The sequence below is a fragment of the Carettochelys insculpta genome, chromosome 1 (assembly GCF_033958435.1).
Source record: "Carettochelys insculpta isolate YL-2023 chromosome 1, ASM3395843v1, whole genome shotgun sequence".
In the NCBI taxonomy this organism is placed as follows: domain Eukaryota; kingdom Metazoa; phylum Chordata; order Testudines; family Carettochelyidae; genus Carettochelys; species Carettochelys insculpta.
In genome coordinates this window covers 60,048,623-60,280,000 of record NC_134137.1, presented here as the reverse complement: position 1 = coordinate 60,280,000, position 231,378 = coordinate 60,048,623, and the positions used below count along the sequence as shown (strand labels likewise).

The 231,378-nt window shown below is 42.9% G+C and overlaps 7 protein-coding genes across 23 annotated transcripts; 3 read left to right on the top strand and 4 right to left on the bottom strand.

Annotated features, from left to right (window-relative positions):
• Positions 1-5,229: 5,229 nt before the first annotated feature.
• Positions 5,230-40,597, bottom strand: CKAP2 (cytoskeleton associated protein 2). 5 transcript variants are annotated; one of them, XM_074987235.1, is made up of 9 exons: positions 40,455-40,597; positions 24,327-24,414; positions 22,230-22,308; positions 16,820-17,670; positions 14,345-14,561; positions 13,668-13,835; positions 8,207-8,279; positions 7,044-7,389; positions 5,230-6,265 (listed from the first exon to the last, which is right to left on the bottom strand). In XM_074987235.1, exons 1-9 carry the CDS (start codon positions 40,510-40,512, stop codon positions 6,010-6,012), a joined length of 2,136 nt encoding a protein of 711 aa, XP_074843336.1. In that variant the 5' UTR covers positions 40,513-40,597; the 3' UTR covers positions 5,230-6,009. The 5 variants fall into 5 exon arrangements, 1 of the variants encoding a protein (XP_074843336.1); XR_012644436.1 differs by lacking the exons at positions 5,230-6,265; positions 7,044-7,389; positions 8,207-8,279; ... (3 more) ...; positions 22,230-22,308; positions 24,327-24,414 and adding exons at positions 33,849-35,838; positions 38,130-38,208 and having other exon boundaries at positions 40,455-40,591; XR_012644437.1 differs by lacking the exons at positions 5,230-6,265; positions 7,044-7,389; positions 8,207-8,279; ... (3 more) ...; positions 22,230-22,308; positions 24,327-24,414 and adding exons at positions 33,849-35,683; positions 38,130-38,208 and having other exon boundaries at positions 40,455-40,591.
• Positions 33,849-38,119, bottom strand: LOC142009355 (endogenous retrovirus group K member 10 Gag polyprotein-like). 2 transcript variants are annotated; one of them, XM_074987263.1, is made up of 2 exons: positions 35,467-38,119; positions 33,849-34,960 (listed from the first exon to the last, which is right to left on the bottom strand). In XM_074987263.1, exon 1 carries the CDS (start codon positions 38,092-38,094, stop codon positions 36,586-36,588), a length of 1,509 nt encoding a protein of 502 aa, XP_074843364.1. In that variant the 5' UTR covers positions 38,095-38,119; the 3' UTR covers positions 33,849-34,960; positions 35,467-36,585. The 2 variants fall into 2 exon arrangements, with proteins under 2 accessions (XP_074843364.1, XP_074843374.1); XM_074987273.1 differs by having other exon boundaries at positions 33,849-34,956.
• A 4,345-nt stretch (positions 40,598-44,942) lies between the features above and the next one.
• On the top strand, positions 44,943-73,682 carry VPS36 (vacuolar protein sorting 36 homolog). 3 transcript variants are annotated; one of them, XR_012644434.1, is made up of 14 exons: positions 44,943-45,202; positions 45,842-45,910; positions 52,935-53,005; positions 55,386-55,500; positions 56,508-56,597; positions 58,988-59,074; positions 62,718-62,750; positions 62,868-62,945; positions 63,674-63,808; positions 65,092-65,157; positions 67,333-67,397; positions 68,283-68,439; positions 70,885-70,961; positions 71,043-71,093. XR_012644434.1 is itself a non-coding variant. In XM_074987217.1 (14 exons), exons 1-14 carry the CDS (start codon positions 45,107-45,109, stop codon positions 71,134-71,136), a joined length of 1,116 nt encoding a protein of 371 aa, XP_074843318.1. In that variant the 5' UTR covers positions 44,946-45,106; the 3' UTR covers positions 71,137-73,682. The 3 variants fall into 3 exon arrangements, 2 of the variants coding, with proteins under 2 accessions (XP_074843318.1, XP_074843307.1); XM_074987217.1 differs by having other exon boundaries at positions 44,946-45,157; positions 68,283-68,367; positions 71,043-73,682; XM_074987206.1 differs by having other exon boundaries at positions 44,947-45,202; positions 68,283-68,367; positions 71,043-73,682.
• A 4,513-nt stretch (positions 73,683-78,195) lies between these two features.
• Positions 78,196-114,459, top strand: THSD1 (thrombospondin type 1 domain containing 1). 4 transcript variants are annotated; one of them, XM_074987112.1, is made up of 7 exons: positions 78,206-78,314; positions 80,713-80,866; positions 82,694-83,000; positions 85,817-85,955; positions 92,941-93,903; positions 103,168-103,326; positions 110,017-113,708. In XM_074987112.1, exons 4-7 carry the CDS (start codon positions 85,898-85,900, stop codon positions 111,396-111,398), a joined length of 2,562 nt encoding a protein of 853 aa, XP_074843213.1. In that variant the 5' UTR covers positions 78,206-78,314; positions 80,713-80,866; positions 82,694-83,000; positions 85,817-85,897; the 3' UTR covers positions 111,399-113,708. The 4 variants fall into 4 exon arrangements, with proteins under 4 accessions (XP_074843204.1, XP_074843228.1, XP_074843213.1 ...); XM_074987103.1 differs by lacking the exon at positions 80,713-80,866 and having other exon boundaries at positions 78,196-78,314; XM_074987127.1 differs by lacking the exons at positions 80,713-80,866; positions 103,168-103,326 and having other exon boundaries at positions 78,196-78,314; positions 110,017-114,459.
• Positions 114,460-114,637: 178 nt separating this feature from the next.
• LOC142009323 (fibrinogen-like protein 1) lies at positions 114,638-139,791 on the bottom strand. Of its 3 annotated transcripts, none has more exons than XM_074987184.1 (10): positions 139,595-139,791; positions 137,061-137,237; positions 132,360-132,468; positions 131,027-131,111; positions 125,078-125,288; positions 123,699-123,858; positions 118,854-118,951; positions 118,670-118,758; positions 116,757-116,947; positions 114,638-116,013 (listed from the first exon to the last, which is right to left on the bottom strand). In XM_074987184.1, exons 4-10 carry the CDS (start codon positions 131,099-131,101, stop codon positions 115,833-115,835), a joined length of 1,005 nt encoding a protein of 334 aa, XP_074843285.1. In that variant the 5' UTR covers positions 131,102-131,111; positions 132,360-132,468; positions 137,061-137,237; positions 139,595-139,791; the 3' UTR covers positions 114,638-115,832. The 3 variants fall into 3 exon arrangements, with proteins under 3 accessions (XP_074843285.1, XP_074843276.1, XP_074843295.1); XM_074987175.1 differs by having other exon boundaries at positions 137,061-137,166; XM_074987194.1 differs by having other exon boundaries at positions 132,360-132,421; positions 137,061-137,166.
• Positions 139,792-139,930: 139 nt separating this feature from the next.
• Positions 139,931-197,039, top strand: LOC142009304 (phosphatidylinositol 3,4,5-trisphosphate 3-phosphatase TPTE2-like). 5 transcript variants are annotated; one of them, XM_074987155.1, is made up of 19 exons: positions 139,931-143,786; positions 146,901-146,993; positions 153,992-154,066; positions 155,732-155,779; positions 157,151-157,312; positions 158,140-158,259; positions 164,798-164,897; positions 166,643-166,706; positions 167,554-167,618; positions 168,415-168,475; positions 171,712-171,793; positions 171,879-171,967; positions 175,635-175,696; positions 176,947-177,027; positions 189,884-189,989; positions 190,830-190,927; positions 191,558-191,653; positions 194,457-194,527; positions 196,569-197,039. In XM_074987155.1, exons 2-19 carry the CDS (start codon positions 146,941-146,943, stop codon positions 196,669-196,671), a joined length of 1,536 nt encoding a protein of 511 aa, XP_074843256.1. In that variant the 5' UTR covers positions 139,931-143,786; positions 146,901-146,940; the 3' UTR covers positions 196,672-197,039. The 5 variants fall into 5 exon arrangements, with proteins under 5 accessions (XP_074843256.1, XP_074843238.1, XP_074843248.1 ...); XM_074987137.1 differs by having other exon boundaries at positions 153,989-154,066; XM_074987147.1 differs by lacking the exon at positions 139,931-143,786 and adding an exon at positions 144,796-144,813 and having other exon boundaries at positions 153,989-154,066.
• Positions 197,040-205,048: 8,009 nt separating this feature from the next.
• Positions 205,049-229,874, bottom strand: SLC25A15 (solute carrier family 25 member 15). The gene is made up of 7 exons (XM_074987089.1): positions 229,697-229,874; positions 225,863-225,989; positions 221,487-221,745; positions 213,067-213,204; positions 212,030-212,199; positions 210,172-210,330; positions 205,049-208,137 (listed from the first exon to the last, which is right to left on the bottom strand). Exons 2-7 carry the CDS (start codon positions 225,915-225,917, stop codon positions 208,013-208,015), a joined length of 906 nt encoding a protein of 301 aa, XP_074843190.1. The 5' UTR covers positions 225,918-225,989; positions 229,697-229,874; the 3' UTR covers positions 205,049-208,012.
• Positions 229,875-231,378: the final 1,504 nt, after the last annotated feature.

Genomic DNA, 231,378 nt, shown 5'->3' with positions numbered 1-231,378 from the left:
CCAGAAGCATCGGTGCTATTGAGGAATACTATGGTGCTGTGGTTGTCAGTGTTGAGGTTGTCGGTGCTGAGGTTGAGTGTCTCAGTGCCGACGGTGCTCTAGAATTTACCGGTGCCATTGCGGGACCGAAGCCTCTGGTGCCGCTTCAGGGAAGTCAGGGGCTGTTGCAGTGCTGGGCTCTATCCACCGTGTCGGAGAGGAAGACTTTCTCTTGGTCTTGGCCTTCTTATGAGCACCAGAGACCTTAGTTGAGCCTATTTCAGCTTCTCTCATCACATCCACAGACAGACTGAGTAGTGATCGAGTGAGGGAGACGCTTGGGCACTTATGCACTACCTCCTCAGTAGTCAACGCTCTACGCTTAGGGTGGCCCTCCGGAGAGGGCTCACCACTCTCCAGTGGAGCCAGTTGCAATGCCTTCTCAGACAGGAGCATGTGAAGATGCATCTCCCTGTCTCTGCGAGCCCTTGCAGTTAACTTTGAACACTGGGGGCCCTTTGCAGGTATGTGCCCTTCACCCAAGCACCAGATACAGTGTGAGTGGCTGTCAGACGCAGGCACTGCTTCCCAGCAAGACTCACACTTCTTAAACCCAGGCATATTAACACGTGCTAAGCAGATTAGCAAGTCAATAGGTAAGGCGTCCTTGCTCCAGTAACGGATTCAAATGACTAACAAGAACTAAGCATCAGCCCAACACTGGCTAAACACTAAACAGTCAATTAAACAATAAAAGTACTTGAACTAGAGTAACTTTATGAACTGTTGGAGAAAGAGAAGGAAAAATAGAAGAATTGAAGCCAAGGAGAGAAAAGTTGGAAGCTCCGTTTGCAGCCGTTGGCTATTGAGAGGAACTGGATCAAACTGGACTGTTCACGTGATGAAAAGAGCACAAAGAGGAGCAGCGGAGCTGCGCACGCGCTGTCTGACAGAAACAGCTATCAGATCTCCAATCTGTGGTGCGAGTGTGAGCCTGACACCTAAGGTGGAGCACCCACGGGGACACTCAAAGATGAAACTGATGCTGCAAAATACCTATGTCTATAAAGTGCCACAGGATTTCTCATGGCTTTTTCATAAATGTGCAGTCTCATCAAATCAGGGATATTTGTGTGTATGTTTACACAGCTCCTATTTTATAAGTGATAGCCACAAGGACCCAAGACAATTCACAACTGGGTGGGAGTATATTTTCTACAATGGAGAAATAGCAGGGGTTGCTGTATTTATTATTAGTAGTAGACATCCTTCAGTCTGCATAGACTATGGATCGCGCCCTTTATAGTTTCAACTGAGGACTTCATTTACAGCGTCTAGTGTGACTATGAAGACCCACATGAGAGTGACAGTCCTTGCTGCATCTCTTGCAGATGTGGTGGGTGTCTGGCAAGTCCTTAGTGAGCTTTCTGTGCACTCACTTCTCCTCTGTTAGCTGTCTGATCCTCATCTCGCCCTTCTGAAGGCCCTTGTGTAACCCCTGCCTCCATCTGCCGCGGTCGTCTGCTAGTTCTTCCCAGTTGTCCAGCTCGACGCCTACCTCTCTGAGGTCTCTCGTGTAGACATCTCTGTAGCGCAACTGGGGGCGTCCGGGAGGTCTTTTGCCAGAGGCTAGCTCACCATACAGGATGTCTTTTGGAATCCTTCCATCATTCATCCTGTGGACGTGGCCAAGCCAGCGGAGTCGCTGCTGCCTGAGGAGGGTATGCATGGTTGGGATTCCAGCTTGCTCGAGGACAGCGGTGTTGGTCACTCTGTCCTTCCATGATATTCCAAGGATGCGCCTGAGGCAGCGCAAGTGGAAGACGTTCAGCCTCTTTTCCTGGCGGGCATACAGGGTCCAAGTCTCGTTGCCATAAAGGAGGGTGCTGCGGATGCAGGCTCTGTAGACTTGCATTTTGGTGTGAGTGTACAGCTTGTTGTTATTCCACACTCTTGCTGAGTCTGGACAGAGTTGTGGCCGCTTTTCCGATCCTCCTATTTAGCTCAGTGTCCAACGACAGGGTGTCAGTGATGGTGGACCCGAGGTAAACAAACTCGTGGATGACCTCTAACGTATAGTTGTCAATGCTGATTGATGGGGATTCAGCAACATCCTGACCAAGTAAGTTTGTCTTCTTTAGGCTGATGGTAAGCCCAAAGTCCTTGCACGCTTAGAACTGATCCAGCAGTTTTTGAAGCTGGTCTTCTGTGAGAGACACTACAGCAGCATCATCTGTGAACAGCATGTCTCTGATGAGGACTTCCCGCACCTTAGACTTAGCTTTCAGCCTTGCAAGATTAAACAGTTTCCCATCAGATTTTGTGTGCAGCAAGATGCCCTCTGTTGAAGATCCAAAGGCATGCTTCAGGAGGAGTGCGAAGAAGATCCCGAACAATGTCGGAGCAAGCACGCATCCTTGTTTGTGCTGTATTTATTGCTATTCATAAAATCAAGTCTCCTTGCCAAGGTTGTTTTAAGTTCATTATTTGGAATATACCCACTAAAGTATAATATTCTCAACTGAAATAAGTAAGGATTTCGTGCTAGGCCTTACATACACGAAGACTGTGTCTACACTATGAAGTAACTTTGAAGTTAGGCACTACTTCGAAGTAGCCAGCAGTCAGTCTACATGCATTTTTTTCCCTTACTTTGAAGTTAACATCAAAGTATCGGAGAAGTAGCCATGTTAGTCTGGTCCAACCTGGACAGTCTGCATAAAAGAATAAATGGACATAAATCAGACATCAGGAATGGTAAGGTACAGAAATCTGTGGGAGAGCACTTCAATCTCCCTGGGCACTCAGTAACAGATTTAAAAGTAGCAGGCCTACAACAAAGAATTTTCAAAAATCAACTGGAGAGAGAAATCTCTGAGCTGCAATTTATTTGCAAATTTGACCTCATTAACCAAGGATTAAGCAGACACTGGGAGTGGCTGGTCCCTTACAAGAACAGCTTCTCTGCCTTTGGTGTTAATATCTCCCCATTAGACTCTGACAATGGGCCATATCCCCCAAATGATCTGACTTTTTTCCTCTTTTGATACCTAACTACTGATAATGGGCCATTTCTACCTTGCTGAATAGACCTTGTCAGCTCTGGCCTTCCCTTTTACTGAGACCCCACTCTTTAAATACCCCTCTGAAAACCCCACACCCACCCATGCATCTGATGAAGTGGGTCTTTGCCCAGAAAGCTTATGCTCCAAAATATGTTAGTGTATAAGGTGCTACAGGATTTCTTGTTGTTAACTTCAAAGTAGAAAGTCCAACTTGGAAGTCACTACTCCATTCCTGGGAACCTACTTCAAAGTCGAACTTCAAGGTAGTCTGGGTGTAGATACTCAGCTTCAAAGGTGCTTACTTGTACTTCAAAGTAAGCAACTTTAAAGTTATTTTTGTAGTGTAGACACAGCCTAAAGGATTTACAGTCTAGCTGTGCTTGTAAATCCAAGTGGAGACAGCATATACCAACCAGATTCATTTTTAAAAACAGTGTATCTTCTACATGCTTCCCAAACAAAGTAAAGGTTAAGCAGCAAGGGGACTTTGCCTGCATGATTGCACCTACACAGGCTTTTGACAGCATACCTACGTTGGTCAGGGAAATGACTTTTTTCTCATCATCCCTAAACCAATCAGTATGGTAGCAAAACCGCTCTCTAAATCAGGCCTTAGAGTGAAGTGAGGGTGGAGGGAAATCTATCTGGATTCTTAAGAGTACTTCAGCTCCCTGGAACTACCTGATGATCTTAACAAAAAGAATTAGGGGGCAGCTGGTATTTTCAGTTCCTTCGGTGCACAGGAGTTGTCAGATGCTAGGAAGTGGTGGGTGGAGAAGTATGTACTACTTTATATCTAGCATGCAGAATTCTGTATAGGAAAGGGTAATTCAGCTCTCATTCAGTGCATTTTATTTCTCAGCTGAATTTGGCAACAAGAGAACAAGCTTGTTAACTATTTGAGCTTACTATGTTGAACATTATGTACAATCATTCTAAAGGGTAGCTCATAACCAATTACCTTGGCTACAAAGATGTCACTTTGCCTAACAGTTTAAATTATGGGAGGAGGAAGGGATGTAAACCAATATTTATGCAAAATCCATTGTCTAGCCTGAATTTGAAATTTACTTCTCTTGGATTTAGATCATCATCCAAGCATCAATATGAGGGGTGTGTAGCCAGACAGAAACTCTCTCTCCTCCTTCCTCTTGGATCACAAGACAGCAGTCTTTGATGCTTCAGGGGGCACAGATGTGCTGCCTCATCATGACCCTGAACAACAGAGAGAAACCAGACAACAAAGACAAGCCGGCTAGCTGATGACCAGGCCTCAGGCTGCCCTTGGCTGGTACCAGGAATTGATATGCCTACACACCATCCCAGGAGAGGACACTCACACCCATAGGAAAAGAATACCTAGTTATCTTCACCTCACAGGTGTAAATTAAGTCTCTAACTTCTCTCTGTGAGAATTGGCATCTTTAGATAAGGAAGAGTATGTGACCCAAGGGGTATAAAGAAGGGTCTGGCAGCCCACTCTAATTGAGCTCCAATTACCTATACCTGCCAGTCAGGAAGGTCTTTGCCTCCCCAGGTCCCAGGGACGCCCTCCTCGTAACTACTTCTTCCCAAGGGATTGAGTGAAAGATGCTGGCCACGCCAAAGTGGGGTAATGCAGGGGTGAGAATTATACCTGCTGTGTGTTTTCTTTTGCGTGCATTCAATAACAACTCTGTAAGCTAAATTAGTTTGTTATATGTAAGTTACTTGTAACCAAAGAAGTGAAGCAATAGCCTTGTAACCATAAGAGTTAAGTTTTGTCTAATAATTAATAACTGTTTAAGTTTCAGCTTGACTCCTCCTGTTACTGTATTAAACCAAACACAAACAAACAAAGAACCACAGCCGGCCTTGGCTGTATTAGCGTGGTCACTGGTGAGGTGTACTGAGAGCCGGGCGTTGAGTCGTGTCGCCTCCTCGGGACAGACTCTTGGGGCACCTGTCAGCTACCCTGGCTGCCCACTGTGAAGGGCCTGTGTCCCCTAGCAGCTAAAGACTCGGGTGAGAATCCTTGGGGCATCCATTAGCCACCCTGGCTGCCCTAGCAGTTAAAGACTCGGATGAAGTGAAGGCATACGTGATATCTCACCAGGCCACCGGCTAACGGGGGCGGGGAGGAGGAGGAGGAAAAGAAAGTCACTTTTCACAACTGTAGCATCCTGAATTTGGTTATAAACTTTAATCCTGCTCTATGGGGTTTCAAGATGTAAACAGTACAAAGTAAATGTAACTCAATTTGGTAAGTTCCCTAGAAAGGCTATCATGTTACCGATTGCTTAACACAAGCTTATATTAAAATTTTAATACATTAAGTCACAGGGGGTGTTCAAGTGCTTTACTGGATCACACCCTAAAAACAATTTTTTATGAAGTAGTTATTGTCAAGATCACGACTTGCTCCACTCAGGAAAATAATTTATTATTTGAGTTTACCAAATAAGCAGATCTGTTACACAGCAATACTAACCTTCAGAGATCATCATTTGTTTTCTTTTAGGAACAAAGAATGTAAATTGTGTGAACTTTATACCATTTGGCTTATAAAGGAGAGGAAGGCCATCATGGGCAAACATCCATTAGAATTACGAGCTAATTAGTATGTTGAAGCCATTCCTTAATTAGTGTTCAGTGTAACATTTAACAAAAACATTAATATTTACAATGCAAAAAAACCCCAAACACTACATATTTGCTACAATGCTTCAGAGAAAAAAGTGAGATAAAATGACAACTTTAAATATTTAAAGTTCTTCCTCAAATAAAACAGAAGTTTGCTCTATCTTGATTCTGCAACTACTGTATTCCGAAATAAACCAGATGGGATTTGCTTCATGACACAAGCAAGCAATCTTAAAACCATTAACTTACTAAGCCAATTCTGCATATGTAAAACAAAACACCAATTGCAAAAGCAGGAATAATCAAACATCTGTGAGGATTTGCAAATCCATCTCCACTAGAGCTACTGCTCTTCTTCCTCTTCTAGATGAATAGCGGGTTCTTGTAATGCACTGTTCTGTCTGTAGATAAAAGCATTTGTCATCGCTCCAAGTTCTCCCAGCTGTTCAAGCGAAGAAACACAGGGATCGTGATCCTTTAACATATTTGGTAGCTTGCACAACTTCTCCTGAAGGCGACGAGAACGCCTTACTGGGGTTAAAAATTTTATATCTTTAACAGCAGAATCATTTGCCTCACACTGCATCTTCTTCTTCACACTTCAGAAAAAGGAAAAAAAAAAATGCGAATTAAAGATGTGTACTGAGTCATGTTTAGTCTGTCTATGAAAACCTGTCAGAGGCCAAACAAATAGCAAACCATGCTTCCTGCCTGAGCCAACCACACCCTCCCAACATCCAACAAGAGAAAATGACCACAAACAATGCCCCCAGAAAATAAATCCAGAGAAGCGTTAAGTGTTTTAAGCACTACATTTATTCTGTCCAAGGAGAGAGTTCTTTTCCACTGTTTGCTAGCCAAGAGCTGTTCTGGGCCGAATATACTTTTTATATTGCTGTCTACGTAGGCAGGCAGCAATACAGGTTCTAAAGCTGGACAGACTTCCGTAAGTACATTATGTATTTTGGGTGTCCTGATCAGAGAAAACTCTGCTTTACAGCATTTAGGGTAGGTATCCCAGGCTCTTCGGTGTTAACCCACATGACAAAGAATTAAATTTTGTGACTAAAAATCCTCTTAAATATGTGGAAGTAATTAATATATATACCAGAAGAGAAGCCAAGACAAATAGCTTGCCACAATTTGAGAGATCTGAATTGCAAGAGACATATTAACAGTCTTCTTTATAGATGTGAAGCTCTTCTCCTTTCCTTTATATCTAAAGCGGAAGCAGCATTTAGAAGAATAGACTGTTGGAATTCTAGTTCTAAACTGGATGTTTGATTTGTTGCAGTTGCGTTGCAAATACATCATCTCAGTTTCCCCTGACACTATGGGAAGTGCAGAAACCTCTGAGTTTACTGTAAGTGATCTTACCTTTCCAAGTATGGCGTGGTTGACAAATTGTATTTAATTAAATAAGATCCCTCTTTCTCTTTGTCAGGAGTCTTAAGTTCTAACGTTGCCTCTTTTGTTGCATCTTCATTTTTGCAGTCTGAAGACTTCTTACTTTGTTCTTTAGTTCTGTGCTTTCTACCTTCTTTAGATAAGGTCTCTGGTTTTGGCTTCAAGGATGAATCAGTTTCCTCTTTCTTGATCACTTCATTGCTAATTTGCTCTGCCTTCCCTTCATCATTCAGATTAAGCTCTTGGAAGACATCCTCTACATTTTGTAGAGACGAGTTAGCTTCTTTACCGATAACCTCTTCCTTCACACATTCCTCTGAAAGTTACAAGGTTGGAAACAGGGACTCAGTTGTGACTGGTTTCAATTAAGGATCTAGTAACTTATCAGCAGAATGTAAAACAATGCACAAGTCAGTGGTTTCACCATGTCCTGCAGTAACCAGTTACTGAAATTCTAGAGATTCAGCACACCAAACCGTTTTTAAAAACAATCTATTGCACAATAGTATTTGACAAATCTTCATTTCATTCTAATTGCTGTTGCTAAAACCTAGCAGGACACTCGTTTGTGGTGATTCACATTTGCAAAAGCAACTAATGATTTTTGGATAATAAACTTGAGCTATCCAATAAAATCAGGCTGTTTTAGGTAGCAGATGTATAAACGTTTTCTTTCTGAGGGGAAAACAAACAACCCACCACACAAGGCACCTTGAATTCATTATCTATTAGATGATTCCTCAGAAGGAATCTGCAAGTTGTTGCTGATATCTTTGTGCCAGTCAAACAATCTGCCTCAGTTATGATTTTCACCCCAGAGCTATTTAAACCTCAGGCTAAAGAGACTGGATACCGACAGTCAAAGAAGAACAAAAATTGGAAATACTTATAGATTATGGGTGTTCCCTGTCTGCCAGTGTGGCTGTGGCAACATGCTCGCAGCTGCAGAGGAATCAGTAAGTTTTAAGCCTGCATTATATTTCAGAGACTTTCTAACTGACACACAAAATGGATCGGCTTCCATACCACAAGACTGAATGCGATAGGGTGCACACTATTTTAAAATAATTTCACATTTATTAAATGAATCAGACAATCATAGGTTAACTTAAAAAAAAAGTATTCAGTCTTACCAACAACTGACTTTGTAAGAGTCTCACTATTCTTCATAATATCTGCTACTGTACGTCGTAACTCATCCTTTGGCTGGAAGAAAAGTTGCTTCCATTAATAGCCCATAAAGTCAGCTCCATGAAACTGATTCTGTAACCCTTAGTTATTCTACAGTTTAATGTGAAAATTAAAAATATGGTGACAGACTACACTAATGCAAGTTAAATTATGAACATTACCATCTTAGAAAGATTACTTTTATTGATAAGTGTTTATTTCAACATGTGCACAAACACACAAAATGATGAAAAATATTTCCAATCAAAATTTATAGCTAAGGCAAAGTCAGAAAAATGCTGGTTGAGAAGTTAGTTCGATTAAGGATATTTACTTTATATATTTTGAAATGTGACGTTTACAATTTCTATTTTTAACAATTACAAAACTAAACTTTTTGAATCTAGACATCCGCCATCATAAAAATAACTCTCCTCTGAGATTCCTGCAAGCTAAAACTTTTGTGTGTGGCTGCAATCTGTCAACAGTTTTGTCAGAAAATATCTTCTGACAATCTCTTCTGTCAACAGAACACTGTAGTGTAGGTATAGCCAAGGTAGCTTAGGAAATATTAGACCAGCTTCTGCTGGTAAGAGACAAACTTCGCAGCTCCCACCACTACCGCTGCTCGCTTCTCCAGCTCCCAGTCCCTGCCATACTGCCCTGAAATAGAACTCAGTTTAGTTGGTTTGACGGCTTGCAGGAGAGATCTGGCCATTAAACCAATTAAATTGAGTCCCACTTCAGTGGGGCATGGCAGGGAACTGCCTGTGCTACAGGTGGGGGAAGGAAGTAGGAGGGCTAAAGAGGACTCACATGGAGGCAGTGGTGGTGGCTCCGTGAAGGAGCATCAGAGGGGCTTGTGTGAGGTAGGTGGGGGACAGTTTGAGGCTCTGAGAGGTTTAAGCCTGGGGTGGAGAGAGGGGGTGAATCAAGATTTATAAAAAAGTTTTCCCAGGGGAGAGCCTGCCCCCTGGTTTTGACTTGCCTTGGGTCACACAGTTTTACTGAATTGTCAAAATGGGTCGCCATCGAAAAGGTTGGGAACTGCAGCACTAGACTAAGGCACGATTTGAGGCGAAGTGGCTCCTGAACACCCCTCTAATAACACAACCAAAAAAAGTGGGGGGGGGGGGGAAGAAGTAGTAAGTTACAGATCATTGTAATAAGCCACAAGTCCAGTGCCATTATTAATGGCATGTTTTTTATAGTTTAGCAAAGTTATGAATTTAAGCTCCAAGGTTCATCTTTTGAAAATGATGTGAATATTTGTGACTGATAAAAATGAACAAATGACCCAGAGTCAACCTGTAGAGACATGCAAGTACTATTTATATACCTTGCTTAAAGTAATTCAATGCTAGTTAGGCTAAAACTTTGAAATGCAAACTGTATTGTTAGAAATTAGATGTAATATTAGTTATAGGTGTGTGTTTGTATCTTATAGGGAGTAACCATGTAAATTAACATTTCCTGTCTATTACTATAACCATGGATTTGGGAATCAAAAAGTAATACAAACATTTATATGACTCAGGTGAGAATATTATCCAGATGTCGCTTTAAAATTTGTGATAAACTGCCCTTTGGTTCTCATATCTGCTTGGATGCTCACAGGGAAAGCTGCAAGATATAAGAAATGAGATCCCAGGATACCCTGGTGCCACTTTAATGAATATTTACTTGCAGTCTCAGGCTACCTTTACATGGTGAGATAAATTTGAACTTAATAAAATCAATCAATTTTGTAATACTGGGTTTTATAAATTTGAATTTGAGTATCCTCACCCCTCCACAAAGTCTACTTGCTGCTGCCACACTCAAATCAGCAAACACTGACTGTTGCAGCAGTCAATCGTGGGAACCTATCCCACAGTTTGCTCAGCCTCATAGCATTCTGGGTATTTTTCACTGGTGCAACATGGGAAAAAAATGCCCTGCAAGTGGTTGTGGGTAAGTGATTTCATCTTCCCACATTGCATTGCCCTCATTCCCTTCCCGTGGAAAGCAAATGGCCATTTTTCCCAGAAGTAACGAAGGAAAAAGATAGGGCATCAACAAAAATCACCAAATTAACTGAAATCTCTTGCTTCTGTAACTGAATTATCAAAGATTTTACAAAAAGCAGCAGATGTCTGTCTTCTCAACTGGCCCTCCAGCCACCTCTCTCTCTCTTAAGAGGGCCAAAGCTTGAAGAAAGAGAAGGACAGAAAAAGTTAGGAAGAAGATTTTTGGCTTCCCACTACACTACAGAGAGAGAGTTGCCCAATACAGGGGAGGATGAGGCTTACCAAATTTCAAACAAGCAGTGTTGCTCTGGCGGGGTGGGGGTGGGGGCTAGCCCCAACTGTTGGGGGCCAGCCCCTCTCCCCCTTTGGGGGTGTTTTAGGAGGATCAGTGAATGACGAGCCAGTTGAAATGGTCCCTTCAGAGTCACTCAGACAGAGGCGCCAGCCCCGATTGACTGTTCGGGAGACCCCCCATGGGATTAGGTGGGCTATGGTTTCAGGGGATCAGAGGATGAAGAGCCAGCTGAGATGGTTCCTTCAGTGTTGCTCAGGTGGGGGTGCCCCTGAAAATCTTAGCCACTGGGGGAGATTTCCCCTTTGCCCCCCAGCGGTAGCAAGCCCCTAAAAATCATAGCTGCCTTTGGAGCCCTCACCATGTGCAAGCCAGAACATGGTGCTGCCTGGCAGCATGGTCTGCACTGCGCAGCAGGCACATCCTTTCATTGGGTTAGGAGCTAGCCATGTGACATGGCTGGATGCGGGAAAGACCCTACCTGCATGGCGTTTGTGAGGGAAGGGTAGGGGGCCTGCACAAATGTAAGCCACAGAAAAAGTAGTTTCTCAGCCTCTCATACAAGCATCACCCCCACCCCTCCCACCCAAACAGCCTGTGCCACATGGTGCCGTGGAGAAGGAGCTAGCACCAGTACTGGGGGAAAAAAAATATCCAAGTGCTCAGGTTGCACAGGTAGAGCTAGAATGACAAACTCCACATTGGGCTATTTGTAGTGGGTAGATGCGCTCACTGCACTGATAGCAAAGAAAGAAAAAAGCTTCTCAGAGAGCCTGTCAAATAACCATGGCCATGGAGCAACGGACTTCCTGCTGGCAAATTCAAATTCATGGGCTTCCCGTTACCTAATTCCTGCATACCTGGAGAGCAGTGGAGAGGGAAGCGGCCAGAGAGGACGACTGTGGGGCACAGTGGGATACATACGGGACATTTCTGGAGGCTCATAGTCTACTAAAAGACATGGCGTTTCCACACTAGCCTTAATTTGAACTTCATGCTACGTAGAGTACCTTTCCACAATGTTATAATATCGACCTTAGTGCTGCCTAAAATCGACCTAATAGTATTTACAGTGAAGACAGTGACATTGTAAAATCAAGCTAACTACTTTAAATTTGACTTTATTGCGTAGTGTAAACACAGCCTCAGATCTGCTTGAGATTTCATAAAGGGAAAACCTAAGCCCTAAGAACTGATGTCCCAGTTGGCGGCAGGAATCACCCTGGATATGGGTTCTGGATTGTAACCATGGACTAAATTCTAAAAACTGTAGCTACAAGATCATCATCTGTGTTTTGTAACTGAAACACAAGAATTAAACTCATGTCTATGTATACTGATCCTTTAACCAATATTTTCTTTAATAAATTTTAACCTAGTTAACTAGCTATAAGCGTGTATTTAGGATAAGGTCTGAAGTATTTATTGACAGGGAGAATAAAAGTGCCTGGGATTTTGGAACTAGTAGAACTTCTATTTGCCTAGGGGGTCTGGACGGGGACCTGAGACTGCTTACCAAATGGGAACTGCATGGTTTGGACTTCTGATTAACTAATAAGGTTACACAGAAGCTGTTTGGTGTAGTCTTGGTGAATATAAATATTGGGAACAGCACCTACTTTGTGGATTTGCTGTCCCATCTCTTTCAAGGCACCATAGCGGAGTTACCTGAGCTGGCTTCCCTTGAATCCCCCTTATGTCACAATTGCCTTTGAGGATGAGAATGTGTCATTGTGATAGCTTTGTGAAAAGCGCAGAGATGCTCTGGTTTTTATTTTTATCATTTTCCTGTGAGACTTCAGTTGAGAGCTTAGTGAAACCAGACAGACAGTGACTAAACAGTTATTATTGGAGAATGTGGTGCTTTGGATAAAGTACACCATGTTTCGATAGACACATGTAGAACACATGGATCTTTGAAAAGCATGTTATTGGCCACCCCAATCACTGTAGCCGTAGAGGTGTATCTACAGGTTTTGCATGTGTTGTTCGGCCAGGGTCTGGTGCTGCTTAGTTTGTGGATTTTTGGCTTATTACAATCTGTAACTCCCTACCTCCTCTCGGCATATGACTAGAGGAGCCTTAGCAGGATACTTCACATTAAATGGCCCCTTCAGATGGTCGATCTCAACCATTTTTGCATTTGCAAACCCCTAAACTTTTTGAATGGGGGTATAGACCTGTTTGGAAATTGAGTTGTGGAGCTCTTGGGAAATTCATTGTCTGTATAGAAAATTGAATTCTGTTTAGTCAATTTTCAGCCTAAATCTTTTGTACTATTTTGAAGACAGAGGTCCCCAAAGCACATGCAAACCCAGGTGCCGTCAGGGGAGGGGCATGGAAAGTTCAGGCCAGACCCTGGAAAGTCAGGGAGAAAACATTACCCAAGCCCCTTTGCATCAAACAGCTGTGCCTTCTTTCCCCATCCTCGGCACATAGATCCACCCCCAATCCCCAGTGTAGACTGGTTGTGACTCCACTCCTGCTGCTGCCCCTCAGCCTCACCCTCGGCTGTTGTTCAGTTCCCAGACCCTCTTCATGGCTGAAGACCCACTCCTGTAGCCCCAACCTCAGCCTCCTGTCCATGCCAAATCCCCTAGTTGCATCCCACTCTTGGCTCCAGGATCCAGAAGCCCCCCAACAATATTGCATATATTACAAATTACAGTATTTCCATTATTCCTCCTAGGCTGAGAATTAGATGTAATTTTGATGTTCATTTCTCTCCCCCTGCATATAATACTGGTTTACTGACACTGCAGCATAAATAAGAAGAGATTCACAGTCACAAAATATTATGAATTTTATGCAGCTTATATGCATAGTTAATATAAATGAGCTACCCCTTTCCCTTTCACAAGAAAAAGCCAGATTTAATATATAGAATTGGGATTTTTTTTTGGACAAGGTATGTTCATGGTCCAAACTCCAGAGAAAGTTTTAAAAATAATATTAACAGAAAGTATATAAAAAGATTTTGGGGTCTGTTCAAAAGCATCTGGTGGTCTGGATTTGGCCCATGGTTCACCTGTTGACAACCCCTCTATAGCAGTTTTTATAAATAGAGCCATTTTCTACATCCTTTACACCATCAAAAACAACCCCCAAGGTGCTGCTTCTCACCTGTGCTCCTGCCAGAATAGCTTCCTCATAAACCGCAATGATCTTTTCAATTGGGCCCATCTGTTCAAGACGCATGCAACACACCCAGTATTTTGCAAGTTTTTTTGCATCTGGAACACTCTGAATCAACTTTTCCAGCATGGCTCGTACTTCATCTCCAGGGTAACCCTAAATTTTTTTTTTACACAAGATGACAGGAAGATTGAATCCTACCAAATATATATTCCCAGAAGACTATGCACTTGTTACTGGAAGGTAGTATTTGCTTCTACGTATTTTCTAGTGACCCCAGTGTGAATCATCATAGAAGGTGCTACAATCACTATTTCATCAGGACATGTTAGTCATCCATCTAATCTTCAAAATGAAGTTTATCTGTATGGAGTGTTAGGAAACAGGAAATAATTTCTCTTCAAGTTCTAGTAACATCACTTCTTAGGTATCATTTGTAGGAAGGTTCAATAAATTCAGGCAGCAACCAATGGACTATGGAATTATTTCCTTTCGCTTTAATACTAGTGCCTATATAAAAGTCCTGCTTCCTAAATCAGGTAGTAGTTTATTGGAGGTTGAATCATAAGAACCCTACAAGCATAAAATCACTACTGAAGTCAAGGGGCATTCCGTGCACTAAGGCCACACGGGATCACGATATTAGTATACAACTAAATTAATACCTGTTCTGTTAAATGTAGACATTCTGCAAGAGTTTTGTTGACATTTTCACTGAATAATCCTTGCTCATCCTCTTCTGCTATGGTAGCCCAGAAAGACTCAGCTGGTTCTTTTGGAGTATGTGATATCCGAGACTCAGACTGGACTACTTGTAGCACAGTAGTTGGAGGCCTCTTAGTCACTTTTCCTTTGGCTGCCTTCCATTCAGCCAGACGAATTCTGTATTTAAATAAATCAGTATATTCGCAACTGTTGTAGAATAGCTTATTCTTGACCACATATACAAAAGTTAAGATATGACCCCGCTCCCACACAATCTTGCAGTGCACAGAGGCCCCCCCCCAAAAGTGAGAGAGTGACACGGAGAGAAGCATATGGCCCCTGCAGCTGGCCAGTTGAGTGCTGCGCTGGAGTGCAGCAGGCAGAGAGGTGCCTAAAAGGTAAGTGCCTCCCAGCCAGAGCCTGCACCTGGCACACATTCTTTTCCCACCCAACCTGTACTGGTTCTGGATCACAACCCCCTCCTCTAGGTCAGAATCCTTTCCTAAAGCCGTATCCCCCATGTCCCCTCCCAGACTCTGCACCCTCTCCTGCATCCCACTCCCCTGATCCAGGCCCAAATCCATTCCTTCACCCAAACTTCCGTCTACCTCCCACACCTTCTCCTATACTCCAACCCCCTACCCTCAGCTTCCTTCTCCACCTAATCTCCATCCCAGACTCCACTCCTCTATTAACGAAAGAAGAGCATGCCTCTTGACTACTTGACAAATTCTTGTAACAGCCTCCCTATCAGAAATTATTGCCCACCCTGATCTATCACCTATGCCTGGATGTGCACCTTCGAAACCCTTGATGCCACAACTTCCATCTGCTATAAACGTTTATGATCAGCAAGTTGAGACACTTCTATCTTCCCTTATCCAACAGCAGCAAAACATTAAGGGTACAAACCCAAAAACCCACCACCAAGCCTGCTTTTCCCACATGGAAGCAGCTCTCTGAACTAATCTAATGACAAGACTTCTTAAGCTGAGAGCAAACATCTGAACTTCTGATAAGCTTATACTTATGAGTACTAGACTAAGTCCTAAAGACAAAACTGCTCTATCTCCAGAACAGACAGAATACGGGGAGTGGCAATGCACGCTTCCTACCACATCAGACCGAGGTGTTATTCCAGAAGGGCCATTTCCTAAGTTTAGGAGTAGAGATCAGATTCTATCCCCATTTGAATACTTTAGCTTTAAGCTGAAATTGCCAGTTATTGCTAATTAAGGATATCTGTGGAGATAAGTGCACCAAGAATACCAGTTCTTTTCATGTTGACCAGACAGACAGCCATTAGCTGGTAACAAATATCACTAATTACCTAGGCTGAATTCAGGTCACTGATCTAGAAGAGGGAAACACTATTCTATTAGTGATTCAATCAATCTAGTTCTCCTCTATTATACACAGGTTTTAATAAATGCTACACTCACTTCTACATACATCATGTACTAAACTAATTTTTGTAAGTTGCTATATATTTGTGGCTTGAGTACAAGTACACCAGCATCAGGTTTGTCACGCCCAACACAAGACAACCTGAGACACTTGATACGTATTCCTCAGATGCTGCAGAAAATGCAAGAAAGCAGGACAAGTTGAGAGCCTAAAATGCTTCTACAAGGAATATTTGAATTGTAGTACTTGGTTTTGAATCAGGGGTCAGCAACCTCCCCCCCAACCCTGGGTGCCAAGAGTGGCATGTGAGCCAGTTTTCATTGGCACATGAGGCAGGAGTTCAGCCCTGCCCCTCTTCCCCCAAGCAGCCTGGAGCTTGTTCAAACTCATGCTGCCTCTGGATTAACAAAAGATGAATATATGCTACCAACCATCACCTAAACAGTAAAGTTCTGAACCTTTATTAATTAACGAAGATGTTGTAAGTATGACTATTAGTGACTTTTTAAGAGTATCACTAGTACTCAGACTGTACACAGAAGTTAAAAGGTCCTATTTTGGTACTCTACATCAGAAAGGTTGCTGACCCATTTTAAATCTTGGTTTCTTTAGAGCAGGGATGGGGAACTTGTGGCCAGTAAGTCTCGCCCCCTCTGCACCTTTCCCACAGTACAGCAAGCAGATAGTCTAGCCACCAGGGATTGCAGGCTGTGTGTGGGCTGCATTTGGCTTATGGGCTCTGCGCCGTTCCCTGCACTGGCATGCAAGCTCCACTCATAATTCCCATTGGCCACTGACTGACTTTTCTGTGGGTCAGTGGCCCGTGAACCAAAAAAGGTTACCCACCCCCTTTTAGAGTCTGATGGCTTTCAATCAGGAAAGCTAGCTCACAGGCCAGACGACAAAAGTTTATATACAGAAAAGTGGACACAAAAGCAATAAACCAATGGCTAAAAGTCTATTAAGATCTGCTTAATGAAGGGAAAAAGTCCCCTTAAAAACCCCCTGAATATGATTAATCTAGTTACCTTCTCTCATCTGCTGTCTCTTTTGGTGGAACATATTTTCTGTTGCCAGCTTTTGAATCCTGGGTGGCCTTAGTACCAGAGGTTACTAAAACAGACTTGACTGAAGTTCCTGATCTGACGTCTCTGAATGGAACCTCAGTTCTCTTTGCCTCAGCAACAGAAGTGGCATTAGCTTTATGAGGTGCTGTCTTTAATGATTGTGTTGGCCCACTTGTATCAGGTTTTCTTTGCACAGACACATTTCTGACTATTTGTTTCTCTTTGTTCTGTATGGCCTTAGAATTGGTGCTATGAGAAGCCCCTGTAAGTGATCTCTTCTGGAGAGAAGTTGCATGCACAGGTTTAGCAGCACTCGCTAAATTTGAGACACTATTATTATTTATGACTGCATTGTTGCCACTAGTGGATGATAACCTCACTGATGGTTTGGTGGCAGGGGTGATAGGTTTTTTGTTTGCCAAAGAACTCTTTGCATCCTCATTTTCTAGTGTTTTTCTGAAGGAATTTATCTTTGATGGGATAACCTTGCCACAGTATGAACCAGGCACATGTTTCTTTGGCAGGCTAGCATTAGAGTTTTGTTTATCTGCAATCAGCTGCTTCTCTTTGATGTTTCTTTTGTGCAGGAAGGACTGGCTAAATGACACACGGTAAGTTTTTATTCCAACTACTTCATCTTGGGAAGCATTAATAGTTGAACCAAAATCTTCAGGATTGCAATTTGTTCCTACATTTGAGTTTGTCAATATGGCAGTAGTTTTCAAGGTTTCACTCTTTGAAGAATCAGTGCTTTTTTCCAGAGTCTTGCTTGGTTGATTCCATGGAGGTCTATTAGCATTTTCTTTATCTTCCTGAAATCAGAAACAACATGAAGATGTTAAAAATGTTAAAGAATACATAACATCTGGCAAATTGCTGAAATGAAAGGCCTCTTATCAGTGGTAGGCTTACAAGACTTTTGGGAAAATGAATACTCTACGTTGGCTTTGAAGAAATTGGGGACACAACACATCCTACTAGAGTCAAACAAGGGGAATATGAAGTGTTATTTCAACTTGTCATGGCAAACTCCTCACCCAATTTGTGAATAAGGATAAGAGGCGGCATTCTCTAGGATATTAAAAAAAGTGTTCTCAAGAGTGCCCATGGGCATACAAAGATCTCCAGACAGTACATCAACACATCTAGATACTTGCCTCGTTTTACAATGGGCTTCACAAAAAGTATTAGCAAAATAAGTGCAAACTGAAATTTCATACAATTATTTGTTTATACTCTTCTATATAAGAGACCCAACTTTCATGTACAGGCACTCCTAGGAAGACTCACGTAAGTTGAATTTCGCATAACTTGATGTAACAGAAAGGTGGGGCTTGCTTTCTTTAGACCTAATATTTATGAAACCAAATGTGCTGAAATATAACTTCAAAAAACATTTTATATTACATTACAAAAACATTGTAACATTTATTCAGTTTCATTATAAGAAACGCATATGAAACATACAAAATGAACATACTGTATAGAAAAATCTTCAATCCATTCTGTGCTCTGGGTAAGCAGACTCTCCCCTTCAAGTGGAGAGCGGAAGCTCAGTTGATTGATAACCATTTAACAGTTTCAACACACCAGCCATGCCTTTCATGAGAATGCAGGGGCAGGGCTCTTCGTTTTCTTCCATGGGCTCTTCCTCTTCATGGCACTCCTTATTCACTTCAGAAGATTCTCATAAGAGCGTTCCTCCATACGGTAATCTAGCAGCTCAGCCACATCTCCCTCAACAACCAGCTCAAAACCAATATTTTTAGCCAGCTCTTCAACCTTGTACCTTGCATCACTGAAATTCATCAGCAACAAAGCCCTATAAATCATTCACAACTACACGCCAGATATTTTTCCAAGACTCCATTAAGGCACTTCTGCATATCATCTGAGAAGCCTGGACTGATGTTATCTATAGCCATCTTGTTGTTAAATTTCTTCCAACATTCTTTTACATTTGTCTTGGCATTTGACTCTGTCCCACTGATAAGCATTCAGCATGTCTTCTATATGTAATAGCAGGGTGGATTGATTTTAAATCAAGGCAATTTTAAAATCACAAAAAAAAAAAAAAAAATCATTGATTTAAATTAAGGTACCAATAAAAAAAAAAAAAGTCTAAGACTGTGCTTATAGCACACTTAATTTTGAATTAAATCCCCTTGAACTCAGTGGCACTTCTGTTTTTTCAGAAAAAGTCCGTGGGGTTCAAGTGAGAAGAAAACAAAACAGCTGTGCTGCTGATATGCAAGAAAAACACTTGTCATTTTCCCTCATGCCCCATTTGGGAATTGGGTAGGTGCGAGGGGGAAGGGAAGAAGAGAGGAGGGCAGAGGCTCAGAGCTTCTCCACAGGGCCAGATTAACTTTTTTGGGAGCCTGGGGATAGTGGATTTTGGGGAGCTCCCAAGGCTTAGGTAGGGCCAAAAATGAAGGGTTCAGTGTGCAGGAGGGGGCTATCGGAGCAGGCTGGGAGTGGAGGTGCAGCATTTAGGCAGGGGGTAAGGTGGCTCATGCTATGGAGTCTGGATGGGAAGGAGAAGGCAGTGGATTAAAGTGCCTGCCTGGCACAGGTGGCTCTGCACTGTCCTGCCTCCTGTTGCTCCCACTGGCCTCTATTCCCAGGGTGATGGGGTTGGATCCTGCAAGTGAATGCTGGAATGGAGATTTTCTTTGATACCATTTCCCCAGCCAGAGTGAGAGATGAGGGAACAGCAATGTACAGGGCTGCTTCTTCCCCTTGCCTGGCAGGGCCTGTGGGGTGCAGGGTCCCCATCTCTGGCTTATATCTTAGTGAGATCATTTTTACTATCAAACTGACTGGTCTTTTGTCTTTGTCTATAAACATGCTTGTGGCACCAAATCATTTGCTATCAAACTCATTTGGAGGGAAGGGTTCGATTTCATGTTTAATGGTCTTTGGGGTATGACATACATTCAGAACTTCATATTCCACTCCACCTACAAGGAATCTATTAATGTCAGGAGGAGACTTACACAAAGATCAAGGGAAGAACGTAGGATGACGTAACTAAACTTTTTATTTATTTAGTATCTTATTATCATGTTCAGTAGGAAAAATGTACTCTGCTTTAGACCACAGCTATTTACTCTTTTTCTCTCTTCCAGTACCTCTTTCTTTGCAGCAGCTTCCAGCACTGACTTTTGGAGGCCTTCACTCCAGGTACCTTTTCCATTCTACCTGCTTAAATAGTCAGCAATGAAATAATGTTGACTTTTAAGAATTGTAACTGGGGTTTTGTATTTGATTCTCCAGGAAGATTACCATGGGATGGGGCGTTCTCACCCGAGCCTTCATTTTATGCTATATGCTGCCACAGGGAAAGGACATAACAGTGCCTTGCAGTCGTGAACTGAGTATGAGCCAATTTGTGCAGTCAGATGGACTAGAAATCAGCCCTTCCCTATGAAATCTAATCTCCCCTGCTGCTGACAGCCCAGGCCTTCAAGTTTCTAGTCTGCCCACATTGGGAAGAGACAGAAATTGTCCTTCCTCTACATGGCAGCTCTTCATGGAGAGATCAAACCCATCTCCAGAGGCAGCACAGAAATCAAAGAGGTACACCACAACTTCTGCACCACAGCATCCTGGGAGCAGGGCTCCAGGCTTCCTCTCCTGGTGGCAAGAGCAGTGGGACACTTGGTTCTGGGTCTTCTGCCCCTTTCCTCTGGGTGCCTTTGGCTTGATTCCAAGCACGAAGCTGGGAGCTTCGACTCCCACCAGCTGCAGCCGAGGCAGCTTGTACTCGGGGCTTCTGTCCCTTGCCACTATCACTGCAGCTCAGGCCAGCCCAGGCTGGGGACTTCCTCCCCATCCCTCCACTCCAACTGAGGCAGCTCACACTCAAGGCTTCAGACCCCTGCCACTCCAGCTGGGACTTGAAGCAGTCCAAGCAACCTCAAGGCTTCAGCTCTTCAGCAGTGGTAGCTGGGGTACCCAGGCTCAGGGCTTCTTCCTCCATGGCTCTTGCCCGTGCTCAGGCAACCCACTCAGCACTTAGGCGCAGGTGCTTTTTCCAGTGCTGGGGCATCATTTTTTCAGGGAACTTCAAATTGCCTAGGGGCCTTGCCTCAATCTGGCAGTGGCCTGGACTAGCAGCTAGGATTTCCCAGTACCTCGGGGAAGAGCCTACAAACCTCCTCTAGCAGATTTGATAGCTGCTGGGCTCTGAAGGTAGCACAGAAGAAAGGGTGGCAATTGGAGAGGATCCTCCTCCCCACCAACAACTCTGCAAGCCCCCCAGCCCCCATCTGAAACCCATGAAACTGACCCATTTTAAAACCCTCTGGCTATGAAATTGACCAGAAGGGACCACAAATTTGTTAGGACTCTAGCTGTTGGTAGCAAATGGGGAAAGAGCACCTTTAAACTCTACTAAGGGTTTTAGCAGTTTACTTCAAACATACTCAGTAGATTTATCTGTGCCTTATAAATTTGAAAAGCACACACTTGACAATTATACCCATACCAATTGTGATCAATGGCTTTTAATGTGGTGCTGTTGAAGAGATATTCGTAAAACTTTGCATTCCCTTAATAGCTGAAGAGATTTTGCTGAGACTAGGAAGACCAAGCATGGAAAATTTCATCCAAAAAAGTTTTAAGTATATGAGGACAAGACATCACAGTAAAAGTGGTTTTATCTGGAACTTCATCAACCAGAAACACTCTACAAACAGGCATTTCTGATCTTTACTGAAAGTCCAGTTTATAGTCTAGTTGGCATGGGTCCAGTCACCTCTGCCCATAAATACTGCCTCAGTAACGCCTGGTCAATGGGAGTTGCAGAGACAGCACTCTAGACGGGACAGGAGCAGTATGCAGAGCTGCCTGTCACACCTCTGCCAAGAAGCAGCCAGGACAGGTGCTCCAAGCCCCCTCCTGTAAATCCAAACCAAATCCAGCACTCCCAACCCCTGCCTCCTGCAGCATCAAAAAATTCTCTCCAGAGTCTGTGAACACTCCCACCTTAATTAACCAGAATTTCACTTCCTGGCACATGCTATTCGCCAGCATGCCAGAAAAGATAGCTTATACTATATAATGGAATTTATTTGAATTATGGATGCCACAGTAAAATAAGTTCATTAATCAGTCCCTTCAGTCCCCTAGTAGTCAGTTCAGGTTTATACTGTACTGGAGATAAAACCTGGGGATGCCATATATACATAACATAGCATTCTGTATGGCTCTGAAGAAGCGAAAATTTCATTCATACTAATCAGTTAATCATTGACTGCTACACATGTACAAGTTTTTCATGTTGTAAAGTTCACTTGTGTTAATGCTAAACAAAAAATTGTACCCGTATTTGTTAGTTAAGGGAAAAAGAAACCAACAAACTTACCATTTTCTGCTTTGCAGATTTTAAAATCTTTATTTTGTCTCGTGGTTTGTCACTAGCTACTTTCCCACTTCTGTTAATGCTTTTTAAAAATATCAAAAGCAAAGAGTTAAGAATAGCTACAAATGTATTTTGTATAAACATATACCATGCTAAAAATTCTTTGAGTTAAGCAGGGAAACCACGAGGATCTAGCACTCATGACTTCTATAAGATAGCATGTTAGCAACTTTGCCTGAAAAGGAAATTTGTTTAAATTACAAATCAAAACTACTACATAAGAATATTTTATGCCACAAGCAAAAGACCAGTATACCATAGTTAGTAGCTATTATTTTTGCTTTACAATAGTTATCTGACTGTTCCATAAGGCCTGTTTTCTTCCTCAAATAGCTGCTGCTGGTCTGATCCAGCCAATAGCCTTTTATGTAGCAATTTTGTTACCAACTGTTCAGTAATACTGTCTGTATTTTCACCAATTAAAGTGAAAGCAGGTTAAGGAATTTTGCCAAAGCCACCCAATTGTGATAGACCTGGGACAATGACACAAATCTGGAATTCAAGTCTTGAGAGAGAGCAAAAGACAGCAATAACAATGAAAAACAAGGTGGCAAAACCTCAAAGCAAAAATAAAAATCTTTCGTCCAGCATGGATTTATTTAAATCAAAACAATTTCAATCAGCAATTTAAAGCATGAAGTGGAAAGCACTGATTTAAATAATGGATTTTAGTCTACTTTTCCATTTGCACTTGGGTTGTGTACCAAGAAAAGGTACATTTTAATTCTCCAATATAATCACTAGAACATGTTGATCTACCCTTACACATATCCTTTTAATCAGATTTGGTTCACTTTGTTATCTTTAAAGGAACATTAAACTATACACATTTATTTAAGTACTGTTATGGCTTACTCTTTTCAGATTCTTATTAAATGTACATTTTTTATGTTAGAATATTTAATGATTTATTACTTATTTACCAGACAATTCACTTTTTGCTTGTGACTTGTGCCAAGGTGCAGAGTGGTAACTGGAATTTAATCAAATCCATAAAACAGCAAGTAAAGCTTTTTTGCTAAGCAAAACAACCTTAAATGTTCTGAATAGATAAACTTCTCTTAACAAAACATGTTTCACATTTTTACAGCTAGATGATTGATTAATCAGACATTAAGTATAGTCTGTGAATTAAACTAATTGTTTCAGGTCAACCTGGGAAAATTTTTCAAATTTGTCTAAGTGAAAATGACTGGACCTTAAGTTTATGCTTGCCAGAGTCTCCTGAAATGAAACAGTGCAAGTTACTTGGGATGACCTATTCTGCCAAAAACCCATCTCTCTCTATATATAGAAAAGCAGCCTTTACCACAATGCTTTTCCTAGAGACTCTTGCATTCTGTATATTTAGAAGTCTGAATTTTATCTATGTTGCCTTAAATGAAAACTACAGGAGCGATGGCACGAATCAACTGAAGAATAGTGGTAATGAACAAAGCCCTGAAAATGAAAAAGTGAGAGGACAGATTGAAGGACCCAATTAGTATGAGCTATCTTGCTCTTTAATTGATAATTAAGGTTAAAGATCATTGTGCTGAGAGCACAATACTTCCAATAGATATCCTGCTACAAATCCGCTGTATGAACATAGCAAATATTTGACATCTCGTGTTATATATTCAAAATGCAGCACAAATGCTAATGCTCACAACAGCCTTAAGGAGGGAAGTAAGTCTTATTTCTATACTTTACAGATGGGAAATATGAGGCACAGAGATGAAGTGACTTGGCAAAGGTCACGCAGTGAATCAGAGCCAGAATTAGAACTAACATTTCTCTTACTCAGTCCTTCTTCCACACTAATCTCCTGTCTACAGAGGTTTACTATTCCATTTGTAGCTTTAGCAAATATGTTAAGGAGTATTTGTTACTCAGACACTTTTAGGATCAAGATATAGCACTAGAGAGATTTAAAAAAAAAAAAATGTAACTTTAAAATTTGTTTAAGCACTGTTGATTGGTAATTCAGCTTCCCACAGCAACAGTATGAAGGTGTAAACTGGTTCCTTTCATGCAATTTAAACAAAAGTATAACCCCACCTGATATCTGTTTGCTTCTTCTGTATGAGCAACCCAGAAATGTTCTTTTTTCTCAATAAGTATTCTTCAACTTTTTGTCTTCTTTGCTCTAACGTATTAAAAGATGAACATTGTTTAGTGTTACACAAACTAGTAAGTCACAGCTCAACCCATTTCTAACAAATTCATAAGAATGAAATGAAGTATGTTTAAGTCACTTTTACAAAGATCCAAAAGACAAATTAATAAAGCTACAAGACAAAGACCTGATGAAAAAATTCTGATCATCTTAAAAAAAAATCGTAATACCTGCACACTGAGTAATTCTAACTTGTTTTTCATTTAATTTTTGTATCTGTTTAAGTGTAGCTTATTTAAAAAATTTCACTTTGTATTTTGCTAAATAATTAAGCAAGAAGAATCTCCTACACATGGTAGTTTTCTTTTATTCTCTGTGGCTGACTCCACAGGGACTTTTCACAGCTAGTACTGTATTGCTCCAGCATTGGTGTAGTTCCACTTGCAGTAGCAACAATGAAGAGCTTTCATAAAGGGAGCAGAGGAATTTATGTCAGATCGAGTCTACAGTTAGACAACATTGGTACAAGCCATCCAAACTTGATCTTCATTTTATATTTGTGCTTTTTAGCCACAACCCAGTTGCAGAACCAGCCGCTGAACAAGCATGGAGTAACTATTTAGATATAATCTTACCACGGTGGAAAGACCTGAAAGAATTGGCTCTTAAAAGTTTGTTTGTTTTTAAAAAAAAAACAAAAAAAAAAAAAACACACACAAACTAGATTCTCAGGAATGCAAAGTCTTAATACCCCTCTCTTTACTGATGTAGAAAGAAAATTCTTTCAGCCCTTAATTCAAGGGTTAGGGTGCAGAATCTTCAACCAATCTTCTTCCCTCCATATACACTTCAGTATTAAGTGTCCCAACAGAAACCACTTCCTATCCTGATCAGCTTTCACCCTGAGTTTTCCCAGTGTCACAAGACTAGTTATTGACAAAGTCATTTAGTAAGAAAAAGGTGAACAAATAAAACCAGGGTTTTTTGTTTTTTGCTAAAACCCTTTAAAAATTACTGTGAAGAAAGAGGAAAAACAAACCTAGCTCCCTAGCCCCTGCATCCAGATTTTAAATTGTAATTCTATAATAGCATGATGTGTCAAAGCTTTAACCAATTTTAAGACTCTAACATTGTTAATACATCACTTTTTGGTGTTTTGTTTTGGGAAAATTGTTTATTTCTCATGTAACCATTGCTGACTTTTATACTGCATTAATTACAAGATTTTTAGCGAGGAAAAACTTGTTTTATTGATTTATCTAATTCAGTGGGTTCAAGCTGAAGTGTCTGGATAACGCAATTTGGGGGTAACCAACTGTGTGGCACATTATTCCCTTAGGCTGCGTCAACACTAGCCAAAAACTTCGAAATGGCCATGCAAATGGCCATTTCAAAGTTTACTAATGAAGCGCTGAAATACATATTCAGCACCTCATTACATGTGGGCGGCCACGGCACTTCGAAATTGATGCGGCTCATCGCTGTGTGGCTCGTCCAGATGGGGCTCCTTTTCGAAAGGACTCAGGAATAAGGGAACTTGGAAGTAGCCGGAGTCCTTTCGAAAAGGAGCCCTGTCTGGACGAGCCATGCCAATTTTGAAGTGCCACGGCCACCCGCATGCTAATGAGGTGCTGAATATGTATTTCAGCGCTTCATTAGTAAACTTCAAAATGGCCATTTGCATGTTAAGGCATGCATGCATTCACCACAAGTGTCCTGTTCACCATGTGCGGTGACTAATAAATGTATTAGAAACCATGGCTTTGCATGGCCATTTCGAAGTTTTTGGCTAGTGTAGACAAGGCCTTAGAGGAATAAAGGGCTCAGTAAAAGGATGGGCAGTTCAGGACCAACTCTGGGACCGAGGTGAGGAAAGAATATCTGTGACTGAGGGTATGTTCAGGTCACTCTGCAGCATAACGAAGGCTGGTAAGAACCAAGGTGTGGCTGGCTGAAGTACACAGGGACATGGTGGGAAATGATTAACATACTGGTGGCTGTTTGTGAACAGTCCAGGCCAAAGGATACAGTAGCAAGGCATTGTGAAGGGCAGCTCAGGCTGAGTTGCTGTATCACCCCTGCCCTTTAGTCTGAATTGTATAGCTTATTTTGCTTTCCAAAGAGCATCAAAAACCACCCCACCCGCCTCCAACAACCCCTGACCCATCTGTGACAAGACCTGCAGCTCTAGAATTGGGCTGATCAGCCATCAACGGACTCACTCATAGGAGGGTGACATGAAGACGTCCTACTTGTTATCGAGTGACCACCGAAGAAGAATTTTGCTTCCCAAACCAGAAACACTCTACACTGACATAGCCATTTTTATACTAGTATAATAGCGTCTTTTTTTTTTTTTAAGCTTTAGTTTGCTTGTGAGAATATTTAGTTTGGAAAAGAAGACAGGGAGTAAATAACTTTCAAGTACCTAACGCCATGGTTTCTAATACATTTATTAGTTACCACACATGGTGAATAGGACACTATGTTGTGGTGAATGCGTGCATGCCAAACTCAAATAATAATTCGTTGACTTCATCACATGTGCTTCGAGGCGATTAGCACAGGTGATTAGCTCAGGCAAGGGAGACTATCAGCCAGCAGAGAACCCCTGCTGACACTGTCCACACTGAAAGGGAGCAATGCAGGGCATAGCAAGGAAGGGGGTTTGGTATCATGCCCTCTAACACATTGGGGAAGCACCGCTGCCTGCATGCCACTCACAGCTGTGCCACGGAAAGGCTGTTAGAGGCTATGTGGGTTTCAAAGCCTTTCTGTAGTCAGCCCTTCTTTGCTACAAGTCATATTACTGTACCCCTCTCTGTGATTATGTCATCTCAGAGTTTTGTGCAAATTCAAAGCCCAGAAGTTTTTGGTTTGTTTTTTTTTTGTTTGTTTTTTGTTTTTTTTTTTAAATAGTTTTGTATAATATAAAAGGTGACAAATATAGAAAGACAACTACAAGCAGGGTGAGCTTTGAATCCCTGTCGGACACTGCTGACCTAAAGAATGCAACAAGGAGGAAGGAAAAAAAAAATCTCCTTAACCTCTGACAATAGGACAAGCAGCAGCACTCTTAAATTGTAGCATGGGAGGTTTAAGGTTGGACATTAGGAAAATTTCACCTCAGGGTGCTTAAGCACTGGCAAAAGATTACCTAAGGAGGTTGTGGAATCACCACCACTGAAGATTTTTAGAGCAGGTTAGACAAACACCTATTGGGGATGATCTTTCTACAGGATGCACCTCCTAAAATCAGCACTCTAGAATGTCACAAAATTTTAAAAGCTTTGTCGAATAAATGTGGAGGCTACAGCATAGCATGGGGGGAGCACAGGCCACTGTCTGCACAAAGCAGGGAATCGCTGTGCAGGTCCCCCACAAGAAAGATTCAGCAGTGAGGCTGGTCACAACTTGCACCCAAAGACGCTCTCGGGCCCTGCCCCTCTTTGCCGGGTGCATCAATTGAGAGCAAGCAATAAGGTGAGATCCATAGGAGGGGCTTAGTGTAGGGGACCCGGGTGTGAAGGGAACGGGTTGACCAAGGCAGTAATGGGACTCGGGGGAGGGGAAGCGGTCCAGGCGAAGGCGGCTGGGGCTAAGCAGGCCGGATACCAGAGGGCTCCGGGTGCTGGGAGTGGGGCTCAATGCGGATTCAGGTACACAGGACTGGGGAGCCCACTGCGGACGCAGCTCATCAAGGGGCCCCAAGTGCCGGGGCCCTGCGCGCGGACGAGGTGCGGCCCAGCTGCAGGGGTTGCGCAGACGGAGCAGGAGGTTCTCATCCAGCGTCACACCTGACCCGCCCTGCCCGACCGCGGCGCGGATTTCCGCCCCCGGGGGAGTTTCCGCGACTTCTCCGCAGCTAATCGAGGCGGGGCTCACGACTCCCTCCCGTCGCCAGTGGAATCTGGCCCGTAGCACGGCCGGGCCAGCCCGCCTCAGTGCCGGCTGCACGGGCCCCGCCAGGCACCTTCCAGCCGTATTTCAGAAGAGGAGCCGCGGCCGGCCGGGGGTGCGGGCCTTACCTCGGTAGGCCGGCTCGGTTCTCCGGGTGGCCGGCAGCTGCGGAGCGAGACGGCAGCTCATGGCCGCCGACAATTTATAGGGGGGAGGGAGCCGCAGAACCGCTGTAGGAGCAGCGGCGCGACCACCCGCTCCGCCGTTTGAATTAGGCGCCGCCCGTTACGGTACCGCCTCCCGGATTGGCCCGGCCGCGAGACTTGAACTGGCCAATGGGGAGAGCGGCGGGGCCTGACCCCGCGTGCGTGGGCAGTTTGAAAGCCAACGGCTGCGAGTGGTGAGAGCCCTTTCCCCGGAGCCGGGCGGGGCCAAGGACGCGCCCTCTCTGCTCCCAGTTCAAGTGGCTTCTCTGACAGCGCAACGTTGTAATGTATCTGTACCGGGGGCTCCTTAAAGACTGCCAGATCTCAGGGCTGGTCCATCCTTGGGATGAATTGGGGCAGCCACCCCAGTCCCTGTGCTGTTGGGGGCCCCAAACCACTTGCCCCGACAATCCTATTGATAGGAGGGACCCAGAGGCTCTGTTGCATGGCAGCAGCAGCAGGGTTTGCCGCCCCCCCCCCCCCCCCCAACCAATCAGGTAGTGATTATGCATCTCTCACAGAGCTGGAAGGGACCTCTCTGATCAGGGAGTGCGGTTCCCTGCACTGGCAGCAGCCCAAGAACCACCCCTGGCAGTTTTTTTAAAGTCTATTTGCCCCAGATCCCTAAACTGCCCCCTCCATGACTGAACTCACAACACTGGATTTAAAAGGCCAATGCTCAAACCACACTAAGTTATCCCTCTGGAGCCAGAACTGCTTATCAAGCCAGCTCCACTCTGCTGCCCTCTGAGCCCCACAGTGCTTGCCTTCACTGCAGGGTGTTTTTATAAAAAATAACACTGGGCAGAAATGACTTCAGCTGGAAAAAGTAGAGATGCACAGAACAGCTGTTTAAGGTGACAGGAGCTGCACACGTGAAGATTCCTGCACTAACAATAATGAAATAATGTAAGTTGTAAAGACACTGAAGAGACATTAACTAGATGTTAGACAGTTACATAACTTTGATATGGCACACTTGAGCCATGGATCTCAAAGTGCAAAGGAAAGTAAATGCTATTACCCCATGCTCACATGAAGTAACTGAGCTTTAAAGCAAAGGGACTTGCTCAGGGTCACACAGCAAGGTAGTGGCAAACCAGAAGTGGAACCCAGGTTTCCTGATTTCCAGTCCACTGCCTTGGACATGTAATGGACTACTTTAAATACTTGACAGGTTTCTCAGAGGATTTTTATGGACCATATTACTTGTCAAAAGATTTTAATTAAACTTTTAAAGTAAATTGAATGCTTATGAAAGGATGCCAAACTAAAAACTTGAGTGACAAATGTTTTCAATTTGTTTACAGCACAGGGGTACCAAGGTCTAAAGCATGGTATTGTCAGTACTTGGGATTTTACTGCAAAGCTCATGATCCATGGTGTTTTTCTTAATGGAACCAGTCAGTAAACCTAGTTTCATGAGAATCTCAACTTTCATGGTGGGGGAAATACATTTCCGGTTGCATGGTTATAGTGAAAAATCAAAAACATGAAGAAAGTCTCCCTTCCAGGCTCCGAAATCAGAAGGCAAATAAAAAGTGCCTCAAAGTTATTGGGTTTCTTAAAAAATATATGACTGTTTGGAGCTAGCACCACTGCAGATTTCCCCATATTTCCCAGCCAATATGTTTTAGTTACGTATAGGTTTTCAATCACTATAATATGTATCTCATGTGACTTTCGCATATTTATCCTCACAATGCCATTCTGATACAAGAAAGTGTTATTGGCTCCATTTTACAGATAGGAAAGCGTGGCACAGGTCCTCAAAGTACGATTGCCAACTTTCTAATTGAACCAAACCTTCATCAAGTCCAGCCCATTAAGGCTGTGTGTACACTGCATGTCTTATGGAAGGACAGCTGTGCTGCTATAACATCTTTCATGTAGCCATATTTGTCAGCAGGAGAGATCTTTAAGACTAGATATGCTCTCCAATATTCAGATCCTCATTAGTCTGCAAAATACTGTCTACACTGTCTTCTTTTGTCAGTAAAACTTTTGTTGATCAAGAAAAAAAAACCCATATACCTAACAAACAAGTGCAGTGTAGATATAACTCTGGTGACTGCACTGATATCATTTCTCACCATTCCCTGTCTTAACTTCCCCATATGGAAGTACAGTACCCAGCTCCTGCATTACATCATTTTACTTTCAATGTTTATTATTGCTCCTGGGCATTCTTTACTGCTGTTGAATACTAGGGATTCTTGTGCATTTCAGTTATGCTGCTGCAAAGCAGCTACAATATATTGAATTAGGGAATGTATGCCAACATTAGCACATAGTGTACTATAAACACACATTGGCCTGAATTTTCCTTTACGTTCTGACTGTTTTGCACAACTTTTGCCTCAAAGTGTGTGTAAGTTACATTTCCATCTGCTTTAAAATCCCTTTTGCTGCCAAAATGGTATAGAGTGTCTAGGAATGTTAAATCCTGTTTAATTAGTTACTGGTTAAATGCTAGGTTTAACCAGTTCACCAATTAAGCAGGTATGAGAATAGGGAGTGGTGGGGAGGCTGATCCAAACCAGTTGGGCTGGAGCAGACAGGGGCTGCTCTGGCTGAGCTGGAGCACCCCGCTTGCAGCATGCTGGGGACAGCGGCTGCTCTGGACGGGATGGAGTGCTCCCGCTCACAGTACTACCATGAATGGAGGGTTCTCCTGGAGCACCCCACCCATCTGCAGCGGCCCAGCCGAGAAACACGCTGGACAGGGGTGCTCTGGCCCACCCAGAGCAACACCATCTGCAGCAGCCCTGGGCACACTGTGGAGTGGGGGTGGTCCAGCTGTACTGGACAGTGCCACTCCACAGCAGTGGGTCCATTACAGCCCAGCCAAGCTGGAGCAGCCTCTCCATCTGCCCTTCCCCCCAGAGCCACCATGGACAGGGCCACTCGGGCCCAGCCACAGCATCCCTGCCCACAGCAGCCCTGAGGGGTCGAAGCAACCCCCTGTCCGTGGTGAGCATGTGGTGGCTCCAACCTGTACCAATCAACCTTAACCAACAAGTCTGATCCATTTAGGATGAGGCTTACCAGGTAACTGGTTACACTCTAACATACATAAAGGAGGCCTTAATGTAAATGAAGATAAGACCAATTATGTATGATGTACATATTGGAGACATTTAGAGATAGACCCAAACTGACCTCCCTTGTGGGTGTTCTGATTCAGGGTATCAGAAGTGGACCATTCCCAAACATTTAACACCAGTGAGAAGCCAGAAGTAAGTCCCTAGTATAAAGTATGGAGATAACCCCTTCTTAACTTGTAGAAAAAAAAAAAAGAAGGTCCTTTATCATTTTAAGACTAACATGTCTGCCTTCCACTGGCCTCTTGCAGCCATCAGTCTGACTTTATTGCACTACCTACATGTGGACTGGAGCATCAAGACTTTAGGCATCCTGAACCTCAACGTCAGGGGTGGCAGCTGTCCCTGAAGCTCAGCACCACTGAAAATCAGGCCACTTACCTAACCTTAGTCCATCTATAGTTTGAAAATGTTGGTCTATGTATAAAAAAAGCCTGTCTTTGACATCATTCATCTTCCCACATTAGTTCCATGGCTCAACCCAGCTGTGGGGTACAAAGCTCACACCATTACAATTTACTTTCTGATCAGCTTTGCAAGATCCTTTCAAACAATTTTCTTCCAATCCAGCTATACTATTTCTTTCACACTTACCATAGCACCACTGTTTGTTGCAAAAGATTACTGCAAGACAAGAACAGCTGTAGTGCAATTTGGTTGCGTGTAAACATTGAAATGAAATAAAGAGGGAGTAAAAGAAAAAAATTCCGTGCTCCAAAGAGCTTGAAGACTTAGCAGCTGGTGCAGGACAGGAGATGATTTCTCTACTTGTCGATTTATTCTTTGGCTTTTTGGGATGTGTTAGATAGACTATGTTCCAATATACATTGAGCTTGGAATAAACTGATTTAATTTCCCTCTCTTTATAGGATGGCAAAATATCTGGGAGCAATTGGCTTATGTAGCTATGAAAAAATACCACTTATCACAGTGACAGACATACCCCACTGACTGTCTAATTCTCTCAAAGGCTGTGTGAATGTTTTCCATCTAGAGGGGATTAGCGTGACTTGTCTCGGATATCATAACATCCAAGCCTACACCAGCATTTGCTGTAGCATATAAATAGTGACAAGATTCATCCTTTTCAGTTGACATGGACAACATTTTGGTACCTCTGGTTTTTTAGACATTCCAGTTGAAGGCTGCTTAAAGCTGAATCTGAAGAAGTGGGTTTTACTCATGAAGTTTCATGACGTAATATATTTGTTAGTCTCTCAGGTGCCACATGACTGCTTGTTATTTGTGAAGCTACAGATTAACACAAATACCCTTCTGAGACTATGTTCCTAAAGTTCAGCTAAGCCACCCCACCATTAATGCAATGCTAATGTTCCCTTTGGGCTGTTTCATGTGGAGATAAAGCTGTCTGAAGTCTTTCTTCTTAGTCTGGGCCACCCCTGATTTTTATAGAATCAAATTAATTATTTCATCTCCCTGTAAGTTTGCTCACAATTTCAGATTCATTCGCACCTAAAAAACTCCCAGTCAGCCTCTTAGCAATTGCAGAAATTTAAAGCCCATTTCCTCAAGCAGGTCTGTTCCTTCTTCTCTTCAGATATGGGGGGATAGGAAGTTGAAAGGTGACCAAGTAGTACCTGTCCTTAGTGAAGGAAAGATGTGAGTTCACATCTTCATTTGCCAAGTGACAACCAGAGTTTTCATGAAAGAAGATGAAACATTGCAATTGGAATGCAGAAAGTATGATGCTCATTGGTACTCACTCACTATCAGTGGCCACAGGACTAAGTGAGGCATACGGAAATGATGGGCAATTTAGGCTGCTGAGTGGGCCTCATTCATCTCAGTGGGCTGCAAGACTGTCTTAACCAGGGATAAGGTTGTTTTGCTAACTGCTTGTGTGCCTTGAATTTGCAGGCTGTGCTGATTGAATCATAGTAGCACTTTGATTGGATGCAGAGGGAGCACACAGCTCTTCCAGTCAATACTGTACGCAACCAGCACACCCCTCACTTCATGTGCTCTTGCTTTATGGGTCTGTCACTTTATGAATATTGGTAAGATAAAAAATATACAGACAGAAACCAGCAGAATCTTGCAACCCTGCATGTGGGCAACAGTAAACACAATGTCTCACATGGTCCAAACATAGAACCCCAATGGGTCACAGGTTACCCACCGCACCTATTGTGGATGATTATATCGTAAAGGAAGAGGGGCATGTGTTGTATTTCTTTTTAGTGACAGGTCCCAGAGGTGCGATACCGCGAGGGATGAAAGACAAAGACGAACATAGACAGCAGGGGGCCAACAGTTCTATAGTCTGAAGGCCCTGAGTTTATTATTCTCACAGCTTTTATAACCAAGTGAGAGCACATTATTATGAGAAAAGCAGTCAGCTGCAATTAGCTACAATAACTGGCTCAGCACTTCTATCTCTAAAAAAGCCACATCAATCCTCCCAGTCCTTGAACATGGACTCTCAAAAACACCTAATCAAAACAACACAGCTCCGGCGGCTTGCCTACACGAAAGCAGGTGTTCCGTCTAGATGCCAAGAGCCCAGCCAGGCCTGGGAAACATGTAGGAGGGAGAAGGCAAAACTCCTTCATCTCCCCCTTTTTGTTTTTCTAGCTACTCTATGCAACATCAGAGAAAAAACAGCAGCTTGCTGCCTACAATTGGAGGATAGGTTTCTGTTTCTCCTCCAAATAACACAAAGCAAGAGCAAAAGAATCAAAATCAGGCCTAACAATACTAGCGCTGAGCCCCCTAACAGCTTAATATATTTGAGTGGATTCAGAGAACTCAGGCCATCCACTAGGCCATCCAACAATTTCGATCCAGAGAGTAGTTCTAATTTTTTATCGAAAGTGGTAAAGATTAGGTTCTGCAGATGTTGTATTTCAATTGACAAATTTCCTTGACCCAACAGGTGTTTTTTCACATTTGCCCACGGAAAGTGGGTATCATTATAAGGTAAAGGGGTAACACAATAAGAAGATACATTCCAATCACATTGCATTCTTAGTTGTTTCTGCATGCTAACTATTTGATCGCCAAGCATTATGACAGCCTGTTGGAGGTCAGCCATCTGAGAGGCTAGCTGGCTATCAACTTGGCGTTGAGAAGTCCAAAGTCTATCTGCATTAGCATGCCATTCTTGTACGAACTCGGTGGTTTGAATCGTTTGATGTAGGGCTGCTCCAGCTACTGCTGCTGTGGCGGTGACGGCAATAAGTCCCATAATCACGGCAATCAGCAGACCAACAAATCGTTTGGCTCTTTTAAGAATTCTGCTCAGGGCTTGGTCGATAAGATACATCTCAGGAGATCGCTGCCAAGACCGAGGCATTCGAACGGGGATCCATATTCCGGTCCGTGCTTTTAACAAATACATCCTATCTTTTAAATGATTAAAGGGAACAGAACGGTTAATACACGTATAAAAAGAACAGTTATGACAACTAACAGAAAAATCGCTCTCATTCCATATGGCAGGGCCAATCATTATCAAATATGGCATGCGAACGCAAGCCTGGATATAATGGGTAGAATTGAGATGAAATGTGACGTTTGAAAAGGTATTGTTTTTTCCTTGGGTATACATCCCTCTCCATGCTCGCATAGGTTGTAGGGCTGTGGCTAATTTCCATAATGAGTCATGGATGGGGCCAAAAGGTAAGTGAGGGGCTGGAGGAGACATACCACCTCCATGCCAAACAATACTTCCTGGGGCACTTGTATACACGCTATTATTTGCTTTACGCCATTTGAGATCCACCACGGTGTTCTTTCGCCGAGCCGAGCCAACAGGGCTCCAGTCAATGACTCTTCCATAGGAAGTATTAACTAGAACTCGGCCTGTATTCCCACGACAGGGATCCCAATGAACCCAATCTGATACATACGCTGTTATCCATTGGACGCAGGGAGGCAGATCAGGAGGTGCTTGATTAGTCAGCTCCAAGCTATTAAATGTATGAGGGTTGTGGTCAATACTACCAGCACGGCCAAAAACAGTGAGGGGGAGACGATATCAACCGGGGGCACCATCCTCATTCGCCGGGGGGTTGTCATATCTTGGCTTGATGTATCGAGCCGGAACCCAGCGCGTTTCTCCAAGATCTGTAAAGATACAAGCAAACCCTCTGCCCCAAATCTTAACCGTTCCTGGAACCCACTGTCCTTCATCATTTTTCCAATATATGGGTTGATTCAGGTTTCTTCTTTTGCTAATAGACCAATGTTTTTCTGCAGCGGACACATCATTTATTGTGGAACTGTTTAAGAAATTAAGAGTAAAGAGAGCCATATGTAATTGCTGTCTGGGTGTTATTTTTCCTAAATGTGATGTCCATACTCCCCCTTTTTGTTTTTCTAGCATGTTTTTAAGTGTTCTATGGGCCCTTTCAATAATTGCTTGACCCTGAGGGTTATAAGGAATACCTGTGGTATGCTGAATGGCCCATTGTGTTAAAAATGCAGCAAACCGTTGTGAGGTGTAAGCCGGTCCATTATCTGTTTTAATGTGTTTGGGGACGCCCAAAATATTGAACGTCTCTAATAAATGCTGAATTACATGATTTGTGGTCTCCCCTGTTAGCGGGGTGGCCCATAAAAATCCAGAATACGTGTCAATGGATGCATGTACAAAGCTTAATTTCCCAAAAGAGGGGATGTGTGTAACATCCATCTGCCACAAGTCATTTGCATTGAGTCCTCGGGGATTTACTCCCGGGGGAAAGGTAGGGGCAGTAATGGGCCCACATGTGGGGCACTGGGCCACTATTTGCTGTGCTTGACTTTTGGTAATTTGAAACTTGCGAGTCAAGCCAGATGTGTTAATGTGAGTTAAGGAATGGTAATCCTTTGCTTGCTGGGTGGTGCCTACCAACAGCCGATCAATACTCTGGTTTCCTGCAGCTATTGGTCCCGGTAGGCCAGAATGAGCACGAACATGTGTAATAAAAATAGGGTATATACGAGATCTAACAAAAGATTGCAATTGCAAAAACATTTCATGCAATTCAGAACAAGGTAAAAATAGTAGCTGTTTCTATCTGTTGGACAGTAAATTCAACATATTGGGAATCAGTGACTATATTAACAGGGTGTAAATAATCAATAAGCAGCTGCATAACAGCAGCAAGTTCAGCCTTTTGTACGGAATTATAAGGGGTCTGCCACACCTTGGTAATTGGGCCGGTATAACCGGCCTTGCCAGGCCCACTAGCATCAGTAAAAAATGTTGCAGCATTAACAAGGGGTTGGTGCCTGACTATGGTAGATAAAATAAACGGGGTCCTTTTAAGAAAGGCAAACAGCTTGGCGTGAGGATAATGATTACCAATTTCTCCCACATAATTAGATAGGCTAATTTGCCATTGCATATTGTTCTCAAAGCTTTGGTTAACCTGATTTGAGGTGAGAGGGACTGTAATTGAATGGGGGTCCCATCCTGTGAGCTGTTCCAAAGTAATAGCTACAGGGGGATTCTGACTAGCATTTCGCCTGGCCGTGAGAGCAGCCTCATCATGCCACCAGGTCTTAAATTGTAAAAATTCCGCCCCATTCAGCACGGTGCGTCCCAGTACTTCCCAATCCCACGGGATCAATCTCTCGGCCTGGCTTAATCCCTGCACCAAGCCAAAGGTGTAGGGAGAGTTAACACCATACTGGACACACGCTTGTTTTAAATCTTTGAGCAATTTAAAGGTTAATGGCTCATGGTGATAATTAATTGCTCCCTGGGGGAATTGCTGATTAGGAGGGACCTGTTGTATTGTAACTGGAAAAGCCGAAAGGGTTAGAGGGGATAAATCAAAGCCTTCATGGGCTCCGACCGCCAGAACCGTCCTCATCAAATTAGTCACAGGCTCTGTAACGGTCTGTCGCGGGGGTTCTGCAAAAAGCTCATCCTTTCCATAACAAGAAAAGGGGGGTGCAGAGGGGCCTTCCTCCTTAGTAGGTGGTGGGAGCGGGGAAGGCGTGGAGGGAGGGAAATCGGGCTCTGGCTGAGCCACACAAACATTAGCAGGGAAAAAGCCCGATGATGTTTCACGGGCAGTATAATTTTTCTGTTGTTCAGAGTTCCCTGTCTTTTCATCTCCTGTAATAGGCTGACCCTCTTGGCCCTCCTCACTGGAATCTCCTGACTCCTCCGATAAGGCCTCATCTCCCTTGGGAACCCTGCGTCTGGCTCCTCTTTCTGCTAAAGAGTCCGGGGGGAGGGAGCAACCCTCTTCAGAGCCAGACTGTAACGGCTCTAAGGCACGGGCTACAAGATTACAAAGAGACCAAACGGGGAGTGGGATAATTTCCCCCTTTTGGTGCGCTCGACGCAGGGCTCTCATAATCAATCTCCACTGTTTTAAATCTAGAGCATTTTTCCCACTTGGGGTAAGCCAATAACAATGCTTACAAATAAGATCAAATAGTTTCTGAAATGTACTTTGTTTTACTTTTACTCCTGAGCTTTTCAGTAACGTCTGAAGCAATTCAATATAAGAGGAGTAAGAAGATGGGGAATTCCCCATCTTAACCCTGCCCGAATCCCGAAGGTCTGACTTACCCAGTCTAGAAATTCTCTTCGGTCCCTCCGGTATTGATACACCTTCCTCGCCGCATGGACGCTTCTCACCTTCAAGTCCCTGTTCGGGCGCCAGATGTTGTATTTCTTTTTAGTGACAGGTCCCAGAGGTGCGATACCGCGAGGGATGAAAGACAAAGACGAACATAGACAGCAGGGGGCCAACAGTTCTATAGTCTGAAGGCCCTGAGTTTATTATTCTCACAGCTTTTATAACCAAGTGAGAGCACATTATTATGAGAAAAGCAGTCAGCTGCAATTAGCTACAATAACTGGCTCAGCACTTCTATCTCTAAAAAAGCCACATCAATCCTCCCAGTCCTTGAACATGGACTCTCAAAAACACCTAATCAAAACAACACAGCTCCGGCGGCTTGCCTACACGAAAGCAGGTGTTCCGTCTAGATGCCAAGAGCCCAGCCAGGCCTGGGAAACATGTAGGAGGGAGAAGGCAAAACTCCTTCAGGCATGGGAGTCTGGAAAGTCTTAAATATCTTGTGTGGTTCCAAGAGGTGTGGTATCTGGTTATGTCATTGTGACATACTGCAAAGTGTACTGGGCATATATGGGTTCACCTTGGATGAAAAAATCTGGAATTGCCTCAGCTGTACTATGAAATCAAGATTAGATCAAGCCAAGGTTGCAAGGGCTGGAGAAGACAAATATTGGGTAACTTCATGGATCACAGACATATTTTTACTAGCCAGTGTTCTGCCTGGTTCCAAGAAAGATTACCCAAATAGGGGACAAAGTGATTTTTCAAGTTCCGAAGCATGAGAGTCTCAATATGGCAGCTGGTGCCCTTCTGATTGGTGCTGCCCTAGATTACATGGTATTGCTAAGCCGAATCATACCACTGTTACATTTAAATGTGCAGGCCTTAATGAGCACATTTGTTGATTTTAAGACAGGAAAGTCAAAATGTTCAAAGCAACATAAATACACTGGGAAATGTCCCATAGTAGGAATTAACAAGCAATACTAGGGAACATCCACAGATATACATGACACAGGTTGCACCTCCCTTGAGGAATGAGGAAATTTGCTAGACAAAGGGAGGTTTCCCTGCACTGTCCCTATATGCTGCCCCTCCCTGATGGCGGCTATTGGCCCCCATGCCTCCCCACCCCACCCCAAGCCCCAGTTGCCCCCTTATGTCCAGCCTGGTCTGTGCTGACCCCATCCCAGATGGGGCTGGGCTGCTGGCTGCAGCCCCAGTTGCTGGCCCTGTGGAGGCCGGTTCCAGCCCTGGCCAGGCTGCCCCTTACTTCCATCCTGGTCTGTGCTGACCCCATCCCAGATGGGGCTGGGCTGCTGGCTGCAGCCCCAGTTGCTGGCCCTGTGGAGGCCAGTTCAAGCCCCAGCCAGGCTGTCAGCTGTGGCCCCTTATTGCCCTGGGTCAACAGCTTCACCCCCAGCCAGGCTGCCAGCTTTGCCCTGGGGTACTGGCTTCAGCCCCAGCCAGGCTGAAAATGTGGCACCAGAGCCGGGACATCTTCAGGCCAAGGGCATTGTTTTGGAAGGTTAGAAACTTGGTTAGGAAGTTGGAAAAGAGATGTATAGGAAATGCATGCTCTGATGAAGGCTTAGACCTTGTCTACATCAAACAGGTAAATTGACTTAAGTTTCATCTAAAACCATACACTGCTTTAAATGCGTTGCTTATACATGTGTACACAATGCTCCTTGTATTGGCACAGCATATCCACAGTCAGTGCTGTTGCACTGATACTGCAAAGTAGCCAACTCTCCAGAGGTGAAAAAAAGTGAAACAAGCCCAAAAAATCAAGCCAATGCTGTTTCAAAACAAGCCCAAAATAAGCCCCCTCAATTTTTGCTTGGCAACACCAGATAACACATAAAAAAAACAATTTTCTTATAAGTTGGCACTGCCCATTCCCAATAAATATGCCTTAAACTAGGGGTGTTATTTACCAAAATTCCAAACAGAGAAACAAGCAAACAAAATTTCCTCCAAATCAAGTGCTCCCATACCCACAAAACAAACAAGCAACCTTCCAGTGGGGGCACACTATGCCAGCACCAAATAGTAGGTAGGCAAGCAAAGCAACAAACAAAGATGCTCTCCCCCACATATTGAACCCAGCCCCCCCACCTGTACCCAACAAACCACCCCCTTAGTGGGGGGGGGGGGCACACCACTGCTCAGACCAGCACCACACTTGGCAAGCAGGCAGACACAGAACTACAAGGAAACATTTTCCCTTACCCACCCCTCACAAGCCAACCCCACTGTATCCACCAAACCAACAAGCAGCCCCCAACCACATACACCCTTTCCCTTACCTGCAGCCCTCCCTAATTGTAGTTCCTCAGAGGGGTATGTAGGAATGAAGTCCAACATCCAGGAGAACTCCCCAGTGTCTGAGTTTGAATCTCATCTGTGTTACTCTGACTGAGATGTCCAAACAGCACCATGCAGTTTGAGATTCTCTCCCCTGCTCTTGGTTCCGTGAATCCTTTCCCTCATTGGCTTGTAGTTTCCTTTCAATCAGACTGACATGGAGAATTACCCTCTCGCCATTGGCCTTGGGGACTGTCAGTCTACGCTCTTCTTCAGATCCTTTCTTCTGAAGCCAATCACACTCGGAGGCTGGAGACTAAAACCAAACCAAACAAACAGCAATTTGGGAAGCCCAAACAAGCAACAGCTTCAACAAGCCACTTGAAGAGCTAAGGAAACCCAAAGCCAATGAACTGAAAGCAATTACAAACCAAATCTGCTTAGAACAAGTGGAACTGTCTTTTTACAAGCTGTGCCCAAGGGCTGGTTGGTAACTGGGCTTGCGAAATAACCCATGAGTAATGGGATTGCACTGTAATGTGTATATAGAATGATGAGCAGTGGCTGCAGAACTTTCAGAAGCCCAAAACCATCTTCCTAGAACTGTGTGCATAGCTCAGCATTGCTCTGAGATGTAAGGACATCAGAATGTAAGCAGCCCTTGCTGTACCAAAGCAAATGGTGATCACTGTGTTGAAGCTGGCAAGTCCAGACTGCCACTAGTTAGTCACAAATCTGGAGTTGGAAAGTCCACTGTGGGGTTTCAGAGATGCAGGTATGCAGGGCTATATTAATTGCTTTCTGCTGTGAAGGACTGAGATTTTGGGTAATGTGTAGGAAGTAACTGATGGCTTTGTGGCAATGCGATTCTCTAACTCCAGTGGGGTGATAGATGGCATGCATATCCCAATTTTGCCCCCTGACTATCTTGTGACAGAATATATCAATCAAATAGGCTACTTCTCCATGGTCTTGGATCACCAGGGCCATTTCAGTTACGTCAGTGTGGTTTGGTCAAGGAAAGCTCATGATACATGCATCATTAAGAACACTGGACTGTACACTGCATGCTGGGACTTTCTTTCCAGACCAGAATAATCAGTCAGATCTGTACACATTCACGTAATGATCCTGGGAGACTCAGCGTATACATTACTCATGTTGCTCTAGGTACACCAGAAACCTAGAAAGTAGAAAGGAGCACTTCAGAACAGGTTAAGCAGATGCTGAATGACTATTTAATGTGCTTTTGACAGATTAAAAGGTCTCTGGTGCTGCCTCCTTGGCAGGTTAGAAATCCAAGAGGAAAATATTCCACTAGGCATAGAAGCTTGTGGTGCTCTGTGTAACATTAGTAAAGTGAAGGGGGAAAATCTTCTGGAATGCTGATGTGGATCTTCTGGATGCTGATTTTGAGTAGCCAGATACCAGGGCACTGGGGCAGGAGGAGGAGCTGCTAGAATCAGAGAAGCTCTAAAGGAGCTTTGAACAACAAGCACTAATAATGTGTCTTTATGTGATACACTTGTCAGGCAACATTTAATTGCTGCCTTAAATGACCCCCCATAATATTTCTTTCTTGAGCTCTAACTGTAACAAGTAAAAGCTCTTGCTGACACCCACTCTGTTGCAGTGCATGATACAAATAGAATACAAATAGAGACTCATTTTGTATCAAATACTAGACTTTAATGAAAGGATAACGCTTTTTTTTTTTTTTTTTGCAAATGGGGACATGGCAATGGGAAAACAGGAATAGTCTCAGTTTAGGGTCTCACATCTATGTATAACTTTAGTTTTCATCATGAATAAAATTTCCAGGGTGGATTGCAAGGGGTGCTGCCAGGGGCAACTGGTGAGGGAAGAACTCAGGGGTCACCAGTCACATGATCCTCCCCATCTGGGACAATGCCCCCTCCACTCCAAACCTGCCTCTCTCTGCTCTTGCTTGTCCCTCTTCTTCCCTGCCTTTGCACAGGGGTGTCAATTCAGATGTTGGTAGAGGTGACAGTGGGGCTGACAGCCATGCTGGGCCCCAAGGTAAGGAGAGGAGGCCCGGCTCCATGCCCCAAGAAGCGGCAGAGCTGAGGGCAGTCAGCCCTCAAGACCCCTTCCAAGCTGGTGGAGTGGCAGAGAGTCACTGGCTCCATGTGGCAGTTCAAAGGAGCCAGGAGATCCCAGCCACCCTGCAAGGGCTGGTCTGGGGGTAATTTTCTCTTTTGACCCCCACTGTTGTGTGAGTGACTGGGCTTCCCCCTTCACACCTCTGTTGTGTGGGGGGGGGTCTCCCCCCTTCCCTGTATGTGTGTGTCTGGGCTTCCGCCTTCCCTATGTGTGCATGTGTGTGGCTGGACTAGGGCTCCCCCTTTTCCTCTGAGGTGTATGTAGGGGTAGCATACCTGCACTTACCTCTGTGTGCGTATACATGTTGCTGGGCTCCCCTCTTCCTTCTAGGGTGTGTGTGTACACATACCTGCTTTAAAAATGCCTCCACTAGTAACAGATGGGTGTGGTGCCATGGTGGCACGCATCTGAACACGCACATGTGACCTCAGTATTGGTGCATAAGACAAAACTCATTCCAATCTTGGATGAAAAATCATAGAGGGAACAGTGCCCCACAACCCAACCCTCCCCGCTTCTTGAATCACCTCTCCCTTTTGCCCAATCCCTTTGCCCTGAACCCCTCAATATTGCACTCAAATCTTAAATTTCTTACAGGCACTGTTTTACCACAGCAGCCCCTCCAAGGTGGGGTGGGGATAGGTTGTGATAGTACACTACCTGTAAGAAATTTGTTCATTTCACTCCTGGTTATGAATAAGTACAAAGAATTGAAAGGAGGCTCCAATCCTAGTGTTTCTCTAAGGGTTGGAGAGTACAAACATCACCTCCATGACATTTATTGAAGGTACTCAAGTTTGAGAGACTCTGCCACCCTCAGAAATATTAAAAGGTAAAGAGGAACTAAGATTACTTACCAGTTGGCAAAGGATAATACAGGAGATGCACAGCTATAAAATGGCTGGCTGCTTAGAGCAAGAGTTTTATGTTTCTGCACAGTAACCAGTAGCAAATGTGTTCTGGGAAAAAAGTCCTCAGAATTCAAAAGTGCTTTTGCTATCATGCTGAGGAATCAACTGTGTGTAACAGTCTGTGCCCTGCCTGGTAATTCGACCCAGCTCACTGTAAAGGAAAGAGTCTCTCAGGCAAAGGAGGAGATGAACTAAATGGAAGAAGAGATGCCCCTCCCTAGAGTACTGTCATTCCTTTCAAAATTAACAGTTTAAGTGTAATTTAAGCAGTGTTTGTGGTGTGACAGCATGTCAGTTTCTTGACAACAGGAAAAGATCCCAGCTGGCGGTCTGCTGCTCTTACACTGAAGTATTCCTAGGTGCTAGAGCTAAGAATAGCCAGCCCAAGGGGAGGGAGAGGGGGGAGAAGAGTGAACTAGGTTTTCAATCAATGTGGCTGAGGCCAGGTGGGAGTGGGAGCCTCAGAGAAAGAGCAGAGCCAGAAGTCATAAAGAAAGCATCCTCTATTTCACACTCCCGTGTAGAGGAGAGGAAGGAGCCAGTGTCCTGTAGTAGAATTTGGGGGGGAGCAGGCCTGCTGCCCTCTCTTGCCCCTCCCAAATGACACCTCTGTCCTTGCTTCACCACACCCTGCTTCTTCCCCCAACCAAGGCAGTCTGGGGGAATAGCAAGGCCCAGAGGCCACTGTTGGCAGCAGCATTAGAAGCAAAGCAATGTGGTCCCAGCTCACTCTGCTCCATCCATTGCTTTGTGTCAATTCCCAGCAGTGCCAGACCTTGTCCCCAAGCAGCAAACCCAGGCAGTGCTCTTCTAAAGCTATGCCAGGAAACATTTTAACTGTATTTAGGTACACAGCCATGCACTGCAATGTGAAATAGCTAATTCAACTTCTGACCTGGCAATGATGCACTGTTTTATAAGAGCAATAGGTGATACTTTAAGATATAAGGGATAACATACAGTATTTGTATTTTTGAAGTCAAGAAAACATTCACTTCTGTCTACTGTAATTTGGTGCCCCTTACAGCCTGGCACCTTACCTGACCACTTAGTTTGCCTGTGTGGTTGGTCCAGCTCTGTGTCCAGCTGCAAAACTTGGATCTGCGTCTGAACTTCACAGGTTGGTGCTAGCTGGCTTCAGGCCATGTGATGATGACCCCATACTACATAATTTGGTTTTAGGGCCACCAGCTTTCAGCTGTGGGTGGCCAATTGGTATCTACAGATTGCATTACAAATTGAGCCAGGACGTGGGATCCCAAATGCCTGATGTTGGGCATATGCAGGGCAGACCCAGGAACGGATTAGCACCCAGCAGCTCTCCACAGTGTGTGCTGGGGTCATACTTTCCTCGCCCCAGCATAAGGGATGCCTACGCCGCGGGGTCAGTCAGTCGGTCACTCACGGGGCGGCGGGCGGCCGTGCCGGGGCGGATGCAGCACACCGCGGCGGGCAGCAGAGGGCGCGGCGCACCGGGAGAGGAGGAGGAGGAGAAGGAAAAAGCAGCAGCAGCAGCCGGTCGAGGAAGGGCGGGGGGGCGGACTGGTCTGGTTTGGCCTGGGGGAGACGGCTGCGGCCTGGTGGTGGAGTGGGGTTCCCGGCCGCCCTGGGGCGCCGCCATGGACCGGTTCGCGTGGGCCAGCGGCCTGCTGGAGATCAACGAGACCCTGGTGATCCAACAGCGCGGCGTGCGGCTCTACGACGGGGAGGAGAAGGTGAAGGGAGCGCCCAGCTCTGGCCTAGCGGCGGCCCGCATCCAGCAACCCGCCTTGGCCCCGCGATCGTGCTCGGAGCCCGGGCTCCCCCCGGGCCAGGCGGCTGGAGCGTGCTGGCAGGCGGCCAGCTGCTGCCGGGTGTTTGTGGCGCGAGTTGCATTGCCATAGCCCCGAAATAGTCCCCCCACAAAGTGCCTGCCAGAGGTGGAGCCACCTGCTGGGGCCGAGTCACCCGAAGTGCTGCTTTCCCTAGTCACGGGTGGGGGCAGCAGGAAGGGGACCCGCTGTCAGTCCTGGGTGAGGCGAGGCTGCACCGCCCGCGGGCAAAACCCGGCCCGCCCCTAGCCGGGGTAGGCACGTCGCGCTGTTCCCGTAGCAGAGGATAGGGAGGGCCCTTCCGGGTTTCCTGGGGAGAGTTTACACAGATGAGAAGGAAGTTTGCTCATATCACTGTTATCTTTTCTGTAATGATTCTTTTTGTGGCTACATCAGCGTGGCCAGTTGTGCTACCAGCAAAAACAGCGTTCTCAAAATATTTCGTTAATTCGGAGGGTGTATTTTGATCACGTATAAAGCTTCAAAATTAATATTTACCCAGCTTGTTTGTTGTTAATTTCGTGTCTCATTGTTCTGGTTTAGGTAAAGTTTGATATTGGGGTATTGCTACTTAGCACACATCGCCTGATCTGGAGGAATCAGCAAAATCATGTAAGTATCTCATCCATTCTTGTGCATGGATTGGATGTGAATTCCACAGTAAACCAGAAGTAATGTTTAGTGATGCTATTCTACTAGAAAGAGCTAATTTTTCTTTGACTAAACTCTTCTTGCTATCTGTGTCAGGTGCCTTATGCAACACATACACTCATTATAGTTTGACCAACTGGGTTTGGAAATTTCAAAATAATTCATCAGCTTAGTAACTAATTCTCTTTTCCTTGTTCCCGCAACTGTTCAGACAGACCAAAGGGAATAAAGAAGAGACAAGACACACACACACAACCAAACCCACTGCCACCCAAACAAACAATATGAGAACATTTGTTCTGGGTCAGATCAATGGTCCATCTAGCCCAGTAGCCTGTCTTTAACAGTGACCAAAAATCACTTCAGATGGAATGAACAGAATAGGGCTATTTCAAGTCCTCTAGTCACAGTTTCTGGCAGTAGAAAGTTTAGGGACACCTGGAGCATGGAGTTGCATTCCTGGCCATCATGGCTAATAACCACTGATGGATAGTAACAGAGAGGTAGCTGTGTTAGTCTGTGCTTCAACAAGGAACAGAAGAAGTGGGTCTGTCCCACAAAAGCTCATCACCGGATAAATCATTTTGTTAATCTTTAAAGTTTAACCACTGATGGACTTACCCTCCATGAACTTAAATTTAATACTTTTTTGAATGTAGTTATACTTTTGGCCTTCACAACATCCCATGATGTTTCTCAGGTTGTTTGTGCCTTGGGTGAACGAATACTTCCTTAGGTTTGTTTTACATCCTTACCTGTTAATTTCATCAGGTGATACCTGCTTCTTGTATTATGTGAAAGGGTAAATAACACTCTTTGCTCTCTTTCTTCACACCATTCATGATTTTATAGATGCCTATCGATCCCCTCAGTCATCCATTTTTTTAAGACAAACAGTCTCAGTCTCTCCTAATGAAAGCTGTTCCTGACCTCTGATCATTTTTGTTGCCCTTATCTGCATCTTTTCTAACTCTAATACATCTTTTTTGAGACGAAGCAACCAAACTTCCATGTAGAGTTCAAGGTATGGGCATATCAAAGTGCTATATGTAGTGCTAGTGTGATATTTTCTGTCGTATAATCTATCCCTTCCCTCCTGATTCCCAACATTCTGTTCGCATTATTTTGACTTGCTGCACATCAAGATGATGTTTTCAGGGAACTGTCCATGATTACTCCCAGAACTCTTTATTGAATGGCAACAGCCAATTTAGACACCATCATTTGGTATTAAGGAGGTAGCTGTGTTAGTCTGTACTCCAACAAAAGAAAGCAGCAGATATGTAGCACTTTAAAGAGTAACAAAATGATTTATTCGGTGATGAGCTTTCGTTAAGCTTTAGAGTGCTACATTTCTGCTCTTTGATCATTTAGTATGTGTAGCTGGGTGTATTTCTTTCTTTCAGCATGCCTTATTTTGCACTGACCAACTTTGAATTTCACCTGCCATTTTGTCACCCAGTTTAGTGAGATCTTTTTCTAACTCTTTGGAATCAGCTCTGTACTAAACTATTTTCAGTAATTTTGTATTGTCTGCAAATTTTGTTATCTTTTCGAAATAATTTATGAATATGTAGAATAGTACAGGGTCCAGTATAGATTATAGGGGGACCCCACTATTTAACTGCTTTCCATGATAAAAATGGATCATTTATGCTTATTGTTTCTTTCTTTTAATGAGTTACTCATCCATGAGAGGCCCTTCTCTCTTAGTCCATTACTCCCTTACTTTGCTTAAGAGCCTTTGACTCTTTGAATATTCAGGTTTGCTATACGAGTGGGTCAACTTGTCCGCATGCTTGTTGATGCCCTCAGAGTATTCTAATAGCTTTGGGAACATGATTTCCCTTCACAAAAGCCACATTGCCACTTCACATATTGTGCTTTTCTGTGTGTCTGATCATTTGGTTCTTTCCTGTGGTTTCAAGCAACTTGCCTGGTACTCAAGTTAGGTTTACAAACCCATAATTGTTAAGAGCATCTCTGTAGCCCTTTTAAAACTTAATGTTATATTGGCTACTATTCAGTCATCTGGTACGGAGGCTAATTTAAGCCACAGATTGCATATCACAGTAGTAGTTTTTCATTTTTATTGAATTCTTTTGTTTGACTACTTGCCTAAATGCCATCTGGTACTGATGACATAAACAGAAAGATCTATATAATCCAATAGCACCTCTACTGACACGTCAGTCTGGGACAGTTCCTCAGATTTGACATCTAGAAAAAGTTTCAGGGACTCCTTGTTGTTGCGGCATATACAGATTAATATGGCTAATCCTCTAATATCTCTTGAGATTTGCAGTCTTGGCACCAAGCAGGCAATTTACCATGGGCTTCTCCCATTCATCACAAACTCATTTATCATTATTGGAACAAAGTCTGGACACTGTGTATGAAGCAGGCAGGAGTGTTTATTACACACAGTGCTGGTGGAATATCACTTTGCCCATCAGGACTCCGTGGAGCGCTGCCAGACAATAGGTTACAATTGATTATATAGTTTATTGATGAGTGGGGGGAAACTATGGCATGGGTGTTACCCAAGCTTTGAGAGGTCCTAGCAGCAAGATGAAATGAGCGCAGTAGGCTAATACGCTCAAAAAGTTATATAGTATCTCCTCCCATTGCTTATATAACATCTTATTTCTAGTATAAGTGGTTTTTCTTAAGTTATTGGAACAAAGCAGACATTTAAAGACGTGTATGTGTCTAATTCTATTAATGACGCATCTACAGGGTAATGATGATGCCTTCACATGGGCATATTTAGGCGTGCATTATCTAGAAGATTAAAGCAAAATAAAATAACAGCATAGAGAAATAACAAGTTTGTTTGGAGTACCAGCCCTGGGATAGCCAATGGGATGGTGCTATATCCTGGCTCTCACATACATGCCCTCTTCTTGGAATGCGATTGCTGGGGCAACTATCCCTCCCTCCAAACTCCAAGGCCCTGTCTGAGATGGGATGACCTTCCCTGTGTCTTGTGAGTGAGGTGGGGAGGGGGGAGAGTCAAGCAGGGATAACCTTCCCCTCATGCTAACTGGGTTTCTGAACTATAGGAGAATAGATCTACTCCAGGTTTTAGGATTTACGTAGGAGGTATTTAGTAGAATACCATAACGTGCCTCAGAAATTTCCATCCTACACTTTGTTTCTAATAACAGTCCCCTCCCCCGAGTACTATTACCTGTCTCTCCCTAGTAATGAAGGTCTCCTCCCCAGGAAGTGTAGCCTCCATATGAAAGGATACCATGCTATCATCTGGAAGGAGAGTCCCAGTTATGGGATTGTTTTCTTCTTCTCCAGCTTAATACTCTCCTTTCATCATAGAATCATAGGACTGGAAGGGACCTCAGGAGGTTGAGTCCAGTCCCCTGCTTCCAGCAGGATCAACCCCAACTAAGTCATCCCAGCCAGGACATTGTCAAGCCGGGACTTAAAAACCTCTAGGGGTGGAGAATCCATCACCTTTCTAGGCAGTGCGTTCCAGTGTTTCACCACCCTCCTGGTGAGGTAGTTTTGCCTAATATCCAACCTACACCTCTCCCTCTAACTTCAGACCATTGGTCCTTGTTCTGCTATCTGACACCACTGGGAACAGTTTCTCGCCATCTTCTTTAGAGCTCCTCTTCAGAAGTTGAAGGTTGCTATTAAATCACCCCTCAGTCTTCTCCTCTGTAAGCTAAACAAGCCCAAATCCCTCAGCCTCTCCTCATAGGTCATGTGCTCCAGCCCCTTACTCATTTTTGTTGCCCTCTGCTGAACCTGCTCCAGCAAATCCACATCCTTTTTATACTGGGGGGTCCAAAACTGGACACAATATTCCAGATGTGGCCTCACCAGTGCTGAATAGAGGGGAACAACCACTTCTCTAGATCTGCTCGAAATGCTCTTCCTAATGCACCCTAATATGCCATTAGCCGTGTTGGCTACAAGGGCACAATGTTTGCTCGTATCCAGGCTTGCATCCACCATAACCCCTAGTTCCCTCTGCACTGTACTGCTGCTTAGCCAGTCAGTCCCCAGCCTGTAACAATGCATGAGACTCTCCTCCTCCTCAACAGCACAGAGGCTGTCAAAGTGAGGGTGGGATTACTTTACTGTGTCAGTTAAAATCTTGTCTACGCCTGTCTCTCTTTTTGCTCCCCCAGTTCAGCAACTCTGTCCTCAAGAGCTCATACTCTCTGTCTGAGGACCATGAGTTGCTTGCACCAATTGTGCGCACATACCACCTGCCCATGAGGCAGCTAATTATACATGCTGCATTCAGTGCAATCAACTGGCTAGCCCCTGCTCTTCTGTCAGATTTCTGCTTGATTTCTTCTTTTTTGTTTTTGGGTCTTGCAGGGGTTTTTTTGGATTTTTTGTTGTTTGCAGGGCAGCTATTGGCCTAAGTTTAGTTTGTTAGGTGTCTTTACCTCTTCCTCTTCTCTCAATTCCCTCAAGAAATTCCACTGGTCACTTAGGAGCTAGCTTTTTAAACCCCTGAGGGACTCTTGCCTCCTTGTTGAGGGATAAGGTGTCAAAGGATAACTGTTTAGAGCCTTGCTAGTGAGCTCTTAGCCTAGATTTGCAGGCTGCTGGCTTAGCACACAGGCACTACAAGAGACCACACTGTAGGGCGTTTCTACACTTAAAAAAGGCAGCCCAGTAGCACTTTAAAGACTAACAAGATAATTTATTAGGTGGTGAGCTTTTGTGGGACAGACCCACTTCTTCAGACCATAGCCATACCAGATGGTTTAAAGAAGGGGGTCTGTCCCACGAAAGCTCACCACCTAATAAATTATTCTGTTAGTCTTTAAAGTGCTACTGGACTGCTTTTTGTTTTGTTAGAATATAGACTAACACGACTATCTCTTTGTTACTTTTCTACACTTAAATTGCCACAGTGGCAAAGCTGGGCTGCTGTAGTCCTTCAGTTCAGACACTAGCTGTAGTGACAGAAGCGAGTCTCTTGTCTGTGGGTACTGTACCTCCCTTAGAGACAGTAGCTAAGGTGGTGGACTACTTCTATTGATGTAGTGCTGTCTATACAGGGACTTAAGTCAGCAGGACTATGTTGCTCAGGCATGTGAATTTTCTCTTGCAGACCAGACAATAATCTTTAGTCAATTGAACATATGGCAAACAAGCACATAACAAATGCACTCACCCAAAGGATCATGTATGTCTGGTCACACTGTAGATTTATATTGGTATAACTGTTACTCAGAGAAAAATCCACATCCCAACCAACCTATTCATCCAACCTAGCCCCTAGCATAGACAGCAGTGTCAGCAGGGGAGCATGTTCCATTGAAATTGCTACCACCTCTTGGGGAGGTGGCTTAACTATGGCAACAGTAGAACTCTTTCTCACTGGAGGAGAGAGTCTTTATTAAAGCAGTGTAGTGGCACAGCAGCACCGATGCAGCATTGTAAGTGCAGACTTGACTGTAGTCTGTCCTCCTTCACTTGGGGCTTCTCTACACTACCACTTTCCTTCAAAAGAAGGATGGTAATTAGGGTGTTGGGAGTTTCCTAATGAAGTTCTGCTGTGCATAGGTAGCACTTCATTCAGCAAATTCCCCCCGCGGCAACTTCGAAGTACTAGCACGCGTCTAGCTGCAGCTCACCTGCCGGTACTTCAAAGTGCTGGGGCAACTTCGAAGTCCCCTTACGCCTCACAATTTTAAGGGGACTTCCAAGGATGATCCATGGCTAGACGCATGCCGGTACTTCGAAGTTGCAGTGGGGGGAATTTGCTTAATGAAGTGCTGCCTATGCACAGCAGCACTTCATTAGTAAACTCCCAACACCCTAATTACCATCCTTCCTTCGAAGGAAGGTGGTAGTGTAGACAAGCCCTTGGAGAACTCCTTTGCAAAATTCCCATTTGCTGTTTCTGTTTACTAGCTAACTACATGACATAAAGGCACAACGCTATTTGGAGATTACATTTCACCGTATAAAAGTCCTTCCAACAAACATGGCACAGTTATTAACTTGACACTTTAATTGTAGATCCTTTGATATAGTCCAGGAGCAGTTGCCAGATGTTTTCATATGACTCTCCCTTGTACTATTTATTTTAAAGTGTGTGTGCTTTCTTTAGTGATTCAGTCTGGTAAAGGTCCATTCTGATTCTCAAGGCAGAGCCTGTTTTTCCAATGTATTAAGATTGGTGGTGATGACAAAGAAAACAGTTTATATATCCATGTTGTCTTCACTTGTCTGTTTTTCGGATCAAGAATATCTTTTGTTAATCGACTTACCCCGGACTGTAAATGGCCTCCTCAAGGATTGAGCTCACAACCCAGGATTTAGCAGGCCAATGCTCAAACCACTGAGCTATCGCCCTCTCTCTCTTCATCATTTTACCTATTGCTGAGTTGTCTATAAAATCCATGTCCATAATGATGGTTATTGTCTGAAAAAATGGTAGATGCATTTAAGACCTACACATAATACTAAAAAATTATCAGAACAATATATAGCGCCTTAACAGTTGTGTTCAATATGTGTGAGCTGAATTTAGGAACTTAAATAATGAGGTATCTGCAAGAAGCAATTATGCTACCTTTTGTCATTATCTTTGTCTGCATGTTGCCAGTGGGTAAGTTCTTTGTAGTAGGGTCCTTGACTTGTATGTGGAATACCTCATTCTTTGTGACTGCTGTACAAATAATAATGTATTTATATGCCACCCAGAAACCCAGTGGCTGATTTAAGGACATTGTATCAGTCCAAATTATAAAATTCCTGCTTGCTTTTTAGTTTTCTGTTTAAATTTCTTTTTTTAAATAGTAGTGCATGGATAACCTTCTGTTGGAACCAGCATCATTTTCTATATGAAATGGTTTGAGAGAGCCATCAATAAATGATAGTGCCATTCACTTTTTTTCATTCATTAAAAGAGAATGAAAATGTATTTTTTTCCCAATTCTTTCAAGAAAATAACTTTTAATTTCTAGGTGTTTTGTGTTTCTTATTCTAGGAATGCTGCATTGCTATTCCTCTTTCTCAGATTGTGTTCATTGAAGAGCAAGCAGCTGGGATAGGGAAAAGGTAAGATGTGTCTCCCCTTCACTGGAAAGCTTAGGCATAGAGATTGTGACATGTTCAGGATGATGCAAGAAGTCTGTCATAGAACCCAAGAATGCATTGTTTAGATGTCCTGATTCACAGTCCATGAGACTGTTCTTCCGCTCTTATAATAAGATACGAGGATCCAGTTGGGGGAGGGTTGTTAGAAAAAATTTGTATGTGTGTGACTTGATTTGATAAACTGTTATCCTTCAATGGGTAATGGAGTTTGTGATTCAATCATCTGCTTCACAGCAATGAATATTTGGGTTTATCTTGCTCAGGGCTTGTCTACACTTTGGTGAAGATTGACCCAGTCAGAGTCAATTTTCTGGAGTTCAATTTTGGGTGTGTGGTAAAGACATGTGAAATCGAACTGTCTGGGGTTGGCGGTCGACCCCTGGACTCCTTGCTATTGCAAGGAGTAAGGGAGGTTGATGGGAGAAATACTCCCATTGACCTTCCTTAGCGAAGACAGTCATGTAAGTCTATTTCCTATATGTCAGTTTCATAGTCAGAGTTGCATATCTGAAGTTGAATTTCAGGTCTAGTGTAGACCTAGCCTCAGTCAGCAGTGTTCAAATTTAGGTTTTAGCCTTGGTCTCTTACTCTGGAAAAGCTCGTCGGTGTTAGGAACCCAGCACAGGATCACGCTCCTAAGTTCTCAGCATCTGTAATGTATATCACCATCTAACTGATTCTAAAGGAGAGACTAATACCTGAACCCTCTCGCATGAGACATAAATAGAGTAGTTTACTATGTATGCAACGAGAGACGTTAACGCTGAAGGAGGAATAAAGCTTTTATGAGGAAAGTGTCTGATATACATCTGTTTATGCCCGTGTCTTGGACGTTATGAGATGATCACATTGCATCAGCCTGCAAAGAGGTGGTATTCAGTTGGTAGAACCATATGCTGGGGTTAGAGCTTCACTGGATCTGGCTCTAGAGGAGAGTACTAAAGAGAAGTACTACAAAATAAAGATGTTATTAAAGCTGGACAAGAGTAATAGAAGTATTGTAATTAAGTGAGATTGTTCTGTTATATTTGCTAAAACAGTAGTCTTTCCTGAGTTGCTCTGCCATGAGGCATTATTTCAGTAGACCATGTTGCTGTCATGCCCTGGGTACTGGCTTTGGGTGAATTCATATGCAGTATTCTTCTGCTGGCACACATGGTGAGATAGGTTAAACAAATACTCGTCCCTCATTTAATGAGTGCTTTACTTAAGAGTACTCACTAAAACGAGGGACTCACACACCTACCTTTGTCCACAAAATGAGTGAACTGTTCCTGCTTATATGAGCTAGCTATGGGGCCCCTGGCTGGGTGGGGGAGGGGGACTGGCAGGAAGACCTGCGGCAGCCACAGGGTCCCTGGCTCGGGGGCAGGGAGATTTGCAGTCCCCCGGCTGACCCTCTCCCAACACTCCCTTGGCGGCAGCTCCCTGCCTACCCCCTAACTGGGCTGCTCCCAACATTCCCACAGCTCCCCGCTCCCAACACACATCCCAGCCTGGTCCCCAAACCCTCTCAGCCCACTGCATCCCACACAGGTACTGCTGCTGCAGGCCGGAGGAAGGAGCCGCCACCTCCTCTACCAGAACTGCCACCAGGTTTTAACCCTCCCTCCTGCTCATGGCCCCAAACTGCCCCCAGCCTTTAACCCTCTGCATCCCCCCCCCCCCCCTGCAGTCGAAGGCTCACTTACCTTTCAAAAGCAGCGCCACCTGCTGCCACTCCATCGCTGAGTTAGGAGCACTAGGAACCAGATACTTTTATGTGTATTTATTGCTAATTTCGTGTCCCTCTTACAAGTTTTCACCTACAAGCAGAAAGTTGGGAACCAGTCGTGCTTGTATAGCGAAGGATGAGTGTATTGAGACCTTCCTGTTTCCATGAGAATGGTAGTGTGCTTTTGGCAGCAGTTATGAAACACTGTAGAGCCTTTGGGGGATTGTGTTGCAGGTGGGAATCTTTAATCAGCGGTACCACTTGACAGTTTGTAGTTCAGTTTCTTTTTCAGAAATCTTTGTTGTTTGAATGTCTCATATTTGTGCTGGATCCCAGAGTTTTTATATATGTTTTACTATTAGTGATAGTATTTTGATATGAAAATTCTAGTATGGAGATTAACTATTTTCTTCTATTATTAATGTGTTATTTAATGCACTTGACTTTATTAAAATCTTGAAGAATTATCTGAAATGTTTTTGAATGTAAAATAACCATCTCTTCTGGGTGATTAGCTAACCTAGAATGTAACTTTTAAAACTGACTTGCATGATTAAGAAATATTTGTATATATAAAGGGTATATCTTTATTTTCCTTTCTTCCTCTCTCCCTACACCTTTTCTTAGTGCCAAAATAGTAGTTCATCTTCATCCAGCCTCTTCAAACAAAGAGCCTGGTCCATTCCAGAGTAGCAAATATTCCTACGTCAAGCTTTCTTTCAAAGAACATGGTCAAATTGAGGTAAGTGTACACACACTGCAACCAAATAAGTGAGATATTTTTATCAGAAGTATTTCTCTTCTCACTGTATTAGTGATTGCTGTGGAACTGTGTGCATAGGAAGCCTTGTTGTCAATTAGTAAAGTATCACCACATGGCTGGATTAACATAATCTCATAATAGCAGTATCAATAACACCTGGATGTTCAAATTTATTTTTAAAGAAATCGCATTCAGACAAATACTGAGCCTGGAAATTTCAGCCTCATTAAGTAAAAGTTTTTCAATGTCTGAAGATGAGTTTAGAATGGAATACAGGTTGAACCTCCCTAGTCCGGCAATCTCAGGACCTGACTGGAGCCAAACGAGAGAATTTGCTGGACCATGGGAGGTCAACGTTACCAACACTTCCACTGTTTACTGGGCTCTTAGAAGACATTTGTGGTAGATTACAGCTAAATAACAGCACAGAACACTGGGAGTCAGAATCAGTAGCTGTAAACAAACTTAAAGGACTATGGGAAGCTTGGCCACAACCATAATAAGTGGTTGTCCAGCTAACTAATATCTTGCCGGATTACAGATGTTGCTGGACGAGAAAGTGCCATATGAGAGGTTCAACTTGTATAAGTAATCATCGAAATTTAACTAACAATTAGAATCATAGATCATAGAATCACAAATTCCTAGGGCTAGAAGGGACCTTAGGACGTCATCTAGTCCAGTCCCCTGCCTGAGGCAGGATCAGTCCTAACTAAATCATCCCATATTTTTTACCCTACCTGGGCTATGAGAGATGACCAAGTGAACGGGGATATTAAAGCACAAACAACTTGTTACAGCTACCTTTGAAATGTATGTGATTGTAGGGTTTGTAACATTTTTTGATCCTAAAAACGAAAAGGCCAGTGTAAGTGCGATGGTATGACATTTGACATCCAGTGAAATTTGTTCTGTTGACCACTGAGATGTTAAGCATGCCCAAAATAATCTACAAAACTTTGACTTTTTATTTTAAACACATGCAGTTCTATAGGCGGTTGTCAGAAGAAATGACACAGAGAAGATGGGAGATCATGCCTGTTTCTCAGACTATTCAGATTAGCAGGGGTCCCCAGGTACGTACTAAAACCTCGACACTCTCTGTATGTTAGACGGCTCTTTATATTTGAATGCTTAGATTCCGTTCTTGAGTCTCTGTGTGTGTCCATTTTGTGCTGCCAGTATTGCCACTGCCTTCCTCAGCTCCCTGCCACCTGTTGCATTCTGAAGTCAGAAAAGGGGCATGGCAGAATGGAACTCCACCATGACTGCTTCTCCACTGGCATAAACTAGAGCTGTTCTCTTGTAGTTATCCCTTTTGCACTAGGGCTGAGCAGCTGGGTGTCCTCTTGACTGCCTTTGAGAAGAGCTGAGACACAATTGTGAACCTGCACCTTGGCTTATCCAGTTAAATATGTTAATAATAGAGTTAATGGTGTTCTTGGAATGGCACAAAAGTGAGGAAATTCTAATGAATGAGTGAGTATGGTATTTGGTTTGATGTGCTATTTGTAGTCTTTTAGTTATGCATGGGTATTGCAATTCATGATGCAATGATCACATTTGTGTAGGAACTTCTGCAGTATGAAAGACAAAAAGGATGAAGGGTGGAGTTTCAGCCTTAATTTTATTTTACACTTTCTCGGTTTTTTGAGTTCTAGACTCCTGACACTGCTTTAATATAGTTGCTTATAGCCTGTGTGCATCATGTGTCTCAGTAGCTCTATTTTAAATGGACAGTATGAAATATTGGGAATATCTTCTAGATATGTGCATATTAAATTGCTTTCCTTCATCTGTTTCTGTATTTCGAGATTCTAAACTCTTGGGGACATTGATCCTCTGTATTTGGAAACTGTTGATGTGTTGGAGAAAGGTACCATATACAAGAAGCTCTTTCGTATCTGGCTTTCTGTCATCCAGAACTCTCAAATAACTGGCATTTTAACCATAAGTAAATGTTAATAATGTTTTCATAAGTACAGTATAATCAAAGTAAGTACAGATAAATATCATATAAGTTTACAGTGTGCAATACGACTGTTGTTGGTAAATAAAGTACTCTCCAGGCATTTCTGTTAGTTTCCTAATAGATTATCTTGTTTTTCTTTAGTGTTATACATTGCTTATACTTAGCAGCTCACAAATTTTGTATGTGCACAGGGCTCTACTGATATACATAATTTACGGTAGGGAGAATGTGCTGGTGACAGAATGGAAGTGGGATAGAATTGAGTTTAGCAATGTTAGGTTTAAGTTGCCTATAAGACATCTATGAGATGATGTTGAGACTGTATCTGAAATACAGGATTGGATGGAAGTAGGACAGGAATGGAAAGGTAAATTTGCACATACAGGTTGAACCTCTCTAGTCCAGTAACCTCAAGGCCTGACTGGTGCTATACTGGAGAATTTGCCAAACCATGGGAGGTCAATATTGTCTAACAGCATTACCAACACTTCATTGCTAATTGGGCTTTTAGGAAACTTTTAGGGTTAAATTACAGCTAAACAACAGCACAGAACACTGAGAGCCAGGACTGGCGGCTATAAACAAACTTTATGGTATCTTGGAAAACTTGGCCACAGCTGTAATAAGCAGACATCTAGCTAACTAACACCATGACAGACCAAAGATGTTGCCAGAATAGAGAGTTTCAAACTGTATTTGTGTAAAGATGGCAATTTAAGCCACGTAAGCAAATGAGATCACCCAAAGAAAAGGTGTGCACCAAGAAAAGGAGGGTATTGAAGACTGAGCTTTTTGAGGCACAGATTTGGAGAAACTAAATGCATGAAGAGTGAGATGGTAAGAGAATCAGGAGAGGATGGAAACTCAAGGATTTGCAAGGTTTTAAGGAAAGTACTTCTGAGTGTCAAAATCAATGGGGAAGGAAAGAAGAATGAAGATGAAGTTAGAGACATGGAGGTTAGGTCTAGAAGTGGCTGATAAATTTCATGTAAAAGGATATCTGGCCATATGTTACATGTATGTATCCCATACTATCTGTACCACATATGTGTAACACGCAGTCATGTGATGGTGCATGAGGAGAACATTTTCTTAAGTTAAGGATCCTCACTGAAAATGCTTTACCTCTAGGCTTGCTCCACTGAGACTAGAGAAATGTCAGTTTGAGCATCCCAGCTTAGCACCTCCTATGATACAGAGTTGAGATATGTAATTATACTAACAATTTAAATGGAGTGTGTGTCGCATAGTTTTCTTCAGGAAATCTATATACTAAGTGTGTTTTTTATTATTTTTAAAAAGTTGTTGTAGATTGATTTATGGAATGTTATTCAGGAAGTTAAATGTATTGTCCAACATTAACAATCATTGAAATTTATCCAGTTCTTTGTGGGAAGCTTTCCTTTGTTGTAAATATTAAATTATTTCACAGGGAGGTGAGTAAAAGAACTTTTAACATTGCCTTCCTTTTCTTTAAATTATTTTCTTTTGCAGGCAGGGAGAATAAGGGCTGTAGGAATTGTAGGTATTGAGCGGAAATTAGAAGAAAAGAGAAAAGAGACGGACAAAAACATTTCTGAGGTAAATACTGATCAAGGTCAGTCATTTGCATTCCTTCAGACTTCTAGATCTAGCTGTGTGCTGTTCAATTGTAGAGTGTTTTGAACTTGTGAACTGATTACAGGTGTGTAACTCACAGTTATATACTCTGTTTAACTGGCTTATCCCAGATCAGGAATATTTCATTTAATGCTCCCTTTCACAAAGGACACTGCTAAATGCTTTGAGTGTTTATAACATGGATTTTAGAACACTTGAAAGGCAAAGGTCAATGGTCTTTCATTGCAGGCAGTGGAACAAAGAGCCTTTTACAGAAAGGGACCAGCCCATAAGACTTGTCTCCTCTAAGCATGTCTAATTATGAATTGGTTGAAAACTAGGTATTCATTTAGCAGGTATATTGTTTAAAAGGGTTTTATATGTGCAAATAACTGTACAGTAAATATCTAACAAATTCATTTTTGGAAATTTCAATATGTTTATAATTGTGCAGAGCAAAGTGTTAAGTAATCAGATCTCATAGTAATTTTGCAAACACATTGGCTGAAGAGGAAACAACAGCTTCCCACAAACAGTCTCATAGTTAAATTTAAAATATTCTGTATGCAGCATAAGCTTATTCCTCCTTCCTCTACCTCATTCTCCTCCTTGCCTTAAAATTCATTGGCCCAGTGTTTTTTTCATCCTTTTTGATATCAGGTACTAGCTTCCAAAATTGTGTTCGAGAGATCTGAGACCTGTAGTTGTTAACTACTGCTTTAGACCATATATCTCATGGAAAAGTCCCCAGGCAGCAAATAATCATCAGAGATGGTATGCTGGTTTCATCATGGTAAAAGAGATGGATTTTAAACATCAAGATGCCCTCATAAATTAAGTGTAACAAATTCATTTTTATGGTGACAGTTTGTATCACAACATAGCAAAATAAAAATAAAATAAAAACCTTCATCATAGAATCATAGGGCTGGAAGGGCCCTCAGAAGGTCATCGAGTCCAGCCCCCTGCTTCAAGCAGAATAACCCTAGCAGATCCAATTCATAGGAAATTTGAATCTCTTTTGTGAACACTTTTATCGTGATCTTTCAGTTACTGCTAGCTTTAAATTTTTTTTTTTATTGTTTGGTCTGCTTTTTCCTATTTATGACCCAGGTAATGAATGAAATTACTTGTGTATATGGTTTGAAAGATATTGTCTGGTTATTTTTCCCACACTGACTTTGTCAGTGAAATGACAAAAGAAGTGCATTTGTGTGAGTTGCATGAGCAAAGGAAAAACATGATTTGTGAAATTCTGCCTTCCCCCAGCTTTTAATGTTATAAATGATTTAATTTCAAAAGTGGTGCCCTTGGCTTCAGGAAAAGGTTTCCTGCATCTGCTGTTCACAGCTGATAAGAATCCAGTTCTTTAGTCTTTTGTTTATCTGAGGAAATTCCTGTTAGGTGTGTGCACATTCCCCTTTGTTTCCAGGCCTGCCCTCAGTGAATCAGTCAGAGGAGGAACTATACACAACATGCTGTTGATTTAGCTAAGTCAAGGATTTTTTTTTTTTAAATGGATGATGTTTTCATGCATGTGGTTGAGACTGAAATGAAACCTGATATTATAAAACTTGATATAATTCAGAACGGTAGAAGCTTGCTAGTGTCTAAGAGACACATTACAAATGACTGAATTTGACAAATTAGCAAATAAGTTAACAAATACTTTTAAAAGAATCACAAATACCTGTGCTCTGACAATGGTGATATATTATTTTATGGGGATACATTATTTTTTTAACATACTCCCTATTAAATTTTTGCTAGAATGTATAGTGTGTTATTGTCATTAGAGTATGTCAACTAGCAAGAGACAGGCTGGGTGAAATATCTTCTGTTGGACTAACTTCTGTTGGTGGAAAAAGATGAAAATATTTTTGAGCTTCTCACAGCGCTCTTCTTCAGGATTAGCAAGAGTCTACTGTGTAGATCTTTAATTTAAATGGAATCTGTGCTTTTGCTGCCGTCAGATTAGACTATTAAATCATTGATAGCTTGTGACCATAGGCTGGCTATGTTTGTGGTCTCTAGAGATGTTATAGATGGGTTGCCCTCTTTATGAAAGGGAGATGCTCCCCTGACAGAGCTAGCAGTAAGGGCTCAGGGACATCCCACACACAGTCACGTACACACTTGGTCCAGAATAGTCCAAATGGATGACCACCTGGGGGCACATTGCAAAAGCCATTTATTGGAGAAGATTTTGAAGGAGGATTGCCTCTGAGAGGTGAAAGTGGCTTTCTGTGTCATTTACAGGCTAAATTCACTTTTTTCGTGCATATAAGTATTTTTATGCTGCTGGGTGGTTACACTTTGTAATTGTAGGTCTCCTACTTTCTCACATGCCCAGAACATTTTTAATACTTTAAATATGCCCTTAACTTTTTTTTTTTTTTTTGGTATTTTATCTGGTGTTACTGTGCTCTGTAAAGCAATTTTGTGTTTGAGAACTTCACAGCTTTATTGAAGTAACTTGTATCTAAAAAGCTCCTGAAATAAATCATTGTCTTATAATGGAAATCCAAATTTTTACATGGCTTTTCTAGAAAAGTTCCACAGAAGTTCATTGTAGTAAAAATCAGAGACTTTATAGAAATATTTTAATTTCCTCTCCTTTTACAGGTGCAGATTTTGTCACAGAATGCCTCTTATCTAATAATCCATCTAATAAACCTGATTTCAACCAAGCAGTAATTGGGATTTTTCTTTCAGCATAATTTAGCTTAGACAGACACCTATGTACCTAATTGCTTCTGAAAAATCAGGTATTTAGATACAGAAATTTTCCCGACAAATCATTTTCAAAGCTTTATGTCATCTCAAATAAGAGTGGTGTGAAACAAAATTAGCAATACATTGGAATTTCCAAGTAAACTGTCATCTTGCCTGCTATCATAGCAATGCTTACTGATAAAGGCACAATTATGTCACTATGAGCATTTCCACTGGCCAAAATTTTTTTTGTGGTGACATGAATAAAAAAATACACTTAGGGTGCATCTATACTAGGAACTAACTTTGAAGTTAAACTTCTAAGTTAGGTACTATTTCACAGTAGCCTGCAGAGTCTACACACATTTTCCCTTACTTCGAAGGGAGCCCATCTTCAGAGTCCTTACTCTGTTCCCGGGAATGGAGTAGTGCCCTACTTTGAAGTAGGGTGTATAGATGCTCAACTTTGAAGTAACCAACTTCGAAGTTATTTTTGTAGTGTAGACACAGCCCCAGTGCTTGTAGGAAGAGGGGTAAACTTGATGAATTTATTTAATCTCTCAGTACCTTATCTCTGAGCTCTGTTTATCTTTTGTAAATCAGTATTAAGTAGAAATTAGTCTGTCTTCCATTCAGGAAACTATAGGAAAGTAAACAATCCTGTATAATTTCTGTTGCCCTTGTCTGACTTGATTTGGAGTATAAGCTCTCTGAGAAGGAAAAATGCCTGTTTGTAAATAGGGCATGAATTTATGTCTCTAAACTGTTTGAAATATAACATACAGGTCTAAAGCACTGGGTGCTCTAATATTGTTTGGAATTCTTGGAATTTGGAAAGATCACTGGAAAATTACTTAATTAAATCATTAATTTCTTTAGACAATATTATAATATCCATTTTTCATTTTAGGCTTTTGAAGATCTCAGCAAGTTAATGGAAAAGGTATGGAATGTCGAATTTACCAGCACATCTGTGAAAATTTATACCAGTTATCTAACTTTTAACCAAAATATCTGACTGCGCTTCTAAAAGCTGACACATTTGTGTGTGTTTTGGTAGGCTAAGGAAATGGTGGAGTTATCCAAGTCAATAGCTAACAAAATTAAAGAAAAACAAGGTGATATCACGGAAGATGAGGTAAATGTGCTTTCTTTGCAGATTTGGAAACTATCACTGTGTAAACTAAATAGCTACTGTGATAATATTCATAATGAAAGTAAATAATATTCAGAGGTTGAAAAAGTATCCTAAAAGTTATTGAGTAAAAGTACAGCTGCTCTGGAAAACTACTTGAGTAAAAGCGCGCCTGCGCGCACACACCTTTATTATACTCAATACCCAAAAGTGAAAGAAGCTGCACTTTTACTCAAATAACTTTGTGGGCACTTTTCCCACCTCTGATAATATTTTAATAATGTCCCATTATGTCTTGCCTTGTATTAAGAAAGATTTTCATTAAATAAGTCATTTGAGCGGTGGGGAGGGAAGGCAGTCCTTCTGAGAACTTGTTTCAAAAGTAACTTGTATGAAGTGATTACAGAATGTGCATGTCTCTCCCTTTATCCCCCACTGAGTTTGCTTAAAATGGGTCAGAAGAGCTGTCTCCAGGAATCAGGTAGGAGAAGGTGACAGTTTTCTGTTTTTCTTTTGGAGATGTCAGTGTCCTTCATAAATTTCTGAAGAGCTGTGTAGCACTTGTCACCATTTTGGTATATTGTATATTGTCTAGTAATTGGCATTGGGTATTTGCAAGTCTCCCAAAATACAGTAAACACTATTTTAGAAATAAAAGTGTAAAAAGTGTGTTTTTAGAAAAAAACAGAGCTGTGAAAAGGCTGGTACAATTTATTTTTCTTTTCATGTAGACTATCAGGTTTAAATCTTATCTGTTGAGCATGGGCATAGCTAATCCAGTTACCAGGGAAACATATGGATCTGGCACACATTACCATATGCAGCTGGCAAAACAACTCGCTGGAATACTGCAGGCACCACTAGAGGTAAAGCCCCTGAGGTACTCTCTTTGTGCATGTTGCTGAGTTTTTAATGCAGTGCATTTCAGTATCATGGACCTTGAAAATGTATTTCTTCAAGATCTAAGACTTCAGTAATGTAACCTCAAATTCAGCTTTGAGAGGCGTCATCATTTGCCTTTTAAGAGAACATTTATCTTCTTTTTCTCAGCAGAAATATCTAAAAGGAATTATGGGAATGTGTATTTGCAGTAATGATTTCTCATCTTCTACCTATGGAGATATAGCCAGCTTGTAGAACTGGAAGGACTTTCAGAGGTCATTCAGTCCAGTCACCTGTACTCATAGCAGTGACCTATCACCATCCCTTTTTTCCTATTTGCCCTGGATCTCTAATTTGGCCCCTTCAAGGACTGAGCTCACAACCCTTGATTTAGCAGGCTAATGCTCGGACCACAGAGCTATTCCTCCCCATTTCCCTGTAACAGCATTTGTGTTTTAGTTATTCCTAGGTCTCAATTAGCAGTCTTCTTTTCCCCCCATCAGGCCTTGTATATGCTGTCTACAGAATGGACTGTTTGGTACAGAATTGTGCTTCTGAATCTGAGCTGCTATTTTTAAAAAACATTTCTTATCTGTATGGCTGCAATGTTGAGTTTGAATAAATGAATTGTGCATAAACCAATTAAGAGTTATGTTCCTTGACACAAAGGTTCGAGAAGTCCCATTAAGCACAATAGAATGTTGACGCTGAAACCTAAAAATAACCGGTTCAATACAAACTTCATATTTATGTAACTGCTAAATTATCAGTTCTATTTAATTCAATAACATTTCTGATTTTAGTTTAACTGAAGCTTGTCTGTTTGAAAAAGAATATGTGCGTTCAAAATATATGTGAAACTTGCATATTACCTCTTTGATTTTTTACCTTTCATAATGACCTTTGTGTAAGTTTGAAAAACAGCAGCTTGATAAATTAGTTAATAGATTTAATATAATGAAATTTCATGTGTGTTTATTCTGTATTTTAACCTTCAAATAATTTACAGTTCTCTTGAATTTTAAAATTGATATTCTGCATTTTGAAATTATTAAAGAAATTACAATTTAAATGTTGACTTATTTAAATATAATGGGTCTTGTCTGTGTATGTTTTTAAATTAGGCTGATAGTTTCTTCTCTCTTTTTAATATGTCACATGATGCTTAAAACTCATCCATCCTAATGTGGCCTTTCTTATATGCTAAGTAGCATGCTCAGTGCTCTAGGTTAATACAGTTTGACTTATTGGCATTATGTTTCCACAGGAACGAGGGGGAATAATGTCGCTTACAGAAGTGTATTGTCTGGTAAATCGGGCTCGGGGATTAGAGGTAAGGGACTGAATCTGTGGTATTATTTGACCAAATCTGCTTGATAAGGTATTTTAAAGAAAGAAGTGACAAACAAAATTAGGGGTATGGACCATCTGCCACATGAGGTGAGATTAATAAGACTTTTCATCTTAGAAAAGAGAAGACGTGGCCGAGGGGTGGGGTTATGATAGCGGTCTATAAAATCATGACTGGTATGGAGAAAGTAAATACAAAAAGGTTATTTACTTGTTCCCATAACACAAGAACTAGGGTCACCAATGAAATTAATGGGTAGCAGGTTTAAAACAAAAGGAAGTATTTCTTTACACAGCGTACAATCAAACTGTGAAACTCCTTGACAGAAGATGTTGTTTAACAGGGCTCAAAAAAGAGCTAGATAAATTCTTGGAGGATAGGTCCATTGATGGCTCTTAGCAGGATAGGTCGGAATGGTGTCCCTAGCCTCTGTTTGTCAGAAGCTGGGAATGGGCAATAGAGGATGGATCGCTTGAGCCGTGTCTACACCAGCCAAAAACTTCGAAATGGCCATGCAAATGGCCATTTCGAAGTTTACTAATGAAGCGCTGAAATACATACTCAGCGCCTCATTAGTGTGCGGGCGGCCACAGTGCTTCGAAATTGACGCAGCTTGTCCAGACAGGGCTCCTTTACGAAAGGACCCCGGCTCCTTTGAGGTCCCCTTATTCCCATCTGCTCATAGGAATAAGGGGACTTCGACGTAGCTGGGGTCCTTTTGAAAAGCAGCCCCATCTGGACGAGACGTGCAGTGGTGAGCCGCGTCAATTTCAAAGTGCTGCGGCCGCCCGCATGCTAATGAGGCGCTGAATATGTATTTCAGCGCTTCATTAGTAAACTTCAAAATGGCCATTTGCATGGCAATTTCGAAGTTTTTGGCTAGTGTAGATGTAGCCTTGATTACCTGTTCTCTTTACTCTCTCTGGGGCACCTGGTACTGGCCACTGTTGGAGGAGGATAGTGAGCTAGCTGAACCTTTGATCCCACTCACTATGGCTGTTTTTTGTTCTAGCTGTCCCTTATGCAGTCTAGCTGCTTAAAATGATGGCCGCATTGCTGTTCTCATAGTGGAAAATGGAGTGGGGGTGGTGTTTTTATTCCCTTCACATTTCCATGGTAATAGTGAAACTTTTTCCATCTTCCCTAGTACGTCATAGTAATGTACCCCTGCTGCAGTACAAATACAGGAGGATGAGAGCTAGTAGAAGAAAATTAAACATACACAGAAGCTGCATCTATGCTAGAAAGTTTTGTCGATTAAAACTCATGGAGCAGCCACACTAAAAATCCTTTCTATCGACAGAACTCAGCACTCTTGTTGACAGCGTTCTGCTTCTCCCTCATGAGACAGAACACCATGCTTGACAGAATTTGTTCACAAAAAATCCATGTGAACACTCTAGGGGGGGCTCTCTGTCAACCGACAGGGCTTCCAAGTTACCAGGCAGCCCTGTCTGTGGTGCTTCATACACACATCTCACAGAGCTGGAAGGGACCTCAGGAGGTCAAGTCCCCTGTCCTTTTGATGGGACCAAGCACCATCCCCCCCCCGCCCCCTTTTTTTTAAAATCTATTTACCCCGATCCCTAAATGGCCCCCTCAGGGATTGAACTCACAACGCTGGGTTTAGCAGGCCAATGCTCAAACCACTGAGCTATCGAAAAATTGCCCTGTATGTCTGGTTGGCCATTTTGTCAAGAGAGCTGATCACTTTTTCTATCTGCTTTGCGCTCTGGCCACAATCTGTCGACAGAAGATTTGTTAAAAGATATCTTCTGACAGTAACATCTGTCGACAGATGGCTGTAGTGTAGTGTAGACATAGCCAAAGTGAGAGTCCCTCCCCATTCAGGCAAAATAATTACAGGAACAGACACAGAAATAATAGAAGGAGGGAACCAGTAATCAAATAAAATACCTCTAGAGTGAAGTCACGAGCAGGAGTAATGTAGATTAAAAATAGAAAGAGAACACGAAATGGAGTAATTAAATGAGAGAAGCTGCAGGATATAGGGTTAAAAAAAGAAAAATAAAAGAAAGGATAAAAACTGTGCTCTGCATTGTTATTTTTTTATCTGAGTTGTCTGTTTTTGTTTGTGTATGTGAAACTGCATTTAACATCTAAAATGTGAGTAACTATGTTCTTGTTTTTAATTAGTTGCTCTCTCCAGAAGATTTAGTAAATGCGTGTAAAATGCTAGTGGCACTGAAATTACCCTTAAGGTAAGAATTCTTGTGTATTTCTAAATAAATTGTCACATGCAGACCTTAGAGTCCATTCGCAAGACACAGCTTTGTGAGATGCCTTATCTTCCAAAATCCATTAATGTAAAACGTGAACCTATTTCTGAGTGTTATTCAATTTTCTAAGAGGTCAGTAGTCATTCCATTGCTTACGTCACTTCCTTTAAGTTCCTAAACATTACTGTATTGATCCAAGTTATAAGGACACAGTTGCTGCAATTAGTGAGCAGCATGCACTCCTTATGTGTAGTTATCCTCATAACACCCCTGTGAGACAGGTCAGGGTTTCACATCATTTCTGGGATGGAGACATTGAGAAGCTAAGTTATTTGCCCCAAGTCACATCGGTAAAGAAGAGGGAATTGAAGCCAGGGCTCTCATGTCCCATGCTTGCATCCTACCCGTTGGATCATTCTTTTCTACAGTTATGGCCCACAGAAATAGTATCACTGGGATCTTGCTTAAGGTGCAGTTACTAACGCTAACAAGTACATACCTTTGTCATTGTTTCACTGCATGAACAGAATTTATGTACATTTCACACACAACTAAATTCTATGAGCACTAAAAAATTACAGCTGTGGTTGAATTTAAATTGTTCCCTGTTTTGGCCAAAGGCACATTTTCAGGATGTGAAAAGAGAGCCACTTTGGTGCATCACTGTTATATTTGCTCACCTCATTTCATGTGTGAAAATCCAGCAGTTCATTTTTATGTTCTTTTTTTTTTTACTTCTCATTATTTAAAATGGATCTGCATGTTGGCATGTTATCAATGAGACGTGAAACTAAGAGGTGGCTAAAATACACACATCTTTCTCTTGTTGATATTTACATATTTGTGTTTTTTCCCTTTGATGTTTAGGCTTTCTGTGTTTGACAGCGGTGTCATGGTGATTGAGCTCCAGTCCCACAATGAAGAGGAAATGGTGGCTTCTGCTTTAGAGACAGTATGTGAACTTCATTTCCTCCAGTAATCTGTCTACTAGGAAGACTTAGACACAGTATATGTAAAACTTGAGGTACAGGATTTCCTTTGGAACTTTTGAAATACAGAATTTTCCACTTCTAAAATCCTAAAGCAATATTTTGTACGTATATTGCATTTTTCACCTTTAGAGGCCTGTATGCATGCTAATCGTAGAGCAGGTCTGTATTACTTCATGTCACTCTAACTTGTATTACATAAGTGTGTGGCAAAAGCCCCTCCCAGTCCATCACCAGCAACTCAAGTTTTTTTGCTATTCACACTGGCACTGTGTTTGCAGGTGACACACTCCCATCAAAGTAGCTTCCATTTCTTACCAAGATGGAGTAATTATGCAGATGAGAGAGCCCTCTCCCGTCAGCATAATTTGTCTACCCCCGAGGCACTATAGCGGCACAGATGCATACTGTAGTATAGTCTTACCATAGGTAACTGTTCATTTCTACAGGAATAAATTTCTCTTAAAGGTCTTCTGTGATTTCATTGCCTTAAATTCCTTCCCCAGATCTTTTGCTTACTAGGAAAAGTTTATTTAGTGGCAGGGTATTTGATCTATATGTTAATTAAATTTGGCTTCAAATTTTGCATGATTTGATTGAAAGTAGATTTTCAGTGTAGGTATGGGAAAGTGTGACAGCTTTTGCTTTTATACAGTAACAGAACGTAGCATGTGCAATATATATTTTACATTGAATTTGTTATGTTAAGGAGACTGCCTATGCCCATTACTGGTTCTGATCCATTTTAATACCTTGAAAATGCCGATACTGTCGCATCATCTGCTGTTTCCCTTGCGTGTTGTAGAACATAACACATGTTCTTTATTTTCACAAGCTAAGAAGGCTACATATTGGTCTTTCCACAAGAAAATAGTCCTGTCACATGAGAACACTTAGTGCTACCACAAGCACCTTTGTGATTAAGAAGTGGGCTCCTCAGAATACTGTATATAAAACCAAATCTGCAGAACAATATTCCTTTATTAAAAGGGGCAATTAAAAATACTTTCTCTTTTCTCACTCCGTATGTCTTAGCTATAACACAAATAACGCCTTTCGTTATTAAAATTTAAATATTTAAATCCTGATTTATATTTTAGGACATTTCTTAGTTTTGTTAATTTTGTGCATTTCTTTCAAGAAAATTAACTCATTGGTTTTGGTTTTTTCTTTTCATTTTTAGTCAGTTTTATGATCTTGTTGTTATGTTATTTGTTGTCTCCAGCAAGTTGGCTCAACATTGTAAAACAAAAAAAAGTCCCTCCCTCACGTAGCTTTAAGCAGCTTTATAGTGGAAATGCTAAATCAGGTCAGGTACGCAGTGGAAAAGGTGGATTTATCACAAAGCAGTGCAGTTTTTGACATGACACTAGGCTTCCTAGAAAAATGTGGTAGGGAATGGACCTGAATTAAGAGAGATGGGTGTTTTCCAAGAAAAGGAAGTTCCAGGGGTATGAATATTGAAGAAGACATGAGTGGAATAAAGTTGCAAAGGGAACAGGAGTGAGGTGTGAGTTAAGAAGGCTAAAAGTCAGAAAAAATTAGATTGGAAATTAGGTAGGAGCACACTTGTGTATAGCTTCCCAGGTGAAGTAAGATTAAATTTTTGAGGGAAGATGACAGGAAGCCATTGTGGGTATTGAAATGGGTGCATGGAATGGTTTGAGTGGCAGGTGAGGTAGGAGAACTGAAGGTTATATTAAATTGCACAACCTACTGAGTATGCTCTTTGTCTCACCTGTATGTTTCAATGGTTTAGCTTTACCACATCTGAATATGGAGCCTACTTTGATCTAAGATTCTGTAAAGGGGAATTCCAATTTAATTAGAAATTGTAGTAGATAATGCAGAACAAGTCTCTAAGATTGTGAGGATTGGAGAAGGCATGTGGAAGGTGGCTAAAATCTGCAATAACTAGGAAGTAAAAGAACAATTCATTCGCACAAAAACATGGCTTCTCCTGGGTGTGACGATGTCCTCAGACCTAGTGGAATACTGCTTTTCACAAATCAGGCCTGGCAGCAGGCTTCTACTGAAGACCCTCCAGCTTTGTTGCCTTTTTTTTTTTTTTTCCCCCTCCCAAAACACAGTTGTTTCATTCAAAATCACTTAGGGAAGATTTAGTATGACTGTGCTGTATAACTATCGATTGTATACGTACATAACTATTTATAGGCTATTTTCTTTTTCCACCCACTTCTTCCAAAGTATCTTTACATGTACATAGACACACCTTTCTATGTTTGACTAGTTCCTATCCTTTTCTGCAGTCTTCCTTTTTCATACTTAATACATTTTTGGAATGCTAAATGGGTTTTTTGGGTAACAAAAGTGCAGTCTTCACTCGGGATTTGTTACCAATTTCTAACAGTTAACTCTCTGAACTGAGACTCAACTAAAAAAATGGGAAAAATTCTTTCATTTTGTAGTAGAGAGGAAAAGATCAACACAATTTAAAGCCACGTTTTTCTCTCTGATAGGTGTCTGAAAAGGGTTCTCTCACAGCTGAAGAGTTTGCCAAGCTTGTGGGGATGTCTGTTCTTCTAGCCAAAGAGAGGTAAAGACTACTTATTTGTAATAATGCCTTGATTATCAGATTGGCCTTACGCAATATTACAGATGTTTTTTCTTTCTTCAGGCTGCTTCTGGCTGAAAAGATGGGGCATCTTTGCAGAGACGATTCAGTGGAAGGCTTGAGATTCTATCCAAACTTATTTATGACACAAAGTTAATGATATTGTAGTTCATGCACATTTATTGTGTAATGGTTGAACATGAGAGCAGAAGGAGCCCTTCAGATGACTGATTTTAACATTTTGCTTTGTTAATCATCATGACAGTGGTGAATAATTGTGATGAAAAAGCTTTCTCATCTATGTCAAATGCTGAACGGTCCTGTATAGAATGGAGAGGAATACTACCGAAGGAAACAGGATTTATAGAGTCAGAATCCTACTCTCATCTCAGATTGGCAAGATATGTTACATGTAGTCACTGTCAGTTTTATTCAGTAGTCTAACTTTTCAGGGGAAGTAAAATGACTTCACAAGAGTAGAAGTGGAGGAAATGTCCTTTGTTGTCTGTGTGCAAAGGCAGAGCGCGTATAAGGAACACTGTCATTCACTGTGTGTAAATGATAAGTTAACTGGAGTGTGTACATTCCAGTCAGGCTTCCTCTCCATACTCTCCAACTTCAACATATTTTGTGTGTGAGTTCAGATCAGAGACATATATCCGGAGGGATGAGAATGTGACATGGTGGATGAATGTCGAATTCCAAGGTACAAAACAACATTGAATGCTCCCTTTTCCCAGAGAACATGGAAAATTTTCCTAGCAAGGACCCCAAATTTTGGGAGTTGAAGCCTATGGAATACTTTTTAGGTATAAATGACCTGCCTTAATAGAAAACAGCCTTTGTTATGAAAAGCTGGACATGTGGGGTTTAATGTGTCACATCTACTGCTAAACAGACAAACAAAAAGAATTGTGATTTCAGATTTCGCCCTTTGTTTGCTCTCTCTCCTCAAAAAAGCCTCATTATGTTACCATTTGTATGTGCTTTTTCTTTAGATAGTGTTGAGGAAAATCAATTGTTGTCACTGCATCCTGGCCAGCAGCATAATGAGCTGTTTTTCCTGTTGGACTTCTAAAGAAAGTTCATTCATCAGAGCCCCACACCATGTGTCTGTCTTGAAGAGAGGATTGGTTAACTTATATATCCTTAGTATGCAGAAATCAGTGTTTCAGTGTTAAAAGGAGGAACAGAAGAAGTCTCACACTTAATAATTGGGAGGTATAAATCCTTTGGTTTACCTATGCAGTGGATTCACAGAATTCATTTACACAAACCTAACTTTCTGTAACTCCAGTGGACTTGTATGTGTTGGAACTGCTAAAGTTACATAGATACATGGGTGTCAGTGGCCCACATGACTTAAGCTCTCTGAGTTTTCACATGACAAAGTATGATACATTATTGTGGAATTCAGCTCAAAGTTTGGATGAGGATATTGTTGATGTAGCCCTGAATTAAAGATGCGGCAATAATAATCAGATGGAAGTTAAAGGAAATGCAGTTATTTCAGCTGTCTGAAAATGTTTCTAGAAATCTTACAGTATCACCAGTTTTGTCAAGTTGAGGGGTATGCCCACGCTTCTGTTGACTTCAGTGATGGTAACCCTGCATTTGGTCATGGTTTTGATAGTAATATGGAAAGTTACTCTTTACCTGTTACCTTTTCTACTGTTTACCTGTTCGTTTTCCCATGTACCTGCTTTAAGGTTGCTTTGGTCTGTCCATTGCGGGTTCTTCTAGGATGCTTATTTGGAGTACAGACATGCTGTCCCCTCGTGCATCTCGCTAGTTAGCTTTCATGCAGTGCTTTCTTGGAGTGCCGTTCTCCTTGCATTTCGTCAAGTGGAGGGGAGCCAAAACTCATGGATCAGCCAGGGAAAGCAATTACAAGGGAGAGAACTCGCTTTAGGGTATTGTCATGCTATGTACTCTCAAGCACTTTTGTATAGAGATCCAGATTTGTAGGTAGGGAAGGAGGGGCCAGTTGAACTGCATCACAGTCTTTGCTTTTTCACCTTTCCCAGTAAATAATGGTATAGAGCGGCACAAGTTATTTCAGACTATGTGTTGCTGGAGAGCCGTGGCTGTTTGAGAAATATCCACTGGTTTAGGTGGTGAAAACCTTCCTAGCGGAGAAGCTTTTCCTGTTCACAGCCATGATGAAGGTGTAAAAAGAAAACACCAAATTGGCAGTCTTGGCTGCCATTGCCCTACTCGGGTATAATCTACATAGAGCCCTTAATTTGTTTCAGTTGAGCAATAACAGTACAACATACGTCTTAGCTTTAGCCATATGGTACTTCCTTGGCCTTTTTTCAAGATACGATTTAGCTCAATGGGCTAAATTATATGGCTCATTTAGAATCTAATAGTGTATATTAAAATGTTGTTTCCATAAAGTAATAAAAAATAAACTGATTTTCTTAACTTGTCTGTTTTTCTGCTTTCTAAATGCTTTGGGCAACTTTGAAGCTACAAGCTACTTCCTGGCATTTTGATGGGAGAAGTTTTGAAATTTTCCTTGCTTTGGATTGTATCCTTGAGAGTAAGATACAAGGTATCTTTTGCTGGAATTTAGTGGTTAGGCACATCCCAGCAAAAGTGACTTGTCATATTCCCATCAGGAAGCACGTTTCTGCAACATTCTCAACATTTATGTTTTAGTCCCTGACTAGTCATTATTCCCACTGTTACATAAAAGTTGGCACATGGAACTCACATTTCATTTGGGTCATAATTGTTGTTAGAAATAAAGAAGTCTTCCTTTTTAAAACAAAAAAGAAAGGCTGTGTTTTTGGAAATATCTCTTGAGTAGTAATAGCAGGTTACAAATGATCATCATCGCAAATTCCCCAACAGTAAAACAGTGAGCTCTTCTACCAGTTAACGGAATTCTGTCAGAAAGCCTGATTTTGCCCAGGGTCTCCTGCTTCTGATTGCCTGAGTAAACTTTCAACCCCAACACTATAATAAAAGAGAATACTTATTCAAAAACACATTTTAGAACTGTGGGTACCAGCACTTTCACGGCAGAGAGCCTGTAGGGACTTCCTAGTCCCTTTTGTTCTATAAATCCAGATGCCCACAAAAAAGGGAACTGACTCCAAGATAGGACTTAAAATTTTCTTTGAAAAGACTGCAGGAGGAAATCATTTCAAGCTGATGTTCTTGGTTCTCTTTGTTTCAATGGCCACTCTAAGTAAACAGGGACACTTGGTATTGAAAAATAAGGACATAACTGTCACATAGACTAAATATAGCCTTGTATGGAGTTATATTGTAGATGCTTAGAGATTAACTTTATGTAGGTTGAGTTCTTTTCAGATTCTTGATTAAATATGACCAGTTTAGATTCCCTCCCCTTTCCATGATAATTTTTAAATTTTAGGCCAGTTTGTGCCCAAATGAGAACTGCAGAATTAGGTCCTTTATTCACAAAGGTGTTACGGCTTGATCCCTCATCTGTGTTGAAGCTTCTGGCAAAACTCCCATTGACCTTAATGGCGCTGGATTAGTCCTATTGTCTAGTATAATACTTAAGACACAATGAGTTAATCACTTAAAAAAGAGGACTATATTGAGTGGTTGTGATACCATAGAAACTGGCTTATGTGAAGAACATGGTGGAATAATAGCACAAAATGTTTTGGCCTGTTCAATACAGACAATGGGTTAGTTGGGAGTTGAGAGAAACTGGAGCCAATATGAATAAAAGATGAAGCGGTGGGAAGGGATATATAATTATGGTTTTGTAATATTTTCCACTTCCCTCCTCACTTTAGCTAGCCTGCCTACACCTATTATCAACCCTGTCCTTTTGTATTTTCAGAGCTTCTTACTACATATTAGTAGGCCATTTCTTATCCCTTCATAAATGTAGGTTTGGGTATCTTAGAAGTTTCAGCAACTCGAGTCTTGCCACATGTCACCAGGAGTCACGCTTGAACAATTACTGATTTTGATCTTTCTACAGTGCTGGGTTTTGGCTTTGTTTCTCCAGAATGTTTTGGGAAAGTGATTATCCTTCTCTTGTACTAACTTCCAGCAGGGACTGTAAGCTATTTTAAGGGCAACCAGCTTTCGTGACCCTGAACTAGACATTTTGTCTGCTGCTGTGTAGTGATCAGTGATGGTTAAAGAGTTCTATGAAAAAAAATTGTCCCTGCTGAAATTTAGTGCTTTAACAAAATTAGACATTAGCTTTTAGCCTGATACCCATATCTAGTTATGTGCAGACCTAAACAAGGTACTATGAAAGGAAGAATAATTTTATATAGATTGTAATATTGTGCTCATTCCTCTATTATCCGAGTACCTTACTATTTCAGCTAAATAATCACAAACTTTTGGATTATGATTCATTTTGCAGAGGAGCAGATACAGCAGAGAGATTGGTAGGAAGGAAGCATGAGCAAGGGTGTAGGAGTTACAAGAGCTGGATTCTATTCTTGGTTCTAACTGGTTAAATTGCTTGGTGAATCAGTTTACCTAACTATAAAATGGGTATAAACCATCTGTTACAGGGGTGCCTTGAAGATTACTTACTGTTTAGATTACTAGGTGACTTGCACTATCGAAATGCACAGTATTGAGTAAAGTACATTGTTGAATAACTGTGAACTGGATTGTTTGTTTTTTCTTAGGTACTTGTGACTAAATCGATTAAAAAAAACTCAGTGTAGGAACAACTTTGTGAAACATTGACTAATACAAGGTGTTTCAGGTGTTAAACCTATGTAGCATGAGTGAGGTGCTCATTTGAGTGCTGGGAAGTCAGTAGAGCCTCTGGTGGAGATAGGCTTTTACAACATAATCCATCTGCTCAGTCATTATTAATGTTGTTTTATAACCCTTTTTTTACTAAAGGTGTAAGCGGTTTGTCACCCATTTCACACAAAGTACTCTGATAGTACACTACATCTGTTTTTGGCAGCAGAGGAGCTGGTTCTTAAGAGACCTTTGTGAAATGATATGGTGGTCTTGGTCCATTTCCTAGTGCACCTGATCACATAACTTATCTTCCACTGCTGCCATGACCAAAGTGATCAGAGGCCAAGGACTGAGTTGGCAAGAAAAACTGAGTTATCTTCTAACCCCTGTATGTTAGGGCTGAGGCATTTTTTCAGTCTTGACCCTGGAGAAGTGAAATACAGATTGCATGGCTACCTCTTGTGCTTTGCCTTTTTAGTGGTTTTAGAATTCCATCGTGTAAAGTGACATTTGAGAACCAGCCCCCAAACAAACTTTTGCAGTACTAAAAAGTGGGCAGTTATTACTGCATAAAGCATGTCCATCAGTTTCGGGGGGTGGTGGGGAGAGGCAACCCATGCTAGTAAGAGTATCTTAACTTACGTTGTCAGTGTGATGAACGTGGGTTTGAAAGGTCTAGCTTCATTACTAGAACATTTTACTGTGTGCTTTCCAGAAAACTGTCTAAATTACTATGCATGTGTTTCTCTTGCTTTCTGAATGTGTCTGACAGCACTCCAGATGGCAGTTTGCCTTGAAGCTTACACCCTGGCCCAAGACTAGCATATGGAAAAGATTGTAACCTTGATGATGAAAATAGGCTTTCATAATGAGTGAGTCTGGGAGAGGGGGCGACCCAGAGGAATTACTGAATAGTTTGGTAACTTTTGTTGATTGTGTGATTTCAGTATTTGGGTGAGGCAAGAAATATTCAGTGTTTTTGAATGCTTTATCTTCCTAACCATTTGAATGCAATGTTAACTGTTAATATGGGAAAAAAAAGTTTTCAAACAAAAATGTAGAAAATTCATATTCTTATAACATCCCCATCCCCATAGTATCTGAGTGCCTGAAGGTACAGAAATTCTTTACATATAACAAATATTGATAGATTTTAAACAGGTTTAGTGAGAGAGAGAGTTTTAGCAGTTGGCACAAAGGAAGAATTTTTTACTCAGTAATGTCTTTCTGCAAGAGGGTTGTCTTTATTAAGTATCCATTTCTAAAGTCCTCATCATAAGAGTATGTAAGTGTGCTCTATAAATCTTTAAAATGAGGATATCCATAAATGCAGTGGCTTAGTTTCATATCTGCATTGCAAAAAATTAGCGGCTGCTGTTTGGCTTAACTGCAGCATTTTCTTGCTACGTCTTCAGTTTTAAGCCTCAGCTCTAGAAAGGTTTTTGAAGATTCCCCTGCCACCTACCCACTCATAGATGACAAAAATTGGCCTTGTTCAATGCAGGGCTTACACTTAGGTAAATAAATCAATAACCTAATAGAGGGGACCTGATTTTTCAGAGGTGCAAATGCTCACAGCTCTCAGTGATTTAATGTGAGCCGTGGTATATTGCCTCTAAAAATCAGGCCACTGAAGTAGGCGCCAAAATGTGGTTTTCCGTGCTTAGCTTTAGACAACCATGTTTGAAGACTTTGGCCATCGTCCTTTGAGTAGTCAGTTTGTGGTCCTAAGGGGTCTTACTGCCTGCATAAGCTACTAAACCTAGAGGAGATCAGGCCTAGAGGGCTAGTGGACTGTGCATGGTGTTGGCCCATGGCATTGTGATCCTGGGTCCCAGCCAGCCCATATGTCTGTCTGTTTTCCCCTAGCTGAGGAGCACTTTACTGTAGCATTTACTGTGACCCAGATGCTGGAGACAGGCCTGTTGCCCTTGGACCAGCTGGCTGTGTATACTAAAAGGTGGGTCACCTCTTTGGAGAGGTGGGATTGCTCTCCTGCTGGGAGGAGTGGGCTGAGGAAGGCCCAGTATGGAGTTTGTGCTCAGGAGGTTGGTTGCAAATGTAAATGTCTAAAACATACAGAGAAGTCTCCCTGGGCCCAGCTGGAGTGGGTCAGACCACAGGCCCTGGATCCTGCCTTCTGCCCGCAGCCAGGAGCAGCTGCCCCAGAGGGATGCATAGAACAGGTAACCTACCGAGTGGGCCGCCCCCTGGGGCAGAGCCGGGACCACTCAGAGCATGGTGGGGCATCCCCGCCCGTCAGGCCTCCCGGCTATTGACGGACCTGCCCCCGCGGGTCCATCCCCGGCCCGGCCCATTTACGGTCCCTACGGAGCGGGAGAGCGGAATTACTTTGATGCCTGACATAGGCGGGTTGGGGGCGGGGCTCGGGGCGCCGCTGGCCGGGGGCTGCCCCGCGGGAGCTGGGGGCGTGCCAGGGGTGTGGCCTTCCCCCCCCCCCCCGGCCCCGCCCCAGCGTCCTGGCTCCAGCCGGCTGGCCAGAGCCATGCCCGGCAGACGCGCCTGTGCCCGGGCGGGACCGGCTCTCCCAGGCGGCGGCTGCTGCTGCGGCGCCTCCGCGGAGAGACAGGCGGCCGCGGGAGCTGCGTGTCCTGCAGCCCGGTAAGGACTGTGCCTGTGGTTCGGCACCCCTAGCTTGCGTGGCCGGGCACCCCGCTGCCCTCCCCGGGCGCGCTGCTGTTGGGCTGCGGGGCCGTCGCCGCCTCTGACAGCAGCTTCCAGCGCCGGGGAGCCCCCGAGAGGGCTGCGGCTCCGGGCTCCTATGCTCGACATCCCTGCAGCCCTTCCGCAGGCGGCAGGGACCCGGTCCGGCTCCCACCAGTGGCTGGCGAACTGCGGGTTGCGGCTCGGGTCCCTGCCCTGGGCTCCCGGCCGCCGGCTGCACACCAGGAGGCAGATCCTGCCCGCGGCAAACCCTGCAGCCTCCCTCGCGCTGTGGGAGTGGCGCTGTCTAAAGAGCGGGGCTCGGGAATTGCTGATACACCCCGTGCAGAGCGCTGCCTCAACGGGCTGAGGAAATGGGTCTTACCCACAAAAAGGGAATATATAAAGTTATATGTAATTGTACTAATAAATAGTAATATAATTATTAGTTGTTAATATATATTGGTAATATTATAAAATTATTAGTCTTGTAGGTGCTATAGGACTCCTTGGGTTTTTTAAACTTTCTCACAGTTAATGAATGTCAATTAAAACACACTTTTACTCCTTCTTCATACATTTTTTCATGTGAAATTATTTCTAGTATTTTGATGCAAACAATCATATTAATGCTTTTGTAGTCCCATAGCGAATGTTGTTTGTGCCACAGTTAAAAATATAATGCACTACATTTCTCTAACACATTTTTTCCAACCCCAATTACCCTTTCCAACACCTCCCCCACCTTTTTTTTTCCTTTTGCAAAAGAAAGCTAAATGAAAATGCTTGTTTTTTACACCTATACAGCTGTGCTCTCAAGTACAGAACATCCTTAAAGCAATGGGACCTGCTGAAAAGTGTGTGAATGCCGCTATTTGTGGGTCAAATATTTTAGCAGTACAGCCCAAAAAAAGATAATGTGGAAACTTGGTGTTACTTAGCCAAACTAGTTCAAAGTTTTGCTGACCAAGAAAACTCAATACATAAAATATTTGTATCAGTTTTTTTTATGATGTGAAGAATGGACCTTCTGTGAAAATGTGTTTTGAGAAGTGCTCTGATATGTACCTGTCTAGTCAACAAAAAGTTTCAATAAAGTTGAAAATTTAACCAGTCCACATGCACCAAATGCCAAACAAAATTTTATCCTTAGCTTGATTCTTGATTTTACTGAACAAATTCTCTCATTTAAATCACTGGATAGAGACTCAGGAGATCTGTGTTCAGTTCCAGTTCCCTCAAAGGCTTATTGTAAAATCTTGGCCAAATCATTTGGGCCTTGATCCTCAAAAGCAGCTCCAAACCTCTGAATTAAATTCAATGGAAATTAGGAACTTAAATACCTTTGAAGGTCTTGCCCTGAGTCTCTGTACTTAATTCCTGTATCTGGGAAACTGACATGTGGGGTGTTGTGAAGATCTTCATGAATGTTTGTGAGAGGATCAGATATTTCAGTGGTGTACCTCCAGAAATACCTATATGGATAAATATGTAGATGTTAACACAAAGTGCTATGATAACACATGCTCATGTGATGTTACAGACATGTAGCCTGTTTACATTTAGTGCCAATTCTGGGTGTTCATGTTCCCTCTTTCTCCAGAGTCTCAGGCTGCCAGTTTATAGGGTCACGCTGAAAGTTAGTAAGTCCCAGATTTGGTCTGATTAATTTTTCTTATCCATTTGCAAAGTCCACATATTGTTGTTTTGATAGAGTACATGGTGGTGTATTAGCATGCATTTAGGCTGTTATGGAGTTGTCCAGAAGTGCTCACGAGATCTTTATACCCTCACATGTGGTAGTTTTTAAAAGTGAGTTTAGAATATTTTTAGTTCAACATTAAATTTTATTGATACTTTTTTTATTCTTTTACCTATAATGTTACTTATGTTCCCTGATCTGTTTGCTATAGTAACAGAGAGAGCCGTGTTATTCTATATACTATCAAAACAAAAAAGCAGTCCACTAGCACTTTAAAGACTAAGTGGGTCTGTCCCATGAAAGCTTACCACCTAATAAATTATTTTGTTAGTCTTTAAAGTGCTACTGGACTGCTTTTTTGTTTTGTTTGCTATAGAAATCTGTTCTCTCTAGTCTTAAACTTGTACTGTATGCCAAACTCTTTGGAGTGGGTACCATCTCTATTGTTATGTGCCCAGAACACTGGGGTGGTAAACCAGGTCTGGAGTCCCTAGATGCTGCTTTAATACACAGATAATAAAATAGTAGTAAGTCTTTTCCACTCCTATACCTTGGAGTATAGGCCATTGACAACCATTCGCCAGCATCCCGTGTCTTGGGTGACCTTTTGCAGTTCTGACCAGGGTATCCTGTGTTTTTGGTGTCTTCCTTCAGGTCTCTGCCAGGTGTTTCAAGGTCACCCTGTTTTCCTTTTTCTTTGTGGGTTCCAACTGAAGGATTGTCTTGTGGTGGTGGTGCTTGGTTTTATAAGGATATATTCAATCCATCACCATCTTCTCTTCCTGATTCCTGCTTTGGCAGGAAGTTGGTAAGTCAGTTGCAACAGGTCTTGGTTGTTGATAGTGTATGGCCAGTGGATCTGGAGGATTTTAAGCCATAGAATTTCCCCAAAATAATCCCTAGAACAGAACTCCATCCCTACGGATTTTTATGTCTCGTCTTGACAAAGCCCTGGCTAGGATGATTTAGTTGGGTTTGTCCTGACTTCAGCAGGGGTTTAGATTTGATGACCTCCTGAGGTCGCTTCCAACCCATCTTCTATGATCTTTTAGAAAAAAATCCTTTCTTATTTTAAATCAGTTTGCCATTTCTCTCTCTCTGTTTCCAATGCTTGTTGTCTGTGGTTGTTCAGGCTCTGAACCAGAGCTCAACTGATTTCAGAAATGCATCACTAATGAGGGGAATCAGATTCTGAAAGGGAAAAAGGAAAGAAAGACATAAGGAAGTAAGATGTCTGAACTTCATCTGTGATGCCACCAAGGGCAATACAGTATATTTAATTCTTGCCATTCATTATTTATTCTTGCTTGGAAGTTCTCCCAAATCTCCTGGTATTTAATAAACTCATCATTCATTCTTCAAAACAGTCTTTTTAAAGTAACTCTCTTCCATTTATGTGCTCTCTAAAACTAGTTCCAAAGGTCCCAAGGCTGAAGGTTGCTGGCCACTTATTGTGAAGTGCTTTGAGCACCCTAGTCATACTGACGTGAATAAGAGCTCAGCACTGTGTGAGATTGGGCCCCAAATGTTGGTAGAAGCAGATTTTACCATTTTTGTAACAATATTTTTCTTACACACGGGATTTCTGGTGCCATAAATTTCACTTAAATGAAGACAAGACTTACAATTTGAATGAAATGATTGTCTTGTTCGTGTTCAACACAAATCAGTTTTTGGTAAAACATGATGTCACCTAAACTACTTTGTTTATAGTAATGAGTTGAGGGATTATATTAGAAGATCTGAAATTCTCAGGAGGTACTAATCTTTAGGAAATCAGGTAATGCTAAAGTGAGCTAAAGAAATACTGGTGAAAATGATTAATCACCTTTCTTGAAATACAGATAATATATATAAATAGAACTAAGACTTCAGACATACAATTTTCTTTTCAAGCTTTATGCATTTCTTGCATTCTTTTCTGTTTATAAAGGAACTCGTCAGTTTCATACTTGTGCTGATATTGAGTTTCTGGTTGATTTCACTCTCAAGTTCTCAAGCACTAGTAAGATGCTTCAATGTTTAGGTTGCAAACCCTGCTGAAGAATAGTAACAGAGAGGTAGCTGTGCTAATAAGTACTCCAACAAAACAAAGCAGCAGAAATGTAGCACTTTAAAGACTAACAAAATGATTTATTCAGTGATGAGCTTTTGGGGGACAGAAGTGGGTCTGTCCCAGGAAAGCTCATCACCGAACAAATCATTTTGGCTGTGTCTACACTACAAAAATAACTTCGAAGTTGCTTACTTTGAAGTAAGCAACTTTGAATTTCAGCGTCTACACACCCTGCTTCAAAGTTAAATTTCAAAGTAGGGCACTACTCCGTTCCTAGGAATGGAGTAAGGACTTCAAAGTTGGGTTCCCTTTGAAGTTAACTTCAAAGTAAGGGAAAATGTGTGTAGACTCTCTGCTGGCTACTTTGAAGTAGTGCTAACTTAGAACTTAGTTCCTAGTGTAGACACACCCTTTGTTAGTCTTTAATGTGCAACATTTCTGCTTTGTTCTGCTGAAGAATGATTGTTAATGAACAAATATCAAGGACATCATTTTTCACTGAAATTGTATAAAAAAATATCCTGGCAATTGGCAACATTTCTGCGAGTCTTAGTAAATTGCTTTCTTTTCTCCTAACAGTATCATTGTAAAAAACGACTAGTTTCCTGATGTGCTGCTAGAGGGCACTATTGTGTGAATGAAAGAGCTGCTGTAGTGGAGAGACGCAATCGTGAGTTTTGAGAGGGGCCAGTTCAAACTTGATTTGATTCACTTGCCTGTCTCCGGAACCTCCAAGCCTGCCTGCGCTGTGGTCCATTAATCCTGCTCCAGCTTGGTCTCACCTTGCTCCTGATGCCAAGAAGTTGCTGAGGAACCAGGAGCCACTAGCATAGTGTCAGCATTGCATCTGAGCAGAGAAGCAAGAGGGAAGTGGTTAATGGCTCAGGTGAGCGAAATGGATGTCTGTGTGTATGGTGGTGGAGGAGGGGTTCAAAGCTTTTCAGGGTGGATAGAGGGGAGCAAGAGAAGATTGGAAAGCTGTGAGGGTGGAGAAGTGGGGACACTTGCTGTAGAGAAGAGTGCAGTAGCCGCCAAAACTGCTGCTCCCTGAACGCTGTAGTGTGTCAGAATTGTGAGAATGGAAAGACATTGCTTAAAATCAAGTTTATTTTATATCCTTATTGAACTGAATCCTCAAGTGGTGTTCCTTACGTCTCTGATTAATTACTGAAGGCCCTTTATTAAAGGAATTTTGTGGTATATAATCTGCTTTATGGGAAGCCTTACATTCCTTTCCAAAGAGGGACAATTTGCTGCATAATACAGTGATTCACCTCCCAAAGCTTGCAGTGAACAGGTTTGGGAATTAAAGGAATCTACTGTCAGTTAGCTGTGGATTTATGTCGTCACAAATAAGACATTATTATCACTATACAAGCTGCATCCTCTCTAATATAACTGTTAGCGGAAAATTAAAGGGTCTGTGTTATAACTGAGTGACTTAAAAATATCTCACTGTCCTATTTGTGCTCTTTGACAATATTTCAATTATACCTACCTGCTGTCTCTCATCTTAAAATTAGAATGTAAAGTCTGTTGGGCATGAACTCATTCTTCATTATGTTTGTTCAGTGTCTAGCATAGTGGGGTAGGGACTACTAAAATGCAAATAATAATAATAATTGCCCTTCTTTGATAGTGCCTTTGCCTTATCTTCTGGATTGATTGTAGCTGCCTTTTCAAACAAATAGTTGCTGCTATCATAGTGCTCCTATGATTATTTTTACTGCAAGGTTTATGGAGAGTTACTTTGTGCACTTTAAAACAAAACTGTGGTATTCTACTCTAAATAAATGGAACTAAATTAAACAATATGCATTATAGAATCTATTTTTGAAAGTTTATCCTACAATTTTGGCCACAGTCAACTGCAGGAGAAACTGAAACGTTTTAGACTCAAAATATGTGCTATTGAAATAGATGGAAAAAGCTCCAGATTGTAGCCCCTTCTTCCTGTGATCAATACCAAGGATGTCTAGACAAATTACAGATCTAACAATGATTATTAAATATATTGATAAACCTGAATCTAAAGGGCAGTTTGAGACTCAGAGACAGATTTGTATGGATTCATGTTTGTGCTGATGAGGATTTTCTTACAGACAAACAAGCAAAACAGTTGACAGAAAGTGAATAGTAGGAGAGGTAGCCATGTTAGTCTGTACTCCAACAAAACAAAGCAGCAGAAATGTAACACTTTAAAGACTAACAAAATGATTTATTTGGTGATGAGTTTTCATGGGACAGACTCACTTCTTCAGATTAATCTCATTTCCAATACAGACTGACTTATATAAGTACAGACGAAAAAAAAAATGCAATAAAACTGGCAAATCAAATAGGAGGAAGGGGGTGGGGGGGATGTTAATTGTCCTGTCTGACATAATTATGAGAAACAAAGGAAGGGAAGCAGGCCTTGTAATGTGTGAGGTAATTGATGTCTCTGTTTATACCACGTTAATGTGTTGGATTTGAATATGTACTCTAACTTTAACCTGTTGTTAAATTCTCTGTGTTGCAGGACATAAATTCTCAGGTCTTTAACAGAATGGTCCACTCCACTGAAGTGTGCACTGACAGGCTTATGTGTATTGAGTTTCTTGATGTCTGCACGTAAACTGAAGTTATTAATGGCATTATCTATGCAAGCCCTGGAATAAACTGCCTGAATAGGCTGTGGAATTTCTATCCCTGGAGATTTTTAAGAGCAGGTTAAACAAACACCTGTTGGGGTGGTCTACATAGTGCTTAGTGTTGCCAGGAGTGCAGAGGGTCGGAATAGATGACATGGTTCCTTCCAGTCCTATGATTCTACGAATACTAGCAATAATTCCTCAATACCTATGTTTGCCAAGGTCAGGTTCCATGTTGTTGTAATCAACAACCATGGGCTTAGCGCCCTTTGGTGTTTGATACCTCTCTCACTATTTTCTTCCATCTTTCCCTCTCCGATGCAGAGTGGCTTAGTTTCTGTAGACGTCATATTGGCACCAGATTTCATTTGTGTTGTTATTTCACAGTCAGTGCATTCTCACTCATCTGACCAACGCTCCTCCTTTATCCAGGCTTGGGACTGGCATGGAACCCCCAGAGGCTTCCTGGCAGAATTATCCATCTTGTATTCTCAGTTTTAAGCAATCTGTAGGATATGTGAATCCTATTGTTCTAACACATCTGCGCCCTTTTATAAAAGGTGACCGTCATGGCCATTGCCCTGGGATTGCTATCCAGGTTGGTAGGGTAAAAGGATAAGAGTGATAACCTGGCCAACGTTAAAGCTCTGCCATGGCAACACTTGAATGTTGCTGCCCCTTTTCATCCCCCCAACATCAGCAGCCCTGTTGGTAGGATCCAGCAGCTTCACAGGGTTGGGAGTCCCAGGCCCTTGAAATCATCCCCAGAGTTCTGGGGTTCTCAGCTGCCCTTCCTGTAGTCCCAGGGCTTTTGGCCACTGCTCTAGCAGCAGCCATGAAGGGCCAGCTGCAGGGCTCTGCCCTATCCCCACCCCTTCCAGGGAACCAAAGTCCCCTGCCAAGGATGCTGGTGCATCGGTAAGTCTTGCCATTTACTTTCACCCCTGAATGGAGAGATTGTTAAAGAATGCATTAATTATTCATCAGAGGTTTTCCAATTAATGTTCAGGTTTTTTCTTTTGTGAAACACATTCAACGGGGTTGTAATTTTTTATGTTTTAATTTTCAGGTGTTCTTACAAAAAGTGTGTGCACTTTGGGGTTAGTAAAGGACATGAGGAATAAAAGGACCTGGGAGCCCACGGATCAGAATGAAACAGATGTTGAAAGATTTTTCAAATCTATTATTAGTTGTGCTCTGTGATTATGGTGAGTATTGTAACTCTGAAAGGAGTACTGTAGGTATTTAACTAAAGTAATTGAAAAATGTTAATGGGTAGTAATGCTAACAGATGATTTGGTGCATTGAAGACACATATAGAATCTATCTCAGGAGATCCGAAAAAAATGGTCTTGGTTGGACTTGTGAAAAGGCTATATATTTGTGTCAGAACAGGAGGAGGACTTTCCCCATCTATGGATTTGTTCAGGAAAAAAAATAAAAACTAACAACAACAAATCCAGAATAACCTGAACAGATTTCTCTGGGTTTCAGCAAGAGAGTCTGGCTTTGTCGCCAGTAACTAACTGAGTAATGCATATTGTAATATTGTAAACCTTCTATGTTACTGTATTTACTATATATTTTAGAGTTTTTTATTTGTCTGTTTGATCAAGAACTCCTCCTAAATGGTAAGAGTTAGGACCACCAATTCACTATGCAGCTTCCTTGTATCATAATTTAAAGCAGGGTCAGGGTTTGATTGTTCCAGGAAAATGGGATGTGCCTGGAATGGAATTGCTTCTCATAAAGTAAAACAGAAAAGAGACAGAATTCCCAAATCAAGTACAGTCCCTAGAACTCAATAACTGAGTGAATGTTGAAACAGCCTGAACCAAGATGAGAGAGAAAAATAGGATAAAACTGGAATAAGGTTACTTCGCAATATACCTTAGGGAAAAGAGATAAAGTGGAGAAATTTGGAGTAGTGCTCTGTTGTGGTACAGCTAAATCAAAGTTTAATGTTTGAAAACTAACAGAAAATGTTATCGGAAACCATATTGACTATAACCCTTTTTTTGTTAAAACATAGCAAATAAGAGTTTGTAGGGATGAAGAAAAATATACTTGATGGAATTCCCATTTAAAAATTTACCAAAAAACTAAATGGACAAAGTTTAACAATCCCTTTTTTCAGAAAGCTGAAATAAAAATTAACTTAATAAATAACAGTGTACTTTTGAAAAATACAGTCATTTAAATCAATCATATACATTTTTCTTTTATTTTCCAAAACCCCCACCAAACCTTAATTGATTTAAGGACCTGAGCAACACTGGATAAATCTGCTAGTTTCATATAATTCAAAGAAATTTGGGGGTGAAGAGCAATGGAAATTATTTTCAATGCATTTAAGTGATTTAGGAACCCAAATGCCATTTTTCAAAAGTGACAGACACCTTAAGTGCTTGAAGAACATTGACTTTTCAGAAGGACATGATTTCCTAAGGACCCAACTCGTTTTCAAAGTGGCGTTTAAGATCCTAAATTACTCAGATGTTTTGAAAGTGTTATCCCTAACATTTAAATTAAGTAAATATGGTTGTTCGACTCACAGTAAATGTCAAGCAAGGAAATTGAGCCATGCATTGTATAACCTTTGTGTATGGCCTGGAAAAGTTTGGAGTCCTGATTTAGCCTGCTTCTACGAATGTGATGTGGTAACAAGCTGCACACAGACCAAAAGGATGAAGCCGAGGTATATAAATGGTGCAAAATTCACAGCTGTTCACTCTGAAAATATGTGTGAGAAAAACTGAATCACAGAGAATTAATTACATTCTGTATTTGCCACATTACATTAACCCCATCTTTGCTCCCAGCCCTATGACAAGATCAGTTCTATATTTAAAAATGTTTTAATTTGGGATGTAATCTAGCTCATACTAGGAATGGGGACATTTGGTGTTTTTTGTTTTTTTTTTTTCTTTGTGATGGCATGTAGCTGTCAACTCCCTGTCATTTTAATCAGACAAGTTTAACTAGAAAAGTTAAAATGGTATTGAGTGACAGTGTGAAGTTAACTGACTCATCTACATTACAATGCTTACAACTTTTTGAGGGAAAACCATGTATTCAAACATAACCCAGTTAATCCACAAATGTAAAAGTCATGATTCCTACTCTTTGTTCCATCAGCCAAATTACGGGGAGCCTAGGGATCCTAAATACTCATGATAACATTTTAGCTCTTGTAGTGACAATATTTCTGATACAAAGAATACTCCACAGCTCAGAAAAAAACTGTCAAGCAATTATATATATATATATATATATATATATATATATACACACACACACACAAATTTGATTTATGGTCACACGCATCTGTTTTTACCCATCGTTTTGCTCATCTGTTTCCTTCTCATCTCTGTACATGGAAAGTTCATACTAAAAGGACTCGTATAATTTGAAAATTACCTTGCAGTAAAATAAAATATTCTTTTTATATCTTATCAGCTTCATTGATGTGTAGCCTTTTACGTAATTTGACTTCCAGGAACATACTGATATCTGAGAAGCCCAGTTTGGCTTAAACATAATTTTAAAGAAATTAGAATAATAGCTAGAAATAAAAAAGAAAAATCACTTTAAGGATGCTGAGGAGAATGGTTCATCTGGATGCAAAGCAATTAGAAAATGTCAGAATTAAAGTTGCCCTTTTGTGTGTCTGCACTATGATTAGTGGCCTTCCAAATTAGGGGCCATGTAACTTGTCACGTGTACTGTAAAATGTGGCCTCTAGCCACACACGCTGAAAGCTGATTGGAGAATGTTGGCTGCTGGCTGAGTGCTCAGCCCTGAGGGAATCCACATGGCCACCAAGAGCAGAGACATATGGGTGGGTAGCAGACCTGTCTTAGAGCTGGGTGCTTGGGTAGCAGCCACTGGTCTCTTGCCACCCAGCATCAGGCAATGAAGGTGGCAGTACTGTGATCTGCTTTTGGCCTGGGGCACCAAGTCTGAGAAATACTGTTGAGGTATCACACATTTTTTCATGGGTCATTCATGGCATGAAAATCAAATTTCACAAATATGTAAGAGATGCACAAAATTTGCTATTTATGCTGTGATCAACTCATGAAAAATGTGTAATTTTTTCACATGTTAAGTGGATGGTGAATTATGATAGTCTTTATATGTTCACAGGCCCTTTTTTCCACAGGACCCTGTCTTATTCAGTGCACAGATTGGGCCTATTCTGGGAAATGAATGAAGGCTGTGCAGTGAATGAGACTGTTTTCTGGAGGATCTGTCCTGATTGTTTCCAAAGTTGCAAGGTGTGGCAGCAAGGGAGGCAAGGAGTTACAGGAAGAGCAAAGACAGATAGTCACATGGAGAAGGCAGTTGAATGGTTCCCTGAAGAAATGGATTCTATCCATGCCTCATTCACGGAGTTTCTGTGTGATGCTGAGCAAATCACCTCAGCAAAAATTGCCACAGGTGGCTGCGGTGTGTTACGCCCTTTCAAGTACCTGATTTGCCAAAGTGCTGAGTGCTCACAACTGAAAAGAGTTCAATGGGAGCCCTGCTCTTGACATATAAAGAGCTATAAGAAAGCTAATTATTCAAAAAAAATCAGATGGTAACCTTCTGAAATTGAGCACCAAAGTTTAGTTGACACCTTTGGCAATACTTACCTTGTATGTGTGCCTTGGTTCCTTATGTGTAAAAGGGAGATAATATCCCTCGCCTAACTAGACTGTGGCGAAGATAAATTCGTTCGTGTTTGTAAAGCACTAAGGTGCTATGATGACAGCATCATAAAAAGTTCATGGGAAAATTAATAATTCTGTATGATCAGTAAAGAGTTTGGTTTGTGTGCAGTTAATAAGGTCTGGGGCTATACACTGAATGATGGAGATAAAGAAAAAATATTCAGTAACTAACCATTCAGTGAGGACCAGCCATCCTGGACACAGAGTGGAAGACAGTCATCTGGAAAAATTAGTATATGATCATATAATTCAAGACTGTTTCATAATGCATATGCACAAGCAATCTTACTTCAGATATTTCCTAACTTTTGAACTCTTGACTTGGCAAACTTATTGCTCTCTAACATTGTTGTTTTAATACAATTATAAACACATACTACAGATTTTAAAAGTGTGAAGTAATATTAATTTATAATTAATTTTCTGCAATTCTGGAGCCCCTTCCATCCAAAGATCTCAAACCATTTTACACATAGTAGTTGATTGTCTCACAGCACCGCATCCTTGTGAGTCAGAGAAGTGTTATTCTTATTTTGCAGGTAACTTCTCTGTTTCAAATTCCTAAGTGAATTGCCTGCGGTCATGCAGAAGAATTATGGCAGAGCTGGGGATAGAACTGTAATCTCCCTAGGTCTTGGGCGTTAGACTCTGTCTTTCCCTGCTAGTCAAAGCATGTTTCTGAAGAATTTGGTAACCTGCACAAGCATGGTCATGCCACAGTTAGATTTAAAGTAAAACCATACAGTTTATAATGGAATAACATCATTTCAACATGCTGCACCACTTCCTAGACAGGAAAAATGCTGCTGGTATCCTCCCTTTTATTGTTGGTTCTTTCACTCCTCAAACCACTCTGTGATGAAAATGGATAAAATAAAATGAGTTTTTCAAAGAGATTGTATTAAGGGCATAAGAGCAAATTATGCTACTGCATAAGAAAAATGGAAAGTATGGCAAGAGATCACTCTGACTTAATGAGGGCGTCTTCAGTGATTTGAAATTCAAAAAAGAGTGCTACAAAAAGTGGAAACTAGGTCAAATTACAAAGGAGGAATGTAAACAAATTATACAAGCATGTGAGGAAAAACATTAGACTCAGGCAGAAAATGAGATTAAACTAGCTAGAGACTTAAAGAGTTACAAGAAAACATTCTGCAAGTGCATTAGAAGCAAGAGGGAGACTAAGGATAGGGTAAGTCTGTTACTCAAGGAGTGTGAAAATAATAACATGGAAATGGAAGAACGCTGAAGGATTATTTTTGTTTCAGTTTTAACCAGAAAGGTTGATCGTGATCTGATGTCTACCATAGTGAATGTCAGTGAAAACGATGTAGGATCTGACATAAAATAGGGAAAGAACAAACTAAAAATTACTTAGACAAGTTAGATACCTTCACCTCACCAGGACCCGACTAAATATATCCTAGAACACCCCAGGAGCTGACTCAGGAGATATCTGAGCGACTCCTGATTTCATTTAACAACTCATGGAAGACAGGAGAGATTCCAGAGGCCTGACAAAGGACAAATATAGTGCCATTCTATAGGCAGCGAAATAAAGAGAAGCCAGGGAATTGCAGATCAGTCAGGTTAACTTCAGTATCTGCAAAATAATGGAGCAAGTAATCAAACAATCAGTTTGCAAACACCTCGAAGTTAACAACCTGATAAATAGTAGCACAGACTTATCAAGAACAAATCATGCTGAAGCAGTCAAACAGCTTTCTTTAACAGAGTGACAAACCTCATGAAAAAGGGAGAAGTGGTAGATAAAATATATCTTGATTTTAGTAAGATTTTGGGGGGGCAGCTAATTGCTGGGTCAAAAAGTGGGGCCCAACATAAAAAAATTGCTCATCCCTGATTTAGATAGTGGCATAGAGAGTACACTCACAAAGTTTGCTGACAGTCCCAAGATGGGAGGGGTGGCAAGTGCTTTGGAGAACAGGCTTACAATCCAAAATGGTCTGGACAAATGGGAGAAATGGTTTCAAGTAAATAGGGTGAAATTCAATAAAGAGAAATTCACATTACTCCTCTTAAGAAGGAAGAATCAATTGCACATATGCAAAATGATTACCTAAGAAGGAGTATTATGGAAGGGGATCTGGAAGTTATACAGGATCACAAGCTAAATACGAGTCAAGGGTGTAACAATGTTGCAAAAACAAACCTCATTCCAGGATGCTTTATCAGGAGTATTGTAAGCAAGACACAAAAACCAATTCTTCTGCTCTTCTCCATATGGATCGGGCCTCATCTGGAGAATTGTGTCCAGTTTTGGTTGCCGCATTTCAGAAAATATATGGAAAAACTAGAGAAATCCCAGAAAAGCACAATAAAAATTATTGAAGGCCTAGAAAACGTGGCCTATGAGGGAGAATTTAAAAAAGTTGTATTTTTTTTAATTTGTAGAAGACTCAGGGAGCCCATGATAAAAGTTTTCAAGAACATGAAAGGTTTTTCACAAAAATGGAGAAAAATTGTTCTTGTTAACATCAGAGGATAGGACAGGAAGTAATGGGATTAAATTGCCGCAAGGGAAATTTAGTTTTGATATTGGGAAAATATTCTAAATGTCAGGGTGGTTGAACACTGGAATAAACTGCCTAGGAAGGTTGTGAAATCTTCATCATTTGAGGTTTTTAAAAGCAGGTTAGACAAACACTTGCTGGGGGTAATCTAGATGTGTCTTAGTCCTGCTTTACGTACAGGGGACTGGACTAGAAGACCTCTCAAAGCCCCTTTCAGTGCTACACTTCTGAGATTTTATGTAGTATTTGTAAATTAGTAGTATGAAAGGTGGCATCAAAAGACACAATATGGTTAATTTATACAACTTTGGTGGTATTTGCTACACTTCTGCTTTGAGAAACTCCATTCCTTTTTTTTTTTTTTATTAAATAAGTAAAACTAAGTGGAACAATGGTAGCACGTTGGTGGGGGGGGAACTTTGATTTTGAGTAGAAGATGAAGAAGGCTAATTCAGAAACAGGATCTTAAAGTCTATCAAGCAAAAGTAGTTTGAAGTGGAGAGCTACATGAGCCTAATAGCTAAAATGTTAATTTTAAAGGTTTTTTTTTTTGTTTTTGTTTTTTTTCCTTTTCTGTAAGGTTGTCCTGTAAGTAAACTTTATAAATAAAATGGTTATTATGATAAAGCAGTGGCTTTCCCCTGCTCCAAAACAGCAGCTCTGCTGATACTTCTGGCTTGTGTCATTGACGATCTCCTCTTTTTCTCTTGTGCATACTGTAACCTGTAATAGAGCCTGACTGGCTCCAAACCCGAGCTCTACGTGAATGGAAAGCAGTGAGCTCCAGTTGGTATAGCCAAGGTCTTACTGAACTAAATTGATTCATTTGCTTTGAAAGGGTTGGGCACTAATTCTTAAAGCAGTTGAATAGCCATAAAATGGATATTATTCTTTTTTTTTTTTTTTTTGCTTATTAATAATGTGAAATTGTTTTCTTTCAGTTCTTGGCGAAGTGGAATATCTCCTCTTGGAGCAACCGGGACATGTAGCCTTAAGTAATGACACGGTGTCTGTTGATTTTCAGTACCTTGTGAGTGGTAATGCAACAGTAAAGAATGCATCCATTGTACTGCTGGATGCCAGCACTAACCAGACCATTGCAACATATCAGCTTCCACCAAGCCAGTCACGGGGGATGGTAGGGTTTGACTGTTTCTATTTCAAGAGGGCTGGGGACTATTGGTTCAGAATGATCTCCGAGATTGATAATGGCACCAAAGTTCACTGGAGAGGTGGGAGCACCCTCCTGAGTGTGGAATGGCCCGTATTTCACATAGACTTGAATAGGACTGTTGAGGTGCTCAGAAGTTCTCTTCAGGTTGGCCTTTTCACCAACACGCAATTGTGTGCTATGAATGAGACGGTGGTTTCACTGGACGTGATATTCACCAACAGCCTGTATGACCTAGGAAGATTAAGCTCTGATGAGTCATTGGGAATGCGAACTAGCAAAGGAATCTTCCTCTCTAGATCCCAGTGGGTGGAGTTTGACTGCCCACCTATTGACCAAGAAGTGTATGTCACCATGTTACTGAAATCAGTAGAGACCAACTCAGTCATCACTTCGACCGGGCCCATAGATCTCATCCAGAAATTTGGATACAAACTAGTGGTGGCACCAGATGTGATGTGTGAGTCTTCGGTTCTGGTGGTTATTGTCTCCCCTCCATGCATTGCCACCAAGGGGAAGGTTGTGGTGTACAAGGAGGCTCTCAGACATCCTGGTGACAGAGCAATGTGGCTGGAAGAAAACATCTTACGCCCAGGGAGCAACAGCACAGAATTTAACTGCACTTTGTTTGACTTGGGCAAAAATAAATACTGCTTTGAATTTTTTGACATATCAAGACAAAGCCATTCACCTCCAAGAATTAAAGAATCTGTGGTGATCCGAAGGAATATAGGTTTGTATTGACATTTTCTATCTCTAATTAGAAAGTCTGTAGGAAAATGACTTCTAGATTGTCAGAAAGGGTGATCACTAGAATTGACGAAGCTGTAGCTACAATATCTGGGGCCAATTTCTTACCCTTTGGAAGTTAGTGGGAGTTTTGCTAATGTGATCAGGATTTGGCCGTAATGAAGAACTCTCTCTTGTGTGTGCATAGCTCATAGGTTTCCTGGGCAGCCTTTCAAATGGGAATGGCTGATGAGAATGGTCATGATAGCAGACATCTGCCCTGTCATGGAAGTGAGAGAGAAGAGATGGAGATCCAAATCGCTACTGACTCATGGAGGGCAGTTGTAACTTTAGACTGGCTAAGGAGGTGATGGTTAGATGGGAATGGGGTTATGAGTGGGGATTTTGTTTGAGTCTAACAGAGGGACAGGTACCACTCCATTCTCATGAACTGTTCTGCAAAGTTCCTACTGTCCCTAAGCATCATATAAAAATTAAATCCTTCTAGGACCTGACCTGGAACCAAATACATAGATCAGATTCAAATGCAGGGATATGACACAAACTGTCACTCCCTCACAAAATTCAGAATCTTTTGGATTAGCACTTCCAGTGCTTGCTTTACCCTAATTGTAAGAATCACTTGAGAGAGTGCATGGAAATGACAACATTGGAATTATAGAGCAGCTTGTAGGTTGTCAGTCAGTTAAATAAACGTAAGCTTTATATTTTCAGTCCTTCATAAAGGCTGTGGCCACACTTGGCCAAAACTTCAAAATGGCCATGCTAATGGCCAAATCGAAGAATACTAATGAGGACTGAATTGAACATTCAGTGCCTCATTAGCTTTCAAACGCGCAACTCGGCACAGCTACACGGACCCTGACCATTTTGAAATCCCCGTCTTCCTCTCAGCTGAATATTCAATTCAGCACCTCATTAGTATTCTCCAATTTGGCCATTAGCATGGCCATTTTGAAGTTTTGGCCAAATGTGGCCACAGCCAAAGTGTTTGTCACATAAACAAATACCATTATGTCTGCCATAATACAACTGTGCTACTATGCTGTTTCACTTCATTATTTTTTGTGAGTGTTTAAATGACTAGCTTTTCAGTTACCAGTTTATAGCCTGAACATTAATTCTAGTCTGACTGCATGGCTATCTCGTCTCATCAATTCATCTCATCTGCTTCATTTACATACATAAACGCACACAAAACATTTAAAAATCAGAAATTTATACATTAATCAAAGTAATCCTATAACTTGTAGGAGAAAGATTATAATTTTTCCTCTACCTAGGTGCTTGGATTCTACAGTATCAAGGTCCATATAAGATTCCAGTCAGACAGATAGCAGAATATGACAAATGCATTCCAGTGCCCATTATTTCATTGTGAGGGATTTACTTAAAGCTATCGGCAGGGTAGCTGTGTTAGTCTGGATCTGTAACAGCAACGAAGGGTCCTGTGGCACCTGCCACAGGACCCTTCGTTGCTGTTACTTAAAGCTATGACTTCCTGCAATTTGCTTTATATCCTTTGCTTCCACTCTTGTACTGTATTTACAAACTCCATAGGAAAGAATCAGGCTAAACATGTGAAGAAAGGATTAATGTAAGTGACTGACAAGTTACTGACACAGAGCAGATGAAAGCAACCCTATGCAGCATAACTGTAAATAAAATGTCAATTTCAAATTAATTAGACTGCAGCACATCTGACTTTGTGGCAGTGTCTGCAAGACTTCAAAGGCCCACCCACGGCAGCATTGTAGATGTACAAGGTATTCTGGGGGAGGTGGTGCATATATCTGAAGACAGTATAAAGATGGAAATCTTTGCAGCTTGTGCATGAGCTGAAGTGTCATTCCAAATCAGAGCTTTGTCATGAAGCCCCTCTCTTGAATGAGCTGTCTGTGCTTCAGTCCTGCTTGGGGTTGTATTTTATCTAACGACCCTGAGTCCATGTCAGACATCCATTCATTTTTAGTATTACTGCTTCATTTGTGAAATTGACAGACGTGTTACTCCCTCTCTTCTTGTATATCTTACATAAATAAAATATTACCTATTATCCTTTTGTGAATCTGGCTCAATGGGCAATTTGAGCATGGAGCTGGTTTTGAGATCCTAAGTCCCATACCAAGGAGATTAGGTCACTTGTGCTGCAGTGTGGGTGGAAGAACACAAGATGCATCTGTTATGCTGTGGCATCCAAGAGCATTAGTGATGCCAGTGAGGATGTAGTGCCTCACACATCCTGACTAGTAAGTACAGGTCTCTAGGTAATCCTGAACAGACCAAAATGCCATACCAGTACTTCCATCTCAGACTTATCTGTTTTTAAACAATGTCAGCTTTTGTTTTAAAAAAAAGCCTATCCCTTCTAAGTTTTAAATGTGAGCCAATGCTGTGCACTCTTTGTAGACCTGCAAACAGAGGGCCAGGAAGACCATAGCTGAGGTGGGGGTGACCACTCTGACCATTAACTCTGAAGCTTAAAGATTGTAGCTTAAATGTCAAAGTTATTTGTTTCACTGATGATGTTAGTAGAACCATCCAGATAATGTATGTAGATAGTGTGGCTCTGTTACACAGAAGTGTGAGACAAAATTCCAGTTAGACCATTGTATGCATCACCTGGGTTGCCACTGCAAGTCTGTTCTCTTCATCATGTGCTCTTGTGTTTTGTCCAGTATTCTTTTAAATATCCCAAGCAGTGAGGCTTAATTTGCTTAAGAGAATATTCCATGTTCTAGTCCTGATCCCAACTGAAGACTCTAATGAAATAGTCAAAATTGGTATCAATAACACTTATGATTGGGAAGATTGTCTTGACTTTTCTGGTTTTAATTTTCACCTCATTACACTTGGGTCTTGTCCATGCTTACCAGAAGATTGATGTGCTGTGGTCAATCTTCTGGAGTTCGATTTTGCGCATCTGGTGAAGAAGTGGCAAAATTGACCTCTCTGGGCTTGGCCGTTGACCCCTGGATTCCATGCTATCACATTGAATAAAGGATGTTGACACAAGACTAAAGAGGCTCAGGCTTCACTAGGGAAGTAAGTTGATTCTGTTACATCAATTCTAGCTATGCAAATGATGTAGCTAGAATTGTGTATCTGAAATCAACTTAGTATAGACTTACCCTAGTGATACTTGAGGATAAAATTCAGCCTCCATGCAATTCCCGTTGAGTGCAATGAGAGTTGTGCTTTCTTACATGAGGGCTGAATTTTGGTCCTTTGTGCTCTTCAAGAGCAATAAAAAGTGGATACAAGGAAGGTGGTGAGTAGTGTTGTGAGAGTGCAGCTGCCATCAAGGAAGGGTGAAAGGGAAGAGGCGGGAGAGCCACCAAGAGAAGGGGCAGTAGTTATCCAGGGAAGAGAGCAGAATCTAAGAAGAGGATAAGTCAGATAAAGTTCCATCAAAACTTGCTCCACCAGAGTCCCTGAATAAATAAGAGTACATTAGTCAGACCCCCTCATTCCGTGAGTGTCTGAGCCCTAAAAGACCTGAGAAACAGCTAAATTTATAGCCTGAATCCGTATCTGACACATTTATCCGACACAATTTTAATTGGGATAAAAATGGAATTTACAGATGGATTCACAGTAACCAGATATGACAGCATTAGAAAAGAGATCATCTTGTGTGCAAGGCTGCTCCTTTGTTACAAAAAACCCATGCCTGCTTTACAAGTCTCTCAGGGCCCAATCCTGCTCCCATTTGCATCAATAAGAGAAGCAGCAGATTCTTAATATCCATATTCCAGATAAGTATGTTATATATAGGGTGTGATGTGGTAATAGGGAGTGCCCTTAGCTTATTGCAATAATTTTGCAAGAGCCCTGGATTTGGAGTTTTTAGAGGCGTCTTTCTGGGGAAAATTTTAATATGATGGGGTCTCTTCTGTTGGATAACATGCTACATTAAGGTGTCCCATTGCAAGGTGAGAATGAAACACCCCAAATGGAGAGAGATGCTACACAAACCAACAATTAACACAGTCACATTTATTTTTCATCCCTCCTGAATTGCTGATGTGTTTCAAATTGGCTAACTCATCGGTTTAACACTGGCTCCCCAGTTTATATTCAAAAGTCACATTTAACAGTTAGTTTACAGTCTGTATCTTCTACACCTGCAGATCCATTTGTCTTTAATGATTTTGTGTCCATGGAGAAAAATGAGCTGTGCTTTCTTGTTTCTTCTCTTTTTTTTCCCCTTTCTTTTTTGTAATTTTAGTAGATTGCAGTGAAAGCTCCAGAAGCTTAAACTGTTCTCTCTCGTAGAAGCTGGGTAATTTCTTCCTGGGAGAGATTATGGTGCTGCAAAGTGCATAGGCCCAGAGCCACAGAAGTACTTAGGAGCCCATACTGATGGGCCTACATCCCAGTTTTAGGCTCCACTGTGATTTATCAAATTTCCAGTCAGCTGCCCCCTAAATTGTAAGTGCCTAACTCACATGGTACTTAAACTTCTGCTGTAAAAGTTCCCTACCTCCTAAGCTTCTACCTCTGATCACGTTGGTTATGTCTACACTACAGAACTCTGTTGGCAGAACTTACTGTCAGAAGACAAAAGTGTTGACAGATTGTGGCCAGACAGCAAAGTGGATTGCTCTGTCCATCCGCTCTGTCGACAGAGAGCAGCCAGACTGCCCAGCCGCACTCTTGACAGAACGGCCAACAGGAGCACAGCACACAGGGCTGCCCAGTGTCCTGGAAGCCCCGTCTGCCAACAGAGGGCCCCCCCGGAGCATCCACACTTGCTTTCTGTAAACAGATTCTAGGGGAACGGCAGAACGCTGTTGACAAAAGTGCTCCATTCTGTCAATTTACTTTCAATAGAACACATTTGTAATGTGGACGCTCCGTGAGTCTTGTTGACAAAACTCTGTAGTGGAGATGTAGCCATTCACGGCAGCCCCACACTAGGTGTGTATAAGCCTATCTAATGCCTATGTAACCCACACACCTAGATATGGTTCGCTGTGCCATGTGGTGGCACCTAGACCACTACAGAGGAAAAACTGAGTCTCTTCCACAGCCTCAACTGCGAGCCAGCTGGCTTTCAGCTCAAACTCTAGAGGCTCCTACACTAAGCTTCCCAAGTTCCAGTTTGCCTGTAGGTGGTTACACCGAAGCCCTGGAGCGAGTCATAAATTGGGGGAATGATAGGACTCTCACCTTCATTGGGGCTAATCTGGGTGGAGGTGGTGTGAGGACCACCCAGGTTGTAACTTTTAGCCCATTGGCTAGAGTCTTTAGCTGGGCTATAGGAAAACCAAGTTCAGTTCCTCCTCCTGCTGGGGGAGGAGACAAGATTTGAACAGGAAACTCTCACAAGAGTGCTTTCTAACCACTAGCGCTGTGGTACAGTCCGTTGTGGTATACCCTCCGGCTCTCCAGTTGAAGCTGTTTCACTTCAGCTAAATGATTAATTAGTCATGTTGGAGTTTCCCTGTTCAGGTGAGTGCTCCAGGCTGCTCCTGCAACTACTGGGAAGGGCAAACTGCAGCCAATGGGAGCTGTGAGCAGCTGTACCTGTGGAGATGCAGGTAAATAAAATGTCTGGCAGCCACCGGGGCTACCTCTGAAACCTGCATCCCACTCACGGCTGCTAATTGCCCTCCCCTGCACTAAAGACATTGGCTACATCTACACTACGGCGATCTTTCAAAAGAAGCCCTTCTAGAAGATCTCTTCCAAAATATGTTTTTTCAAAAGAGTGCATCCACACACAAAAAAGCGACTCAAAGGAGTGAACTGCTTTTTCCAAAGAGCATCCACACAGACCCCCGCTCCTTTGAAAGAATGGGCCATGGATTGAAAAATCAGGCCTGAGGAGGGCTGTTCTTTTGGAAAAAGAAAATGACCTGTGGAGCATCTAAACTTGTTTTCTTTCAGAAGAAGCTTTTGAAAGGGGGCGCTCTTTCTGAAACCGGAAAGGCAGAGCGATTTCAAAAGGAGGGCTATGCACTTTTGATTTACTTTTGAAAGAACACATTTTGTGTGTAGACACTCTGCAGGATCCTTTGAAAGAGCCCCCTTTTTTTGAAAGAACTTGCTAGCGTAGATGCAGTTGTGTTTCTGGCCCAATGTCTATGTAAGTATGTGCATACAATGGAACAGCTTCAATAGGAGAGATTGAGGGGCCTAGTGTCAGAATGTTCCCCAGCTCAGGGGCTAGAGAGGGCTCCTGAGCTCTTTTCAAAGCTTTCTCATTCTGTGGCAGAGAGGGACTTGAACCTGGGTCTGCCCTGCCCCAGGGGGATGTTCTTACCCTGGGTAAAAGCAGCAGTGTGGGTGGTACCAGGGCCACCACCTCAGCCTGTGTAGGGCAAGAGAAGCATCTCACTTATTCAGGTAAGCAGCAGTTTATGCCCCTAAACCTCCTGATTGGGAATCATAAGCAGAGACAGCTGCCTCACTACAGCCTGGAATCGGGTGTCTATTCCATGAGAGGGGAGGGCATAGGATACATGCATCTTGTCAGCAATTCCTATTAGCTATTTTAGATAGCTCCCTGCCTTGCATGCTGGCCTGTGTGGATTGCATTCCAAAGGGTCTGCCTATGTTCACTGCAAAAGGAACCTGGGCACCTTAATTAGGTTTTCCAGTTATGTTATGGTCCCTGTGATTTTCTAGGTGCTTAAATGCAGAGTGAAATGCAGCAGTATGTTTTTGAAAGGCGTTGTGCATGCTTTGTTGCTACTGAAGGTATTGCAGAGATGAGAACTGGCACCTCACACACACACAGCACAAGGCCTGAAATTAGAAAATGTCCTTGATTTAAATTGGATGTGTTTTATTTAGTCTCTGAGCCTGATCATGTGATCACTGAGCACTCATCTCCCACCAAAATGAACAGCAGGGGGGAGCTCAGCACCTTGCAGGATGTGGTCTTTTATCTGAATGCCATTAACGGGTAAAGCCAAAGTATATCTAACACATGTGCCTGACTCTCTTGTCACAGGGGTATAAAGGAGAGTAAACTGAAAAAAAACCCCTAATTCTGCACTCATTTATGCATGCGAGTAAGTGATCTCAGGAGTTCAGTAGCTTTACTTAGCTGTGTAAATTTACTGAGGCTGACATTTTTGCAAGTACTTGCAGGGTTGGGGGCCAAAACATCTAAGAACATAAGAACAGCCATACTAGGTGAGACCAAAGGTCCATCCACCCCAATATCCTCTCTGCCGAGAGTGGCCAATGCCAGGTGCCCCAGAGGGAGCGAACCAAACGAGCAACGATCAATCAATCGCTCTCCTGCCATCCATCTCCAGCTTCTGACAAACAGAGGCCAGGGACGCCATTCCTTACCCATCCTGGCTAATAGCCTTTTATGGACCTAACCTCCATGAATTTATTTAGCTTTTTTTTAAACCCTGTTACAGTCCTGGCCTTCACAGCCTCCTCTGGCAAGGAGTTCCACAGGCTGACTGTGCACTGTGTGAAGAAGAACTTCCTTTTATTTGTTTTAAACCTGCTACCCATTAACTTCTCATATTTAAATGCAGCTACATTTTTCCCTTTGGACCTTTGTAAGTAGTAATACAGCATGAACAATACCATACATTATATATCACAACTTCCATCTCTGTCATACAACCACATTTTTTAATACTTTAGATTTATGTAAATAGTTAATAAAGCAGGAGTTAATACAAAAGTCACAGGGGCATGATGAGTTAAGAATCCTATAATTGAAAACAACTTTCACCTTCTGTATTAGTACTAGCAACACTATTCATTATTAGAGAAGGAGAGTTAAAAAGAAACCCTAACTTACTTTTCCATCATTTATATAGTTTTACCTTTTGCATGTTACTAATTAATGTAACGGTTTTGGTTCTGGTCAATATCAAATTATTAGTTAATTATTACTAGTTGCCTATAAGACAACTAATAATATTTAAAGGGGACAGGCCTGAGATAGGTGTCACACATTGTTCTGTCTCTCCAAAAAAATCACACCAGGTCTAAAAAATTTTATTGGTGTTTAAGGGTGTGATTTCTGTTTTTCTTTCTAAATGTTATTTATAGCATTCAACAGTTGGCAGGTTCACCTACTGGGTTCTCACTCCTGTAAAGTTTGACTTATGAACACAGCAAAAGAACGTTGACATTTAAACAAAAACCTGTGTTCCTTGCACTTAAAGCAATAAAAAGGTTTCTATTAGCATTATGCCTCCAACTCTGCCCACTTAAAGAACATTTTAAATGTTCATCCTAGACCTCCTTACTGAGAGTCCCTGCAAAAATAAACGAGTAGGACCTCTAAAAACTGTTAAACTAGTTGTTCACTTACCTATTTGGAGATATCCCTATCTTGTAGAACTGGAAGGGATCTACAGAGGTCATCAAGTCCAGACCTCTGCCTTCTTGGCAGGACCAAGCAGCATCCCTGATCATTTTTTTTTAATCTATTTGCCCTAAGCCCCTAACTGGCCCCCTCAAGGGGTGAGCTCATTATCCTGGATTAGCAGGCCCATGGACCAACCACTGAGCTGTCCCTCCCCCTGTGTTTATCTGCTATGAAGCCAAAAAGAGAGAAGCCAGTGCTGCTTTATCAATAATCCCTTTGGGCCTCAGTCTCCATTCACAGCAGAATAAATCAGGGCTTACTCCACTGAAGTCAGAAGTGATGTGATTATAAAATCAGTGAACACATGGTAGGAACTGGGCCCTGTGAATGCCTAAACAGCTGAGTCACTAGAAAGACACATTGCTTCTTCTCTATCTGCTGCTGTACAAGGAGTTTTCTGCTGATCTAAGTTAATGGACTCTGGCTATGGCTGTACTAAATAGTTCACAGTGGCACAGCTATACTCAAGTAGCCACTCTGTGCTGTCAAAAGAGAGTTCTTCCATGACATATTTAAATCACCCCCCAATGAATGGCAGTAGCTGTGTCAGCGGGACAAGCTGTCTTGCATACACAGCCTTGTGCACATTGCCACGTATGTTGGGTAAGCCTTATTTCACTCAGGAGGGTGTTTTTTCACACCCCAGGGCACCATAAATTTTGCTGGCATGAATGGTAGTGTAGACATGGCCTAGGAGTGGAATCCTGCTGCCGGGAGAGGTGGTGGGAGCTTTGCAGATGAAGGCCCTGGTCGCTATTTACCTTGCAGTGTTATAATTACAGAGTTGGGATTGAGTTGTTTTTATATGAAGGTGGGCTAGTTGGAAGCTTGGCTGCCAGCTGAAATGAAGCTGACTGAATGCCTCACTGCTACGATCTCATGTACCCACAGAAGCATGGAGTCTGTGGCAGGCCTGGAGTCCTTGCAGCGTGACCTGTGGGGATGGTGTCCGTGAACGACACAGAGAATGTCTCACGTCGCTCCCAGCAAAACCAGGCTGTGTGGGGACACCAAAAGAGACGTCTCTGTGCTCTCTAGAGGAATGCTCCAGTATGTGATCCTGCTTTCTTTAACGCTTGCTCCTTAACGTGTGTCTCTCTTGTCTGGTGAAAGCAAAATGCATGTGTGAGAAACTACAGCATTAAAACCAGTCTTTGTGAGTTCTTATTCACTGGGGGTGAAAGCCTGGCCACATTCAGGTCAATGGACATCTCTCATTGACTACAATGTGGCCAGGATCCCTGGCGCAGATTCCACCAGCTGGCTCACAGAAAGCCATGCAGTACTATCCCTATGTGCATTTGCTGAGGATAGAGCAATCCAGGCAACATGGCCTGGCAGGAGATACTCTCATACCAGGGAGGTGGATTCCATTTTACCTTCACATCTGCCAGCATGGAAGGGAGTATTGTGCATGGGCTGGGGGAGAGTCACTGATCAGAGGCCTCCCAATAGGGATGAATCTGGCTCAGTCTATTACAGTTGCTCGGGCAAAGGAAGCTAGTAAGAGTCACACAGACAGTGCAGCTTTATCACTAGCTTCTAGACAGCAGAGAGATTTTAATGTATCTCAAAATATATACGGAAAATATACTGCCAGTAATGAAAACATGTTTCAGATATGCTAACACCAGAAGTCTGCATGGAATAGACTGAGAATATATTAACTGTATGTATAGCCAAATGGGGTATGGCAGTCAGTACGTCCTGGCCATCAGCCCTTAGTGTTTTCAATCCACATTATTGACTTCCAGTCTCCCAAGCATAACAATCTTCTGCTACACTTCCCTCTGCACAAATCAGTATGCAACCATTTTGCATACTCACAGAATGTCTCAGCTGGGCCAGTCACATTGGCTTACTGCCAAGTTATCCTCACACCTGTTTGCTGATCTTCCTGCATCAAAGTCAGATTTATGCCACCACAGAATTAAGCCTGAATTATTTAACCAGGTGTAGAATTTAAAAGAAGTTTTCGCACTGTGCTCCATCTCTGAGTACAGCTAATTTTGTGCTGTAAATAGTAGTGTCAGCCCACCCTCTGATCCAGCTCAGAGAGGCTGTTTCAGCATTATTATATTTGTATTCATTAGTCCAGCAGCTGGAGCAAATAACTGAGTAACAGAAGCTAGCACAGAGGGTTGGAACCCTGGTTGGAGGGCTGAAGAGGAGAAGCAGAAATAAATGAAAATGAATGAAAATAGTGGAAGAAGGAAATATGAATAACTAAAACATTCAGTTCCAGATTATTTTCTGTTCCACTGGCATAAAACTGGAGTAACTCCATGGACTTCAATAACAGCCCTACTTACACTTGGCCAGATTCTGATCCTGTTTCTCTTTTGATCCTACTGTGTGACTCTAAGAATTTTGTAGCGCTACTTGGATGGTAAACCTCCAGTACAGGAGTGGGAAACAGTGTTCTCTGTGAGCTGAGTGCTTGGGCAGCCTCCCAGGAGAGATTCAGGTGCTGCCCAGCTGATTAGCAGAGCACCCATAGCCAGCAACATGTGTACTTATTGGTGATGCACATCCATGTGTCTTGGTGCACCTAACAAAATTTATTCCACCTGTGGATGGACAAAATTAGAGGGAGTACTGCTGGAGAAACTCTGCTGTGCCAGCCACACAAAGTTCATCAATGTTAGTCACTGGCAGGCTGCCAGATGGTTTATTTACCTGAGTGTCCACAGGCACCAGGCCCTGCAGCTCCCGGTGGACATAGATACCCGCTGGTAAATGGGAGCTTCAGGAAGCAGTGGTCTAGCTCATGCCATTTCCCAGCATGTTGGGAATTTATATGGGAGACAGTCCATAATATACACGGTGTCAAATATCGGAGGGGTAGCTGTGTTAGTCTGGATCTGTAACAGCAATGAAGCGTCCCGTGGCACCTTACAGACTAGCAGAAAAGTTTTGAGCATGAGCTTTCGTGAGCACAGACTCACTTCATCAGATGCTGAAGAAGTGAAGAATCAGCATCTCATGAAGTGAGTCTGTGCTCACAAAAGCTCATGCTCAAAACTTTTCTGTTAGTCTATAAGGTGCCACAGGACCCTTTGTTGCTGTTACATAATACACATGTGCCTGATTTCTGTCCAGCTCTGGGCAGTAGCAATTGAACATAACCATCATCACAAATCAGTGCCATTTTCAAATTGCACACCGCCTATGTAGCCGGGGGCCTTTTGAAATGATCCCTAGGACTTTGAAAAAAAAACAGAGGAGGGGAGATATCAAACAATGGCCTAGATCAGACAAACAATCACATATAAAAGAATCTAATACCTCTGGGATGGGAAGACAAATAAGCAGAGGCAAATCTTTAAAATGCTTCTGCACAAATACTAGAAGTCTGACTAATAAGATGGGTGAACTATAGTACCTTGTATTAAAGGAGGAAATTGACATAATAGGCATTCATCCAAAGGTTCTGAAAGAACTCAAATGGGAAATTGCAGAACTATTAACATTAGTTTGTAACCTGTACTTTGGATCAGCTTCCGTACCTAAAGACTGGAAGATAGCCAATGTGACACCGCTATTTAAAAAGGGTTCTAGAGGTGACCCTGGCAATTACAGACTGGTAACTTTAACGTCAGTTGTGGGCAAATTAGTTGAAACAATGGTAAAGAATAAAATTGTCAGGCACGTAGAACATCATAATTTGATGGGCAAGAGTCAACATGGTTTCTGTAGAGGGAAGTCATGTCTTACTGATCTGTTCGAGTTCTTTGAAGGGGTTAACAATCATGCAGACAGGGGAGACCCAGTGGATATAGTATACTTAGATTTCCAGAAAGCCCTTGACAAGGTACCTCATCAAAGGCTCTTATGTAAATTAAGTTGTCATGGGATAAGAGGGAAGGTCCTTTCATGGATTGAGAACTGGTTAAAAGACAGGAAACAAAGGGTAGGCATAAATGGTAAATTTTCCAAATGGAGAGGGGTAACTACTGGTGTCCCCCAAGGGTCAGTCCTAAGACCAATCCCATTCAATTTATTCATAAATGATCTGGAGAAGGGGGTGAGCAGTGAGGTGGCAAAGTTTTCAGATGACACTAAACTGTTCAAGATAGTCAAGACAAAGGCAGACTGTGAAGAACTTCAAAAAGATCTCAGCAAACTGAGTGACTGGGTGACAAAATGGCAAATGAAATTTAGTGTGGACAAGTGTAAGGTAATGCACATTGGAAAAAACAACCCCAACTACACTTCAGTACGATGGGGGCTAATTTAGCTGTAGCTAATCAGGAAACAGATCTTGGAGTTCTCATGGATAGTTCCCTGAAAACATCCACACAGTGTGCAGAGGCAGTCAAAAAGGCAAATAGGATGTCAGGTATTATTAAAAAAGGGATAGAAAATAAGACAAGGAGTATCTTAGTGCCCCTATATAAATCTATGGTACGCCCACATCTTGAATACTGTGTAGAGATGTGGTCTCCTCACCTAAAAAAAAGACATCCTGGCACTAGAAAAGGTTCAGAAAAGGGCAACTAAAATGATTAGGGACTTGGAACAGGTCCTGTGTGAGGAGAGGCTAAAAAGACTGGGACTTTTCAGTTTAGAAAAAAGGAGACTGAGGGAGGACATGATAGAGGTATATAAAATTATGAAATGTGTGGAGGGGGTGAATAAGGAGAAGTTATTTACTTGTGCCCATAATACAAGAACTAGAGGACACCAAATGAAATTAATGGGTAGCAGGTTTAAAACTAATAAAAGAAAGTTCTTCTTCACTCAGTGCATAGTTAACCTGTGGAACTCCTTGCCAGAGGAGACTGTGAAGGCTAGGACTATAACAGAATTTAAGAAAGAGCTAGATAAATTCATGGAGGTTTGGTCCATAAAAAGCTATTAGCCAAGGGTAGGAATGGTGTCCCTGGCCTCTGATTGTCAGAGGCTGGGGATGGATGACAGGAGACAAATTGCTTGATCATTGTCTTTGGTCCACCCCCTTTGGGGCACCTGGCACTGGCCACTGTTGGCAGACAGGCTACTGGGCTGGATGGACCTTTGGTCTGACCCAGTATGGCCGTTCTTATGTTCTTCCCAAAACAAATGGGGAGAAGGGGCTTTTGAAGTTTTGGGCCTCATTTCGAAAGGCCCCCGGCTACACGGGCAGCACACAATTTGAAAGCGGCACTTTTGAATCTCTATGGCTGCCATTATGCTTAATGAGGCACTGCATATTCATGGCAGCACCTCATTAGCATATTTCAAACTCCCTCATTAACATGTCCTTTCCGAAACCCTGAGTATAGCAGGCCAGTGCTCAAACCACTGAACTATCCCTTCACCTAAAACCCCTGCACCCTTCTTAGCTCAGAACCAAATGGCTATGGGGAATACTCTGTTGCTTGACTCCCAGGTTGTGGCCATACTAGCCTCTCCTTTTGGAAGGGCTATGGTAATGCAGCTCTTCAGAATATGCTAATGAGGCACTGTCATGAATATGCAGTGCCTCATTAGCATAATAGTGGCCACATGCGTTTTGAAACGCACGCCACCCGTGTAGCCAGGGACCTTTTGAAATGACCCCACCCCTGATTTCAAAAGTCCCTTCTTCCCAAAACCAAATGGGAAGAAAGGACTTTCGAATCGGGGCTGTTTCAAAAGGCCCCAGGCTACACAGGCAGTGTGTGTTTCATGTGCAGCCACCACTATGCTAATGAGCCACTGCATATTCATGACAGTGCCTCATTAGCATATTCCTAAGTGCCACATTACCATAGCCACTACAAAAGGAGGGGCTAGTGTGGCCACAGCCCCCCGTGGTGTAATGCTGTGTGAGAGTTGGAAAACATTCTCATAGCATCTGTTCTCCAAACCTCGGGGTTGTTCAGGCACTTGTTACCAAACAGATGCTGCTGCACAGTTGGTCAGGCTGGCATCAGGTCCCAGCTAAGAACTCAGAGGATGATTAATTTCCACAGCAAAAAATATCTGATTGCATGCACCTATGGCAACAGTTTAAAAAACATGTTTAAACTGAATAGTTAACAATTAGAAAGCAAATCAAAAGAAGTGTGTCGCTTGCATGGTGAATGATCTCATTTTTATCCCAATTTAACAGCCTAATTCTTAAGCCATTTAAGTATGTACACACTCATAAACCCACTCACAATACACTCACTCCTCCTCTGAGGCTGGCCAGACCTCAGGTAATGTTGGTTAGTTGACTGAGGCGAGAGTCTGATGTGCACGTCACCCCATTATACCGAACTGATGGACTCTGAGATGTGGAAAATTGATGTAATATTTATCCTCTTCATTAGAGGCAGGCTAGAGGGAGTGATGTTCAGTTCATTGGTTGTACCCCTCAACCCAGATGGGGTGCTGCTCAGTTCATTGGTCAGACACCTCAGTCTGGGTGGGGTGCTTGCCCATGACCAATTTTGGAACATCCTACTTATATCAGCCCACTTCTGCTTGCCTCAGCCACCACTGATGAGCAACAGAGTGTCCTTGGATTTTGTTTCTTCCTTGTTAACTTTTTTATCTAGGAACTTGCTTCCTGTGTAATTCTGCTTTTCTCATCATACAGTTCTCCTCTCAAAGCGGTTAACAAGTCCATAATCCACAGGGGCACTGGCTCAGACCCTAAGTGATGAACAAATCCATAATCCACGGGAGCACTGACTCAGGATGGCCTTTCTTCAGCCCATTCACTCATGCCAACCATTCACACTACTCACTCATGCCAGCTACTCAAGATTCATGACATATTTACCTTTCACACTGGGGGCTCCGCCTGCCACAAGGGGAAACAAATACCTTTCAAAAGCCTTGTAATCAGCTGAACAGTAATTTGAATTGCTGAGTTGACCTAACCACTAGGCTAACCTAAAATATCACATCCAATAAAGGATTGTTAATTCCTGGATAGCACTTACTTGTATGTCTCCAAGTGTCCAAAATGGGCGAGTCTATCCCTATTTTACAGTTAGGGAAACTAAGGTCTGGTAGTGCAGTGACTTGCCCAAGGTCAGACAACTTACCAAGGGCAGAGATTGATACCCTTTCCAGCAGGTCACACTGCCGCTATGTGCTTGCTCCTTTCTAGAAACCTTACAAGCTCCTCCAAAAAGCTTCCCAGGGGATTTATAAAACTCAAACCTAACAAAAAGCTGTGTGGACCCGATGTATAAAATATTCTTATGTCATCATGAAAAGAGATGAGACTAGCAAAGACAGGTAGCAAATGAACTTTAAAGGGTAGATGGGTCTGTGGGGCTCTCAAAATAAAGCAGGTAGATTTGCTGCGGCAAACCAGACTTTTTTCCGCAGAAAACAGATGTGAGGTAGGGACATTCTGGTAAATAGACAATTTAACATACAGGTTGTACCTCTCTAATCCAGTACCCTCAGGACCTGACTGGTGTTGAACCAGAGAATTTGCCAGACCACAGGAGGTCAGTATTGTCTAGCAGCATTACCAACATTTCCACTGTTAACCGGGCTCTTAGAAGACAGGGGTAAATTACAGCTAAATAACAGCATAGAACACTGAGAACCAGGACCATGGGTAATTTGGCCAAACCCATGATAAGTGGACATCGGGCTAACTAAAATCATGCCAGACCGTGGACGTTTCCAGACCAGAGAGCGCTGGACTAGTGAGGTTCAACCTGCATTTTATATATTTTTTTTTAAACTGTAAAATTGATTATCTAAAACTGCAAGTGTCCAATGAAAATTCAACTTGGATAACCATGTATTCACTCTTTGTTGCAGTTGTAAAGCCCACAACCCCTCCTTCTGTACAGCACCAAGAGAATGAGAAAGCTAATAATATAGTCACCACCACCGGCATTTCCTTGTGCTTGTTCATAATCCTGGCCACAGTTCTCATCACCCTGTGGAGAAAGCTCTGCAGAGCTCAGAAGTGCAGCACCTCTGCACACCGTAACTCTGTCCATTCACCCAGCTGCCGCAAGAATTCCGATGAAGAGAACATCTGTCAGGCTGGCAAGCCGCAGGAGAGCTTTTCCGAGGGCAGTGATGCCCCTCAAGTGCATACCGGTGAGCCTGTTAACATACCTCTGACCTACAGGAGGGGCCTTCAGTTGGCACAAGAAGAGGACATCTCAGTCAGTGACAGTTTTCAGGCAAATGCTCAAAAAATAATCCCACCCATTTTCAGCTATCGCCTGGCCCAGCAGCAGCTGAAAGAGATGAAGAAAAAAGGCCTGACTGAAACCACAAAGGTGTATCACGTATCTCAGACACCTCTGACTGACACCGTTATTGATGCCAGGGCTGTGCTTCCCCCAGGCGCAGAAAACCAGGAGGAGGCTGCGCTACACAAATTCAGGATCAAATCACCATTTCTGGAGGAGCCACTCAGTCATCCCAAATGCCCTAGGGAAAAATCTAATTCTAGGGCGGATTCTGTGCTGTCACAGGCCAAGCCTGTAATGAGCCCTAGTCAGACCCTCCTGACACGAACACACCTGAAATACCAAGATAACAAAGGGGAACCATTAGAGAGAGGATGTCACAGAAACTCACAGTTCAGAAGAACAGCCAGTTTCCACGAAACTAAAAAGGTCAGGCCCTATAGGGAACGGAGCATGTCCACCCTTACTTCGCGGCAGATTCCTCTTTATAGTGCCAGGACCAGAACATGGGGTCAGGCACTGGAAGACAAGTCCCGGCCAACAGTTAAAGATGTTGATCCAAGTTCTGAAAATTGCACTGTCTTAACCGGAGAACTGCTAAGTCACAACACAAAATACCACCACAAAGGGGGCCCTCCAGTGAGGAGGCTGGATCTGGTCAGTGACCGTCAGCCTCCAGACAAAGTAGCAGGAGCTGACAAACCAGAATCAAACAGAAATCGAAGGGGCCCTTCGCCAAACCATCGAGGGGCTTTGAGGAAAGAACCCATCTCAACGCTGAGAGAGAATTATCAGAGAGACAGAGCCCTAGGCCCTGTCCAGTGCAGGAAGGACAAATGCCAGAGCTTCCCCGCGGACTCTGAATTTGCCTTTTATGATAATAATTCCTTTGGCTTAACAGAATCAGAGCAGTGGATGATTGACCTGCCTGGATATTTTGGTTCAAATGAAGAAGATGAAACAAGTACTTTAAGTATTGAGAAACTGGTAATCTGAATGACTCATTACAACAATATAGGGGATGTTTCTGAGGGAAGAGCTGCAAAAAGATGTTAGCTTATAATAAAAACAATGATAGACCCTAGGTTCCAGCTGGTTGAGGCAAGAGGAAAATCTTTTGGCCTGACTTGTGGTCATGCATTTCTTTTTAAGTCATAGAAAGGGCTTTAATGTCATTGTTTTATCTAATGCACACACAAGCCCTGGGAAGGCAAATGGAAATGATAGTGTGACACAGACAAAAGCTGACTAATTTTATTCTATAGAGCACTGAAAAGAATAAATGCTCAATGAATAATTGATGCTGAATCATGAATCCAGTCATTTTAGCCTCTGTTTTCTGCATGTGGGCCAACCACCAGCAAATCACAGTATCCTCTAACACCTGTTTTTCAATGCTATTTAATGAATTATTTCATGGGTTTTTTTCAGTCAAGGTTATGAAGAGTTTTCAGTGTGTCTGTAAAATTCACTATTTGTTGTGGGGTTCTGTGCATACTTTGGGGATGGGCTTCTCCTGCTTGGGCAGTGTGGGGTTGAGATAATCCACCCCACAGTCATTGCAAGTCTCAGCTGCACCACACAAACACAATTAGGGACCCTGCTGCTCAGGGCAGGGTTGAACTGACCAGTCACTTAGAGCTTCTGGGCCTCCTGGATGGGGCAAACCATCACAAACAGGGCAGAAGGTTGGTCTCTCCATCATCCTCCACAGGTGGGATTCCCCTGTAATATAGCTGGGGAGACTTGCTTCTGTAGTCTGGTGGTGCCTCAGCAGAAGCTGGCAACGCACATCCATCTTTCTTGCTAGCCTCCACTGGAGTGAACTCTTCCATCCAACTGGAGCATGCGCAACAAAGTTGAGAGGACATATCTTCTTGGGCTCAAAATGACTGGTTAACTCCCTTGCTTGCCCAGGGTGATACTGATACACTCCATCACACAACTGAACTGTAGTGATTAGTTGTAGCAACAAGATGGTGCTTTTCCTGTTCCATACTTAGATGAAAGCCTGAGCAATTCTTTCATGAAATCTTGTTAATTTTTTGGTTTTTGCAAGTTCTCACTTACAAAACTTTGACAATTGCTTTCTGATGCTGTTGGTGTCAGGAAAGCTTGAGGTTACACGAACATGTGGAAAAGACTAGAAAGCCATTATAGAAAGTGAACAGAAAATTCATTAACAAATGAGTGCTTGACACAACTCTTACTGCAGTACTATATTCTACCTGCTTGTAGAAGACAGTAAAAGACCACTTACCTTCTCACCCCCATTGCAGAGTTCTTTGCCTTTATTAGATGTTGTCTTTTTATTTTTCCTTAAACAAGTTAACAGATTTTACAGCAAGGTATGAGTAAATTATGAACAAACTGCAGCAAGGGAGGTTTAGGTTGGACATTAGGAAAAAGTTCCTAACTGTCAGGGCGGTCAAACAGTGGAATAAATTGCCAAGGGAGGTTGTAGAATCTCCATTGCTGGAGGTATTTAAGAACAGGTTAGATAAATGTCTATCAGGGATGGTTTAGATAGTACTTGGTCCTGCCATTGGGGCAGGGGGCTGGACTCGATGGCCTCTTGAGGTCCCTTCCAGTCCTAGTGTTCTATGATTCTATGAAACCAGTGGAACAAAATGCAGTGTTGGAAGAGCTATTTGAAGGCTTGCAACTGACCTAGTTGAGCCTCCCAAAAGAGGGGCTCCTGTGGCACCAGAGAAAATACTATGCGCGATACAACAGCACCCTTCTTTAAACAGTAGCCTGGCACCCTGCAGCAACAATGTGCATAATGTACCCTGGGAAGTGTCAGAGCCCAGCTGTCTAACTCAGATCTGATTGGAACCAAGCCACAGGGACTTTTCAACATGTGGTAAGCAATTGGTGTGGCTCCACTGCAAAATAAGACACACAGCACTGAATCTTAGAGGCTTAGTCCACCGACTTGTACTACGGGAGCTAGCAGTGTAGCTGTTTAGGGTTGAACTGGAGCATGGGCTTTGAAACACAGTGAGGGCAGGAGGGTCTAAAAGCTTGGACTGCAGACAGAGCAGGAAAGTCTAAACTGCTACTTAGCCCTGCTGTGCAAGCCCTGCAAGCCCAGGTTATTTGACTGAAACACACTGCCCTAGATTTGTTTTTTTGTGCTGTGTAGACATAGCCTAAAACATATTCTGAGGTTTGTACTAGGCTTTGCAGGGCACTCCCCAAAGTACTGTAACACCTGCAGGGTTCTATCTAGTGGCCCCTCTTCTCAGGGATTAGGTACATCTTCCCCCCATCCCTCCTGTAAAGGGCTTTTTTGATTAAATTGGTTTTGATCCTTAGTAAAATATTCTAGTCCCAGAGAGTGGCTGGAAGGTGTTCAGTGACTTTCTGGGCCGGGAGAGTGCTGCCTCCTTGGCACTGAAATTGCTTTTCAGCATCTTGGTGTGTGCAAGCACCTTCTGGCAGCTTTGTCCTGCAGTTGTCACCAAAGCAATAATGTTTATAAGATGTGCCCTGTCAGCCTGAACAGACTGAAGCAATTGTTCCACCTCCACTAGCCTTCATGCCTATATATTGATAGAAGTTTCCTTATTGCTACTGGATTTTGTGTCAAGGGCTGCACTATATGGTAAATCAAGGTTGGTAAGAGCCACCAGGTTAGCTCTGATTTGTTTTGGTAACTTTTCATTTAACAAAATGCTCTGGGTACATAATTATGGCCTTGCTGTACGGCTTTAGTAGTGTGAAGAACAGAGTAGGATGAGAGGAAGTGATGGTGACCAGCATGATTCTCATTCCAAAGCCACAGGTGTGATTCTCACTTCTCATGGGTATGTGCTACCAATTGGACTGAGGGTATCCAGGCATTCTTCTTAGGCTGCCACCCCAGAGGTGGTGCACTAACACAGTCGAAGCAAAAATGGACATCAATCAATATTTTAACCAATATATTGTCTACAGTCAAAAGGGATGTACTGGAGAACAAGGTTTGATTCTCATATCTCTAGGCAGACTAGCCACCAGGAAGCAGAGCATGTAAAATTTCACACTGAATATCCACCTCTACAGCTTTCCCAGCGTTGCTTGATTCAAAAAAAATTAAGCTTGTGTTACAGGCCCTGAAAATTTTACTAAAATCTGAGATGAATGTGTGAGTGAAAGGTCTTGGAGCATCATCCTCGCAACCATTTCTGACTTCCTAGCCAAATCACTGTCCATCTCTTAGTGTTGTTTAAGAACAGAACCAATGTAAATTTCCATTCATACGATTTTAATTCACGTGTGTATGAATATATAATACAAATTACAATGTGTATTTATTTAAAGGAAAAATAAAATAATTAAAAAAGACTAGTTTAAAAGAGCATATTTTGTGGAACACAAAGATTAGGCTCATTTTACAGCATGAAGATGAGAAAATCTGTGAGAAGCCCAAATCTCTTTAATTGCTAGTATTACAATTCTTCTTGTTATTGTGTTCTCATTCAGTTGTGCTATGTCCTCTTCTCATTTGACTTGGCTAAGATGAAGAGGTAGAAGTGAGCAGTGAACTAGAAAATAACTTTCTAAAGGTATGTCTACACTTAACGCTGCATTGACGCTGTGGAGACTGATCTGTGGTTCGATATAGTGCATCTAGTAGGGTCATACTAAATCAAATGCTGATGGTGTCCCCATCGACCCCAGTATACCCATTGCAGTAAAGGCAGTCAACAGGAGAGATGGCGGAGAAAGTTGACCAAAGGTATGTCTACTCCACCTATACCATTCCCGCAGCTGGAGCTGCATATCTCTTAGGTTGACTTTCTCCCCTAGTGAAGACCTGCCTTAAATCTCATTCACTAGCACAGCACTGTCTGGCAGAGAACACTGACAAGAACATATAAATAAACAAATTGTAACTGAAATTAAAAAAATCCTCAAAGTATCTGCATTTATATTAGAGTTTACAAAGTCCACTTCAAAACAAAATCTAAATCTGGGGCCTAGATCTAGCTGAGAGCTTTAAGGGCTAAATCTTTATCCTTCTATGTCTGTGTTCTTATATTGCTTACCACGTTCACTGACCACTGCTATCAAGGTGAAAAGAAAATGGCCATTTTAAGATACAGGCAGTTAAGAGGAGTAAAGGCCTGATTCTGCAAGGTGCAGAGAGCTTGCTGTGAAGTGCTGTGTACTCTCCTCTCCTCTAGAGATCTTTGAAAAACAAACTTGTGGTATTTCCATTGGTTTTAGCAAGAATGAGAAACTCTTACTATCCTCCATTAGACCGTACCATAGGCAGAGACTAGTACTCTGGGGATGGTTCGTCAATTGATATAAACTGTTCAAGTGCCAATTACTACAGTGCAGCTATGCTGATTTACACCAGCTGAAGTTCTGGCCATTGATTCCTGAAGTCCTTTCTATCTATACCTTCTGTCTTCAATAATGTGGATTCTAGCTGTCCTACCTGCTTTCACCATTTCCGCTCCCTACGTCGACAAAAGATGGAAGTCTAATTTTCATGGCTGTATACTTCAGGGAGTACCACAACCCATGCCAGGTTGACCAAACCACTCCATTGTCATGGGGCCCGGTGTAGTTTCCCATTTTGTAATACTGTCCATTGAGATTTGCTGCATGGCATCTTGTAGAAACAAAGGAAAGGGGAGAGGAGAGTTTAGCATGAGAAGACATTGCATCATTATCGCAAATTGCAATTTTTATTGACATACATTTGAATTCAATTGGTCTATGCCGGTTTACACCTGATGAGGACCTGACTTATGAGGGCTTAATATGAAACAAAGGGTTTAGCCTTGCAAACCATCCACATAGAGAGCTACCGACATCACTGTGTGTTCCATGCACAGACAGTTTGTGGGATCAGACGATATAATTGCTAATGTACCAGTAATACCCACCAATACATATAAGATAAATGAAATATAATTATGGACAGCTCTGAAAGAAAGCTCAAATGTTAAGTACCCCAAACTAGAGAAATGCCCTTAACGTACATTCTAACTGCCAGATAAGCTTCTTTGTAGCTCATCTCAAAAGGGTAGCCATTTTAGTCTGTTGCTTCACAAATAACAAGCAGTCATGTAACATCCGAGAAACTAACACATTTATTAGGTCATGACCTTTCATGGGTAAGAAGAACTTCTTCAGATAGTTGGAGCTAGGAATTGTTTCCTAGGAATTGTAACTAGGACTTGTTTCCTTCAGGCCCTCCATTTCTCTTATGCTCTTATTTTGGAACTCATTATAAACATCTGTGTTTCGAATTATAATGAAAAAACAGGCTGTTGCTGCACCCCCGCCCACAGCCTTAGTCCCATGTACATCACTTTTTGAGTATTGGTTACAGTCAACGTCTTCTCATACCTGTTAAACCACCAGCCGCACTTGTTCTCTTGTGCACAGCTGCCTGTTAAGAATCTATCATGATCCTTGTCAGATGTGGAGAACGGCATTCCATTGACTGATGCTGACCACTGCTCCTCGAAGTTACTCCCGCCAGAGAGAGCATCGCCAGCGTTACCAGAGTAGGTGCCAACCCATAACCTGTAATTGTCCTGAAAGAGTAAAATGTATATATTTCTCTGTTATCAACTGTCTTTTATTTCTTTTTGAAGGCTCACACTTGCTTTCTGGAATACGCTGTGGGCAAAATTAATCCTTGGTATAACTCCACTGAAGTCAAAGATGATTTTGACCTTATGCCTTTTGATATTAGCTGTGGGCCAAGACTCCCTCTGATATACCAAATATACTGCCAAGTTACTCACCTGCCACTAAAGACTGCAAATATTGTCCTTTTTCAACACCTGCATGACACAAATTGGCTGATCCTGGGGTGAATACCTAGAGATTATCAGTGGCAGTGGTAGTGAAATACCGCAGCCTTGGTATCTTGGAAGATTTCAACATACAAAGATTTCATTCACAAAGACTGCAGATGCAAAAGTCCAAATAAAATGTGAGTTCCATGTGCTAAACTTTATGTACCAGTGGGAAGAGTGACTCGTTAGGGACCAAAAAATGAGCAACAAGAAGTCCTGTGGCACCTTATAGACTAACAGATATTATCTATAGCTGTAATATCTGTTATCTATCATATCTATTAGTGTATAAAATGCCACAGGACTTCTTGTTGTTTTTGAAGGTACAGACTACATGGCTACCTCTCTGATAAAAAATGCATGTTCGGAGTGCTGCAGAAGCATGTGCTTCCTGATGGAAATGTGACGAAGCACTTCCGTAAGGACATATCTAACCACTAAATTCCAGCAAAAAATATGTTGCATCTTACTCTCAAGGATACAATTTGAGGCAATGAACATTTAAAAACTTCTCCCATCAAAATGTCAGGCCTTCGACTTCTGGCTTCAAAGTGGCCCAAAGTATTCTTCTTTTTTTATGGGAAGAAGGGTTCTTTTGAAGATGGGGTTTACTTTCAAAAGAGCTGTGTCTATGCTGTTTTTCTTCTTTTGAAAGAAGAATATGCAAATGAGGTGCCAGATATGTAAATCTGCACCTCATTTGCATTTTCAATTTCCCTCATTTGCATGCCTCTTTCAAAAGAGGAATGCAAGTGTAGACACAGCCTACCTGACTGAAATGGAGTCATGAAAACCTTGCATAAGAACACATGAAATGTGGACAGGTTCTCCAGAAGGTCTAGTGAGAATGGCAAAACTTTTGGTGGACTTGGGTCAACTTTCAACAAACCTATATAAACTCTTACAAAACTGAAGCAAATCTGGAGTGAACTTTGGCCTGTTTCAAGTGTGAACCATATGCAATGTTATGTTTTCATGTTGTGACTCCAAACTAGACAAAACCAGGCATTGGTGCTTGCGTTTTGCTTTGAGTTTCTGCAATCATTCAAATATGAAGCTCAAAACTCACAGAATATAAACCCTCATGAAATTAACTTTAAAAAAGTTGAGATGATTCAATCCCCAACATCTGAATACCTCTAAGTTTTGGAAAATTTCAGATTCTGACCTGCCATTAAGCTTCTCTTCTGTCCCTTCTCTCTATAATGGACCAAGCCAAAATACTGAATCTAGATGCAAATGAACTTTTCAAAAGTTCACATTAAGGATCTTTGTGGCTTGGCTCCATCTCTAGCTGATGTGGATCCTTTTAAATCAAAATGGATGAATTTTGCAGAACTGTAATTGTAACTCTGATTATTAAACTCTCAGTGGGAATCAAGGAGAAGTACTAAAACTCAAACAGAAACTTGTCCTTGTAATAAAAAAGAAATCATTATTGTCTTCATTTCTTACCTGCTCGTTCTTAATCTGGAAGTTTTCATAGATTGCATATCGCCTTTCCCCATGCCAGTCCACCAGGTCAATTTTTAATGTGTTTTTCTCTAGATTATAATACAGATTATAATGTTAGATTAGTACTCCACTGTGAACCATAGAATACAACTAGTAAGAAGTGCTGGTGGAAAAATCCCCTTACCTCTTACCAACAGGTCATAGATATGTTCATTGCCCAGCCAGTATTCATCATTCTTGCCCTTGAAATGTCCAAATCCTTGTTTGTAGTCTGCCCATTTCCTGAGGTGAAATACAACTAACAGTTTCAGCCTTCTATGTAGAATGGTGAAATGCAGGAATTTGTATCTGACAGTCTCAATTACTCTATCATTGTGAAATCTCCTGAAAAATGGATGTTTGGTTTTATCTATATGTAACACTGATAGACCTAGGTTGCCAGCACCAGGGATTAAACCTATGATTACAGGGTCCAAAGCCCAGTGCTCTACCACATGAGCTAAAGGCCAGGTGGCTCTCAGCCAAGGCTGTAGAGCAAAGACTTGACTCACCCTAGTATAAGCTCTCAGTGCCTCTGCATACTACATATAGAAACAATTTTCTTACATATCCTGTTCAAAGCATAAGAGACAAGCTGGACTTACAGCACTGCATTACAAATAAATACAAAATAACTGATTGCTTTACATATTACTCTCTCTCATTCACTCTCAGTGGGCCCAACCCTGCTAACACTGCCAGGTCCAGTACTTGCAGAATCAGGCCAAAAGTTAGCGGACAAATAGAATCATAGAACAGTAGAACTGGAAGGGACCTCAAGAGGCCATCAAGTCCAGCCCCCTGCCCCAATGGCAGGACCAAGTACTATCTAAACTTTCCCTGATAGACATCTATCTAACCTGTTCTTAAATATCTTCAGTGATGGAGATTCCACAACCTCCCTTGGCAATTTATTCCACTGTTTGACCGCCCTGACAGTTAGGAACTTTTTCCTAATGTCCAACCTAAACCTCCCTTGCTGCAGTTTAAACCCATTGCCTCTTGTTCTATCCTCAGAGGCCAAGAAGAAGAAGTTCTCTCCTTCTTCCTTATGACTCCCTTTTAGATACCTGAAAACCACCATCTTGTCTCCCCTCGATCTTCTCTTTTCCAAACTAAACAAGCCCAATTCTTTCAACCTTTTTTCATAGGTCACGTTCTCTAGACCTTTAATTATTCTTGTTACCCTTTTTCTGGACCCTCTCTAGTTTCTCCAAATCTTTTTTGAACTGCGGTGCCCACAACTGGACACAATACTCCAGCTGAGGCCTAACCAGCACAGAGTAGAGTGGAAGAATGACTTCTCGTGTCTTGTTCACAACACACCTGTTAATGCATCCCAGAATCATGTTTGCTTTTTTTGCAACAGCATCATACTGTTGACTCATTTTTAGCTTGTGGTCCACTATAATCCCTAGATCTCTTTCTGCTGTAATTGTTCCTAGACAGTCTCTCCCCATTCTGTATGTGTGAAACTGACTGTTCCTTCCCAAGTGGAGCACTTTGCATTTGTCCTTATTAAACTTCATCCTGTTTACCTCAGACCATTTCTCCAGTTTATCCAGATCATTTTGAATTATGACCCTATCCTCCAAAGCAGTTGCAACCCGCCCCCCAACTTGTTATCATCTGCAAACTTAATAAGCGAATGCAATAGTAGTCTTGTATTTGTCTTCTAACAAAGCAGCTGACACTGAAGCTTGTCAAAAAACGTCAACAAAATGGAAAAAGTTTAGAAAAGAGAAAACAAAAATGATTCAAGGTTTAGAAAACATGACCTCTGGGGGAAGATTGAAAAAACTGGGCTTGTTTAGTTTGGAAAAGAAAAGACTGAGAGGGGACATAACCGTTTTGAAGTACATAAAAGTTTGTTACAAGAAGGAGGGGGAAAAAATTGTTCTTCCTAACCTCTGAGAGCAGGACAAGAAGCACTGGGCTTAAAATTGCAGCAAGGGAGGTTCAGGCTGGACATTAGGAAAAACTTCCTGTTAGGGTGGTTAAACTTGGACTAAATTGCCAAGGGTGGTTGTGACAAACATCTGTCAGGGATGGTCTAGATCAAGGGTCAGAAACTTTTTTGAGGTGGTGTGACAAAATTTGACCTTTTGACCCCTATGTACAGTCCGAGTGCCCGTGGTACTTTTTAAAGTCACTAATAGTCCTACTTACAACAGCTTCTTTTATCAATAAATGAAGATGCAGAGCTTTACCATTTAGGTGGTGGTTGGTAGCATTAGTTGGTCTTCTGTTAATCCACAGGCAGCATGGCTTTGAGCAAGCTCCCAGCTGCATGGGAGAGGAGGGTGGGGCTGAACTCTCCCTTTACCTGCTGATGAAAGTCAGCTTGAGTCCCACTCTTGGCACCCATGCCAGGGGTTGCTGACCCATTTTAGATAAAAAATAGTCCTGCTGTAAGTGCATGGAACTGGACTGAATGACCTCAAATTGTGTCTGCATAAGAATTCTGCCTTGCGGTCTTTAGCACCCTGCAAGCTCAGGGCAGCTATGAAATATAATAATGAACTGAAAGCTGATAATTTCAGGTTATTATTATTAATTACATTATTCATGTACAGTGAATAAGGATCAAACAAATTTGGGTCCCTATTGTGCTAGGTACCATACAAAGAGAAATAACAGACAGGCCCCTCTCTGAAGAGTTTATAATCTAAACAGACAAGACAGACACAAGGTAGGGGAAAAGGTGGAACACAAGTGGAGTGATGGTGGCAAATGCCATGTTAATTCCACTTTTTTGGCAGGGGATAACTGGGCTAAGTTAGGAGTTGATCAGCTATACAGAAAGAAAAGGGATGGGGAAGTTAGGGGGACAGGGAAAAGAGGGTAAAAGAAGCAGGTAAGGAGGCTGAAGGAGAGGGAAAAGGTCGGAGCTAACAGCCAGTTGGCCCAGGGCAGAGAAAGTTGGAGTACAGTACATTCAAGTTTTGAATGGAGTGTCTGAAGTTCCTAGCCGTGGCTGCTTCTGGTCCCACTAGCTGGAATTTCTGGCATGTGACATAAAGGAGGGGAAGCACCACCTGCATTCTTGTACCCCAAGTATGTGTATGTGTGGGGGTGTCTCCCTGTGCAGTTCTTGGCCTGGAGGGGGAACTGACTGGGAGGACAGATATCCCTGTCTGGGCTCCATTTTACCAGCCTCCCAAAGGTCAATAGTTCTGCTTTGGTGGGGCCAGGCATTGAATACACTGGCCTGTTTAGTACCCATATCTCGTTTCAAATCCATGTCTAATTTGCTGTCCACTGTCTCCCCATTCGTCTTGCAGCATCACTGCTTGTCTGGCCAGTCCTTCCCTTCAAATATATGTGTTTTGAATTATTCTTCATCTGAATGCGTAAGCTGCATTTTTCCAAGATGAATCTCATTCTCTTACTTTCTGCCCTAATTTTTTTCTCTCTAGATTCCTCAGAGTTATTTCTATAGCCCCATTAGTATTCAAACATCCTTCCAAGTTTAGTATTTCTTGCAAATTTCATAAATATTGTTTAGTATAGCTGGGCAGTCTTTTTCAGCCAATAATTTATACTCTGAAAAATGTGGTGTGAGGTTGAATTTGGTGAAAGTTTTAGCAGAATAAAAATGGAGGGAAAAATTTTTGAAAAAGTCAGAATGTTTCATTTCTGCATTATCAGCATGAAACACTCTGATTTCATTTTGAAATGACATTTAATTTGATTTAGCTTAAAAAGGGAGTGGGTAAAAAAAATCCCAAATCTAGGTATTTTATTTTAGGACAAACTAACCACTCATTCAACACCCCACCCTCCAAATTACCTTTTTATTTTGTCAAGTAAAAATTGACATTTGAGTCAATCTGGAATGAAAAGGTTTTCAAATATTTTGGGTCAGCCACTGAGCCAAAAGCTCAGTTATTTCTCCAGCTATATTGTTTAATTCTTCTTCACACTGCTAATGAGGACATTATACAAGATTTGTACAAACACCAGTCACTGGACCAAATAGCCAGGTTGACAGGGGCAGAAGGAGACCTTTGTGTAGACATGTCCATGAAAAAGCCACCTTCCCATGGCTTTCAGCCATGACAATCTGGAGCAGTTTTATGAAGGATCTTCATTAATATTCTGGAAGAGGAAGTAAATTGTATACTGTGCCTTGACAGTTTTCAAGATATGAGAGAAGATATGTCATTTAAGGGTTGATAACCTAGTTTCAGACTCAAACTCATTACCAGATAATGAAATGTCTCCCCTCATAATAACTAAAAAGACTTAAATAAAGACCAACCAATGAAAAAGTATCACAAGTTCTTTCTAACTCATGATTGAAAGAAGTCATTAAAAATGGCCCAATTCTGCCATTCCTTACTAACATGACTTTTCTTATTTGTGCAAATAGTTTTAATCACTAAGAAGTAGAGCTGAATGAAATTTTTTCAACAAATTGCTTTTCCAGTGAAAATTGCAATTTGGCTACCCTGAAACTATTAATTGAATTTGGGTTGAATTCAACAAATAGATTTGGTTGAAAACACTTTTTGAATGTGTTACAATGTTTTGATTTCAAATTGGGCCAATTTCAGACACAAAACAAAACAATAAAAAGGGTGAAATGCACCACAAACAGCTGAATTAAAAAACTGGAAAATAATTCATATGGATACAGCCCCAATGTTTTGATCAACTCAAAACAAATTGAAAAAACTGGAATACAATAATTTTGAGTTGACTAGAAATATTTCAGGCAATTCTAATTTATACTTTTCTGTTCTTCAGTTGGATGAGAAGTTTAATTTTTTTAATCAAACCTGAAGTTTTTGTTGCGGTCCCCAAACAGAAAAGCTCATTTTTCCCTCATCTCTACTAATGACTAAAGAATATATGCTTGCAGGATTCAAACCTAAAAATGGCAGTTTTTGACATGAATCAGAATCTTGAAGGAATTTAAAAAGCACAGAAATCCTTAAGGGAATAATTTAAAGCCCCAGTGAAATATTAAATATATACTATGTACCTGTTGAAATTCTCTTTGCCATTACTGCGTCGCTGTATTACAGTCCATCCCCCTCCATCAGACATGTCACAGTATACCAGGAAAGGTTCTAGGTCTGCTCTGGGCCTGATCCTGTAGTAACCATTTTCAATTTTTCTGCTGTTAAACACTGCAGAACAATCTAAGCAGAAGAGTATTTTTTCTTAAAACAATGATTGCAGAAGAACATATAAATGACTGTCGTCAAGAGAAAGTCTCAACAGGATTTTGTGCTAAGACCGTGATTTCTGGCTCCTCTGCATGGTCCCAGCCAGGCAGGTCGGGGGGCCGAATTTGTAAAATGATGTTTAAATATGGCTCTAGCAAAAATAGTCTGTAACAGTTTGGCCGGCCAGGCCACGCCTACCTTAGCAAATCTGGGACCCATGTGTCGCAGTCCCACTAGTGATAACAGCCATAGAAGCTGTAGCACAGAAAGGATTCAGAAGATTTTACCAGTGTCATCTTAATCTAACAGAACATTAATTTATATTCTTCCCCTGTTCTGTGCTGTGAAATACTCTTTTGGGAGCAGAGGATGAGGGCAGTGGACTTTCTGTTTTTGAGAGCTAAATGCCCCTCCTCAGGGTGTGGATGAATTAGCTGGTCCCTTCCCAAAGGAATGCCAGAGAAACATGTACTTCCATCGAGGGGACAACCTGGGCCAGAATCAGGGACAATTTGAGTCTTATTGTTTCAAAAAGAGAGACCTAAAGGCAAAAGCCTAAATCAGTATTTAGGAACCTAAGTGAGCTGTTTTAAAAAGAGCACATATCAGCTCCCAGTGAAGTCACAGAAATCAGGCTGCTTACTAACTGTCAAAATCAGGATTAAAGACTCTAATGTAAGGCCTCAGAGTTTTGAAAATTATAGCCTAGTGAAAAAATCACCCAGGTTTGATGTTGTGACAACAGCAAAACCCTAGCATTGTGCCATAGCACAGTTCTGCAGCACTGACCTGTTGCACAACAGAAACAGCATCCATGGACCTTTGTGCCAGGTGTTGTACATAAACATAGTGAAAGACAGTCTCTGCCCCAGATGGCTAAGTGGATGAAACAGGTGGCATGTAGGTGAAAAAGCAGAGGTGCAGGGAAACAATGTGATTTGCCCTAGCTTACACAACAGGTCAATGGCCTTGGGCCATAGATCTTCTCTTGACTATCCAATGCATATAACACATAGTACATATTATAAATTAAGCATTTTTGAAGCTATATACTTCCTTTGTGGTTTTGTTAAGGAACCTGGATAAGATATAAATATGCCTATTTGTCTGTAAATAGAATGTTGCTGCAAGAAATACATATTTTGATACCCTGAAATGACAGTGTCTATTACATGCTACTGCAAGCTCCTACCTTCATCATAGACTATCAAGTTGCCACTTGTTGTGGGTAAAAGTATCTCAGGCTTTATGCTCCGTGAGGCTGAGAAGACCTTGCTCTTTGTTCCATGATAGTTGTTCCCCAAGATGTCCTTCACCTGTAATTCACATAACTGAAGCAAGTCTTGGAGCAGTTTTAGCCTCTGCTGTAATTTATTGTTGTCTATGAGGCAGATGTCCTTATTCTAAAGGGGAAAAAAAGAGGTATGATGTAATTAAAGTGATAACAGAGAGAAAGACTGTAGCTCTTAATTATCCAAATACATACATCTATCTTGAGGAAGCAAGTGGATTCCAATTTAAGACCTCTTACAGGGTAGAGGGCTGCCATTTTTTGTCCCTCTTTCTAAATCATTACAGCACAATCTACAAGGCTGATGAATTCAGCCCAATGAGGAACAGGATTTTATGCTGCTTTTGAGAATGAGATCTCACTAACATTAACTATCTGGTCCATCAGAAAGTGACTTTGGACAACCGGTGCCCAACTCTCCTGCCTGTTTAATGAAATCAGTGGACTATTTTGCAGAATAAGGTACTGAGTAGGAAAATCTGGATCTTACTTTGTAGCAACAGAGGTCCTGTAAGGATACAGAATTCTCAAACCTCTTTTTGTAAAAATGAAAGAGAAAGGGACAGAATCTGCGCACAATTATTCTGGAGTAACTCCACTGAATTCAGCAGTTCCACAGAAATCAGTAGAGTTACTACAGATTTACAATGGCCTCACAAAAACAGAATCTGGTCCCAAATTCCCTAGGAAAAAAAAATTCAGTGAGAAGCAGATCAGAAGCTGGTATTGCTATATTCCCAAAGAAAAAACCTTAGACAACTAAAGTAGCATCAGAATCTTATTACAATTAATTCCTGCCAGTTTTGTTTCAAAGTTATGCAGAGCTTTAAATAAGGCCCCCAGAGCAAATGGAGTGAACAGGGCAAAAGCCAGCCAGAGAATTTGACTGGGAAACGTCTGAGAGGAGCTCAGGTAAATGTGGCTTTTGCGGGGCTGTGTTGTGAACTGGTGGGTTGTACAGGTGGTATCGGAGAGAGGGCTTTGGATTGTTCAACCATTGGATGCTGCTCCAGGCACAATGATTGCTAGGAAGAGATGGGATCCACTTAACGAAGAGAGGGAAGAGCATCTTTGCAGGCAGGCTTGCAAACCTACTGAGAAGGGCTTTAAACTAGGTTCATCGGGGGACAGTGACCTAAGCCCTGAGGTAAGTGGGGAAGTGGAATACCAGGAAGAAACATAAGAAACATTCACATGGAGAATGCAGGGCGATCAGCTAATTATCTAAAGTGTCAGTACACAAATACAACAAGCCTGGAAACAAGCAGGAAGAACTGAAGTCCTGGCACAAAGAACTGTGATTTGATTGGAAAAAAGGAGACTTAGTGGGATGACTCACATGAAAGGAGCACGGTCATGGAAGAGTATTTCCTGTTCAGGAAGGACAAGCAGGGGAGAAAAGGTGGTGGAGTTGCACTGTATGAGAGCAGTATTATTGCTCAGAGCTCCAGTATATAGAAGGAGAAAAGCCGTTGACAGTCTTTGGGATAAGCTTAGAATTGGAAGCATCAGAGGTGATGTGGTTGGTGTCTGCTATAGACTGCCAGAACAGGGGGATGAGATAGGCAAGGCTTTCTACAGACAATTAAAAGAAGCTTCCAGATCACAGGCCCTGGTTCTTCTGTGGGACTTTAATCACCCTGACATCTGTTGGGAGCCATCCTGATGCACAGTAAGAAAAGCAAAAGTGGTAGATAACTGGCTTAGTGTGGCAGTGAGGTCTTTGGTGAGCTTAAACACAAGGGAAGCTTGCAAGAAATGGACAATTGTTTAGGGAGGAATATATATTGCTCGAGAGTGCAGTGGTGTCATCAGGAAGGCAACTGGATTTGCAGCTAGCAAGGGATGTTAAGGGCAACAAGACAGGTTTCTATGGGCATGTTAGCAATAAAAGGGTGATCAGGGAGGTTACGGGACCTTACTAGATGAGGGAGGTAACCTAGTGACACATGATATGGGAAAAGCTGAAATGCTTGATGCATTTTTACCTCTTTTTTCCACAGACAGAGTCTGCTGCCAGACTACTGCACTAGGCAATGCAGTATGGGAAGGAGGTGGGCAGCCCTCAGTAGGGGAAATAACAGGTTAAGAACTATTTAGAAAAACTGGACATACACAAATCCACGGGGCTGGATTTAATGCATCTGAGGGTGCTGAGGGAACTGACAGATGTCATTGCAGAGCCTTGGGTTATTATCTTTGAAAACTCATGGAGATTGTGGGAGAAAAAGGCAAATGTAGTGCCCATTTTTTAACAAAGGGAAGAAGGACAATCCAGTGAACTACAGACTGGTCAGCCTCACCTCAGTCCCAGAAAAATAATGGAGGGGATCCTCAAGGAATGCATTTTGAAGCACTTGAAAGAGAGGAAAGTGATCAGGATTCACTAAGGGAAAGCATGCTTGACCAACCTGATTGCTTTCTACGATGAGGTAACTGGGTCTGTGGACATATGGAAGTCAGTGGATGTGATATCCCTTGACTTTAGCAAAGCTCTTCATACTGTCTCTCATGTAATTCTTGTCAGCAAATTAGAGAAGTATGGATTGGATAAATGGACTGTAAGGTCGATAGAAAGCTGGCTAGATCATTGGGCTCAACAGTTAGTAATCAATGGCTCAGTGGCTGGTTGGTGGTTGTTTTCAAGTGGAGTGTCCTTAGGGTCAGTTCTAGGGCCAATTTTGTTCAAACATCTTTATTAATGACCTGGATTAGAGGATGGATTGCACCCTTAGCAAGTTTGTGGATGACACTAAGCCGGGGGAGAGTTGGGATAGGGTCTCAAGTGACGTAAACAAACTGGAGGATTGGGCCAAAAGAAATTTGATGAAGTTCAAAAAGGACAAGTGCAGAGTCCTGCACTGGGGATGGAAGAACTCCAAGCACTGCTACAGGCTGGGAAAGGACTGGCTAAGCAGCAGTTCCCCAGAAAAGGACTTGGGGTTTACAGTGGATGAGAAGCTGGATATGACTTAACAGTGTGCCCTTGTAGCCAAGAAGACTAATGGCATATGAGGATGCATTAGGCACATTTCCAGCAGATCTGAGAAGTATCTTTGAAGTAAGCAACTTCAAAGTTTGCAACTTTTAAGTTACTGTTGTAGTGTAGACACAGCCTTTAACAGTTAGAGCTTAGGAAGAAAGCTAATGTGGGTGGGAGGGGCAGATCACTCCAGATCTGCCTGCTGCAGGATTCTTACACTTTCCTTTAAAGCACCTGCCACTGGCCACCATCAGAGACAAGATCCTGACATAGATGGACTTTGGGATGGATTCAGCCTGGCAATTCCCATTTTCTACCTAAATGCTCACTCTTGCCACTGGAGAAGCCAGTGGCCAGTCAAGCAGAGAGAACTGACAGTTGCTGGCCAACTGTCCTTTCAGAGAATTCCAGACCTCTGAATTTGAACTTTGGGCAGGATACAGAGCAATATACACACCCTATTCACGTGGTCTTGAGTAAGAGACAGCAAGTTGTTCCAGGACTTTCTGTGAGGTGACATTTACTATTTTGTAAGGAAAATATACTGTATGCAAAGGTCAGAGGCCAGTTCCATTCAGATGCTTTTTTTTTTTTTTTTTTATTGTTCATAATGCAGGTATCATCCAGGCACCGTGGCTGGCTCAAACAGTGAGCAGTGTAGGACAGGGGTTCTCATTCTTCATGGTACCACCTCGCCCTTCTGACAACAACAAATTATTACAGGATCCCAGGAGAGGGACTGAAGTCTGAGCCTGCCCAAGCCCCACCTGCCCCAGGAGGAAGGGCCAAAACCAGAGCCACAGTACCCCAGGCAGGGAGTCCATAGCCAAAGCCCAAGAGCTTCAATCCCAGGCAGAGGGCCTATAACTGAGTCCCTGATTCCATGCCCAGGCCTGAAGTCTGAAATCATCAACTTCAACCCTAGGTGGTGCAGCTTGGCGGTCAGCTTTGGTTCTGGGAAGTCTTAATCAGCTCTGGTGACCCCATTAAAATGAAGTTGCTCCCCACTTTGGAGTCCTTACTAACAGATTGACAACCCCTGATCTAGGAAGGACACTGGCAGTTACCAATTGGTTAGCTGACCGTTTGTTTGTGCCAGCCCTATAGTAGTAAACATGTAATGCAGGTTGGGTCAAATGTTTAGTGCTAGTCTAGGGCAGCCTTTCTGTGATTTCTTGAAAGCAGGATGTGAGTCCTTAAGGCCTCTATACCACATTTGGATGGAAAGCCCTGGGTTTGTTCCACAGAACAGTTACTCCTTATGGTGTTCTGTAGCACATAACCTATCCAGAGCTGCCTGAGCTGTCGGTTTGTTCCAGTTGTTTTTTTCTGTTTCTTCCGTGACTGCAGAGCTGTTGTTTACTCTTCATAAGGCTACTTTCACACTGTTCGCAGAAATATCCAGTCAACTGAGTTTATAAAAACAAGCTGTGATTATTTGTGCCCATTCCAACAGGACTGAGTTCCAAAATGGAGAGTTTAAGGATGAGTTAGAGCCAATAGAGTACATGTGAAAAGTCAGGCGACAGAGACACAATGTGATACTTATTTAGATTTTCCTCTCGCATTATCATAAAAATGGTAGTTTTGACAGTTATTATTGTACATGCATTTGTTTTCCTTATGTGTGTGAAGGCTACTCAAGTGAGTAAGGGCCTGCAGGAGTAAGCCTAAGTTTTTCTTAAGCTAGGAGTCTCAGCCCACTCTAGGATCAATCCTATGAGCTGAGTTCTGATAGCTTTACTTGGGTTGAACACTATTTTTCTCCAGAAACAGTGCCATTGAGGCTGCTCATATAAGGAAATGCCATTCTGCATGAGTAAAGGATTCTGAATCAGACCTTAAATGCTACGGAAAGTTAGCTCAAGAAAGGCTCCTCCAAGAACACACATTTAAAAGCTGAATTGGACAAACATTTTTATAACAAAGTAGGTGAGAAAGTACATCTTAAATAAATTACACGTATTTGTCTTTTGTGTGGAAAAATCAAAGCCAATTGGAGTTGCAGGAACTCACAGGACTGGGCATGTTGCTAGCAGAAACGCTTTTGTAATGAATCCTGTTCAAAGCACCTTCTATCTCAAAGCAGTTTTCAGAGTCAGTGTCACTAGCATCCTGTCTGAGAGGTAAGCAGGTGTTATCACAATTTTACACTCAGTGAAACTGAGCAACAAAGAGGTGAAGTGATTTTTTGAGGTCACCTGGAATATATGGGGCATAGGCAGAGAGAGAATGGAGACCTGACAGTGCTGTGCTGGATCCCTATGACCATCATTCCTGTTCAACTGCCTTTATGGAATTTGAACACTTGGCACTCCGAGAAAAAAGGTTGCAAGTAAAACACTAAATGGCAATTGCAGGTGTTTAGCACCTTTTATCGTGGGGCCCCAAAAAGCTAGCTGCAGATCTCATCCACAAAACTATTCCTCAAAAAAATTATCTACAAAACTATTTCAAATACATCCTGAACACAATCTTCCATTAGCAAAGCTGACAAGAAATTAACAGACTGGCTTGTGACAAGTTTGTGGGGTCCTTGGGCATGGTCTGTAAGTCTTGCAATTTCATATCCCCATCCACACCAACCAACCCCAATGAAGCCCGACCCCCTATATTATCTAAACACTCTATTGTTGGAATAGAGCCAATTCTCACCTGACTATTTCACCAGCATGCTGTAATACCCCCTCCTCTGCTCTTATGTCCCTGTCTCTGATATATATTTTTAGAGAGTGAGTTATTTAAGAGAGGGACCATGCCCATTTTTGGGTTGTCACCATACCTATCACACCATGGCTGTTTCTGTAAACAGTAAAAGAGTAATTGTCTAACAGGGATGATACCAACTATATCCAAGTGACACCTACCGAAAGTCTAGGTGCAGGTGAACACAAGCTCACAAGCAGAAGCAGTAACAGCAGCCTGGATCTCATTGTATTCATTTCATGTAGCCTGAGAAGAATAATGAATTTACTGTACTATGTGTTTATTTAACTACATCAAAACCACAGACACAATGAAGTGCTCTAGAAGTGCAACAGGACTTATTGAAGATGGTACATGAAACTCCCTGGAGCACAAAATGGGAAAAATATACATCTTAGAAGAAAGGGCTGAGGGGACCTATGTTTGGGCTCCAAGCTGAGTGCCTCCCTGATGGGATGAGTGACACTTTAGCAAGCTCTTCTGGCTCCCACAGACAAGCACATGCACCATTTACAGTGCATGTTATTTTACTGGCAATAGCTCTCTATAGAGTTCCTTACAAACTAGTTGGCTGAAATCTGGTAGTCAGGCAAATTTTTATTAAATTCACCAGGTTTTGCTAGAGTAAAGATGGCAAGACTTGATTTCCTCTATACTCTTTACCCACCCCGAAATGCAGTTCAGCTGTGAGGTGGAAGGCAGCAGTCAGGCAAGCAACTGGTATACTTTCCTCCCCAACAGTGCAGGAAGGGATATGTCACAGCGTCAGCTTTGACAGAATGTATTGTGTCTGCTCTGTTACCACAGTGAGCAGGCAAGACTTACACTCCTAAAGTCTTGCCTGAAATAAATGCAAATAGATTCAAGTCAAACGTGTGGAGATAAACATGAGTCAATGGCAGAACTGTCCACAATGTTTTGCAGAACAATATTTTATATAAATAAAAAAGCAAATGTGCAAAATTGAACAGCCCCCACCAACATCTTAAACCACTGCACAAGCCTGAATTGACCATTTCTCTGAAGCAAGCAGCCCATGTACCTGAGGTTCCTCTCCTAGAGTCATGAGACTGACTCAAAGTTAGTGCTGTATGTGGAACTGGTAACCCTAACGTGATACTTGAATTGTACTATTAAAGAAGCAGGCCAGGTTCTAATGAAAACAGGGAGCTGAAACTGTCTTATGGAAATGTTCAGCCTATAGAGGACAGTGAAATGGAAGTTCAGCATTTGGGAATTTTTATTGTTGCACTAGGCTATCTTCCATTTAATGCCACGATGATAATTTATGCAGTCCCCTTGGGATTCCCTTTGGTCACTGACTATACTCCTGTTTTACTCTGCTGTAAGTGAGACTCAAGCCCTGCCTTGAGAAGGAAGATAGGAGTAAACATTTCTCTTGTCAGGGGAAATTTAAGCTATAGCTTTGAAAAACTGATTGCAAGAGCAAGCAGTGGTGAAAAAAACAACTTCAGCTATGCCACATTGACATACCTTATATAGCTCTAACTACAGTTTGCCTTTTCTTCAGCTGTTTTCCCGTTCCAGTTATCTTCCTTAAAAGTCAGAAGAAAAAGAAAGGGATGCTAAAGTTGGATTGTGTCTGTAGAAAAGAATTTGTGTTATTTCTTCCACACTACATAGTTACATGAAAAATATATAGGCTTTGAAGGATTAGCTTTATGTCAGTAAGTGTTTATTTCATTGTACATATACAGACCAATGAAAAACATTTCCATCAATAATAATTGAATTTATACACAGGAAAAGCAAGAACAATATTCTCTGAGAACTTATGTGATTAAAGAATATTTACTTTGTATATTTTGCCACGTGATATTGACAATTTTTATTTTAACAGTCAAAAAGCTTTCACTTTTTTAACCACATCATCTACTGTAATCAAACAATTCTTATCTGTCACCCCCACTCTTCTGCATGACCCTTCCCCATAGTTTCCTGCAACCGTAGAAATTTATATTGATAAAATAAAAACAAACATGTTTACCATCCACAATTTTACACAACCATAAACATTTAAATAAATAAAACAAACATATTAATCAAAATTATAAAATATAAACATCAAATTCTTCCAAGCCCAAAAATATATTTGGAATCTCTTGCATGAAACAGTTTGGAACCTAATGTTTTTGCTTGATTTTACCTGTTAATCCTACTTATTTGGAGCTTAAGGAGACTAACATAATGTTTATATCGATGATATTCCATTGCTGTGCATCATTACCCACATTACTTAACTCTGAAATGCAATAAAGAATGATTTCTCTAAGCATTTACGTGAATCATTCAAACTAACTTTCCCCATGGGAGTTCCACTACAAATTTAATACAGCCATTGTAACACCAATACACTCCATAATATACTATGAAGGCAGACTTTAAGACTCAGTGTTTGTTTACACTATTGTTTAATCTAGTTTATGTCTAAAATATAGAAAACAGACATTTGAATGCCATAACTAGCCTGGAGAGTAGAAAATGAGGAAATTAAGTAACTCTCTATTACACTGAAAACTCAGAAGGGTTATAGTTGTGGAATTAGCCTCAGAATGGGACAATTAAGTTTTCAGGTTAATAAAAACATTTGTGGTGAATGTGGCAAAAATAATGGAAACAGACTACTCTTTCTGCATTATGGCCAAGGAATTCATGCGTATTTTAAGGAGAATTTAAGGAATGCTCCATTTTATAAGGCAATTGTTTGGTCACTTGAGAGGATAGCTAATGAGACCAAATGACAAGTCATTCAGCTTCTGCACAGCCGCCATATTATTTACTGAGGAAAATTCTATTACAAAAGTACAGTAATATCATTTTATTAAAAAAAGTAGGATTTTCTTTTCTCCCATAACAGAACAAGACTCTTGACACAGGCTTTTCCTTCAGCTTTGCAAGACTAAACATGGCTACCCCTCTGAGCCTGTTTTCATTGTCATTTTTTAAAGCTATGAAATTAAATGAACAAAACCACTCTGCCCATCCTCCTTTTCTGAGTTCTGTCCTAGGGAGTACTTAATCTCTTCCCCCAGCCCTCACTGACTTCAGCTGGCGTTTGTGTTTGCTTAGCACCTTGCAGTATCCATTCTTTTATGCCTCTCCCCCCACCATTTTTGTGTTAGCAAAGAATACATGGATTTCAATGTTTACATAATAAAAGCCTAGATCCTAAAAAGGTATTTTGACTTCTAAAATCGATGGGAGTTAAATGCCTATGTGAATCTGGGCCAAAGAAGCTAAGCTAATAGTTCCCAGATGCTGAATTATCAGCACTCCTGACTCTTCATCAGTAATAATCTCTCTTTTCAGTTAAATCTAGTCAGCCAATACTTACAATGGCTGTTCTTGCCTATCACTAGTTGATGTCAATGGGGCTGCAAAAGTGTAACTGAGAGCATAATCGTAGAGTTATACATGACCAAACTCCTTTTCAAAATATACACACAAATAGAGGCCACCATCCTGCAGGTACTTAAGCACATGCTTTGCTTTACATATGTGAGTAGGCCCTTTGAAGCCAATGAAATTATTCCATTGCACTTCTTGAACCCCAAAATCTCTGATCTTTACACTTTCTCTACTCACCTGTCTGCACAGGGCTCCCACCTCCACTACAGCCTGTGAGTTGGCTTGGGATCTACAATATGATGCCCTCACAAAGGATCTTATTGTGCTTCCACCAGACTCTTGATCTTGCCTCTAAAATCAGGTTTTTAATCCATTTATTAGTCATGGGACAAATTGTGACCTTGCTGTTGACTTTTAATCCCTTCCTTGCTGAGGCGAAACTCATACAGAAGCATGAGACTAATCAGACTGTGTCATGTTTGAAAACACAATAAATCTTCCCTGTGGAGCAGTGTATATTTGATCATGACCAGCTAACAGACTTTTAAATGTGACCTACTCTGTCTACATGAGGTGCCAAGGCCTGAAATCTCACACGGATTTATGAATCTATTTCTCACTGAAACCACTGGGAGTTCAGCACCAAAATACCTTGATGATCTGGGACCAAGTCATGTTTATAATTATACTAGTTAAAACATACTTGTTGATACATTTTTTCAGACACGATTTATTTTTCCAGCTTAGACCAAGCCGTAGGGATAGCAAAGATGTGACGCAAGGATCTGCTGTTGTGTAGAGATCATGTGAGGCAGATGCAGCAGAAGGGTGTGTCTGTGTACAGCTCCATTTGGCAACTACTTAAAAATCATCAAGTCAGCCTAAGCAAATATGAACACTGTGTGCTCTATAATGATACCTCCTGACAGATGTTGCAATCCCTTGACACCACATTTGCAAAAGCATTTTCTTCTTCCAGGAACATGCATGGCTGCTATGTAAACTGCAGTATTAATTGCCATTCAGCTTTGTAAAACAAAGTCAGACTGACTCTTTTTAAAATGCCCAGCACTACAGTCATATTGTCTGCAAATATTAATTATTTTACACACTCCTGCAATTTTACAGCATTTCCAGGGAAAAGCCAAAGAACCAGGTAGCCCTAGCTCTATCATTTACCTCCTGGGTGTTCACGTTTAGGTCACTTAACCACTCTGGGACTTCAGCTTCCTCCGCTCTCTTTAAGAAAGAGGTTTGAGATCTATGGCTGAAAAGCGCTACACAAAGCACTGCACACTTTTTTTGAGGTATGCATTATTATTGGTACTAGTAAATATACGCACTGTATCTTGGATGTTTGCTAATAAACGGGATTTTCTTGAACTGCAATTCACTGATTCATTTAGCACAGCTCTGCACTATGGGGCAAAGTTAACCTAATTTACACAACTCCAGCTGTGTGAACACCACAGCAGGAGTCCACGTACCTTAGGTTGATTTACTCCAGCGTCTTCACTGCAGGAGGCAATGAGTGAAACTTTCCTGCCAGCTTCTCTTACATTTCTTGTTCCAGTGGAGAGAGCAATCAGGTGTCATTTTAGCTGGTCCCCACTAGACCCGCTAGATTGACCCCTTGGGGATCAATTGTTTACACTGATCCCCTGTAAGTGTAGCTATACCCTTAAAGTGCTGCCTGAATGTAAAGGTTTTGCAGAGGACTATATAACCAAGGTTTTACAAAGCACTTTGAGCCTTCAGAGAAATTAGTTCCAGCAGTAAGTCCTGATGAAGCCATTTTTAATTCTGCTGTTGATTCCTATAGTCAAGGATTTTTTTTTTAAAAAGATAAAAATAATAAAAACCAAGTAAAACTGGAAGCTGGGATTTTAAACTATTAAAATCCAAACTGTATGTATTAGAAGGCCATGTTTTGCTAAAAAGGAATAGTCAGAATAATTTAGGTCCAAAGAAAAGTAAGGGTGGGAGAAAAGTGTTAGGTTACAGTATTTCAACAATGTTCAAAAGACTAAATATACAGATTACGCTGACAGTTTAGTTATGTGTGAATATAGCATAGGTGGATCTAATGGATTGTTGTCACAAATTTAATTAGTGTGCAAGTACCTCATGGTAAGGATTGGGGTTTGATTGTGACCTCACTCACATCAGGGAAAATCGGGAGTAGCTGCTTTGAAATAATAGAGTTGCAGATTATAAGGGACCATTGTGTTCATGTAAGTCTGAACTACAGGTCATAGGACTCTGAAGTAGAGCAGGGATTCTCAAGCTTCAGGGGATTGTGACCCCCTTCTGACAATAAAAATTACATGACCTCAGGAGGGGATTTTAAACCTGAACCTGCCAGAGCCCCACAGCCCCAGCAGGGTGGGCCAAAGCCTGAGCGCTGTTGCCCTGAAGGGAAGGAGCCCTTGGATTCTGAGTTTGGCGCAGGGCTCCAACAAGTCTAACGCAGCCCAGTCAACCACATTAAAATGGGATTGCAACCCACTTTGGTGTCTCCCATCCCAGAGGTTGAGGACTGCTGAAGTAGAGCACATATTTTAGAAAAAAAACCTATCTTGATTTAAAAATTCCCAGTGATGTAGAATCCATGACAACCCTGGGTAGATTGTTCCAATGGGTAACTACCTTTAGTGTCAAAAATTTACATCTCAGGTGAAGTTTTAATTTGTCTGTCTTCAACTTCCTTATACCTTTGTGTGCTACACTGAAGAGTTCTCAATCATCAAATTTCTATTTCAGGTACTTACAGATTGTGATAAAGTCACCCCTTAAGTGTCTCTTTGATAAGCTAAATAGACTGACCTTAAATCTAGCATCACAAGGTGTATTTTCCAAGCCTTTATTCATTCTTCTGGCTCCTCTCAGGATCCTCTTCAATTTATTGTCATCCTTCTTGAAGACACTGGAACTGGAAACAGTATTTCAGCAGCAGGCTCACCAAGGCCAAGTACAGAGGTAATATAGGTACTCAGGATTGCCCTGTTTGGGCATCAAAGGATCGCATTACTCCTTTATAGACACAGCATCAGGCTGGGAGCTCAGGTTCGACTGATTAGCTACCGTGACTCCCCAGTCTTTTTCAATAATCACTATTCCAGGATAGAGTCCCCAAGTCTATAAGTAAGACCTACATTCTTTGATCCCACATATATCCATTTACGTTGCAGTGCATTAAAATTTATATTGTTTGCTTGTACCCAACTTAATAAGTGAGCCAGTTAGCCCCGCATCAGTGACTTGTCCGCTTCATTATTTACCATTCTCCCAATCTTTGTATTATCTGCAAATTTTAGCAGTAATGATTTTATGTTTTATGCCAGGCCATTGTCAAAGAAGGTAGGGCCAACAACTGATCTTTGTGGTACCACACTGGCAATATAATTGCCTGATGATGATTTACCATGTACAGACTCACTGTGAGACTTACCCAGTGATGCCGCAAGTCCACAGAGGGCTCTGCTACAAGAATAGGTTAAGGGCCCCCTATGTGATTCCAAAATCCAAAATGTGCTTATGTCCAACATCCTGGCTGCAAACGATCTTCTCTCCCAATACTCCACATTCCCTCAGAACGCCACAACTTGCCTCTCTCACATCAGCATCCCTGCACTTACCCCATTCCCTCACCAAGAGTCCCCCAGGACTTCCTACAACCCTATAACCCACCAATAATTTGCTCCCAGCACCTCATCCACTGTCCTCTAGACCTTCCTGATCACTCACTAGCACTCCCTGGCCCACTGCTCCACTCTCATCCACACCCAGGCCTGACTAGAACTGCCCAGCAAATATAAATATGAAACTACACCTTTACAAAATATTTTATCATCTTATAATATGAATATATCAGCTCGTTTTTCACCAAGTACAGAACAGAAAATATTTCTTGAACACGTCTGCCTTTTCTGGATTATCACATCTGTTAGTAATCAATCGCAGTCAAGTCACACTACTGAAAGCTGCGTTGAGATCACAACTAGTCTCCTACATTTTAAATGTCTGTGAAGCAGAACTGCCAACCCCTGGATGAACTGGACTTCAAAAAATAATAAAACCAGCCTACAAATCTCATTTAGGACTCTCAGAACTAAACATTTAGGGTTCTTTTTATTTGCCTGAAACATTCTGATCCTTTTGGGTACACTCGGATCATAGTCAAGAGCTGGGGCTTTAGGCTGAACCATAAAAGTTGGCAACACTGGTAAAGCATACACTGTGGTGTACAATTAGGAATCATAAAAGTACTAATGATTAGAATTAGGCCCAAACCACATACGTCAGGCCTGGGTACATATTTTGAACAAGGAAGAGTCAGAGATGTTCTGATCTGAGATTTTGATTCAAAAACAACAAGAAGTCCTGTGGCATCTTATAGACTTGTTTCTGAAGACTCACTCAGTTCACTTCTCAAGATAGAAAGCACAGCTGGTTGGTTTGTGGCACCTTTATGCCTGAAGAATTGGTATACAGGGCAACAGAGAATCAGATGCAGACACTTTTAAGCAGTCCCCTTGATCCTTGTATATGCTGCCGCACAAGGAGTCTTGTGAAAAGTGAGCATCTCAATTGAGCCGTGCATTGCAAAACATCAAATCACTACCTTTATCTACAAGGAATACATAACAGGGGCAATCAAGCTACTGCATTTACATGCTCCTCTCCAAATAGCTTCCTTCTGATGGGGAATACCTTTTACACACATAATCCCTGCTGAAATGAATGTATATTTTATGTCCACAAGGACTGCAGGATAAAGTCCTTAGGGGAGGAAAAAGTAGCACATGTAAAAACATTCTTCACCAGAAGGATAAATGTAAAAGCTCCTCCTTATATTCTTACCTTATCTTGTTAGTTTCCAGAAACGTCTAGCTGTTTCTTAAACCCATTTATTTATTTCATTTTTATTGACCTGAAGTAAGTTATAATTTACTACTTACTAATCTTATGAGTGGCTTGGACTTGGATTGTTTCCAACCCCTCTTCTGTCTGATATGCATCTTTCTGCTTTAACTTGTGGCTGCAACAACCCTAATTGGTCACAAAGAACAACCTTCTGAGGTCTCTTGCAACCCTATAGCTCTATGATTCTAATGCAGTCTATCAAACTAAATGAAACAATGTAAACAAGCTCTTGTTGTTTGGTTAGTATTAGAATTTGTGAAAAGTTTAAGGAATTTATCTTATCAGGTATAAATATAGTAACTGTAATGCAGAGATCCTATTTTCATACTAAGATTATTTACTAGGACTAAGAAAAGGCAAAACTGATTGAGAAAGAAGGGAAAACACATTGTATAAGATGATATTACGTTTTTTAGATATAACATATACCTTACCTTCCATTTGTTTCAGCTTCCTGCACAAAAATGCTCCAAATTCTTAGTATTTATCACAGGACTTTTGTTTCATTTTTTGAAAACAATGATTCCTGCCACTTCATCACTGAAAAATTTACAACTAAACAAACGAATTGCAACACAGTGACCAGACTTGGACAAGTGCTAGTAAAGCACCATGTGTGCTCCCTCTATGAGCCGTGCAGCTGCAGTGAAACACTGCTTTGGGAGTGGTGCTGATATCATGAGTGATATTGAGACACAAAGGGCAGGCTATTTTTTAGAATGACAAATCACTGCAAATGTTACATTTGTGGAAAAATCCATCCACAGTATTGCTAATTACAATTGTCTGTAATAAACACATGTTCAAATGACAGTCGGACGCCGAACTCCCAAAGCTACCTTTGAAAATCTCTCTCTGAAAACAAAGCAGATGTTCCCATGTAAAAAAAGGACTGAATCAGTAGAGAAAATATGTAAGGTATCAGACGCCCAAATCCCAAAGTACTGTTGGGGATCTGAGCCAGACACACTTATACGTTGTGGAAAAATAGAAAAATAAATAAAATCTACAAAAATATAGTCAAACATGTTTCTTTATGGAAGGGTACAATTCGAAGAAGCCATGACAAAATGAAAGAGAAACAGCTAATCACCCAGATCTGGTTAAATATGCTAAAATGCTTTTTCTACACTAATACATTTTCCAGTCTAATCTAAGGTGTGAATCTAAACCAATACATTTATACATGTATAAGATCAAGGTGAGCATTTTTATTCTAGTGTAATATTACTTTTTAAGCTTACACCACTTGGGAAGGGATTTAATATACACTGAGAAAGGTAATCTATACTGGAGTAAGAGTGTCCACACAGGCATTTATACCAGTAAAACTGATAAAGCTTTCCTATGTAGATAAGGCCTTAAGATAATAAAACGTAGGCAAATACTAAACTACTCAAATTAGAATATTGTTAATTATTCTTATTTGTTAAGTGGTGACATTGTGCTCGGTACTATTCAAGGCACAAAATAATCCATAACACCTGACTCCTGCAGTGTTTCAGTGTAGATACTCATTACAGCAACAGCTGGTGCTCATCCATCACTCTAGTTAATCCCACTCACTAACAGATGGTAAAGTCAGTGAAAGAATTCTTCCACCAACCTAGCGCTGTCCACACTGGGGTTAGATTAGCAGCAATGTTCCTGCTAATCTTTTCTATCCATGTGCAGAATAATTTTTATGTGGAGTGAGGTATGTGTGAATGTGCACCACCAGCAGAAACAAAAGAAACCTATCTGTGGACATTCTGCTAATCAACTGGCCGACATCTGAATCTCTCCTGAGAGGCCACACAAGTGCACACCTTCAGAATAGGTTAAGGGCCCCCCTTTCAAAGACTGGCAGGGTCCTTTTGAAAAGTCCCCATCTACACAGGCAGCTCATGATTCAAGAGCGTCACTTTTGAATCACTGTGGCCACCATTATGCTAATGAAGCATTGCATATTCATGGGACTGCCTCATTAGCATCTTCCAACCTCACTCATTCCATGCACCTTTCTAAAGGAAGGGGCTAGTGTAGATGCAGCTATTATAATGGTAGTCCATCGATCCGATGATGACAAATCTGTGCAGACCATCTGTTATTGGTCTCATGGTGTGCCCTCTGGTGACTGTATAAGCCAATTCTACAGGTGCACATTTTGCCGCAGACGGTGCATGGGAAGTTCGCAATCAGTGGGTTGTGCATTGCTGATGCTCTGTGACGTCGTTCGCGTGCTTCTTGTAGACGCCGATAGCGGTCTTCCTCAAAGGCAATGCAGGTATTTCTGACTGTTGCACACCACTGTGTTCTGTCACTGGCGGCGTCCTCAAGGTCCCTAGGTTTGATACTGCTGTACTGCAGATTGGCTTTGATAGTATCCTTGTAGCATTTCCATGGACGACGTATACGCCAGATGCCCTGGGAGAGTTCACCATACAGAAGCTGGCGAGGGATTCTGTTGGCATCCATGCAGCTGACGTGATCGGTCCAACATAGTTGTGACTTCATAATCATCATTTCGATGGCTGTCATCTGGGCTCTGTCAAGGACCTCAAGATTGGGCACTTTGTCTTGCCAGCGGATCTTTGTGATGTTACGGAGGCAGCGCATGTTGAATGCTATGAGCTGCTTGATGTGATGCCTATATAGTGTCCATGTTTCGCACCTGTACAAAAGAGATGAGAGAACAACAGCTCTGTACACAAGCAGTTTGGTTGATATCTGGATGTTACGGTGGTTTAGAACTTTGACACACAGATAGCCAAGTGCCTGGCTCGCTTTGGATATTCGCTCATTGATCTCATTATCCAGTGATCCATCACTGGATATGACACTACCCAGGTATTGAAAGTTCTCCACTACTTTAAGCTGAGTGCCGTCAATGTAGATACTCGGGACAGGAGCATTTGATCCAGGGGCAGGTTGATGGAGAACTTCTGTCTTTCTGAGGCTGACAGTCCGAAAATTTGCAAGGCCTCAGCAAACTTGTTGACAATATGCTGAAGATCGTTTTCAGTGCGAGCCATAAGGACACAGTCATCAGCAAAGAGTGTCTCAGAAAGGAGTTTCTGCACTGTCTTAGTCTTTGCGTTCAGGTAACGGGGGTCAAAAAGTGAACCATCATGCCAGTATTTCAAGTATATACCTCGGTCCAGACCTTTCATTGCGTGGTTAAGGACGCATGCAAAGAACAAGTTAAATAAGACAGGAGCGACAACACACCTTGTTTCATGCCATTGGTGATGTTGAAGGGGGCTGATGTGGCTTCATCGGACAGTACTTAGCCTGTCATGTCGTCATGGAAAAGGTGTATAATCTGGACAATAGATGCAGCTATTACATAGACTCATTATGCATGCGGATGGACCCTTGTGTACCCACAACCTTCAATGTTTTTAGTAGGGCTTCACACAGATGGTGGAGGGGTCTGCTCATGTACATCACATTACCGGTTTGGGCTTTATAAAGTATTTTATAAGCCAATAGCTTAGAAGACCACCCCATCCTGAATGTGATAGGTTTACATTGATTAATCATTACTGACATTGGGCAAGATCCTGCAGGCCTGTATATGCTTTGTTTTCCTAGAATGTTCATTTTCACCTAAGTCAGTGGCAGCTGGATCAGATCCTTAAACACTAGTGATTTCCAGGCTGGCCACTTCCCAGCCCTTGCTGTCCAACTAGAGTCACTCAGGGGCCAAAGCAAAACCCTTAACCTAGGCTCTCATCCTGCAAATACTTATGCAGGTACAGTTTTATCCAGGTGACTGCAACCTTTCCAAAGGAGCCTTTACCTTGAAAAAGACTTCAAAGAACTAGCTGTGTAAATAAGGTTACCTGGAAGTTTGCAGGGGCAGGGTCTAGTCAGAGGCTGGGATTGTTGTTGTAAACACTGAAGTGGAAATACAGACTCAGGCATATTCAAGTGTCAACTAAACAGAGTGAGTCACATCCACCCTGACTGAATTGACCTTGTTAATGCTGGTCCCGCATTGGATATATAACCAACCCCTTTCTTCTGACATACTAGCTCCACTCCAGTGCATCCGAGGAAGGGGGGTTTACTCATAAGAGCTTATGCCCAAATAAATCTGAGGAAGTGGATCTTACCCACAAAAGCTCCTTACCTAATAAATATATGTGAGTCCCTGAGGTGCCACGGGACTCCTCTTATCTCACCGGAGAACACTGACTGTCTGTCGGCGGAGTTCCACTGGCAGGAGACTTGAGCGCCCAGTCGGGGCTGCTCAGCTGCTGCCTGAGCTTGCTACCCGGCCAACTGTTTGCTGACGGCCCCCGCGCCGCAGGCAGGGCTGAGCAGCTCGGATGGGAATCAGGTGTGCAACCGGAGCGCAGCCCTTCCCCCAGCGGCACTGCTATAAAGCGGGCCGGCGGGCGGGCGCGCCTGAGGGGTGCAAGGGAGTCTTTTTTTTAAAGCGCAGGACGTTTACCAGCAAACCCTGGCTGAACTGCTGAGTCTGCAAAGCGCCGAGAGGGGCCTGGGTCGGCGTTAAACTTTGAGCCGGTCATAAGACGTCTCAGCCCCCGGCTGCGAGACACAGGCCGGGGGGGGGCAGACTGCTCTTCGCAGTCTCCTCGGGAGCCAGCAGTGCCGAGCTCCGCCTGCCGAAGACAGGTACGGGGGTGGGTGCGGCAGAGGGGCTGACCCGGGGCGCGGGGGGCTTTGATACCGCTCCAGCTAGTCCGGGCGAGACACCGTTTGCTGGGGACGATCAAGGCGCCTTCTCCTGGGCGGTGCCCGGCCTAGACTGCGGCGGGAGTTAACGAGCCGCCGCCGGGCCGTGGTGTAGCGGGGCGGAACGCGCACTCCAGCTGGCGCTGCGCATCACTTCCTCCCGGCTCTGCGCCCGCCAGCTCGCGTGTTCTGCGCTGGGGCTGAGGCTCTGGCGCTGCACGGTGCCAGCGATCGAGGCGGGACAGGCCCCGGGATAGTGAGACTCTGCTGATGACGTAAATCCTCCTGGACATCTGCCCTCTGGCTCCTGGGGGAGGAGTGAAGAACTGACCCTAAACTTTCTCGGGGAGTCTGTCGTCCCCGAGCTTGTGCTGATGGGCGCCCCAAGCGTCGTGCTCCTGGTTAGGCTAGCTCCAGGGAAGTAAGGCCAAGCTCCCGTCCCTCAATTGGCCTTCCGAGGCATGGTTGTGTTACCCACCCGCGTGTCCTGATCTTCCGTTTTGGACTGGGCATGACACAACACTGCGGTGAAGCCTGGGAAGGGGAGCTCTGAGAGGACGCACACAATGGCTCATGAAGCTAAACAGCTGCAGTTCCAGTAGCCTAAAATCGTCATAGCAGCTCTGTCTGCTGGTGCTTAAACTTTCTAAAACATTATTTCTCTTTTTATACAGAAATCTCACCAAACTTGAGTTGCCCTGCTCCTCTCTGGCACTGGGCTTCTCTGACTGCCCAGTAGTTTGCCCAGAGGGAATGCGGGGGGTATCCCTGCTGTGTTTAGCTATGTCCTCATTAGGTTCTGGACCTCACTCTTTTATCTTTCTTCCCAGGCTAGCTTGCCTGTCCTCCTCTATTCTGTGCTGTCTGGTCTACAAATTAGTGACAAAGGGTGTGATCTAGGAGGGTGTTAAAAGCCTGTCCCATTTGTAGGCTTCACATTGATTCACAAAACTCCTGCTCAGCCTGGGTAGGCGTCTATATTTGCATCTTTGGCTCAGTGCAGTGCAGGCACCTATCTATCTCTTGCTGAGCTAGCCTGTTGCTGTCATCTAACAAAATAGGCATCTGGATGCCTGACCTGAATCCCTCAGTAATTCACAAACTGGGGAAGATAGGCCTGTGACTGTCAAAGTTGTGTGTGGGGCTTGATCTTGTAGATGAGCTCAGAAGCCACATACCAGATCAGCCCTTTCTGGGAAGTTAGCACAAAACAGCTGGTGGCAGGAGGGAGGAGAAGGAGGAAGGCTTTAACTTTTGGCCTAGTGCATAGGGATACTCACCCAGGATATTCTGATGTGTGGCTCTGGTAATATCCACTGAATCATTACACTGTAATTAAAATAATTGAATAATGAAATTGCACCAGTGAAAATGAGTGACCGTGTGCCAGATCTTTTGGCAGTCACTTGAGAGGTGGCACATCCCTCATCTAATTGCTTTCCCACAAGAGGGAGAGGGGATAGGGTGGGAGGTGGTTGATTATTGTGGGTGAGTACCTGATGTGTTAGGCTCAAAGTAATAAGGGAGGCCTTCTGCTGTTGCTGTTTCAGGCTCTGCATGCCTATCTTCCCTGGCTGCCTGTCTCTGAGTGGTGTGATTTAACATATACCCCTTTAAGTGATGTCTTACAATGGCTAGCTTAGGTGGCTTCTTAGCTAGCATGCTGGCTTGTGGCTCAGTTTCTTGCACCTGTCTCTCCTGCTTTGTTGTATAGGGAACCATGTGTCTTATTCAGCCTCTGTGTATTGGTGTCCTCTGGGTGTGGGTTTCCCCCAAGGAACCTGAAAGCTGAGCAGTGTGATGCTGAGCATTATGGCTCCTAAGTCCCTTCATGGATTTGGACCAAAGTCCTCTTGGTCCAATTTGAAACTACACCTCCGCTCCCTTTAACATAGCAGGGTCTAACTTAACATTGTTTAGACAGGCTCTGAAGTAGCTCCGCACTTAATAGGTATTAATATAATTAATGGCAAACATGATCTCCAGATTTCTAAGGTTGTACTTGTGCATGAAGGAGTAGAGGAAACCAGAAAATCTAATGTAAATTGGGTGCCTCAGGAAGGTATTGGAACTTGGTTTTAGGATTCTAGGTCACTTCCATATGAGACACTTGAGTCAGTACTGGCTTTTTCCATGCAGGATGAAGATTAAAAGGTGTGTGAAACATTGGCCATTTGGGTTAAATACAAATCTGATGGAGTGCTTTAAAAATATTGGTTTACAGTAAAACGTCAAAGTTGGGATCATCAAAGTTAGGTTGAAAGACTGGTCGACCACATCTCCTTTGGAAGCCAAAATATGCAATCAGCTGCACAGAGTAGTCAGAGCAGTCTCATCCATAAAATGGTTTGGGGAAACTGTCCCAAGCCCTATACTTGGTGGGATCCTGTGCTTCAGGGGTACACAGGATCCAGGGTAGCCTGAGTGGCTTGGAGGGAGGCAGCAGAACCTGGCAATTCACAGGCTGGGGGCTTTGTGGAATTAGGGAATAGAACCAGGGATAGGAAGTTACAGGGCCTGGGAGGCTGGCCTGGGCCCTGCACCATCTTTATGATGGCCCTGCATGCTTAGAGAAAGGTAGCTTTTGAAAAAGGCAAGGAAACTGTTTTTATGCTTCTTTCATTTAAATTAAGATGGTTAACAGCATTTGTATTCTGCATAATGTTTTCAAAGCCGTATTAGTTGAATGTTCAGCTGTGAGCTTTTCAAAGACCCAACCATAATATTTTGTTCAGAGTTACAAACACTTCCAATCCTGAAATGCTCAAATTCTGAGGTTCTATATTAGACCAAGTCCAAGGACTTAATGCATGTGGTTAACTCTCTAAGCTTATCAGTGAAGTTCTCATGCCTAAAGTTAGGTGCTTAGTACTGTCAGAATTAGGGATGTAAGCCTTTATTCCTGAATTTATAAAGTGGAAGTTTTTTTCTGACTCTTCAGATCCGTTAAACTTGCATGTTAAATGCCTATAATGAATGTTAGTGCATATTGACTGTATTCAACTATTTTTCTCTAAAATGTTTTGAGGGAATAACCTCTTTCCTTTTTACCAGATGCATTTTTTTTTAAAGCAACAGAACTAGAAATAGCAAAATGGCAACAATTGTGAGATATGAACAAGGGTCGGAGGTGCCTGAAGCTAACAGGTGAGTAGTCTGCCAGAAATATAACCAGTATTAACTACGCACTGTGCTTAAACTCTGTAACCTTTTGTCTGTCCATTTTAGAGCTTCCTTAACATTCATCACTATAGTGTGTAAGCACTTGCAGGTGACAATGGGTTTGTATTTGAAATCACTGATTGCAAAGGGAGGCTACTGCAGTTATATAATTTCACTATACAAAATGTTTCATGAAAAGTAGAGTGCAAGTTTAGGGAAAACATTGTTAATATTGCCAATTTATATAACAAGTTTAAGAATCCACTGAAGGTCATTCATATGAATATAATTGTTTGGAAAGATATGCTGTAATCTAGTCTGTGGCAGGTAGGCATGGTGGTATTATTCCATCTTTAGGTGACTTTCCTTGATTTGTTAGGCTACTGAACTTTATTTCTTCTAGTGTGTAACTAAATCTTGCCTCCAGGGGAGCTGAAGTCTATTGTATGTGAAAAGACTGAACTCTTGTGCAGTTACACTCCACTGATGCCAAATTGGAGAGGGTCCAGAGGAGAGCAACGAGAATGACCAAAGGTCTAGAGAACATGACCTATGAAGAGAGGCTGAAAGAATTGGGCTTTTTTAGTTTGGAAAAGAGAAGATTGAGGGGGGACATGATAGCAGTCTTCAGGTATTTAAAAGGGTGTCATAAGGCAGAGGGAGGGAACTTGTTCTTCCTTGCCTCTGAGGGTAGAACAAGAGGCAATGGACTGAAATTGCAGCAGGGGAGGTTCAGGTTGGACATTAGGAAAAAGTTCCTAACTGTCAGGGTGATCAAACACTGGAACGAATTGCCAAGGGAGGTGGTAGAATCCCCATCACTGGAGCTATTTAAGAAGAGGTTAGATAGATGGCTTTCAGGGATGGTCTACAAAGTGCTTGGTCCTGCCAGGAGGGCAGGGGGCTGGACTTGATGGCCTCTCAAGGTCCCTTCCAGTCCTCCTCTTCTATGATTCTGTGACAGCTATAATAGCTGTTGACTTGGTTTTTCCAAGTTACTACAAAGTAAATTAGGATGGGGCAGTAAGCTTTACTGTAGGAATGGATGAGTAAGGAGCCAGGCTGTCTCCAGAAACATCCCCTATATCTGATGAAGTTAAAACTGTAAAGGCTGCTTTTTGGAAGTAGTCAGCTCTATTTGCACATTTGGAAAGTGGTCTTGTGTGCTAGAAAAAGACCCATTGTAGGGACCAATGGATAGGTTGGTTCCACTATGTTCAAAGATGTGGCAAGATTATATGCTCTTATGCATACCTGAGGCCTGATTTCTAGCAAAGCATTAAACCTTGGTGGGGATCCACAGAAAGACTTAAGCATTGCCCATGTTTAGGTGATAAGAAAAATCACAGGAACAGCACTGCTATCCACAAAGGTAGGTTAGGCAGATAGGCTCCATATACAATGTAAGAGTGATGTGAATAATGTTCTCAGATATCTAACAGCCAGCATGCTTGACAGGGAGCAGTCTAGCTATGGGGAAACATGGATGAGAGGGAGGTGTGCTAGGCCCTGCCTCTCATGTGATGGCTGCCTGCCTGTCTCTCTAGTGATCTATGGACAGGAACCAGCCACCTAGAGGGTATTTCTTGTGGGAATGAGTTTGGTGCTTGCCTGGCTGCACACACAATGGGGGATTTGGGGTGCAGCTCCCTCTGAATCCCTTCAACAGGGGAGACTTATGGTGTGTAATAGTCATTGGGCCAGAGGGCATGGAATGATTGAAATCTACTGGTTGGGGCACATGTGGGATGTGAGAGACCCTGGCCCAGGACCTCAATTCCAGTCATTCATTATTTATGCAGCATAGAAGAGCTTCACTAGGAGAGGTGCAGGAGCCCCACATCAAAATGTCCCATAACTTAGTAGCTAGAGCACCTTGACTATTTTGGGATTAGTCGGGGGTTCAGGGTGATGTGCTACTCCTGCTTACAGCAGAGGAACCTTGCCTGGGCCCTCAAGGGGACTCTTGCTCAAGCTGACCAGCTGCTGGTAATAAGAGTGCCCTACTCTGGGCTTCATAGACCCTGCTCTTTGATTTTACAGAATAGCAATTTATGCCTCAGCTTCTTAACACTCCTTTAGAAAGTCCTTTGGGGTTTAGCAAAGAGACCTTATGGGTAAATCTAAGGAACTAGTAGACTCTCAATGTTCTGATATGGCTCCAAGCACACATCCCTCCCACCTGCCTGTATATCCTACTGAAATGCCCAGGTTATCCTATTTGAAGTTTCAAAAAACAGGGCCCCTCTGAGAGGGAGTGTGTCCCTATCAGTATCTGGCAACTCACATTGTATTAATATACTCTATATATGTATGGTACCCAGAGGCACTGAGACCTCATCTGGGGTGAGTGAAGTCTCTGCTCTACAGCCTTGGCTGAGAGCCAGCTGGCTTCTAGCTCGCACGGTAGAGTGCAGGGCTTTAGATCTTATGCTTGCAGGTTCTATCCCTGGGGCCAGCAACCTGTCTGTCAGCATTATGTATGAATGGTAACACAAGAATGGCCATACTGGCTCAGACCAAAGGTCTGTCTAACCCAGTATCACTGTCTGCTGACAGTGGCCAATACCAGGTACCCCAGAGAGTGAACCAAACAGTTAACTATCACACTTCTGCTGTACATCTCCAGTTTCTGACAGGGACTAGGGATGCCCTATTACCCATACTGGCTAATAGCTATTAATGGATCTAACCTCCATGAAGCTATCTAGCTCATTTTTTAAAGCCTGTTATTGCCCTAGCCTTCACAGCCTCCTCTGGCAAGGAGTTCAAAAGTTGACTGCGCTGTGTAAAGAACAACTTCCTTTTATTTTTTATACCTGCTGTCCGTTAACTTCATTTGGTGTCCTCTAGTTCTTGTGTTATGGGCACAAGTAAATAATTTTTCCTTGTTCACTTTCTCCACACCACTCATAATTTTATATATCTCTATCATATCCCCCTTAGTCTCCTCTTTTCTAAAATGAAAAGTCCTAGTCTCTTTAATTTCTCTTCACAGGGAACCCATTCCAAACCCCCTAATCATTTTGGTTTCCCTTTTCTGAACCTTTTCCAATGCTAGTACTTTTTTGAGATGAGGTGACCACATCTGTACGCAGTATTCAAGATGTGGATGCACCATGGTTTTATATGAGGGCAATAGGGTATTCTTATTCTGTATCCCTTTCTGATTCCTAACATCCTCTTTGCTTTTTTGACTGCTGTTGCACACTAAATGTTTGTCAGAGAACTATCCATGATAACTCCAAGATCTCTCCTGATTAGTTGGAGTTAAATTAGCCGCTACACTTCCTCTCAGGGTGTCTTTGTTCAAATATGGTAACCCTAGTCTAGACTTCTGCAGTGCACACAGACTGTCTCTGTGGAAGTACAACAAGAAGCCCTGTGGCACCTTATACACTAACAGATTATTTTGGAGCATAAGCTTTCATGGGCAAAGACCTGCTTCGTCAGATGCGTGAGTGGGAGGGGGGAGCGGTTCCAGAGGAGGGTTTAAAGAAGGAGCCTTGCTCAAGGGGAGGGCCAGAGTTGACAAGGTCTATTCAGTTATGGAGGATGTGGCCCATTTTCAGCAGTTAACCTGGAGTTGTGAACATCAAGAGTGGAGAAACTGCTTTTGTAATTGGCCAGCCACTCCCAGTCTCTGAACAGTCCTTGGTTGATAGTGTCAAATTTGCAAATGAATTGCAGCTCTGAAGTTTCTCTTTGGAGTTTATTTATGAAGGTTTTTGTAAAAGTAGCCATCCTACAACATCTGTAACTGAGCGTCCAGGGAGACTGAAGTGTTCTCCTGAAGGTTTTTGTTACCATTCCTGATGTCTGATTTATGTCCATTTATTCTTTTACATAGACTGTCCTGTTTGGCAATGTAAATTGCAGAGGGACATTGCTGACACATGGTGGCATAAGTTATATTAGTAGATATGGAGGTGAAAGAGCTCCTGATGGTGTGGCTGATGTGGTTAGGTCCTATGATGATATTGCTGGTGTAGATATGTGTGCAGAGTTGGCAGCGAGGTTGCAGGGATTGGTTCCAAGTTTACAGTTCCTGTGTTGTCTATAGTTGCTGGTGAGAATTTAAGGTTGGCAGGCTCTGTAGGTGAGAACTGGCTTGCTTCCCAAGGTCTGCGCGAGTGAAGGATTGTTGTTGAGGAAGTAGTGCCCCTCATTCACTAGCTTCACCTCAGGTCAATGCTGTCCTTAGCACCCAGAACTTAATTGTATTTATAGTGAAACAAGCTTAACTGACAAAGATTAAGATAAGGGTTGGAAACATGTGGTTACAGATAAGATGTAGTCTAGTGCTGATAACTATTTAACAGGTCACTTTCTTTCTGGTCTAGTAAGGTATTTCTGACCCACTGAGCATCCATCCATACAGCACTTCTCCATTCAAGGAACCTGGGATCTGCCTTTGTGTAGGTGACCAAACATCCTTTCTCAGGGCTGCCAACAGTGGGGGCAGGATGTGTGTGGGGAGGAGTTCCCCAAGGACCTGGAACTCCATCCGCTACTCTGGCAGCAGTGGCTGATGGCTCTCTAGGCCCCCTTGAAGTGCTGTGGCTGTGCTGCACTGCTGTTGCATGTGGCTATGAGGCAATGGGGGTGGTCAGTGCTGTGATCTGGGCAGCACTGAGGGGTGACTGCCCTATGCCCAATCCCTTCTGACTTATGGAGATGGGCCCCCTTCCCACCTTGCTCCAGGGCCCATGGCAGCTGTCTTCACACTGCCTGATATTAGGGGCTTTGTCTTACATAAGCAACCATATTGTTCTCCACAGTGAGAAGTGTTGCAGTTTTTTCAGACATATCTGGTCATCCCATTTTGTGAGAGTCTCTCATAGTGGCACAGTTTCACCTCTAACTGATGCTGTTTTGTGCCCTTCTTTCTCTTACAAAATGGTTTCAGGCTGCCTGTCTCATTTAACAACCAGACTCAGTGGGGTAGCTATGTTAGTCATAGCTTCACAAATAACAAGCAGTCATCTAGCACCTTTAGAGTAACACGTTTGTTAGGCCATGAGCTTTCATGAGTGAGACCCACTTCAGATGAAAATATTGTAGAAACATAGAATCTAGGGTTTATGTAGTAGGGGGAGGGGAACCTACAAATATAGGCAATGGTATTTTTTTAACTGCTGCATTCCAGACAACACTGCTGCAAAAGTGTAGAGTTGAGGAGACTGGAAAATTGCATGACTGTACTATACAATGGCAGAACTGGGGTCCGCATAAAGTTATGCATTCCTTAACTTGGTCACTAAACATTAAAGCTATTGTCTCCTTTTTTGGGATCTGTTTTATTTAGGCTTCTGTTCTGAAGGGAGTAATAAAATAAGATGTTCAGAAGAGTTCTTTAGGGAGAGTTGAAAACTGCCACTTGAGCACTAATTTGATCATTGCTGTTCTGTCTTTCTCTTTCCTGTTTGGTATCCTGTTCTGCACAGAGACATTTCTGTGCTTGTTTTCCTGATCCTAATGCTCATGCTCTCTCCACAGTTACTTCCTGTAACAAGGCATTTTAACTTGCTGGAATAGTTCTGCATCTGTGCAGTGCCAGCACTTTCTGAGCATGCACTCTGTACTAGAATTGTTGTAAACTAGTTCCTGAACTGCTTGCAAATAGATGCATCCCTCTTTTTGTGAGGCATTAATTTTGTAAGTAACGTTATTTTCTGCAATAATGTGTAGGTAAGTTATCACTTAATTTCTCCATAACGCTAATTTGCTATGTAAAATGTTAAAATAGTGAGTCAACCTGATTTAGTATTAATTCTTAGTGGTCTCATTATGTTAAACCAGTAAGAATTTCTCCTGTAGACAAAGTCATACTCTTTTGTTATCATTGCATGCCTCTTGTAGAGGTACGTAGGCTTATTCTATTAATATGTAGGCACAGCTGAATGAGTTTGGATGGGGTAAGTTCCTGCACTCATTTAGATCATGATGCTTTTATAGTTGACTTAGTACTATAGAGAGAAATGGGGTCAAATGATAGAATGCAGTGATAATAGTGCAAGATTCCTCATCTCAAAGGAAAAGCATTACACCTCACTTCTGCGAGGGTTCTTAAGTTAGCTTGGTCTGCACAGCCATTCAGTACCTGTTTCCTGTGATAACTCTGAGTAGATTTGAAAACAGCTCAGCTGAAATACCAGTGAGTGATAGTCATCTAGCAGTACTTATCTCTAGCTACCTTCCTTGACTCTGACATACATTTTCCTTTGTGACTAAAGGGTTGAAGTAGTCCATGGGGTGGAGGGAGACTGTTTTTTGATTTTTTTAATGCATTTCACTATTTTCCTACTGTGAAATAGTCTTTCAGGTTGAACAACTCTGCTGCTAATGTCATAGCCGTGTGTGCTATACTGCTAACTTAGTATACTAAAGTCCCTTTGCTTGTAGTGACATTCAGTGAAGGAGCAAGTCCTCAGGACATGCCTACACCAGCCTCATTTTATTGGGGCTGTTGCCGTGATCAGCACTCAGCAGGTGTAGTGCTCTGAGTAATATCCTGGTGTTTGGAACAAGTGTCTGTAAGGTACTGCCTTGTCCCAGCACACAAGAGCCCCTTCCCCACCTACAGTCTGTTCCCCTCCTTTTTCTGTTACTCTTAATTTTTAAAAAAAATCATTGCCTACCCTGGGCTATATCTCCCAGGGGATTCCCCCTTTACCTTTCTCAGTTCCTGCTTCAGGATTTAGAGCAGAACTGTTCTGTGTTCTAACTGAACAGGACTTTTCAGGGCTGCTTCTTCATCCAGGGGACTCAAGCAGCCTCTCCTAAGAAATTTCTGGCTTCAGGAGCGTTGCCCCTTTCTTGTTGAGTCTTGCACACTCTATAGCCCCAGATGCTGTCCCAGCTTCTTCTTCTACTCCAGTAGAAGCCCCCATTCTAGCAAATGGGCTGGGAGGAGTTGAACTTGGTTTATTTCAAGGGGTCAGCCCTCCCATGACTTAGTCTGGCCTTATCTTTGGCAGCAGTCAAAAGACTGAGGAGGCCAGCGTAAAGATTGATGATGGCCGTGCTGAGGATAACGAACCAGACACATGCTCCCGGTAAGTTAGTTGTCCTAATCTTTGTATGCTAGCCAATTTATGTTGCCCAGCAGTTTCCCAAGCCAAATTTGAGACTGAAGGATGGCTTGCTGAAATGTAGAAAAGGCACTCAGTAGGTCCTAGCTTAGTAATAAAACCTAATGTCATAGATACAGAAGACTTTGCTATGTATTTGCTTTCAATCTTATTAGTTTTTGTAATTCATGTAGCTAACTTATCTGGCTCATTCCATCTTAACAAATTGAGTATTCCTTCTGGAAAACTAATTGGTCTGAAATATATAAAATACAAATACCTGGTAACAAATGGTGCCTGAGACTTACAATACTTTGAGCGATTCTAGATTTTCAAAGGTTACATTTGCAATGCACAATCTCTCCAGATCAGAGATTTGTTTTCATTCTGCTTTGGAGAATGCTTTTTCCATTGCACAAGGATTATTCTGTTAGTAGCTTTGTCTGATTTGCAAATTCCAGAAAGTCTATTTATATTGACAAAAATGGATCCCAAATTGAGTTAAACTCTTTGGTCGTCTTTAGTGGCTTTTGCATAGCTGAAGTACACATTGGGAGACCTGGTCTTGCAATTTAACTATTAATAAAACCAGAGTAATGCAATGGAGAATTTTATTTTTAATGAATTGGGGGAGCAGAAAAATGAGAACTTGCTGCTTTGTAACATTCTCCACCTTTTTTAGTCAGATTAAGTTACCTGTACCAGTTGAGTATGTGAACGTTTGTTTGGAAATGAGATGAAGAGACGGGGTTGAGTGCTATGTTGGTGTATTTTTCTGTACGTCTCTGTTCCAAATGGCTAAATGTAGTGCCTTGCATGCTGAATAGTAACAGAGGGTAGCAATGTTAGTCTGTATCTTCGTGTAGTGACACTAAAAGATCCTTCTTGTAGGCTGGGATTTGGCTATACTCAACTATCAGTTGCTGTCACTTTGGCTCAACACCTACATGGGATGGCCGTGATAACATCTTCAACTAGATTTATTAATGACAGTAAGTTGTCACTTTACTGTCTGCAATTAAAGGCTCTTATCAAATTGTAAGCAAAGAATAAATCAGTCAGGAACACTTGAAAGCAAATTAGGTTTTAAAACAAAATCAGTTAAGTAGCACTTTAAAGACTAACAAAATAATTTATAAGGTGAGCTTTCATGGGACAGACTTACTTCTTCAGACCATAGCCATACCAGAACGGACTCAATATTGAAGGCATAGAGAACCAAAAATAGTAATCAAGTTAATTTTTGGTTCTCTGTGCCTTAAATATTGAGTCTGTTCTGGTATGGCTATGATCTGAAGAAGTGGGTCTGTCCCACGAAAGCTCACCTAATAAATTACTTTGTTAGTGCTACTTGACTGACTGCTCTTTTTTTGTTTTGATGGTGTATAGACTAGCACTGCTTTCTCTGTTACTGATCAACATAGAAGGTTTTAAAGCCTCATTCCTCAGTGTGAACCCTTCGGTTTTATGGCCCAGGAGGTGTCACCCTCTACTTCACTAGTTGAGAAAAGTGTCCTAGAAAGCTTAATGTTTCTCTAGGCAATTACACTGTCATAGGTGCAGGCAAGCTTATGATCTTAATTTTAATCAAAACTAAGGTCTATTGTTCCAGCTGACTGTTGCTAACTTGACTCTCTGCTCTTTTAACAGTAGCCTTAAGAAAAAGATTTCTCCATTTGTGATGTCATTTGGATTCAGGTATGTGGGAATGAATGTATAACACATGCAGGCATGGATACTGAAACGAATTACAAAGTAGAGCAAACTTGCTGGTCAGTTTGCTGCAAAAGAGTAACTTCCAAATGTCCATGTTTTTGTTCCTCAGGAAAATATTTGACTTCTCAGAATACACTGAGGCCCTGCTATAACTCCATTGATATATTAAGGGGGAAATCTAATGCAGAGAAACTGCTTCAGGTCTCTTGGATTCTTAGAGAAAATTCTGTGTATCATTCAGGGTCCCCACCACCCAAATGGGTTGAGTAAATTTTATGTGCATGGAGGCATATGGGGATGTGCATCACCAGTAGAAACATGCTGATAACTGTGGGCAAGTAAAGTAAGGGAGCGTGAAGTGAGGTGCCTGCTGATTGCACATAATACTGACTGAGCCGTGTGTGCCCTCTGCATCCAGTCAGTGCTGCTATAGTTCAGTTGACATACAAGTGCAACTAGCAAAACTACACTATCTCAGGAGACTGTCTTTGGCTATGACAGTCACGTGGCCCACCAAGATGGAGGGACACTCATGCACTGGCGCTGATAGCCACCACAGGCCTGGGGCAAGAGGTGGAGAGACCCCACTCCGCAAAACCTTGGGCAGAAGAGCTGGAGCTGAGGGCAGTCGGCCCTGAGTGCTGCCTGGAGCATGGTGCTGGGCCCTACCCATAGAGCAGCAAAAGGGCCCAGGCCTCTGATGCTGTGGCAGGAGCCGGGAGCTCTGGGCCTCTTTAAAGCACTGGGCCCCTGTACAACTACCTTCCCATCAGCAGGCCTGTTCATGGGGCCCATCCACTAGCTTAGGCTGCCCATCCCTGAACTTAACCTGTACTGAACCTGCTGTAGTTACTACAGAAACATAACTCAGCTGTGAGCGGGAGGGAAGCTTGTGCATGTTTATGGCAATTGGAGCATTGTTTGTGTAATACATGTTTTAAAGGTGGCAGGTTGACATGAATATGAAGCAGCTTTCTGGCTGCTCGACAGAGCCTCTGGTTCTCTTGGCTCTGTTGGTTAGTGTTGCTGCACAGACTCCCCTTACATCCTGGCATGGGTTAAATTGCCAAAGAGCAGCTGACCATGCTCTCTTGGCAGCTATAGTGTGAATGAGGGCTTGTGTAGCCTGTTGGGAATGCAGCACGTTCCGAAAGCAATGTTACTAAAACCTGGGGAACATGAAGATTTGAAAACTGGCATAAAATGGGAACACGAGACTTGTTTAGAAAAGTGGCATTCGTTTCCAAAATTGTGAGCAGCTCCACATGACTCTTCCACACATCAGGCAACGAGAAGTGTAATGCTTTTGTGTGGTCCCTCTTCTTGAGAGCTAACTTTCTTTTTGTCTTGTAGAGTATTTGGCATTGTGCTCATCTTTGTGGACATTACTCTTGTGATTGTGGACCTAGCTATTAGTGACAAGAAAAAGAGTGTAAAAGAGACCCTTGAAGGTGTTTCCTTGGCAATAGCGCTCTTCTTTCTGGTGGATGTTCTCTTGCGAGTGTTCATTGAGGGGTAAGGTTAATGCCCAACGGCCTGAAATTTCAGCAAGACCTCTTTGTGTAGGGACACTTTGAAATGTATACTGACTTCTGAAGACTCTGCACAATGACTTTGTGGTGTCTAGTGCCGCTCCCTGACACCAGCAGTGCACAATGACTGAAACAATTAGCATGCTTTTTAGTCATGGATTTATGTGTAGCTAAGAAGCGCTCCTCATGTGTACTCCCAACATGATTTCAAGCTCTCTGGGGCTGGGATGATAGTCTCCTGATACTGGTAGTAGCACAGCAGAGTATAACTCAATGACTAGGCCTTCTAGGGGTTGCTGCAGTGAAATCTCTCTGTAGAGAGTAGAATGCCCTAATACCAGAGTATTTAAATAGGCTCACTAATTTTAGAGAGATTATTCTGGTGCTACACTGCATATCCTGGCCATTGGGACTAATACAACTACAAGCTACCCCAGCTGTCCAGAAGAGTTGTACCAGTCATACCATGGTATCCGTTGTGCTGTGCTTCAGCATGGGTGTGGGCTGGATAGTTTTTGCTAGGCACTCTTCCTATCAAGCCTAAGAGGGTTTGATGAAATTATTTTAAATTTTCTTTTTTAAAAGTGGTTTATATGAGTGTTAAATGAAGTCAGGTTTTGTAAATGACTGGTGTGGGAGTGGGGGAAACCTGTTATCACTATTGGAGCAGCAAATACTTTATGGAGGACTGACTGATCTGTGAGCAATGCTCTGTAGCCACATGAAATGTACACCCTAGCACCCTTCTCATTGTACTTTTGGATATTCCCCCCTCAGTTTTGCCTCTGCTTCCTTTCTCTTGTATTTCAGCTTCAGCACTTATTTCAAGTCCAAACTGAACATTTTAGATGCAGTGATTGTCGTGGGCACCCTGTTGATTAATATGGTGTATTCATTCTCTGACTTCAGTGGTGCAGACAAGATCCCAAGGTAAGAAGTGCGTGTCACTGACTTAGGAAACTGAACATTACCTCTTTTCTCCATAAATCCTTTTGGCACTTGTTAGTGTCCAAGTGCTTCTGGTATTTAAAGGAAGTATAGGAGAAGAACCTGAACATCTGAATGTGTAAAATGTTACATCCAAATTACGTGAACTCTCCTAAGCTCTTTTTGCAGTGTTGAAAAATCTGCCTTATAGATGCTATAAAGTTTTGTTTTCTGGGAGCTGGTGGGTTTGGAGAACGTAGGTGTTACATAATGCCAGAGAAGCAATATTACCACATGCTGTCTTGTACTTAAAGTGGTGTGTGGAGTACATATACTTGCATGCCCAGCTAGCCTTGGTGCATGTATCTAGCTGTGTAGATGAGGTCCAACTTAGGTGAACAGAGTGCCCTGACAGTTCAGGGTCTTACATGGCTCTCTAGATAATCAAGCAGTATGTTCCAGGTCTCTGCTGCTATCTATCAGTGTAGAGTCCCACTGCCTCAGCTTTTCCCTGTCACATGGGAATGCTCAGTAGTAGTGAAACACTCCTGGTAGCAAGGCAGTGGAATCTTTCCCTGAGGCATGTTGCTATGCATAGTGTCCCTATCGTACATGCTTCTGTGAATGAAGAAAGGCTTCCTCAGCAAAACTTGCCTTAAAAGTAAAGAGCAGAAACTGGAACTAGTGTTTACAAACTGGAAGCTTCACTTCCATTTATAACTGACTGGAGAGGGACTGACTCCTGGTTCTTAATTTTTCTTTAGATTTTAGTGTCATTAGAATCAGTGTGTGAGAAATCGTATTTGACAGATCTGAAAACTTCAGCATCTCAAAACTGAGCACTTCCAGATCAGCTGGTTGAGGATTTTAGTTGTAAAATTATTGGAGAATTAACAGTTTAAGGCAGAGGGTCAGTTTCGATTACACTTTTATTGGGAAGGTTTATCAGGGTGAGTGAGGACAGGGAAGAAAATTACTCTCCCATTGGCACTGTTGTTTGTACACAGTAAATGTTCATTGGGTCAGAAAAACTGACCTGGCAGCTTAATTTGTAAGTCCTGTTCTGCTTCAGATGGAGCAGGGGTTTCAATAGGGGTCCCATACAGATGAGTGCCCTACCACTGAGCCATTGGCTAGGTCAGTGATTCTCAATTTAGCAAATCAAGGACCCACATTTTATTTGAATTTTCTTCAGGGACCTCTTACCATGCCCTGTCTGAGGCGCTGACTCCACTTTCTCCATCCTCGCTCACTCTTCCTCTACCCTCGCTTGCTTTCATTGGGCTAGGACAGAGCTTTTGTGTGCAGAAGGGTGGGATGGGGCATGGCCAGAGAGGAGGGGCTTGGGGCGCAAGCGGTGCTTACTTGCTGCTTTCAAGAAGCAGCCACCAGGTCCCTGTAGAGTCTTGGTGCACAGATGATTACGGAGACTCCATGTGCTGCTCTTGTGCCAGCAGGCACCACCCCCGCAGCTCTGGTCATGCTTCCAACCAAGAGGAGCTGCAGCACTGGCGAGGGCAGCGTGTGGCACCTCCCTGGTCACCCCTGCCCCGAGGGACCAACATAGGGACCTAATGGCTGCTTTTGGGAACTGTGGAAATCGGACAGATAGGGAGCCTGCCTTAGCTCCAGGCTGAGGGCGTCAGGAAGCACTATAGAAGTGGGAGGAGTCGTCATTGTTGTCATTGATCAGTGTTGTCCACAGACTCCTTCGTTTCCTTACAGATCCCAAGGGGTCTTTAGACCCTGATTTGAGAAACAATGAGAAGTGTGTCTTCACAAAAATGTCAAACGCTCAGTTGGTTCCCAGTCTGGAACAGGGAAACTTTCACAGGATATGTGAATGGTTTTACTTCCAACTCCATCTTAAATATTCATTAAGAAAATTGAATGCCTAGTTTCTCTTTAATTTTGAGAAATGGTGTCCACATCCCTTGAAAATCTCAACCTGTGGTCTCCAAACATGTCCTCGTGGTTACAGAGCCAGTTGCACTGTTCTTCTTAAGGGGCAAGCCTGTGTGTGCCCTTTAAGTCTCTCACTATTAGGCTTGCTGTAGACTTAAAACATATGCCAGCATACTGAATTAGTCAGGGGAGTGGGGGGAAAAAATCGACCTGATCAACACAGCTAGGCCAACAAAATCCACAGTGTAGGTGCAGCTATGCTGGCAAAATGCATCCATTGTCATGGTTAATGTCATTTGTGGAGATGATCCTGCAGTGGCAGGAAAAGCTCCTGTTGGTGTACACCACCTCTATGCTAGTGGGCTATACTGGCACAGGCTGTGGACCAGTGGTGGGCAAGCTGTGCCCACAGGCTGCGTGCAGACTCTGGGTTCTCAGTGGCCCAAGAGACACGCTATTTATTGCTGCAAGACTCTGCTAGTTTCCATCCACATATTTTAGTAACACCAGTAGCGACCACCACCACCCCCCGCAACACACACTTAGAGTATATGAAGTGAGGCGTGTGCAAGCATCATACAGTATTGACTGAGCAGGGCACTCCCTCCACATCCAATCAGCATGCCCAGCAAATTCTAGGTACATAAGTGCAGGTAACAAAACTACACTCTCCTGGGAAAGCATCTGGACCTCAAGATTGAGTGCCACTTAACGCAGCCCACTCACTGGCCTAGGTTGCCCATTAGTGCTCTGTCATCAGCAGGGCAGGCAGCCACAGTGGGCCCAGGGGCAAGGTGGGAGGAGGGGCCTGGTTCTGTACCCTGGAAGGGCAGGGCCAAGAGTAGAAGGGGGTGGGGCCTAAGGCAGTCAGCCGTGGTGCCCCTGATCTCCCTCAAAGCCATGTGTGGCAGCTGGAGTTCTGGGCCCCTTTGGAATGTGAGGTGTGGTGGCAAGTGCCCCCTTTACTGCCCCTCATCAGCAGGCCTGCGTGTAGCATAGACCTAGCTTATGTAAAATTCTTTTCCCTGTTCACTGCAGCTGTATCAGCATAGTTATTTCAACACTGGCTTTGTAGTGTAGACATAATCTAAGACCAGGACCTTGCATTGTAGACCCCTATGCACTAACAGTGATTACTTCAGCAGGCCCAACTTAGGTTCATTATCTGCAGTTCTGACCTTCGGAAGCTGTGACCAGTGGTATATACAGAGTGACCATGCAGCCTTTTCCAAAACAAGGTATTGTTTTAACAGTAGGAACACACTTAGTGTAAGAATAAGAATTGTAAAACAATAGAACGGTCTAGTGCTTTTAGTCTTACTACTTCTTACTTTCACCATCAATGTTGCCAGGCAAAAATCTGGAAGGTGGGCCGTTCTGTCATTTCTCCATCAGCCCTTGACAGATGACCTTTTCAGTCCCAAAAAGACACTTGACCTGTTCAGTGTTGGTTTGTACGTAAAAGTTAACTGACATAGCTGTCTGTAGTGCTTAGCCTCTGGATATTAGAGACCAAGTAGGTGAGGTAATATCTTTTATTGGATCAACTTCTGTTGGGGAGAAGCTTTTTGAGCCACAGAGTTCCCCTCCTGCATGGGGTCCAATAGAAGATGTTGCCTCTCCCCACCCTCTATGATACAGGGGTGTCTGTTAAGGGTGTGGTTTTAATGAATATACCTAGGCCAACATAAGCTATAGTGTAGACATATCTTACATTGGCATAAGTATTCCCTGTAAGCTGAGTGCTTAGGCAGCCACCCAAGAGAGTTTCAGGCTCCACCCAGCTGATTAGCTGAGCACGCACAGCTATCAGCATGTGTCTTTTTTTATTGGTGGTGCACATAAAATTTTGTTCTGACCATGGATGATAAAAATGAGGGAACGCTGGTTGGCATAGTAGCCCTTTTTGCTGATATAGCTTATGTCTCTTAGGCTACGTCTACACTAGAAGCGTCTGTTTACAGAAATTGCTGTTGGAAGAGAGATTCCGACAAAACTTCTGTCGACAGAAGTTGCCTACACATAAGAGGATTGATCTTCTGATCCACTCTGACAAAAGGGCCACTTGGAGAGTCTTGACAACTTTTTTTGTCTACAGTTTGTCATCAAAACATATTTTGTGTGTAGATGTTCCAAGTTTTGTTGACAAAACCCTCTAGTGTAGATATAGCCTTAGGGAAACAGTAGAAGCTGTTCTAGTGAGAGCATTTCTGTGCTGACAAGCTGTGTCTGTGCTGGAGGGTTTGCTACCGTAGCTATCCTAGTAAAACTTTTTCCCATGTGGATAAAGCCTTGGGATGTCCTGACTTTTTTGGCTGGGGTAGGAGCCTAAAACTATGCTCAAACCAAGGCAGGTAGACTCATCAGATTAATCAGTGTCTTGTAATGACCCTGAAATGTTCTGTCCCGTTTCCCAGCCTTTCAGGTGCCTTGTCTTTGGGTAGTGTTTCTTGCATTTTCCCTACCAGTGCCTTTTGACTTAACTCCATATAGTCAAAGAACACTTCTTACTGTAATTGGGCAATCCTAAATTAATACAGAGCAGTCCCATGTCCTTCAGAAAGTGAGTGATTTGTGCTCTAGATCGAGTGTTCTCAGGATAAATTTGGCCTTGGTGTGCCTACTGACTTTTACTGGTGCCTGCTTTGGCTTCTTTCTAAAATTCTTAATTTGCTTTAGGAAAACCAAATAGATAAGCGTGTGCAGATGCATTGGATGCATCATGATTTATTTACTGCTAGCTAGTAAGTCTTGTGCAAAGTCGTATTAAATGTATCCAGTGCTTTTTTTCCTTTAGGAAAAAATGGTGCTGGAGCTAGTCTGATTCCTCATAGGGTTTAGGGGGGTTCAGTTTTAATGCCCTGGTCCCTGCACTGCTGTGGGACCAGTGGTGAAAAATTTTCTGGTGTTCTAATGGAAAAAAGGGTGCTGGAACTCCATTCCAGTGCATTCTGCCAGAAAAAAGCTCTGAATATCACTTCTTACAGCAGTCATAGTTCTGGCAAGCCTGGGGACAAATTAAGGCTTGGGTGAGTGAGTCAGGGAGGCAGCGGAGAGCCTGAAGCCCCGTAGCCAAAAGATGGGACTTGGGGACAAAGGCCAAAGTGTGAGCAGAGCCTGGGGCCTGCCTGTGTAACTGGAGCCCAAAGCCCCACAACCAGAGCTTGTGCTCCCCTACCCTGCTGCCCCAGGCCTGAAGCCCAAGGCCTGAGTCCCATTGCCCTGGAAGGTAGGGAACTCGCCAACTGCCTGCTCTGGTAGCCCTGGGCCCCAGGCACCTGGCATACCCAAGTACTCAATGCCAAGGCAGTGCATCTGGGATGAGGAGGGTCTGCTGTTCTGCAGCCACTGCCTCTTGGTTATAATGGAGGGGCAAGAAAATCCCCTGTTGGCTGCATTGGAGAAACACTGTCTAGGTAATCTCTTTGTAAGAGAGGTCATGTGAAGGCATGCCTGTGTCTGCCTTGACAGAACTCACTAAAAATGGCTTTGTTGAATGGGCTAGGGCCTGAATACACACCGGCCTAGAACCCCAGCTACATGCTCTGCGATCTAGCCTAAGGGGCTGTGGCTGCACTGCTGTTTCAGCAAGCTAGCTCAATCAGGGCTGGTCAGGGCATACCTACATACCTTAAGGGAACCCTTTAAACACTAACATGCTTCCCCCAAATTACTTGAGTCAGCAGAACATTCTTTCCTTCATTTTGGTTTCCATCTAAGAATGTTCATTATCCTTTCTAACTGAAATGGGTGTGATTTACATGTGGGACTCCAAAACAGCTGCATTTTCCCTGAACCTCTTCCATAAAATGCTGTGGTAACAGAGAGGGAGCCATGTTAGTCTACGTTCTGTCAGAAGAAAAAAGGCAGTCCAGTAGCACTTTAAAGACAAACGCTCACCACCTAATAAATTGTTAGTCTTTAAAGTGCTACTGGACTGCTTTTTTGCTTACGTATCAGTGAAGTAAGGAGCCAATAGTGTACATTTTGATCCTGATGTGCTCTCAAGGCCAAGAGTCATTAATGTATGCAAATGAGTACAGTGGCTTTGTATATCTCAGCTATCAACTGGGAAACACCGTTTGGAGTGTTATGAGTTGGTTAATACCATGGAGATCTGCCAACTGCTGCAGGATAGGGTGAGGTTATTTGCTGGCATCACTACAGACATCAGTGAAGCAATAAGTCTCCCGATGTGAATTCTTGGCTGGTTTCATTGCAAGGCTTGACAGAAAAACTTTGCAATTAAACAATTTGCAATCAGAAAAATGCGGTTGTGAACATGTGATTTTTGTCATGTTTTGTATTTTCACAAACCCACTGGGGTGGAGGTGCATAAGAAAAACATTGACCATTTTAAATATCCTGTTTTGACAATTTTGGGGATGGAAAATGCCAACTTTTTGTTTTAAACTGAAAAAAATTCTAAATGGAACATCGGTAACTTCCGTGTTTATTTGAAATCAAAATATTTGACCCAAAACAATTTTGAATATTTTTTTCAGAAAAGTTTCAAATATTTGCTTTATCATCAATTGGAATAAAACAATATTTCAGTCTGTTTCTTGCAAAACCTAACTTACATCTTCTGCACAGCTCTATATTGTTGCAAAGCTCACTTCTTCCTCTTTGCTAGAATGGTTATTGTCCTTCGAGCCTTGAGAATTATCATTCTGGTAAGAATACTTCGCCTGGCCTCACAGAAGAAACAACTGGAAAAAGTAACCAGAAGAATGGTAAGTTAGCGCCATACCACTTTGAATGTGCTCTGTGGTTTTTGAAGTCCAAGTGCTTAATGTAGTTGTTTGGGTAGTGAAGGGTAACCCTTGGGATCTGCCTAGTCTTTCTCCTTTGAAGGTCTTGTTTTTACATGGGAGTAGTCCTGGCTTAGCAATTGGTGAAGATGTAGCAAAGCTGACCTTCCCCCGCCCTCTTGCTGGTGGTGGTGGTGGTAGTGGTGGTGAATTGTCCTAGTTTAAACATAATTCTTTGACAGTTCAGCAATATGTGGTGTACAACAGTGTGATCAGTGTAGACAAGTCTCATTGTGAATTGTCAGCTACCTAAAGTTCTCAATGAGGTCAGCTCCATTTCAGGTATTGCTGGCTACTGATTACTGGACTGAAGTTTATTCTGGAGCCCAAAGCTGGACTAAAATACAGTTTAGTTTCTAAATTGGTGTGAATGCTGCTGAGTTACCTAACATGAGCCACTTGCTAGCCTTAAGCTTGAGCTGTGTTTAAAATATATATCAGTGTAGTTATGGTGTGGGACACACCCTAGTGATTCAGCTATGCTGACAAAACTTCCAGTGTAAAGGCAACTATGCCAATAGTGTTTGGTAGACTAGCCTTTTGGGAGAGAGGCTGTTGATTATGGCAGGGGAAAAAAGTGCCCCCACACTAGGGGGGAGGGATAGCTCAGTGGTTTGAGCATTGGCCTGCTAAACCCAGGGTTGTGAACTCAGTCCTGGAGGGGGCCATTTAGGGATCTGGGGCAAATAGATTGAGGGGAGGGATGGGAAAGAATGGTGCTTGGTCCTGCCAAGAGGGTAGGGAACTGGACTCAATGGCCTCCTGAGATCCCTTCCAGTTCTAAGAGATGTGTATCTCTAGGGACTTACACTGGCATAGCAATGTCTACATATGATATAGCCCATTTTTGAGGAGTAAAGGGACTTTGAAGCTGCCCAGGCACTTTGAAGTATTGGCAGATGAGCCTCAGCTACACATGAGCCAGCATTTTGAAGTTTAACACTTTGAAGTTGCTGTGGGGGGAGGGATTTGCTTAATGAAGTGCTGCATATGCAGTGCAGCACTTCATTAGTACACTCCCAATACCCTACTTACCATCCTCCCTTTGAAGTAGGGAGCTAATGTAGACACAGCTGGAATGTCAAAGCCCAACATTGAGCTCATATCTAAATAGCAAACTACATGATCTTGAAATTTTGGATAACTCCCCTTTATGCGTAATGCATTATGGGATATGATACTGTATCTGTGTTCTGATCGTGTTGCTAATAGTCTTCCTTCTGAAAAGAAAATGAAGCTTGCAGTATTCCTGTTGTAAAGGACAGCATGCATTTTAAGGAAAAAACCTGAAGTTAAATGTGAAGGAAAACTTGGAATAAAGGGCTTGGGAGTGAAAGTCAGGAAGGTAGTTGAAACACACACAAAGTGTGAGGAAATAGTGTGTAAAGTTTGAACATCCTGCAGTAAACATGTATCACTGTTTGTTTGTGAAATAGGCATTACAGAAAATATGGTTTGACATTATATATTAAGGACCATCTCGTATTCATGTGTGTTGTGGCCCTTTAACTATTGAGGTTTTTGACCATATTTGGAAAAAAATGGCTGCTCCTGCTATTTTGATTGCCAACCCCTGGTCTAGACTATTCTAGTACTTACCTTTTTAGACACTTACTAATTTTATGACTATCCTTTCTAACTCATTTACTTGTCTTCGTGGCCAACAGGTCTCAGAAAACAAAAGGCGATATGTGAAAGATGGCTTTGACCTGGACCTTACTTATATTACTGGTTTGTATAACTTGAGAGAACTGTCATAAATTTCACCCAGCTGTGGATTATTCACCTGAAGCTTTTCACAAAAAAAAATATTTAGGTCAAAAGCATTCTTGAATTTTGCCCAGTTATCTCAGTTGAAATGAACAAAATGGAAATTTCAGTTGAGGGCTAGATTCACAAGAGAGCAAGGACTTGGGTCACCCGTATCTCAAGAGTGGCTTGCCATAGGCCATGGCCACCACCCTACCCAACCCCCAGCTCAGTTCTTGTGAATCTAGCCCTTAATTTCCATTGCTTTTGTCTAAAAATGCGCAAACAGACCATTTTGTTTCAGCTCAAACATACCAGCAAGTTACAGAAATTGGGAGAAGTCCTTACTTAGTTGATTTGACCAAAAATTAGAAAACACCTTTTTCGAGCCGCCAGAAAACATCTTGAATCTTTCCCACACACCTATTTGCAGACATTCTGTAACTATTAGCTTTCTGGGAGGGGGAGAAGTATGAAACTAACCTGTTACCTGACACAGGTCTTGCTGTGTAGAGCATGTTGACTGAGGATCTCCTTTCAGTGGAATATCCATTATTACAGGATATTTATCAAACAGTCCTGCAATAAAGTGCAGACAGTACACTGACAGAAAACATACTTCTTTGTAATTAAATGCCAAGTTAAAATCTGGGCTACTGTTGGTGATAGGGTGGTTTGTAACTGATAGTTCATAACATTTATGGTGCTTGCACACACAGCTGCTACGTGTGTTTGTGTGGTTTTTTGTAGCTTTTCTCTTTAACAGTGCATAGTAGTTTCAGATTCATCCTCCACTGCCTATGAACTTAGCAATGTTTTTCCTCTGTAGATCGTATTATTGCAATGTCATTTCCATCATCTGGGAAGCAGTCTTTCTATAGGAATCCTATAAAGGTAAACTGTCTCCTAAAATCCCTCCTGCATGTGACTCAGAACTTAACAGCACTGAATTTTTGCTCCTTTAAACTAGGAAGGGATCAGATTGGGGGGGCCACTAAAATAGCTTCTGAGCTCCAGGAAACAAACTTGAAATCTGAGGTCAGCACTTAAACTGATGTCCAGATCACCAGAGCATAACAATTGCAGTCTCTCAGTCCAGCCTGTCCTTAGTTTTCCATCTAGCTGCAGAATTTCTTTTGTCAAGGTCCGAGGGGTACTCTCATTTTCATTCTGTAATCTTCCAGGGAGGCTCACTTTACCTGCCTAGGCTGTGTTAAATGCTGACTAAGGCTGTTTACACTACAAGATAAATTAAAATTTATGAATACTGGTTTTGTAATTCTGGACTTTATAAGTTTGAGTTTGACCATCCTCATCTCACCACGTGCTCCTCACAAAGTCTACTTTTTGCTGCCACACTCAATTGGCAAATATTGACTGCTGCAGTAGTGCATTGTGGGAGCCTACCCACAATTCTTTCATCCCTGTAGCATTCTGGGTATGCTTGCTGGTCTTGGAGATCATCTTCCCACATTGCATTTTTCTCATTCCTCAGTTTAGGAACTATGTAGCTGTATTGAAAATTGGAAAGCTGTCTCAATAGCTAGATGAGAACCTAAACTAGCCTTTTCTTTTTCTTTAATTGTCTGTGAATATAGTCAGAGTCTCAGGTAAGGGCAGTGTAATGTCTGTGGCAGTGGAATTGAGGAACATGCTTATCTTTAAAAAATGTTTGTCTTATTTCCTTAAGGAAGTGGCAAGATTCTTGGATACAAAACATAAAGATCACTATAAAATCTATAACCTTTGCAGTAAGTATATGTTGCTACTGTTGTGCTGGGTCAGATGTTATCATTGAAGTTGATGGGCATAATAGCCACCTGCATTCAGGCTGAATGAGAGAACAATTAAATGCTGCTTCATTTAATGATCATCAAAGCAATGGAAAAAATCTTTCTAGACACTGATAATGAAAGCAGCAGCTGGGGATAGACTGGTAGACCTCGTCTAGGAAAGCGTGTTGCAATTGACTGCGCTGGGTCAGAAGCAGCCAAAAAGCATGAAATCCAGGGGACAGTAAAGAGAGACCCTGGAAGGGTGGCTGTGAGCATTTTGGGCAAGTGTGGAATTCTGAGGAAAGACAACTGCCTCCAACGTTTGGTCTGCCTGTGTTTAGGGAAACAGGACTTGTTTTTTCTTCAAAAATAAACAGGATTGTATGAAAAGTATCTAATGGAAATAAACCTCAAGACCTTTATTTTATCTATCCACTTAATCAAAGGAGGATGAGGTTATGTGTGGTCAGGTCACAAGCCAGTATCTGTTCAGCCAACTGGTTAGAAATAGAAGATTAAACTGAAAGGGTCATGATGTGGAAAACTGGCATCACTTTTCACCTCCACAAATCACCTGTTGCTGGCAGTTGATGGAGTCCTTTGGGCCTACAATGAACTGAGGGTGCAGAACTGCAGATCAGAATAGAAATCTGGACTTCATAGTTAGGCCTGATCCAGAGCTGCTTAAATTGACTCTCAAATCTAGTCCATCAGTAGCACTGTCTCTTTCTAGTAGAGTCTCATCTGCTTTTACAACATCTTTAGAATAGATTAGAAGCAAGAGGAAGACTAGCAGGGTAAGTCTGTTGCTCAGAGAAGAGGGAGAAACAATAATAGAACACTTGGAAATGGCAAAGGTGCTTAATGACCTCTCTGCTTCAGTTTTCACCAAGAAGGTTGGTGGTGACCAGATACTTAACATAGTGAATGCCAGTGCAAATGGGATAGGTTTAAAAGTTAAAACAGGAAAAGAACAAGTTAAAAATTACTTAGTTAGATGGCAAGTCACCAGGGCCTCATGAAATGCATCCTTGAATAATCAGAGCTGATAGCCCATGGCTCAGATGCCTCCTCTATCATCTCTGAAAAGTCACGGAAGTTGGAAGAGCAACGAAGGGTCCTGTGGCACCTTAGACTAACAGAAAAGTTTAGAGCATGAGCTTTCGTGAGTTAACTCACTTCTTCAGATGCTGGTCCTGGAAATCTGCAAGGCCAGGTATAAATAGGCCAGAGCAAGGCTGGGGATAACGAGGTTAGCTCAGTCAGGCAGGCTGAGTTGTATTGTCATCAGTAGATCTGATTGTGGGCTCATTCAGCTGCACATCTACCAATGTAATTTATGCCATCATGTGCCAGCAATGCCCCTCTGCCATATACATCGGACAAACTGGACAGTCCCTACATAAAAGAATAAATGCACACAAATCAGACATCAGAAATGGCAATATACAAAAACCCATAGGAGAGCACTTCAATCTCCCAGGACACACAGTAGCAGATTTAAAAGTAGCTATCCTGCAGCAAAGAAATTTCAAGAACAGACTCCAAAGAGAAATTGCTGAGCTACAATTCATCTGCAAATTCAATACCCTCAGCTCAGGATTAAACAAAGACTGTGAATGGCTGGCTAAATACAAAAGCAGCTTCCCCTCTCTTGGAGTTCACACCTCCAGATCTACTGATGACAATACAACTCAGCCTGCCTGCCTGAGCTAACCTCGTTATCCCCAGCCTTGCTCTGGCCTATTTATACCTGGCCTTGCAGATTTCCAGGACCAGCATCTGAAGAAGTGAGTTAACTCACAAAAGCTCATGCTCTAAACTTTTCTGTTAGTCTATAAGGTGCCACAGGACCCTTCGTTGCTCTACAGATCCAGACTAACACGGCTACCCCTCTGATGATGGAAGTTGGAAGAGGTTCCAGAAGACTGGAAAGGGGCAAATATAATAACCCACAACCCAGAAACTACAGACCAGTCGCATTGACTTCTGTGCTAGGAAAGAAATTGAAGCAAATTAAGGAATTCATCTGGAAGGCAAGTTAGGTAACAGCCAGCATGAATTTGTGTAGAACAAATCATGTCAAACCAATTGGATAGCCTTTTATAGGATAACAAGCCTCATGGATAAGGAGTAAGTGGACAATGTGGTATCTGTATAGACTTTAGTTAAGTATTTGATATGGCTTCTCAAAACCCTATCAATAAACAAGGGAGGTTCATCTTGATGGTGCTCCTACAACGGGGGTACATAACTGGCTGGAAATCTGTTCTTGGAGTAGTTTTAATAGTTCGATCATGCTGAAAAGACATAAGTGGAGTTCTCCAGGGGTAAGTTTTGGGACGGGTTGTGTTCCATATCTTCATCAACAGCTTAGATGATAGCATAGAAAGTACACTTACAAAGTTAGTGGATAGCAAGCTGGGAGGGGTTGCAGCTGCTTTAGAGGTGAGGGTCACAATTCAAAATGATCTGGAGAAATGGTCTGAGGTAAATAGAATGAAAGTCAATAAGGACAAAGGCAAAGTGTTCCTAAGTGGAGCAATCTGTTTCACATACAAAATTGAAAATGACTGTCTGAGGATTGGAAAGGGATCTAGGGGGTCATAGTGGACCACAAGCTAAATAAGTCAACAGAGTAATACTGTTGCTGTCCGTCCCCCGCCCACCCCAAAAAAAAGCAAGCCTGATTGTAGGTTGTGCTGAAATTGGAGAAGATCCAGAGAAGAGCAACAAATGATTAAAGGTCTAGAAAACATGACCTTTGAGGGAAGACCGAAAATTTTTTGCTTAGTTTAGAAAAGAGAAGATTGAGTGGGAGGAGCTTGATAGCCTTTTTCATACTTAATCTATTCCAAGAAAGAGAGAAAATATTCTCAGCCTCTGATAGGACAAGAAACAATGGGCTTAAACTGCAGAAGAGTTAGACATCAGGCAAAACTTAACTGTCAGGGTGATTAAAAACTGGAATAAGTTGCCTAGGAAGGTTGTAAAACCTCCATTGGAGGTATTTCAGGAGTTTAGATCATCCCTGCCAATGCCTATCCAAATGGAGTTTGGCCATGCCTGTGAGGGCAGGGGACTGGACTTGACCTTTCAAGGTCCTTTCCAGTTCTAGTATCTAAAGTTTAGAGAAAATAGCTTGACTTTTACCTGTAAATTCATACAACTACAATATTTACCAGAAATTTAATCTGAAGTGTTTTTTGTAGGTGAAAAAGGCTATGACCCTGTGCACTTCCATTATAGGGTGGAGAGAATCTTTATTGATGACCACAATGTCCCCAGCCTAGAGTAAGTCCTATACTAGGATTTTTGCAGATATTAGGCATAAACCAAGCTCTAACTATGCAGTAATTCATATGCTTTTCTTAACTAGGGACATGCTGAAATTTACTGCCAATGTGCGTGAGTGGATGAAAGAGGATGAGAAGAATATCATAGCAATTCACTGTAAGGGTGGCAAAGGTAAGAAACCAAGTGCTGTAGTAAAGATGGGATTGGGAACAATAGGAGAATCATTTTAAAATGGTATAGAGTTTCAAGTTTTAATAGGCATTCGCTTCTTAACTGATTAAATTACAGATTCTGATGTAAACATAATTTGATCACGTGTTAGCTCAATTTCTATCCAGTCAAATAACTGGCATATTAATAACTGCTTTGCACATAGTGTAACTTTAATTGGATGCTCTTAGAATCCCTTTACAAAGGGTAACACTTTAAAAAACGCCTGATACTGGATTGAGGTTTATCAACAGATGAGTCTAACAACTATTTATCAAGGCAGAACACTCAGCAAGTGATCAGTTACAAATAGGAATTTCATTAGGACAATCTCATCAGTCACCTCTAGCTCCAGGCAACACAGTTTCAATCACCTTATGTTTAAACTTCATGTTCTGTTATCCTAGACATAGGTAGGCCTCTGACTTCTGCTACCTCTCCTCCTGCAAGAGAGAAGAACCACTCTGCTTTCTGATTAAACATAAAAGCATAAGAACAGCCATACTGGGTCAGACCAAATGTCCATCTAGCCTAGTATCCTGTGTTCTGACAGTGGCAAACACCAGGTGCCCCAGAGGAATGAACAGAACAGGTAATCAAGTGGTCCATCCCCTGTCATGCATTTCCAGCTTCTGATACAAGGGCTAGGGACACCATTCTTGCCAAAAGCCATTAATGGGCCTATCCTCCATGAATTTATCTAGCTCTTTGTTTTTGAACCCTGAAGTCCTGGTCTTCACAATGCCCTCTGGCAAGGAGTTCCATAAGTTGACTGTGCATATGAAGAAGTTTGCTTTTTTGTTTTAAACCTGCTATACCTATTAATTTCATTTGGTGTCTCTCCCCCACCCTCCCCCAGTCTTTGTTGCGGGAACAAGTAAAGAACTCTTCTCAACGCTAGTCATGATTTTGTAGACCTCTGTCATATCCCCTTTGGATAGTAGTGACACATTGTTCTTGGCAGTCACTCAGTAATGAGTAGGACATCTTCACATCACCCTCCGATTAGTGAGTCCATTAATGGCTGATCAGCCTGATTCTGGAGCTGCAGATCTTATCACAGAAAGGGCAGGTGTTAGTAGCTGTTGGCAAAGTCTGGGGCAGTCTTTTCTTCTCTCTCCTCGGCTGCATTGTGGTGGGACTGCTCGAATTGCACCACCCCTTCACAGATTATCATTCTCCAGTGAGGCGGGGTGGGTGGGGGAGCACTTGGGTAAAGTTCTCCCAAATGTCAAAACCAATGCTGCACTTGTGTGCCTTCAGTGGGTCCTTACAGTGCTCCTGCTGGCCGCCAGTGCTCCTCCGTTTTTCTTCCAATTTAGAAAACTAATCGGCACCTCCCAAAACAGTTTGACATCCAAACCACATGACCAGTCCAAAGGTGTTAAAGAATGATAATGGCTTTAATGCTGGTCACGTTCAACTCTTCCAGGACACCAGTGTTCTGTCTATCCTCCCAAGAGATATGTAGGCTTCTCTTGAGGCAGCGTTGATATTGTTCAAGTGCCTTTAAATGACACTCTGTATGTTGTCCAGATTTCACATGCATACGGTAGCGTTGGAACAGCCACTGAATGATATACAAGGAGCTTTGTCTTGGGATAATGTCCCAGTTCTCAAAGATCATTGGTCTCAGGCATGTGAAAGCAGAGCTTGCATGTCTCAGACAATGCTGGATTTTCACATCAATGTTCTCTGTAGCGGAAAGATGACTTCCAAGGTATGAGAAGTGCCCCACATTTTCAAGCAGTTCTCCATTACTTAAATAGAAGGTACATGAGATTGTCCTGTCAGCGACGGTTGGGTGGAGCACCTTGGTCTTTTTGATGTTGGATGTGAGGTAGAGATTCTTGTATGCTTCAGCAAAGGCACCGAAGATGGTCTGAATCTCTGCGGGGGAGAGCAGCAACCAAGTGTCATCCACGTACTCGAGCTCCATGATAGAGGTCATGGAGATCTTGCTTTTATCCTTAAGTCTCCTGAGACTGAAACTTCATGTTCATTCTATAGAATATTTTCATGCCATATGGAAGCAAAGAGGGAAGGGCTTGTGGTGAAGATGCAGAACGGGGATGGGGCAATGATGCAGCCTTGTTTTGACCTCAGAGGGGTCACTTTGGAACACATTTTTGCTCAATAGTGTGGTAGTATCCTGAAGCTTAATGAATTTTTTGGCGCAGCCATTCTTTGAGAGGATGGTCCCATGGGTCGCTATGATTAACCGAGTTGAATTCTTTTGGTTAATGGCTCAATAGCTAAGTGAGAACCTGAACTACTCTAATGGTATATTATGAATATAGCCACCTTCTCAGATTAGGGCAGTGTAGTAGAGATTGAGGAATAACTAGTATAAAGTCAAATATTTGACATTAACAAACGTTAAATTCTTGTGTTTATTTCCTGAAGGAAGCGGCAAGATTTTTAGATACAAAACAAAGACCACTATAAAATAACCTTGCAGTTCCTGTTTATTCTCAAACATGATTCTGCAATTTCTTAAACATAAGTTCTGTTTGTGTTTATGCTGTTAAATGTTACAGGGCCAGGCTTTTGAAATCGGCAACATGTTTGTCTGCCTCTAAATATGCTTCTGCTCTCGACCCCAGGCTGCTTTTTTAAAAAAAAAAAAAAGTATTCATAGTTGTGGGGGGAACAGGCAGCCATTGAACCCAACTAAACTCCATATATCAGAGACCACTTCACTTCAAGCCATGCTGTGTGACAGCACCTATGACTGCAGCATTTGTGCTATTGTCAAAAGTGACATAAGCTAATGGAGCTCTTTTTTCTTGAAAATTTTGTCTTAAGACTCAACATTCAGTTTTTTTCATTAAGCAGACTGCAGCAGAGGCTTGCTGCCTTTGTCACTTGGTACAGAACCCTGATCTTCCTGTGGCACCAATGCCAAGTCTGCTGCTAGCCATGTGCTTCCTACATCTAGTTTTTCAGAAGTTTGAATTTTCAAAGTCTCTTGTTGATTAGCAGCTAGTATTTGAGTTTTTCAAGTATAACTTTGGGCCAAAATTATGCAAAAATATATGCCTAAAATTAGGTGTATCAGAGGATAAACTTGTCAAAATAACTGAGCACCTAAGGGCTCTCATGGAAATCAACGAGCTGCTGTGTGCTTGGCACTTGAAAAAAACAGACATCCCCTTCTGAAAAACGTTGGCTTCAGTGTTTGCTTGTGTCAGATTCATGTCAGCAGTTTTCCATTTGTCAGCACATCACTGGAAAGAAGTAACATAGTACAGCCCTGGAGAGTCAAGTCTTCTGAGGCAAGAGTGCTTACCCAAGTCTGCGTAATCCTGGGGTTTTGAGGTATATTGGACACCCTCTCAATTAAATTGGAGCCTGAAAAATTGCTGGCCATCTTGCAGTAGTTCATGGCAGATTAGAAGTGAGGAACTATGGAGGGTATGGAATAATCTCAAGAGTAAATTACTAGGAAAGCGTACTCTTACAGAAATGCTTTTGCAAAAGTACATCCATGTTGGATCTGATCTAAAGTTATAGTCTAGTTTCTACCCTAAACATAGGCTGCTTGTGTAACTTTACAGGCTGACTATTGTGTATGTTTCAAAATACCATGTGTTTATATAATGTTTGGGGTTTTTCTCTACTACAGGCAGGACTGGAACAATGGTTTGTACCTGGCTCATTGACAGTGACCAGTTTGAGAGTGCAAAGGTACTAGGAAAAACTGATAGCCACCACTTTAACGTGCTTTTGAAAGATTCTGGAAAGATGAGGCCTCTAAGTGTCTTGACTAAAGATGCCTTTTACAAAACCCATGCCTTATTTTTGTTGGGGAGTGCGCACCACTTTTAAAGGGTTTTTGCCTTTGGTTGTTCATATTGTGAATGCTTGTTTATAATTTGAGGGGCTGGAACATAGACAAGAACCCAAAGAAAGTGGAATATCAGCCATGGGAACAGTTTATTGTGCCTTGAAAATGACTTGTTTTATAAAAAAAAAAAAAAAAAAAAAAAAACCTATTGAAAATCCACTATGAATGGGAGTTTAAGCCTATTATCTTGCTCTAAAGCAAGGCCTTCTCAAAGATTATCAAATTTTAAAATGTCCCAAGTCTCCACTTAATTCATGTATCCCTGTCTGTATGCACCTGCTGGACTGGTGTCTATTGTGGATCCACATGTCTTTGGAGACCACAGGCCCAGGTCTCTCCTCCCCAGCATGTGGAGGGTGGAAGCATACCTTCCTTTAGAACTTGCTCTTCATTTCTTAAAGCCAAAAGTGGAAGTCACTCGTAAAAATGAACTCTGTCTCCAAGAGTGGCAGGTCTCATAATTAAAAGCGGATCCTCTGCTGCAGTGCATCATAGATGGGTTTATGGCCTTAATGCCTGGAGGAGAAAATCTTATCAAGAATTTGCCTCTGTATAAGGATCATCAAGATTTTTTGTTTGCATTGGGCTTACTCCTTTTCTACAAGGCAGTTTGCAAACTTTCCAATTAGTTTGAATGTCTGTGTGTTTGTGTGTGTTTTTTTTGTGCTGATTTTTATACTGGTCCCTAGAACCACATCTATTCTGGCTTTCTGGAGTGTAAGTTCTTATTGGAGAGGTGGAGACATATTGAGTAAAGCTTCTAATAACATATCCAGCCCTTAACTTCTCTGGTTGTTTGAGTAAAAACACTAAATACTGTCCCTTCCTGACTAGCAAATTGTTGTCTACTCTGAAGAGCGCTTTGCCACAAGAGATTGACAGGCTTTTGTGTTTCTAATACCAGTTCATGCTGACTTCCCAAGCTGCTCTCTCCAGGATTAATTTGATGTTTCCAGTCTATTACCATTGTTAACAGCTGATATTATGTTTTTAGTCATCCAGTATAATTATATGATGGCACAAAATTCCTTGTGATTCAGCTGCAAAACTAGTCCTGTTACTTCATATGAAATTTTACTCTTCTTTGTAGGAGAGCTTGGACTATTTTGGGGAGAGAAGAACTGATAAAAGTACAAGTTCCAAATTTCAAGGAGTTGAAACACCATCCCAGGTAAGAGCCTAAACAAATAGGACACTGAGGGAGAATTAGACAGAAAAAGCACTTCAAAAATCTGTGTACATTAATGGATTGAACAATCAGAATTGAAGTATTTTTTGCACCAGTCATCTGAGAATGTCCAAACTTTATTAGCCAGATATATGGTATACGTGGCTCTCTGGAACCTAATGAATTTCTTCTACTAGTTTGGCCCACATCTTTAAGAAACTTTCCTTCTCCTGTAACTCCAAGAAATGTGCTAGGAATGGGGATCAAAGGGGCACGGAGGCTTTTAAAAAGTTCAATACGGACCACCTTAGTGAACCAAATGTTGAACAAATCATGCTCATAACTAAAGCTGTCTGGAAAACAAATCGCTTCCTGCCTGAAAACATCATAGCGTTTGAATTTAATCTTTTGTCCTCTGCTGGACAAAGACCACTGCACCCAAAAAAGGAAGCCAGTTGAAAAGCACCATTCTTAGTGGAAATGGAAGTTATTGCCTTCACATTTTCCTACCTAAAGGAAGGCCCTTTGTTGACTACATTTACTTTGAGTCTGGGAGAAAGGGAGTGAAACTGAGAAGGGCCATCTAGAGGAGCGGGCATAAAATTCAGATCTCTGAGAAGGCACTTTCTATCAGGCTGCGGACCGACTACTCCACACCTGCTCAGCACGGGCTCTGGCAGATGAGTGCTAATGCTTTATGGATGGGATGGGGAAACTGGCACAGACTGTTACTTTGCTCAAGGCCACACAGAGCAAAACTACCAAAAATGAGATTCAAATAGTGTAAATTACTGTTCTTCCTCTGTTTCTCGCTTTTCTCACTCATTGGACACTAAACACAACAAGGTCATTCTTCTTCGAGTGCTGTCCCCATGGGTGCCCCAGAACTGCAAATCAGATTTGCAAAGCAGGTTCCATAACCGGGGTGCACACGCACAGAGCATAATGTGCTGGTGCCTCCTGAGTGCCTATTGCATGCAGCCCCAGTCCCTCACCTTCAGTTCCTCTACCTACCCTTGGTCACGGACAAAGCCCAGCGTTCTCTCTGAGCTTACCTCAGACAGTCAGTTAGCATTTAGAGACCTTTCTCTTAACAATTCAGACTTAATGTTGTTGTAAATAGTTTCCCTGATTCATACTCTTAAAGCAGGGGCAAATAACTCTTTCCATTTCCCACCTCCAGTTAGGGGTTTTGAAAGTGGCATTAGCTGCTAAGGCAAAAAACCAAAACAAACCACCTCCCGCTTCCCAGACAGAGTAATAGATCTCATGCACTTAAGTCAGCAGCTCTTTATCAAGTCATTATTGAGGCATGTCTAAGCTGACAGCACAATAACAGCTCTTTGACAGGAGAGAGAACACGAGTGCCTCTGTAACCCACACACCTATGTGTGGTTAACTGTCCCATGTAGTGGTGCCTAGACTACTTCAGAGAGTAAAAACGCAGTCCAGTAGCACTTTAAAGACTACAAATAATTTAGTAGGTGATGAGCTTTCGTAGGAAGACCCACTTCAGACCACAGCCATACCAGAACAGACTCAATATTTAAGGCACAGAGAACCAAAAATAGTAATCAAGGTTGGCAAACCAGAAAAATATTATCAAGGTGAGCAAATCAGAGTAGAGGGACAGAAGGTCGGGGTGGGGGGTTGGTCATGAATCAGATTAAGCCAAGTAGGCGAAAGAGCCCCTATAATGACCTAAACAATTCCCATCCCGGTTCAAACCATGTGTTAATGTGTCAAATTTGAATAGAAAAGAGTTCAGCAGCCTCTTTCCAATCTGTTGTGAAAATTCCTCTTCAGTAAGAGCAGACCTTCAGGTCATTAACAGAATGGCCTACTCCATTAAAATGCTGGCTGAGAGGTTTGTGGGTCAGGAGTGTTTTTGTCTGTTTCTGTGCCCATTAATTCTCTAAGACTTTGAAGTCTGTTCAATATACAAAGCATCTGGGCATTGTTGGCATGTGATGGCATATAATGTTAGTTGAGGAACATGAGTGTGCTGCTGATTCTGTGAATAACCTGATTAGGTCCAGTAATGGTATCTCCAGAAAAGATATGTGGACAAAGCTGGCAGCAGGCTTTGTTGCAAGGACAAGTTCCAGAACTGGAGTTCCTGTGGTATAGACTGATTTTTGGTGAGAATCCTCATAAGGTTGGGAGGTTGTCTGTAGAAGAGAACAGGCCTGTCACCTAGGGCCTTCTGGAGTGTGGCATCCTGATTAAGGATAGGTTATAGGTCTTTAATAATGCATTGCAGTGGTTTGAGTTGGGGGCTGTAGGTAACAACCAGTAGTGTTCTGTTCTTGGCTTTTTTTGGGCCTATCTTGGAGTACCTGGGCTCTGGGTATTCGTCTGGCCCTGTCAATTTGTTTATTTCTCCTGGTGGGTAATTCAGGTTTATGAATGTGGTAAAGAAAGAGAAGTTACTCACCGTAGTAACGATGGTTCTTCGAGATGTGTCCCTGTGGGTGCTCCACAATAGGTGTCGGGCTCGCCCCAGCGCCGCAGATTGGATCTTTCCAGCAGTTTCTGCTGGACCGTGCATGCACCGGCACGCACCGCTCCTTTGCGCGCTCCCGGCCACGTGTGCGATCCAGTCCCTGCCAGTTCCTTGACCAACCGCTTCAGATGCTCCTGAAAAACACTAAACAGAGATCCGAAGTGGGGAGGATGGGTGGGTGGTGGAGCACCCACAGGGACACATCTCGAAGAACCATCATTACTACACTGAGTAACTTCTTTCTTCCTCGAGCGTCCCCGTGGGTGCTCCACGATAGGTGACTACCCAGCAGTAACCCAAGAAAGGAGGTGGGTAATCGGGTTATGTGCAGCTTGCCCCCGAAAGGACCGCTGTCGAGAGGCGGGTATCCTCTTGGAATAACCGGTGTAGGGCATAATGCTTGGCGAAGGTGTCATAGGATGACCAGGTCGCTGCTCTGCAGATGTCTTTTAGCGCGATGCCCTTAAAAAAGGCTGCTGCCGCCACTGCCCGGGTGGAATGAGCCCTAGGCAGGGCCAGTAAAGGAGTCTTTTGAAGTTCGTAGCACATTTTTATGCAGGACACAATGTGCTTCGAGATTCTCTGTGAAGAGAGACCCTCTCCTTTTGACCTGGGAGCGAGAGAGACTGAGTCTGTCCGTTTTCCAGAAGGACGTAGTTCTGTGTATGTAGAAGGCTAACACCCTCCTCACTTCCAGGAAGTGCAGGCGTGCCTCCTTGCTGGAGCTATGAGGCTTAGGGTAAACTATAGGCTCGTTAAGATGGAACTCTGAAGAAACTTTCGGAACAAAAGCTGGGTGCAGCCGTAAGGTTACCGCCTCATTTGAGAATACCGTGCAGGGCGGCGTTGCCATAACTGCTGCGAGCTCACTCACCCTGCGAGCTGATGTGATTGCAAGAAGGAAGGTTGCCTTTATCGTAAGGAGATGGAGGGAAACCGTGGCTAAGGGTTCAAAGGGTGGTCCCGTTAGCGCGCTGAGCACCAGGTCCAAGCTCCACAATGGTGGACGTGGTTTCCGAGGGGGGTACAGTTTTACCAGCCCCTTCAGGAACCTGGTAACAATAGGATGGGCAAACACCGTGGGCCCTTCCTCTTCATGCCGAAAAGCCGATATAGTGGCGAGATGGACCTTCAGCGAGGAGAGGGAGAGCCCGCCTCTCTTGAGGTCTAGTAAGTATTCTAGTATGACAGGTATAGGCACTTCAAGGGGAGCTAACTGCTTGGTAGAACACCATGCAGTGAATCGAGTCCATTTCTGTTTGTAGGTCTTCCTGGTGGAGATCCTTCGGCTGCTTTCCAGGACTTGTACTCCCTCCGTACATGTACTTTCTAGGGAGCTGAGCCATGGATTAACCATGCTTGTAGGCGCAGGCCTCAGGGTGTGGATGCACTGTGGACCCCTGGGCCTGCATGAGCAGGTCCGGCGCTACCGGAAGGGGAAGTGGTGGACGATCCGACATGTGGAGAAGCAAGGGGAACCATTGCTGTCGATCCCATGTGGGGACCACTAGGATCATGTGGGCTCTCTCCCTCCTGGCTTTCTGCAGGACCTTGTGGATGAGCACCGTGGGTGGGAACGCATAAAGCAGTGGGCCCTTCCACGAAATCGCGAACGCGTCCCCCAAGGACCCCTGCCCCAGTCCTGCCCTGGAGCAGTATTGGGGGCACTTCTTGTTGTGCCGAGTAGCAAACAGGTCTATCTGGGGAAACCCCCATGCATGAAAAATTGGTCGTAGCAGATCGGAGCAGATCTGCCACTCGTGTATGAGTGCGAAGCGCCTGCTCAGCTGGTCTGCCTTCCCATTGTGAGCGCCTGGTAAGTACGAGGCTTTCAAAGTTATTGTTGGCGATGCACCAGTTCCACAGCCAGACTGCTTCCGCACATAAGGCACGGCATCGAGCTCCACCTTGTCGATTTTATATAAAACATGGTGGAGATATTGTCTGTATTGATCCCGACTACCTTGCCTTGTATGTGGTCTTGAAAGTTTGCAGGCGTTGAACGCTGCTCTGAGCTCCAGTATATTTATATGCAGTGACTGTTCCGTAGGAGACCACAGTCCTTGTGTCACCTTTTCACCAATATGTGCTCCCCACCCTATGTGGGAGGCGTTGGTGGTGAGAAAAATAGAGACTTGTGGTTGGTGAAAGGGTACCCCTGTTAGCACGTTCTTGGGGTTTACCCAACATTGCAGGGATCTGCGCACCTCTGTTGTGGGCGACACTGCCCTGCAGACGGTATGGGATGCCGGCTTGTAAACGCTCACCAGCCAATGTTGAAGGTTGCGCACATGCCATCTGGCGTTCTGTAACACAAACGTTGCCACTGCCATGTGGCCGAGCAGCTGCAAGCACGTTAAAACCAGCATCGTGGGGCTGTATGTAATGACTTGTACCAGGGAACCGATGGCGCGAAAGCGAGCGTCGGGTAGATAAACCCTTGCTGTGATGGAATTTATGCATGCCCCAATGAACTCTATGCCCTGTGTGGGGTTGATCTTTGACTTCACAAGGTTGATGACCAGGCCCAGCGAAGAAAACGTGTTTGCTGTTACGCGTATCATGCGTAGTACCTCCGCCTTTGAGGCCCCTTTCAGTAGGCAGTCCAGATATGGGAATATAAATACCCCCTGTCTGTGCAGGTAGGCTGACACCACTGCCAGGGTCTTGGTAAAGACTCTGGGGGCCGAGGAGAGGCCGAACGGCAGAACCTTGTATTGGAAATGTTCTTTGCCGACCATAAACCGGAGAAAACGTCTGAGCCGGGTGGATCGTTATATGAAAATACGCATCTTGTAAGTCGAGGGCTGCGAACCAATCTCCATCGTCCCAGTGCCGTGAGTATAGAGGCAACTGTGATCATCCGAAAGCGTTGTTTGCGCAAGTACCGGTTGAGGCCTCGAAGATCTAAGATGGGCCTCCAGCCTCCTGTTTTCTTCTCTGTGAGGAAGTATCGTGAATAAAACCCTTTCCCTTGGAGTCGCTCCGGCACTCTTTCCACCGCCCCTATAAGCATCAGGTGGTCCACCTTGTGCTTGAGTTTCGCCTCGTGGGAGGCATCCCTGAGATGAGGCCTGGGCGAAGGTCTTGGCAGTGGGAGCGACTGAAAGGGGATCACATAACCCGTGGCTATGATCTCTAGTACCCACTTGTCTGTGGTGATCTTTTGCCATTGTGAGTGGAACGGTTGGAGGCGATGATGGAACATTGATTGTGGATGACATTGCACGATGGTAGTAATAGTGCAGCCCTTGACCTGTCCGTCAAACTTGTTGCCTTTGGGCCTGCCCCAAGGATGCACAGCCTTGTTGGGAACGTTGCCTAGGAGTTCTATACTGTTGTTGCTGTTGATGCCGCCCTTGGTTGTAGCCCCGTTGGTACTGAGCACGCTGAGGTTGGTACGGGTATCGCCTTTGAGGGTAATACTCTCTCTTTCTGTATGGAGGGGTATAAATACCCAGGGTTCTGAGTGTGGCTCTTGAGTCTTTACTGGAATGAAGGACTGAATCAGTTGACTCTGCAAACAACTTTTGTGTGTCGAAAGGGAGATCGACAATTTTTGCCTGCAGATCCCTCGGGATACCCGATGTCTGGAGCCAGGATTCCCTGCGCATGACCACTGCCGTAGCCGTTGAGCGTGCCGCCGTGTCCGCTACGTCCAGGGCAATCTGGACTCCCGTCCTTGAAGCTGCATAGCCCTCTTGCATGAGGGCCTCCAGCACCGGCTTCTTATCTTTTGGAAGTGAATCCATGAGAGAAGTAAGCCTGCAGTAACTGTCGAAATTGTGGTTCGCTAGATGTGCTGCATAATTAGCCATTCTCAGCAGCAGGGTGGAGGAGGAGTATACGTTTCTGCCAAATAGCTCTAGCTTCTTGGCATCTCTATCCGTTCCCCCTGCTTTGTACTGGGAAGTCTTCGATCTCTGAGACGATTCTACCACCAGAGAATTTGGTTGTGGGTGACTAAACAGGAACTCCATGCCCTTCGCCGGGACAAAGTATTTCTTATCCGCCCTCTTGTTTATGGGTGGAGTGGAAGCCGGGGTCTGCCATATGGTAGTAGCAGACTCCATGATTGCTTCGTCGAGCGGGATAGCGATTTTGGACGAGGCCAGAGGCCTCAGGCTTTTGAGGCGCTTGTGGTGCTTCTCCTGCACCTCTGCTGTTTGGATGCCTTGCGTGAAAGCCACCCTTTTAAACAGCTCCTGAAACTGTTTGTTTGAGGTCGTCCGGGGGGGCGGGGGGGCAACATCCCCGGGGGCCGTAGCCTCGTCGGGGGAGGACAAGGAGGAACCACTAGGGTAGACCTCCCTTGAACTCTCAGGGTCCTGCTGCCGGTGGTACACCCTCTCCCTGGAGGTTTGCAAGGGAAAATCTCGGGGTTCCAAAATCAGCTCCCCTTGAGACAGCTGTGCTTCCGTCCCCGTCTGAGAGCCCGCAGGGGTACTGGGGGGTCGAGGGGGACCTGCCCCTCGGTGTATGCCTGTGGTGTCTATGCCCAGCGTGATAAGGATGACCGTGGCAGCACGGGCATGGTTCCTGGGATGGAGACCTGGACCACTCTCGAGGTGCATACCCCCAATGTCTGGGGGAGCGAGATTGTCGGGATGACTGAGACAATGGTGAAACTGCCCCCAGCCTACCCAGAGTCTCCTTTTCTGTTCCTCCAACCAGCGTCACCATGGCTCGAGCCACCCTCGCCTTTTCTGGGATTTGACCCTTTGGAGTACTACCACAAAACCAGAGACCCATGTCTCCTGGTTGGTGTACGCAGCATAAGGGGAGGACTTGTTGAGAGCAGCCCTGCCCAGAGAAGGGCTGCGGTGCCGGGTTTTCGCTGCTGCCTTCCCCTCCCCTGCAGGGCTGGCTCCACCCCTCCCCGTGCCGGGGATCTCAGGCCCCACTGTCGGCGCCGCGCTCGGCACGCTCATCTGTGGTACCGCGCAGGTGGTCTCCTCCGGTGCCTGCAGGCTACATGCCTGTTGGCCCTGCACCATTGGTGCCGCGGGGGTCTGTGCCGCTTGTGGTGGTGCTGCCGGTTCCGGCGCTTGCCTGGCCGCCACTCTGAATGCGCGGGCTGGCTGTCTAGTAATCGGAGGCTCAGCCTCTGCCACGTGCGCTGCCGCTTGCTTGGGGGCTGTGTCTTACGCCCGTCCCGCTTGCTGTGACCGCCAGCAGGGATCGGGCTGGAGAGAGCTTCCTCTGTTTCTGTGCCGAGAGGGTGAGGGACACCGCCTTCCTTTTATGGAGCCCTGTGGGTCCCTCTGGTTGAGGCCTCTCTGGCACGTCTGGCTGGAGGGCCTTATCAAACAGCAGCATTTTCAGCCGCATTTCTCTATCCTTTCTGGCTCTGGCCATGAGCTTTGCACAGAAGGAGCATTTCTGGGTGACGTGTAATTCCCCCAGGCACCTAATACATTCTGTGCCCATCAGAGGCCGGCATAGCTTCGCGGCATGACTCGCACTTCTTGAATCCTGACGACAACATTGTGGTGAGTCTTTGAGCTGTTAATAGGGTACTTAGCACCTTCTCTGTGGCTGTTCCCCTCTCACGGACTCCAGCCTGCCACAGCAGGAGGCCTACTGGCCTTCAAGTCCCCGGGTTGCCTCTGCTCCTCCTTCTCGTTACTAAGACTTCATATATAGTTTTTTTTTTTTTCTTTTTTTTGCAATAAAGAAACAAACAATTTAACTAAGAACTCTGAAAAACTCTAAATACGCTGACTCTGGCCGCAGCCTGAGCAGATTCCGTCTGCAGCCGATAGCGGTAAAGAAGGAACTGGCGGGGACCGGATCGTGCACGTGGCCGGGAGCTCGCAGGGGAGTGGCACGCGCCAGCGCATGCATGGTCCGGCAGAAACTGCTGGAAAGATCCAATCTGCAGCGCCGGGGCGAGCCCGACACCTATCGTGGAGCACCCACGGGGACACTCTGAAGAACTTTGTAGTTCTTGGCCTGACAGTAGGATCAGAGCAAATGCAATTGTACCTAAGGGCTTGACTATAAACAATGGATCTAGTTATGTATGCAGGATGGAAGCTAGAAGCATGTTTGAAAGTATAGCGAACAGTGGGTTTCTGATAGAGCATGGTACCGATCAGGCCATCCTTGATTTGTACTGTAGTGTCCAGGAAATGTCTCTTGCATGGAGTAGTTGAGGCATAAGTTGATAGTGGGGTGCAGATTGTTGAAGTCTCTGGGGAATTCTTCTAGATTCCCTATACCATGGGTCCAAATCATAAAGATGTCATCAATGTTTCTTAAGTAGAGGAGGGGCAATAGGGGATGAGAGCTGAGGAATCATTGTTCCAGGTCAGCCATAAATGTATTAGCATATTGTGGGGCCCTGCGGGTGCCCATAGCAGTTCCACTAATCTGGCGGTATAAACTTTCCCCAAATCAGAAATAATTGTGGGTGAGAACAAAGTTAGAGGTCAGACACCAGATTGGCTGTGGTGACATCAGGGATGGTATTCCTGATCGCTTGTAATCTGTCTTCATGTGGAATATTAGTGTACAGAGCCTCTACATCCGTGGTGGCAAGGATGGCGTTGTCAAACTTTCCTGATGTTTTGTAACTTCCTCAGGAATCCAATGGTATCTCGTAGATAGCTGGGAGAGTTGGTGGCATAGGGTTTGAGGAGGGAGTCCACGTAACCGGATAGTTTGGTAAAGGTGCCAATACCTGAAATATTAAGGTGTCCAGGGTTTCCAGGTTTGTGGATTTTTGGGAAGTAAATAGAATAATCCAGGCTGGGGCTCAGATGATGTGTCTGAGTCAATAGGGTCCTGAGTAGCAGCAGGGAGCTCCTTAAGTAGTTGTAATTTCTTTTGGAATTCCAAAGTGGGATCAGCAGAGAGGTCTAAAATTTGGTCATTATAGGGGCTCTTTTGCATACTTGGCTTAATCTAGTTCTTGGTGTGTTCCCCCCCCCACCTTCTGCCCCTCTCCTGACTCTGATTTGCTCACCTTGATAGTTTTGATTTGCCAACCTTGATTACTGTTTTTGGTTCTCTACCTTAAATATTGAGTGTTCTGGTATGGCTACCGTCTGAAGTGGGTCTGTCCCACGAAAGCTCTTCACCTAAAATTATTTTTAGTCTTAAAGTGCTACTGGACTACTTTGTTTTCATAGTATATAGACTAGCATGGCTTTCTCTGTTACTATTGACAGAGAATAAGTGTCCTCTACAGCCCAAGCTGAGAGCCAGCTGGCCTTTAGTTCAAGTTGTAGAGGCGTCTGCACTAAGCTCCAGAGGTCCCATGTTAGTCTGCCTGAGGGCAGTTATACTTCCTCAGACTTTGAGATGTACTGAAAGCTGGGAGCCTATACTAACCTCAGATGGTCATTCTTTCCATATTTGTTGTTGGGGGAAGCCCATATACACCAGAAATATGACTACTGTTTGACTGGGAGAGCCAGAAAAGACAAAGCTCTACCTCAGAGTGATTCTTTTTGACAAGGCTGTACAGCCTTCTGAGGCATGAGATGCCTCTCCCATATGGCATGGCTCTTCAAAGGGGGCTGCACCCACCATCAGGAAAGTGGCAAAAAGAGGGCTTCCCTGGCTCACACTCTACCACCCTCCTTCCTCAACATCAGCAGGGGAGAAACCAGGCACCTCAGGAGCTACTGCCACGGAGTTAGGGTGCAGAGTTCATTTGGCAGCACCAACAGTGTTGTGCACCTCCTCAGTGCCAAAGAAAGCACCAGTGCATTCAGAGGCCAGCACCCCTTAAATCTGTGGCACTGCAGACAATAGCAGTGTGCACAGATAAGTTGGCAGCACCTACAGTGCATCCTTCTCCAGCTGCTTTTGTCATGGAGGTAGACCTGCACGTATTGCAGGCTATGGCTGCCAGACCGGAGTCACTACTTGATGGCTATGGCAAGCATCAGCATTCACAGCCTTCTCCCACCTGGTCCTCACTGGCCTGGTCTATTACACTCAGCCCTCTCAGACACCAGGTCTGCAGTACTTCCTCACCACAGGCCCTTACCTGCTAGGGAGCAGGTTAGTGTGTGGTCATCACTAGTGGATGCACACTCACTATTATACACAGAGCTTGCCGGCCTGCATGGTATCTGCATTGGGCATACCTCCCTCTCCTTATCCAGCACAGGGGGAACCGTGGGATCACTGGGACCAATACAGGCAACTTCCCTCAGCCTGTTCCACCACTCCAGGAAATCAGTACCTCATCCTGATCCCTCCCCACTTCTGAGGAGGAGGACAGGCATTTAGCTGATGACTGCACTGATCCTCAGAGTTCTCCCACTTGTAACGTGCTTTCATCATGGGGGGATGCAGTGGTACCATCGGACATGTGCCTGACACATAGAGCGGCAGTGAGCCAGCAGGTCTCATTACAGGAGGTGCAAGACAAACAGCAGCATCTGCTCAAAAATCTGCATCCTACTCTTCAGGGCAAACGTGCTTTGCCTAGAGATGAGGCAATAATGGAAACTTCAGATGTACTGTGGCAAATGCTTGCATTAATCCAGCCTACTTCTAAGGGGGTGGACAGGAAGTACCCTGTCCCTCCCAAAGACTGAGGTTTTCTATTTACTCACCTACAACAGAATTCCCTGGTGGTGGAGCTAGCTTGGTGAAGGACTAAATTACCTCAATATCAGACTGCTGGGTACCGGAAATAATCCACACAGGATACACTTTGTTCATTTCTAGCTTCCTACCTTACCGCTGCCACCCCATCCCTCTTCAGGGACCCCCTCACGAGACCTTGTTACAGCAGGAGGTCTGTAGTCTCCTGCTTCTTGGAGCCATAGAGGGTACTCCAGGAATTCCAGGGAAGGGGGTTCTATTCCAAGTATTCAACAGAAAAAAACAGGGTGTTGAAGACCAGTTTTAGATCTCTGCACACTCAGATTACTCAGGAGCCGGTGTTTAAGGGGGTGGTCACACTTTCTACCATCATTCCAGCACTGGATTACAGGGACTGATTCTCAGGCATGGATATCTACAAGATGCCTACTTCACCATTCATCCTCCTCACAGATGTTGTGCTTGATTTATACAATGGACAGAATGCTGTCAATACAAGGTTCTCCCTTTCAGTCTGTCCTTGGCACCTCAAGTGCTCTCAAGGCCTGGTAGTGGCAGCGTCTGATCTTAGTCAGTCACGCAGTCCTCAGCTCCCTACAATGGTGGACATAAGCAGACAACCACCTCAGTGGTGTCTCATTCTGTCAGCCTCAGCCTAGGCTACAACGGCTGCATCCCTGTTGGGATGGGGAGCTCGCCTGCAGGGCCAAATGGCGCAGGGCAAGTGGTCCACACATGAGGTCCCTGCTTATCAATCTTGTAGAACCCAGAGCAGTCAAAAATGCTTGTGTGCACTTCTAGTCTCCAATTACCAATTGCAGAGTCAGTGGCCTTACGGACAATAGCTCTACCACGTTTTATATGAACAAACCAGGTGGCAGCCTCTATCATTCCCTATATGCAAAGGCTGTATGCCTACGGAAGTGGTGTATCTGCAACCAGCTCACACTCTCAGCATCCTACCTACCTCGGTCTCAACACCCTCAGTTGTGTGTGTTCTGCAAATTGAGTGGGCACTCCACCCTGAGATTGCAAACTGGATTTTTCCCCTGCTGGGGTTGGCCTATGATAGACCTCTTTGCCATCTCTGAGAACACCAAATGCCCCAATTTTGTTCCCTCCATCTAATTTGAATACTGTTTTATAGTCACTAACAGAGTGCAGCACCCATGGGGACAGCACTCGGAAGAGAAGGGACGAAGGGTCCTGTGGCACCTTATAGACTAACAGAAAAGTTTTCAGCATGAGCTTTCGTGAGCACAGACTCACTTCATCAGATGCTGGTCTTGGAAATCTTGGAAAGCTCATGCTCAAAACTTTTCTGTTAGTCTATAAGGTGCCACAGGACCCTTCGTTGCTGTTACAGATCCAGACTAACACGGCTACCCCTCCGATAGAAGAAAAGGGAGTTACTCGCTTTGTGTAGTAACACCCCTCTGAGATGTGTGTCCCCGCGGGTGCTCCATAACCCTCAGTTTCCTCCCCTCCTACTTGGAGTCTCAATTATTCTGCAGTAGAAGAAGAACTGAGGGCGAGGGGCTTGGGCTGCACGTGATAGGCACTCGGGAGACACCAGCATGAGACTCTCCATCTGTACTCAGCTAGGGAAGTAGTTCTGCAAATCTCCACTCTGCAGTGCCAGGGCCCCCATCACCAACACTGGAGCATCCATGCACAGGGCACACCTCAAGGAACAGTTGTTACTGCATGAAGCGAGTAACTCCCTCATATGTGCCATGTGGTTAGGACCATATTTAACAAAGGCAGCTTTATTTTCTGTTGCAGAGTAGATATGTTGGCTATTACGAGGTCCTGAAGAACAAGTATAACTTGCAACTTCCACCAGAGAGACAACTCAAAATAAAGAACATCAAAATCTACTCCGTTAATGGTAAGAATTAATGCAAATTACATGGATAACTTAGTGTGTTTTCCAGCTTTGGAATGTCCTCCAAGTCACTTGATTTCAACTTTGTATTCATACATCAATTTATGGCATGCGCTATTTCCCTGGGGTCAGAATTACTATAACAAGTAAAAATCTCCAAGGTGAGATGTGCTTGGTTGTTACACTGAAGCTGGTAAGAACATAATGAAATCCTATAAATGTAAACTCAAGGACTTCATAACTCAGTTGAAGACAAAATGAATTCCTTCTGTAATCGTGGTGCCCTTTTAAAATGGGTTCTTTCTATCAGTTTCAGTGATGGCTTTTATTCCTTTCAAATGGTATTAGAATAGGTAGGGGGACTCAGGTGTGTGTGCTCAGACTAGAATTCCTCACCAGATAAGTGATATCTGGTGTGGCTCAAATATGCTTGAAGCTTGCTTCCAAGTCTGATCTCAGAATTGCCTTTGCAGAGAAGCCAAGGCCTAAATTCAGATGTCCACCCATGGACAATCTTGCATTGCTGCTCATCTGTGTCTCTTCTGCAGCTAGTTGAATTGATCTCTGGGGTTATTTATCAGGGATCCTTCAAATTCATATAGATATTTTTCAAAACATTCTATTATGCCTCTTAAAAGTGAAACTTAGTTTGGTTGCCTTTTTGTCGAGTCTTCCAGAAAGTTCCACATAAATTGACTTTCTTTAGCATTAAAGTACCTTTTCTTGCCATATCTTCTGCTGTGCATGGAATTGATTGTATTCTGTTTCATTTACCTGCTTATTGTTCTAGCTCTACAATTTCAAGATAAAACCTAAGCATAATACAACTCTAATTCCTTCTAGGAGTTGGAAAAGGCAATGGAAATGATCTTAAAGTACAAGTGATTGTGAAAAAGAAAGTTGTATTCTATTGTGTTTGTGCCACTCAAGAAAATTGCAGGGTAAGAATTTTAATGGATGTGTGTGACTGCATAAAACGTCTTCAACACCAAAATTGAATATATTCTTCTAAATCCATCACATCAGCTCAGTTTTTGAGGGAAAATACTGGCTGTAAGATAATTTCCTTTCTGATAAGGGAATTAACCAATCTTCAGAATAGAACACTTCACTCTTATTTACTGCTTATGGCTTGGAGCTCACAAGTTTTTTTTTGCACAGGACAAAAGGAGTGTGTATCTTCGAAGATAGTCTCAAACTCTACACTCAGTTAGTAGAACCAGCGCTTCTTGTGCTTTGTGCCAAGGCTTGCTGGTACTGAGTACCAGCATCTCTGCAGCCCCAGCCACATGATTGGCTGGGGAGTGGAGGGCAGAGAGCTGACTGAGTACCAGTTCCTATTTATTTTATGTATTTATACAAAAAAAAAAGGCACTGCATACCTTGGCAACAGGAACATGAGTCTATCACTATCTTCACTGTAGAGCCATGACTAATTAATTGGATATCTTCATGAGTCACTGTCTTAGTTGAGGGGCAATGTTAATTGGGATGGTTGGATTGTGTGCATTTTTATTTTCAGTTGATGAAAACAGTTACACCAAACAGTTTTTTTTTTTTTTCCCCTTCAGTTATTTTTTGATGCAGAAAATGACTTTGCAGTAATTGGCTTAGAAAACTGCCCTGTTATAAGTGGAGATGTGAAAGTCCGATTTGAATCACAAACTGTAAGTAGAGTGGAAAAAAGACTGCATCTTTGTGGTACTTTTGATATGTAAGATGTCTGTGTGCATCTGGTAATGAGCCTCAGTGTAACCCACTACAAAGGACACGTCTAGCATTGATTCGCACATCTTTCCTGACATAAGCAGTGTGTGAATTCTCTTATGAAGAGTCCACCTTCATAGCAAGTAAATGGTTGCACCTCACTAGTCCAGTATCCTTGGGACCTGAGCTGTCCCAAACCTGGGATTTTGCCAGACCAGGAGAAGTCCACACTCCCCAGCTCCCCTCTGCAGCGTCAGCCAGCGCACTGGGCTACGCTTTGTATACAAGAGGGCTCCCAGCTATTGGTCCCTCTGTTGCCAGCCTGGCTAGAACTTCGCAGTCAGGGCTCCCAGGCTGCTGCCACCCACCCACCACCAGCTCTTTCCCTGATCACTTGGACTCTGGTCCAGCAACATCAGCTCCTCCTGGATTATAGAGGTTCCACTTGTACTCAAACATTTGTAAGTACATGTGTTCAGCACTTGTGTGACTGTTTTTGTTTTCCCCTCCACGACCTTGTACTGTGACACACCTAGTAACAAAGTAACTTCAACTATCATAGTTAATAACTTTTACTCTCCAGGCCGTAGGGCACAGGGGCAATTCCTGCCCTTCTGTAACTTGCTTTGGCTGTCTCACTTGTGGCTTGTCTTCAAAGGCTATGTCTACACTACAGCATAAAGTCGATTAAGTCACTTAATGCAATTTTACAATGTGATTGTCTGTCTTCACTGTGAATACCGTTAGGTCAAATTTAAGGAGCATTAAGGCTGAGATTCTTACCTCAACCATCAGAGCCAGTGTAATGCCAAGTTCAAATTTAAAAGGTTGAAATAATGCTAGTGTGGAAACAGCATTTCTTTAAATTGATTTTTATTGGCCTCCAGAGGTATCCCACAATGCCCAGAATGTACGTTCCCCTGCTTTTCAGGTGTGCAGGAAGTAGGAAACAGGCAGACCAGCATTTTGAATTCATTTCTTTATGATCAGCATAACAGTGGCATCTACCCATGAAAGATCCCCAGCATGGAGCCATGAGGAGAACCAGGGTTTCAGCTCAGCTTGCAGGCTAGCCCCTGCGCCACCTGGCAGCTGGGCTGTGGGAGTGGTGCTTATAGGAGAGGCCATAATAACTTCTTTCCTGTGCTGCACATTTATACAGGGCAGCCCCTGTCCCCCACAGGTGCTATGCAGCTGGTTGGCCAGCTCTTGTCCCACCACACCATGTGCCAGCTGTGCAGTGCAGACCCTGTGCTTCCAGACAGCAGCATGTCTTGGCCTGGATAGGGTGAAGGCTTCTGCATTTCAGTTTCTGGGGGCTCACCAAGCGCTGGGGGGCTGGTTCCCCTGCAACAAAGACTTTTGGGGGCTGGCTGGCCCTTGTAAGGCAACATGCGCTTGGGGGATGGCTCCCCCAACAGGAAATATTTTTGGGGACTGTTGCTTGCAGGAAATAAGAAACCAGGTGACTGCACCGTGTCAATAGGAGCCTTTGCTCACCCCGACAGCTTAGCTGGAGCCATGCCTATTTTCAGGGCTGCTGTCCTCTCCCCAGCCACCTAAGCACACTGCTCCAGTACTCTCACTTCCTGAAGTATGTGACCTGGGGGAGCCAGAGTCTCAGCGGTGGTCTATTTGCTGCATTTTTTTTCAGGGGGAAAGCTGAGGTATCTGACATGATTCCCTCCTACCTTTTCTGAGTGGGACCTTCCCCCCCCACTACTGGTGTAAACAGATGGGATTGAAGGTTCCCTGCCTCGTGAAAGGTGTTTGTTCACCAAGGGAAAACTGAAGTACCTTTTTACGTGGCAGTCAGCTGTGTGCTCCCAGAGCACATTTTCGAAGAGTGCTTCAGCTTCCGAAGCCCACAACCTGTTCGGCTTTTTTCCTCTTGGGGTTCCCTACTTTCCTTCTCCGTGAATAATAAGTCTTTCCCTATTCACAAGGATCCAGATTTGTTCACTGTTTGGTGCTCTTTCACTGGGGGAGAATGAGTTGAGCAACCTGTTATCTTGGTTCAGGCATGACTTGCTTTCTTTTGGGATTCCCTACTTTCCTTCCTTAAAACGGCCATTGGCTTTCAATGTGAGGGCAGTGCGGACTGGGCAGATGACAGTGGGTGCTCTCGAAACGCATTTGGTTAAAAGGTCCATAATGTGGATGACTCAACTGATCATTGGGGAAAGACTTCTGGAAAACGGCCATCTATTTTCAAAGGTAGGGGACTGAGGGCAATGCAGTGTGGGAAGATGACATCACACACCCACAACCACTTGAGGGTGTGTTCTCCTGTAGCCCACCAGCAGGAAAAACCCAGAATGCAGGGGGGTTGAGGGAACTGTGGGATAGGTTCCCACAATGCACTGCTGCAACACTCAAACTTCAGCAATTTAGTGGGGACACAATAAGTCAACTTGTGTTGGGAGGTGTGGATGCTCAACTTCAACTTTATAAAATCCAGTTTTACAAAGCTGACGTTGATAAATTTGACTTTATTTTGTAATATAGACACAGCCAAAGTATAATAAAGGTGACACACAAACCTGCATTCTCTTCTCTTCCATTTACGCTACTTTAAAATTCCAGCTAGTCAGTTGAGACTCTTCTGATGTAGGTGAGCTGCAGCCTCTTCTCAGGGTGGCATGATTGTCTAAAACTATTCTTAGTTCCTGATGTTCTGCTATGGAAATGTGCAGTGCTAGAACTCTCTTCAAAAGGAAAATACATAAGGAATAGCCTAACCAGAACTGTTTATCTTTCTAGGATCTTCCAAAAGGCTATGATGACTGCCCCTTCTTCTTCTGGTTCAACACCTCTTTTATAGAAAATAACAGGTAAAATGTAACATGGGCCTGTCACTCTGGTTGTCCTGTTGTAATGCTACAATTCCAGTATGTAAGCAGATCTTACTAGATTTGTGGAGAATCTTAAATGTCTGGAAAACTGAAACATCTACTTCAAAACCTTAGCATTCTTTAAAGGATGTTTCCCTGGAGTGGGGAGCATGGGGAAGGCATTGGGGGGTGCAGGGTAGCCCTCACAGAGGGCAAAGAGAACAGTATCGGAGGCATAGCCATGTTAGTTTGTATCTGCAATAACAAAGTCCTTTGGCACCTTGTAGACTAACAGATATTTTGGAGCATAAGGTTTTGTGGGCAAAGACCCGCTTCGTCAGATGCATCTAAATGTTAGTCTCTAAGGTGCCACAGGACTTTCTGCTCTTAAAGAGGAGAGCTTTCCATCCAGTTTCCTGGTCCTGTCCTCTGCCTTGGCAATGGCTCGGTTCCCTGCCCATGGATGAGACTGGAAGAAGCGCCACAATTCCAGTTGTCAGCGCCCTCCATGGCCTGGCTGCAGCTCCAGACCCAACCCAGTAGGGCCGCCTATCTCTAGGGGGCACAATCCAGCAGTTGAAGGTCACATGTCTTCCCCGCCCCTCCCCCCCCAAGTCTGGGGACAGGTGTCTTAGATTGCAGTAAGGCGGGACTTGCAGCGTGTGGCCTCAGTCGATGACTTGAACAAACTCTAAGCATTTTAACAAAACAAAAGCAGTCATGTAGCACTTTAAAGGCTGGAGATAGTCTTCAGCTCTGAAGTGTGTCTGCCCCACGAAAGCTCATTACCTAATTATTTTGTAAGTCTTTAAAGTGATACATGACTGCAGGTTTGTTTTTTGTTAGGATACACACTAACATGGCTACCTCTCTCTGCATAAGCATTTGTTTGCAAGGTGCACTAGTCAGATTTTAAAGATGCTTCCCCTAAATAGCTTAGAATAAAACCTATGCAAGTCTAAGATCAATTTTGAAGGGAATGTTTAGCTGCCTAAAATAAAATTAAAAAAAGTGTAACTCACATGGCTGCTTTCCTTTGTATTATGTTTGATATAGAGCAGGAACCTTGTCTGTAGAGCAAATACTGGAGCTTGAATATGCTCTTGGCAAAACTTAGTACTCACTAGAGACCTTGTTTGTTAGGCTGTTGCTATATTACCATGGTCCCGTTGGAGGGGCCATGGTATGGAGGCAACTAGAAGCAGGCTAATGAGGTGCTGACATGCATATTCAGTGCCTCATTAGCATAATGGTGGCCACACAAACAAATGTTGTTCCCTCCCCCCCAGCCTAGTTGACAGTGAAGATGGGGGCAGCTTTGAAATAAGCACCCCACTTCAACATCCCCTTACTCCGACAGAACTAGATCTGAGTAAGGGAATGTCAAAGTAGGGCACTTATTTCAAAACTTCCCCCATCTTCACTATCAATCTGAAAAATCAACATTTGTTTGTGTGGCTGCCATTATGCTAAGGAGGTGCTGAATATGCATGTCAGTGCCTTATCCTGCTTCGAATTGCCTCATCATGGCCCCTCCAATGGGACCATGGTAGTGTAACAGCAGCCTTAGACACTAAGTTCAGCTTGCTGTTCAAAAACATAGAAGTCAGGGCTTTGGAGAAGATTGATTTGGCACCATTCCCTGCATTTGGAAGTTAGTGGTCATCCTGTCTCTGTACATACCAGTGATTGTTAGATATGGCAGATATATCACTAGCTGTACAAGGACATTACCCTCAATAGGCAATCCATTACTATTAAAATATTTAATAGTGGTGCTCCTTCATTCTCCCACATCTACTTTTGCAAAGAATGACCCAAGCTGAACTGTCCATTCCTTATTTCACCTGGAATGTTGATCAAAATGGTGTAATGCATTTAGTTAGCCAACTCAAGTGCTTGGAAGTAAACCAAAATATTCAGATGAAACAGTCTTAGCTCTTGGTTTTTGTTTTTTTTTTGCTTCCTTTCCAAACCATGCAGAGGATGACAGCATGTTTGAACTATAGGATAACAAAATTGACATTTTTCTATTTTCCAGGCTTCACCTTCCCAGAAATGAGTTGGATAACCCTCATAAACCAAAAACGTGGAAAATCTACAGGGAGAAGTTTGCCGTGGAGTTGAACTTTGTAGAACCATAGGGAGAGCATTTCAGCATTTTGTTTAAAAGGAGTTGATATTCTTTTCCTTAGAGAATCATGTTTAGTTATGGTGACATGGTCTCGGTCTCTCCTTCCTCGTACTTCACGGTGTTCTTGTATGGAGGTACAGCATCTCAATTAAATGTTGAAACAAGGAAATATCTTTTACATGCTGTCATCAATAGTTTGACATTCTGTGAAGAATTTAACATTGAACACATTTGTACTATGTATAATACAAAGGAATTGAATTACTTGATCTGAGTACATTTCACCCTCCTTTTCACAATATCCACATCTGACTCAAATAAAATGGTGCAAACTACTGTATCATACATGCTGCTTTACAACTAATACCCAATCTTACTGTGCAATTTTTACACCTGGTTTCAGGACAAGACTGTCCCCTACAAAGGTGGCTCTTTCCAGCTATTAGTAAAAAGGAAGGGGGGGGCGGAAAAGCTGTTTAAAACCCTGCATAGAGCTCAGGTCAACTGGAAGGTGACTCAAGGAACAAGGGCTGCCACAACTTAAGTGGTGAGTGGGATACAGCTTGGTAGGACAGACTATGCACAAGATTCAGTGAGCTAGCAACTACTGCAGTATGTGCTGGTGATGGGGGGGCAGGAACCAAATCTAAACTTTCTCAGGTCAAGTCAGCCCCAGAGCGAGGTGGTCTCTGGAGACTATGGCCCTCTGAAGGATGTAAAATGCTGTTTAACTAGTTACCTGATTAAATGGTGTGCCAGGGCTGCTTTGGCTTGGGTGGAGGGTCCTTGCCTAGGACAGCACTGTTGGGAATAGGGTGTGAGGACTCCAGCAAGGCTGGAATAGCCCCTGGTTGTGGTGGCCCCAGGCAGGGATGTTTCAGCCTGTCTGCAGCAGCCCTAGGTAAGCCATTGACAGGGATGCTCCAACCAGGCTGGTGCACCTCTGCTGTGGTGCTCCTGGCTAGGCCTCTGGATGGGGGCTACTCTAGCTGTGCTGGAGCACCCTGCACCTGTGGCATCCCTGCAGGGCTTGAGCAACCCCAGCCTGTGACAGGTGGGAGGCTGCTCCAGCCCCTAGTGCTTAACCATAACCCATAAGCCTCATCCATTTAGGGTGAGGCTTACCAGCTGACACCAACCCATAGTCCATTCCTTGTAGTGAGATGGTTGTGTGTCCCAGTGACCAAGGGAGTTGCAGTTCCTGGGTCACCCAAACTGGATAGGTTACAGGGTAGAGACCAGACAAATTTGGACCACCTCTCCCTGAGGTAAAAGGGATTGCCTTAAGGTAACAACTCTATTAAAAAAACAAAAAAAAAACCTATACCAGTCCTGGGAGGAGCTGGCAATCTGCACAGATCAAATATGAAGTATGGTAGAGAGCCAAAAGGATGCTGCCCTGCTGTTAACCCAGGACAACCACCCAGTTTGGCACATGAAATGTGTGAACCACATATCAAGCGCATAAGACAACACAGATTGCAGTGGAGATGAAATAGTATAAGCTTGCAATTTTGGGCTTGAGTGAGAACGTGGATCTGCGTGGCTATTCCTGGCAACAGGTGAAGCCCTCATCTACTCAAGACACAAAAGAGGGCTCACCACACACAAATGGAGGGCTTGATGTTGAGAGACATCCAGTGCTTTAATGGAGTAGACAGCTGTATCATCAGCACAGCAAGATTCTTCACCAAAGTGCAGAAAGTACTGATTGTGCAGTGCTGTGCACCAACCAACAAAACAGCTGAGGAATGTAATACAGATTTCACTGCAAAACCAGTGTTAACGAGAAAGCAAAGAAGGATATCTTGGTTTTGATGGTTAATTTCAATTTGAAAATTGGAAGCATAAATACAGGCAGAAAACGGACCATGGGAAAAGGTCTAGGAAACATGAATGAAAATGGAGAGCACTTCAGTGACTCTTGTTCAATGGATTGGTGATAGGTGTTATTCCCACACAAAAATCCATAAGGTCACTTGGGTTTCACCAGACCACCAGTCAGAAAAAACAGATTGATCACATGTATCAGCAGTGTTTTCAGAAATTTGGCACAGGACACCTGCGCTAGAAGAGAAGACGTAGGTTCAGACCTCCTATTGGTCATGATAAAACAAGCTGAAGCATGAGGTACACCACAAAAGCAACCAAGCTGGGACTGAGATTCAGTACAGCAGCTGAAAGATATACAGACAAGCCTGTTTCCACGTGGAACTGTCCAACAGATACGAACTGACAAACCTCATTCTGAAAGACATTACCATGGAACAAAATTGGGAACACCACACCCTGGAAAGAGACCTGTGATAAAACATTGGGGAAAAAGGACAAGGCATCCATTCTTGGTGACCACAGAAAAGAAACTGAGAAGTGAGGGAACTAAAGGATAGAAAAGCAGCAAACAATGAAACAAGATCAGCCAAGGTGGAAGCTCTCACTGTGTATTCAGAAGCCAACAGAAGTTAAAAAGGCTGAAAAACAGGAAGAGAAAACTTTTGTGGAAAACCTTGCACAACAAGCAGAACAAGTTGTAGGACAGAGAAACTTGAAAGAGTTGTATAACATCACAGGGAAGCTAGCTGGGTCGTGGCATACAGTAGATCAGCCAGTACAGAATAAGGAGTGGTGTGTGCTAACAAACCCCAAGGAGCAGCTCGGTGAATGGAAGGACCACTTTGAAGAGCTATTGAACAGACGTGCCCACATGGAACCTCAGGAGTTACAACTTGCAAGTACACCTCTGCAAATTAACAGCAACAGACCTACAAAATAAGAAATCAGAAAAGCCATTGCCCATCTGAAAAGCAGAAAAGCACCTGGTCCAGGCAACATCACCACAGAAACAATCAAGACAAGTAGTGAGACAGTCAATATGATGTACAATCTATTTGGGACACTGAGGAGCTCTAACTAGACTGGAAACATGGGTACCTCATCAAGCTTATCAAAGAGGCAACTTGAAGGAATGCAAGAACTGGAGGAGCATCATATTACTGTCTATTGAAGGAAAAGTGTTTTGAATAGGATTCTCTTGGAGAGAATGAAGGCAGAAAAGGCCAGCTTCTGAAGCAAGAGATCTTGTACTCACCAAATATAGCAACTGAGTGATCATAGAACAGTCACTTGAGGGGATCTTCTCCAGCACATTAACCTTCAGATTTCAAAAAAGCCTTTGACGGTATTGATAGACACTTTTTGTGGAAACTGCTGCAACACTGGCATCCCATCCAAAATTATTAACCTGATCCATTCAACCTATGAGCCCTCAGTGTGCCAGGTTGTTCACAATGGTGTCTTGACAATCATTACGCATACTCTCAGGAATGCAACAAGGGTGCCTATTGTCATCTTTCCTGTTCTTGATCACAATGGACTGGATTATGGGCTTCTAGAACGGATGGCCATCAACAGGGCGTTAAGTGGACACTTTCCAAATAGCTAGAGGACATTGATTTTTGCTGACACTGTCGTCCTCCTTTCACACAGACATGAAAGCATGGAAGAAAGGTCACAACAGGAGCCATAACTGCCTCAGTGACTGGATTGAGCATTAACAAGGGAACGACCAAGATGAGGATCAACCAGTCCAACACCATCACGCTGGGAGGGGACGACTGGGGGAGTATTATGGGTAGAGATGAAGGAACAGACAAATATATCAATGCCAGGATGGAAAGCAACAGCTGAATTCAAGACACTTCATCCCCTATGGAATTCATAAATATCTGCATAGGCAAACCTGTGGCTCTTCAACACAAATGTGAAGTGTGATCTCATGGATGTGAGACCTGGCCTATTAGAGTCTTCATATCACAAGCTACAGCCATTCATCAACAGCTGTCTGAGGCAACAGCAAAGGGTAAGATGCTCACAAATGAGCTTTGGAAGGGTGCAGGACAGGAACCACTTGACGCTCAAATCAAGAGGAGAAAAGGGAGGATGGCTAGGCCAAGTTCAGTATCATTCAGTGTAGTCTGTTACGCGCTCAAATGGAACACACAGGGAAAACAAGAGGAAGACATCTGCCCAAGGTGAAGATCCACTAAGATTGAAGAAAAACAGCAGTACCCCTGGAGTCAGCTAGAAATTTTGTACCAGGACAGAGTGAAGTGGAGGAGACTTGTAGGTGATCTATGCTCCACTTGGAGTACAAGGGTTTAAGTCACGTAATCAAGTTATCAGTTAGCAGGTTAAACTTTAACTTTCCTAGGTCCTACAAGCAGGTAGGGCAGACAGGTTAGATATGAGAAGAAATGTTAAGTCTGACTACTAGTTAAATGTAGTTATTTGACACCAAACTCTTCCCCTCAGAGGCCCCTCCTTGTCTTGGAAAGTAACTTAACTGTTTCTCATGGGCCATGTCTACACTGGCAAAAATCTTAAATAGCCATGCTAATAGCCATTTTGAAGATGATTGATTAAGTGCTGAATTGGATATTCAGTACCTCATTAGCTAGAGCAGGCTGCCAGCCATGGCCCTTCAAAAGCACCACTTTCAAACGCCTGCAGCATGGCATGGCTACACAGGGATCCTTTTCGAAAGAGAGAAGGGGATTTTTGAAATGTGTGGGGTCCTTTCAAAAAGGACCCCTGGGTAGCTGAGCCGTGCCACACCACAGGCGTTTGAAAGTAGTGCTTTTGGAGGGCCGTGGCCAGAAGCCTCAATGCTAATGAGGTGCTGAATATTCAATTAGTGCCTAATTAGTAATCTTCAAAATGGCCATTAGCATAGCTATTTTGAAGATTTTTGCCAGTGTAGACATGGCCATGGTGTTCAGGTTTTGGAGTTTGAAGGGTTTATAAAGCTCCTACCCTCTTCACATTTGACATGCTACCTACTTGTGTCTAGCTAAACGATTTGCTAACACACACTTTTGTTCCCCAGGTCAAGAGCTGCTTCAGTGCCTTCTACCACACTTGAGGGATAAGACCTTGCTTCATTTTCTATTAGCTCCTGAAAACCAGCTTTCATCTCAAAGGCTGATGGGTGCTTATTGTAGCTCAGTATGCTATGGTACTGTAGGCCTTGTACGTGAAGCTTTGTCATGTGCCACAGGAGCTGAAGTCTAAACTTTTGAGAGCAGATGTAGCCTGAGTTGAGATTCAAAATGCCTTTAGTTAGTACTCTAGTGCTGTAACTAACCTATTTTATTCAGGAAAACAGTGCCAGCTTGTATAGCCTCTGCTTCAAAGGGTTTCCATTATGCACAAGGTTTAATTAGCTGCAGTGGTTCTTAGCACCACCCCTGGAAAATTGTTCCAGCTCCAAGGGCAGAAACTGATTGAGCTACCTGCCAACTAGTAAATCAGCAAAGATTAGACCCTACCAGGGTCAGCCTTAAGGTGGGGCTGCCTGGGGCATGGTGCAGAGCTCTGTTGCTGCAATCACATTACTCCCCCCTGGCAGGGGCAGCCTAATCTCCCCTCCCCCAGCTTGCTTATCAGTGGAGGAATGCATTTCTCAGAGGTGGGGGGGGGGGGGAGATAGGGATGCAGGGAGCCCTGCTGTTTTTCTCTTTCCCCTCTTCGTAGCTCCCTGAGGGTGCATGGAGAAGCAGTTTTTGAGAGGCAGGCACAAGTGTCAGTATCAACTGCTCTGCATCCAGGTCAGTTTCCTCAGACACAGATTGGCACTTGCTAACCAAGAAAAATGAATTTGATCACTGCTCAGAGCAAACTCCATGTTGGGACCACACATTCTGACAGGCATTACAGCTGACTACATGTTGCAGGGGGAAAAAAAAGTTTGTCCAGCACTTTTCTGTACCTTGAACAATAATTCACCACACACTGAAACTTTGGAAAGACTTTATGCAGGTTTATTACTCCCATGAGTCACTGACACACATTGGGCAGTGAGGTAGCTGCAGAATGTGTTTACATTGATTAGTTTCTGGAGAAAGGGAAACATCAACTACTTCCAAAAGCTCTCTCCAGCCACCCAACACTCACAAAAACCTCTTTAATCTTAGGCTCTCAGGTGAAATCAAGGCCCTAGTATAGAAAATGTAGTACTAGATTAGTTAGTGGTCACTAACTCTGATAAGAGTGTGACTCAGTTAACTTCACTGTGAACAGTGATGAAAGTTTTAAATTTGCTGTTGTAATTAACTTTAGTACTTTGCCTTCAACACTGCAGAATCCACACAGCCATTAGCAGCATTATACACCTTTGGGACAGCTTGTTTGTGAAGCTACATGCTACCCCTCTGAGCAACTGGAAGGGGAGTTGAGTACTTTGAGAATGGTACTTCTGCCTGTATAAACACACTAAAGACTCATGGACAGAAAAGCATGCAGTCTCTCAGTGGTTCATGAAGTAGAAACCTACCTGACTTTCATGCTCAGCTGACTTTACCATGCGGGTAGTTGCAGTAAACCATCTTTGCTTGTCAAATGAGCAAACTCAGCCTGGCGAGCAGTTGCACAAAGTGCACTTGTCAAAGTTGAGGATTAGATACGCATTCTCAAACCAGGCTGCAGTGATGTGCTACAGAAAGATAAGGCTATTGAATGGCTATTTGAATGACTTTACAATGCCTCGTGTAAGGCTCTGGCTCTTCTAGAGTCAGGGTAAGCCACAATTAGGATAGGCAACTATTGTTCTAGTCGAGTGAAATCTATTTTTTCAATCTGAAAAGCAGATTAGTTCTTACTAAAAATTGAAGTAGAATTATTGTGCACCAAGACACTTCAAGCCCATGTCTATGAAAATCATATGCACCTTTTGGCTCACTGTTAGAGGTACTTTAAAAAAAATCATGTCATGGGGACAAATGAAAGGGAAGAATGCGACTCTTGGCTTGCACTACTGCATCTCACTTTACAAAGCTTACCATAACTTGTAAAATGTCTGATTCTGAATCTTTCCTACATGAAAGAGAAACTATTTTACTCTAACAGTTCATTCTCCTGAAAACATTAAGTAGAACTAAAACAGCTGTTGGCCACTCAAAGTAAAACTGTCTTATGCTTAACTGGAATTCAGTAATTTTAGCAGCAGTAAATTTTAATCTCAGCTCTTAGATTTTAAACCACTACATGTGGTGGTCTGTGGATGTAAACAAACTGGTAATAATGTTTAAAATCAACATCATCTCCAGTGGCACAAGGACTACGTGTAATAAACAAACAACTAATTTCAGTAATAACTCTTTACCAGCCAGTATGTACATACTCATCATGTTCAACCAATTTAAACTAAGCATAAGTGCTACACAGATGAATCACACTAAAAAAAGCAAAAAACTTAACTGTAGATGAGCTTGGAAAATTCACAAGTCTGCCTCTACTTATCCTACAAAACATTTTTCTCAATTACACATTAGCAACCTGAAGCACAGATTACAAAAAATTCTTAAATTCCTAATTTGAGCTGTGGGGATTAGACACAGAGTGCTGGTTATGTGGTCAATTAAACTAAAATATACATAACTTAATCACATCTTCAGTATTAGCATTTGTAAACTAAATCCCACAGTTACATGAATAGCTGATGACATTACTGGAATATTCAGGGAGATGAATACCAAAGTAATTATGAATATACAGGTACAGAGTTGTAATAGCTGCATATTCACACTGCTAAATGGTAGTGCATAGTTCACACTTTGATTTCATATTAATAGTCCAAGTGAGAACAGGCTTTGAACTAGCTTAGTGTCAACTTTAGAAACTTCACTGTAGTATCAGAGGGGTAGCCGTGTTAGTCTGGATCTGTAGCAGCAACGAAGGGTCCTGTGGCACCTTATAGACTAACAGAAAAGTTTAGAGCATGAGCTTTTGTGAGTTAACTCACTTCTTCAGATGCTGGTCCTGGAAATCTGCAAGGCCAGGTATAAATAGGCCAGAGCAAGGCTGGGGATAACGAGGTTAGCTCAGTCAGGCAGGCTGAGTTGTATTGTCATCAGTAGATCTGGAGGTGTGAACTCCAAGAGAGGGGAAGCTGCTTTTGTATTTAGCCAGCCATTCACAGTCTTTGTTTAATCCTGAGCTGAGGGTATTGAATTTGCAGATGAATTGTAGCTCAGCAATTTCTCTTTGGAGTCTGTTCTTGAAATTTCTTTGCTGCAGGATAGCTACTTTTAAATCTGCTACTGTGTGTCCTGGGAGATTGAAGTGCTCTCCTATGGGTTTTTGTATATTGCCATTTCTGATGTCTGATTTGTGTGCATTTATTCTTTTACGTAGAGACTGTCCAGTATGTCCAATGTATATGGCAGAGGGGTATTGTTGGCACATGATGGCATAGATTACATTGGTAGATGTGCAGCTGAATGAGCCCAGGATGGTGTGGCAGATCCGGTTAGGTGGGCTTGCAGATTTCCAGGACCAGCATCTGAAGAAGTGAGTTAACTCACGAAAGCTCATGCTCTAAACTTTTCTGTTAGTCTATAAGGTGCCACAGGACCCTTCGTTGCTGCTTGACTGTAGTAAAAAGTCTTTGAAAATCCTGCTTCTGTTACACCCGTGGTTTGATTCACCTCAAGTGCGGAAATACAGCTTTTAAAAAATCAGCAATGTACAAAAACATAAGAGGCAGCTATTTCTGACATGGACTTAACTTTGATTTTTACTCTTCTACTTGCAACGCAATTACCTTAGATTCTACCAGCCCAGTTTTCAGCACTTGCTTGCGGTATTCTCCCCACTGTTTTCAAATTAAAATGTAAAAGATGAAAATTACCTTGTAACTTGTAAACCATTTTTGGATTCAACCTTATTCCAACATGTATTATGCTATATTTACCCATGATTCTGAGTACCACAAGCATCTTCTATTACAATAGAGCATAACAGTACTTCAAAAAAGCTGAGGCTTCCACTGACTTCCCAGGATGTTCTTTCCTGGGAGGAGATGAAAAGGGAAGAAGCCTTGCCCTAATAGTGGCTAGAACTAGAGGAGAGGAAGGAATACCTTGCACTGGTAAACAAATACTCATCCGCCCTCCCCAGTCAGCAAAAATTAAAAAAACAAAACAAAAACAAAAAAGCACAAACTGTCATGAAGATAGGTTATATCTACCCTCAACTCTAGCCAAAATCTGACTGCCCATGAGCATTATTAAAAGGCGCCAATCATGAGGCAGCTAAAGCATTTCTCTTTGGTAAACACAAAAGCTGGCAAGCAGCTGTTTTTAAGACCACAGTCTCAATCACATGCTTCCACTCAGATCACAAACATTTAAGGGAAATCTACTTCCACCCCTAACTTATATTATCTGGCACCAAATCTTGTTCCTTCTGGATTACGATGGCTGAAGTCCTGCCATTCCTCCAACCTCATTTTGATCAAAGTATAGACCAGGTACCAGACTGGTGCATGTCCTCCACTGAAGCTCAACACTGAATGTCCCAAGCCAGCTGTCACTGAGTCCCGTACCATTGTAATGAACCTCCTTCCCTGTGTAAGTGTTCACTCAAGTTAGATGTTCTGCCAGGATGCGTTTTACTAAAACAAGGACATATAATATTGCCTCTATACGCATGTGCTTTTGTTTTACACGCATCTACCAATTAAGATTTATGCCGGCCTTCTACTCTGTTCCGCTCTCCTGCCCTTTCAATAAAGGGCTGTGACTACCAAGGTGACCTTTAACCTCCTAGACAAATTTGTAAGATGACCGTGAAAGAGGCCAGTGGGTAATAATGATTGCACTGATAGGTCTTCCTCATGGCACAATGCATAAACTTTTGTCTTGGTTTAAAAAATATGAGTAGTTGCAACAGTTGGTACTGGGATGGTAGGATGTCAGCTAAACCCCTTTAACATAGGAAAGGGATCAAGGGGTAGGTGATCCTATTATAGACATTTGGGTTGTCTGGACATTCCATTGCTAAGATGAGCAGTACTAAGACATCAACCTACTGGCACTATATCCTGTGATGGGTATATTAAACCAGTGGCTCAACCTTTCCAGACTACTTTTCACGAGTCTGGTTTGTCTTGCATACGCCCCATTTCACCTCACTTAAAAACTACTTGCTTACAAAATCAGACATAAAAATAAAAGTGGCACACTAGACTATTAATGAGGAATTGCTTACTTTCTCATTTTTGCCATAGATATTTAAATACTGTACTTACATTTCAGTACATAGAGCAGTAAAACAAGTCATTGTATATACTGTTTGTACTGATTTTGCTAGTGCTTTTTATGTAGCTGTTGTAAAACTAGACAAATACAGAGATGAAGTGATATATCCCCTAGAAGAGCCCTCTGTACCCCCAGGGGTGTGCATGCCCCTTGAGAACTACCATACTAGACATCTACAAGTAGACCCTTTCCTGAAAGGATCGAAGACGGAGGTAGCTAGTACTGGACATACCCTGCTTGTAAAGCTATAGAAGGAGACAACCTAGAGACTCAGAAGTTAAAACTGAAGGGAGAGGTTTTTCCACTTATTTTGTGTTTTTGGAGGGGGGAGAGAGGGCAGCAGGGAATGAGGTATTAGGCTTCCAAGACCAATTCTGCTTCAGTTTTAGTATTTTCACATTACTGATGAAACTGTTGATGGCAGAATTAATGAGTTTGTATCATTTTGAACACTATTAAAACACAGTGTAAGTGATAGCCATACAATACATAGACTAAATACTTCAGGAAACTAAACTTCCCTGTTCTACCTTTCATGGTATATTAGACTATTGTTTCTTAAAGTACTTGATCAATCTCTTACAAAGAGGTGAAACCGCTGTAAAATGAAAGCAGCTGACTGTTTTCATTGTATGGCCACACAAGAAAGGGAATCCAGAATAATTTATGGTGTGAATTTGAAGCAGATGAACTATTCCTGATGAAATGTCTAAAGTGGACTGAAATAATTTGGAAGGAGTTTTGTGCCAGCGAGAGGTGAAACTGTTCAAGAGCAACTCCCTATGTAAAGAACCCTAAAATGGTTAAACAAAAAGAGCAGCACTAATTTACTAATGCACCAGTGCGATGTGGACCTTAAGTCAGCTGTCTGCTAACAGTGGAAAATGAATATTCCCTCTTCTTGAACCAGGTCATTATAGAACTAGATTTTTACAATTTGAGCTTTTTCTTAACTGAAAGATGACTGCTGTTTATACTGTGCATTATTTCCACCAGGGCCACATACATCAATCTCTTCAGAAACACAATAGGTGGAAAGAACTTAAAAACATGTCTCCACCTACCCTTAAAAATATTTTTAAAAACCACACACCCTGTCTACAAAATCCATTTACTTTAAAAATATTTAAAATCTTAAACTGAAGTGAGTTTCTCAAAGGATGCTGTCACGCAGTTGGCTTTGTACCCATTTAAGTCCTGCAATGGCCTACAGTTCTTTTAGAAAAAAGGTTGACCGAACCCTGCTGGGAGATTTCAGTATGTTTCAACCTGTTCCATCATCATCTTGCGGCTGTACTCGTAGGCCAGGAATAGTGCACCATTGGCGGGGAATGCACGAATCAAAGTAGGCTTTAGTCCAGAATACAAGGCTAATACTCCTGCAAAATGAATCATCAAACAATTAGAAGTGTACATGCTAAACTTTTAAAGACCAACCAGCAACAGAATTCTGGTGTTCTCTGTGACATTCCATAAAAAATATGAGGGCACAATGTTTGAATACGAATATGCATAACTCAAATACGCTTTATGTAAAACAGAACGTCATTCAAGAGTTTGTAATCCCCTGAACTGCTTACAGGCAACTTGTGTGCATTAACTTTCTTGTATGTAAAGTCTTAAATATTAAACCTTTTTAATGGAAATTTGTTTTATTAAATTAGGTCTTCTAGTGAAAGCCATTACTAGTACTTACGGAAGTTAATGGCCCTATGTTCAAAACAATGATCTACATATCCTTTTGTTTTTCCTGTAAGCCCAAACCAAGGTTGGTCCTACAAAGACCTCTGGCCATACTCCTGGTGCTAGATTTCATCTTTAATTTGGTATTTTTCTGGGGGCATGTGGAGAATTGAACAAAGCATTCCAGCCTTGGGGAAATTCTATTTATGGGATGAGAAGCAATCAATGATGGTCTTGACTGGCTTTTGAAACTGCCTCCCCCTGCCCCAAGAGGATACACAAGAACACCTGGAAAGGGGTTGAGGGGAGGTGCAACAAAGGGGTGGAGAAGCATTGCTGGGCCAGGTCAGAGAAAAAGATTACCTCTGGCTTGTGAAAAATTGCACCTGAAATAAGTAGAATGAGAAATATGATTTGTAACAACTATTCACAGTGTGTTATGCTTAGCTGGCGTATTTTATTTTTGCTTAGTAACTTACTTGATCTGTATGTTTTCACTTGCATTCACTTAAATCCTACTTTTTATGCTTAATAAAATCACTTTGGTTTATTATCAAACCCAGTGTAAATAACTGTAACTCTCTTTTGTTAAACTTTTATACAGTGTAAGTGATTTATTGGGGATTTTGGTTCCTATTTGGGCTGTGCTCCTGGGTTCTGTCAAAACCCTGTAAGTGACACCTCGCTGAGCTGTCATCAATGTCTGTTTTACTTGGTGGGGGAGAATGGTATACTGCAAATCTGTGCCTTTGATGGAGACCAGAACTTCTGGCTCAGCAAGATGGGGTGGCAGGGCACTCCAGAGGTCGGATAGGTGGGTTCAATGATACCGGGAACAGCAGGTGACAATCTCAAGGGGAGCTCTAGGCACCAACCCATCATACTCCCCTCTTCAGAAGTCAGAGAGAGTAACTTAAAGCAAGGATGTTAGAAGAATTAGGAAGCAGAGAGCAGAACTTGTCACAGGAAATCGTTGAGGCCAACAACTCAAGATTCAAGAAGAGACTGGATATCGATATGGATTAAGAGTCACCTTACTAAAATTTTGGAAGGCATATTAAACATGGGGCTTCAGTCCATCTAACTTTTAGAGATTTGGAAAAGACCTAATGGGCAGGGGGGTAGCTTGCCCTATGTATTTTTGCTCCAGATTCTAACACCTTTCGTTGATGTATCTGGTACTAGCCACCGTCAGACTACATCCTGGACCATGGATCTGATCCAGTCTGGCAATCCCTACTTTCCTATTTAAGTGTGCGTCTTTTAGACATGTAAAAATTACCACTTCTAAAATTCTTCAGACATAGATCAAATTTGTGGAGACTATTTATTTCTAGTTCCTGTTCGGTGTTTCAATGTTTAAACAACAAGTTAGCCATTACAGAATCCTGGGCTGCATTAATTTATCTGTCTTCAACGGGTAAGACACGACAGTAAGTAGTGAGTGATTGCCTCTGCAGCACTACTTGTAGTGGATGCTTTACACCCGAATCTAAATGAGACCAGTTTCTGTTTTGTTGTCAGCATTAACATTTTTAGTGGCATCATTTCATGGGTCTCTAAAGGTGGTGATGGGAGAATTTCCCCAAGAATTGTAATTTGTGGCCTACCAAAATGGAAGTAGTGTAATTCATTCCCCTTAGCTTAACAGACTAGGTTTCAGAATAGAGTTTCCAAACTAGAGTGGGACACAGGAGCTAGCAGGATTGGTTTGGACTACACATGCTTACCTTCATTTTGTAAAATATGTGCAAATGTTCCCATGAAGCCTGCCTGTTTCCCAGACATGGAAAGAACCTGAATTCTAGATTTGACACAGTCCACAGGATAAACAGCAATCCACAAGCAGATGCCTCCAAAACCACCACTCACCATTAAAGGAATAGGCCCTAAAAACATGAAAGAAGCTGTTATGCTTTGCAAGCTATCCTCCAAATCTGATGGTGTTATGTCTATGGTAGAGTAATACAGAAGCAAGAAAAACAGCATTTAAGAGGAGGTGGAAGTCTTTCTGTGTGATAAGCCTGCACCATATCACAGATGTAAGATTTAAAAAAGTGGCTGTGGATTTTTACTGCATCCAGCCTCCTAATGCCACAAGCACCTTTAGGACAAGAGTTTAAGTGTTTTGCCACGTAAACAAACCCTCAACAAAGACTGGTTTAGGGAAAGCAGGTTTCTTTAACACATTTTGTAACATAGGAAAAGAGGTACTATTACACTCTCTCAGTTCCTTCTAAATCTAAATATTCTTAGTTCAGAAGTGCAACTCACATGCCAGGACACGAAAAGGTGTGTCCAAATTTAATTAATACTCAAGACAAAATACGAACGCACGCCTGCTTCTGTTGATGGATTGGCGCTGGAGCACTAGCACAAATAAAAAGGTTGTAAAAAATTTCCTAAGTAAAGCCAGCAGTTATACTCAATATACAAAAGAGGCATGTCAATTGCCTGAGACTGTAGTGTTACAAACCCAGTCAAGTTTCAGAATACAATTTTGCTTTTGTGATCAAATTTTATAAAAATCCTGTACTGACGGTGGCCAAAAAGCTAGCACATTTACTTACTAAAAAGCACAATAGTGACACCAAGTCCTTTCAAAGGCTGGTATCTTGTGTTTTGAGAGCTAGATAGAAAACCATTGGGTCTCCATCTATAATATCCCTCTCTCAAAGTGCATGGTGAGATAAAACATAAGAACAGCTATACTGGGTCAGACCAATTGTCCACCTAGCACAGCATCCTGTCCGCCGACAGTGGCCAACGACAGATGCTCCAGAAGAAATGAACAGGCAATCATACCATGGTACCCATTCTCAGCTTCTGGCAAACAGAAGATAAGGACACTTCAGAGCACCTGTCCAAAATAAGGAATCCAGGAGTTTGTGTTCATATTAGAATGATACAGCAACTACATTTCACATGCTGCAGTACTAACATCTGAATCCAGAAGAACCAGATAGTCCCTACATATCATAGTTAGGTCTGCCAGACCTATCTATTATTGAGGCTGCTCAACATTTCCCATCAGAAGCAACTAAAGACAGGATTTTTACCCTTTGCCAAAGCAATGGGCTGAAATTTTCATTCATCAGTGTCTGCCTCAAGCTAATTATTTTTTCCGGAAAAAATTCAAGGCTGCACAGACAGTGCACCCACAAACTCACAAGCACACCATGCAAGAGAAGAGGGAAAGGTTCAAATTCCTTGAGATATCAGTAACTTTGTTGCAGTAAACAGTTTGGTGGTGCACTGTGTAGTGTTGAACATTCATTTGTTTTTGCATAATTAACCTCTCCTGTTAAGGGATCTCATATATCAGCTAAACAAACGTACAAAAATAAATTGATGCATGTCAATTCTGAAAATGGCTGGTGTGAGCAGTACTTCACGAGTTACACAAGAGAACCTCATCATAAGCAGGAAACAAGTTGTTTTTTCTCCCACCTGGCTAATCTACAGTGCCATAAATTTTTTTGCAGATATGCAGCAAGTGAATAAAGTACAATTACCAGTCCAGGAATGATTCTGAGACTGGCAGTATGCTAGACTATCTTTTCCACATAACCACAATCAGCCACATACCTAGTTGATCTTTTGGTCTCTCTGCTGCAAAAAACGTCCGACTCAGTTCATAGCCTCCAAAGAAGAAGAAATAACCTGGGACTTCCCGAAGTAAAGTGCTTGACAGTCCATGGTAAAACCCGAGTGGACCATCCTTTTGAACAACACTTTTCACTACTGACCAAACTGTACTGATAGAGAGATTGAAACAATTAATGATACGTACTGCTTTACATTTCTTGATTTGCAATATCTTGTAAGTGCCTTAAACATTACTCCCATTTTACAGATGGGAAAATGAAAGTCAAATCAAGAATTAATTGCAAGGAAAGAATCAGAACTGAGGAGATCCTGGCTGCAATCATTTGGTTTTGTCACAGACCTCAGACAGGAACAGGAGGTGGCAATTAAGGGTATGTCATCACTCCAGGGTGAGCACAGGTGATTGACAATCCAGGTGCAACCTGGATCAGCCTAGCTCAGTTATGAGGAGCCATGTTGCAAAGCCCTATCCTGGTTATTGTATCCTCAGTGAAGCTGTATTCCATGTATGGCTAGTATTTATGGGGGCATACCCCACGGTTCTCTGTGCTGCAGTAGGGTATGATGCTGATTCTCTCCCAGTGCATTCTGGGAGAATTTGTCTGTCCTCCTGAGCACCACATGGGCAACTGTGAGAATGGAGTGGAGCACTAGTCCCACCCCAAGTGACTTATCACATATCCTGACTGCAGAGCGAGCAGGTTACTGGCTTGGGTGAAAGCCTCACTTAGGTTTTTGCCTACAACTTGGGAAACGGTAGCTAACCCAGGCAGAAAACACTGCTAAACTCAGGTCGGAGGGCTGTTTTTGTGAACTGTTGGTGGGAAAGAGGTAGGGGAGATAAGGCAGACATTTGGGTAACAGTCTGCATTAACAACATACAGGAATGTATTTTGACAGTAAGTGGCACACCCTTTGTTGCATTTAATAGCGCACTACAAGTATATTTGGGAGGACTTTTAAAACAGGCATAACATCAACAGACTTCAGTGGTAGTGAGCCATTTCCATACTTACTTGTGTCCTTGTGTTATCTTTCCAGATAACTGCATTTCATGCATGGTCTGCAGGCGACATTTCACCAGTTCTGTAGGACACAGGACCAGGGCAGCAAATGCAGAAGCAAAAGAGCCTGAAGCTGCATTCTGCAGATCACTGCAACAAAGAAACTACAGATAATGCTTTGGCACTGCTCTTCAGTCACATGATAGCCTATTGCAAGAGCACCCAACTATTTCATGAAAGCTTTAGCAAATAAAGAAAAACTCAGTAAGAGCAGAGAAAGGAAGAGCAGTCATTTAAAAGATGTGATCAAAACAGAGCTCCATCTATCTCCATACACTACTCAAATAAGTTCTGCTCATTCAAAAAATATACACATGTAAGTATCTCATTTCCTGAAATGACAAAACATACAACCACTTAGCTGAATTAAATAAGACCTGAAGTGAAATTTGATAAGATCACATTAAAGACGGTATGGCTTCTTTTACCCACGGTATCACAAGGCCACAACTTCTTTACCAGTCTTTTGTTAATGCCTTTGTACAGATAAGAGACATCAAACCCACATGCCCCTGTGATCAACAAATTATCATGCAGTCAGAGTACAGCTCCTCCTCGTAACAGCTATACCAAATGCAGTGGGATGGACATCTGCAACACAGTTTGCAGAACAATGGCCACATAAAGGTACTAACCAATTTTTTTTTTTTTTAATTGTTGGTACAGAGCCTCAGACTTTGGTGTTTTCAAGAGGAAGTTTTGTGGTGAAGCAAAAATGAGCAAGATGATCCAAGATGTTCTCCCCTCCCTCCAGAGTTCGGATGAGTACCACGGCAGAGAGACTAGGTACAGCATAAAGACCATGACTGAGCTGCTCTGCCGAGTCACTAAGGCGGGGGCAATACAGAACTCACAAATGGTGTGGGCATGGGGGTTTGCTCATGATGGTTTTTCAGCCACCTTTGTGTCCTCCCTATCTGAGGTTTTGCTTTCGAAGCTGGAGAATCCTCCGGGGTAATTTATAATCGCACCAGCCTGCAACCTGCAGCAACCTCCACAGGCTGCCTGCTCCCAACATACCCACCACAGGTGCTTGCAATGGGGTCCTCTGAAGACAATCTTACAACTGCCTTGCTCAAAGCCTACAATGGGCGAAATTCTTCTGACATTACAACTATTGATTTGGGGCATCCCTTTATGCCAATCTGATCCTTTTATCTGGCATAAAGATGCTGGAGCAGTGGTGAGAATAGCAAGATTATCTCCTCTTGTGTTCTGTGCACTACTGCAAGGATTTTATTTTGATCTTAAAAAGACAGCAAATACCTTACACATTCTGTAGAAATCAGAAAGTTCCATATTTTCCTTGCCACCAAATCCATCTGTCTCATGAGGACAAACTGCGATTTTGAAGTTATTTAAAATGCTGGAACCTGTTCACTGTATCTAGGATCACCATGAATACTTTCAACCACCATTAAAGGCAGTGCCTTTATAATTTAGCTCATCTCGGGCTTTTATTAGATGACCCACAAGCCTGTTAACTGAGTGCCTTGCTCTGTTCCTTAATCAGGAATGGGAAAACATTTGATCCTAGGAAAGTGGGAAAGATAGCACAATTTGACTATATGAACATTGCTTTCATTTAGTGTACCTTAAATTACGTAAGTGTCAGACTGCTGAGTAACCCTATTCTTCTGTTTTCTAAATATGCACTGATGCGGTGCTTTCTGAATCTATACAAAGAACAGAATGCCTTGTCAGGAAATTAAATGGACCATAAGATTTTTTAAATATACTGAGGAGTTATACTTCCATTTAATTTTGGCATCTGTTTAAAAAATTAGGCTGTGAAAAGTAAAGTGTTTGTATTAGAACTAATGAGAAGCATTTTTAACATACTACAAAAATGAACTTAGCACCAACCAATTCAAGTGGATTCAATAGCACTGATCACTTCGTTTATTGCTGAGCTGGGAGTATATGGTTGAACTGAGAATTATTTGAGGAGCAAGTTCACTGCAAAATTCAAGCAAAAGTTCTGTTTGTTTTTTAAAATTCACCTACATATGAGGTATTTTCTGATTTTGTAGTACAATGACTTAAACCCTAGTATCTTGATTAGGATATCAGTCACTCTATAGAATAAAAACAAAAAGCAGTCAAGCAGCACTTTAAAGACTAGCAAAATAGTTTATTAGGTGAGCTTTCGTGGGACAGACCCACTTCTTCAGACCATAGCCAGACCAGAAGAGACTCAATATTTAAGGCACAGAGAACCAAAAACAGTAAGCGAGGAGGATTGGTTCTCTGTGCCTTAAATATTGAGTCTGTTCTGGTATGGCTATGGTCTGAAGAAGTGGGTCTGTCCCACGAAAGCTCACCTAATAAACTATTTTGCGAGTCTTTAAAGTGCTACTTGACTGCTTTTTGTTTTGATAGTGTATAGACTAGCACGGCTCCCTCTCTGTTACTATAGAATGAAAGGCTTCCAGTTTTATCAGAGAATTTAAGTTTCAGCTTTTCTTGTGCATATGTAGTACCCTTTGTCTGGCATGCATTATTAGTGTCTCTAGTTGCCTGCTGATTTTCCCCCCAAAGCATTCCTGCCTCACTCAAAACACAGAATCAACCTGTTCTGGAAACTGTCAAGTAAAGGAGGCTGTTGAATGTAGGACCGCTACTTCATATGTTGCAGAAGTAGAAAGGTGTCCAGCGAGTGAGGTAGGAGACTGCAAGGAGAGAACTGAGGTCTCCTAGTTAAGGTAGTTCAGCGCAACTCTAGAGAATTGTCTTTGTCACAAAGTGTGTGTGTGAGAGGCAGGGCAAGTCACTTAAGTGACACTCCTTGTGTTTTTCTCATTTTCTGGGTATCTGATGTGAGAGCCTAGGATTTGATTTCCAGAAGAGCTGGGCCCTCACAGCTGCCACATAGGTCAACGGGATCTGAGCTCTGGTTATTTTAATGTTAAACACTGTGGGGCATAAAAGTCACATCCTATGTAGCTCCAATCGGACACCAAAAACTAGGAGAGACTTTTGATTGATCTCTGTTTCTCTCTGTTGCCATGAGGACAATATTTCTCACTACACAGCGGTATCGTGAAGGTTAAAGAGTATCTTAGTGCTTCAAAAACACTTTGGGGAGAAGATATTAGAAATGTCGATGAGAACCTTTTGTCTGCAGAGTCTAGTTAGAATAGTATGCAGTAAATAAGGTATGGGGTCATACATGGAACAGTGAGGAAAAAAGCCCAAAATACTCCTGTGTAGCAGGGTAGTCACCCCACTCCAGGCATGAGAAGGGTTACAAACAACCTGGGAGAGGACTGTCCAGGAGCTGATCAGAGTGGAGCTAGAGTTAGCCAATCAGGGCTCAGCTAGGCCCTATAAGAAGGGATGCTGGAGGTGAGGAGCACCATATTTGTGCCAGCTCTGGAGGGAGAGGGACCTATCTGCTTTCTAGAATGATGTACCACAGAAAGATCAGTGCTGGGGAAAGGCAGGGGGAGCCAGGAGAGTTCTGGCCTGAATAATCCCAGGCTGAAGTCTAGAAAAAGGGGACTGAGTGGTACCAGAGCTGCTCGGAGACACCCAGGGCCAATGACTGGCCATTTCAGAGTGCAGTTTGCCCTGAGGTAAGGGGCTAGATGATGATTGTCACTGAGGCAAGGTGGGTATGGAGTGGGGGGTTCTCCTGAGGGTGAGGACCCCTCAGAGCGGAGGCACTGCCACAGGGAGCAATGTACTAGGTCCTGATACAAGGTAGTAGAAGATGCATAGCTCTGATGGCTGGACTGAGCTAATTTCTGAGTGACCACCATAGGGTGCCATGGCAATAAGTCATGGCTCATTACATCCTGTGAGCACCATGCTTCCTGTGCACTCCATGAAACAGATATCTTGTGGTGGGGTAGTGTGTAATCATATAAATAAGAACAGTACCTTGACTTTATGGTTCAAGGGACCCAATTAAGTCTACACAGGCAATTTAATTTTACAACTCCCAACTTGAAGTATCTGACTTTAATTTAAACATGTAATGTGGCTTTTACTGTGGGAGTGTAACTTCACTTAGGGGACAGGATGGGAGAATCGCAATTTTTTTTTTTTTTTTTTTTAATTTTAAAAGTCTCCTGCCAGGGAAAGGTGATTTAATAGCCAGAGCAACAGAGTGCGAATACAGAGTTCTTTCAATTCTTGGTTCTGCCACAGACTTCCTGCAACAAGGCACTAGCAACTTCAGCTCAGCTTCGTTTTCTGGAAAATGTGGACAATGCCTACCTCACAAGCATCGCAACATGTGTAACTCACAAATGTTTGGAAGTGACTTGCGATTTTCAAGGAGACACTACAAGTCTAAAAACAAGGAAGGTAAGAGAACAGTACAATGCAATAGCAAGGGCTAATACAGCTCTAGCTCTACTGAGGCAAAAAAATCTAATGTAGATAAATGACCCATAGTATATTTCGCTAGTTACTTACATAAGATTCAACAGTGAACCCTACCTACGGAACCTTTCAATTAACATTTCAGATATTCTGTGTACAGTTAATCAGCATATTCGGAAAGTTCAAGAAAATGAATGCATTTGTTTACAGACATGCAAACAAGGCAAATCTGGAAGAAGAGTATTTTCTAGAAGCCCTAAGTTTGGGGGCCTAAGCACAGTGCCTCTAACTTCCAGTCTGCAGTTAAATCATTCTTGACTAAATTATCATCCAGACTATATTTAATCAGAGGGTAATCACTGAGGGAACTGGACACCTACGCACTATGTTGATTAGAACTGAAGTATTCCTAAGTCCTTATTCTCTTCCATTCCTAACCAACCCCACAACAGACATCTTTGGCACATGTTCTTTCGATGCAGAGAGACATCTTTTCTATTGCTGCTCTAAGAATGTCTCAAAGCTAAACTGTACTATTCTTGTCCCAAAGGCTAGCTCAGTCTCACTTCTTGTAAATTAAAATGCAGCTGTGTGCATAAGCTATTTTCAAATTACAAGTATACACACATTTGTTTTAGGAAACTCACAGACCACAAAATACCTGTCGAAGAAGGCATATAAACTGGATCAGAGGGTAAGAAACTGAAAGTTAACCTCAGTCTGTTACTTCTCAGATTTCCCTCTTCAGGCTGGAACTTCAAGGCACAGAGGCCACTTAGAGGGAAAGAGAACTAGGCTCTACAGCCTTAGCTAAGAGCTGGCTGGCTTGTAACTGTCAGAGGCTGACAGCCTTAGTGCCTAAGGTCCTACGTTAAATCCTGCCTGCTGACAGATCCAGCTCTGTTGCTGTTAAGAGTCCAAAAGAGAGTAGGAGGATTATGACTGCTGAAACCTAGAGCAGCTAGTCTCTAACTGTATGTCTGGGGGCAAAATGAACCCACTGGATGGCTCCCAAGAATGGAATTCAGTCCCTGTGCGCTGCTGATCTACAAGGCTGCTCTGAGCCAGACTCTTTCCAAGAAGCTGTCCAAAGCAGGGTGGTGCAGGTGTGAGGTGTTTGGATCATATTAACATGGTCCTCAATACTGCTATGATTGTGTTGTAAATGCAGCTGTATTAGGAACATCGAATTATATATTAGGGAGAGGGACAGCTCAGTGGTTTGAGCATGAGCCTGCCAAACCTTGGGTTGTGAGCTCAATCCTTGAGGAGGCCATTTAGGGATTAGGGCAAATAGATATCAGGGATGGTGCTTGGCCCTGTTGAGAGGGCAGGGGACTGGACTAGATGACCTCCAGAGGTCCCTTCCAGTTCTAGGAGATGTGTATCTCCAATTATTTTATTTATAACATATAAAAATCTTCAAAATTCTAGTAGTCTGACTGATGAGAGAGTTTTAATCTGTGCTATTTTATGCTACCACTCCACTGCTCAATGCTACAACCCCAGTTTTTCACCCTTGCCCTCCCACCCCCGAAAAGAGCCACAACCAGTAAAATTAGTAGTACCATTTTATATTTAGTACAACACCCTAGGAAGTAAAAGCCAATTGATAATGCATTCAAATGTTAAGGCCCCACCAGATATTACATATTCTTCTACTCTGCAACTAATCCACAATTTCTTCATTGCTAGTTCTCTTTAATGATTTCAAAATCCATTCTGACTTGGTGAAAGTCAGTATTTGTTTTACTACTTCACTAGAAAGGCAACTGTGGTATGGAGTTCAGAGGAGATGAGATAAGGGATAAAGTTTAGAATATTTGCACACTACTTCTAAAATGCACAATATCATCACTGGTTTAAAAATAAAGGGATAAATTTCCTTCTACCTTCTCAATTTGGTAGTTGTGAATATCTACAGATGCAATGCACCTAATAAAACCTGCCTTTAACTAGCTGATGCTAAACTCATTCTCCTCTCCTTAAAAATTGAATCCACAAGTGTCTATGTTTTTCCTAAATCCTACCAGGAAAGAAAAGGTGTCATTTACCTATACATGCACACCACTGAATTTTCAGGTTTTACTTTCAATAGCTTATAAGTACTAACAGGACAATCCAGTGTGCACAATGGCAACCAAGAGCTTCACCTCCCCAACCCCCTTTTAAAATGGCAAATTAGTGAAGCCAGAATGCTGAGTTATAATGAATAAGTGAGTGCTATTCTGCATCACTATTGCTCTGAAGGGTAGGATAGCACTGGGACAATATTAAGCCACCTCACAAACCACTCTGGCCATCACTGATATCTGTTTATAGAGCAGTCTATGGATGATGAAGGTGCAGCCTCTTAGTGATCCATGAACTGCAGCTGTCAGTACTCCCGTAGTTTCAGCCCCTTTTTTTCATAAGAACTGTCAGGAGACTTCCAAAAAAGATGCTTATAGAATTCTCTGTTCCTCGTGTTCCCAAACAAATGATACCGTCTGAAGAACCACCATATCTCACGCCTCTCCCTAGCTCCCCCTTTTTTTTTTTTTTTTGGCAAAGGCAATACCTCGTATCCATCAGCAATCTGTATGGTCCACGTGCCAGTGATACTTTTCAAAGTCACTAAGGTTATGGCTACACTGCAGCCCCCTTCCGAAATAAGAAAGATCTTTATTTCGAAATAACACAACCACACACAACGTGCATTTCCCAACAGCACTCCGCTATTTCGAAATAGCATTTCCAGGTCCACAGTGCTATTCTGAAGTAGTGCCATTGAAGCCCATTGTGGCTTACTCTGAAATAGTGCCTATTTCAACAGAGGCACTTTTCCTCTCACTTTGAGGGTCACCACCTTCAGAGTAATGCACCCACTATTTTGAAATAGCCTGTGTGTAGTCTAGATCACAGCTCAGTGATTTCAAAATAACTGGGTAGTGCAGCCATAGTCTTATAGTCCTTCTTACAATGGCTTCCTTAGTAAATAAAGTTGCAGAGCTTTCCCATTTAGGTGGTGGTTGGTAGCACTAGCCGGTCTTTTGTTAGCCCACAAATTGCATGGTTTTGAGCAAGCTCCCAGCTGCATTGGGGAAGAGGGGGTTCGTGACCCCTTTTATAAAATATAAGATAAGTGATGGAGTCTTGTGTAACAAAATTAGTACCTGTGGTGTGGCCAGGATGGGACATGTGAGTTGGCCCCCCAACTTTGGGTAAGAGTGTTTGGGAGCCCCCTTGCTACCATCCCCTTCAGCCAGGTAGGGGTGCATATGTGCATGAGAGAGAGAGAGAGATGCATGCTGTGATCAGGAGTCTCACAAAGGCACATCTAGCTTCAGGAGATGCAGCTCTCCAGCTAACACAGCGCTTAGGACCCATCCCTATGCTGGGGCTGGCTCTCTGTGGAAGGAGGCCCACCTCCTTTGAGGATCCCCTCTACTGCCATCCAATCACTTGCCCACTCTCCTCCATGGGGTGGATTAGCCACAGAGCCACCCCAGCCAGACCAAAGGGTCCTAGCCCACTGGGGAGAGAGGGGCCCTGGAAAAATGGGCACCCACAAGCTTCCCCCACATCTGCTCAGCACCCCTTTCAGGGAATGGGAGTGGGGCACAAAGGCATGCCCTGCCTGCCCCGTGCCCTGAGTCCCGACCATTGTGCCCAGCTGGAGCACAGCAAGCAGTAGGCAGGAACAGAGCCAGAGCTGAGGGATCGATCTGGATGTTAAGCGGGAGAGCCACAACCAGCATCCCCTCTAATTTGTTCCATCCATAGGCAGAATATATTGTTATATGCACCACCAGTAGAAACGCACACTGCTGGCTCTGGGCAGCACCGAATCAGCTGGGTGGCACCTGAATGTCTCCTGGGTGGCTGCCAGTTTAGAGAGTGCTCAGTGCTAAGCGGTCAGTTTAAAGAGAATCCAGTCCAGAGCCCATCCACAGCTATTCCCCATGTTAGTAGTTACACAGTGACGAAACACACCACATCATTATTGGCACTCGACTCCTGTGTGTACAATATTCTGGAGATTACAATTTGTTACTAACCTCAGTTTTGCTTTCCTCTCTAATCCAGAAATGGCCCTCACAATCTGCTGGCAAAACCCATAGCACATGAAGAGGACAGAGTTTTCTGCTATGTTGGCTACCAGTGCTGGGGTGGTCCCTTTATAAAAGCCTCGCAATCCAACTTGCTTGTATGTCTTCACAATACAGTCAATGAGTCCTCTGTACAGGCTGGGAAATGTCTGCATCTTCACCTTCGCTGTGTCAAAGGGCTGGCCAGTCATCACACATGCAGTCCCACCTGAGGAAACAAGAGTGTCAGCATTCAACAGCAGATTACGTGAGTGAATACACAATATAATGAAAAAGCCGTTTGGCATGGGGGTGGGGAATGCAATAAGTAGACAGGGCCAAATTCATCACTGGTATAATTGTGCCCAGCTCTATCAATGTTGGTGATAGCAAGGATGACACCGGTTCTTAGAAATATGTTGCACAGTATAGCAGAACCAAATGAAAAGCTCAAGGCATGATTTAGAACATTCAGACATTCATTCATAGTACAAGTGAAGCAATTCATACATGGAATAGATGGTGAAATATGAGATACCAATTATATTAGCATTCCCTGTGTATTAGACAGGCACCACAGACGAAAGATGAGATCCGTCTGATGTGACAAAAGTGTGCAAGAAACTAAAGCTGAATATGTGAATCCAACATGTTCAGTGGTTTGAGGCCGGGAGAGGTACATTTTGTTTCAAAGGGGTGATTATCATTCGTGCTCTCACTCTGTGTGAAGCCAGTCTGCTCCGCTGGCACAAGGTGAACTGACCCTTTCAGAGGAACTCCAATCCTCTCACTCTGCTTTATTTTCCTCCCAGATCAGGAGATTGCAGGAGACACAGCTAGCCAGGCTGGGAAGCAGGGTATGACACTTCCCCCACTCAGCAGGGGAAGGATTAACTAAGGATGGCAATAGCTGGCTGGGGCAGATGTGGCTTGCTTTTGAGAGCTTGTAAAGGTGCCTGTAACGGGCTCTGTTTAAGGGAGTCTACAGCGAAGCAGGGAAAGAAAGCAGCCAACAGTTTGGAGAGAAACTGGTGGTGGCACATCACTCGAGATGGAGCCAGGAATGTTGACCAGAAGTTTTAGCTTCGTTGAGGACAGCTAGAAGAGACCTGGGAGAAGGCTTCTCTGGAGAAATGTGAAAACAGGAAGTGGCACTGGGAATCTGAAGCGGGAACTGTGAGTTGAGGTAATAGCAACTAGGAAAACCCTGCTTACCAAAAGTACAGACTTGAAGATGCGCAGGACAAGGATAGCTTGGACCCTGATGTACGGGAAGAAGTCCGAGTCAACCAAGGAAAAGGTCTTACCTTTCAGATATCTCCTACACAGCAATGGGACCGACTGAAGGTAAAAGCACTGTTTACTTGCTTAGAATTTATTTACCCCAGAAAAGAATGACTTGATTTGGCCAAAGGGCCAAGTTATTTTGGCAGCCAGGCAAGACAATCTCCAGAGAGAACACTGAAGCACTACAACACACTTAACTAGGGATTGGCAATTTGGATCCCTACAATATCTTAATTGGCTTGCTAGCCTAGTACATAGTGAAATCAACTTCTGTAGAAGGGCAGAGATGCAGCTGCATTACAGCAGCAGGACCCAGCGTAAAACAAGAGCAAGGCACACATCATGAGCTTCCAGGGTGGAAAAACAAAGGAGGCCTTTAAAATACTAGAAGGTGAGGAAGGAAAGGAAGACTAACAGCCGCCCATTAAAACAAAGGAGGATTAATAGAGTAAACAAAGCAAGCACAGTGTCTTTATGAAGGATTTCAAGTATCAAGGGGATAGAGATGTTTAAAGGCTTTCATGTCTTCATCCTGTTTGAAGCTAGTATTTGAGTGGCAACCAAAAAATGGAAATTGAGTAAATAACTCTCTACCTTTAAACCAACTCACCTGTTTACTGACAAGAAACAGGCAAATTTCCTGGAATATTGTACATGGGGGGGGGTAGGCAGGAACCATAAGGAGAGAGAAATGACACATCTCTTTAAATCAAAGTGAGGTTTCCTAGCCCTCATGGTAGTCAATATGACACTGCATTCAGCAACTTATTGTCCCTAGTCTCAAGACTGACTGTTCCAGTGCCTTTGATGCTGACCAGAATGTTACTTTTTGCTGCTACTATTTAATATGGGCATTAGTGAATCAGACCAAAAAAAACCAAAAAAACCACCACAACTCAGTAATTTCACAGTACTACTCTTCGGGACAGGAAAAGGTGCTTGTGAATCATTATAGTAAGGACGACCCAAAAGCTTGGTGGAAGGGTAGACTAGCAACAACAGGCTACTCTGAGATTATGGTGAGGTAGCAGGAAACAAAGAGAGGGCTCTCTCGCCTTTCTAGCAGCTAAGATAGGCCTTTGTATGGAAGCCTTCAAATGCATTATATACCAAACAGCCACAGGTAAATACAAAGTATGTACATGTGGGCAAAGTCCGGGGAAGTAGCCTCACAAAATCCTTTTCAAAGTGGCATTGCCCCTGGATAATGGTAACTGCACCCTCTCTCCTCCCCACGTCACGTTTCATACTGACGTCTGGATTTGGACCTTGGTGCCTTGTAACAGGTGCCATGTAACACATGGGCTACGTCTACACGTGAAGCCAACATCGAAATAGGCTATTTCGATGAATAACGTCTACACGTCCTCCAGGGCTGGCAACGTCGATGTTCAACTTCGACGTTGCGCGGCACCACATCGAAGTAGGCCCTGCGAGGGTATGTCTACACGCCAAAGTAGCACACATCGAAATAAGGGTGCCAGGCACAGCTGCACACAGGGTCACAGGGCGGACTCAACAGCAAGCCGCTCCCTTAAAGGGCCCCTCCCAGACACAGCTGCACTAAACAACACAAGATACACAGAGCCGACAACTGGTTGCAGACCCTGTGCATGCAGCATGGATCCCCAGCTGCCGCAGCAGCAGCCAGAAGCCCTGGGCTAAGGGCTGCTGCCCACGGTGACCATAGAGCCCCGCAGGGGCTGGAGAGAGAGCATCTCTCAACCCCCCAGCTGATGGCCGCCATGGAGGACCCGGCAATTTCGATGTTGTGGGACGCGGATCGTCTACACGGTCCCTACTTCAACATTGAACGTTGAAGTAGGGCACTATTCCCATCCCCTCATGAGGTTAGCGACTTCGACGTCTCACCGCCTAACGTCGAAGTTAACTTCGAAATAGCGCCCGACGCGTGTAGCCGCGACGGGCGCTATTTCGAAGTTAGTGCTGCTACTTCGAAGTAGCGTGCACGTGTAGACACAGCTATGGAGACCTGGCTAACACTGTTGGACCCATGGCACAAAGACAGGGATCATTCCTAGGAGACTAGCTGCTGTGTAGATAGACACACAGCTACGTACAGCTGGCTAGGTTTGTAGACTCGGACCTGGTTTTGGAGCAGTTTCATTGCTGTGGGTTTAGGCAGAAGCCTGAGTTTGGGACCTTCCCACCTTGCAGGCTGCTATAGCCTGTCCTCTAGCTTGAGTCCAGATACCTACCTGGCAAAGAGCCCAGTTGGCTGGTACAGGCTAGTTGTGAGTTCACTGCTGTGCAGACATTCCCTGAATTAGCTGCATTATAACATGCAAGAGATGTGATTAGATGCTTACATGTGTAGAGCACCAGCAGTATTAGGAACTGCACACTGGCATGATTTTTCCATCCTCTTTGTGACGTTCATTTCTCCTAATTTTTCACCCTTAACCACGCTTTAGGTGTTATGAGAAATTGATCATTTCATTTGCAGCTAACTTAAGTGAACTGATGACCGTATGTTACATTATTCAGAATACCACTGTTTCCTTACCTTCAAAGGAGACTCAGCCCTTTGGATAGCTTTCTGCCCTTTTCAATTCGAGAGAGTTTTTAGGGCTGTAGCATTATCTCAACCACTTTGCTTGCACGTGGTGTTTGCCTTCATTGCAAAACTTTACTTGTGACTGGCATTCTGAAACTCATGTGAGCGTAAAAATACACAATCCATGTACTCAAACCTACTGTTGGAAAATTATTAGTCTGAAAGAGGTTACATATTTACTTGTTGGCATTGGTTTCAGTGGAGTGATATTAACCTATCAGATGTTTGCAACACTGGGCTAAGGTCAGTTACTCCCCTCCTTCATTTTACAACAGCTTTCTTCAAATGTGGAAAATGTGCCTCTCCTACACTTTCAGTTATTAATAAGCATTACTGATATGGTAAATCTCCCTCATTAGCAATCAGAAGTCACTTAGCTATCAGATTAATTTATTCACACTTGAGAGGAGACTCACTTTAAGAGCACAAGCTTCTTTGTATCAGATTCTCAAACTCTGAAAATAAAGTTCTTCAATATTACCTGCTGCACCTGCTGTGAGGTCGATAGCAGCTTGAATGGCAGGATTTGTCCTCATGTTTCACTTGCTTCTTGGCTGCTATTGAATAAGAATTTGCCAATGACAGGTAATGTGTTGCGATACGTATACCTAAGACGAAAGAGAATAAAAACATTGGTTGTGTTCCCAATACAAGTCTTTTTAACAGAAGCCCAGATTTAAATGTACAGAATGCTGCCAAATGTAGCTTTTATTTGTTTGCCTCTTGAGAAAGTGGATGGCACATTAAATACCCTACACAGGCAAAGCTTTTCAAATAAAACACTACTCATTAAAACAAATCTGCAGATTAGTGTGAAGGCTGTTTCATAAGAGGCAAGGATTCATTCTCAGCAACAGAACCAAATTAGAAAACTAAATACTGTATTAAATACATAAACTAGTTAGAAACTCAAATACCTCCATGGTACAAGGTACATACTGCCACGTTCAGCATAGTAATTTTTAAAAAAGGAAAGATAAGGAGCGTGAGGAATTGTACTAGCAAAGTGCTCCCTTCCATATAATTTTTTTTTTTGTTAAGGTAAAGGGGATATCTACAGAAGAATTAAAACATTCCCAATATATAATGTACAAATATTTCATCCAAAGTGTTTTAGGCACTAGATCCGCAGTTTCCAAAATGTTTGCCACATATGGCGAACAAGACACAGCAGTGTGGCAATTTCTGGCTCTGGAGCCGCATGCAGCTCCTGTAGCCTTTAATGCCGCTCCTCCTAAAACTGCATGCAGGGAGTGCCATCCGTCCACAGGCCCCTCTGCTTTGTGGGAGAAGCACCTCAGGACAGCGCACGTGCGCGCGCACACACACACACACCACACCACCCCCCCCCCGCTCCCAGCAGGCTTGGCTACTCCACTGAGTCGCCAGCTTTGATTTAGAATGGGGATGCTGCGGGAGGGCAGTTACTGGGGAGGGGGCTGGGAGTGCCTGGCTCTGGGGACGCATATTTATTTAGATCGGGGGCGGGGGGGGGGAGGGAGTGTCTGGCAAATGTGGAAGGATGACAACCACAAGCATGGTGATCTTTGACTTCCTATTGGACACCACTGAGATAGATGATAAAATTAAGGGGAAAGCAGCTCAACATGCACAGGGCATAAATTCTGACAAGGGAGTTAAGAACAGTTGTAACACTTCATTTCTAAAACTGTGATAGACAGACAAGGGTTTATAAGAAATATTTTGAAAGGTCTATTCCTACATACCTTTTTATCATTTTGACAGCTGACAAGTAGTATGCCAAATAGTTATTTATACTTACAAAAGGGATTCTTTCCTTTTTAGAAAGATCTGGCTACTATGAGACTGACTATAATGGGATAAAAGAAATCAGCCATTATTAGTATGTACTGTATTTCTGAAATAATATTTAAAGATTTGGAAGGCATTATTCCTAATAGCATAGTAAACTTGCTACTATTATTTCAAGGTAAAAGCTTCCAAGATTTACACTTAATTACCCTGAAAATAATGTTATTACCATCCACATAGCACTTTGTAATTTTGTTTCTGATCTAGAAGAGGAGCAATGGAAAAAAAAAGAAAAATTAAAGGAACTAAAGAGTCTCTGAATGAAGAGAATCACTATGAGTCTCACTGCAGTGGAACTTGCATGTATTATTGCTCTACCGCAAGAAGTATGCAGGAACCCATATCAGCCAACAAAGTATATATGCCCATTTCCATGCCATCCTGCTAATAAGACATATCACAAACTGGGAATGTGAAGACAAAAGAAGGAAATTTTTTTTTTTTAAAAGAAAAGAGTTAAGTGCCCTGACCAGCATAAGTACCCAGCTGCAGCACTAGATTTAAGATGACCTAATTTCCTATTTCCAGATCTGAAGAAGTGGGTCTGTCTCACAAAAGCTCATCACTTAATAAATCATTTTGTTAGTCTTCAAAGTGCTACATGACTGCTTTTTTGTTTATTTTAACCTGAGACACCATTTAATCAATAGGCAGACTGCAGGCCAAATCTGGATGGCCAGATGATTTTGAACAGACCCTGCAATATTTTTATTATTGTTAAACTTTCTCTGGAACCTGGGCCCTCACTATACCTGGATCAAGAAATCTGGACTTGGACAAAAATAACTGAATACCCCAGATTTATTGATTCCATTTGTCTTAAAGATTTCTCTGGATTTGCAAGAGTAAGTAAATGACTGGTGCCTTTAATCCCCACCCTTAACACTGCTATTTTAAACCATCACTCATTCATACGGCAAATCTAAAGAAATCTTGGCGTTGTGTTGGTTTCCTGAAAATCCCTAACATTTAACAATTCTGTTAGCTAAAACTATCTTGGATATAAGGACCTGAAAGGACTCTCCAAGTACTGGATGATTAAGTCCCAAGAACCCCTGGTAAAATGAGAGCTACTGCCCCACTTCAGAGACCAGAAAGACAAATCATGACTTCTGACTTGCTCATGGACACATCATGCCGATGACCAAAGTAGAATTTGAATAAAAGGGCCATAAAGGTGCCATTTCTTGGCAATGGCTCTTAACTTGCACCCCAATAAGAATAAAACCTTTTTTTGTTTTTTCCCATTTTAGAATGCAAACTTTAAAAAAAACCAGAACCATAAGCCTGAGGCTGTCCTACTGTTTCAGTGTAGGTAGGAGAAGTTAGAGCAAGATAGCATGCAGAGACTGTAATAAGCTACCTGTTAGGGTTATAATAATTATAATTATTATACTAAACACATGTACATTATATAAATAAAAACAGAAGGCAAAAGCTACCGTCAGAGTTTCTGGTCTCATGGGAAGGCGGGAAAATGTTGGGTTAAATCCAAATTTAAAATGCTACCCAGGCCCAACTGCACCCCTAGCACTTCAGGGTAGCTTGTTATTGACACCCTTCTTAACCTGCCTCCCCAAGAGGCAGTAGCAAGGTCAATAGAACAATTCTTCTGCTTGGGGATGTAAGATGATCTAAGTATATTGTGCAAGGGGCGTGATTTTTTTTCAGTCAATTTAGTCAATCACATTTTCTAGCTTAGATAAACCCTCAGAAATAGCAGTTTTACATTTCACTGTCTAGGGAGAAAGACCATTCTGGCTAAATGACCAAGTGGAGCACTTGTTCGGTTAATACTACAAAAGTGCCAAAAATCATCTACACTTTTTACCAACCACAAGAAGTCTTGTGGCACCTTATAGACTAACAGGTATTTTGGAGCACAAGCTTTTGTGGGCAAAGACCCACTTCATCAGATGCATCTGCTGAAGTGGGTCTTTGCCCACGAAAGCTTATGCTCCAAAATACCTGTTAGTCTATAAGGTGCCACAAGACTTCTTGTTCTCGAAGCTACAGACTAACACGGCTACCCCTCTGATACTTTCAGCCAAGCTTGCACTTTTTTTTTTTTTTTTTTTTTTTTTTTTTACACACACACACAAAACCCACTGGGTATTTGGAATTACCACTACTCCCGCTGGAGACATGCTCACGTTACAGCCTCAGCTCTACCCCCCGCCAGGACCCCGTTTCTCATCTGCACCCCCAGTTCCTTGTCAGGTTCAGAGCAAGGAGCTGTAGGGACCAGGCAGCTCCGCACAAGGTAGTGCTCGGAGAAGCTGCTTTGGGGACAAGTCACGCAAGAAGAGGCCCTCGGGCAGCTCGAACGCGGCTGCACCTCCTCCAGGCAACTCCCCCGGCCCGCCTCACCGCCAAGGGTGCTCAGGCCTGTGCTGGGGACAGCGGCTAGGACCGCGCGTGGCGGTGCCCGGCATCCCGGCGCTCCCTGGCACGGGCTGCAGTAACCCCCCGCCGCTCTCACCGCTGTCCCGCGAGGTGCAGCTCTCGGCGACCGCCCAACCCGCAGGGCTGGCCGCGTGCGGGCTGGAGCAGCTCCCTCCGCGCGCCAGCCGGGCCCGGTAGAGCTGGGACCGGGCCGTGACAGGCGCCCGTGGCAGCCACGTGCGCGCAAAAGGAGCCGCCTGTCGACCCCACCCTCGACTGCCAGCTCCGCTTACAGCCCAGCTACGCCCCCCCGCCCTCGGCCCGGCGCTAAGCAGCTGGAGCGGGAGGCGCGGCCCAGCCCGGCTCAGCGCTTGGTCCCGCCCCTGCCAGGGACGCGGCGCTGGGCAGGGCCAAGCAGAGACCGCGCAGCAGCAGCGCCCCCGGAGGCGGAGCACGTAGGAGGTGTTGCGGGGAGGGTGGGGCATTGCTGGGAGAGCGGGACGTGGGGGCTGGAGCAGTGATGGAGGGGAGGGGAGGGGAGGAGAGGAGGCGGGGGGGCTGGAGCAGTGATGGATGGGGAGCGGACTGGAGCAGGGATGAGATGAGGGAGTGGGGGGTATTTTTGGAAGGATGAGTGGGTGTTGGCAAGAATAGGAGGATGGGTGCAGTGTTGGGAGCAGGGGTGGTGGGGCAGTAGGGGGTGTCGGGATGGGCAGGGCATTGGGGAGAGTGGGGGCTGGCAGGAGGATGGCTGGAGCCTAGTAATGATGGGCAGGGATTTGGGGGGTGGGAGGGCTGGCAGGGACATGTGAGGCTGGATTGGGAAGAGCAAGGTTTGGGTGGGATGTGTAGGGAGATGTGGGAGGTATTGAGAGCATGGATGGAGCACTAATGAGTAGTTTTTTTGGGAGGCAAGGCATTGGAGTGAGTGTTGGGTTTTTGGGATGGATGGGGGATGCAGGACTGCTGACGGGTGGGTAGGGCATTGTTGGGAGGTTGGCAGGAGTGGGGAAGCACTGGGGTAGAGGCAGTAATGTTCCCTCTACTTTTTTTTCCATCCACGTGTGGAATACATTTTGTTATGGCACTAAGGCATGTGTGAATGTGATTACCCTTAGAAACATATGCTGCCGACTGTGGGTATTCCGCTAATTATCTGGTCAGTATTTGAATCTCCTGGGTAGCCGCTCAAGTGCTCAGTTTACAGGGAACCCTGGGAGGGAGTGTGGGTACATTGCACTCTTTCATATCTGGTAGCCCTGGGATCAGGAGATTGCCAGATAGTCAAATATTCTGGATAACAGAGAAGTATACCTAAAAATACATAACATTAAAGAAAACCTAGATTACAGATTAAGAAACAAACAAATGTATGCAGAGTACTTTATTTACCAATAACAGTAGTATTGTACACTGTAAACTTATACTGTATTTATTTGTATTTACTTTCACTATACTGTATTTACAGAAAACATACGTATAATTTACTTAAGGTTAAAATGCCAGTTATTTGAGTGTTCTAGATAATAGAATGCCAGATATGAAAGAGTCTACTGTATATAATGGGGAAAGTGGGATGGATGTATCATGAGGGTTGGGAGCATTGCAAGGAAGCAGCCAGGATGTCTTCTGGGGGAATGGTGGTGTGTATTGGATATAGGAAGAAGGAATGGGAGTGAGAGCTTTCCTTATATTTTAAAAGGGTAGAGGCCTTGCCACAGGCAAGTCACTCTTCTGAGCACTGCGAGTAACAGATGATTTATATGCTGAATGTCTCAG

Coding starts and splice junctions, on each gene's coding strand:
- LOC142009355 (XM_074987263.1), bottom strand. CDS start 38,094: ATGGGGAATTCCCCATCTTCTTACTCCTCTTATATTGAATTGCTTCAG.
- CKAP2 (XM_074987235.1), bottom strand. CDS start 40,512: ATGTTGGACTTCATTCCTACATACCCCTCTGAGGAACTACAATTAGGG. Junction 8,280..13,667: donor CTATTCTGGCAGGAGCACAG/GTGAGAAGCAGC, acceptor CTTTTCTTCCAG/CCAAAGGATGAGTTACGACG. Junction 6,266..7,043: donor ACCACGCCATACTTGGAAAG/GTAAGATCACTT, acceptor CTTTTTCTGAAG/TGTGAAGAAGAAGATGCAGT.
- VPS36 (XM_074987206.1), top strand. CDS start 45,107: ATGGACCGGTTCGCGTGGGCCAGCGGCCTGCTGGAGATCAACGAGACC. Junction 55,501..56,507: donor AAGAACATGGTCAAATTGAG/GTAAGTGTACAC, acceptor AAACACATGCAG/TTCTATAGGCGGTTGTCAGA. Junction 59,075..62,717: donor CGGACAAAAACATTTCTGAG/GTAAATACTGAT, acceptor TTTTCATTTTAG/GCTTTTGAAGATCTCAGCAA.
- THSD1 (XM_074987121.1), top strand. CDS start 85,898: ATGAAACAGATGTTGAAAGATTTTTCAAATCTATTATTAGTTGTGCTC. Junction 85,956..92,940: donor AGTTGTGCTCTGTGATTATG/GTGAGTATTGTA, acceptor GTTTTCTTTCAG/TTCTTGGCGAAGTGGAATAT. Junction 103,327..110,016: donor CTCTCTAGAGGAATGCTCCA/GTATGTGATCCT, acceptor TCTTTGTTGCAG/TTGTAAAGCCCACAACCCCT.
- LOC142009323 (XM_074987184.1), bottom strand. CDS start 131,101: ATGAATACAATGAGATCCAGGCTGCTGTTACTGCTTCTGCTTGTGAGC. Junction 125,289..131,026: donor CACCTGCACCTAGACTTTCG/GTAGGTGTCACT, acceptor TTTCCCCTTTAG/AATAAGGACATCTGCCTCAT. Junction 116,014..116,756: donor TGCGGCTGGTGGTTTAACAG/GTATGAGAAGAC, acceptor TGTTTCTACAAG/ATGCCATGCAGCAAATCTCA.
- LOC142009304 (XM_074987137.1), top strand. CDS start 146,941: ATGGCAACAATTGTGAGATATGAACAAGGGTCGGAGGTGCCTGAAGCT. Junction 167,619..168,414: donor TCTATAGGAATCCTATAAAG/GTAAACTGTCTC, acceptor TATTTCCTTAAG/GAAGTGGCAAGATTCTTGGA. Junction 171,968..175,634: donor TCACTGTAAGGGTGGCAAAG/GTAAGAAACCAA, acceptor TCTCTACTACAG/GCAGGACTGGAACAATGGTT.
- SLC25A15 (XM_074987089.1), bottom strand. CDS start 225,917: ATGAGGACAAATCCTGCCATTCAAGCTGCTATCGACCTCACAGCAGGT. Junction 210,331..212,029: donor GAGACCAAAAGATCAACTAG/GTATGTGGCTGA, acceptor TCATGTTTTTAG/GGCCTATTCCTTTAATGGTG. Junction 208,138..210,171: donor ACATATTTTACAAAATGAAG/GTAAGCATGTGT, acceptor TTCATTTTGCAG/GAGTATTAGCCTTGTATTCT.